This window comes from Enhydra lutris, unplaced genomic scaffold (assembly GCF_002288905.1).
Source record: "Enhydra lutris kenyoni isolate GAN:26980312 unplaced genomic scaffold, ASM228890v2 scaffoldscaffold6, whole genome shotgun sequence".
NCBI lineage: Eukaryota > Metazoa > Chordata > Mammalia > Carnivora > Mustelidae > Enhydra > Enhydra lutris.
In genome coordinates, this window is record NW_019154090.1 from 28,899,630 (window position 1) to 29,183,883 (window position 284,254).

At 45.3% G+C, this 284,254-nt stretch overlaps 9 protein-coding genes and 1 pseudogene across 16 annotated transcripts in view; 7 read left to right on the forward strand and 3 right to left on the reverse strand.

Annotated features, from left to right (window-relative positions):
* Positions 1 to 1,080, forward strand: part of LOC111141777 (early B-cell factor 4) — a 56,961-nt gene extending 55,881 nt beyond the window's left edge. Inside the window, exons 16-17 of the mRNA XM_022494584.1 lie at positions 1 to 41; positions 291 to 1,080. The exon at positions 1 to 41 is cut by the window's left edge and continues 35 nt beyond it. Of these exons, the coding sequence (XP_022350292.1) occupies positions 1 to 36 (36 nt within the window). The 3' untranslated portion in view covers positions 37 to 41; positions 291 to 1,080. The remainder of the gene's footprint in view (positions 42 to 290) is intronic.
* Positions 1,081 to 10,634: 9,554 nt separating this feature from the next.
* Positions 10,635 to 17,047, reverse strand: LOC111141710 (carboxypeptidase X, M14 family member 1). 2 transcript variants are annotated; one of them, XM_022494492.1, is made up of 14 exons: positions 16,864 to 17,047; positions 15,417 to 15,578; positions 15,129 to 15,238; positions 14,867 to 15,006; positions 14,671 to 14,761; positions 13,919 to 14,069; positions 13,513 to 13,601; positions 13,068 to 13,191; positions 12,763 to 12,959; positions 12,503 to 12,682; positions 12,343 to 12,418; positions 11,806 to 11,945; positions 11,100 to 11,202; positions 10,635 to 10,996 (listed from the first exon to the last, which is right to left on the reverse strand). In XM_022494492.1, exons 1-14 carry the CDS (start codon positions 17,045 to 17,047, stop codon positions 10,755 to 10,757), a joined length of 1,989 nt encoding a protein of 662 aa, XP_022350200.1. In that variant the 3' UTR covers positions 10,635 to 10,754. The 2 variants fall into 2 exon arrangements, with proteins under 2 accessions (XP_022350200.1, XP_022350199.1); XM_022494491.1 differs by having other exon boundaries at positions 12,121 to 12,418.
* Positions 17,048 to 21,984: 4,937 nt separating this feature from the next.
* LOC111141340 (chromosome unknown C20orf141 homolog) lies at positions 21,985 to 22,585 on the forward strand. The gene is given in 5 exon segments (XM_022493804.1): positions 21,985 to 22,102; positions 22,105 to 22,249; positions 22,292 to 22,316; positions 22,372 to 22,551; positions 22,553 to 22,585. Coding segments are annotated over 5 exon segments (501 nt in total).
* A 349-nt stretch (positions 22,586 to 22,934) lies between these two features.
* LOC111141326 (transmembrane protein 239) lies at positions 22,935 to 23,804 on the forward strand. Of its 2 annotated transcripts, none has more exons than XM_022493786.1 (2): positions 22,935 to 23,004; positions 23,323 to 23,792. In XM_022493786.1, exons 1-2 carry the CDS (start codon positions 22,989 to 22,991, stop codon positions 23,790 to 23,792), a joined length of 486 nt encoding a protein of 161 aa, XP_022349494.1. In that variant the 5' UTR covers positions 22,935 to 22,988. The 2 variants fall into 2 exon arrangements, with proteins under 2 accessions (XP_022349494.1, XP_022349495.1); XM_022493787.1 differs by lacking the exon at positions 22,935 to 23,004 and adding an exon at positions 23,135 to 23,190 and having other exon boundaries at positions 23,323 to 23,804.
* Positions 23,805 to 35,271: 11,467 nt separating this feature from the next.
* Positions 35,272 to 40,365, reverse strand: LOC111141815 (PC-esterase domain containing 1A). Of its 3 annotated transcripts, none has more exons than XM_022494641.1 (8): positions 39,932 to 40,365; positions 39,473 to 39,617; positions 38,871 to 38,950; positions 38,523 to 38,761; positions 38,272 to 38,422; positions 37,907 to 38,153; positions 36,007 to 36,282; positions 35,272 to 35,660 (listed from the first exon to the last, which is right to left on the reverse strand). In XM_022494641.1, exons 2-8 carry the CDS (start codon positions 39,594 to 39,596, stop codon positions 35,413 to 35,415), a joined length of 1,365 nt encoding a protein of 454 aa, XP_022350349.1. In that variant the 5' UTR covers positions 39,597 to 39,617; positions 39,932 to 40,365; the 3' UTR covers positions 35,272 to 35,412. The 3 variants fall into 3 exon arrangements, with proteins under 3 accessions (XP_022350349.1, XP_022350352.1, XP_022350350.1); XM_022494644.1 differs by having other exon boundaries at positions 36,007 to 36,078; positions 39,932 to 40,364; XM_022494642.1 differs by lacking the exon at positions 39,932 to 40,365 and having other exon boundaries at positions 39,473 to 39,903.
* A 63-nt stretch (positions 40,366 to 40,428) lies between these two features.
* Positions 40,429 to 70,083, forward strand: LOC111141656 (VPS16, CORVET/HOPS core subunit). Of its 2 annotated transcripts, XM_022494382.1 has the most exons (24): positions 40,429 to 40,546; positions 61,766 to 61,854; positions 62,066 to 62,163; positions 62,246 to 62,374; positions 62,452 to 62,596; positions 62,711 to 62,826; positions 62,922 to 63,044; positions 63,175 to 63,230; positions 63,574 to 63,663; positions 63,771 to 63,865; positions 63,963 to 64,039; positions 64,509 to 64,640; positions 64,761 to 64,888; positions 65,000 to 65,035; positions 65,229 to 65,337; positions 65,507 to 65,641; positions 65,737 to 65,845; positions 65,937 to 66,034; positions 66,133 to 66,240; positions 66,565 to 66,642; positions 66,748 to 66,917; positions 66,998 to 67,094; positions 67,797 to 67,900; positions 68,017 to 70,083. In XM_022494382.1, exons 1-24 carry the CDS (start codon positions 40,494 to 40,496, stop codon positions 68,159 to 68,161), a joined length of 2,520 nt encoding a protein of 839 aa, XP_022350090.1. In that variant the 5' UTR covers positions 40,429 to 40,493; the 3' UTR covers positions 68,162 to 70,083. The 2 variants fall into 2 exon arrangements, with proteins under 2 accessions (XP_022350090.1, XP_022350091.1); XM_022494383.1 differs by lacking the exons at positions 63,771 to 63,865; positions 63,963 to 64,039; positions 64,509 to 64,640; positions 64,761 to 64,888 and having other exon boundaries at positions 40,446 to 40,546.
* A 4,136-nt stretch (positions 70,084 to 74,219) lies between these two features.
* LOC111141437 (protein tyrosine phosphatase, receptor type A) lies at positions 74,220 to 224,357 on the forward strand. 3 transcript variants are annotated; one of them, XM_022493991.1, is made up of 22 exons: positions 74,220 to 74,475; positions 157,490 to 157,568; positions 158,570 to 158,908; positions 166,898 to 166,924; positions 177,361 to 177,445; positions 178,668 to 178,741; positions 178,937 to 179,073; positions 192,436 to 192,526; positions 193,915 to 193,991; positions 197,151 to 197,187; positions 201,182 to 201,279; positions 202,414 to 202,533; positions 203,241 to 203,407; positions 203,883 to 204,018; positions 204,716 to 204,865; positions 206,077 to 206,170; positions 206,483 to 206,559; positions 207,038 to 207,172; positions 215,936 to 216,061; positions 216,142 to 216,293; positions 222,800 to 222,935; positions 223,715 to 224,357. In XM_022493991.1, the coding sequence occupies exons 2-22, from the start codon at positions 157,496 to 157,498 to the stop codon at positions 223,787 to 223,789; spliced, it is 2,406 nt and encodes an 801-aa protein (XP_022349699.1). In that variant the 5' UTR covers positions 74,220 to 74,475; positions 157,490 to 157,495; the 3' UTR covers positions 223,790 to 224,357. The 3 variants fall into 3 exon arrangements, with proteins under 3 accessions (XP_022349699.1, XP_022349700.1, XP_022349702.1); XM_022493992.1 differs by lacking the exon at positions 166,898 to 166,924; XM_022493994.1 differs by lacking the exons at positions 74,220 to 74,475; positions 166,898 to 166,924 and adding an exon at positions 145,838 to 145,878.
* Positions 224,358 to 227,851: 3,494 nt separating this feature from the next.
* On the forward strand, positions 227,852 to 229,062 carry LOC111141890 (gonadotropin releasing hormone 2). Its single transcript, XM_022494726.1, has 3 exons — positions 227,852 to 228,005; positions 228,121 to 228,278; positions 228,883 to 229,062. The coding sequence occupies exons 1-3, from the start codon at positions 227,852 to 227,854 to the stop codon at positions 229,060 to 229,062; spliced, it is 492 nt and encodes a 163-aa protein (XP_022350434.1).
* A 339-nt stretch (positions 229,063 to 229,401) lies between these two features.
* On the forward strand, positions 229,402 to 231,297 carry LOC111141558 (mitochondrial ribosomal protein S26). Its single transcript, XM_022494185.1, has 4 exons — positions 229,402 to 229,637; positions 229,736 to 229,882; positions 229,968 to 230,091; positions 231,027 to 231,297. The coding sequence occupies exons 1-4, from the start codon at positions 229,426 to 229,428 to the stop codon at positions 231,159 to 231,161; spliced, it is 618 nt and encodes a 205-aa protein (XP_022349893.1). The 5' UTR covers positions 229,402 to 229,425; the 3' UTR covers positions 231,162 to 231,297.
* A 49,009-nt stretch (positions 231,298 to 280,306) lies between these two features.
* LOC111141891 overlaps positions 280,307 to 284,254 on the reverse strand; it is a 7,172-nt pseudogene continuing 3,224 nt past the window's right edge.

Here is a 284,254-nt window from a genome sequence, read left to right on the forward strand (position 1 = left end):
TCAGCCCGGGGGCTTCAGGGCCTGGCATACTCCTAATCACGGTAGGTCTCCAGCTGGGCCTTGCTTCCTCCCCTGGCCCTGCCGAGACTCTGCAAAAGACATTACCCAGGGTGGGGCCCTGGGGTCCAATTCTCTCTCTCCGGGGCCTGTCTAGACAGCTGTCAGGGCCACACAGCCAGCTCCCCCTCCCCACCCCAGCGGCCCAAGCTGAACAGGCAGAGAGAAGGGGTTTCCTGTCCCGTTGCAGCCAGCCTTTTTCCAGAACCTTCTTGTCTCCCTCTCCCCACCAGGTCTGCCAGTGTTGCCCCCACTGAACCCGGACTGGAGGTCCCTCTGGGATACACACTCAACGTCCTGGACGGCAGCACAGACAGACGCTGAGCCAGGGCTTCAGGCGGACATCCACCCAAAGGCCTAAACAGGCCACCCTGTGCTTGAGGCCTCTAGTCCCACAGGCTTCTCTCACCTCCCTTCCTCCGGGCTGGTCGGAAGCCTTAGCACTGTGCTAATGCTCTTGGCAGGAGAGCATCCCAGGGGGGTCCCGGGGTGCTGGGCTTTCCTCACTGGGTCAGTTCCTCTGGAAGAGATGGACCTTGTGCAGACCGGACCATCAGGCGACAGGAGCAGGGGATGGGGACCGTGGGGAAGAGGACAGCTCAGGGAGAAGTGGCCTGGGGAGGTCCTGTTTGTGTCTGACCCATCTCAGCTGGCCCAGCATCCCGACCTTGCTCCAGGGCAAGGGGTGGTGCCCAGCAGCCTCCCGAGGCCTGCCCAGGCTCCCATGGAGCTTCCAATGGCTGCTCGATCCCTGTGGCTGCCCCCTCCGAGGCCCGCACACTCATGCTTGCCGCATATGAATCCCACCGGGGGCTTTGGGCATGGAGTGTGCAGAAGAGGGAGTGCCAAGCCCCCTAAATGGTGGGTCTTCCTCCCAACGGCTATCTCATGGACTCTGGCCCCACTCACACATGACTCTGGCTGGCCCCATAGTACCATGGAATGGGCCTAGCTGCCACTGGCCTCACATTCTGCTCTGCTGAGGTTGGAGAAAACAGAACAATAAACACAGCTGCAGGTGGCCACCTGGCCTCTCTGGCCTGCTTCCTTGGCGTGGGTCTTCTTTTCTCAGTGGTTCTGCTGCTCTCCTGGGGCCCCTCCCAGCCATGCCCCTGGGTGGCCTTCTCACATGTCGGGCTTTTTCAATAGCCCCAGAGTTCAGCTGAGCAAGGATTGCTTGCCCCACATCTGCTCGCAAGGACCATTGGGGGTGGTGGGCCGGCTAGCAGGCCTGGGGTCCCAGGATGTGGGCTCCACCCCAGAAGCTTAGACTGGGAGCATAGTCTGGCCACAGAGGACTCCATCCCCCAGCTGTTGTCTGGCCAGGGCCAAGGCAGAGGTTGTCAGAGGACTGCCCAGGAATGAGAACAGCACAAATAAAGTGCCACTCGGTTACACAGAGGCTCAGAAAAGAGATCCACTCTGAACGAAGGTCATGAGGCCAAGGCAGGTCAGGGTAGGAGGGCTTTTGGCCCTAAGGTTGCCTGTTTGAGCAGATCTCCACCACCTCTGCCCCCAGGCCTAGGCACCTTTGTCTCTCCTGTCTCATCCGGGAGGAGAGGTAGTAAAGAGGCTGGATTCTTAGGCTCATTTACCCTGCCCCCTTCTGGAATGAATTCCTGCCGTCCCCTGAGATGTATCTCCCAGATCTCAAAGGTCTGGCTGGTTGACTCTTTTGACCCACTGTCCAGGGAGCCTAGCATCCAGCTCCAGGCCTCAGGCTTTACTCTCTTCCTGGTGGTCCTCTTTGGCTCTGGCCTCCAGAAGCTCTACAGCCCATGACCATATGCCCCGGGGTCCTCTGGACAAAATACACTTGCCAAGGCAAGATGGGCTGCTCATGCCCTTCAGAGGCCTCCACTGCCTTCTTTTGTGTTCTTGGTCAATACCTGGGGATTCAGCTCACTGGGGGCCCATGACCGGGAGAGGCTTCCATTCATCTCCGTGCTCCCCTAGCCTCCCCCTCTGCTCTTGCTTCTAATCCATGTTGCAGAGTCCCAGAGCCCGCCAGCCCATGCCCTGCTCCACAGGCTCCAAGCGATTCCTATGGCCCAGGTCCCACCCAGGCTAAACACCCAAAGCACTATAATATGCCCTGGATGCAGGGGGTAGCTGGGTTGTGGTCACACTCTGGTCCCTGGGGTGGGTCAGGTGCACAGTTGATAGAAATGGGATGTGAGATCTGTCTTCAAAGATCTCAAAACTGTCCTCAGGGGGCGCCTGAGTGGCTCAGTGGGTAAAAGCCTCTGCCTTCAGCTCGGGTCATGATCCCAGGGTCCTGGGATCGAGCCCCACATCGCGCGCTCTGCTCGGTGGGCAGCCTGCTTCCTCCTCTCTCTCTGCCTGCCTCTCTGCCTACTTGTGATCTCTGAGTGTCAAATAAATAAAATCTTTAAAAAAAAAAAAAACTGTCCTCAGGCCACCATCCAACTCAACACTGCCCACCGCCTCGTGCACAGAAGGCAGGATTAAATCAGTGACTAAATGCTGGCTTTGGACGGAACTGTGTCCTCCCAAAATTCATACATTAAGCCCTAACCCCTCCCTCCGTGTGGTGTTTTTGGACCTAGGACCTTTAAGGAGACAATTAAGGTTAAATAAGGTTTAGTTTAGTCTGACAGAACTAGCATCCTTGTATGAAGAGGAAGAGACTCCAGAACCTTCTCCACTATGAGGGTACAGTTGAGGGGTCCATCTATGGGCCAGAGAGAGCATCCCCACCTGGAACTGAATCCACTGACCCCTTGATCTGAGACCTCTAACTTCCAGAACAATGAGAAAACATGTTTCTGTTGTTCAAGCCATTCAGTCTCTAGTATTTTGTTATGGCGGCCCAGGCTGACAAATACAATGTTCTTTCCCACGTGTCTCAGTTTGGATTCCCCTAGAAGCAGAACCTGAGACAAGTTCCCTGCTGGAGAACTCTGGGAGACAGTATAGAGCATACGTCAGAGCTTCCCCACCAAGTGGCAGAGAATCTGGGGTATTGATCCTCCAGCCCTCTGCAGTTGCCTAAGGACTAATCCCAGGAGATGAACTCTCTGGCACTTCTGGCCTGCCCTCCCACCTGCAGAGAAAAAGCCACCAATTAGGGTTTTGTTCTAGAATGTTGTGAGCAAGTACCAGAACCAAACTGTAAGTCCAAAGGGATATGGGCAAGGTGCCAAGAGCCTCTACTTCAAGCCCTTTAGAGAGAGCATCTTTCCAGAAAGTCCTCTGCCTTCCTCCCTCATATATTTTCCAGCAGAAGCAGGCTGTTGTGTTCTGCATCCTCCCCTGGGGACCTGGTAGCCCTGGACCTGGCAGTCGTTGGGGCTGCATTTAACTCAGACAGGACCCACTGTGGACAGGCTCCACTGACTCAAGCTAAGGTAGACAGCAGCTTGGACAAGCCATCCAGCTGAGTATTCTGCAGAATGCCCTTCTCCGCCACCCCCAACCCATATAAGTGGGGTCCCTCTTCTTCCCCCAAAAAAATCTCCCAGAAAAATGGGAAGGGCCATGCATCAGGGGAAAGATGGTCTTTTCAATAAATGATATTGAGTCCATCGCATATTTATATGAAAAATTAAACTGGACCTCTACCTCACACCATACACAAAAATTAATTCTAATGGGTTGTGGATCCCAATGTGAAAGCTAAAACAATAAATTTCATGCCTTTCAAGATTGACTAGAAGCCTTTTGCCAGAGTAACCTCCAAGGTTTGTTTTCCCACTGCATGATCAATTTTATTTTATTTTTTTTAAAGATTTTATTTATTTATTTCACAGAGATCACAAGTAGGCAGAGAGGCAGGCAGAGAGAGAGAAGAGGAAGCAGGCTCCCCGCAGAGCAATGAACCCAATGTGGGGCTCGATTCCAGGACCCTGGGATCATGACCTGAGCCGAAGGCAGAGGCTTTGACCCACTGAGCCACCCAGGAACCCCTGCATGATCAATTTTAGAATGAGGCAAGTATTGAACATGTTTGAGGTGGTTTGAATGGACTGTCGGAATATCTTTTCTCTTTCCTAGAATGACTTCTCTAAATGGGAAAAAGTTCATGCATCATAGGGTCTTTCCCCCCTAGAATAGACAGGCTCTTCACAATGATTCGCCGAAGCTCCTAGCTCCTGAGCCTAGGGTGGCCCCCTCCTGCCTTCCTACCCACACCTATACCCTTGAGCTTCCTTCCTCTGCCACCGTTCAGTGGCAGAAACAAGACCCATCGGAGGATGGAAGGAAATGAGCCACCTCCTTGAAGCTTGAAGTCTATTGTTCACAAGAAGACCCCCAACATGAGGGTCCTAATGGGTATGCAGCAATGACCATCCCTGTGGACTCATCTTCCTGTTACTTCCTGAACCTTCTTCTCTTCACACTCATTGTGAGATTTAAAAAAAATTGTTTTTATTTAACTAATCTCTACACCCAGTGTGGGGCTTGAACTTATGACCCCAAGATCAAGAGTCGCATGCCCTTCTGGCTGAGTCAGCCAGGCGCCCCTCATTAGGAGATTTTTACCAGAACTTCTTAACTGAATGTAGTCTAAGTTGTCAGTCTTTTCTTTATGGTTAGTGCTTCCTGTATCCTTTTAAGAAAACTTTACCTACCTATAAATCAAGAAGATATTTTTGAATATGGTATGAGCTAGGAGTCAAGTTCATTTTTGTCCAGATAGTTACTTGGCTCAAGTCCATTTATTGAAATGACCAACTTTTACCCCCTGCTCTGCAATTGGCACCTTTATCATGAATCAAGCACCCATATGTATATGGGTCTGTTCTGGATTCTCTGTTCTCATCCATTGGTCTTTTTTTTTTTAATCTTTACACCAATACTATCTTAAGTACTTACCACACTATCTTAAGTACTTAACTACTTGACATTTGTAGTAAGTTTTTGAAATCTAGTACGGCAAGTTGTCCTATTTAGTTCTTCATGATTATCTTGGCTACACTTGGTCCTTTGCATTTCCATATAAATGTGATATTCAGTTTACTAACTTCTATTTTTCAAAACGTATTGAATTTTCCTTGGCATTGCATCTGTAAATTTATAGGTCAGTTAATGGAGAATTGACACCTTTAATATACTGACTATTTCAATCTATGGATATGGTATATCTATTTATTTCTATCTTTTAAAACTTCTCTAAATAGTACTTTATAGACCTCTGTCTTATACATCTTTCATTTATTCTTCAGTATTTGATTACTTTATGCTATTATAAATAACATTTTCTTAATTTCGCTATTTGTCATGTGTATACAATTGATTTTTGAACAATAACCTTATATCCAGCAAACTTTCTTAACTCATTTATAGTAATACTTTATCCATAGATTATCTTGGATTTTCTTAACTTAATCCAATTTCTTGGATTTTCTTAACTACAAAGGACAATTTTATCTCTTCATTTCCAGTCCTTGTTTCTTTTTCTTGCCTAAATGCACTGACTAGACCAATTCATTGGTCATAGACAATTCATTGTTGAATAAAAGGAGTAATAGCGGACATCTTTGTTTTGTTCCTGATCCCAAAGGCAAACTTTGGCTTTTTACCATTAAGTATCACATTTGGTTTTATAGATATCCTTTTATTTCTAATTTTCTTTAAAATCTGTAAAATTTTGGGGCACCTGGGTGGCTCAGTGGGTTAAAGCCTCTGCCTTTGGCTCAGGTCATGATCCCAGGGTTCTGGGATGGAGCCCCGCAACATCGCAACATCGGGCTCTCTGCTCAGCAGGAAGCCTGCTTCCTCCTCTCTCTCTCTGCCTGCCTCTCTGTCTGCCTGCTTGTGATCTCTGTCTGTCAAATAAATAAATAAAATCTTTTAAAAAAATAAATAAAATAAAAATTTTAAAATTTTGAATAGATGTTCAAATTTTATAAAATGCTTTTCTGCAAATATTTGAGATAATAAATTATTTTGTTGACGTGATGAATTACATTCATTGTATGTCTAATGACAACCCATTGCATTAACTGTATAATTACTTGTTTCATGGTAATCTCCCATCCTTTACCCAGGAGATACCATTTGTCATCAGGGAGTCCATTCCCTCTCTCCCTCCATCTCTCCCTCTCCCCTCAATCCTTCTCTCTCTCCTACTCTCCCAGAAGGCACTCATTGGCCCTCACCTTCCCCACTTCTCAGGAAGTTAGGCTTCTGGGAAACAAAATGCAGAAACCAGCAGACCGCCCTGGTATTTCAGCCTGCTGTGCTACCTTCTGGGAGCAGGGCTGCAAACGCAACAAGAACAAATGTAAATTCAAGTCTCACTAAGTCATTCTACCTCCACTCTAACCTGCCTCTCCCCAGCTGGACTCTTGGCTCTGGGTCCCCTGTACTGGATTTCTATAAGGGCAATCTTGGGCCATCCGTTCCAAAGACCTGCCTCCACCTACCTCCCCAAGGAAAAGGTGGCCAAACCTTGCAGGGGAGCCAAGCGGCAGCCCTGGGGGGATGGGGTCACTCTGGGTTCAGAGCTTCCAGGACTGCCAAGGGGAGTGGTGGGAGGGTTCTGAGTGCAGGACCCCCTCTGGAGACAGAATGGAAGAGATTTCCTGACTCTAAAGATGTAGAAGAGGCTTCTCAGCAGGACAATAACAGAAACAACACCTTTTTTTTTTTTTTTTCACATTCTTTAGGTAATTTTATTCCTTGAGAGAGGAGGGGTCAAGTGTTTAAAAGGGGAAGGAAAAATGCCATAGCAGGTCTGTTGTTACTTGGGGCCCAGCATCCCAGCATCTTGTCTCTTAAAAGCCTTTCCTTCCCCATCCCCTGCCAGCCTTGGGAGTGAAGGCAGCTCCCGAGGCCTCCCTGGCTGTGCAGTGGGCCCCTCAGGCTGGCCTGACAGGGCTCCGGGGAGAGGGGGAGTGTGGATGCGTCCCCATGGCAAGGTTGTAAAGGGCTGTCTGGCACTGTGACCGAGGGACACTCCAAAGTTGGGCAGCCATCCCAGGAGTCCAGGAAAGCCCTCTGGCCTGGACCCCTGTCCCTGTTGCCTCTCTTGGGGTTCCACTCATCTTGGAGCCTGGCTCCCCTCCACACATCCACCCACTCACCCAGCGTCCGAGTTGACCTTCGGGTGGCAGAGGAGGGTCTGGCCACTTTGGGGCTGGCAGGGACTCGAGCTCAGCCAGCTTTGGCTTCTGTGGTAAAAGCTGGTTTGTCTGGGGCTGCTCCCTAGGCCATTCTTGGAGCCAGGCCCAGCAGGCCCCCTTGCCAAGATAAACTTGGCTGGTGGGTGTAATCTGGTGGAGTGGCTGCTGAGCGGGCCCAAACTTGGCAGGCCTCTTGGTGGTGCCCTGGCCTGGTCCACAGCACAAAGTCCCACAAGGTCCCGGGGGCAGGCCAGGCCAGGCCAGGAGCAGGGACCGAAAGCCTACTTGCTGGGCATCTCTCTGCCCTCTTTGTTGACGGAGGCAGGGACATCCGCTCTCTTGATCTCAGCCGGAAACCAAAACCTCAGAATGAAGCCTCAAGGTTGACCAAATTCCTTCAAACCTACTCCCTTGTGGGAGCAGTGCTGTAGCAGAAGATGGCGGAGAGGGGGTCGCAGGGAGCTCTAGGTGCCTGTGTGCATGCTTGGGTGTGTGTGTGTGCAAGTGTGGGCTGCCAGAGCAGAGAAAGAACCCCCACAAGGCCTCTGCTGCTGCGCATGGTATGAGGGGGCTATGCCGCCATTATGCCTCACGTTCACTCAGCACTTGCCCCTGACCCGTCCTCTTAGGTGGGATTCCCTGGAACGGAGCTAAAATGGGCATCTGGGAGCATGTGAAAGTCTTCCCTGGAAGAAAAGCCGTGAGGGAGGCAGGACAGGGCAGGGCAAAGAGCTGAGAACGATCCCAGCAGGGAGCTCTGGAGCTTGAAGTTCACACCAGTTGGACCAGCCAGCGGCAAGGAGAAAGCTAGAATACCTCCGGGCCAGTCAGTCCTTGTTCACAGGCTGCCAAAGCGGGACGGAGCATGGAACCCCTGTGTCAGGCAGCTCCCAGTCGGCCAAGAGCAGTACTTGGGGGAGGCCGCCAGCTATTAGCAGACAACTCTCCCTTCAGTCAGGGGATGGGGGCACTGGCTGCTGAGAAGGTTCTCAATGGGACAGGAAGGGCCTCCACCCTAGCCATCTCACGTACCTCCAGAACAGGGGTAGGCCTTTGTGGGACCACTATTTCCTGAGTGGCAAGCATGCCCCTTGTGTTTCCAGCTGGGCTGTTTGGGAGTGTCCCGGGCTGTTGACAAACAAAGGGGAGGATCTGTGCAGGGAGATGGTTGAGGCCGGCAGTGCTCAGCAGCAGAGGTGGACATGTGACCAAGGGAACCTTAAGAGCAGTCACTCACTGCGGAGGTGATGGGTGGTTGTCTCCACTGGCTCTGCTGACCCAGGCCCCAGGCTGTTATCCCAACCCTCTTGTGCCTGTTGTTCCCCTCCCCAACCAAGTTGGGCCATTTCCTTTCTCACCTCCCCGATCAGGTAGCCCCTCAGCGGGTCCCAGTCCCTGGACTGGGGAGGGGGAGGGCTGGCGGCTTGCTGTCCCTCTAGTCTCCTTCCAAGACATCATCTTGGCATCAACACCTGCTTTCCTTGGGCCTTCCCTTTTCGTGCCCAAGAGCCAATTTCCAAAACACAACAAAAAACACTGAGCCTGCTCTGTTCTCCCTCCGAACTGCTAAATCTGAAATGTACACAGAAAGGTAACTTTCTTTGCCCTGAAGTCAACTTTATCTGATATTAAGGTAGCCACTCCTGCAGCACCTGGCTGGCTCCCTGCCTGGAGCATGTGGCTCTGATCTCAGGGTTGTGGGTTCGAGCCCTGTGTTGGGTACAGAGATAACTTAAAAATAAAATCTTTAGGGGGAAAAAAAAAGCCTCTCCTACTTTCTTAATATATCCTTTTCCAGCCTTTTACTTTCAAGGTGCCTATATCTTTACACTGGAAGTGAGTTTGTTACTGTCTATAGCAGGGTCCCATCTTGTAATCCACTCGGCCAATCAGCTGGGCACTTAAGTGTACTTTTCTTTTTTTTTTTTTTTAAAGATTTATTTATTTATTTATTTGACAGACAGATCACAAGTAGGCAGAGAGGCAGGCAGAGAGAGAGGAGGAAGCAGGCTCCCCGCTGAGCAGAAAGCCCAATGTGGGGCTTGATCCCAGGACCCTGGGATCATGACCTGAGCTGAAGGCAGAGGCTTTAACCCACTGAGCCACCCAGGTGCCCCTTAAGTGTACTTTTCATTATGTATATTAAATTCTGATGAATAAAAACAATCTCTTTGTTTGGAAAATGTGACGCTGTACATGGGGACCTGGAGGTGGGAGCAGGGAGATGGGAGATGGGGTGCTGAATTCCTCCCAGTGATCTGAGACTGAAAGAGTGAGAGGGAGACACAGAGACAGCTCAAGAAACAGAGACAACAGAATAGCCCAGCACTAGGCAGGCTTACCTAACAGGAGGCTACCTGGATGTCTTTGTGCTGAATTTACATGTTAGTAACTGCCCCATCCCTGACCTTACAAACTCTCCTCTGAATCAGTGGGCTGGGTGCCTGATAAATGCATTTCGGAAGTTTCTTTGCAAGCTAGGGTATAGTTAGGTTTTTTGTTTTTTGTTTTTAAATTTTAATTTCTTTAAGTACTTGCTATACCCAACGTGGGGCTTGAACTCACGACCAGGAGATCAGAGGTTGCATGTTCCACCGAGCCTGCTAGGCATCCCAGGTACAGTTAGATTTTGCCAGTGGGTTGGAGATTACAAAGTGGCAGGAAGGGAGAAATTATTCTGCTTCAGGCTCTGGCCATGGCAAGCAGTCGCAAGTGATCACCGGTGGCCACAGGAGGTCGGGAGCCCAGTTTCTAGGTAAAACTCCCTTCTCTCTTTTCATCATCCAGCTCTTCCAAAACTTTATATCCAATGTCCAGCATTACATTTTTCTCTGCTTGAAATCCCTGAGTGAGCGATTTCCCTGGAAAGACACAGGCTGACACATAATTTGCCCCTCAGTCTAAAAGAAACGAATCAAATCTTGTCATTTACCAACCCTCTCCAAAAATGGCTGTCGAAAGAAATTCAAACATGCCCTGCTGTCCTGTCTTCCTTGGCTGGTCTCTCCTGCTTGGAGCTCTCTGTCCATACCCCTCACTTGGTTCACCTCCCATCAAACCTCCGAGAACCTTCACATCTGTTGCATCCTTGATGTCCGAGTCCCTGCTGAATGGCAGTATTTCACACCCAAGTATGTAAGCCCATCTGTGCTCCCACAGCAACCGGCCTCCGCCTCAGCATGCCTCACACCACACTGAACTGTCCCCTCTCTTCACTGGGAGCCCCAGGAGGTTGGGAGGGCCCGGCTTATCCTTGACTCCTTGCATGCTTGGCCCTGAACACGGTGCCTGCGATTGCTGGATGAGCTGCTCTGGTAAGCCCTAGGTTCAGGAAGAACCCAGGCGGGATCTTCTTTCCACACCATTTCTCCAGACGTCAATTGATGAAAGCAAGCAAATATTCGAGGAATAGGATCGGGGAGAAGGGGAAACTGAGGCCTGGCCCAGCGGGAGGACCTGGGATACAGAGACCACAGGAAGACTGGCTGAGGTGCCAAGTAGCTTTAATGAGCCTGAGCACCTCTTCCCCCATTCTGTCCCTCCCTCCTTCAGTTCCAGACAGGTCCAGCCTGCCCAAGGCTCGAGGGCTCTTCCCCTGGACACATGTTAATTCTTCTGTCCCCTCAGCCGCTCCAGCCGCCTCCGAAGGTCTGGGGGCACCTTGGCCCCGGCTGCCAGCAGCTCTCGCAGTCTTTGCTTGGGAGTCTTGGTGAGGTGGAAATTGCAGGGCACTGGGCCCTCTTCAAAGGGAACCCAGCAGTTCCTCGTGGCTGTGTGATAGCCCTCAGCACTGGCGGTCACCACATAGTCCCCTGGGGTCAGCAGACGCCAATAATCCCCACCCCATGCTGACAGGAGTGAAGGACAAGATCAGGATCCGGGGACTCTCTGCCTCTGACCCAGGCGAAAGCTGCCCCCTCCCACACCTCCATCCTCCCCTCTCCCACACACCTGTCGTGACATCATGGTTAATTCCTTCCACAGCAATGACAGCATCGGCAATCCCCAGCTCTGTGTCTTTGTCCCGCACGACTCCCGTAATGCCCATTCTCACCTGTGTGGGGGCGGGGGGGGAAAGGCTATCAAACCCCTTCCCCTTCTGCTTGTGAATGTGACCTTCACTTCATTTTCTGGCTCTGTTCAGGGCAAAGTCGGGGATGGCAGGTCTATGCTCCTAGGTGGCCACACTCTGGTAAAAATAACTCCCGAATGATCAGCTGCAGGTGGATGGGGAGCTATGAACACCCGGCTGGAAAGCCTGTCTTTGGGTTTCCCCAAGTTCAGCGACCTTCGGTATCAGGCTTGTCATTTTGCAACCTTTGGAAATTACACTTACCGAGCCATTACAAGGGATACAGGTCCCGTGGAACAGGAAGCACCCATGCCAGGGTCCCCCCACCCCCCACCCTTGCATAAGGAGTCTCTTCTGGGAGCGGTTCTCCTGGGACAGCTCTGGAACAGCTCTACGGCCTGGGGCTAGACGGCTATGGGGTCCACTCCTCCTGGTTCATGATGTCAGAGGCCGTCCTGCTGGCAGACTGTGCTTCCCATGGGGACCGTGGGAGGTCCCCCGATGGGAGCTGCAACCCCGGGGGGACAGCGGACAAGACCGCAGCAGTGACATGGGCAGGCCAGGGCAGAGCAATTCGGATCCCACCTGTTCCAGGTAGGTAAGGAGGGCTTCTTTGTTGTTCTCCCACTCCTGGGGCAGCTCGTTCTCGTGAGGAAATTTGTCACAGGACAGCTCCACGGTGATCTCGAAGCAGTTGGTGTGCAGGTAGCTGAAGTCATTCATACCTAGGGTTACCACAGAGGCTGGAGCCTGGGGGACAGGGGGATGGGAGCCCGGCCCTCCTGGGGCCCTCCTCAGGAACACACTTCCCCGAGGGCACTGACACTAGGTGGACGGAGCAGACTGCCTGACAGGGGCAGGGCTACAGGCACAGGGCTAACTCTATCCTGAGGCACATACTCCCAGGAACCGTGTGCCAGTCGGCGCCGTTGATGATGTTGCCGAGGGAGGAGAAGTCCTGGCTGTGGCAGGGTCGGCGGTCTGGGTCCTGCATAGCCCAGTTAGTGCCTGCATAGACCGTGCTGAGCCAGCGGAACACAGCATCATCTGGGGTGGGCGTGAGTTCACGGGCGGCCCACGGGGTCCGGGTCATGTCGAATGGGTAGGACACCACCAGCTCACCCCCGTGGAGGTTGGCACTCAGCACAAAGGGAATCCGCTGCATCCACTCGATTACGGCTCGCGTTTCGGGAGCCACCTAGACAGGTGCGGGTCAGGCAGGGGCGGGAGACAGAGACAAGGGCCCCCGGGGAGCCCTCCACCACAGGCCCAGAATACTCACAGTGGCGTTGGGCAGGGTGTAGTAGGTGGGCAGGGGCAGGTGATGATTGGGGACGGTGTCAGGCACCAACCCATCATCCTCTGCTTCCCACAGGGGCGTGTTGAGGTCGGCAAAATTATGGTTAAGGTCAATGCCCTGCTGGTTCCAGCGGCCCTCGGCCCAGCCTACCAGCTCCGAGCCCTGCGCGGGGAGCAGCTTGTTCAAGCCAAGGGGGCACCAGTGCAGAAGGGGCAGGGCAGCCCTCAGCCCAGCCAGCCTACCCGGCGGAAGGCAGTCTCATAACCGTCAGGGTTCATGGAGGGCAGCAGGTGAATACGGGTCTCGGTGAGCAGCCGGGTCACTCGCGGGTCCCCTCGCAAGTACTCGTGGCATAGGAACTGCATCAGCAACAGGAGCAGCTCCCTGCCCAGCGCCTCATTGCCATGCATGCCAGCCACGTAACGCACCTCGGGCTCTCCTGGGAACACGGGGCGTGGGGGGGGGGGCGTACCAGGGTTCGGAGCTGGCGCATGCGCACAACCCCACCCTGCGCCCGCCTCTCTCCCAGCTCAGAACCCGCCAGTACCCAGCTCGTGTTCGCCAGGCTGGTCCGACAACTCCATCACATACAGCTTCAGGCCCTGGTGGCTCTTCCCGATGCTGTAGACGCGGGTGATGTTGGGGCATTTCTCGTTCACCTGCTTCATCAGCTGGAAGGGCAGAGCAGTGTGGGGTGTGTGAAGATCAGACCCCAGGGTCAGATCCCACGTGGCCGGGGAAGGACTCACAGAAACCAGTGGTGGCCCACACACAGGGGGACATATAGGAGAGGAGCAGTAGCAGACCAGAAGGAAGGGAGGCAACATAACCAAGGGAATTTGGGGTAGAGTTTAGGGGTCAAGGGGAGAAAAGGGTGAGACAGTGGGGGAAGTGCGGACATGAGGACAGTCCTAGCAGGTTAAGCTCTGGTGGGAAGGGGACCTAAGATATGCCGCTCGTCTCCACCCCGGCTCATAGGGGTTATGTCTGACCTTCCTCATGGCCTTGTAATTGTGATGCCGGAAGTCCAAAGGGTCAGAGGATCCCAGTGCAGGGGCCTTAGGGAATAGGTCATTTGGATCTGGTGGAGAATGAATTCATGGTAAAGAGCATCCATGCTGGAGTTTTTTGTTTTTTTTTTCTTTTTTTTATTATTTTATTTATGTATTTGAGAGAGAAAGAGAGAGAGATAATGAGAGAAAGCACAAGAGAGGGAAGGGTCAGAGGGAGAAGCAGACTCCCTGCCGAGTGGGGAGCCTGATGCAGGACTCGATCCTGGAACTCCGGGATGATGACCTGAGCCAAAGACAGTTGCTTAACCAACTGAGCCACCCAAGTGCCCTCCCCCCTCCGCTGGAGATTTTACCCTGGTCATCCAGCCCTTGTCTGACTGCCCACCTGAGACCGGGCAGGCCAGGATCTCTGCCCGGAGGCATGACGTGCCTCCCTGAAGCCAGGTCTGGGGCAGCAGGCGAATGAAGCGGGCCACCTGGGGCTCCGGCAGGAGGTTCAGCACTGGTGTCTCTGGGTCTGAGTTGGCAGGAAATACCTGGAGACATCAATTGCTTTGGGGGACTGCTCAAAACCCAGCAAGCCTGGCCCGGGGCCAGAAAAAGAACTCGGGCCTCTAAGCTCACCACCAAACCTACCCTGGTGGGCTCAGCTGAAGACTGGCACTCTAGGACAAACACAGACCCCCTGCTAACCGGTAGCCCTCGGCAGCCAGGCTTTCTGGCTTGCTCATAGCTTATGAAATAGACCAATAGGGGCCCATCACTCAGCAGCAGCCAGCCCCACACTATAGTCTGGTATAAAAAGGGGTCTGTGAACTGGGACAGCCAGAGTCACGGGGAGGTGAGAAGTGGGTTGGAGGCCCGTCACCAGAGAGGGTGTTCCAGCAGGAAGCTGTGGCGTGAAGTGGGGCCCACCCCATGGAGAAAGTACCTGGGGAGGATATGGGCACAAGTTCCCAAGCAGCTTAGCCCCCAAGGCTGCCTGGTGGGTGCTACCCATTCTGACAACCCCCTTTCTCCTAGGATGCCAAGTGCACATCCATTCCTTGACCTCAGAGAAGCCTCAGCCCCGCCCAGTACCCTACACGGTGCGGGGGCGGAGGGGGGGGGGGGAACAACCACCATAGGACCACTCACCGCCTCCATCCCACTGCTGCGGTTCCTACTCCCCCACCACGTCTGACTGTCATTGCTGAACTGGACCTTGTATGATGTGACCCAGTCATACCTGGGGCAGGAAGCGTGGGGAGAGATCATCAGTGGCCCCAGGACACCACCCCGTCCCCCTCCTTAGTCTGCCTGAGACTTCCTGGACTGGGCTAGTCTGCCTCACCTCCAGATGGAGTTCCTGCCCTGTGTGATGATGCCTGAGAAGCGGGTGGGGTGCCTAGCATCCACCTGAAACCACGGCTCGGGGTCCTGCTGCTCAGCACACCAGGCCCCGTCATAGAGGTCACCATCCTCCAGGCCTGACTGTGCACAGGACAAGGTGATCAGACCCAGCTGAACAGCAGAGATCGGGCCAGGGATGGGGGACAGGGAAGGGTAGGGAAGAAGTTCTAGGAGGTGCCCTGCTCAGAGCCAGGGCTGCTGACCTGAATGTTGAGCCGTCCCCGGTGTGGTCCAAGACCGAAGGACTGGCTACTGGACGCCTCGAGCTGGCTGTCTGAAACTCGCAGGGACTCCAGGCCCAAAGGGGGACAGCCTGGGGCAGGGACAGAGCAGTGAGATGGGACCAGAGAGAGCATCCAGGGAAGGTAGGAAGCCGAGCTCACGCTTGCCCGTGTGCTGGGCAAGCTGGGGGGCATGCCTACGCCTCTGAGGCCAGAAGTGACGTGAGTATGCACCCCAGGGGCTGCAAGTCTGGGCAGGAGCAGCAGTACCTGGGTCCTGCTCCTCTGGGAGGTCAAGGGCTCCTGTAGTGGTGGTGGTCACCGGAGGCCTGGCAGTCGCCATGGGTCTGGGGCGCATTAGTTTCTTTCGTTTTTTCATAATGACCTTCTTCTTCTTGATGATGCGAACCCGGACATGTCCTTCTGAAGTCGCTGGAAACCATGGAGGCACAGAATGGCTGAGGGAGTGGTCTGCTAGCCCAAGAAAGCAAGCAAGCCCCAGGCAGCAACCCCCAGCCCCTGTATCTAAAGACCTTCGCATGGACTTAAAGTCTGACCCCCACCTGCCTCTCCCACCACTTCTGTGGCTCCTTCTCCTTCTTGACATGACTGCATGTTTGGCCGGCTTCATCTCTAACCCTCTCCAGTGGAGAGTTACACCCAGCCCCTAGGAACTGATGGGTTGCTCCAAGGAGCTGAGTTTGGCCTTGGCTGACCCTCTCCATCACACCATCCACCACCCCTGATCTTATTGCTTAATTCCCAGTCTTTGAGTTTCAGCCCAGGAGCCTTCCTTAGCCCTAGACCCAATCTCATGCTCCAAAGCCCAAGTTGGCCTCTATCGATGCATCTGCCCCCTGGGCTGAGATGTCCTGTCCTCAGACTGTCTGCCCCAGGGCTCGGGCTTTCCATGGCTGGACCTGTGTCCTGCCTGACCTGTAGTACAGCACCTTAAACAGGCTGGATGTTTCTAGTTCCCCTCACACCCAGCTCCACGGGTACTTCCAGAACAGGCTGTACATTTTTGTATCTGGTGACCCAGGCCTTTCCACATACAGTTTCCTTTTCCTCCTCTCTCTTTAGCTCTTCCTGACTCAGAGAGATCCACCTTTCAGGACCCAGTTCCACTTGCCTCCTCTGAGAAGCCCTCCTTGATTGCCATCCTTTTGCCATCCTCTTCCAGGCACTCAGAGCTGAAGTCAGGAAGTCAGGCAGCCTGTCTCTCCGCGACCCCTGCCAGTGCCCCATTCCTCCAGGCAGCTGGCAAAGAGGAATCTCCTGCCTTGCTCTCCCTCTTTCCTTCCAGCCCCAGCCCTCAAGCTCTGTCCTGTCTAGCTCTGCACCTTTTAAATTTTAGTCTCAGGGCTTTTGTCTGTCCCTCTTTCTCCCCTTTTCCTGGCTGGGTCTCAGTTTCCTCATCAGTGAAAAGGTTTGGGGCTGGAGGAGGCAGCATCCTAGTGGCTCCATCCCAGGACTGCTGACTTAGTCTGGCTGGGAACTGGGACTGCTGAGTCAGCAGCCATAGCAAGGGGGAGGGAGGGAGGGAAGGAGTGGATGTGTAAGTGTCCGGAAGGGTCGGCACACAAGCTCCAGGCAGGGGAGTGTGTGAGCTCGTTGTGTGCGTGTGTCTGTCGGGGAAGGGTGGGCACACAGCGGACAGGGGAGAAGGGTAACCGGCCAGCCCGAGAAGCGGGGGGCCCTCGGTCGGGGCGCTCACCGTTATCCTTCCCCGCGGGCGGCTGGACTGGGCTGTTCTGCGGGGCCGGGGTCGAGCCACGAGCCGGGCCCCAGGCCTCGGTGGTAGCGGGCGGCGCAAGTCCCAGCACGGAGGTGCCGGGCGTCCGCAGACCCAGACCGACGGCAGGCGCGAAGGCGGCCAAGGCGAGCAGGAGACCCCACATGGCGGGATCCAAAGGTGCGGACGCGCGCGACTCGCGTTGGTCGGTGGGTTCGTCTCTTCCTGCCGGGTGCTCTGGAGCCCCCCGCCCCTTCCTGCCGCCGCCACACGCCCCCTGTGGCTCCGCCCGCCCACAGCCCTCTCGCTGGCCTCGGACCCTGGAGGGGAGGGGAGAAGAGGGGAGGGGAGGGTCCAGGCAGAGCGCGCGGGGCGGACCCCCGGGGCGGCCGCCCCGGGTCTCCGCGCCCACCGGCTCCGCCCCGCCCCCTCCGGCGTCCCGAGCTCCCCCGCCCCACTCTGGCGCTGTGGTCTGCAGTTCGCACAGCCCCTCGGCACCCCACCCTGATTTCACTAAACCCTGTGAGGTGCCCGGCCCACAATGGGCACCTACTCTGCACCGTGTACCACGCCGGGCGCTTTGCACATGGCCTCTCAATCAAACCTCATTTTACAAACAGGTAAACTGAGTCTCAGAACGCCCTACTGACTTGGCCAAGGTAGCAAAGCTGAGAACTTTAGGGAGGAAACTACCACCCGAGAGGGAAATCCATCCAGAGCTAGAGGCCCCCTCCCAGGGCGGATGGGTCCGAAAGAAGAGGGGAAACCGAGGCACGGGGTGGGGCGGCGAGCAAGGGGAGGACTAGCCCGCCCTCCAGGAATCCTTCTGAAAGACAACTCTAGGGGCCCAGCCAGGGACCGCGCTTCCCACCGCCAACCCCCTCCCCCGGCCCCGCCTCTCTTCTCTCCTCCTTCTCCTTCCCTCCCCTCCTCCTTTGCTCGCTGGCTGCCACGTTCCGGGGTTACATAACTCGAGGAGAGAAGCCGGAGCAGATACCCAGACGGCTGGGGACTGAGGTGGAGGGACCGCGGCCTGATGCTCGCCAGTTCCGCCCTCTCCGCTGCCTCCCCTATCCCTGCCTCATTTTCCTCTGGGGCCGGCAGCCTGGGTCTCTGCGGGCGGGGGCTGCTCTAGATCCGGGGATTCCAGAGCACAGAGCCTTTCCCATCCCGGTTCGCTAGCCCTCTTTAATTCCCCCACGCCAGATCGCCTCCCAGAAGGATGGCAATGGGTCCGCTCTGCGCCTCTGGCCGGTGCTTTGTCCTTGAGAGGAGCCCGCAAGGGAGATACTGCCATCCCCACCAAGGAAGCGATGGCCAGACGTGGCCAGGAAGTCCTGGAGCGTGTGCCGCCCTGAGCGATGATTTTTTGGGGGGGGTGAGCAGGGTCTCTATGTAAAGAATTTGAATCACCCCAAATCACCACACCGACGGCCCAATCTCAAGTGATCTCTTGAAAGAAATCCCACGCCGAACCCCTGGAACTAGGTCCCCAGGGGCGACCTCACAGACACCAGCTCTGGAGCCCCTCGAGGTATCTGGCCCAACCCACGCACTCTGGATAGAGAGCCCCTGAAAGGAGTAACCGGGAGAAGGCCCACGGGGTACCTCTTCTGCCCTGGAGCGCCCTACCTGGATAGCTAGGTCCCAGGCACCAGAGGGGGAATTAGAAAAAAACACCGAAGGAGTGCCAAAGCCAAGGGTTCGGGAAGCGCTGGGCTGGCCGGGTCAGGGGTAGAAAGACAATATTGTACACTGAGGTTTCCTTCTGGGGTGTGAGGTCAGGACAGGCTTCCATAGAGCTAGAAGTGAGTCTGAGCAGGTCCTGAGGGCTGCTCCCCTTCCTCAAAAGCCCACTCTAGCCACTACTCTGACTCTGGCCCCAACCTCACCCAAGTTTGCCAGGCAGGTGTGAGGGGGTAGAGGGGGGACCAGGCTAGGACATCTTAGCCTCCTGAGGCTCCCACCCACAGCAGCTAAATCAGGTCAGGTTCTTCCTCGCTTCAGTCCCTGGGGGCTCACCTGTGAGGCCCTTCATGACAGAGTTCTTCCCCACCCACACCTTTCCCACCTCATCACCCTGGGCTCTTCCCCCGGCTTGTACGACTCCAGCGCACTGGCATCTTAGCAGTACCTCCAATGATGAAGTGAGATAATACGCGTTTTCCTAGGTGGTCCTGAAGGTAACCGGATGAATTAAAAGCGGGAAAACAACTTCAGACAGTCCTCTTAGTCCCACATAAATGGATGGAATAAAACAATATCAAGAAAAGAAAGGAGGCTATGTGTTTGGCTACACAAAGAGAGTAGTAGTGGAATCTACTGCCTTCCTGGGCTTCCTAATCTTCTGTCCCTTGTGCTGGGGCAGAACGTACTCTGCCCTAGGTGTTCTCCCTGTGATGCAGGTGGGCATTAACGGGGACTCCCTCCTATGGCACCTTGGCTACATGCCCCATCCTCTGCTCACCACCTCCCACAGCTATCTCTCTTTTGTACATCAAGGTCTTCGAGAGCCCTGCCCCTCAAAGTGTGGCTGAGGACCGAGAGCACCAGCACCCCCTGGGCACATGTTAGAAATGCAGAAATCCCACCCCAGACCTACTGATTGAGAATCTGCATTTTAACAAGAGCTCCAGAGGATTCAACCCCAGGAGAATCAAGGGCACATTAAATAAAGGCTGAGCAGCACAATGAGGCTTAGAGCACCTCCATCTAAAATGCATGAGATCCATAACTTTCAAGTTTGATGGTGTTTGATGCTGTCACTGGAAATTGGATCTCAAGCTACAAGAGCACATACACATAACTTTTGGAAATTGGTATTTCATTCATCCTGGGAGGGTATATTCCTGATCTCTATAATATGATCCTATATTAATTTTCTTTTCTTTAAATCATTTAACCAAAATACAACAGAATACAGTTTTGTTTTTGTTTTTGTTTTTTAATTTGACACAGAGAGAGATCACAAGTAGGCAGAGAGGCAGGCAGAGAGAGAGGGGGAAGCAGGCTCCCTGCTGAGCTGAGAGCACAATGTGGGGCTCGATCCCAGGACCCTGAGATCATGACCTGAGCTGAAGGCAGAGGCTTAACCCCCTGAGCCACCCAGGCACCCCAACAGAATACAGTTTTAAAGGTAAATCCCATTTAAGCTTGCAATAGAAGACTCTTTTGTATGCTTCTCCATTCCCAGATCAGCTACTTTTAATTGTTATTTCTCCTTATATTTAAGTCTATACCTCTGTTGCCATTTCTTAATTTTTCTATGTCTAAATGTTATCTTTAGGTTTCCTGCTATGGAATTAAGGATTTTGCTTTCCTACCACCCTCCCCAACACGTATCCCCAAACACACCAACAAACTCCTTCCATCCTTCCAAAGAGCTAAGTCACTGGAGTCAATATTCAGTGCTTCTATTATGACCATGTAAATATTATTGTCCAACTTTTTGTGTTTCTGAAGTTAGCAGTTGCTTTGTTTTATCATTTGGTTTTCTAGGCATCAATTACTAATTTAATCCCAAAGCGACCAACAGAACTGAACATTTTGAACATCTCTAAAAACCAGAGATAATCTCATTTTCTTCTGGAGACATGCCTCCTGGAGCATCTGGCTTTTGATTCCAGCCCGGGTTGTTTGCTTTCTTCACTTGGAAGCACAGCTGACACCCTGAGCCTCTTTCATCATTGCTTTCCTGTGTTTAGCCTCATTTCTTGACTCCCATATTGTCCCCTTAGTTTAATGCCTTGTTACACGGAAACACATCCTCCAGTAGCTTTCTAGAAAAGAGTGTATGTGAGGTCAGATTTTTGAGAACGTGCATGGCTTAAAATGTCTTTATTCTATTCATACTTGAGAATCATTTGGCCATATCTATGTTTTTAGGTTGGAAATTATTTTCCCTCAGAATTCTGCGGGCATTGCTTTATTCCTCTGGGAGGAGCCAGAGCAAAAACAATCAATGAATGGTCCCAAGAGCCAGGGGCATTGGCTCTGTATCAATGTCAAGTTCACCAGGCTTGAGTCTTTGGACGGCGGCGGCTAGAGGCAGATATGCTGCCTGATTCCTGCATCTCCTCTCTGAAGGACTGTATGGCCACTATCCCCCTCCACCAGCCCCAACATTTTTCCCTCGAAATATGATATGTGGACAAGGATTCTGTTCTAAGTTATGATCCCCTTCACTCTAGCCTCGTAAGTCACGAATCTGAGATGGGCTGGAACCTCTGTAGCCACCAGCCATTTACCGATCATCATGGGGATAGGCTTCCTTTTCAGATGATCAGTCCCTTCCTAATATGTTCATTTGCCTTACTTTCATTCTCAGAGGGTAACTCTAACCTTCAGTTCGGGGGTTACTATGTTGCAGCCCTCTTACATTATCGGTGCCGTTTCTGGAATCCCAGTACCTGGAACACTTCCCACAGACCACAGGGCTTAGAAACAGCCCCCTTCTGCCCCACCCTGTAGCAATCCCATGGGAGCCCAGCCCCAGAAAGTCTCAAGATGCTTCCTGGAAGAGCCTGTCTCTGCATTTCAGGGCTTCAGTCCTGAAAATTCCCCCACAGGGGCCCACAGGCAGCCCCCAGCTCTCAGGGGAGAGAGAGCTGCCGACAGGAAGATTGAATGATTGTCCCTGGACACAGAGCTCTGGGAACCCACAGGAGAAAGAAAGCAGCCCTTCCCCTCTTGCTCAACTGCCCACTTAGAATGCCTTCCTGGTAACTCAGATCCTCGCTGGGGCATCCTGGGGCAGAGAATTTGCCAAGGCAAGAGGATGAGTCTTGGTTCTCAGAAATCACTGACTCCCTTCTGCCTAAGTCCTGCCTAAGCCACCAACTGCTTAGGAGGCCAAAACCAGCAGCATCCCCCTCCGTACCCCAGAGCCCCACATAGCAGTAGGTCACAATGCCCCAGCTGCCCAGTCCCAGAACAGCTGACTGAAGAGGGAGGTGAGGAGGGTGTGGTGGGGGTGTGTGTGGGGTGGGGGAGATTCCCACGGAACTGTCTGGTGTGTCTGCTAGGGCCTCGCCCCCTCCCACACACCCACCCACCCCCACTCTCTCCCAACACTAGTCCTTCCTGTCACCTCCACCTCCCTCCATGACCCAGCTCTGCTTACCCAGGCCCAAAGCCCTTGCTTATCCTATCCCAGTCCCTCCCAGAGGCCTGCGTACTGGGGAGGGGTCCCGTAGTCCAGCGGATCCATGTATGTCCCCCTGGGGCCTAGCACAGCCCAGCTCTGGGACAGCGTCTTAGGGTGGGGGGCACTGGGGCTGATGATTTGTGCAGTCTCTTCCCCAGCTGGCCCAGCCTTGCTGCTGCTGCTGCTCCTGGTCAGCTTCCTGGCCTTTGACCTGCTCCACTGGTGAGTGTGCAAGCAGCCTGGCAGGCAGACAGGAGTAGGCAGGCCAGCAAGAGGTCCACTTCCCGAAGCCCAACCACCACCCTCTCTCTCTGTAGGCCCACAGGCCCCCCCCCCAGCCATAGCCCACACTTCTCCCGGGAGGCCAGAGCCAGGGGGCCGGCGAGGGTCCAGGACAGCAGACGGCTGTACTCCCACCTCCGGGGGCAGTCACAGGACAACTCAGCCCTCAAGAGGCTCTGCTCCTGCTTCTCCCGGGCCTGGGGCTGCTCCTGGGAGTCCGTGGCATGCCCTGGGCCCTGCTTTGGCCTGGCTTTCTGCCTCCATCCTTGGGCCTGAGCGCCCTCCAGAAATACACTGGCCGTGCTGCTTCCCCAGATCACCTTTCCCTCTGTCCTGGGTTGAGCAGGCAGTAGGGTACCCCTTTATCTCCGGCCTGAACTGCAGGGGACTTTTGGTATCTTGGTCCAAGTCTGAGACAGAAATAGAAGGCGAGCTAAGGGACAGGGAGCCCGGGGCAGGCAGCGGCAGCCACCTCTGAGCTTGTGAGTTGGGGGTGGCCATTCTGGCCTCTTCTGTGGTTCCAGAGAGTGAGTGTCTGGAAAGACTTACAAGAGAACAGAGTGGGACTGGATATTAGTTAGCAGGGTGGGAACAGGGACCCAAAGAGGGCTTCCCACAAGAAAGCATGAGCATCTGCCTCTGTGGGCTCACCAGACCCCCCTGACAGCCTGGAGGGTCCATGGAGAGAGATTCAGGTGAGCCTCCCATCCTGCAGTGGCTCCTCTCTTGGCTGGACCCCACCCCCACCCGGGTCACAATGGGGATCCTCAGCGGGGGGGCAGGCCGGGAAGGGGGTGAGGGACACTGGGGGCTCTGCTTGGGCTCCTAGGCCATCCTGGGTGCTGCAGGAAGCAACATGACATAGGGGGCTCTGCCTAGAGGTAAGACCCAGGCCCCAGCTCAAAGCCCTGCCCATGCATGCTGGTACCCTCCCGACCCCTGCACCCCCATTTGTCTGGAGGTCCCAGGCACCTCCAGGGCTGCTGCTGCAGCTGGCCCGGCCCTCTCCCCAGGTGCACCAGCCATGACGCAGCAGCCGCAAGTGGAGACAGATGTCATCGGGGCCGGTGAGGGGCCACCTCAGGCCATGCCCTGGTCGGCCTGGGTCACGCGGCAGGACTGGGTGCGCTGGTGCCTGTGCTACGTGCCTCGGAGCTGGGTCCAGTGGTGGGCCACGTCGGGCTGGCGGCAGCCACTCCAGCGTGTGCTGTGGGGGCTGGAGGGCTTCCTCTACCTGCTGCTGGCCCTGATGCTCTGCCATGCGCTCTTCACCACCGGCTCCTACCTGCTGAGCTCCTTGTGGCCCGTCATGGCCGCAGTGTGGCGCCACCTGCTGCCCGCCATCGTCCTGCTGGTGCTCAGCGCCCTCCCCACCCTGCTCTTCTCCGCCTCCTTCCTGCTGCTTTTCTCCACGCTGCTGAGCCTCGTGGGCCTCCTCACCTCCATGTCTCACCCAGACTACACTCAGGACTTGGACCAATAGAAGGGCAACCCCATGCCGCTGCCTGTGTCTCTTGAGCCCTGGCCTAGGGCCTGAGGCCCCAGGGAGGGGGAGGGCAGTGGCTTCAGTAGCACCACCCCCCATCCCCCAGTCCCTAGCCCTGCTTGGGCCAGGTGTGATGTGGCTAGAGCTGGCCAAGGAGTCTGGCCTTACCTCTAGCCCTCCCTCCAGTCGATGTTACAGGTACTTGGTGTGGGGCATCAGGGGCTTTGAGAAGAGAGGCCGGGCGGAAGGGTGAGCAGGGCCAGAGCTTGGCTGAGCTATAGAGAGTCCCCGCAAGGGTGTGGTGACACCATGAGGGCTCCCTTAGCAACTGGCAGCGGCTTTTTCTTGAAGTGCTCAGATGTCTCAGGTGCAGATCATTGAGAACTTCTAGCTAGGTAGCCCTGGGCTGCCATTCTTTCCACTAACCCTACCTCTTTCCCCGAGCTCTAGAAAGGACCCACTGACAGAAACCTAGCTGAGAGAGGGCTGGCCAGGAGCCCCATGAGACCTCAACTAACTCACCTCCTGCTCCTTTCTGTCCAGACATCCCCCACTCCTTAGACTCCCTACCTTCTGCCTCAGTGAGCATCCCCAAGTCTGGGAAGTGGGCCAACTAGGGTAGTGAGCATCCCAGAGGAGACCTACTTTAAGATTCCTAAGGTCTGTGATGGAAAAATGAACAAGAAATCCCATTTCCCCACACAATATGTGGCCATGCCCAATTAATTCTTTTGGATTTAGTGGGTTCCAGCCCTGTCATGGGGTTGTGGTGAGTCAAAGGCAATACCATCTTTGTGTGAGGGACTTTGTAAAGACCAGAAAACTGTAAGACCTTATATTGAAGTCTGAGAATAATCTGTAGGCTCAAAGGGTCTTTTGACCCTGAAGGGGGGTTGAAAGGGGAAGAGGAAGCTTCCCTAGGCCTTCAGAGAAAAGCTTCAGAGAAATGCATACAGTTTTGGCCCTCCGATGGTAAACAGGGGTGGATGGGTGTGGATGAGATGTAAAAGGTCATGTGACATGAAATCTCGAAATGCGCACATGTTGAGCTCTCCTGATTGTGAAATGTTTGGGGCTGGGGCCTGGCGCCAGGAGGTTCCTGGACAGCTGTGTGAATGGAGAAAGCAGAGCTCAGGGGTTTCTGTAGCTGTCCTGACTGCTGCTCACTGCTCCAGAAAGGTCTGGAAGGGGGCATCCCTTCATGCCCAGCATCCTGGCCCTTCACACAGCAGCTAACCCTCCAAACAAAACCATGATCTGTTATTACCAAGCAAGGCACATGGGAGATAGTTTTACCCATGGCTCAGACCCACCTGCCGGACTCCTACCCAGTTCCTGACCCTCCCTGTCTTCTAGTCGTGACCCCACTGGATGTCTAACCCTAAAACTTCTGCTCCTGAAACCCTAGAACCAAAGTTCCCCTCTCCTGCTGCCTAAACATTCAGGCCATGGGAACCAGCCCCTAGAGCCTAAGTTTATTTTTGCTAAAACCCCTTTGCTGTGGGGTTTCATAACCATGCAGGCCACCGGTCAGAGGCCTTCAGCGTTGGTGCCCCAAACCCCAGACACAGCCCTTCCTTACTGTTTCCTTGTGGTTCCGCCTCAAATGTGGCCTGGTAGGAAGGGCAAGGCAGGAGGACATGGAGGTGCTGAAACCTCCTGGTTCGCATGAGCCTTGGGGTATTAGCTGAGGGTGGGTTTGAATCCCAGCACTGTTACTTTCTAGCTCCATGGCCTGGCTCATCAGAGTGGTCCCACCAGGACCAGAAGTATAGGTATCACCTGGGAGCTGCTAGACATGCAGAGTCTCAGGCCCCACCCCAGGCCTGTGGAATGAGAGCCTGAATTTTAACAAGATCCCAGGTGCTACACATGCACACAGATGTCTGAGAAGCACAGCATCAGGGGCTGTGTTTGAGAGGGATGGTTGTACAATCGGTGGTGGCAGGAGATGGGAAAGGTAAAATAAGGTGGACGAGCACAGTGCGGGGAGAGGAAGCTATACCTATTGATCTGGAAATCATAGCACTGAGTGAAAAACTCACTGAATGAGAAATAATACAATCCCTTTTACACAAATTTAGAATGTATGCCAGCAAACCACCCCCCTCCCCGACACGTGAAAACAAAAGATAGAATGGAATGACCAATTCTAGAGGCAGGCAAGGGGAGTAGAGTATACAGATAAAAGGGAAGTGAGGGACCTTGGTATCAGGAACATAATTCCTGAAATTCCTTTAAATGTAGATAATGTGACTTGCTTAGAGTTAAAAGGCTTAAAAATGCAAGCCTGGGGCAAATGGACAGGTTGGAATGAAGTTCTAAGCCTTTTCCTATTTGGGCCAAGAAAGGAGATCTGCTCCGTTGGCCTGAGTGACCTGGACAGCAGGGTCGGTGTCTTTGTTGATGCCCCTCCCGCACCACAGCCCACAGCCCGCTCCCAGTCACCCACGTGGCCTGGCCAGAAGAATAATCAGATCAGGCAGGGGAGAAGGGACAGGAGCAGAGGGGGCGTCAGCCTCGAGGGCCGTCGCATCTAAGAAAGCAGAGAAAGAGATATGCTGGGGGGGCACCTAGGAGCAGGAGCGTCGGGTAGGACTCTCCTCAGCCCCATGTACAGAAAGCACCGAGAAGGAGCGGTCAGGACGGCGGGTCTGGGGGGGGGGGGGCAAGGGGGCTCAGGAGAGCACCACTGAGACAGTTGTCAGTGGCTACCCTGGGGAAGGTTGAGGGGTCCCTGGAAGGAGGGGTGTGCGGCGCCGGGGGATCCTCCAAGGGCCAGCTGCGGGAAGCCGAGAGGGGAGGTCACTCCGGGAGGAGGCAGGTGTTGGGCACTGCGCGATGCGCTCAGGTGCGCGGGAGAGGGGCCGGGGCGACGACTGGAGGGCGTCCAACCGGGCGCGTTGCCCGTGCGGGCAGAGCGAGGTGGTCAAGGGCCTGAGGCTGAGAAGGAAATGCTAAGCCAAGCTGGGGATCGGAGGCCTGTGGGTACCCACAAAAAGGAAGGAGCTAGGCATCCTCGGAATCGGCACCTCGCGGAATCGCAACTGCTAGGAGCGCCCCCTAGCGGAGATCTCCCTCTCCGCAATGAAGGCAATGAAAGGTCGGGTTTGTTTGGGGTGTTGGGGAGGAAGGGAAGGGAGAGGTCTCTCACAGGCCGGGACACTAGCCCTGGGGGCGAGGATAGATCCTGGCGCCAGAGAGGGGCATCTTCGGGCTCACTGCCGTCACGGTAGGGGCTTCGGTGACTCCTGACCCCCTTCCCCAAATCTCCAGCCTGGGCCCCCCAGCTGGAAACCCAGAAGCATCAAGGGCCGAGCTCATGAGAATCCTGGAGAAGGAAGGGTCCAATATAGCCCACTTCACTGTCTCAAGGGACTTCTGGCTCACCCCTAGTCTATGATCCCATTCCTCCTGGGGGTAACAGCTGTCTTTTGTGAGGTCTTGTCGGAGTTTGGATGCAACAAATTTTAAACACCCCCCCCCCCCCCCCCCCGCTGAGCAATCATCTATATTCTGGGTCTTTCTTCCTTCATACTGCCCCCTTGCCTTTCAAATATTTTCCATCTTAAAAATAAAAGAACTTGATTTAAGATCTTGCTGCTTCTACCATATTCTCTGGTCTGTATCTTTAAACCTCTCACAAAAGCCCCACAACATTTACAATTGATATGTGATACTGCATACTTGCAAAATACTTGTAACATATATGAAAGTCATAAAGTCCTCTAAACTGAAGGATACCACATCCATCTAAAAGCCAGATGTTATCAGTATGTTATCAGGCCTCACCCTCTGCATTCATCATCTAACTGTGCAAGCTAAGGTTCCCAGACAATGGCATATGGAATTGCTATTCATAGACACCTTTCACTTGATCTTAATTTAGAAGAAATTTCTAAGGTGCCACCATTAAGAATTACGTAGATTACTGTAGAATCTTGAGAGTTAACCTTTATCCAGCTAAGGAAATTCCTTTCCATTCCTGATTAGCTAACAGTTTTTATTATGAATGGATATTGAATGATAAAATTGTTTTGTTTTTCTGCATCTACTACAAGGACAACTTGGTTATTTTCCTTTATTCTTTTTATATTCTTTTATATATATGAATTACATTTTTAGGTGTCTTAATATTGAACTCTTCCTAGGAGAAAAACCCCATCCTGGTTCCTTTTTAATTGATGTATAATTCACACACACATTTTGTGTGCAAGTAAAATGCACAAATCTTGGAGGTACAGCTCAAGGAATTTTTACATACTTGTATGTGTGTCCATGTAACTGCTGCACAGATCAAGATACAGAACTTTTCCATCATCCCCGAAAGTTCCATTATGTCTTTTCCAATCAATACCTTCCCCCATACATAACCTGTATCATGGCTTCTATCACAACAGATCAGCCTATTCTTGAAATCACACGGAACAAAGTCATACAAAATGTACTCTATTGTCTGGATTCTTTCAAGGTTACAACTGTGAGATTCACCCATGTTGTTTCATCTCTCAGTAGTCCGCCCTCCTTTATCAGTGTGTACTATCCCACTGTAAGGGAAGCAACAACTTATTTATCTACTCTATTGCTAAAGGACATTTGGCTTGTTTCTAAGTTTTGGCTACTATGAATAAAACGTATATGAATATCCTTGGACAAGTCTTTTGGTAGACAAGATGCACTCATTTCTTTTGAAGTGCAATTGTTGGATCATAGAACATGTAAATGTTCCAACTTTAGCAAATGCTGCCCAATAATTTTCAAGGTGATTTGTACCAAGCAGTGATTCCACTGCTTTTTTCCAGCCTATCCACCAAATTCATTGTTTGGGGTTTCTGCTCTCTCCTAGTCATCAGATATGGTATTTCCATTTGTTTCTCATTTTCATTTTTGCTTGGGTGATTTCTGAGAGGAGGAGGAAATACCAACTTTATCATCTTCAAACTGCACAACATCTTTCCTTTTTATTTTTTTCAAAGATTTATTTATTTTAGAGAAGGAGGGGGCAGATGGAGAGGGAGAGAACCTCAAGCAGGCTCCTCACTGAGTACAGAGCCTGACTGGGGGCTCGATCCCACCACCCTGATATTGTGACCTGACCTGAAGCCAAGAGTCAGATGTTCAACTGACTGAGCCACCCAAGCACCCTGAACTGCTTGCCTTTTTAAAGCCAAGAATGCAAGGGTGGTTTAACATTAAAACATACATATACACATAACAATGTAATTCACCATATTATCAAACTAAAAACTACATGTGATCATTTCAATAGATGCAGAAAAGGCATTTCACAAATCCAACATTCATTCATGATTAAAAATAGAACAAAACTCTCAACAACCTAGGAATAGAAGGAAACTCCCTCAACTATATAGAAGGCATCTATGAAAAGTAGGGGTCCCTTGCTGGCTCCGTCAGTGGAGCATGCAACTCTTGAGCTCAGTGTTTTGACTTTGAGCCCCACTCTGGGTGTAAAGATAAAATCTTAAAAAAAATTTTAAAAATATTAAATATTTAAAAGGATTTAAATATTTTATATTAAATAAAAATTAAATATTTAAAATTTTTAAAAAATAAAATCTTTTTTTTTTAAAGATTTTTTTATTATTTATTCACTTGACAGACAGAGATCACAAGTAGGCAGAGAAGCAGGCAGAGAGAGAGGAGGAAGCAGGCTCCCTGCCGAGCAGAGAGCCTGATGCGGGGCTCGATCCCAGGACCCTGGGATCACGACCTAAGCCGAAGGCAGAGGCTTTAACCACTAAGCCACCCAGGCGCCCCTAAAAATAAAATCTTAAAAAAGAAAAAAAAATAGCTGATCTCACAGTTGGTTAAGAAACTGAACACTTTCCCCTTAAGATTAGGAAAAAAGTATGTCTGTTCTTACCATTTCTATTCAACATTGTAGTAGATGTCCTAACCAGTGCAATAAGGCAAGAAATATAAATAGAAAGCATACAGATTGGAAAACAAGAAGTGAAGCTATCTTTATTTGCAGACAACAGGACTGCCTATGTAGAGAATCTAATGGAATCTATAAAAAAGCTACTGGGACTAATAAGGGAATTTAGCAAAGTAACTAATATGTACATGGTCACCATTATGACATAAGATCCATACAAAAAAAATCAATTGTGTTTCTCTGTACTAGCAATGAATGATCAGAAATAGAAATTTAAAAAGCAGGATGCCTGGGTGGCTCAGTTGGTTAGGCATCTGCCTTCAACTCAGGTCGTGATCCCAGGGTCCTGGGATTGAGTCCTGGACCAGGCTCCTTGCTCAGTGGGGCACCTGCTTCTCCCTCTGCCTGCCGCTCCCCCTGCTTGTGTTCTTTTTAAAAAATAAATATTTTTTTAAAAAGAAGCTTAAAAAGAAGTATTATTTAAAATTTTTAAAAAATGTACTTAGAGGTAAATCTGGCAACAGATGTGAAAGATCTGTACACTGATAACAAAATGTTGTTGAGAGATATTAAAGAAGACCTACATAATGGAGAGATGTATCTTATTGGTGAAATGGATGACCCAATAATGCTAAGATGTCAATTTTTCCCAAATTTAATCTAGATATTCAATACAATCTCAATAAAAATCCCAGCACTTGTGTAGAAATAAGCTGATTTAAAAACTCATACAGAAGGGATGCCTGGGTGGCACAGTCCGTTAAGCATCTGACTCTTGCTTTCGGCTTAGGTTGTGATCTCACGGTGGTGGGTTCTAGCCCCATGTTGGGCTCCACGCTAGTGTGGAGTCTGCTTAAAACTCTCTCTGCCCTTTCCCCCACTCTCTCTCTCTCTCTAAAGTAAATAAATAAACTTAAAAAACTCATACAGAAATGTAAAGGATCTAGAATAGCCAAAATAACTTTGATAAAGAAGAGCAAAGTTAGAGGACAAACACTACCTGATTTCCAGACTTACCATAAAGCTATAATAATCAAGAGAGTATGGTATTAGCATAGAGACAGACAAATAGGTCAATGGAACAGAACATGGAGTCCAGAAATAGATCCATTCATATATGTACAGCAGATTTTCAACAAAGGTGCAGAGAATTTAGTGAGGAAATGATAGTCTTCAAATAGTGTTGGAATCATTGGCTATTCATATGCAAAAAAATTCAATCACCTTGAACTATATACAAAAATTAACTCAAAACAGATCACAGACCTAAATGTAAAACCCCAAACCACAAACCTTCTAGAAGAAAACACAGGAGAATAGTTGTGACCTTGGGTTAGGCAAAGGATTCTTAGATATGACACCAAAAGTATAATCCATTAAAGAAAAATAAACTGCCCCTGATCAAAACTAAAATTGTCTGGGGTGCCTGGGTGGCTCAGCGGGTTAAAGCCTCTGGCTTCAGCTCAGGTCATGATCTCAGGGTCTTGGGATTGAGCCCTACATCGGGCTCTGTGCTCAGCGGGGAGCCTGCTTCCCCTCCTCTCTCTGCCTGCCTAAACTAAAATTGTCTGTTTTTCAAAAGATACTGCTAAGAAAAAGACAAGCCATGGAAGGAAAAAGTACTGGCAAGCCATACATCTCATAAAGGACTTGGATTCAGGATAGAAAGTTTTCAAAGCCCAATAATAAGTTAAAAAAGGGGAAGGATGGGCGGAGAAGAGGAACAAACAATTTGAAAAGAAACTTTACCAAAGAAGATAAATAGATCGCCAATAAGCACAGGAAAAGACATTCAATTTCATTAGTCATTATGGAAATGCAAAGTAAAATCACACTATTTTAATAACTAATATTAGATAGACTAATACCAAATGTTGATGAGGATGTGGGAGAACTATATCCCTCACACATTGCTGGTGTGAATATAAAATGGGACAACCACTGTGGAAGAATGTTTATCAGTTTCTTTAAAAGTTAAACCTACATCTACCGTATGATCCAGCCATTTCATTCTAAGTATGAGAAATGAAAACGTGTGTCCCTACAAAGATTTGTGCATATTCATAGCAACTTTATTTGCAATAGGCAAAAACTAAAAATAACTAAAATGTCCATCAATGGGTAAACAGATAAACAAGTACAGCCACGCAAGAGACAACTACTCAAATGTAAAAAAGAGCGAGCTACTGATACACATAACAACATGAATTTCCTTGTTGATCCGTCTATCCAGCTAATTAGGCTGAGTGAAAGCAGCCATGTTAAAAAAAGGGTACCTATCGAATGGTTCCATGTAAAATTCTGGGAAACGCAAACTGATCCATAGTAACAGAAAGCAAATCAGTATCAGTGGTTCCTTGGTGTTGGAAGTAGGGAGATGTGAGGAGGTTGTGGGGAGAGAACAAAGGAAAGGTTTATGAAGAGGCAGAAAGATAAATTTCATTATCTTGACTGTGATGGTTTCATGAATGTATAGGTCTCAACATTTATGAAAATGTAGATTTGAAATAGATGCAGATTGAGTTACATCTCAATAAAGCAGTGTTCTTTGTTTTTTAAGCATAGGTCCACTTTCTTGTAGTCAGAGTTTATCTTTCACCAATTATATATGGTGGAGGTAAACACTAAAATGAACTCAACACACAATCTATGTAAGGACCTAGACAACACAACAGAGGCAAGTTATCTACTCCAGCCAGGAAAATTTCAGTTTGGTTAAAATGTTTGGGAAAAAAATTCCAGTGATTTTTCTTCTCAAAACTTTTATTTTCCTCGGAAAATAAAGGCTGATATTTCCTTGGAAAATAAAGGCTGATATTACAACTGACGTGCTCATGCATCTTTTACTACTTTCAGGAATATCTTGGTATGGCAAAGGAAAGGATGTTGGAACCAAGATTCCAGGGGCTCCTGGGTGGCTCAGTCAGTTGAGTGTCTGACTCTTGATTTTTGACTTGGGTCATGATCTCAGGGTCGTGGGATCCAGCCCCATGTTGGCTCTGCACTCAGCACAGAGTCTGAGATCCTCTCTCTCCCTCTGCCCCTCCCCCTGCTTGCTCTCTCTCTAAAAAAAAAAATAAAATAAAAATAAAACAATAAAAACAAGATTCCATGAAAAAAACACACACCAAGATTCCATGAACGAGAGGGAGTCTATATAAGATAGTTTTTTTTTAAAAGATTTTATTTATTTGACAGACAGAGATCACAAGTAGGCAGAGAGGCAGGCAGAGAGAGAGAGGAGGAGGAAGCAGGCTCCCTGCAGAGCAGAGAGCCCGATGTGGGGCTCGATCCCAGGACCCTGAGATCATGACCTGAGCCGAACGAAGGCAGAGGCTTTAACCCACTGAGCCACCCAGGTGCCCCCCCCTTTTAAAGATTTTATTTATTTGAGAGAGAGAGTAAGCGAGAGCACGAGCACAGGGAGGGAGGGGGAGAAGGAGCCTCCCCATGGAGTAGGGAGTCCAACACAGGGCTCCATCCCAGGACCCCAGGATCATGACCCAAGCAGAAGGCAGACGCCCCACTGACTGAGCCACCCAGGCGCTGCTATGTAAGATTGCTTTATTAAATGATTTGTGAATGGTCAAATATGGGTGGTTTTTGATAAAATGAAGTTTGAGTTCTGTCATGCTTAACTAGCAAATTGTGTGCTTACATACTGAGAAAACTAAAATTCTCACCATTTTTACACCTCAAAACAAAGGCCAGGATACACTATAAATGTATGTAATGACCTGTATGTGGCTATTTTTGAAGTTTCTTACTTCCCAGCTATAACCAAATAAAATCTCTTAAGAGAGAAGTCAAGCGCCTCGTACTACAATATGCTTATATGACCAAGTGAAAATAAAATAATTTATCTCCATTCTGCTCTTGTGGTAGATTTCAAGTCTGTGTTGGGAAGCGGAAGGAAAGGTTATGAAACCCCCTGTGGGCAATGGGAGCTACACAGTGAAATGGGCTGGAGATGGGAAGTGCACAGGTAGAATGACGGGGACATGGAGTACAATGAACAGTCTCAAGGTTGCTTACAGAGAGAGTTCCAGAACTGGGATGGGGTTTGACGAGAATGGGAAAGACTCAGGAAGGATTGGTAAGGGAGGGGACAAGGAGTTTTTAAAGAATATGATGGCAAGCAATGGACAGGGCTGGGTGAGACTGGGTGAGACTAGGTAACTCATATTACTTTCTTCTTCTGACCATCAATCCAGGTGGACAATTTTCTCCAGCGATACTGAGAAACTCCGGAGCCAAAGGTGTGAAAGTATCCAGACAGAAAAGGGTTTTGAAGAAAGGCAGAAAAGAGTGAACAAGGGGTTGGGCAAACTGAGGCAGCTGAGAGAATGAATCTTTGTTACCAAAAAGAAACAATCTTTTGCAACAGTAAAAATAACAAACCTAGTATCTTCACTCCCTAACAAAAGGCTTTTTCTTTTTTTTTTCCTTACATGTCCCCTTACACTTTTTGTCTATACCAAAGAAAACCAAGCTTGTTTGTCTCTTTTGATTCTCAAATACCCTGTCGAGGTTGCTCTCTAAAAGGTTTTATTAATTCACCTTGTCTCTACCAGCTTCCCCAGCACTAGTGGGTTAATTTAACAGCTTCCTTTCATTTGCAATTCATTGATTGCTACCAACGGGCAACACTTTTCTGATGTGCTATTTCACCTCCTCTTGTGTGAGATATGCTATCCTTTGCCAAGGTAAAATTTTAGTAACAAGTATGGAAACTCAATACAAGAAGTCTGCGTCCCTCTCTTCCCTCCAATTCTATTTCAAGATGATTTAGTGGTTCTCCACATTACCCTATTTTTCTGCCCCACACTGCCTGTTGGCCTATTGATCCCTCCTCCCGCAATGTCACCATCTGGCCCACAACACTCTACCCCTGATGCTTAGTAGTGTCACAAACCTAGAGTCAGTACCACTTGTCAAAGCTGAAACCCTGAACTCTTTCTTAACTTCCTTACAGAGTTTGGTATAGCCTCCTACCCCCTGCCCCATCTTGGAATTCTCCCTCAGCCCCCCTCTACTCCCATCCCCCTTCAAACAAAGAGGTTGGTCTGTGTTGCGTTTGCTACCATTGCACATTGTATCTATTAAATAGTGGATTTCTAATCAGTCTTCCACTTGAGTTTGGAAGCTTTTTCAGTCCCACCCACTTAACGTGTGCCCACCATGTGCCGAGAGTTGTGCAGATAACTAAGGTATGTGTGCATGTCCAGAAACAGATGAATGTTGAATGTATATGTGAATGCATAAGACTGGGAAATAGAGGTGAGAACTAGCCAGATCCAAAATTCCAAATAAAATACTGACAGTTTGAACTCAGCCCTAGCTATTTTCCAATCCCAAAGAGCAGCAGCCAACAAACGACCCCTCCAGGATCTTTAGGCACACACCTGTGTTCTGGTAAGAGTGGGAATGAGTGTGTGAGATAGCAGGAAGGACACGTTCAGTGATTTTTAAATAGTGTGAGGTGAAAAAGCCAAGGCTGGAGAAGGCCCAGAGGCAGCTCTCCAACACTTCAGATCATGGTTTGGGAAACCCATCCCCTCACACAGGAAGATGCCACTCTGTTCTTCCATGCTTTTATTAGTGACAGCAATGGACAAGAACAATGCCAGGCATAACAGACACCCTGACCCAGCACTGGGGATGGCAAGCAGATCCTGTAGGGCCACTGGCATATCCAGCCCCAGACCAAGATCCAGTTTACCCAGGCCATGTCCCTGAATGGGCAGGAGGCTGTCTGTCCAGTTTATTTGTGTGGATCAGTCTGTCTGAGTGTCTGAGCCGCTGCCTGCAGGGCCCCCCCATCCTCGGCACGTGATAGGGGCTGCTGGGAGCACAGCGTGGCATCCCCCGGTGGACCACTGGGCCCCGGTGCTGACCATGGGGGATAGGGCCAGGGACTGGAGATGGCAGGGGGCCAGGCACAAAGTTCACTCCAGGGCCACATCCTACAAAAGAACCAGCCATTATCAGAGAGTGGGCTTCTGACCAAGTGAGCCCAGCTCTGCCTCCGAGCAGCTTTAGTTCTCCAGGGTGAGCTTCTCTGGGCTTCAGTTTCCCCATCTACAAAATGGCAACACCACTTCCCCTTCCACTAAACCAGCAAACTGTGACAATCAACGGTTGATTAATGAGTCTACAGATGGTGTAGATCCAGCAGTGACTGGACCCAACCCTGGGGGCACAAGGAGCTACTGAACTCCTCTCAGTCCACCTGGGCATGGGAGGCTAGGTGGGGGAAGGTGCACAGGGAGGCTGGGAGAGGTGAAAAGAGAGGTCTGTGGAGGCACCTACCTAAGTGGGATGACATCGAGAAGTCTTCTGTTGAATTATAATTGAAGAATTCGTGGGGTGGGAAGGGCTGGCCTGGGAAAAAAGGGGTGTCCTGGGGCAGGGGTGGAAACAAGGGAGGTGGCGAGGGCTGAGGAATGGAGTATGGGAAAGGCATGGGAGGGGGCAGGGGAGAGGGCTGGGGTGGGGGCAAGGCCAGTTGCTCCCCGAAGTCTGGGGGCTGCCCATGGCTCCCCTGGAACAGATGATCCGGCTCTGGCCAGTCCTCAATCCACGGGTCTAAGAACGGGATGGTTGTTTGTTTTAGGCCTGAGAGCCAGGCTGCCCAGAATTCCGGTTGTCCGCACTCTTAAACCTCTCTTCCCTCCTCTTGGAGAACAGGGCCACCAGGACGGGGCACCCTCTGCTTCCTACCCCGTCTTCCTCACACTGTCTCATTTCGGGCTAAGCCCAGTGTATGTTCCTTCTTCTTTACCTTTCTCAAAGTCATAGATCTACTTTTGTTCTAACCTTATGCTCCCCTCTAGAGCCTTCTCTCTTTGTATGCTTGGTTCCTGTATCTGTAGCTTTTTCTTCTCCCAGCTCCTCCCCACAGACCAAAAAATGAGCCTAAGAAGTCTTTTCTCTGGACAACATGAGACCCTGTCACTCTCTTCTCCCAGCAGTCCTGTGCCTTCCAAACTTCCACACGGAGTATTCTGCCCAGTTCCCATTCTCTCATCAACTGCCCCTGCCTCTAAACCCTGCTTCACTCCTTCAGCACTTTTCTGACTAAATGTAACCACTTCCTCTCTTCCTGCCAGTCATACTAAATGACTAAGAGCCCCTGTCCTCCCTGATAGTGCCTCTGCCCTCAGGTTCTTTTGTTTCCTCCATCAGCCCCTCTCCCCTTCCAACTCCACAGCACGGCCCTGCTTCTGCTCTCTCCTTCACAGCTGACTCTGAGACCCACAGCCCCACATTTCCACAGCAACTCAGAGGTCTGCCTGGACCAAATTCACCAATCACATCTTCCCACCCAACTCTTCCTTTTCACCCCCCTACTTCTGGACCTTCAAACTGGATTCAGAAGACCTAAGCCACCACGAACTAGCCTTACAACAATTAGGGCATCCCTCTCTTTGCTGGGGATAACAAGGAAACTGAGCCATTATATGATCAAAGTTCTAATCCACCCCCCCCAAGGATCCAACGCCTGGCTACCAAGTCCTAGATTACCTCCGTGACATTCCTGGCCTCTCTGTGCCCTCACTCGCTCTAGTGCTGCTGTAACAGCCTTCTAACACGACTTGTACCCCCAACTCAACAAACGCTATCCTGCAGGTACTATGGACACAGCCAACTGTACCAGACCCCAAGGCCAAAAGGGACAAGCTGGAAACAAGGTAGGAACCTTGCCCTTTGAGGACATGATCCAGGGGGAAAGCACACATGCAAACAGTCAGCCACCACACTCCTTTTGCAAGCGGGCAGGAACTGAGAGGCTTGAGAGCACCATGTGAGGGGCTTCTTTGCTTCTGTAACATCGCATGATTGCCCTTCTTCCATTTCCGTCTTTCTACCCCCAGCCCCCATGCCTAGCTAGAAGTCCCCCCATTTCTTTCCTATTCATCTGTGGGATAGGAGTCTTTTGACACGCTGCCTTATGTGGTCAAAGCTTATATATACTCACTCACGTGCAGAGATGACTATATGCTAGCGCACACAGAACCAGAACTTGGATCAAAACGCTGTTCCTGTGATCTCACCCTCCCCAGGGGATGAGAAAGGTGCACTCGGGAGCCACAACAGACCTTCGAGAAGCCTCTACTCCCTGAGTACCTCTGTCCTATTCTGGGTCTGAGCCCTATGCTCTAAGAACCCCCTCTGCATCATTCTCCTACCCCCTTGTGGCAGGGCTCACCAGAGGGATAGTCACGCTTGGGCAGCTCCACGCCCCAGGCGTCGGCCACGTGGGTCAGAAGCAAGTGTGAGAGGTGGCGGTGAGCGTGTTGGTCCCAGTGGACACCGTCCCGGTGACGGTGCTGTACCGCATGCCGAAAATGGAAGTGGAGGTCGAGGACATCAAAGCAGTGGTCCCCCGCCAGCGTTGCGCTGTAGAAATTCCCTTCAACCACATCCCTCCGCAGAGACCCCGCCAGGGGCTGGAGCTGAGTAAGAAAGTGCAGCATCTAAGAGCTGCACAATGAAGCAGGGTCGGGAGGGAAGGCCCTCTTATCTACCAGTCAGCTGCCTCCTCCCCCATCCTGAGGGGTCTCCGTCACTTGCCTCTGGCAGAAGGAAACCCCCAGTGACACGCTCCCCCAAGGGCATGGCCATGTTCCACACCAGCAGGCACGAGTCTGGCAACACCTGGTCCATGCGCACAAACACCCGCTCCAGGTTCTCCCGGTAGCTCTCCATCGAGCAGCGGCCATACCTGTCAGACAGCACATAGAGTGGGCAAGAGCACAGGGTGGACAGCCTCTGAGCTGTACCTCCACCCCCCAACCACTATTTCCCTCTCCCGCTGCCCCAACCTGGAGAGATCCCAGAGGCAGGAGTTGATGATCACCAGGTCCGGGGCAGGCCCGTAGGTCAGTTCCTCCAGGACGCCCTCGAGGTACTCGGAGTAAACGCGGGTGAGGAAGTAGAAGCGCACAAGGTGGTGGCCAGAACCCGAGCAGAACTGGCGAACCTCCCGGTACTGCGTTCCGTTGTGTAGCTCGCCCAGCTGACCCCCAGCCATCAGCTGGTCCTGTTCAAAGCTCAGCTCCCCCTGCCCCCCCCCGGCACCCAGATGGTCAGACCCATGCTAGGGAAGAAGGCCCTGCCAGGCCAGGGTCTGTGCCCACCCACCACTGGCATGGCTACCAAGCTTCCCTCACCTTGGCTTTCAGCTGGGCCGCTGTGAGCAGTGAGTCCCTCTGGAGCAAGAGCACCAGGTCTTTGTACACAGCCCGCTGGACTGCAGGGAGACAGAGATCCTAAGGCTAAGACAAGCCTCATCCCACCCTAGCTCCTCCTAAGCCCAGGCCTTCCATCTTCCCAAGGATGGGGCTGCCCAACACCACCACTGTGGAGTTCATTACAGAGGCAGGAGAAAAGCTGAGGTTAAAAAAATCCTGGTACCACCTCCGCCTTCAGGGGATACACTACCCCCAACTTAGTACACAGTGGCCCAAGATCACCAGGCGGAAGTCAGCTGGCCAAGTCACCCAGAAAACAACACAATCCACTGCTCCCATGAAGGAAAGTATGGGAGACTGTCAGGGGGAAAAATGCTGAGCAAGGATGGGGTAAAAAAATGTGTCAGACTACATCGATCAGGACACCTGTGGAAGGTGCATGGGGAAATCAAAGACGGAAAACCCCCTGGACTGGAACAGACTCGGGGTCAGAAATGTTTGGGTTCGAGACAAAGGATCCAGTCATAGAAAACAGACTGAAGGTGCGGGGCTGGGTAGTGTGAACCTAGAGGGGCACTCACTTGAGTCCCCCAAGATGACCACGAACTTGTTGTGTAGCAGCTGCTGGACTTCCGAGGCCTGGAAGTGGACCATGGCGCTTCGCAGGGGGAGGCGCGGCTCCTCGTTCTCCAGACAGAAGACCATGCCGCCGCGGCCAATGACGGGCTGCGGGGAGAGGCCACTAAGCAGCTCGCGGGCGGGGACTCAGGACAGGTCGGCCCCAGGGCCCGCACCGGGATAAATGAGACCTGCGCCGGCCCCTCCCGGGCTGCTCAGGACTACCGAGGCGAGGTAGCGGCGGCAGAGTGGGACCCATGGTGGCGTCTTGCCTCAGTCCCACCTGGCACCGGAGGCAGGGGGTCGCCAGCCCGCGGGCCACCAGGGCACCAAGGCGCTTTCCGCGCGGCGCCGCCCCGCGTGCGCCCCGCCACGTGCCCGCCACCGCCCCGCGCATGCGCGCGCCCGCTAGCGCCAATTACCGAGTCCCGGGGCGCCGCACCGTTCACCCACGCCCGGGGCAGGGCCGCGCACCGCGCGCCTTGCCCTCTGAGGGCCCCAGGCCTGGCCTCATGTTCCCCCGCCCGGGGACGCCAGTCGGTTCTGCACAGCCCGCGCCCAGCAGAACCCGTGCGTCCCGGTTAGCCGTCGGTGCGCAGCCCGGCGCCCAGCGCTCTCCATGCGTGCGTCGTGGCGGCCCCGACGGCGCCTCGGGCCTCGGCGCCTCGGGCGGCGACGCTCACAGCATCCACTTCCGGTCACCCATGTCCCGCCCTGCGCGACCCCCGGCGCCCGAGGGGACAGGAAGGCAGCGGGGTTGGCCGCGGCTGAGGGTAGGAGCCAGGGCCGAGCCCACCCGGGCGGGCACGAGGCCCGGGTGTGGGCGGGGGCGCGGCGGCGGCCGAATGTAGCTGCCCACACTGGTGATGGCCGTGGCGGCAGCCTCGCCACGTGACCCGGACGGGCGGAAGCGGAAGTGCCGGTCCGGAGCCCGTGCTAGGCGGGTGTCCCCTCGGCGCTGCCTAGCAGCCACCTGCACCAGCCATGGACTGCTACACGGCGAACTGGAACCCGCTTGGGGACTCTGCCTTTTACCGGTGAGCCGGCCCGCCCTCCTGCCCACCGCCCGGCATACCCCGCTCGCCCGCTGGCTTGAGTCTTCAGGCCGAGCCGGCAGCGCGCGCCCCCGTCACCGTGGTCGCTGGGGTCCGCCCCTCGCGGGCTCCCCCCCGACCCCAGCGTCTACTGCTGAACGTACAGCCACCTAATGGCCTGGGGGCCGGGCCTTCCCCAGCTCCAGGAAGAAAACTGAGGCAGTCACACCACGGTCACACAAATAGGGGCAGAGAGAGCCCAAAGCTGAAGCTGAGATCTGTCAGCTTCCGGAAGGATGCTCAGATTACGTTGAGGGAGACGGCCTGTGGGTGACAGCGAATGTCCAGTCTCCTGCGGGGAAGTGCTGCCAAAGTTAGACTGCAGTGGCGCTCCGCGGGAGGCGGGATCGCACGGCGGGCGGGGTAACAGCAAACTGGGAGAGAGGGGCGAATCCAGGGGCAGGGTGTGTGAGGATATATATATATATATATATATATGTATATATATGTATATATATATATATAGATATATATATACATATATATATATAGATATATATATACATATATATCTATATATATATATACACACACATATTTATTTATTTGACAGAGAGAGACACAGGAAGAGAGGGAACACAAGCAGGGGGAGTGGAAGAGGGAAACTGGGAGAGGGGTGAATCCAGGGGCAGGGCGTGTGAGGATGCTCAGCTAGGGGTAACCCTCTCACGGGAGTCGTAGAGTCCTAAACCATACACACACACACACACACACACACATATACACACATATTTATTTATTTGACAGAGAGAGACACAGGAAGAGAGGGGACACAAGCAGGGGGAGTGGAAGAGGGAGAAGCAGGCCTCTCTCTAAGCAGGAAGCCCGATGCGGGGCTCGATCCCAGGACTCTGGAACCATAACCTGAGCCAAAGGCAGAAGCTCAAAGGCTGAGCCACCCAGGGACCCCGAGTCCCAAACTATTGATGTGAAGTGTAAACCGATCACATTATTACCCTGATGAGGACTTTTCAGCGGCGCCACTTTTTTGTGGGGTAAAATACAAACTGCTATTGGAACATCTGTAAGTCAGCCTCTGTTTATCTCCAGTTCCGTCTGCCCCTCTCCTACCCAAGTCTTGTATTCCAGTTGCACAGAATTACAGAACCCCAATACACCGCGATGTTTCATGGCTTCCCATGTTTGCATCCAGCCTGCAGGTACTTCTCTGGGTACTGCCATTGCTCTTTTTATCTCACTGGAAACTTTTTGCTCATCTTTCAGGGCTTAGTTCAAGGGTTCATTCTGAAACCTTCCCCGATCCAGTCCCAGTAGAGTCAGCTGACTTTCCTTTGGGCCTCTCCGGTGGGTGTTGCTGTCTGTTATGGAAGGCGCAGTAGGGCAATATTTGCATGTGGTTTTTTCTGCTAAACTAAGTTCCTCGAGGACCAACATTCTATTTATCTATGTCCAGTGCTCATAGAACAGTGCCTGTTATGTAGTAGTTGCCCAATAAAGTTTTAAAAATACTTTAGTGATTTCAACTAAAGGTCATGAAGATATTGCATTGGGGTCATATTTCAACACAAAGTACTCTTGTGTTAGTGAAACTGTATGGCGATTTTTAGAGATCCTTTGCATTTGTTGTTTATTTGTAATTCTTCTGTCTTATAAATATGCCTATGAAATATGCAATATGAAAATGCAGAAATTCAATTTAAAAAGCAGTGAAGTCGGGGCACCTGGATGGCTCAGTGGGTTAAAGCCTCTGCCTTCGGCTCAGGTCATGATCCCAGGGTCCTCGGATCGAGCCCCGCATCAGGCTCTCTGCTTTGCAGGGAGCCTGCTTCCTTCTCCCTCTTTGCCTGCCTCTCTACTTGTGATCTCTGTCTGTCAAATAAATAAATAAAATCTTAAAAAAAAAAAAAAGCAAAAAAAAGCAGTAAAGTCAGTAGGAAATAACAATGATTTCAACTGTTTTTGCAGAGAAGGTATGTCATTAGACAAAAGTAGCCACGTAACTTAGTGTTTCGTACATCATACACTTTTAAAAATATTAACTCATGTTATTTTGGAAAATACATGTGACCACACAGGTTTGTTAAATCAGAGAATGCTGAAGACAATGACCTCATTACCTCATAGCTCCTCTTTATCACATGCAGTCTTAGCTTTGTTGGTATACCAGGAAAGATTTAAATGAGTGTAAGTGTGGAATGCCCGCCGTAGACGTGACCTGTCTGGGCAGCCTCCCCTTACCTGTGCTGTGCTGCCAGAAAGAGAAGAAGTCTAAGCCTTGCTCTGGAGGATATATGATTTTTGCTGACGGAGGAACTGTGTACTAGACACTATGTTAAGTATTTTATATGTATTAACTTGTTTGTTTCAAGACCCTATGAGGTATGTGTTGTTATTAGCCTCATCTTCCTGAGGCACAGAGAGGTTAGGTGGCCAGGTCACCCGGTAAGTGGCGGAGCCAGGCTTTGAATCCATTGTTCTTCTAGAACCTGTGTTAAAGCATAGAGGTTTTGGTTTTGGTTGTTGTTGTTGTTTTAAATCGGGAAATATATAGCATATTCTAACTTCACCAGAGTGGAAATATTTTAAATGCAACTATTTAGTTTTACTCATATTTGTGCATAGCTTTATGGCAGGGCACGTTCCAATAAGTGAATGAATGACTGATGTAAGTATTGCATTTTGAGTCCTGTCTGCAGGTCAGGATTCTTTTGTGTTGGAAGTAATGTTCTGGAAAGCTCACTGAATTTGGGAAGGGAATGAGGGGGAATGGTTACTAGTTCTTATAGGGCTCCAGAATTTAAGCCATTTTTATCTTAAAAACCAACCTTGGATTAATCCTGTTAGTTAATTTTGCCCAACCCTTTTCAGGGCTGAATGTATATCAACCAATAAAAAGACATGGACTCTGGGGCGCCTGGGTGGCTCAGTGGGTTAAAGCCTCTGCCTTCGGCTCAGGTCATGATCCCAGGGTCCTGGGATCGAGCCCTGCATCGGGCTCTCTGCTCAGCAGGGAGCCTGCTTCCTCCTCTCTCTCTGCCTGCCTCTCTGCCTACTTGTGATCTCTGTCTGTCAAATAAATAAATAAAATCTTTAAAAAAAATTAAAAAAAAAAAAAAGACATGGACTCTGTCTGCTCTCATAGAGCTTACAGCCAGCAGGAGACACAGTTGATAACCATTAACAACTCAGTATTTTTTTAATCATAATCAGTGTAAAGGAGAGATACAAGGTCCTAAGAGAGTACATATAATAGACTGGGAGGTTAGAGGTAAAGAAGACTTAATGAAGGAAACAATAATACCCTATCCAGGGAATGAGTAAATGGAGGTGCAGGGAGTGTGATGAAAGAAGCATATACAAAGGTCCTGAGGCAGGAAAGACTAGGACACTCTCAATCATCTGAACAGAGCCAGTGTGTTTGGATTGCCAGGAGTGTATGTGTGTAAATAAGACTGTTTTGGAAGAGCAAGCAAATACAGACATAAGGGTGGATGTGCCTGGGAGAAGTTGATGGTGGAGAGCCCTGGGGCAGTGATGTTGGAAATAGAAAGGGATGCATCAGAGAAGTATTTAGGGGAAAAAATTAAAGGAAATTGTGATGGGTTGCACTGGGTAGAAAGGAGGTAGAGCAAGAAATTGAGGATGACTGGGCTTTTGGCTTAAGACAAAAAAGGAAGAGTGAGTTTTATGGGGAAAGGTTTACCTTGGTTTTGGACACATTGCTTCAGGTACTTTAGTAGAAACATCCCTTACGGTAAGAAAAAGGAGACAAGATACATTATGTACTCCTGAAACTCTTCTTAGAGGAGAGATTGACTATTTTAGTAGGGATTTTTTTGGGGGCGGGGGGGAGTAACATATAAACACAAACATTTTTTTAAGATTTTATTTTTAGGGCGCCTGGGTGGTTCAATGGCTTAAATCCTCTGCCTTCAGCTCAGGTCATAATCCCAGGGTCCTGGGATCAAGTCCCACATTGGGCTCTGCTTCCCTTCCTCTCTCTCTGCTTGCCTCTCTGCCTACTTGTAATCTCTGTCTGTCAAATAAATAAAATCTTAAAAAAATTAAAAAAAAATCTTAAGTAATCTCTACACCCAACGTGGGGCTCAAACGTGAACCCCTGAAAGCAAGAATCACATGCTCTACTGACTGAGCCAGCCAGGTGTCCCTAAACGTGAACATTTAAAAAAATTGTGGTTAGGCGTCCCTGGGTGCCTCAGTCGGTTGGTCATCCGACTCTTGATTTCAGCTTGGGTTATGATCTCAGATCGAGCCCCGCATCAGGCTCCCTGCTCACTGGGGAGTCTGCTTTCAATTCTCTCTCTCTCTCTCCCTCCCTCCCTCCCTCCCTCTATTCCTCCCCCTCAAAATACAACATAAAAATAAGTCTTTAAAAAATTGTGGTTAAATATACATAACATAAAATTCACTACCTTAACCATTCTAAAGGATAGTCTAGGAGTGTTAAGTATATTCATGTTGTGCAATGAAATCTCCAGAACTTTCTCCTCTTGCAAAATTGAAACTCTATATCCATTGGATAATAACTCTCCATGTTCCCCCTCCTCCAGCCCTGGTAGCGGCCATTCTGTTTCCCTTTTCTATGAATTTGACTACTGTAGATAGTTCATATAAGTGAAAGTGTGGAAGTGGAAGTGTAAAGTATTTGCCTCTTTGGGACTGGTTTATTTCACTTAGCATACTTTCCTGTCCTCAAGGCTTATTCATATCATAGTCTGTGTCAAAATCTCATTCCTTCTTATGGCTGAATAATACTCTCTTGTACATGTATAACACTTTATTTATGCAGTCATCCATCAATGGATACTTGGGTTACTTCTATCTCATGGCTAGTATGAATAATGCTGCTATGAACATGGGTGTACAAATGTCCCTTTGAGACTATTTTCAGTTCTTTTGGATATATACCTAAATAGAATTGCTGGATCACAGGTTATTCTGTGTTTATTTATTTGAAGAACTATCAGACTCTTTTCCATGGCAGGCACACCATTTTAAATTCCAGCAACAGGGCGCCTGGGTGACTCAGTGGGTTGGGCCTTTGCCTTCTGCTCAGGTCATGATCCCAGGATGCTGGGATCCAGCCCCGCATTAGGCTCTCTGCTCAGCAGGGAGCCTGCTCCCCCCCGCCCCCCGCCTGTCTCTCTGCCTACTTGTGATCTCTGTCAAATAAATAAATAAAATCTTTATAAATAAATAAATAAATACTATGGGGGTGCCTGGCTCGCTTAACTGGTGGAGTGTGCAACTATTGATCTCAGGGTTGTGAGTTTGAGCCCCATGCGGGTGTGGACATTACTTAAAAATAAAATCTTAAAAAAAAAAACTACACTGAAAAGAAATTTAAAAAAATAAATAAAAATTTTTTAAAAATGCTACTAAAGAGATCCTGTACATTGTTGCTGGAATTTTTCTCTGCCTACTTGTGATCTCTCTCTCTCCTTGTCAAATAAATAAATAAAATCTTAAAAAAAAATCCTTAAAAAAAATTCCAGCAACAATGTACAGGAGCTCTTTAGTAGTATTTTTTAAAAAATATTTATTTTTTTAAATTTCTTTTCAGTGTAGTATTTTTTTTTAAAGATTTTATTTATTTGACAGAGAGAGAGATCACAAGTAGGCAGAGAGGCAGACAGAGAGAGAGGGAGGGAAGCAGGCTCCCCGCCGAGCAGAGAGCCCAATGCAGGGCTCCATCCCAGGACACCGGGATCATGACCTGAGCCGAAAGCAGAGGCTTAACCCACTGAGCCACCCAGACACCCCAGTGTAGTATTTTTTTTAAGATTTTATTTTTAAGTAATGTCCACACCCAGCATGGGGCTCAAACTCACAACCCTGAGTTCAATAGTTGCACGCTCCACCAGTTAAGCGAGCCAGGCGCCCCCATAGTATTTATTTATTTATTTATTTATAAAGATTTTATTTATTTATTTGACAGAGATCACAAGTAGGCAGAGAGGCAGGCAGGGGAGAGGGGGAAGCAGGCTCCCTGCTGAGCAGAGAGCCTGATGCGGGGCTCGATCCCAGGACCCTGGGATCATGACCTGAGCCGAAGGCAGAGGCTTAACCCACTGAGCCACCCAGGCGCCCCATAGAGTATTTATTTTTGAGGCAAATTGGAGTCAAAGGATTTCAGGGGTGATGATGAGCTCTCTTGGGCCTTAGGATTTGGACTAGATTATTCCCCAAGGCTAGACCTGCTGTGCCCCTTCCACCCCAGTGGTCCAGCTTAGACCCTGAAGGCAAAGGCTGGAGATCACCTATTTTCACGCAAGCGCTCTGCTTGTGCTGCAGCAGAACGTACTTTTCCAGAGGTTCAGCTCCACCGCCACAGGGATTTCTTCAGTGTCTGAAGGGAGGGACGGGGAGGGGAGGGGCTAGAACCAAGACTACGAGGGCTGCTAGGTTTAGTGATTTCCTGGTATTGGAATCCAGGGTCCGTTTACTGCTGCTGAGATTTCCACTTCCAGGACCTGGGAGTAGAGGAGGAAGCTGTGACTGGCCTTCCTCATTGAACGTATGGCTGTCCTTACAAGAGTCCCCACCCCTAGGCTCTTCTGAGAGGCCACCCTCCCTGTTGCCCTCCACTCTGCCTCTGCAGACCCAATGCCACCCTTTAGGCACAGCCTGAGTCACCCGACTATCCCTGAGAAGCTTTCTTTACCTCCAAGGCCTGGAGAGGTAGTCCGTGTTTTGTTGCTCTTCACTACTCCCGGCCCCCTTGGAGGGGCTCTGCCTCCTTCCCAGCCAGGTCTGTGTTGCTGCCATCCTCCTGAACCACATCCCTGGCCAACTGTTGGGACAACTTCCTGTGCATCCCTGCTCTTGCCACTTTCCAGAGTGATTTTAGGGTCCACCTGGCTTCAGGGTTCCTTGAGCTCTACTCGAGTGATTTTATCTACATCAGCCACCCACCACCCTGTGCCTATGTTCTTCCAGAATTGCTTTGCCTCGGAAGCATTCAATTCAGGCAGCCCCCATCCGACCATAGGCTCCTGTCCTCACTGGTACTCTAATACCTCCTGATCCACCTGTCCTTGGACCTCACGGGGATCCCCATCCCTGGAACCCTTTGTTCTCTTCATATGTATGTGCAGAGCCCCCTTCTATAAATGTGTCCCTCCCTGTCCAGCTTGGAGTACAGCCACAGTCAGTCCTTTCAGTTTCTTGTCTTTTCCCTGACAACCTTGTTCCTTTGTCCTTCGGTTACTCCTGCCCGAGACGGAGCCACCTCCCAGTGCGCCAGCCACTCACCATCTCCACCTGTGCCTAGGCTGCTGCTCACTGCTGCCAGGCAGGCCACACACGGGTAGCTTGGGACAACAGCTTGGGATGACAGCATTTCGATGCCCCCCAGCCTCAGCTGGGCCCTCCTAGTCTTTTTTGGGGGGTTCAGCCTACACTTATCTCAAGGGCTCTGCTTTTCCTTTTAAAAGATTACACAAAGAAACAATGAAGATAATTTGGAAATACTGAAAATCATAGTCTCCTCGGCCCTTCCTCTCAACAGTTGACTTTGCCTCATGCTTCCAAGAGAACTGGAAGTCTGCATAGAAGGGCCTAGCTTCCCGCTACCAAACCTGACCCCGTGAGGAGCTGTGCGTCTGTCCCCCTGTCCTCCCAGAAACCATGTGCCATCCACCCACACCCTCCCTCAGCCACAGTGTTTCTCCAGCTGTTGTCCAGGCCCCCTTGCCTCAGAATCACCTGAAATGCTGGCTATGCAAAGCTTCCATGGTCAGACATACTCCCTTATCTCTGCGATGGGTCCTAGAAATTTGATCTGTATCTCCCCGTCCTAACAAAAAATAAACTCCCCCATTCCACAGGTCCCTCCTTGTCACCGCATCTTTTTCTGCCCATTCCAGCCAAAGGTCCAAAGACCACCATCTGCATTTCCTTCTGTTTTCTCTCTTCCTACTAATCATTCACTCTGGTCTGAGCACCTTGTTCTTAGTGACATTCTGTCACTTGAGTGGACAGATCTCAGGCCTCATCTGAGCTTCACTCCCTGGAACACTGGAGAAAGATGAGTGCTCAATCTCTTCTTTCTTGGGAATTGAATTAAACCTTTTACTAGGGACATCTTCAGGCATACAAAAAGTACAGCATCACCACCTGGGCTTAAAAATTGTGTTGCAGTGTTTGCTTCAGCACTTTGGAGGTTAAAATATTTTATTAAGAAAAAGTTCAAATAGGGGCGCCTAAGTGGCTCAGTGGGTTAGAGCCTCTGCCTTCGGCTCAGGTCATGATCCCAGGGTCTTGGGATTGAGCCCCAGGGTCTTGGGATAAAGCCCCGCATCAGGCTTTCTGCTCAGTGGGGAGCCTGCTTCCTCCTCCCCTCTGCCTGCCTCTCTGCCTACTTGTGATCTCTGTCTGTAAAATAAATAAAATCTCTAAAAGAAAAAGTTATACATAAACAGAGTAATTTAGTGGACACCCATGTACTTCTTCTTGAACTGCAGTAAAGATCAATGCTGTCATTTTCTTTTCATCTTTCCCTTCCCCCTCTTAGACACTTTTGGGACTATCAAAAGCCAACTCCAGACACATCTTTTTATTTATTTATTTTTTTCAGATACATCTTTTTAATCAAATACTTGTTCTGTTGTATTTCTTTTTTTTTTTTTTTTTAAGATTTTATTGGGAGAGAGAGAGAGAGAGCTGCACAGCACGGGGGGTGGCAGGGTGCAGAGGGGACGGGAGAGAGATAAGCAGACTCTGCACTGAGTGTGATGTGGGGCTGATCCCAAGACCCTGAGATCATGACCTGAGTTGAAACCAAGAGTCTGATGCTCAACTGAGCCACCAAGGCACCCCTTTCTGATGTATATTAAAGTAAATTTGCAGGGGCACCTGGCTGGCTCAGTCGGTAGAGCATGCAACTCTTGATCTTAGGGCTGCAAGTTAGAGCCCCATGTTGGGTGTGGAGATTACTTAAAAATAAAGTCTTTTAAAAGATTAAATTACAGGGTGCCTGGGTGGCTTAGTGGGTTAAAGCCTCTGCCTTCGGCTCAGGTCATGGTCTCAGGGTCCTGGGATTGAACCCCGCATCGGGCTTTCTGCTCAGTGGGGAACCTGCTTCCTCCTCTCTTTCTGCCTGCTTCTCTGACTACTTGTAATCTCTGTCTATCAAATAAATAAATAAAAACTTAAAAAAAAAAGATTAAATTACAGACATAACATCAATGTGTATTACTTTAAAAAATGATTTTTTCCTCTAAAAATACAGTCTTTCCTAAAAAACTGCAGGACTCTTTTACACCTAACAAAATTAACATTTAAAGTCGTCTGACAACCTGTCCTTATTCAGACTTCTCCAGTCATCTTCAAAGTGTCTTTTTATAACAGGTTTGTTCAAATCAAGACCCAAACCAGAATTACTTGTTTGCTTACCTTTCTTAACTAAACCTCTTGTAAACTTGAACATTATTGTCTCCACTCCCACCCTTACCTTTTTTTTTTTTTTTTTTAAATTAACATGTAATGTATTATTAGCCCCAGGGGTACAGGTCTGTGAATTGTCAGGCTTACACACTTCACAGCACTCACCATAGCACATACCCTCCCCAATGTCCGTAACCCAACCACCCTTTCCGTACCCCCCTACCCCCCGGCAACCCTCAGTTTGTTTTGTGAGATTAAGAGTCTTACGGTTTATTTCCCTCTGGATCCCATCTTGTTTCATTTTTTCCTTCCCTAACCCCCAACCCTCTCAAGATCAAGAGAGGAATTTGCCTCTCAAATTCCTCATATCAGGGCGCCTGGGTGGCTCAGTGGGTTAAGCCGCTGCCTTCGGCTCAGGTCATGATCTCAGGGTCCTGGGATCGAGTCCCGCATCGGGCTCTCTGCTCAGCAGGGAGCCTGCTTCCTCCTCTCTCTCCACCTGCCTCTCTGTCTACTTGTGGTCTCTCTCTGTCAAAAAAAAAAAAAAAAAAAAAAAAAAAGTAAAAAAAAAATTCCTCATATCAGGGAGATCATATGATAATTGTCTTTCCCTGATTGACTTATTTCACTCAGCGTAATACCCTCTAGTTCCATTCACGTCATTACAAATAGCAAGATTTCATTTCTTTTGATGGCTGCATAGTATTCCATTGTATATATATTCCACATCTTCTTTATCCATTCATCTGTTGATGGACATCTAGGTACTTTCCATAGCTTGGCTATTGTGGACATTGCTGCTATAAACATTTGGGTGCATGTGCCCCTTCGGATCACTATGTTTGTATCTTTAGGGTAAATACCCAGTAGTGCAATTCCTGAGTCGTAGGGTAGCTCTATTTTCAACCTTTTGAGGAAACTCCATGTTGTTTTCCAGAGTGGCTGCACCAGCTTGCATTCCCACCAACAGTGTAGGAGGTTCCCCTTTGTCTGCATCCTCACCAGCATCTGTCATTTCCTAACTTGTTTATTTTAGCCGTTCTGACTGGTGTGAGGTGGTATCTCATTGTGGTTTTGATTTGTATTTCCCTGATGCCAAGTGATGTGGAGCACTTTTTCATGTGTCTGTTGTCCATCTGGATGTCTTCTTTGCAGAAATGTCTGTTCATGTCCTCTGCCCATTTCTTGATTGGATTATTTGTTCTTTGGGTGTTGAGTTTAATAAGTTCTTTATAGATTTTGGATACTAGCTCTTTATCTGATATGTTGTTTGCAAATATCTTCTCCCATTCTGTCAGTGGTCTTTTGGTTTTGTTGACTGTTTCCTTTGCTGTGCAAAAGCTTTTGATCTTGATGAAGTCCCATTAGTTCATTTTTGGCCTTGCTTCCCTTGCCTTTGGCGATGTTTCTAGGAAGAAGTTGCTGTGGCTGAGGTTGAAGAGTTTGCTCCCTGCGTTCTCCTCAAGGATTTTGGTGGATTCCTTTCTCACATTGAGGTCTTTCATCCATTTGGAGTGTGGTGTAAGGAAATGGCCCAGTTTCATTTTTCTGCATGTGGCAGTCCCATTTTCCCAACACCATTTGTTGAAGAGACTGTCTTTTTTCCATTGGACATTCTTTCCTGCTTTGTCAAAGATTAGTTGACCATAGAGTTGAGGATCTATTTCTGGGCTCTCTATTCTGTTCCATTGATCTTTATGTCTGTTTTTGTGCCAGTACCATGCTGTCTTGATGATGACAGCTTTGTAATAGAGCTTGAAGTCTGGAATTGTGATGCCACCAACTTTGGGTTTCTTTTTCAACATTCCGCTGGCTATTTGAGGTCTTTTCTGGTTCCATATAAATTTTAGGATTATTTGTTCCATTCCTTTGAAAAAAAATTGGTGGTATTTTGATAGGGATTACATTAAACGTGTAGATAGCTGTAGGTAGCATACACATTTTCACAGTATTTGTTCTTCCAATCCATGAGCATGGAACATTTTTCCATTTTTTTGTGTCTTCCTCAATTTCTTTCATGAGTACGTTATAGTTTTCTGAGTACAGATTCTTTGCCTCTTTGGTTAGGTTTATTCCTAGGTATCTTATGGTTTTGGGTGCAATTGTAAATGGGATTGACTCCTTAATTTCTCTTTCTTCTGTCTCGTTGTTGGTATATAGAAACACAACAGATTTCTGTGCACTGATTTTGTATCCTGACACTTTACTGAATTCCTGTACAAGCTCTAGCAGATTTGGGGTGGAGTCTTTTGGGTTTTCCACATAAAGTATCATATCATCTGCAAAGAGGGATAGTTTGACTTCTTCTTTGCCGATTTGGATGCTTTTAATTTCTTTTTGTTTGATTGCTGAGGCTAGGACTTCTAGTACTATGTTGAATAGCAGTGGTGATAATGGACATCCCTGCCATGTTCCTGACCTTAGCGGAAAAGCTCTCAGTTTTTCTCCATTGAGAATGATATTTGCTGTGGGAGAATGATATTTGCTGTGGGTTTTTCATAGATGGCTTTGATGATATTGAAGTATGCACCCTCTATCCCTACACTTTGAAGAGTTTTGATCAAGAAAGGATGCTGTATTTTTTCAAATGCTTTTTCAGCATCTATTGAGAGTATCATATAGTTCTAGTAATGTATTGTATCACATTGATTGATTTGCGACTGTTGAACCAACCTTGCAGCCTTGGAATAAATCCCACTTGGACGTGGTGAATAATCCTTTTAATGTACTGTTGGATCCTATTGACTAGTATTTTGGTGAGAATTTTCACATCTGTGTTCATCAAGGATATTGGTCTGTAATTCTGTTTTTTGATGGAGTCTGTCTGGTTTTGGGATCAAGGTAATGCTGGCCTCATAGACTGAATTTGGAAGTTTTCCTTCCATTTCTATTTTTGGGAACAGTTTCAGGAGAATAGGTATTAATTCTTCTTTAAATGTTTGGTAGAATTCCCCTGGGAAGCTGTCTGGCCCTGGGCTCTTGTTTGTTGGGAGATTTTTGATGACCGCTGCAATCTCCTTACTGGTTATGGGTCTGTTCAGGTTTTCTATTTCTTCCTGGTTCAGTTTTGGTAGTTTATATGTCTCTAGGAATGCATCCATTTCTTCCAGATTGTCAAATTTGCTGGCATATAGTTGCTCATAATATGTTCTTATAATTGTTTATATTTCTTTGGTGTTGGTTGTGGTCTCTCCTCTTTCATTCTTGATTTTATTTATTTGGGTCCTTTCTCTTTTCTTTTTGATATGTCTGGCCAGGGGTTTATCAATCTTACTAATTCTTTCAGAGACCCAGCTACCTTTTGTTTTCATGACATTGACTTGTTTAAGAGACCAGATTACTTTCTGGATTTGTCCCATTGCTTCCATCTGGTGCCTTTGATCTTTATTCTCTATCATAGCCTGTATTTCCTGAAGCTGTATTAGATCTAGAGGCCTGAATAGATTCAGGGTGAACATTTTTGGCAGAAACGTGTCATAAATGATGGTGTGATACTTATGCAGCATCACATCTGCAAGCTTCTTACATCAGATTGTCCACTAGGAGCAAAGTAGAGATTGACCAGTGGGTTTGGATGCTGATGGCCACATCCTCCCTTGCAAAGTCATATGTAATCAACTTGTAGGCTGGTACCCCCAGGAATGGTGCCATATTGGGACCAGATCTTAGTCTCTGTTGTTGGCATATTAGCCACTCAGCAGTAGTGTTAGCCAGGTCAGCCTTGGGGAGGGAGGCTCCCAAGACATCTACCCCAAAGGAGGTTATCACAGGGTTTTCAAGAGCCAAAGGCTAGTCTCCTTGGACACACGAAGGGAAGCTACTTGCATTGTTTCTAAGTTTCAGGATACAGTTCTTGTTCCCATCAATGCTGTTAAATTTCACTTGAAAAATGGCGTGTTGGTGAATTCAACTGTTATAATTTAATAACCCACACAATTAAATTTTGTGTTTGATTTTTAGCAATAGCAGCTGTGTGGCAATTATGGAAGCTTCCTACTTCTCAGGGCCATGATTTGAGCTGAAAGTTAATGGACCCAAGTTTGTCATTTTCTCTTTATAAATGTTCAAGTGAACTCAGAATGATCTAGCCCACGGTCAGGCACAGAAGTCACTCCGAAGGCACATGTCTGACTTGGCATTTCACCACAGCAAACTGCAGGCTTGATTGTGATGCTGCCACATGAAATAGGTGACTAGCATTCGTTTCCCATGACCGGGAGCTCAGTACTGCACTCAGGCCCAAGCACACAACCAAACCAATCCCCAGATCACATCTTTAGGGTGCGGTCTTCTGGACCACTCCCAGCCCCAAGTTTGTATCAGTTTGGGTCCAGTCGGGAGACCTAAATGGAGAATGATAAACATAAAGAATTATTAGGCTGAGGGAGAGCACCCAAGGAGTGACACACTTGGAAAGGAAGCCCCTCCCCATGCAGGGGTTCAGATACTAATGGCGAAAATAAAACTGCAGATCACTGGAAAGCAGAGAAGTTCGCTGGTTTACCTGGGCCAGAGCTGGTCCCCAGGTCCTGGGTAAGCAAGAAACAACACTCTGGGGTTCAGAGGTAGGGGAACACAGGGACGGCGGCAACGGGTGGCCAAGCATGTGGGCATAGGATGAAATGGTGCTGCTTCTGCAGCCTGGAGCTCATGGTGTCTGTATGCCGAGTCACAAGCAGTGGTTGGGTGCACAGGTGTGCAGAGGGGCGTCAGTCAGTGCAAACACAGGGGCACAGGCCGGGTAGCCAGATCTTGGCAGCCGAGGAAGCAGAGCCTGGTGTGGGCAGGAGGCCAGGAGTGTGGTGTCTGCCCAGGGAGACTTGGGAATGTGATCACCATTCCAGGAGAACCTTTGAGATTGCTGCTGCATAACGGAGGCAGAGCGCCGCCAGGTGTCCTCACACCCTGGCTGCTTGCCCGCTGCCCCAGCTGGAAGCAGTCGGAGAGCTCTTTCCTCCGGCAATGTCCCTCTGAGCGCCCTCTGCTGGGAAAGATGAAGCTCACACATGGTGAAGTTCGGGAAAGGCGTAAAGCAATGCTGTCTATCACAGAGCAGTAGTGGAGGGTGAATTTGGAGCTGAGTGGCTCCATGAGAACTGACATGCTAGGTCTGTGTGAACAACTGTTTTCCCATCAGATTTTCATGCAACGATTTTAGTAACAAAATGTCAAAAAATGCATATGGTTTATCAAAAAGTCAAGTAATGTAAAAGTCTAAAACTTAGCAGTCCTTCAACATCCTCCATTCACCACCCTCCGCACAGTTAACCACTGTCTCTGGCTCAGTGCAGCTTCGTGTCTCTGAGGGTTTTTCTGTGCATTTACACACACACGTGTAGTTATATGTACATATATGTATATATGTATATATATATGTATATATATACAAAATATGTGCTTAGTTTTCGTAAAAAATAAATGGGTTTGGGGCGCCTGGGTGGCTCAGTCATTAAGCATCTGCCTTCTGCTCAGGTCATGATGCCAGAGTTCTGGGATCAAACCCTGCATTGAGCTCCCTGCTCAGCAGGAAGCCTCCTTCTCCCTCTTCTGCTCCCCCTGCTTGTGTTCCCTTTCTTGCTGTGTCTCTCTCTCTGTCAAATAAATAAATAAATAATCATATATATTCTATAAAACATAATATATTATTATATAATAATATATAATATATTATATACATTATATATTATATATAAAACATATAGTATATATAATAATAAATAAATAATAAAATCTTTTTTAAAAAGGGAAATAAAATAAATGGGTTCATACGGTTCCTATTGAGCTGCAGGGGTTTTTTTGTTTTTAATAAAGGTTTTATTTATTATTTATTTGACAGACAGAGATCACAAGTAGGCAGAGAAGCAGGCAGAGAGAGAGGAATGGAAGCATGCTCACTGCCGAGCAGAGAGCCGGATGTGGGGCTCGATCCCAGAACCCTGGGATCATGACCTGAGCCAAAGGCAGAGGCTTTAACCCACTGAGCCACCCAGGTGCCTGTTTGTTTGTTTTTACTTAACAGGACATCTAGAGATCACTTCATGTCAGTACGCAGACTCACCTTATTAATGGCCGCATAATATTCCCCAGAACAGACATCCCATAGTAATTTAACCAGCCCCATATTGAAGTAGGTTTTTCCAGGATTTGCAAGAGAACTATTTTAAATAGTGCCACAGTGAATTCATACCTTTGTGCAGTCATGCAAGTTGTTTTATGTTAGACTCTTAGAAGGAATTTGCTAAGTCAGAGGGTTTACATATTTAAAAGTTGGATAGATATGGGGCGCCTGGGTGGCTCAGTCGTTAAGCATCTGCCTTCAGCTCAGACCAAGCCTTGCATCAGGGCCCCTGCTCGGCGGGAAGCCTGCTTCTCCCTCACCCACTCCCCCTGCTTGTGTTCCCTCTCTTGTTGTGTCAAATAAATAAATAAAATCTAAAAAAAAAAAAGAGTTGGATAGATAGCACTTCATTTTCTTACATAAGGGCTGAACCAATTTATACATCCACCTAATATGTGTGAAAGTGTTAATTTTTCCACATCTTCAACGATATTGGATGCTCTTATCCCCTTATTTTTTTTGTCATTTGGTTGGTCAAATGTAAAAAATTTTAAATTCATATTTACAGTGTCATTAGATATGGCTTCATATCTTCATCTTTGACTATTTCTCCATTTTGTTGTTTCCATGGGTGTGTAAAGGGGTCTTTACACGGTCTCCATATTAACCCTTTGTTAGAAATGTTACAAATATTTTCTCGTGTAGGTCACTTGACTCTTACATATTCATTTTTAACATACAGAATTTTAACTTTTATGTAATAAAATATATCATCCTTTTCCTTGATAATTTCTGGGTTTTGTGTCTTGCTCTGAAAGACTTTTCCATAGTTTACATTATAAAATAAAAATTAGTCTGTATTTTCTCAAGGATTTTATGTTTAGTTTTTTTTTTTTTTTTAAGATTTTATTTATTTGGGGCGCCTGGGTGGCTCAGTGGATTAAAGCCTCTGCCTTCGGCTCAGGTCATGATCCCAGCGTGCTAGGATCGAGCCCCACATCGGGCTCCCTGCTCCGCAGGGAGCCTGCTTCCTCCTCTCTCTCTCTGCCTGCCTCTTTGCCTACTTGTGATCTCTGTCTGTCAAATAAATAAATAAAATCTTTAAAAAAAAAAAAGATTTTATTTATTTATTTGAGAGAGAATGCCTGAGAGAGAGAGAGCATGAGCAGAGGGAAAGGGAGAAGCAGACTCCCCACTGAGCAGGGAGCCTGACGTGGGGCTTGATTCCAGGTTGCTGGGATCATGACCTGAGCTGAAGGTGGGCACTTAACCAGCTGAGCCACCCAGCCACCCTTGTTTAGTTCTTTAATATTTTCACATAAAATAGTATGATTATAGCCCTTGACCATTCTTCTTTTGGTTTTAGTTTCATTTTTAAAAATTACCTAGAGCTGGGGCATCTGGGTGTCTCAGTCCATTGAGCATCTGCCTTCCCCTCGGGTCATGATGCCAGGGTCCTGGGATCAAGCCTGGAGTTGGGCTCCCTGCTCAGCAGGGAGTCTGCTTCTTCTCCCTCTGCCCACCTACCCGTTTGTGCGGTCTTTCTCTCTCAAACAAATAAAATCTTTTAAAAAATGTTTAAAAATTACTTAGAGCCTTTTGTATTTTTAAGAAAAGTACCTGTTTTTCACATGTGTCGCGTTTTTCTTCTTTTCTTTGTCTGTCTTCCTAGTTTTCCATGGATTTTTTAAATGTATAAAAGTTTTTTAATGTTCATCATTTTTTAAAAATTTGACAGAGAGATCACAAGTAGGCAGAGAGGCAGGCAGAGACAGAGGGGGGGGGGAAGCAGGCTCCCCGCTGAGCAGAGAGCCCGATGCAGGACTTGATCCCAGGACCCTGAGATCATGACCTGAGCCGAAGGCAGAGGCTTTAACCGACTGAGCCACCCAGGCGCCCCTTAATGTTCATCATTTTAATAAATAACCATTAATGTGATTTAAAACCTCAAAGTCTCATTCCTGTCCCTGTCCTTACTCAACTGATTCCACCTCCTCACCTACCAGTAATCAGTTACTAGCATCTTAGAAATCTTTCCAGAATTTCTTGTTTTTCAAATAGAAGCAAATACAAAACATACATATTGTTTTTACCCTTTTCATATAGAAGTATACAGAAGTCTTTTTTTGAAAAGATTTTGTTTATTTGACAGAGAGATAGAGATTACAAGTAGACAGAGAGGCAGAGGGGGAAGCAGGCTCCCCGCTGAGCAAGGAGCCCAATGCAGGGCTGGATCCCAGGACCCTTGAGACCATGATCTGAGCCAAAGGCAGAGGCTTAACCCACTGAGCCACCCAGGCGCCCCCAGAAGTCTTTTTTATCTCTACTCGTTCTTTTTCTGGGACTTCTGGGTTATATATCATACTTAGAAATTCTTTCTGTTTTGAGAGTGTGAAGAGATCCAAGATTTGTTCTGATACGGCTTTATTTATTTTTAACATTTAAATCCAGAATTCCATCTGGAAAATATTGTATTGTAGAGATTAAGTAATGAAATAGTGTTTATTGCAATTCTTCCCATATGACCCATTGTCTCATTTCAAGTATCAATTTGCAACAATTTGAAATGCCATCTTTATTACGTGCTCAATTCCCAGTTCTTTTTCTGGACTCTTTTCTTCCGTCAATCTATTTGCTTATCCCTGTCCCAAAACAACAGTTTTAATTAACTTCAGTTTTATGTAGTGTATTTGATATCTGATGTATATCTGTTCTCTTATTTTCAAAATATTTTAAAATACTTTTCAGCATTTTCTGTTTAAAAATGATATTTGTTTTTTCTGCGAGTGAGTTTTAGAATCTGTTTGTGCTGGGGCGCCTGGGTGGCTCAGTCAGTTAAGCATCTGACTCTTGATCTCAGCTCAGGTCTCCATCTCAGTGTCAGGAATTCAAGCCCTGCACTGGGCCCATGCTAGGCGTGGAGCCTACTTAAAAAGAAAAAAAAGAAGAATCAGTGTGTGCTTCCACCACCCCCCACCCAACTGGGAGTGGTTTTTACTGGAATTTTTATGCATTCATAGATCAGTTTGGAATGTGTCTTGCTCTGAAAGACTTTTCCGTAGTTTACATTATAAAAAACTATTAGCCTGTATTTTCTAAAGGATTTTATGTTTAGTTTTTTAAAAAATATTTTATTTATTTATTTGAGATTTTATTAAGATTTTATTTATTGAGGGGCGCCTGGGTGGCTCAGTGGGTTAATGCCGCTGCCTTCAGCTCAGGTCATGATCCCAGGGTTCTGGGATCGAGTCCCGCATCGGGCTCTCTGCTCAGCAGGGAGCCTGCTTCCTCCTCTCTCTCTGCCTGCCTCTCTGCCTGCTTGTGATCTCTGTCTGTCAAATAAATAAATAAAATATTAAAAAAAAAAGATTTTATTTATTGAGATTTTATTAAGATTTTAATTACTTATTTCTCTGTGTTTTTATATCTTTGAGTAAACTTTGATTTTTTTTAACTTTATTTTTCTTTAAGGTTTTTTAAAAAAGATTTTATTTATTTTTGAGAGAGAGTGACAGAGACAGAGACAGAGAATGAGCAGGAGTACAAGCAGGGGGAGGGGTAGAGGGAGAAGCAGACTCCCAGTTGAGCAGGAAGCCCAACTCAGGACTTGATCCCAGGACCCTGGGATCATGACCTGAGCCACCCAGATGTCCCTCCTTCAAGTTTTTATTTAAATTCCAGTTTATTAACATACAGTGTAAGGTCAATTTCAGGTGTAGAATTTAGTGATTCATTACTTACAGAAAATACCTGGTGCCCATCTCAGCAGTGCCCTCCTTAATCCCCATCACCTATTTAACTACCCCTCTATCCCAGCCCCACCCTTGCCTGCTCCCCTCCCATCGCCCTCAGTTTGTTTTCTTTTTTTCTTTTAAGATTTTATTTATTTATTTGACAGACAGAGATCACAAGTAGGCAGAGAGGCAGGCAGAGAGAGAGGAGGAAGCAGGCTCCCCTTGGAGCAGAAAGCCCGATGCGGGGCTCGATCCCAGGACCCTGGGATCATGACCTGAGCCGAAGGTAGAGGCTTTAACCCACTGAGCCACCCAGGTACCCCCTCAGTTTGTTTTCTATAGTTAAGGGTCTGTTTCCTCGTTCGACTCTCTTCCCCCTACCCCATGATTGTATCTGGTAAAAACTTTCGTTAGGTTTATTCTTGCCTATCATCATTTTAATACTATCATGATTAGGATCTTTTAAAGTCATATTTTAGTCAATTTTTGTTATGATATAGAAATATATCAATATAGAAAATATGTAGGCTTCTGTTGATTGCCCTTTTGTTTTGTTCATTAGTCCATAGCCTGCTTTGGATTTTCTAAGTAGGCAATCACATTATTTGCAACTAGCAGCAAACTCACTCCTTCTCCAAAATATAAACCTCTTTTTATTTGTTTTTTTCTTAAATTATTTTGCTAGAACCCCAAGAAGAATGTCAAATAGAAGATAATGGTAGGCATCTTTCTGATTCTTATCAGGAAGGCTCCCGAAATGATACTGGAGGAAACACTCCCCTTAAATACTGCTTTCTCTTGGCTTCCTGGGAGAGGGCCTACTCCTTTTCTGTTTGCTTGTCCCCACCTGCAGCCCTCAAATGATGGCATGCTTCAGGACTCCTACTCCGTCTTCATGTCGCACACACTCTCAGCGACCCACGCCCATTTCAGACTCCAGTCATCTCGTGCCAGCTTGTGATTTCTGTGACCTCCCATAATCTGAGCATTCAGAGATTGACATCTCCAGCCCAGGACTCTGTCCCCCGAGCTCTGGACTCACCGAAGAGCTCCTCTGGGATTTTTCTTTCTTTCTTTCTTTTTTTTTTAAGATTTTATTTATTTATTTGACAGACAGAGATCACAAGTAGGCAGAGAGACAGGCAGAGAGAGAGAGAAAGGGAAGCAGGTTCCCTGCTGAGCAGAGAGCCCAACATGGGGCTCGATCCCAGGACCCTGAGATCATGACCTGAGCTGAAGGCAGAGGCTTAACCCACTGAGCCACCCAGGTGCCCCCATTTTTTTTTTTTTTTAAGATTTTATTTATTCATTTGATAGAAAGAAAGAGCACAAGTAGGCAGAGAGGCAAGCGGGGCGTTGGGGAGCAGGCTCCCTGCTGAGCAGAGAGCCTGATGCAGGGCTCGATCCCTGGACTCTTGGATCATGACCTGAAGGCAGGAGCTTAACCCACTGAACCACCCAGGTGCCCCTGGGATTTGTTTCAAGCACTGCTAACTAACTGAGTGCCTCTAAAACGGAGTTCATTATCAGTAGGCATTGAGGGCGACCCCTGGATATAAATCCCACAACCTGCTTTGGTGTTAAGAACCAGAAATAGAAGAAAGGCGCTTGCTCTGAGAGACCTGCCCCCACCTTAGAGGGTCTTATTTCCTGCTAATGCCGGCCCAAGGCAGCCACCCCACCCTGGTCCTACCTGAATTTATGCCTTGGATATTGGTCACATAGCCTGTCTCTTGTGCCACGAGCTCCTGCCACCCTTGGACTCTTGCCCCACGAACTGCATCCTTCCCAGCCAACTGCCTCTGTTCCGTCACCTGCTGTCCCTAAGCATGGATGTGGTCAGTTGCCCGAGCTGTTTCTAGTCATCACCCTCTCCCAGCTGTGGGGGGCCTCGACTGCCCTGTGAAGGACAAATGGAGGCTTTAGGGGTTCCTCTGGGCTCACTCCATCTGGACGCAAGGTCATGAGGAGGCTAATTTCTGCTTGCCTCTGTGTGGGCAGGAAGTATGAGCTGTACAGCATGGACTGGGACCTGAAGGAGGAACTCAGGGACTGCCTGGTAGCTGCTGCGCCCTATGGGGGCCCCATTGGTATGTCACCCCTATGCTACTGCATGTTCTGGGACAATGGGTTGAACTCGAGGTGCATGATTCCCTGGGGGCCTTGCTGGCAGGTGCTCCTTGCTAATGTGGCTACCCCTCACCCCCCCATTTCTCACCCCCTGCTGAGCTGCTTTAAATTTTGGTTCTCATACGGGGTGGGCCTGGGGAGCTGGACAGAAAATCTCTTCTTGAACTACAGCACTGTTGAGGAACCCGTGGCGGAAGGAGAAGGCGGCCAGTGTCCGGCCAGTGCTTGAGATCTACTCCGCCTCCGGCCTGCCTCTGGCCAGTCTGCTGGTGAGCACTCGTGATCCCTGCTTGGGGCTAGGCCGGGTCTGGGTCCCAAGGACAGCCTCAGGAACCTTCCCGTCCTCTGCAGTGGAAGAGCGGGCCCGTGGTGTCACTAGGCTGGTCAGCCGAGGAGGAACTGCTCTGCGTGCAGGAAGATGGTGTGGTGCTGGTTTACGGGCTTCACGGCGACTTCCGGAGGCACTTCAGCATGGGCAATGTAGGGACCGCAGGGGGCTGGGGAGAGGGCTGGAGTCTGGGCCTCTGGCTTTCTCAACCCACGGCCCCTCTTCCTAGGAGGTGCTCCAGAACCGCGTTCTAGACGCCCGGATCTTCCATACTGAGTTTGGTTCGGGGGTGGCCATCCTCACGGGGGCCCACCGCTTTACCCTCAGCGCCAATGTGGGTGATCTCAAGCTCCGCCGGATGCCGGAGGTGCCAGGTGAGCCCCAACATCCCTGAGACAGGCGTTCAGTGCCCTCCAGACCTGGGGGCCAGGAGAGGCTGAAGCCGTGCGCTCTGGCCATCTTGAGGTTGCCCCCTGCCCTGGCCACAGGTCTGCAGAGCGCACCCTCATGCTGGACCACACTGTGCCAGGACCGAGTTGCACACATTCTTCTGGCTGTGGGGCCTGATCTTTACCTTCTCGACCATGCAGCCTGCTCGGCAGTGGTGAGGGCCCCGAGCGAGAGGGAAATGGAAGGGGTGCGGGAGGCAGTGCGGGGGGAGGCAGTGAGACAATGTCTGCTGTCCCTGGCCTGTCCCAGACGCCCCCTGGCCTGGCGCCCGGAGTGAGCAGCTTTCTGCAGATGGCAGTCTCCTTCACCTACCGACACCTGGCCCTATTCACAGACACAGGCTATATCTGGATGGGGACGGCATCACTCAAGGTGTGCTCCTAGGACAGCGTTGGGGCACCCTGTCTTGGCCCGGAAAGAGCTGTTCAGGGTAGGGGAAGGGCCTTTTAACCAGACTGGTGACTACTGGGACAGGGCCGTGATGTTCCTTGCACCCTTCTAGGAGAAGCTGTGCGAGTTCAACTGCAACATCCGGGCCCCCCCGAAGCAAATGGTCTGGTGAGGATGGGGGTAAAATGCTGTGGGTGGGCACAGCCTTGTATCCTGGGACGCCTTGACTCAGCCTGTCTACTGGCCACACCAGGAGGAGCTATCCTCTCTGCCAGTGCATATTTGAGGGAAACCTCTGTGGCCCTGTGGGCCCCAGATGCTCCTGGGAGCTGACAGCACAGGGGGAGAGGGAAGCAGATGTCAGTCAGAGGCATGGGATAAGGGGTGGCACGCGTGTGCAGGGCTGTCCCAAGGCAGAGCAGTATAAGCAGCAATGTGGGAAGGTGAGAGACGTGTCTGTGGGCCCCGTGTCCTGTGTGTTTCCCAGATGTGCTTGTGATGCTGCCCACAGGTGCAGCCGTCCTCGCAGCAAAGAGAGGGCTGTCGTGGTGGCCTGGGAGAGACGGCTGATGGTGGTGGGTGACGCACCTGAGAGCATCCAGTATCCTTGGAGGGCTGCCTGTGCGGGTGGGAAGGGAAAGAAGGTGAGAGAGGCTCACCCGCTCTGCCCCATTTCCGGGTACTTTTGGGAACCTTGACCGAGCCCAGGTTTGTGCTGGATGAAGACTCCTACCTAGTGCCTGAGCTGGATGGGGTCCGCATCTTCTCTCACAGCACCCATGAGTTCCTGCATGAGGTTCCAGGTGAGGCCCTCCCAGGGGACCCCAGGGCAGGATCAGGGCACTGAGCCAGTGCTGAGGATTCCCTGCCCTCCCAACACTCACCACCTCCCTCCCCTAGTGGCCAGCGAGGAGATCTTCAAAATTGCCTCCATGGCTCCTGGAGCACTATTGTTGGAGGCCCAGAAAGAGTATGAGGTAAAGCCTTAGGCCTCTCCCTGGGCCCCAGCCCATGCTCTTCTCCTTCCCCTTCCTAATTGGCTCAGCCCCGTGTCCCTCCCTGCCTGGGCACAATGAACTCAGCCAGGTGCCACTTGTCAAGAGAGGAGTCCAGGCAGGACACTGGGGAGAGCCAGCCCAGGTAGACTGAAGTGATATGGTATCTTCCATGCAGTGATAGGGAGGGGCAGGGAACCCCTGTTATTCCCAGCCCAGGCACCGATCAGGGCTGTCATCAAGGCCCTCAGCGGGCAATTGCGGGTGGATATGGCGGGGGGGGTATGGGTAACCTGGGTGGACTGTGGGCCGAGGGAGTTTGGGCTTTGGCCTCTGCAGCCCCTCCATGCCAGCCCATTTGAACTCCAGCCCAGAGGGATGGGGGGGACCAGAAATGGGGGTATTCTCGCTCATGGCACCCCATCCCTGGTGCCCTTCCTCCACGCCCCAGAAAGAGAGCCAGAAGGCAGATGAGTACCTCCGGGAGATCCAGGAGCTGGGGCAGCTGACCCAGGCCGTGCAGCAGTGCATCGAGGCTGCGGGACATGAGCACCGGCCAGACATGCAGAAGAGTTTGCTCAGGGTTGGCCTGGCCAGCGGGGATGGGGCTGGAGGGGTGCTGGGCATGTTGGGGGGGTGTGCCCTAGCGGGAAGGGTAGGGCAGCAGGTATGATCACCCCTCTCGCCCTCTGGCTCTTCTCAGGCGGCCTCCTTTGGAAAGTGTTTCCTCGACAGATTTCCACCGGACAGCTTCGTGCGCATGTGTCAGGACCTGCGTGTGCTCAATGCCATCCGGGATTACCACATCGGGATCCCCCTCACTTACAGCCAGTATCCTTAAGCGAGCTTCTGGGATGTTTACAGCCTGTGGTGGAGAGGGGAGGTGAAGGGGCTAAACATACTGCCTGCAAGTCCTTGGATCCTTAACCACGTAAAATCTAGATATAAACAGCTCACCATCCAGGTGCTGCTGGATAGGTATAGCAAGTCCCAGGGCTCTGGGAGGAGGGCTCTGTGTGGGCGGTCATTATAGCCCCTGGTGGGTTCTTGTGGACACTGTTCCTCACCCATTTCTTCGGGAGCTGGAAGGTCTGAATTACAGGCTGGGGCCACTCTGCCCTCTCTTTCTATCCCACCTCACTCCTGTACCCTTTATCCCCTTGCCTGCCAGGCTGGTGTTACGGAGGCTTTACCCTCTGGCGATCCAGATCTGTGAGTACCTGCGCCTTCCTGAAGTGCAGGGTGTCAGCAGGATCCTGGCTCACTGGGCCTGCTACAAGGTAAGGACACAGGGTGGACTTCAAAGTCAACTAGAAGATGCCAGGCCCCGGAGACATGTGGGAAACACGAAGTGTAGAGGTAAAGGGGGAGGTCCTGATCCAGGGCCAGTTGGGGCGGTGGGTGAAGGATGAGCTCCAGGTGTGGGTGACAACCCTCTTCCGTCTGCAGGTGCAACAAAAGGATGTGTCCGATGAGGATGTCGCTCGGGCCATTAACCAGAAGCTGGGGGACACACCAGGCGTCTCTTACTCTGACATCGCTGCACGGGCCTATGGCTGTGGCCGCACAGAGCTGGCCATCAAGGTGTGGGCGCCCAACCCTCCCCAGATACTCTGACATTGGTATTAGAGGCCCCCAGGCCAACTCCTTCTCTCTGTGCCTTTCTCCCCACCTCACAGCTGCTGGAGTATGAGCCACGCTCCGGGGAGCAGGTACCCCTTCTCCTAAAGATGAAGAGAAGCAAACTGGCCCTGAGCAAGGCCATCGAGAGTGGGGACACTGATCTGGGTGAGCAGAGTTTGAGGGAGGGCAAGGCTGGGGCGCCTGGGCTAAGCAGAGGGCTGGGCCGGAGTCTCCGCACCACCTTACTGTTTTTTAGTGTTCACGGTGTTGCTGCACCTGAAGAATGAGCTAAACCGAGGAGATTTTTTCATGACTCTTCGGAACCAGCCCATGGCCCTGAGTTTGTACCGACAGGTGTGTGCCCTGGGCAAGGGTGGGGCTGGAGCCTCCCGAGCCACCGACTTGGCCTCCCGAGCTGGCCTTGCTGACTGCCTGCTTGTTCGTGGCCCCAGTTCTGTAAGCACCAGGAGCTGGAGACACTGAAGGACCTTTACAATCAGGATGACAACCATCAGGAGCTGGGCAGTTTCCACATCCGAGCCAGCTATGCTGCTGAGGAGGTCCGAGGTCCACAGAGTGGGGAGGGCCTATGGGCTGGGCTGCTGGCCAGGGACCTTCTCTAGGCATCTGGGCCTCCTGTCCAGTACACACTCCCTCTGGTCCTCACTGTTGCGGGAGAGTCTGAGATGATAAGAGGCCAGGATGGTGGTCTGTCCCAGAGGAGCTAGCCTCCCCACAGGGACACTGAGGAGGGCGGTGCACCCAGCTCGAAAGGCTGGCCCTGGCAACCCTGAGCATGGGACCGGGGAGAGCAGTGTAGCCTGAATGGGGAAGGCTGATTTCCTTGGTGCCAGGAGCTCAGGCTTCCCTGCTTGCCCCTGCAGCGTATCGAGGGACGAGTGGCAGCTCTGCAGTCGGCGGCTGACGCCTTCTACAAGGCCAAGAATGAGTTCGCAGCCAAGGTTTGCCTTACTGTTTTCTGAGAACCTCGTCTGCTCCTGGTCTTGGTCTGTTCTCCTTTCCCTGTTGGCCCTATCCAGACCCATCTGGCCTCCTCTCCACCTCAGGCCACGGAGGATCAAATGCGGCTCCTGCGGCTGCAGCGGCGCCTGGAAGACGAGTTGGGGGGCCACTTCGTGGACCTGTCTCTGCACGACACAGTCACCACCCTTGTCCTCGGCGGCCACAGCAAACGTGCCGAGCAGCTGGCACGTGACTTCCGCATTCCAGACAAGAGGTAGGAGAGGCCCAGGCTGTACGTACGTCCTGGGATCGCCTGTGTATCCCACAACTCCTGCGAGCCTGGCTTCCCTGCAGGCTCTGGTGGCTGAAGCTGACCGCGCTGGCAGATCTGGAAGACTGGGAGGAGCTAGAGAAGTTTTCTAAGAGCAAGAAATCGCCCATTGGCTACCTGGTGAGGCAGGGGCTCTGCGGCCACCCCACGCCCAGTGGGAGTAGTCCTGGGGAGGGGATCAAGCCCAGAGCCGGGCAGATGGCTTGGTCCTGCATCTGTTCAGCCCTCCCACATAGTTAGCAGGTGCTTCCCATGTCTGCACACTCATGGGCCAGGTCTGTGGGCGAGTGGGTCTGAGTTAGCCCACGGGTGTTGGCCGGAGCGGGCATGAGCTGCTTGCCCCCCAGGAGGCTGGCAGCAAGCACTGTGTGCCTAATGGAAACTTGTGTGAGTTGGGGGTGGAGGGGCAGAAGGAGGGCATGTCTGGGAGGCAGTGGAAGAGACTGACAGGGGTTGTTTTCTGTGGCAGGCGGTTCAGGGGTATGGTGGGTCGGTGGGATAAGGGCAGTGGTGAGAGAAAGCACAGGCCCTGAGAAGGCAAGGGACTCCTGTTGCGAGAGGGTAGCCATGGATGGTGGAGTGGCCGTGTGGACATAAACATAGAGTCTCAAGGCTCTAACAGATCTGTGTGTTGGCAGTTCCTGCCCAGAGACTGTGGAGATCACAACTTTGCATGTGTGTCAGGGCGGGGGTGGGTCAAGATTGTGTACACTGAAGGGTATATGAAGTACATGGGGACCATGCGTCCACTGGGCTTTTGCTTGTAAGAGAGAGGACAAGAAGGCTCTGCCTTACCTTCTCCTCTCCCCATCTTCTCCTAAGCCCTTTGTCGAGATCTGCATGAAACAACACAACAAATATGAGGCCAAGAAGTATGCCTCCCGTGTGGGTCCCGAGCAGAAGGTCAAGGCCTTGCTTCTTGTTGGGTGCGTTGGCTGAGAGCCCCATGGGTGCTAGGGGGCTGAGCCCGGGGGCCCGATGAGGGGCACAGATTGTGCCTTTGGGCAGCCTGACAGCATCTCCCCTCCTGCTCAAACCACAGGGATGTAGCTCAGGCTGCGGATGTGGCCATTGAACACCGGAACGAAGCAGAGCTGACACTTGTATTGTCCCACTGCACTGGAGCCACGGACGCGGCCACAGCTGACAAGATTCAGCGGGCTAGGGCACAAGCCCAGAAGAAGTAAGGGGCTCATCTTGCTTGTCTCCCTGAGCTCTAGGCTTGGCAGAAGGTCACTGCGTATCCAGCTTCTTCAGAGCCGAGCTAAGCTGAGGAGCTGGGGTGGGGTGGGAGCCGGGGGTCTGATGGTCTGATTGTGAATAAAGTTGGGACATTTTAGAGTGCCTGTCTCACGCAGTCCAGCCCAGGCAAAAGCATGCTGGAAGGCAGAACCATCCAGACACTTGAGCAGTACTCCGTGTGTGTTTGATTGTGTTGGGACTGGAGGGGTGCTCCTTAGCGATATTTGCAAGAGAACTGCCCGTCTTCACAGTTACGGAAGAAATCCCTGTAACTAAGCTCATAGCCCCAGGTAGCTGGGCAGAACTCCAGCAGCAGTCCATCGAGAGCCAATCTGAAAAGCATTATACATGTACACACAAGAACCATGCTGAACACTTCACCATTGCTATTTCACTTACTCCGCAAGACAGCCCAGTGAGATAGGTAACATTGCCCCATTTTACAGAAGAGGAAATCAAGGACTGAGGACGTGCGGTGACTGAGTATGTGGCAAAACTGGGATTTGAAACCTAGTTGTGCTGGTAGGGGTCTTAGAGCTTCTCCTCAGCTATTGTTCTGACAGAAGAGGGATGACTGAAATTGGGCCCTCTGAACAGAGGAGCCCGAGGCAAGGCCTCCATTCTCACCACAGTAAGGGTTGGAGGACGGATGAGCGTGTAGCCAGCATGTCGGAGGGTTAGAGGTGAAACCTTCACAAACCATGTCCACCTAACAGTGGTAAGTAACTCCCATGTCATCCTGGAGTGAAGAGAAAAGGAGGTTGGATTGTCTCTATTCTGCCAAGGAAGAACTACAGACTGGAGACCCCTGGCTCGACCTTACCCCCGAAGAGAGGCTACATCCCCCACCAGCAGCAGTACCTTCTTGGCCCTGTGGACCCCCATCGCTGGCCTTCAGCATGCACTCTGGTTACATGAGCTTCATGGCTCAGTGCCCCCACCCAACACTGAGGGCATTTCCTTTTCCTCTTATTGCGCCCTTATTCTAGAAGGAGGACAAAGGAGGAAACCAAAGCCCAGAGGGAGGGCAGGCTTCCCTGGAGTTTCTGGCTTTCCCCTCTTAATGCCTCTAGAGTTGACTTGAAATGAGTGCCTGAAAAGAGTGAGCGACCTGGGGCCTGGTAAGCAGTTTCTTTTTCTTCTTCCTCCACCTGATTTGTAACTTTGAATTTGCAACTTTGAATGTCTTCCAAGGGGATATACGTCATATTGTAAAACAGCCATTTGTCATGCTCACCTCTTACTACATGGGTCAAAAATCTGGGCTAGATAAAACAGTGGTTTGTTTCTGCTCCACAATATTTGGGATAGCAGCTGGGGGCCAAAATCATCTGAAGGACTGACAGCTCACAAGTCTGGCAGCTGAAGCTGGTTGTTGACTAGAACCTTCGCTGGGACTGTTGGCCAGGACACCTACAACTCAGCAGAGCTCAACATGGCGGCCAGGTTCTAAGGGCAGCATCCCAAGAGAGCCAGGCAGAGCTGTACTGCCTTCTAGGTTACTAGCTCTGGAAGTCACCCAGGGCCTCTCTATACCTGCCACATTCCGTTGGTCAGGGCAGTCCCACCCCATTTTACTACCATCTCTTGGTAGGGGAGAGGGGAGGCTCTGGAAGAGTGTATAGAACTGGTAATGTGGCCAGTTTTGGGAATCACAGGTAGGCACAGCCCATCAGAATCTCAGAATCAGCAGGCCTCCAGGGAGAGGAAGAGAGCTCCCAATACTAAGCTCATTGTTTGGGGCTCTTTTCTTCCGCAACCTTGATTTAACAGTTTCCCACTGCCCTGGCAGCTCTTCGATGCCTTTCAAAAATGTTATCTCCTGGGGCGCCTGGGTGGCTCAGTGGGTTAAGCCCCTGCCTTCAGCTCAGGTCATGATCCGAGCGTTCTGGGATCGAGCCCTGCATCGGGCTCTCTGCTCAGCAGGGAGCCTGCTTCCTCTTCTCTCTCTGCCTGCCTCTCTGCCTACTTGTGATCTCTGTCTATCAAATAAATAAATAAAATCTTTAAAAAAAATGTTATCTCCAGTTTTTCCAGCTGTTCTCAGTGAAAAAGGGTTGGGACAATACAACCCAATGTTCCCTCTCTGGAAAGAGGGCCCTGAGCACTACTTTGAGAATGTACACAATAAAAAGTCTGCACTCCCAAAGTCACATGCCCTATATATGCTCCTGGAATGTGCAAACATTAAGCACTGGACATAGGAAGCTTTAGAAATACGTGAGAAAAAACAATGATGACATAAAAATAAAGTGATTCCAACTTCATAAAAAGTGTTTATGCAGGTGGAGAAGCACCAGAGTGGTCCAATGGGAGAGTTGTCTGAAAATTAAAGGCAATTTGGTATGCTTTTTTGCAAAATTAAACCCTGATCCCCCTCCCCCAGCATTGTATCACGAAAACTTTCAGACATACGGCTAACTTGAAAGAATTGTACAGTGAACACCTGTATACCCACCGCCTGGATTCTGCCATTAGCATTTTACTATCACACATCTCTCCATCCTTCTATCCATCTTACTTATCCACCTTATATTTGATGCACTTCAAACTAAGCCGCAGTCCTTAATACACTTCCCTCTAAATACTTCAGAATTTATTTTTCTTTTTTTTTTTTTAAGATTTAATTTATTTATTTGACAGAGAGAGAGATCACAAGAAGGCAGAGAGAGAGAGAAGGAAACGCTCCGGAGCAGGGAGCCCGATGCGGGACTCGATCTCAGGACTCTGGGATCATGACCTGAGCCGAAGGCAGAGGCTTTAACCCACTGAGCCACCCAGGCACCCAATACTTTAGAATTTCAGTGACTAAAACCTAGGACAAGGATTTTGGGAACCTTTCTTCTAGTTTAGGATAGCAATAGAAGCCCGGGAGTGAGATTCAGTCAAAGGCCTTCTCGAGATAAGGAGCCTTCAATCTTTTTTAGGTAAAAAGCTCCAGCAAAGGACCCTAGAAAGGAGAACAGCAGCCTGGAAAGGCACTTGGCTCTCATTTACTCCAATTTTCTCTCATTGCCTTGCTTTATTTTCATTACAGCATTTAGGAAATTTTCTTTTCCCTTGTTTGTTTATTGTCTGTCTCCCATCCAGAATGTAAATTCCTGAGAGCAGAGACCTTTTCTGTCTTATTCCCTGCCGCGTTCAGCACATGGTTTCTGCTCCGTATTTGTTGAGTGAGTGATTCATTGTTCCATTTACTGGGTGGAGAAGGGGGGCCCAGAGAGGGGAAGTGATTTACCTGATGAAACAGAGGAGTCCTTTACCCCCATTGTCCAGCTCTTCTTCAGTCCAGTCGTTTTCTCATGAACCCTGGGATTCCTTGGGGTGCCTGTAGGTATAAGCTCCAGTGAGCTGGACCTAAAGCAGGACCAGGAGCAGAGCTTCAGCCTCCCACATGGGTGCACCTGAGTATGGAAAGCCTCCCCTCCCTCTCTCAGTCCTCCTCTCTTATTCTGTGCTCTTTGAAGACAGCCCTTTGCCCTGTGGTGATGGGGGCAAAAGCATGGAAACCCTGGGCATCGGGTGGGGTGGGGAGGCTGGGCACCTGTCCACAAGTGGGCAGATGAAGACGGGACTCTATTCTCTCCCACTGGAAATGGTCGGCGTGGTAACCGAGCTGAACTCTCCTTCCCAGAGTCTCCAGGATGGGGTACCCAAGACCCTGCCTCTCCTAGGTCTCCCTTACCCACACACCACAAATGCTCTGACCACAGTCCTGCTTTCTCATGAAGAGAAGGAACTTCATTTCCTGAGAATGGGTATCTTGCCAAGCTGTATGTGGTTATAATTCTCAGTCCAGAGGCCAGGAAGTTCTAGGAAGGGTGGCAGGGGGAGGTTCAGGTCACCCAGCCAATGTCAGGGCTTGAACCCCAGGGCTCTCTGACTTGGAAAACCTGCAGTGTTTTCCCAAGTGTGGCCACATCAAGTGTGTGTGTGTGTGTGTGTGTGTGTGTGTGTGTGGGTGAGTGTGTGTGCATGCGGGGGGAGGAGGGAGGGAGGGTGTCCTTCAGATGATCTTGAGGGTGAACACTTTTTATTTTATTATTATTTCTTAAGCAAACTCTACCCCTAGCATGGGGCTCAAACTCACCACCCTGAGATCAGGTGTCCTATGCTCTACCCACTGAGCCAGCCATGCCCCAACACTTTCTATTTTAATAGTTATGTTCATATATGTTAGAACATATAAGTAGCACATCAGACCTTTTTATGGTAATATAAATGAAACTATAAAGAAAGAAATCAACCAAAAGAAGCATACTAAGAGATAATAGGGCAGATGTAGAGAATGCAAAACTAAGCTGGTGGGGTTTGGTCTTAAGATGGCACTGCTACTCTTAGGTACCCAGGTACCTCCAGCACATACAGTCATTATTTTCCAGGGTTTCTAAACGCTTTGAATTCAGGCTTTTCCGTTTTACTTTCGGTGAACAGATAGATTGAGTTGGGACTTCCTGGGAAACGTGTGGGAGCACCTGCCCTCATTGGCTGCCCTTGGGATCTAACAAGAGACTGGGCATGTGGCCTCTGGGCCTTTGGGCTTGAGCGTTTATCCGGCAGAGGCGTCTAGGGCTTGGCCATTTCGTGGCCCATCCGGTGCTGCTGAGACCAAGAGACAAGTCCAGCTACAGAAGGAACTTCCCTGCCTGGGAGAGGCCAGCCTGAGGGAGGCCCACCGCTGCCTGTATTTCCAGGCTTTGGCCCGGGTCAGCACGCACGCATTTATTCCACAAATGAGAAGGGAGAGTGCATAAACTGACCCCCCAACTGCAGGAGGTGACGGGCACTCGAGGTGACAGGGGCACCAACCCCGAGGAAATAGTTGCCGATGTGGGCTCTTTCTGCACCAAAATGTACCCCCCCCCCGCACCCCTTGTCACGAAGAAGAGTTGCCACCGGCCACAGACTTCCCCCTGGGCGCGACACCCACCGCAGGCGGCGCCGACTCCGTGTCTTGGATTAAGGGTCCCCCAGCAAGCTCTGCTTGCACACTGCTATGCAATCTATCTCCAACATGCACCCCCAACCACTCGCCCTGAGCGGGGCCTGCAGCGTCCGAAGAACCTCGTGTGGGGGCCACAACCAGGAGAGTGTGTCACCCGCCATGCACCACGGCCGTGTAACCGGTCTTCGGCAGCGGAGGCCCAAGTCCGGCAGCTGCCTGACGGACCGACGCATAGCTTTGGGGCACCACACGTGGAGCAGGGAGCCCTGGGGAAGAAGTCTGCGCGCAACCCTGACCCCGGGGGCGGGACGCATCTCAGGTTCTCTCCGCTCTTTGAACCTCCCCTCTTCCATGTCCTATCGCAAATAATACCCCCACCGCAGAGAACCGTGTGCCGTATTTCTGCTCGGCTCTGTGGCCAGTCAGGCCCCGGTACGCGCGTCTAGAAAGCGGGAGAGATTTCCCTGGGGCTTGGGTGGGGATGGCGTGAGTTGACTTGATGTAAGACGACACCCACGGCGCCAGGTCCATTCTAGGGACTTAGCAGGTCCCTCTCCCCAAGAGAGCCTACGTCCTTTGAATACCTTGCAGCAATTGGGGGGCGGGGAGTCGGAATGGAATACATTTGGAGAGAGGGGTGGAAAGGCAGCTTTTGAGTTCCAGGCCGTCCTGGCCTCTGGACATGGGTGTAATTTGTATTTGGCCTCAGCTTCCTCATCTGTAAACTGGGAAGAAGGCCTACGTCCAGGCGACTGGGACTTTAGAGAGGCGGAAGGCGGTGGTGTACGGGTGGTCAGTGCACCCGGGGTCCGGCTTCCCCAAGGTTCCCACGGCTGTGGGGCGCAAGCACACCTTCCAGGTGGCGCAGGAGTCAACGAGACCGTGAGACCCGGTTCCGCCGCCCACGCGAGCGTGCGAAGGGGAGCTCGGAGGCGCGCAAGGGCGGGGCCCGCGAGGGCCAGGATACGCCCGTTCGGTGTGGGCCAACCAGCGCCCGTCTCTGAACGGCCAATGAGGACGCACCTTACAGCCAAGGCCGGGTCGGGAGCGAGGCTGCGGCGAGTGCGGCGCTGACAGAGACGCGCGCGCCAGCCCCTCAGAACCCGGGCCGCAGCCGCCATCACCGCCTCCCGCCCAGTCGCCCCTCAGCCGCTTCCCCTCGCCATGGAGGCGAGGCCGCCGCCGCCGCCGCGGAGCTCCGAGCCGCGGGCCGGGCGGCGGCCCTGAGGGCTTGTGGCGGGCCGAGACGCCGCCGCGGAGTCGAGGCGGAGTCGCCGTCCTCGTTCCCAGCGGTCCCGCCCAGCGCAGGACTCGGTGAGTGCTCGTGGCCGCCGCCGCCGCCCCGGTGGGCTCCGTAAGGGGGGGGCGGCTCCCGAGCGCGGGTGGCAGGGGTCGCCGGCCGGAGCCCGTCTTTTCCGGGCACAACCCATCAGGCGGCTCCAGTCGGACCCCGCGTCCTTGCGCTGTCCTTAGGGGGTGGGGGGATCCCCGGAAACGTGCCGGACAGGGCGCCGACCCCTCTCGACCGCCCGGGAACTTTGCGTGCGTCCTCCTGGGGTCAGGGCAGGCCACTGCCATAGTTCATTCTGCAAGAAGAAACTTGGAACAGTGAGAACAGAATTTGCTCAGGTCCATTTAATGGGAAGAAAGAGGGAAACTCCTGGCATGAGAAAAATTTGTTCTTGCGGAGACCAACTTTTCTTTTCCTTAACCCCCCCGGCCTCTGTCCCAGGCCCCTCTCTTTTCCGCCCACTCCCAACTGTCGAGGTTGCTTAAGAAGGGAAATAGGGGCTCACAGCTGCCCAGAATTCAAAATGAGCCAGTTGGGAATGCAGAGCCCCTTCCTTTTCACTTTTGGTAAATAAAATAAAGAATATTGTTTTTTTTGAAAATCCGTTACTAATTGTATTTCCTGAAGATATAAATAGTAATGGCAGAGTTGAGGGTTTTGCTGTGTTTTTTTGTTTGTTTGGTTGGGGTTTTTGTTGTTGTTGTTGTTTTTGTTTTTTTGAGATCAGTGATGATGTTTGTAAGACTGGAAAAGAGGAATGTTCAAAACCTCCCCAGGCGAGGTAAATGCCTTCAGAAACCTTTACCCAGGATGGGAATTCCTGCTCTAGAACCAGTCACATCTCCCAGGAGATGTGTTCATTTGCCACCTGCTTGCTGTTAAAGCAGCCTAGAACCAGAAGATGGTGGGCGAGGAGAGAACTGAGGGTGGAAGATGGGCGAACATCTTCCTGCCTGGCCACTCCTTCAAGAAACACAGATTTGATGGTGTCACTTGTTTACTTAAAAACTGCTCGCTCTCCTTTTCCCGTGGGATGAATGAAGCCCAGAATGTCTTATCAAGTCATACAAGGCCCTGGATGGTCTTGCCTCAATTTACTCTTAGCTCAGTCCTTTGATTTTCCTTTCCCTCATCCCCAGCCATTCCGAGCTGTTTGCCTCTTCACATGTTTGGATGCCTTTGCTCGTGTGATCCTCTTTCCTCCCCCACCCTTATCGGCCAAGCTCTACCTCTCTTTAAAGAGCTTCTGATCTGGGAAGATTCTTGAGGCCAGGAGCCGTGTCTTATTTACCTTTTCATCTCCATGCTAAGAGGATTCTTCCTCTGTTGTCTTTTAAGTCCTATCCCATCTCTTCCCGTGTATGTCTCTTCTCTGTTTACTTCAAGGTACCCACTTGCTGAGATAATCTTTTCTTGAGTGTTTCCTGAAGGCCTGCTTAGAGTCTTTGACATCTTGGACATTTAGTATCTCAGATTACCCATCTCCCCGTGTCCATTTCACCCAGTCCCTGTAAGTAGTCAGCAGGCAGGAACTGACAGGTCTCCTATTAATGATGGTCTCCAGTCCACTTGACTGTCTCTGAAAGCCTCAAAGCCCCATGATCTCTTTTTACCTCTCTGCCTACCCCAAGTGGCCTGGCTAATATATGCATTCTAAGGCATGTGGGATCCAGGAGGTTGTTCACTGGGTACCTTTTAGCCCCTTGTTTACCATCTGGATGAAATTCAGAACAAGAAAAGCCAATCATCTGATTTATGTAAAGGTGTTCATGTGCCTTCTATTTGCCAGGCGAAGGGCTTGGGATACAAAATAAAAGCAAGGATTCTTTACCTTTTAGGAGCTCACAGTCTTATGTAGGACAGGTAGATACAAATACCTCACAAGTGCTGTGAGAATGTAATAATGATAATAACTATTGTCTTTTATTTGCCTTGTGAGAGACTGTGTAATAAATTTATTCCATGAATTACCTCATTAATCCTTTCAGCCGTCAAGTAGGGGCTTTTTCTTATTTGACAAGGGTGGAAACTGAGGCCATATAGGGGACACATAAGGGAATAGTCAGGATTTGAATCTTGGCAGTGTAGTTCCAGAACATGTCAGGCTGTATAGAGAGCATTCCTTTCCTGTGAGGGGGCCTTTGGGTCATAGAGTTTGGTGTGGTAGACAGGGTATGGGAAAGAAGGAGCAGCACATGAGGTCGTGGAGGTGGAAGGAGTCCATTGTCCTTGGGGAACAGGGAGAGGTTAAAACAACGGGGTTGGGTAGAGGAGAGAAGGGTGGGAGATGAGATTAGGGTGAGCTTGCAGGACTGTATGTACTGTTTTCGAGTTTGGGCAATGGAGAACCACTGGAGGATTTTAAAGACTGTCAGGGACCGTGGGCTGGCTAGGCTTTCAAAGGGTCATTTAGGGAAGAGTGGGGCCAGAAGCCGATGCCCCTGCAATTTGGAGGCATTGCCCAGGTGCCACTTAGGTGTAATCGTAGTGTCTTAGACTCAGATGGAGGCCTAGAGAGAATCCTCAGTTTCAGGAAAAGATAAATACATGTGAGAAAACACTCCAGCAGAAAAGAAGAGAAAAAAAAGAAAGAAAAACGCTCCAGCGGTATAAAAGGGAACATAGGAAAATAAATCTCCTTCCTACCCTGAGCTTTCCAGAGATGACTGGAGTTTCCAGTTTCTGTGGCATTACATAGACACTGTTTTTATAAACATGTGTCTACCTATCCATATTCCTCCCCGCCATGGTACATACCAGTCACACCTTTTTCCTTTTTAACGTATTTAGGAAATCATTCCATGTTAGTAGATATAAAGCTGTTCATTCTTTCTGTTGACATTTTTTACTTTTTTCATTGTGTGGTTGCATCATAATTTGTAACTAGTCTTCAGGTTAAACCACATTTAAGTTTCCAGGTTTTTCTATTACAGTGTTACAGTGGATCTTTTTGTACATAGTACTTTGTAAGGAGCTCATGTGTAAAGTTATCTGAACAGTGTATTTCTAGAAGTGGAATTACTGGGTTAAAGGATGTATGTGCATTTAAAATTTTTAGACATATAGCCAAATCCCCACCCTTTCAGGGTGTTTGTACTAACTTAATCATTTTCCTCCCAGAAAGTGTGAATCGGACTCAGTGGATCTTCATCAGAGTGTACATCACGATTGCCTGGATGCTTTTCCAGATACCATATGCCTACTTTTCCCTCACCTAATCTCCCTTATGGTTTTAACATTTCTCTCAGTTACAGAGAGACATTGAGGTTCAGAAGGATAAGTGACTTGTGTGACTTGTTAAAGTGGGTGGTGGTTGTTTTTTAAGCAGTTCTGATATTTGTATTTGCCCAGAACCTTTCATTGGAGGCACTCAGTCGATTTGTAAACATTGTTGCATTATTTTTCTCCACCTTCATGTGGAAAAAGTGAGATGCAGGTGAAGTTCGAATTTGAGTTACAAGCAGGAAGTTGGCCAAATACAGATCTTGTCTTTTTACTTTTAGTGCAGTAACTAATAAATGTTCCCAAATACCAGAGCTGAAGAAATGTCTTTTTTGTGAGTCTGAGTACAACAAAAATAGCACTGTATAACACTAACTTAATAAAACTCAACAGCAAACCCATAAATAACCCAACATTAAAATTTGTTTTATTTTTACTTATTTTGTAAAAAGATTTATTTATGTATTTATGTATGTATTTATGTATTTATTCATTTATGTATTTATGTATTTATTCATTTATGTATTTATGTATGTATGCATGCATGTGTTTATGTATTTATGTATTTATTTATGTATGCATGTATGTATGTATGTGTGTATGTATTCATTCATTCATTCATTCATTCATTCATTCATTTATGAGAAAGACTACAAGCACATGAGCCAGAGGGGCAGAGGGAGAGAGAATCTCAAGCAGACTCCATGTTGAGTGTGGAGTCTGACCTGGGGCTCAATTTCATGACCCTGAAATCATGACCTGAGCCAAAACCAAGAGTCAGATGCTTAACCAATGGAGCCACCCAAGTGCCCCAGAGTTTGTTTTACTATATTCTCTATAAGGACACCAGACTGGCTCGTTCAGTAGAACATGCAGTTCTTGATCTTGGGGTCATGAGTTCAAGCCCCATGTTGGGTATAGAGTTTACTGAAAATAAAATATATATGTCTATATGTATTCTTTATAGAAAAGAGAATTTGCTAAATGTAAAACCTTATTTCCTTTTTTTAAGTTTTAATTCCAGTTGACATGCAGTGTTATATTAGTTTCAGGTGTACAGTATAATGATTCAACACTTGCATACATCACTTGGTGCCCCTCACAGGTGCACCCCTTAATCCATATCACCTATTTAGCTTGTACTCCTGCCCGAACTATATTTATTTATTTATTTTTAAGTAGGCTCCACACCCAAGATGGAGCTTGAACTCACAGACCTTGAGATTGAGAGTTACATGCTCTACCGACACAGCCAGCCAGGTGCTCCTATATTTACTTTAAATTCACATCAGTTTGTGTCAGTATGCAGGCATAGCTTTTTTTTTATATCTGTAATCAGTACATATGAAATATGATTGTTGTATTCTTTTTTTTTTTTAAAGGTTTTTTTTTTCTTTTAAGATTTTATTTATTTATTTGAGAGAGAGAGAGAGACAGAGAGAGAGAGGAGAGAGGGGAGGTCAGAGGGAGAAGCAGACGCCCCATGGAGCTGGGAGCCTGATATGGGACTCAATCCCAGGACTCTGGGATCATGACCTGAGCTGAAGGCAGTCGCTTAACCAACTGAGCCACTCGGGTGCCCCTGATTGTTGTATTCTTAAATAGCATAAAATGTTTTGTATTTATTCATTTATGTATCTAATTTAAATCACAGAATGGTAATCTGTGCATTGATAACTAGTTTGTACATTATTTTAAATTTTTTCATTTATTTTATCCTTTTTACTATCCTACTTTTTTCTTAAGATTTATATATTTGAGAGTGAGCATGTTCTGGCATGAGCAGGGAGGGGAAAAGGGGCAGAGGGAAAGGGAGAGAGATAATCTTAAGCAGCCTCCATGCCCAGCATGTTAGTCTGACCCAGGGCTTGATCCCCCCGAACCAGGGCTCAATCCCTGAACCCGTGAGGTCATGATCTGAGCTGAAACCAAGAGTCAGGCGCTTCTGACTGACCTACCCAGGTGCCCTCCTCACCCTGAATAAAATCTTTAAAAAAAAAAAAAAAAAAAAAAAAGGTACTGAGGTACCAGGGTTGGGGGATCGAGTCCTGTGTCAGGCTCCCATGCTGGGCGTGAAGGCTGCTTAAGATTCTCTCCCACTGTATACCCACCTCCCCTAACTCCATGCCTTAAAAAAAGAAATAAACTTAAAAAAAAAAAAAAAAGATTGTATTTTTAAGTAATCTCTACACCCACTGTGGGGCTTGAACTCAGAACCCTGAGATCAAGCAAGGCTCTACTGACTGAGCTAGCTAGTTGTACCATGAATGGTACTTTTTTTTTTTTTTTTATTTGACAGAGGTCACAAGTAAGCAGAGAGGCAGGCAGAGAGAGAGAGAGAGAGAGAGAGAGAGGAGGAAGCAGGCTCCCTGCCGAGCAGAGAGTCTGATGCGGGGCTCGATCCCAGGACCCTGGGATCACGACCCGAGCCGAAGGCAGAGGCCTCAACCCACTGAGCCACCCAGGCGCCCCCATGAATGGTACTTTTAAGCACCCTTGCTTATATACTTCTTTAGGAATATTTTCTTGGACTCGCCCCTAAAATGGGTTCACGGAGTCAGATTACACTTTTGGTGCCAAATTGCTATCTGGAAAGGTTGAACTAAATTATAACACCATCAACAATTTATGTGGCCCTGTTTCTGGACAGTTCAGTCAATACTGTTACAAACACAACCTAATATTTGATTTTATTAATTCACCCGTAATATAATGGTACTTTGAATTAGATTTAATTTGTAGTATCCAAGAATTAAGTATCTAAAAGCAACTTGTTTTTGAAGAAAGACATGGTTAATAGGTCAGAAATGTTGTGGAAATTTAGAATAAGATCATATTGATATGAAACACAAGATTAGATGCTCTTCACCTGAAAATAGTAGACATTGTGCCAGGAGCTGGGGGTATCCCAGAGTAACATGCATGTGATGTTTTGTCCTTTAACCACTTGTGGGCTAATGCCAGAGAGGTTCAATATTAGACAATACTTCTGAAGGCCCTGAGCTGGGAAGGGGTTTGGTACCTTAGGTCATTGCTTCTCTAATTTGAATGTTCACATGAACCATCTGGAGACTTTGTTAAAATGCCAAGTCCAGATTCGGTATGTCTGGGCTGGGACCTGGGATTCTTCATTACTGACCAGTTCCCTGATGGATCACATTTGGAATAACAAGGCCCAGTTGAGACCGTGGTGAGTAAGAAGGGTAGTTCTTCACACTGGCTGCACTTTAGATTCAGCTGGAGAACTTAAAGAATCAGGGATGCAAATACTCCACCCCCAGGTATTTTGATTTAATTTTTCTAGGATGGGACCTAAGAATGTATAAATATTTTTAAGTCCCCAGGTGTTTCTCATATGCATCCAGGGTTGGAGAACCACTGGACTAGAGAGAGGCAGGAGCCAGAGTTGAGGGCCCTATATAACATGCAGGGATTTTGGACTTTATCCTAAAGGCAGAGCTAAGCCATTACAGGATGGTAAGGAGGAGAGTGAATTGATCTGTTCACTTGCAGTTGTAAGAAGTTCACTGTGCCTGCAATCTAGAGCGGTAGTTTTCAAAGTGAGGTCGATAAGATGACTCACTGGGATGCTGGGAGACATTTTAGTGGTAAAACATTAAATTTAGAGATTGTCACTGGCATCTTCTTGGGTCTGTAAGTCAGTGTTACTCTGTTATCTATAGAATTTTGGGTGTCCTGAAGGAAGAGACGGGAGTTCTGCAGTGAGCAAGCACAGCCATAATCATACTTTTCCTTTCCATGTATTGCAACTTTGGTAACAGCTTATATTACCTAGGGTTTTTTGTTTTGTTTTGTTTTGTTAAACTAACCTTCACAAAATGGACAAGTGGCTTAAAACAATTTCTGCCAAGAAACCAGTGGCTGAAGAACATCCTAATAATGCAAGCAGAAACAATGGTGGAGCTGAGCCTTGTTCAACTCCTGTTACAAACTGTTGCTGAGCTATTAAATCAGTTTAAATAATTCTGCTTTTATTACATTAGAAAGTATCAGGAAGCTTATTTGAAACGTGCATTCACATCCTCTGTTGTTAATAGGTATCTTATTTTAAGAGTATGTAGAACCTCATGATATAAAATAATAAAAAAATAAGGCTGTCATTAGTACCAGGACATTTGAAAACTAAGTGTATGGAGCGTAAAGTGAACATCTGCATTTTCCTCTGTCCAGTGATGTTTAAAGTCATAGGCTATTCAGTCATATGCTGTACAGTACGAACCTCGTGATTAAAGTATGTATTTTGAGCTTTTTTGCTCTGATGAAAGACAGAAAGGCACATATCATTGACAGGTTCTTCCTGTTGCACCCCATCCCCTAAAAGGCTTGCTTTAAGAAAGACTACAAAACAATGTCAAGAAGGCAAAATGCATTCCTCTTTTTCAGCAAATACTCTTCTATGATGAATAGAAAATATTGCTGAAGAGTTGAACAATATTGGGACAAATTTTGCAGTGTGGGAGTTTGCTATATACATAGTTATAAAAGTATAGAAGCTCCTATCATGTCTTAGTATTTGCTAGATTTTCTTTTAATAACTAAATCCCCCCCAAATTATATCTTTTGTGAGTTACTGGAGGAAGGTGGTACTGGAGAAGACATACTCTTAATACTAAATGACTGCCTTAATAACATTGCTATGTGGAATTATTGTCTAAAGATTTTATTTATTTATTTGACAGACAAAGATCACAAGTAGGCATAGAGGCAGGCAGAGAGAGGAGGAACCAGGCTCCCTGCTGAGCAGAAAGCCCGATGTGGGGCTCCATCCCAGGACCTTGAGATCGTGACCTGAGCCAAAGGCAGAGGCTTAACCCACTGAGCCACCCAGGCACCCCAGAATAATTGTCTAGATGTAAACTACTGCCAGTTGCTTTGACTGAATAAAAGGAGGTAATTCATTCACTGCCACTTAATGGATTATTGAGGCAGGTTATCATATGTTGGCTATCTTGTAATAAAATTGACCTTATGCATTTTTAAAAAAGATTTTATTTATTTATTTGACAGAGAGAGACCACAAATAGGCAGAGAGGCAGGCAGAGAGAGAGGGGGAAGCAGGCTCTCCTCCCCGATCCCAGGACCCTGACTGAGATCATGACCTGAGCCAAAGGCAGAGGCTTAACCCACTGAGCCACCCAGGTGCCCCTGCATTTTTCTTTTCCAAAAATTGGACTTTTTCTGTGTGTGCTACTTGGCAAATATTATTTGAAAAATTAATATCCTTAATCTGTCTCTTGAAGTAAAGTTGTTATTTTAACAGTGACTGAAAAGTAACCCCTTTTTTTCTTATAAAGAAATGTGGTATGCAATAGCCTTTTCCTTGTAATTAAAAAAATAGCTTTATTGAAATATAATTGACACACCATAAATTCACCGTTTTAGGGGCACCTGCGTGGCTCAATTGGTTAAGTGTCCAATTGGTTAAGTGACTCTTTTGGCTCAGGTCATGACCTCAGGGTCATGAGATTGAGCCCCCCCCCAACTTGTGTGAGTGCGCTCGTTCTTTCTCTGTCTCACTCAAATGAATAAATCTGTAATTCACCCCTTGAAAATGTACAGTTCAGTGGTTTATAGTATATTCTTTTTTTTTTTTTTTTAAGATTTTGTTTATTTATTTGACAGAGATTACAAGTAGGCAGAGGCAGTCAGATAGAGGAGGTAGCAGGCTCCCCGCTGAGCAGAGAGCCCGATATGGGGCTCGATCCCAGGACCCTGGGATCATGACCCGAACCGAAGGCAGAGGCTTTAACCCACTGAGCCACCCAGGCACCCTTATAGTATATTCTTGAAGTTGTGCAGTCATCACCACCATCTAATTTCAGAACATTTTCATTATCCCAAGAAGAAATTCTGTACCCTTTAGCTTCGTTCCCCATTCAGCCCTTCCCCTAGTCTCGGCAATCAGTTCTTTCTGTCTCTATGGATGTGCCTGTTCTGGACATGTCATATAAATGGAATTCTTCAGTATGTGGCATTTACTTAGCATACTGGTTGTGGGGTTCATCCATATTGTGGCCTGTATCAGTACTTCATTGCTTTTTGTAGCTTAATAATGTTCCATTTTATGAATATACCAATTGTGTTATCCACTAATCAGTTAGTGAACATTTGGATTGTTTCCACTTTTTGCCTATTATGATAGTGCTGTCCTGAACATGTACAAGCTTCCACGTGGACATGTTTTTGTTTTTCTTGGGTATATCCCTAGGAGTGGGATTGCTGGGTTAAATGATAGTAACTGTTTAATTTGTAGAGGAGCTGCCAAAACTGTTGTCTAAAGCAGCTGCACCATTTTACAGTTACCAGCAACGAAGCACAAAGGTTCCAGTTTCTCCATATCATCAGCTACACTTGTTAACTCTTTTAGTAGGCTCTACACCCAACGTGGGGCTGGAACTCACAACCCCAAGATCAAGAGTTGGGCACTCCACCATCTGAGCCAGCCAAGTGTCCCTTCTGTCTTTTTCATTATAGCTGTCTTAGTGGGTGTGAAGTGGTATCTCATTGTGGTTTTGATTTGCATTTCCCTGATGACTCATGATCTCATTGTTATTTTGTTATTTATATTTGTTATTTGTTATTATATTGTTATTATTTGTTATTTATACCTATAAAAACTCTTGTAATTTCACACATGAAAAACTTGGAAACATAAATTTGTTACCTGATAAAAATCTCCAGATGTATTTCTACAGAAATTCCGAGTGACCTAATGAAATAAAGGACCCAGACATTGATCATCAGTGGTTGTTAAAGCTATTAGGGAACTCTAATAATTGAAGGATCAGACTGGCAATCTTATCAATTATGTTATCAACAAAGTGGATACAACTAAACCTTAAAACCTTATATTCCTTTAGTGTGGTAAGATAGAAAGAAATACACCACCCTTCATGAAATAACTCTCTCCCCTATAAAATTGAACCTGACTCTTAATTATTAACTTCTGTGTCTAACTGTGAGTTTACAGAATGTAATTAGAAAATCGTAATGGGAGAAAATCTACAGAAGAACCAACCCAGTTACTTCAAATAAATGCAAAAAAAAAAAAAAGTAATAAAAAAAGGAGGAATTATTACATGGTAGAAAAGACTAGAGACTTATTCACTCAGTGTAATTAATATGCATGCCTTGTTTAGGTCCTGGTTTGTGGTCGGGGAAGTGGGGATGGAGAATGGGGAGGGGGATAGGTGGATGAGTATGATTTTTTTTTTTTTTGAGATTTATTTATTTTAGAGAGAGAGTGTGTGTGCACCTGAGCACACAAGAGGAAGGAGAGAGAATCTCAGGGAGGCTCCATGATAAACAGAGCTTGATGAAGGGCTCTATTTCATGACCCTGAGATCATGACCCAAGCCGAAACCAAGAGTCAGACGCTTAACCGATTGCACCACTCAGGCAGCCTAGGTAGATAAATATGATTTAAGCAATAGAAATGTTAATCAGTTTCCAGAACCCAGGCTTTTTAGGAGAGAAGATTATTAATGAACTGAGTTTCTGTGTGTGGGAAGAACTTGAAACTTGGTTGTTCTGAATTGGTGCGAGGAGTTCTCCAACATTGATTGACAAATAGCTTAACCAGCAATTAGCTTTCAAACATTGGTTGACCGGTGGCTTAATATAATACTGTAAATACATTAATACCACCCATTAATAAAGAGAATGTCTTCCATTGATGTATCAGCACTACTGTTACCAGAGCAATGTGGAATAGTTCCAGGACTTCAGCTGTTCTAAAAGGAATTGGGGGAGGGGTGGCAGAGCTTTTACAGGGGTGCTTCTGTTCTCTTGGTGGTCCTTTCCTTGTCTCCAGTGATGTGAATGCTCTACCACCTTTCCCGGAGTGAGGCCAGTCCCTGATTCAGTGCCTCTGCCTGCTTTCTTTGTGCGATGACTGCTCTCCACTGCTCCTAACTGCCCGTCAAAACCTGCTTCTATGTTAACAGAGGCTAAATTCGCAGTGACTTCCAGCTGGTGTTTCTCTCTTTTCTCAGTCTGGGATGCTAGCCTGCCCACGGTTTTGCTACTAGTTGATAGAAGTCAAAGAAGATTCTTTTTCTTCTTGTAGTTCATACCCAGTTAGCAATAGTGCTGTTGGCAGCAGTTGTGAACCTCTAAGGCAGTGATTTTCAATAGTGGCTGTCTATGGTGGAGAGGAGGCAAGTTTGAAAAAAGAAAAAACCTGGTTTTATATTTTTCAGTCAGTGTATTTTTAAGTTTGGCTTCATTTAAAATCATGTATGCATTTGAATAATTAATACATGTTAAAATATTCCAGTATTTTTATTGTGTGTTAAAAGTATACAATAAAAGGTAACGCTTCCCCATCTTCCAAGTTCCCCTTTCCAGAGGCATCCCCAAGTACTATGAAACTTGTGAAACCCTCCAGAAATAGTACACACCCATAAAATGTTTTTTTTAAGATTTATGTATTTATTTTATTTTATTATTATTTTTTAAAGATTTTATTTATTTATTTGAGAGAGAATGAGTGAGAGAGAGCATGAGAGAGGAGAAGGTCAGAGGGAGAAGTGGACTCCCCAAGGATCTGGGAGCTCGATGCGGGACGAGATCCTGCAAGTCCGGGGTCATGACCTGAGCCAAAGGCAGTCCCTCAACCAACTGAGCCACGCAGGCGCCCTTATGTATTTATTTTAGAGAGAGAGTGTGCATGCCAGTATGGAGGTGAGGAGGGAGAGAGAGAATCCTTAAGCATACTCCCCACTGATCTTGGAGCCCGACATTGGGTTTGATCCTGGGACCCTGAGATCATCACCAGAACTGAAATCAAGGGTTAGACACTTAACCAACTGAGCCACCCAGGTGCCCCCCCCTTTTTCGTTTTAAAGATTTAATTCTTTGAGAGAGGGTGAGAGAAAGCGCATGAACAGGGGGAAGGACAGAGGGAGGGGGAAAGAATCATTTTTATAAAAAAGTAGATTTTATTTATTTGCCAAAGAGAGAAAGCACAAGCAGGGGAAGTGGCAGGCAGAGGGAGAAGCAGGCTCACTGCTGAGTAAGGAGCCTGACACTGGACTTGATCCCAGGATGTTGGGATCATGACCCAAGCCAAAGGCAGGAGCCCAACCGACTGAGCCACCCAGGTGTGGAAAGAATCTTAAGCAGACTCCACACTGAGTGACAAGCTGTCTTGGTTCCTGCTCTCATGACCCTGAGATCATGACCTGAGCTGAAACTGAATTCTATGCTTAACTGACTGAGCCACCCAGGTGTTACCCCCACCCATACAATGTTATTAAGTTTGACAATTCAGCTAACATTAAAGGAGAGTATGAGCATTTTATGTTCATGAAAAGGGTGTTAGATCAGATTGGGACGTGCTGTTCTTATCTTTGGGTAAGGGGTGGTGGGGGTTATGTGGAGTTCAGTTGTTTCTCCAGTGTTAGTGGGAGAGATTGTTTAAATAATAATTATTCAGTTGCACGTAGTTTTCGAAGGTTCTGTTTTGAAGGCTGTTGTAGAGCAAGTAGTAGTTAACAGCAACTCACTTACCTGTTTTTTAACATCTGAGTGGGGCTTTTGTACACAGAAAGGACTACTTAAAATTACTTGGGTTTAAAGTAATATTCAATTTGTTTAAGTGCCAAATTAAAAATTTAGTTTTCCTTTAGTCTTGTTATTGTACTTTTAAGCATTATAATTTTTTAAAAAGTTTTACTTATTTGAGAGAGAAAGGGCCTAGGGAGGAGGACAAGCAAACTCCCCACTGAGCTGGGAGCCTGATGTGGGGCTCCATCCCAGGACCTTGAGATTATGACTTGAGCTGAAGTCAGACGCTTAACCTACTGAGCCACCCAGGTACCCCATAAGCATTGTAATTTTTTTTTTTTTTTAAAGATTTTATTTATTTATTTGACAGACAGAGACCACAAGTAGGCAGAGAGGCAGGCAGAGAGAGAGGAGGAAGCAGGCTCCCTGCTGAGCAGAGAGCCCGATGTGGGGCTCGATCCCAGGACTCTGAGATCATGACCTGAGCCGAAGGCAGAGGCTTTAACCCACTGAGCCACCCAGGCGCCCCAGCATTGTAATTTTTGTATAGAAATAAGAGCAATAACTTGTACTCATTATTTAATTAATGTTAATTCAAGCTTAACAGATTAAATTCCTCCATATTCCTTTGTTAGTAAATTAAATTTCCTTAGATGTTTAAAATACATTTATACATTTAGTCTGTCAAGCACAACTAGGCCTTGATAGTTCAGAGTTACCATCTTAACAAGCAAAATCTCCTTAAGCACTTGAGCAGTACTGAGAAATTAAACTTAGAAATTTAGTAAAGCAGACTCTCTTAAGACTTCCAGTGCTTGGGGTGCCTGGGTGGCTCAGTCGGTTAAGCCTCTGCCTTTGGCTCGGGTCATGATCTCAGGGTCCTGGGATTGAGCCGCACATCGGGCTCTCTGCTCAGCGGGGAGCCTGCTTCCCCCCATTTCTCTCTGCCTGCCTCTCTGCCTACTTGTGATCTCTGTCAAATACGTAAATAAAATCTTAAAAAAAAAAATGACTTCCATTGCTTGGGGTGCCTGGGTGGCTTAGTTGGTTAAGTGGCTGACTTCTGCTCAGGTCATGATCCTGCATCGGGCTCCCTGCTCAGTGGAGAGCCTGCTTCTCCCTCTCCCTCTGCCTGCCTCTCTGCCTAGTGGTGCTCTATCTCTTTGTCAAATAAATAAATAAAATCTTAAAAAAAAAAAATGACCTCTAGTGATTTTCATTAGCTGAATTGGAATTACCCACATGTAAGAACCACATATCCTAACTTAACCAAAAGTATTAGTCCTGTGTGTTTTATACACCTCTTCTTGTTATTCATATCTTTTTCTTCCAGAGTTGTAATGTCATTTACCTAATAAAGGAGGAAATGGGAAAATGTAGAAGGGATGGGAGAGGGAAGAGAGAGGGAAAAGAACTGCATAAATGTTAACTGTACATTTATTCTCTGAATTATCTTTCCAGGAGTTCTGTGACACAGTGTCCTGGTTTTTCTTTACCTCTCTTGCCACTCCTCAGTTACCTTAGGCCCCCTTTTCTCTGATCACTCTTGGACTTCTAAGTATTTCCACCGTCAACCTCTTGTGTTTCATCCTACGTAACCTTCCTGGAGGCATATGCCTATGCCCCTGGTTTCAGCTTCCAGCTCCTTGCTAATTAGGAGAAAATTTGTCCTCTGCACAGACTGGATGATAACCAACAACCTACTACTAGTCATCTCCATTGGGCTGTTTCCTAGGCACCAGCAGGCTCAGAACTGCCCCCATCTTCCCTTTGAATGTGTTATTTTTATATTCTCTATTTTGATGAGTGGCACAGCCTGTAGCCCAGACCAGAAACTTGGATGATGATGTTCATCCAGTTAGTGATGGATTCCTGTTGTACCTTCAGTACTCTTCAAATTTGCCCAATGTCTTCCATCCCTTTTGTCCTTAGTCAGGTTTTTTTCTCGCTTAGATGACTGCTTCAGGTTCTCTAGATGTCTACTCATTATTACTTCCTCGTTCCAGGTCATTTATCACATTGCTGCGAAGGGTACTCTTTTGACTTCCTTATCTAATCACAGCACTCTCCAGATTAAAACCCTCTGGGTAAGATCCAAACTCCTTATCAGACCAAGCTTTTGCAGTTCAACCCCTCTTCGCCTTTTAATCTTACTTTTTCCTGTGCCCACTGTGCTAAACTCCTTCATATCCTCTGCCTTCGCCTGGACTAACCATCTCCCTCTTTTATTATAACTCTTTATAGGAGGATCCACTTCCTCTAGTGAGCATTACATTACAGTCTGCCCGACTCTGATCTAGGTGTAAATCCTATGCTTCTTTCTGTTGAGTCATTTACCATGTTATGGGACAATCTATACATTTATATACATTTATATTGTATAATAATCCACATATTAGCATTAATTAGATTAATGTTCTTAGAACAATGTTGGTGGTTCAAAATGTGTGGGAATTTGTGCCCTCACCTTGAGTTTGGCCCCAAGTGAATTCACTTAACCTCTTCACTAAGCCTAACCTTGCTCAACATCTAAACCTGTCTTTATATTATTTCCTGCTTTTTCCTTTATTATTTCATCTTTTCATTTTGTAGGTTTTATTTTCTGATTCTAAAACTGGAAAATAGTTTTGTTTTTTTTTTTTTTAAGATTCTACCTATTTATTTGTCAGACTGAGATCACAAGTAGGCGGAGAGGCAGGCAGAGGAGAGGGGGGCAGGCTCTCCACTGAGCAGAGAGTCCGATGATGCTGGGGCTCAATTCCAGGACCCTGGGATCATGACCTGAGCCGAAGGCAGAGGCTTTAACCCACTGAGCCACCCAGGTGCCCTGAAAACTCAGAAGGTTTTTGAGTTGCGCCCCCCCGCATCCCTGTTATCTTTGGCATTTAGTCAGGGGATGCAAACTCAGATATGTTTTTGGAAGCCAGGCACGCGATGTGTATGAGAGAAGTAGATACACTGGGTCGTGTACCACACTAGAGGTTCCATTGCCTATCTAAAGCGGTTCACATTCAATTTTTTTTTAACACGCTGTGCTACTAGTTTGTGACTGTCACTCTAACTGCCAAAGAGTGTACGTATATGATTCAGTTTATCTTTCTCCTTGAAGTTGAATTCATTAAACAAAACCAACCATACTATTATTTATTCTTCTAGGCCTAGCTGGTGTTATCACCTACTTAGTGAAGTTTCCTGAATTCACTCAGAGATTATATTTCTCTTCTTTTATGATTGGGTGTAACAGCTGTACTATTTTTTATTTTTAAAGATTTTATTTATTCATTTGATAGAGAGCACAGGAGGAGAGTGAGAGGGAGAAGCAGACTCCCTTCCAAGCAGGGAGCCCAACATGGGGCTGAACCCAGGACCCTGGGATCACGACTTGAGCTGGAGGCAGACGTCTAACTAACAGAGCCACTCAGGGGCCCCACAACTGTACAGTTGATCACAGTGTATTTTAATTACTTTTTTTCATGTCTGATTTCCTGGTAGTTTATTGAGGACAATTATTTATTGATGAGCATGTCTTATTTTTTTTTAAAGGTTGGTTTTTTTTTTTTTTTTTAATTTACCATTTGAGAGAGCGAGCCCGTGAGAGCACGAGCAAGAGGGAAGATCAGAGGGAGAGGGAGAAGCAGACTCCCTGCTTAGCAGGGAGCCTGGTGAGTGGCTCCATCCCAGGATCCCAGGATCATGACCTGAGCCAAAGGCAGATGCTTAACCCACTGAGCTTCCCAGTCCCCCTGCCCCCAAGCATGTCTTATTTCTATTAAGAGTTCAGTGCATTTGCCTTGCATTGAGTGAAGTGCTAGGCAGCAGATATTTATTAAAACCAAAATATGGAGGTCAAGAATATAATAACATTTTTTTTTCTTTTAATGATTTATATAGGTCTGTGTGTCTGCACTAGATTTCAGCTTTGTTTCTTGGACATTACCAAGAATATTAGTGATGATGTATCTGTATTGTTGGATTTGATGTGGACAAATCTGTGTTTGTATAGATGGTGACTAAACAGCTTACAAATAAACAATGCTTTGTCCCTCTGAGAAAGGATCTATTGCAAGGGGGAACTTCCTGCTTCCACTTTCATATGGTTAGGAGAGGTTAAACACCTGATGATTATGGAAAATGTGAAGGAGTATGAGTACCCTTGGTTGAAGAGGGACTTGGAATTGGCAGCCTTCAACTCTATTTCTGGCAATATTTAATAGCCATCTTTATTTATATAAGTCTCTTGGTCACAGTTTCTTCATCTATAAAATGATAAGGAACTTGATGGTTTTAGATCCTTCTATCTCTAAAATCACTTAGTTTTAAAATACCGTAATCCCTAAAATATTACGGCCAGGGAAGGAAGTACTTATGGTCTAGCTCATTCTGAGGAGAATTTGAAGTAATTTGCTCAAATATATAAAAACCAGCGTGTGTGTGTGTGTAAGGTCTCTAGAAAGATACTAGAGAAACTGGTAATAATAATAATAATAACCTCTGGGGGCTGGGGTAGTGGACGGCGGTGGGAAGGATACTTTTTTTTTTTAGATTTTATTTATTTATTTGACAGAGACACAGTGAGAAAGGGAATACAAGCAGGGGGAGTGGGAGAGTGAGAAGCAGGCTTCCCGCTGAGCACAGAGCCTGACGCTGGGCTAGATCTCAGGATCCTGGGATCATGACCTGAGCCAAAGGCAGGTGCTTAACCGACCGAGCCACCTGGGTGCCCCAGAAGAATACCTTCTAGTTAGTATATTTTCTTTTATATTTTTTGAATTTTATAATGTGTGCCTGATTACCTACTAAATAAGGACAAATAAATTATATATATATATATACACACATATGTATTTAAAAAGTCAGAGTATATGGAAAATAAAGGTCTCATGATAAGAGAGAGGCAGCCTGGGGATATTAGTACAGAGAGTGCAATCCTTTAGATCCTGAACAGTCATTTATTTCATGTTTTTAAAGATTTTGTTTATTTTAGAGATAGAACACACACATGTGAGCAGGGGGAGGAACAGAGGGAGAGGGCAAGCAGACTCCATGCTGAGCGGAGAGCCCTAATGTAGGGCTCAATCCCAGGACCCTGAGATCATGACCAGAGACAAAATCAAGAGTTAGCTGCTTAATCAGCTGAACCACCCAGTTACCCCTGAGCAGTAATTTAAAGAGTTGACTATGTATTGAGCTCTCAAGTTAAAGATAGCCAAGGCAAAGAGGTTCCAAGAGATTCATTGGGCTTACATGCCTTTCCTGGCACTAAGGTTTGCAGTATTTTCCTCTTAAAAGGGGCATTGTGTCGGGGCGCCTGGGTGGCTCAGTGGATTAAAGCCTCTGCCTTCGGCTCAGGTCATGATCCCAGGATTCTGGGATCGAGCCCCGCATCGGGCTCTCTGCTCGGCAGGGAGCTTGCTTCCTCCTCTCTCTCTCTCTGCCTGCCTCTCTGCCTACTTGTGATCTCTATCTGTCAAATAAAAAATAAAATAAAATCTTAAAAAAAAAAAAAAAAGAAAAAGGGGGCATTGTGTGATATGGTGGAGGATGTTTCCAATAATACCTCTGTAGTCATACTGTAGTGTAGTATCTCCCACGGGGGTCCTTGGGTATATTTTGGAGAGAAATGGTTTTTTCAATTTTAGTAATCTGAAATAAAAAGTAAGTGTATAATGGTTACCTGTCTTGTATCTGAGTATTGCCACACAGTGTCAGTTGCTTATGTTTTGTGTGTATTTTTAGGATCATTGGTTACATATTTCTTTATTTGTAAGTAGTTTGTGGGACTAATGGAAGGCCAAATTGTGTTGGGCACATAGGGCAACTTCATTGCAGTTGTTTGAATGAGTAAGTGATGGAATTGATAGCATATGGGATATATGTTTAGGCATGCCAAGCTAAAAAAAATCCTGTTATACCATATTCATGTTGTGAATGGTGATATAATTTTAGCACTAAATCTATTGTTATTTATTAAAGATAATTTGAATTTCATTAGTTTTATATTTTTTATATTAAATTTGTAATTTTGTTTCATTTGTGTATCTTAGCTTTATGTTTATATTCATTAATTTAAAAATTTAACTTAACATTGGATATGTGTGAAGAATTTTGTTTCCAGGGCACCTGGGTGGCTCAGTTGGTTTAGTGTCTGCCTTTGGCTCAGGTCATGATCTCAGGGTCCTGGGATTGAGCCCTGCACTGGACTCTCTGCTCCGTGGGGAGTCTGCTTCTCCCTCTGTGCTCTCACTCTTGTTCTCTCAAATAATATATGTAAAATCTTAAAAAAAAAAAAAAAAGAAAAGTCTTTTTTCCTTTTGAAAGGGATCTCTCTCTCTCTCAAATTCAAGAATCCTTGCAGTAGTGATTTTTTCTTTAAAGGAATATTTTGTTTTCTGTTTGCCTATTTATTTATTTATTTAAGATTTTATTTATTTATTTGACAGAGTACAAGGAGGGGGAGTGGCAGGCAGAGGGAGAGGAAGAAGTGGGCTCCCTGCTGAGCAAGGAGTCCAATGTGGGACTCAGTCCCAGGACTGTGGGATCATGACTTGACCCGAAGGCAGATCCTCAACTGACTGAGCCACCTAGGCATCCCAGTAGTGATTTTGTTACAGGTTTTGTTACAGTTTTGCTCAGTCTAGCCAGAGTCCACAAATGCCCAAATGAAAGGCAGTTTTCTTTGCCTCGTTTCTCATCATTGACTTTTATTGAATTAGAAAAAGAAACTTTGAAATCATGAGTACAGTTGCTCATTACTGGCAAATTCAACCAACTTTGAAAATTAAGGAATCTAAAGACAGCACAGCTGGGGTGCCTAGATGGTTCAGTTGGTTAAGTATCTGACTTCAGCTCAAGTCAGGAAATCAGAGTCCTGGGATCAAGCGCCACATCAGGCTCTCTGCTCAGTGGGGAGTCAGCTTCTTCTTCTTTCTCTCTCTTTTTTTTTTTTTTTAAAGAATTTTATTTATTTATTTGACAGACAGAGATCACAAGTAGGCATCTTCTCTTTCTGTGTCCTCTTTCTCACTCTCTCACTCACTCAAGCAAATAAATTTAAAAAAAAAATCTTTAAAAAAAAGGTTTAATTAAAAAAAGAAAAAGACAACACTGCCTTGAATAGGGGTGACTCTGTCTTGACACAGAGCCACTGTAGGCCTGACTGAGGTGGTTACCAGAAGAGGTCAACTACACCTACCCACAAATGAATAGATAGACCAGACCCCAAACTTCTCTACAGTTAAAGAGAGGATGATTTGAATGAGTTTAGTCTGCAGAAATGTCAAAGATGAAGTACCCAGTTATTGTTTGTAAGTACATGGTTAAGATACTACATCTTAACTGTGAAATGTCTGATTTCAAATAGCACAGTTTTCTGGTGAATCTAACAGGACAAATTTTGGAAAAGGTAACTCTAGAAAACAGAATTCTGCTATTTAAAGAAATTGTTGGATATTCACTTCCTGCCCCAAATGATGACTTTGATTTTAAAGTTGTTGATCTTAAGCCATTTTTTCTAATAGTAGCTTAGAATACCTTTTTTTCTATTGAGGGCATTGTTCTTGACATCAAAACAATATTAGCACAAAGAAGATAACTTCATTTTTTTGTCTTTTACATTTCAAATAATTGTGATAGGGTTTTAAAAGAAGAGTGCAAGGTTTTATATTCCATGCAGTGTTACCTAATCTGGTACACTCTATTGAATCCAACCCTGTGATTCTTAGGGTGGTTTGGCTGTAGATACCCTATATCAGATTAAGGAAGTTCCCTTCCATTCCTTTTCTGCAAAGAGTTTTTTATGAGTGGATGTTGGATTGTATCCCATGCTTTTTCTGCATTTATTGATATTCATATGATTTTTCTTTCAGTTGTCAGTATGAGTTTACCTTAATCAGTTTTTTAGGAGTAAACATTTTTATTTTTTTCTTTTAAGCTCTTTATCTAATTTTTGCTTTGTTTTTGTTTTAAAGATTTCATTTATTTATTTGACCAGAGCAAGAGACCATAAGCAGGGGGAGCATAGAAGGAGAGGGAGAAGCAGGCTCCCTGCCGAGCAGGGAGCCTGATGTGGGGCTCAATGCAGAACCTTGGGATCACAACCTGAGCCGAAGGCAGGTGCTTAACCTTCTGAGGCACTCAGATACTCCTGTTTATCTAATTTGTATTGTAAGATATACACAACAAAATTTACCATCGAACTTTTGTTTTTTTTTTAAAAGAAATTTATTTACTCATTGGGGCCTTGAACTCATGACCCAGATATGAAGAGTTGGATGCTCTACCAACTGAGCCACTCAGGTGCTACCATTTTAACTATTTTTTTTTAGATTTTTAAAATTTATTTGACAGAGCGAGCACAAGCAGGGGGGGTGGCAGGCTGAGGGAGAGGGAGAAGCAGGCTTCCCCTGGGACCAAGACCTGCGCCAAAGGCAGCTGCTTAACTGACTGAGCCACCCAGGCGCCCACCATTTTAACTATTTTTAAGTGCGCATTTCAGTGTACATTCACCTTGATTGTGCTGCTGTCACCACCATCCATCTCCAGAATTTTTTCATCATCCGCAACTGAAACTCTGTACCTTTTATTTTATGTATTTATTTGTCAGAGTGTGTGAGTACGGGGAGCGCAGGCAGAGGGGGAAGCAGGCTTCCTCCTGAGCAAGGAGCCTGATGTGGGACTTGATCCCAGGACCCTGGGATCATGACCTGAGCCAAAGGCAGAGGCTTTAACCCACTGAGCCACCCAGGCGCCCCGTCACTAATTAATTCTTAACATTAAGCACAACTTGGTTCCAGTATGAGCTGTAGTACCTTTTTTATTTTATATATTGATGGCATCAGAATACATATTTTGGTATGGATTTGGTATGGATTTTTTTTTTTTAATACAGTTTAGACAATTTTCTAACTTTATGTGGTTTCTTTCCTTGGTCGTGGGTTATTTATAAGTATGCCTTTTAGCTTTCAAACGAAGTTTTTCTAGTTACCTTTTTGTAATCGTTTTATAGATTAATTGCACTGTGGTTAAAGATAGGACTTACATGATTTCAATCCTTTGGAAATTGTTAATATTTATTTGCTGCTTGTCCTAGTATATCCTTCCCCCAGATTCCACATTGTTAATGTTAAGTTTTACCACAGTTGCCTTATCTTTGTCACTTTATCCTTCCTATACTATCCTTTTCTTATACAGTTTTTCTTTTTTCTTTTTTATAGATTTACTTAGTAGAGTGTGTGTGTGTGTGTGTGTGTGTGTGTGTGTGTGTGTGTGTGCGTGTGCGCAAGCGAGTGAAGGTGGGAGGGGTAGAGGGAGAGAGAAAATCTTTGAGCAGACTCCCCACTGAATGCAGAGACCATCTCGGGGCTTGATTGCAGAACCCTGAGATCATGATCTGAGCCAAAATCAAGAGTCAGCCATCCAACCAACTGAGCCACCCAGACGTCCCTGTTTATACAGTTTTTCTGAATCATTTGAGAAATAAGTTGCAGACATAAAGCTCTGTTACCTCTAAATCAGTTTGTATTTCCTAAAAACAAGGATACTCTCCTGTATAACCACAGCACACCCATTAAAATCAGGAAATAGATATTGGTATAATCCTGCTATCTAATTCATACCGCTCACATTTCACTGATGTCTGAATTATGGTTTTTTTTTTTTATATTTTATTTTATTTATTTGACAGAGATCACAAGTAGGCAGAAGGCAGGCAGAGAGAGAGGGGGAAGCAGGCTCACTGGTGAGCAGAGAGCCCGATGTGGGGCTCGATTCCAGGACCCTGGGATCACGACCCGAGCCGAAGGCAGAGGCTTTAAACCACTGAGCCACCCAGGCGCCCCCCCGAATTATGTTCTTTACAGCAAAAACAAAAACCCCCAAAAGAGCAATAAAAAATCAACTCCTCCTTCCAGAAAGAAAAGCAGAAAACCTCTTCCTTTCTCCTTGAAACTCAGATTCAGAGACCATTCACAGCCGTGCCTTTAGTTGTCATGCCACTTCGGTCTCCTTCAATTTTGAATAGTTACTCAGTCTTTACTCGTTTTAGTTATCTTGACAGTTTTGAAGAATAGGCCGGTTATTTTGTGAAATGTTCCTCAATTTGGGTTAGTCTGATGTTTCCTCATAAATAGGTTTAAGTTATGCATTTTTGACAGGAACACCACAGACAAGATGTGTTCTTCACTACATCGTATCAGGAGGCACATGCCACCTTGTCCCGTTACTGGTTATGTGAAATTTTATCACTTGGTTTTTATACTATGTTAGTTCAAAGGTATTTTGTACTTACTAGTTAATAATTAAATAATACATGTTTTGTAGCATGATACTTTGAGGCTATATAAATAGCCCATTTCTTATCAAATTTTCACCTACCAGTTTTTGCATACACTGATGATTTGTGCCTGAATCAGTTATTACTAAGTGGTTGCCAGATGGTGAATTTTAAAAATTTCATCATTCCTTCCAGCATCCATAGTTTGGCATTTCACTGTAAAGTTTCTCTTTCTATTTTTAAAAAATCATTTAAACATATCAGCATGGATTCCTGGATTCCTGTTTTACTAATTTTTCATTTTTTTGATGCTCAAATTATCACTAATTTGGCCAGTGGGAACTCTTTCAGGTTGGTTTCTATGCCTTTTTTTTCACGTCCCCATCATTCTTTGATCACTTCCTTTTCTTTCTTTCCTTCTCTTTAAAGATTTTATTTATTTATTTGAGAGAGATTGGCAGAGATAGTGACAGAGAGCAGGAACTGAGAGAAGGAGAAGCAGATTCCTTGCAGAGCAGGGAGCCAGGGATGCAGGACTCTATCCTGGGACCCTAGGATCATAACCTGAGCTGAAGGCAGATGCTTAACCAACTGAGCCATCTACACGTCCTAGATGACTTACTTAAGATTCTTACTTTTTAGCACAAGGTTTTCCATGCCCAGTCCTAGAATCAACCATTTTGTGAAGGAACTCTGGTTTCTTTGGTTAGAGGTTGTATTTTTTTTTTTTTTAAAGATTTTATTTATTTGAGAGAGAGAGAGCGAGAGAGCACGAGTGGTGGAAAGAGAAGCAGACTCCCTGCTGAAGAGGGAGCCCAATATGGGGCTTGATCCCAGGACCCCAAGATCATGACCTGAACTGAAGGCAAATGCTTAACCAACTGAGCCACCCAGGTGCCCCGAGGATGTATTTAGAAAAAAAGATCTAGATACTGGACGTGTTCCTTGCTACTGAGGTGTCATTGCTCTTAGGCTGTATTTGAAGTCAGAGGCAGGCTATTGTTTTTAAATGTACCCAGCATTTAATTTATAAGTATGACTGAGTGAAGCCATGAAGAGGTCAGTGCCATTGAAGGAAGTTTACTTATATTTCCCCAGAAGCAAGGAGCACACCATGCTTTGCAGAGTCGGTCACGTGGCCGGGATCTGTTGGGAGGCAGGAGGAGCAAGAGGAAAGCATGGATGAGAGACTTTATTACTTATAGTGGTGGGAAGTTGTTCCCTGTTAAGCTGGAAGTGAAAGACAGATGTTGTGTTTGTGGTTGAAGATTTGTAATATTTTTATACATATATGTACATATGCATATAAACATACACAAGCATCCATATCTGCTAAGAATGTTGAAATCCATGATTTCACTGTGATGCCTTCACTGATTCCATTCTAACACCACAGCACTTTTTCCTAGTCATTCCCCATTTTGAATTTGTTCCTCCTTTCTCTGACATTGAGAATGTGGCTTTCTGTCCTTTTTGCTCCATCTTTTAGGTAACAGTCCCCTGACTTTGAGCGCCATCTCAATGGCCCAACCCCACTGAAATTGCTAGCTGAGCACTCCCATCTAGTTTGGTGAGCCATTTTTATATACAGACAGTTCTCATTTTGCACCATCCTCATGGATGAATTTCTGTTAATTTGGTTTTTATTTTATTCTTTAAGATTTTATTTATTCATTTGACAGAGAGAGACACAGTGAGAGAGGGCACAAAAGCAGGGGGAGAGGGAGAAGCAGGCTTCCCACTGAGCCGGGAGCCCGATGTGGGGCTCAATCCCAGGACCCCAGGAATCATGACCTGAGTCAAAGGCAGACGCTTAACGACTGAGCCACGAGGTGCTCCAGTTAACATGGTTTTCAAAATTTATTTTTATATTTATTTTTAAGTAATCTCTAAACCCAACTTGGGACTCAAACCCACAACTTTGAGATCAAGACTTGCATGCTCCACTGGCTCAGTCAGCCCCATGCCCTAACATGTTTTAATCAAATGAGACTAGTCCTCATATAACAGTTAATGAAATGCAAAATATAACCTGTGATCAGGAATAGCTCCTTCAAAGATTTTAAAATTGACTCCAACCCTGTAATAGCTGATTAATCTCTCTCTAGACATCATTCAGTTGAAGGTGATCCCCCCCCCCCCCCCCCCCTTAAAGGAAAGTTACAGTCTCTGCACTCCTCTCAGCGGAACTTTACACAACTCTGCATTTCCCTCTGTCAGTTCCTTTTGGAATGGTGGGTGGGTAGCAAAGGAGAGGATATGTACAATAATGTATTTTTAGTTCTTTTGAACAGAGGGGTTGCTCCAGCCATTGCTGTTGATGACAGGAAGTATATTTATAGCTTCAAGGAAGGAGGGCCTTGGTTTAAGAAAACCTGGCAGGCTCTGCTTAATAATATTTCATTTAAGTTCATTTGCACTTCATAGGAAGTTCTTGCCTTAGAAGTGTAGTTGAAATGAATGGATTTATGTTATGAAGTTCAGGTATTTGCATAAGTATATTCAGTCTGCTCCTGAATCTGGTACGGGATGTGTGCAGAGAATTTAGATGGGCGCATGCAGTTGTATAGTAAGAATATTGAGGGGGTACTAAATATTGTCGCAAGTAGGTATTATTCACGAAGCTTTTACTGGTTCAGCTTCTACGTGATTTTCAAAGATTGAAATCAGACTTGTACGTATTGTATATGTATATCATAAGATAGTCTGTAAAATTATTTGGGGTTTTCCACTGGGCATCACATAACTTTCTTCTAAGTTTGATTGGGACAGGACTTTTGCCCATGACTATCATATGCAATGGGCACATTGAACACAAGTTAAATTATTCTGAAGCTTTTTCTCTCTTTTTCCTACTCCCTTTCTTAATCGAGGGAAGCAAAGGATTGGTTTCCAGGATACGTCTTCTCTCTTGTGCTGATTTCAGATGGATGCAGTCATGGAAACCAGGCAGTAAACTCATTCTTGGCAGCTGCTTGCAGAGGTCTGATCTTTTCTTTTAAAAGCATGAGATTCTTTAATAATACATTTTGAGAAGGTTGGTGCCAAATGATTCCAGATCATCTCAAAGGGAGTGGGAATTCGTTGAATAGTTTTAAGTGACTCAGTTAAATATTAACAGGTTGCTAAACAAAACTGCAGTGATTTACCTAAAGATTTTTATGTCTAATTTAACCAGAAGGATTATAAATTACAGAATTATTAATGTTTAGTCATTTTTTAAGACTACTTTAAAACATTACTAACTTGATTTTATCTTTTGTTTTCAACTTTTATGTATTCAAAATATTAACAGTTGTAGAGCTTAACTTTATTTAACATAATGAAGGTTTTCATCTGGCCCACTAAAGTCTACCTGCTGATGAAATGAAAATATGAAATAATGACTCTTTAAATGTCATTTTAAAGGGCACCTGGATGGCTTAGTCAGTTAAGCATCCAACTCTTTCATTTTGGCTCAGGTCATCATCTAAGGGTTGTGAGATGGAGCCCTTTGTCAGGTTCCACGTTGAGCAAGGAGTCTGCTTGAGATTCTCTCTTTCTCCCTCTCCCTCTGCCCCTCCCCCAACCCTCATGCATACGTGCATATGTACTCTAAAAAAAAAATTAATTCAAAAAATAAAATATTTTGTGGATTCTGAAGCTGACTGTCTTGGTTCAAAGCCCATCTCCACTATTTATTATATATGTAACATGGGACAAGTTACTTAACCTCTCCGTGCCTTAGTTTCCCTATCTGCAAAATGGGGGATAATAACGTCCACTTCATAGGGTTGTCATGGGGAGTAAATGAGCTAAACTGTGTCACATGCCTAATTCATAGGGAGCTGACTATTACATTTACACATAAGGAGTAAGGCTGAATAATGAATTCAGGAAAGGCTTATACTGAATTTATGAAGGACTTACAAGCAGGAAGGTATTTTTGACGTATGTATTTTTTAGATTAACAAGAATGGTGGAGGATTTAGGAATCTCTTCCTTATTGCAAATGAATAAACCATCTGTTTTCAGATCCCTTGTAAAGATTTAGTATTGGGTTTACGTAACTTACCAAGATATTTGTTGATTTGAGAAGCATTGATTGTTGGATTGCTGAATGCTCAGTAGGTGCTGGGATTTGAAAGGTGACTGAGACACATCCTCTTCCCTGGAGAGCTTCCTGTTGTGGAGGGGTGTAGGCGGAGAAGGGTGAAGAAGTGAAGATGACCTGTTACAAAACTTAATTCTTTATACATTGTGTTAAGTGCTACACTAGCAGAATTTTAAATTTAAAAAAATGATATGGAAATAGGAGACAGCACAAATTAACTTAAACACATACTAGGGGCACCTGAGTGGCTCAGTTGGGTGAGTAGGACTTTTGGTTTGGACTCTAGGTTTCAGCTCAGGTCATGGTTTTCAGGGAAGTGGGATCAAGGCCTATGTTGGCCTCCCTGCTCATGGGGGAGTCTGTCTCCCTCTCTCTCTGCCCCTCCCCCCGCTCACGTTTTCTCGCTTTCTAAAATAAGGGGGTAAATCTTACTTAAAAAGGAAGTATGCAAGATGAATATGAAGAAAACTGTAGAGCCTTACTGGAGGATTTTTTTTTTTTAGATTTTTATTTATTTATTTGACAGAGACCACAAGTAGGCAGAGAGGCAGGCAGAGAGAGGAAGAGGCAGGCTCCCTGCTGAGCAGAGAGCTCGATGCGGGGGCTTGATCCCAGGACCCTGGGATCATGACCCAAGCTGAAGGCAGAGGCTTTAACCCACTGAGCCACCCAGGTGCCCCCTGAAGGATTTTTTTAAAAGATAAATTTGATATTTATGCTGTGTTTCTGAATGTGAAAGACTCAAGTATTATAAAGAGACTGTATAGAGGTTTAGTAGGGGTGGTTCCCAAATTATTCTACAGATTTAATGTATGTTGTTTTGTAACCCTAGTGGGGTACATCTTTTTGAAAGCTTGACAGACTATAGCACAGTTATTTGGAGTAAATTCGGTAGTTGAGAATTTTGAAAATTCTTGAAAAAGAACAATAATTGGAGAGCTGTAGAAGTGGGAAAGGTATGTGGCAGTTGACTCTGTGGATAGTAAAATATATCACAGAGTTAAAGGTATTGAAGTGAGTGTCTGGCTCAGTTGGTAGAACATGTGACTCTTGATCTTGGGGTTCTAAGTTTGAGTCCCATGTTGGGTGTAGAGATTATTTAAAATATTTTTTTTTTTTAATTTTACTAATTTGTCAGAAAGATAAAGGACAAGCATGGGGAGTAGCAGGCAGAGGGAGAAGCAGGCTCCCTGCTGAGCCTTAAGGAGCCCAATGTGGGACTTCATCCCAGGATTCTGGGATTATGACCTGAGTCAAAGGCAGATACTTAACTGACTGAACCACCTAGGCATCCTTAAAAAATAAAATCTTAAAAAGGTATCTGAGACAGTTTGGCCTTTGTGTTAGAATTGACAAACTAAGTATTTAGAGCAGGCTAGGATATGTGTGGGAATTTAGAATGTGATAAAAGTAGCATTAAAAAATCAGGGAGGAAGAATGGAGTATTCAGTAAATGGTCTTGCAACAGTGGGCTGTTTGGGGACAAAAATATGTAAGGATCACTAATTTAGACTATGCCGAAGTAATTGCCAAATTATAGGATATACTTAACCAAATTACTGAATTAACCACATTCTTCTTTCTCTAGAATGTACTGAATGATTCTTAAAATAAGCTCAGCACTCAGGGTCGGTAAACTACTTGCTAGTATACCTTGCTTTTTACAATGACAAGTTGAATTTTATACTTTCAGGGGTCAGTATGTTCCAAACCTGTGTATGCCAGTTACACTTACTATAATTTTGCAACCTAATTAAATATTAAATGATTATAATAAAATATGAGTATAAAAGTTTTTTTTTTTTAAGATTTTATTTATTTATTTAACAGAGAGCAAACACAAGCAGGGGGAGTGGCAGAGGGAGAGGGAGAAGTAGGCCCTTCAGCAAGCAGGGAGCCTGATGTGGGGCTCAATCCCAGGACACTGGGATCATGACTCCAGCTGTAGGCAGGTGCTTAACCCACTGAACTATCCAGGTGCCCCTGAAAGTAGTTGTTTTTAAGAAAGTTAGGTTGGAGATCCTGAAAGAGTTAGATAAATACAAGTCCCCTTCCCCCCAAAATTACTACTTTTTTTTTTAAGTTTTATTTATTTATTTTTAGTAATCTCTACACCCAACATGGGGCTTGAACTCACTACTGCAAGATATCAAGAGTTGTATGGTCTTCCAGCTGAGCCAGCCTGGTGTGCCTTCCCCCACCCCCATTACTGTCTTATTAGTTGTGGCCACAAACACTTTTGAAGGTTAGGAGGAAAAAAATTCTAAAAATCTTGTTAAAGATTCTATGCTCAAAGTTGTCTGAATTCTTTTTTTTTTTTTTAAATTAAAAAAAAAAGATTTTATTTATTTGAGAGAGAGACTGAGAGAGAGTATGAGATGGGAGAAGTCAGAGGGGGAGAAGCAGACTCCTTGTGGAACTGGGAGCCCGACTCAGAACTTGATCCCTGGACTCTGGGACCATGACCTGAGCCGGAGGTAGTTGCTCAACCAGATGAGCCACCCAGGCGCCCAAGTTGTTTCTGAGTTCTTGTTCCATCTTAAATTGAAATTTAAAATCACGGATATGATACATGCAAGAAAGAACATGTGAAACATAAATTAGCAGATCTGTACTCACAGTGACCTTGGTTCCCTACCAAAATATTGGCAGATGAATGTACATGTATTTGTTTTAAGTAAAAATCAAATATTTAACTAACATATATATTTTTTTGATTACTTGATCTACTGCATTTTTTCATGTAAGCAACCAGCCCCAAGCCTTGTTTGTCTTGGGTAAAAGTTTTTACTGATCCCTGAAGGAGATAGAGGAGATGCTTTTACATGCTTAGGTTAAAGAAAACCTTTCTCCAAAGTAGGGGTCATCAAACATTTTCTGTAAAAAGCCAAAGAGTAAATACTTTAGGCTTTGCAAACCGAAAAACAAGATCAAGGCTATTATATAAGTACTTTAAAAGACACATTTCCACAAATTTCTTTTCTCTTCTTTTCTTTTTTTTAATATTTTCTTTATTTATTTGTCAGAGAACGAGCACACATGCAGGGGGAGCAGCAAACAGAGGGAGAAGCAGACGACTCCACTGAGCAAGGAGCCCAATACAGGACTTCATTCCAGGATCCTGGGATCATGACCTTAGCTGAAGGCAGTTGCCTAACCAACTGAGCCACCCAGGCTCAGTTTTTTTTTTTAAGAGTTTATCTATTTATTTCATGCATGTGTGGGGCAGGGAAGGGCAGAGTAAGAGGGAGAAGCAGACGCCCTGCTGAGCAGGGAGCCTTATGCTGGCCTCTATCCCAGGACTCTGGGATCATCACCAACCATCTGAGCCACCCAGGCACCCCCACAAATTCTTACTGATGAAATTAAAATATAATAATTACTGAGTACAACTTTCTGTAATAATAGGTGTATTAATGAGAAAAGTGGAATTCTTTTTGGGGGTGATACATTTTGCTTAATTGGGATTCAGAGTTAATGTTTCCTATTAAAATTAATTGTAAATGAAATATATCATTTTATATGTTTCATCTTTGAAATGTCTTTACACAGATGTATGACCAAATATTTTTTTAAATTTTATTTATTTTACTTTATTTTTTTTAAGATTTTATTTATTTATTTGACAGAGAGAGAGAGAGAGAGAGATCACAAGCAGGCAGAGCGGCAGGCAGAGAAAAAGGGGAAAGCAGGCTTCCCGCTGAGCAGAGAGCCGGATGCAGGGCTCGATCCCAGGACACTGAGACCATGACCTGAGCCAAAGGCAGAGGCTTAACCCTCTGAGCCACCCAGGCGCCCCAAGTTTTATTTATTTTAGAGAGAGAGAAAAAGGGCAAGTCGGGAGGGCAGAGGGAGAGAGAGAATATCAGGCAGACTCCCCTCTCCAGTAGGGAGCCCTACATAGGGCTCGATCCCATGACCCTGAGATCATGACCAAAGCCTAACGAAGAGTTGGGTACTTTACTGACTGAGCCACCCAGGCACCCCAGCCAAATATTGGTATTAGCCCCCAAGTATATGATTTTATTGAGCATATTAATAACTTGGGAAGTGCTTATAGAATTATATTAGGTTTTTCTTTTAATATTTGCCTTTTAGCATGTCATTTCATAGCAGATTAGTTACTTCTATTTGGAGGTTACATGGAAACTCCATAATTTCACTGTTAAATAGACTTTGAAATATGGAAATTTTCTTTGCACTTACATTGAAATCCTAAAAAACTGTAGTATTGAGCTAAGAAAATATAGCCACCCGCATATTTGTTCAGCAGTGGAGATCTCACTTCTTATTTTAAATTTGATAGCATGGGAAGTGTATAAAGCAACTTTTGAAAGTGCTTATGATTCAAATATTAGTTTTGTCTAAATGACTTAATTAAAGTTTCACATATAAGTGCTATTCTCCCCTGGTAATTTTTATTTAAGAAAATTTGTTAGATTTTATTTTTAAGTAACCTCTACACCCAGCGTGGGGCTTTGAACCCACATTCCCCAGATCAGGAGTCGCATGCTGTACCAGCTGAACCAGCCAGGTGCCCCCTGCCCTGGTAATTGTAGATTGAATTTATTAAATCTTATAAATTTGCAGCAAAAGCTAAGTTTCAGAGCTGTTCATTATTTGATAATAGTATCTGCAAGAGGTCTTATCGTCCTGAAAAATCTCATTCTCAGTCACAAGCTTAAAAGATGAAAAATCACAAAATTTTACTACACCAAAGTCACCAAACTGCTCTGTGGTCAGGCAAGTCAGGTTTATTCAGCTTTTATTTCTGGCAATAGTTAAGTCCATGACAGCGAGTGAAGTTCACCATCCACACTCTTTGTTTAATAACACATGATAAATTTGAATATTTTTCATAGTATCTGCTGATTAAAAATATAATGAATTAACTTATATCTTAACAAATTTTGTAAATTATCCAATTAAGCTTTTATCTACTCCACATATATTTTTACTATCATCAGAACACATTTTAGCAGATTCCCCTTCAAGTTGTACTGAATTAGTATTTTCTCAACTTCTGACTTATAGTTGTTTGACAGACTATTTGTGGAAGCTAATTTTTCATTCACTTTATTGTTTTTAAAGATTTTCTTTTTCTTTTAAATTTTTAAGTTGTCTCTCACTCATTGTGGGGCTTGAACTCACAACCATGCGATCAAGAATTGCATGCTGCACCAACTGGGCCAGCCAGGCGCCGCTCTTCATTCAGTTTAAATTTGGTATTGACTCTGAGTAAATAACTGAGCAGTATTGGTAACATCTGTCAACTCATCAAGAAACAGGGAATCTACATAAACTAATTTGTCTTTTTTAATAGATAATAATCTTATTCCCTTTGTCCTCAACTTTGGAGCAACTGGTCTTGCTGAAAAGCTAGTAGTCTTAAGTTTATTCTCTCTGAGTATATTTCTTCATCACCTGGAGCTGAGTGTGGTTTAACCACCTCATCATTGGCGAATTACTTTTTTTGCTTGGCTAATAGACCAGTCTCTTGGATTTTTCAGATCATGGCTTTCCTGTGAATTGGGAATATTGGTTGACCACTTAGTATGCTAATATTGATATATATTGAATTCTCCTAGTGTAGCTACAGTGTCATTGCCTAATAAACACAGAGCTTTCTCATGTGACTTTTTTTTAAGATACTATTTATTTATTTATTTATTTATTTGACAGAGAGATTCCAAATAGGCAGAGAGGCAGGCAGAGAGAGAGGAGGAAGCAGGCTCCCTGTTGAGCAGAGAGCCCGATGCGGGACTCGATCCCAGGACTCTGAGATCACGACCTGAGCCGAAGGCAGAGGCTTAACCCACTGAGCCGCCCAGGCGCCCCTCTCATGTGACTTCTTAACAAAGTAATCCACACTGTCCACTGTGCTTTAAATCAGGACATTGTACGCTTTCTCTTCTTTTTTGTTTTGACATGATAGCCATGCACTAGTAATACAAAGAAGTAAACTATCACAGTGCAGTATGCCAGTATGTGTATGTGCCGATCAAAACGCTGTTGAGTTAAAGCTTCCTCACTGTGATTTGTGGTATGCTGAGCAGCAGGACAAAGCTCTGTGAGCACCATATATACAAGTAACCAGTCAATTCTGCCAGTGTAGTGTTGATGCCATCCATAGGCAACATGTTAATGAGTGAGTGCAGCTGTATTTGATGTTATTTATGGACACTGGAGTTTGAATTTCACATAATTTTCATGTCATGAAATATTCTTTTGATTTTTTTATCAACCATTAAAAAGTGTAAAATCATTCTTAGCTTGTAGCCCTAACTAAAACAGATGGTTTGCTCATCTCCATTTAGCATAAGGCATTACACCAAGGCCAAAATCAAGAAGGAAAAGATAGCATAGAATTTGATTGCATAAAAAGATAATAGAAACTAAACTAAAAGATAAACTGCAGGTCACCTGGGTGGCTCAGTCAGTTAAACGTCTGCCTTCGGCTCAGGTCATGATCCCAAGGGCCTGGGATTTAGCCCCACATCAGGCTCCTTGCTCAGCAGGGAATCTGTTTCTCCCCCTCACTTCTGTGTTCACGCACATGCTGTCTCTCTCTCAAATAAATAAAATCTCTTTAAAAAAAAATAAACTGCATGTTGGGGAAACGTATTTGGAACCATATGTAAGGAAAAGATTATTGTCATCTTAGTATGACATTAGTAAGGGTACCCGTGGATAAGAAACAGACCAAAACACTATTAGAAAAATGGGCAAAGGGCACAAAAAGACAGTTCACCAAATAAAACCTAATGTCAGTAACTGAACTGACCAGTACTGAACCACAAAAGGCAAAAGAAAACATGGGAGACTTTCACTTTATACTTCATACGCTTTGGTATTGCTTAAAATTTTTTTTTAAGCTCATCTTTTAATTTTTCCTTTTATTTTTATTTTATTATTTCTTTAAGTTTTATTTATTTGAAAGAGAGCATAGAAGCAGGGGGTGTGGTAGGCAGAGGGAAAGGGAGAATCAAGCTTCCCACTGAGTAGAGAGCCTGATGTGTGGCTCTGTTGCAGGCCCCTGGAATCATGACCTGAGCCAAAGGCAGACGCATAACCGACTGAGCCAGCCAGGCACCCCTGTTTTAGTTTTTTTTTTAAGTAAGCTCTATATCCAGTGTGAGGCTTGAACTCAGTGACCCTCAAATTGAGAGTCTCATGTTCTACCAGCTGAGCAAGTGAGGGTGCCCCATTGCTTGAGATTTTTACAGCAAGCAGATACTACATTTATCAGTATTTAAAAAGGCAAAAAAAAAGTTTTCTTATAAAATTTTTGAATTGTTGCTTGGCTTTCTGGTCCCTAAATTTTCTATTTTCCTAATGGAGGTAGAGAAAAGAGGGTGAGTTCTTCTCTTTCCTGCCTCTGCTATGCTATACATGTTGCTCTGGTTTAGAAGACAGCATGTGGAGCTTAGACCGGTCAGATTCCCCCACCCCAGTCCTGGCTTTTGTATATTCTTTGGCATTTTACTAGGCCAGCATAATGGGCACTGCTTGCGTTGATGCCATGTTGACTTGGAAATCTCCAGTTTGATTTTAAGGTGGAGGTCGTTCTATAAAGCATCTTCTTAAATAAGTTTGATGTTAGGGATTTTGAATTGCTTTTTAATTTTATTTTTGTTTTAAATAGTTATTAATAGAAGCCAGAGGGAAGGGGCACATGGGTGTCTCATTTGTTTGGGCATCCCACTCTTGATTTCCATTTGGGTCATGGTCTCCTAGTCGTGGGATCAAACATTGCAAAGAGCTTCATGCTCAGGTGGAGTCTGCTTGGGATTCTCTCTCCCTCTTCCCACCCTTCCTCCTTCACATATGCACATGTTAAATAAATAAATCTTTTTAAGAAGGTAGAAGACGGGTGGAGGGATTCTTTTAAATCAACTCTTAAAATTCTATCTTTGGTAGAACTCTTGATTTTCCAGGATTTGTTAAATGTGTCAAAAGATATTTGGCATAGGTATTAACTTTATGGACCTGTTAAATACAAGACAGTTTTTTTTTTCTGGTTCTGAATTAATTCAGTCATGAACAATAACAGAACCTTGTATGTAGGTAATGCTACTGCATTTGCTCAAGGCATTTGGTTACCAAGGTGAATCACAAGGGAAAGAATTTTACTTTGCATTTCTTTTCAAATCAGGAGTTGTAGAATTTGATGAGCATGAAGCATGCTGTTATTCTTTTCCTGTATTCTATGTAGATGATGTCATTAAACTAGATTTTGGCTTTTAGACCTTGGTTTAAAGTACTGGAATAATTGGCTAAGTCATAAGTATATTTCATGTGGAAAAGAAATAATTGTATTGAAATAAGCTGATCTGATTTAGAGGTACCTTACTTACCTTGAGCATGGCAGAAAAGAAACTTATAATACCAGTTAATGTACAGTGTAGCAGCTATAGCTGGGGAAAGAGGAGTATGAGAGGGAGTAAAAGTAAGGTGTAAATTACAAGAAATTTGGGAGAATGTGACTTTGTGATGTAGCTGTGAGAGCCAGAATTGGGAATATTGGGTAGACATGTACACGTCCCTAGATTTTAGGAGAGCATACTTGAAGAAGTAGACAAGATAAGAGTATGAATTGATTGGAATGGTATACTAAAAGGAAAGTCAGTTTAAAGAAAAACAACAACAAAAAACTGCTCTTAAAAGATAGGTAGGTGATTACTTCTTTTGTGGGGGGCAGAGGAAGAGGGAGAGAGATTTGTTTTGTTTTGTTTTGTTTTAACATTTCCTTTGAGAGAGAGAGCACACAGAAGGAGAGGGAGAAGCAGACTCTCCACTGAGCAGAGAGCCTGATGCAGGGCTCTATCCGAGGACTCCCAAGATCATGACCTGGGCTGAAGGTAGAGGCTCAATCCACTGAGCCACCCAGGTGCCCCGGAGAGAGAAAAATCTTAAGCAGTCTCCAAGCCCATCAAAGGGCCCAATATGCAGTTCTGTCTCAACCCTGAGGTCATGACCTGAGCCCAAATCAAGAGAGGCTTAACCAACTGAGACACTCAGGTGCCCCAAGTAGGCAGTTACTTCTTCTTTTTTTTTTTTTTTTAATTTATTTATTTATTTATTTATTTGACAGAGAGAGAGAGAGAGAGAGAGAGAGATCACAAGTAGGCAGAGAGGCAGGCAGAGAGAGAGAGAGGGAGAAGCAGGCTCCCTGCTGAGCAGAGAGCCCGATGCGGGACTCGATCCCAGGACCCTGAGATCATGACCTGAGCCGAAGGCAGAGGCTTAACCCACTGAGCCACCCAGGTGCCCGGCAGTTACTTCTAATAAATACTCAGACTTGATTAAGAAATTAAGAAACAGAAATTTTGAAAAATATAGGCCATTAGTCTATCAACAAGTATAGAAAAAGTAAAGTAACTTAATTTGTTTTAAAATTTTATTAGTATTAAAACTATTTTTTTTTAAAGATTTTATTTTTTCATTTATTTGACAGAGAGAGATCACAAGAAGCCGAGAGGCAGGCAGAGAGAGAGGGGGAAGCAAGCTCCCCTCTGTGCAGAGAGCCTGATGTGGGACTCGATCCCAGGACCCTGAGATCATGCATGACCTGAGCTCAAGGCAGAGGCTTAACCCACTGAGCCACCCAGGCGCCCCTAAAACTATTTTTTTAATGAAGAAGTTCTTTGATCTTTTGTAGTTTCTGCTGTTCTCTAGTCCTGCACTTCCAATGTGGTAGTCTTCAACCTTGTGTGCTAGTGTGTTGGCCAGCATATATGTCTGGAACATTTCTATCATCACGGAAATTTCAATTTGGAAGTGCTATGAAAATGAGATATATTATTAGAAAAGCTGGTAAAAGTAAGTGAGGGTAATGAGATACTTTTCTATCCAGAAATTTTACTGAAGAAGAATTAGGTTTTTATAATCCTGAGACGTTGGTGTGTGCTTTTTTGTTGTTAATATTTGCATTTTGACTTTTATTTTGAAATAAGTTTACAGAGAAGTTGCAGTAATAGTACAAAGAGCCTTTTCCCTCCCTGAGCCATTTGAGAGTAAGTTGCTCACTTGATGCTCCATCAGCTTTGAATACTTCAGTGTGCATTTCCTACAAATGGGGACATTCTCCCATGTAACCACAATATGTCCATTAAAATCCGGAGTTTAACAGTGATACAGTAGTACCAGCTAATCCCCAGATCCCATTCAAGTTTACCAGTTGTCTCAATAATGACCTGTAGAGCAGAAGGATCTAGTTCAGAATTACACGTTAAATTTTGTTGTCCTGTCTTTGACTTGATCATCTTGATATTTTTGAAGAGTGTAGTATATTATTTTGAAGATTATATCTCAGTCTGGGCCTGATGTTTCTTCATGGTTAGATTCAGAATATGCATTTTGTCAGGAATACCACATAAATGGTGCTGTATTCTTTTATTTTGTCAGGAGGGACACTTTGTGTCTCATTTCTTACGTTAATTGTGATCACTTCATTAAGATAGGTTCTGCTGGTTTTCTATACCATAAATTTACTTATATTTTCCAGTGAGTGCTTTGTGAGGACGAAGCATTTTGAAACCATGTGAATATCTCATTCCCTATGAAGTTTTCCCCCACTAGTTTTAACATCATTGGTATTTCTTTAACATCATTGGTATTCCTACAGTGGTTGTCAAATGATGATTTTTCTAATTTTACCATTTCTTTCACATTCGTTAGTTGACATATCATTATGAGCAAAAGCCTCTTCTCCCAGTGTATGTAATAACTTATATTCATATGTATTTATGCATTTCTATTTTATTCAATGAGATATTATATATTATATATTATATAATGTTACTTTGATGCTGAATTTGTCCCAGATTTGGCTAGTGGATGCCTCTGACTTCAGGCTGGCTCCTATATCCTTTTGACATGGTCTATCATTCTTTGATCACTTCTCTTTCTGACTTTGTGGTATAAGATGTTCCAGTCTCTCCTGTACTTTTCCTGCCTCAGCCCTGAAAGCAGTCATTTCACCAAGAAGTGAAATGGTTCCTTTTATTGGCGGGTGTATTTAGAAACCAGGTCTTGAGCTAGGTATGATTGTTCTACTGGGTTATAGCTGCCTAGGCCTTCTCAGTGAATAGAGCATATGCAAACATGTATGTGTACTTATATATGCATCCATCTTAGATAAGCTTTGTCCATTCATAAGTTAAAGTGCTGTTGGCTATTAGTTCAGTATTAATGAATCAACAATAAGGGAAATCCAGAAAAAGGAAGAAGATGTTTGCTGATCTGTACATTCAGTCACTTCAGAAAGTGCTAACATATGTAGTGCATGGTGAATCTGTGCAAAAGGGGGTAAATTTGTGGATTTGTGAGATGACAAACATTAAAGTGGTATATTGGACAGTGTTGTGCACTGTGAGTGTATTTTTGTGATGAAGGGGTGTCTGATTTTAAATGCTTTTTCTGCAGTGAGAATCATGTGTTTTGCTTCTTTATTAATATGGTGTATAATACCAGTACATAGACTTTTAAATAGCAATTAATTAGCTTTTGTTGTACCTTTTGCATTGTATGTTGGGTTTGTTATGAATGCTCGGCAAGATTGTATTGCAGGTGTGTTTCAGGATATCAAATATTAATGAGATTGTCTTTTTAAAAATCAGCTTAATTGAGGTATAACCAATCTTCTTAACATAAAATGTACCTGTTTTCCATATACAGTTGGATGAGTTTTGCCAAATTTATATATCATAATGATCATCACTACAGTGAAGATACGTAACATTTCTTTAACCCCAACAAGTTCTCTCGTGTCCTGCCCAGTTATTCCTCTCCATCCCCTTCTTGGGCTGCTGGCTATTAGGGATCTGCTGTCTGTCACTACAGACTGCATTTGTCTTTTTTTTTTTTTTTTTTTTTTTTAAAGAGAGAGATCACGTGAGCCGGGGGGATAGGGCAGAGGTAGAGGGATAGAGGTAGAGGGGTAGAGGGAGGCAGGAAGAATCTCAAGCCGACTCCATGCAGTGTGCAGAGCCTGACACAGGGGTTTGATCTCATGACCCTGAGATCATGACCTGAGCTGAAACTTTAAGAGTTGGACATTTAAGCAACTGCATCACTCAGAAGGCCTTACATTTTTGTCTTTTCTACATTGTTAAATATAGTATTTATTTTGTCTTGATTCTTTCACTGAGCATGTTTTTTGGGTTTTGTTTCGGTTTTGTTTTAATTGTATTTGCATTTATTTTATGCAGAACTGACTCCTGGACCTTAAGTTTTTGTTTCTTTAGTTTCTTTTGGGATATCTTTTACTTCTGTGCAACCTCCTCTTCTGGTTTAGGAACAACATGCTCTTTTTTAGTAAGAATCATCTCAGTGTGGCAGGGAGAGTTATATATGGGTTAATCCAACTATGAGCTCTGTAAGTTCTTCGCCATATCTTGGAGGTTTTGTTCACCTGGATATGCTCCATTACCAGAGAATCAACATCTAAATCTTTAAGTTCAGCATTACTCTCTACATTTTTAAGCACGTGCAGTAAAAATTAAGCTCTCTTTTCTGGGCCACCAACCCGTGTGCAGCCCCACTCTTTGGCCGGGGCATGCCTAGCAGCTCCACCAGGGTAACGATGGAATGGCACACTTTACTTCTGCAAAATGACATTCTTCAGATACTGTGCTTTTCGGATATGCATATCCTTAATGTCCTGGACAATTTCACATGTGTTCTTAAAGTGAACACGAAGAACTTCTTGCATGATTTTGTAGGGTTTTCTGGGGTTAGCGAGTAGTGAACCATTTTCAGAGATCACCTTAGGCTGCTTAGGTTAAGAGTGAGCATGATGTTTTTGACATTCATCCATGTTGTTAGGTATATTAGTAGTCAATTCCTTTGTTTCTTTTTTCTGAGAACTATTCCATTGTGTGAATATACTGTAGTTATCTTCCATATGTTAATAAGCATTTAGGTTTTTTCAGTTTGATCCCCTTATGAATAAAGCTGCTAGGTGCATATGTGTTCAAGTCTTTGCTTAGATATAGGTCTTTGTGTCTTTTGTATAAATCCTAGAAGTAGAATTGCTGCTGGGTTTTATGGTTAAAGTGTATGTTTAATTTGATAAGAACCTGCCAAACTGTTTTCTATAGTTTTAAACTTTACATTCTCATCAGCAATGTGCATGAGTTTCATTTCCTCCACATCCTCACCAGCACTTGGCATTGGCAGCCTTTTACTTTTTAATCATTATGGGTGTCTCATTTTGGTTCTACTTGCATTTTCCCAGTGACTAGTGATGTCTCTTCGTGATCCTACCTTGGATATCTGTTTATGTCCTTTTTGGCCATTTGTGTATTTGCTTTTGTGAAGTGTCATCTTAAATCCTTTGTCCATTTGTTTGTTGGATTATTTGTTACTAGTATCTTATGCTTGAGTTGTAAGGGTTCTTTATATATTCTGGATACAATAATTATATATGTATATATATTACAGATACTCTCTCCGAGCCTATGGCTTTTCTTTTTAAGTTTTTAAAATTTATTTTAAAATTTTTATTTAAGTAATCTTTGTAGCCACCGTGGGGCTTGAACTTTTATGATCCTGAGATGAAGAGTCATATGCTCCTCCAGTTGAGCCAGGCAGGTACCCCTGGTTTGTTTGTTTGTTTGTTTGTTTAATGGTGTCTCCCAAGGAGGAGAAATTTTTTAATTTTGATGAAGACCAAATTGACCACTTTATTTTTTTTGAGTTCATGTTTTTTGTGTCCAATCTATGAAGTCTTTGTCTATCTGTAGTAGACTGAATTCGAAGAAGACTTCAGGGGTCTTAGGGACCTACACTTTTGTATTATTTCCTATTTGTAATTATGGGCAGTGAATATGATGGGATTTTACTACAGTGATTATGTTATGATACATGGCCAAAGGGATATTAGAGATATAATTAAGTTATTAATTAGTTGACTGAATCCATTAAAGGGGGAGATTATACAGATAGACCTGACCTAATCATATGAACCCTAAAAATCTGGGTCTAGAAGTCAGAGCTGGGAGAATTCAGAAGATTTGAAACATGAGATTTCAGCAAGAGGGAAATTTTTCCATTGCTGGCTTTGAAGGTGGAAGGGTCTATATGGCAAAGATTGCAGATGGTCTGTAGCTGCAGAGAATGGCTCCTGGATGAGAAGTAGCAAAGAAACAGAGATCTTAGTCCTATAGCTGCAGGGAGCTGAATTCTGCCACAACTATGTGAACTTGGAGGAGGATCCTGAGCACCAGATAAGAACACAGCCTGGCAAACACCTTGAGTTTTTATCTTTGTGAGATCCTTAGCAGAAAATCCATATCCATACTGTTACTCAGTAATATCAAATTAATATACTGTCTCAAGATTGTGAAATATTTTTCTTATATGTTCTTATGCTTTTAGCTGTTACATTTAGGTCTAGATCTATCACCCTTTCATCTTTTATGAATATTCATCCCTCAGTAATTTATGTGTTTTAAAAATTCAATTATAAATGGTATTTTAAGATATTTCAATTTATAACTATTAGTAATTTCCAACTCTTTATTGATAATATATAAAGATACACGGGGCACCTGGGTGGCTCAGTGGGTTGAGCCTCTGCCTTTGGCTCAGGTCATGATCTTGGGGTCCTGGGATTGGGGCCCGCATTGGGATCTCTGCTCGGTGGGCAGCCTGCTTCCCCTCTGTCTTTGCTTTCCTCTCTGCCTACTTGTGATTGCTCTCTCTAGCAAATAAATAAAAAGATCTTTAAAAAAATACAGTTGGTATTTATGTATTTTTTTATGATGATCTTATATTCTTCTACATTGTTAAACTTACTATTTTTACTCTTTTGTAGACTTCTTAAGGTTTTCTATGTATAAGATCAGGTTCTCTGTAAGTAAGTTTTACTACTTCTTTTCCAACATAGTTTTTAATTTATTTTTCTTTATTGCACTGGCTAGGACCCTCCAATATAATGTTGAATAAAAATGGTAAAGTGGGTATTCTTGCCTTCTTCCTGATTTTAGGGAGGAAGTATTTAGTATTTCACCATTAAATGTGGCATTAGCTTTAGTTTTTCATTGTTTCTATCGAGTTGACAAAACTTTTTGTAATTCCTAATTTGCTGAAAGAAGTTTGTTGGGATGGTTTGGATTATAGGGAGAAAGAATGCAAAGTGGCCTTGCTTTTTGAAGATACTCTTCCAGCACTTTCTCTTTTTTTAAAATCAACATTGTTTTGGCTGTTCTACATTCTTCGTGTTTCTGTGTAAATTTTCTAATCAGCTTTAGAACTTTTAGCTTTCCACTTATTTTTCTAGGTCAGGGTATGTTTATTTGTTTTGTTTTGTTTTTTTTTTTTTAAAGATTTTATTTATTTATTTGACAGAGAGAGAGATCACAAGTAGATGGAGAGGCAGGCAGAGAGAGAGAGAGAGAGAGGGAAGCAGGCTCCCTGCTGAGCAGAGAGCCCGATGCGGAACTCGATCCCAGGACCCTGAGATCATGACCTGAGCCGAAGGCAGTGGCTTAACCCACTGAGCCACCCAGGCGCCCCAGAGTATGTTTATTTGTGCAGCATTTTGGATAAATTCTTCAGATATATTTTCAGATTTATTAATTCTCTCTTCAGTTGTGTCTTCTAGTGGTTTTCCTGTCTATAAAATTTTAGATTTCAATGAATATTTTTATTTTGGGAGTTCCATTTGGTTGTTCCTTTGTCATCTTTTTAAAGTGTTTTATGCCTTATGATTTTGATGCTTTTATCATAATCATTGTTAAAACTCACTTTATAGTCTTTATGAGACTGTTCTGTTTTCTGAATCCTGTGCATTTTATGTTGAGCGCTTGCCTTCCATAGTAGGTTTACTTTTGTTTGTACTAGAGATGTCTAGTGGCATCGCTGGCACAGGCCACTTTTGTTAATTTCCCATGGGGGAAGTAGGTCCTGGATCACAAGATAAAGTAGACCTCAAATCCATAAGAGGCATATGTCTGTGGTTTCAGACTCTCAGAGGGAGCTTTTCCTTCTCTTACCCCCAGCTCACACTAAGGTAGACAGACTCTCTGGTCTTGTTTAGGCAGGTAGATTTTTTTTTCCTTATAGATTTTCATTGAGAGTATAGTCCTTTTAGGGCCACAACTTTGCAGGAAATCTTAGATCTAATTTCCCATGTTTCTCAGGAGCCTGCTTCCTGTCTCCTTTCCTTCTACTTGCCTTATTTATTCATATGTCTTCACAAATGCTTCTGGGGGCTAATACAGAAGTCAGCTCATACTGCCAACTCTGTCTTTTTTGGGGGGGAGATTCTTTTTAGATTTTATTTTAAAGTAATTCCTACACCCAGTGTGGGGCTTGAACTCACAACCTAGAAATCAAGAATCATGTGCTCCTCTGACTGAGCCAACTGGATGTCCCCCCAGCTCTGGTTCACATTTTGTTTCATGCCACTGGCAGTTTTGTTTACTTTCTTGAGAACTTAACTAAGCTTCTCAAAGTACGTTAGTATTTATCCAACATTTCTAGGTTATAGTAACTGGAGATTTTATTACATTTCCTAGATTGCTGTGTTGCAAGATAAAAAAGATGACTGTGTGCTTTAAAGATTGAGCTTAATATACAGAGATATTGGGTGTCAGCCAAACCATAAAACTACTTTTTACATATTCATTTATTAATTTCTATTTTTAAATGGCAGCTCCTTTAAAAAAGAGATCAGGAGCATGATTTTCCTGTCTATTTCCTGAGGAAGCAAAAAGGCAGAAACTTGGTAAATAGCAAGACCAGTGGTTGCTATAGTAAGCATGAGACTTCCTGGCATTGGCTCTATTAACAGTAGGAAATGAAATCATGGCAGTGTCTCTTTATTTTGCCACAAAGTTTTGTTTCCCATCTTTGGATTAGGACATTTCTGCTTTATCAAGGAATTGGCTCTTCCAACTTATTTTATTCAGTTAGACAGTGATTAGAAAGTCTCATTGGTTGTGTACATTTTACTGTACTTAAGAGTTTGTAATTATATGACAGTTATGATACATTTCAAACAGGGCTTCAAAACTTCCCATTTAGCTCTTTCTGGAGGGAAGCCCTTTTCCTCACATGGCTGTTGATGTACATGGGTTATAGGCTATCTTCATCCAGGGAGTGAGAGCATAGATTTTGGAATTTGATATCCCTGGATTTGAGTCTCATCTTTGCAATTTACCAGTTGTTTGGTTGCAGACAAGTTTTTTTAACTGCTCTGTGACACAGTTTTTCATCTGCAAAATGAAGCATCTATTTCCTCTGCTTTTTTCAGAGGTAATGTTAAATAATGTACATTATAGTTTGATACAGTGCCTGACACAAAATAAGCACTTAATAAATGATTATTATTATCCTTGTTGAGCTGCTGCTTTTTCATGTGCCTGGTGATCAGCGATGGAATTGGCATCTTCCAGGATTTGACCAAGTCAGTTATTTCAAAAATCCAAGCAGACTACATCTGTGCTTTGAAAAGCAGAAAAAAACACCCAGAAAACAGAAACTAAGCAGTTATTAAGGCATTGAATAGTAATGATCATTATTATTTGTTCTTAATAAGGTAGATGTTCCATGTTTGCCTGGGCCTTTAATTTAATGCTTTTTAAAATTGCTGTTTCTCTTTTCTCTTTAAACCTTACTATTATCAAGTTTAAGATAAGCTAAACTAAAAAGAAACTGGGGTCTTAGGATAGGAAAGAGTCAGATTTGTAGGATATACCATTAACTTTTTCTGTTTTGAACTAGGGGAAAGACAGGAACAAAGAACCTGGGGTGCCAGGCCAGTTCAGTTAGTAGAGCATGCCACTCTTGATCTCAAGAGTTTTATGTTCATATCCCACATTGAGTGTAGAAATTACTTTAAAAATCATCATAATAAAAAAGAGCCCTTCCCCTTTTTTAAAGATTCTGTTTATTTATTTGAGAGAGAAAGAGAGAGCTCAAGTCGGGGGAAGAGGCTAGCAGAGAAGCAGAGGGAGACGTAGCCGAAGTCAGATGCTTAACTGATTGAGCCACCCTGGTGTCCCAAAGAAAGCCTTTTTGTAGATTGCTTACAGTATGTGTTCTAGGTAAGTTCTGTGAATATTATTCATAATTTTTTTTTGAGAGAGAGCGAGTGAATGAGTGAGCAGGCAAGGGCAAAGAGAGAGGGAGAGAGAGAGAGAATCTTAAGCAGGCTCCACACCCAGCATGGATCCTTGCAGGGCTGGATCTTACCACCCTGAGATCATGACCTAAGCCAAAATCATGAGTTGTCTGCTTAACGAACTTGAGCCAGCCAGGTGTCCCTCTATGAATATTATTAAGTCGTAGTTCTTAACCTCAAGGATCTTATTATCTGTGAAGTGAGGCCATAAACAGTTGCAGTAGTTTCTGACGAGTACTTTGCTGGAGGTCATGATGAATTCTGGTGATTGAGAGAAAGGAAGGAATTGGGACAACTAGGATTTCTGGTTTGGGCAAGGGGATAGATCCGAGCTGGCTGACTGTGACCTGCTGATACCTTTTGCACAGCCCAGAAATTAAAGAATTGTTTTTACCTCTTGAAGTGGTTGAAAAAATCAGAAGTGTATTTTATGACACGGACATGGGAAAATTACATAAAATTCAAATCTCAGTATTTACAAAGCTTTGTTAGACTACATCTATGCTCAGACTTGGTGTCTGTGGCTCCTTTTGTGCTAAAACAGCAGAGCTGAGTAATTGTGACAGAGGCTGTATTATCTGCAAAGCCAAATATTTACTGTGTAGCTCTTTATGGAAAAAGTTGGCTGACTCCTGGCGTTGATGGTGATTTTTATCCACTGGGATAAGCAATTAGGAGAACAGATATAAAATAAAATGACGTATTTCTCTGAGTGTTGGTTATTTGACTCAGAGGTGCTTGTGAGATATGTAAGTCTAGAAGCAATGGTATACATAGATCTAGGGTTCTGAAGGGAACTGTGACTGAAGATAGATGGAGAAGAAAGGATGAGATCCAGAAGAATGGATGGGAGAATGGTTCTCAGTCCTGGCTGCACATTGGAATCGCCTAGAGTACTTAAAAACAAATAAACAGAACCCAAGCAGGACAATCAAAAGTATTTTCAGTCATTGCCACATGTCCCCTAGAGAACAGTGCAGTAGAATAGTCCTAGTTTTAGGATAAGAGAGGAGTACTCCTGCCTTCCCTGGAAAGACCTGATTTCTCACTGAATTCAGTTCTCATGAACTCTTCAGTGATCTTAACTATTTATTTAAGATGGAGCTCTGTGAAACATCTTGTTAGAGTGTATTCCTCTCCCTAGGAACAATCCATGCGTTTAAATTGGGCTGTTTTGTTTTTCTAAAGGTTTTTTCCTTTGCTAGTTGCAGGTGGCACACCAGAAAAACAAGGGAGTGGGTATTTATGGAATTCCAATCAGTGGTGTTGGTTGATGGAGTTCAGGTAACAAAGGTAAGAGAAATAAAACCAGAGCTTCGAGGAGGCTTTGTCACCTGAGTTAGTGTCCTCACAAGATAAAGCTAAAATCGGGTTCTCTGTCACTCCATTTTATTTCTGAGCTGTAAGAGTAGCTTATTTTTTGTGATTAAAAACATAATTATCTTTCTTTGAGAGAGTGGCTCTCAAAGTGGTCATGAATTTGAGTCACTTAAAGACCTTTTTACAAAAAGACCAAACTCTGTGCCCTGTCACCCTGCCTTTGTGGAATTAAAGTTTGTGTGGGTAGAGCACAAGTAATCCTGATCTCCATACTTGTTGAACTGATGTATGGAAACAGTCGAAGAGTGCAACACTCTCTCTTATGTGTAGCAGTAAGTACCTTGTGTTAATAAAGGAAAAATGGATTTTTGTTATTCGACCTTCCCATTGCTTCAAGTTTTAATTAGGAGTGTAAGCCAGCACTACAGCTTTGGAAGACTTTTCTGCAATTCCATTCCTACATATTTCCTGTTGAGAAATGAAAATGTATGTCTAAAAAAGGACTTACATGTAAACATACACTGAAGCTTTATTTGTAACAGCTAAGAAAATGGAAATAATCAAATGTCTAAAAATAGGTGAATAGATAAATATAAATTGTGGTATATTCATATAATAGAATTTTTTTCAGCAATAGAAAGGAACAGACTACCAATACAGACAACAACATGGGTGAAACTCAGAGATGCAATGTTGAGTGAAAGAAGGCAAACACAGAAAAGTCGATGTAGTTCAGTTACTGGAAGATGAAAGCACTAGTCAGACTAGTGCTTCCTTTAGCAGGAGGTGGGAAGTCAGGAATAGAGGGGGGCAATGAGAGCCTCTGCAGCAGTGAAGAGGTTTTATAGGTTAATGTATAAGAAATACATATATTTCTTTTTTGTTGTTTCTTTTGGTAAAATACACACAACATAAAATTCACCATTTTCATCATTTTCAAGTGTACAGTTCATGGGCGGCAAGTGTGTTCGCATTGTTGTGCAGCCATTGCCACCGTCCATCTCCAGAACTTTTTCATCATCCCCAATTGAAACCAACTCATTATACACTAAATTCCATTCCTCCAACCCTACCTCCAACCCTGGCAACCACTATTCATTATACTTTCTGTCTCTATGAATTTGATTACTCTAAATACTTCATGTAAGTGGACGTATACAATATTTATCTTTTTGTGTCAGCCTTAATTCAGTTAGCATAAGGTCTTCAAGTTTCATCCATATTGTAGCATGTATCACAATTTATTTTTAAGTCTGAATAATATTCAGCCTTAATTCAGCTTGAATATTTTATTCATCCCTTCATCTTTTGGCTGGCATTTGAGTTCTCTCCACCTTTTGGTTATTGCGAATAATGCTATAATGAATATTGGTATACAGATATCTCTTCAAGTCCCTGCATTCATTCTTTGGGGGATAGGTACTTAGAGGTGGAATTGCTAGATCAGATGGTCATTAATTTCATGTTCAGGTTTTTTCTGAGCAACTGCCATACTGTTTTCTGCAGTGGCTGCACCATTTTATAGTCCTATCAGTAATGCACTAAGGGTTCTGATTTTTCTGTATCCTCACCAGCACTTAGTTTTTGTTTTTTTTCTTTTGTATTCATTTATTTTTTAAAATTTTATTTCCAGTATTGTTAACATACAGTGTTACATTAGTTTCAGGTGTAGTGATTCAGCACTTCCATACATCACCCTGAGCTCATCACAAGTGTACTCCTTATTCCCCATCATCTGTTTCCCCCATGCTGCCTACTTACCTCCCCTCTGATAACCTCAGTTTGTTTTCTGTAGTTAGGAGTCTTGTTTGTTTGTTTGTTTCATTTGCTTATTTGTTTTGTTTTTTAAATTCCACTTATGAGTAAAATCATATGGTATTTGTCTTTCTGTGACTGACTTATTTCACTTAGCATACTGCCAGGCCTTTCATGGTCTGTCCATGGGTTATCTCTAAAACTGAAAAAGCCTATAAACAGCATTTATATTACTATAGCTAAGTAAATATTATTCATTGTCAGGCCAAGTATTGTTTTCTGGGCTTATATATTTTTCCCTGTAGGTTTAATGTCCTGACCCCTGGGCTGTTCAAAGGAGAAGATGAAGAAAAAGTTAATTCTTTTTTTGAAAGTATCAGTTATTTCCAGTCATAATTTTAAAAAAAGATTTTATGTATTTGTCAGAGGGAGAGAGAGAGAGCACAAGCAGGGGGAGCAGCAGGCAGAGGGAGAAGCAAGCAGGGTCCCTGCTAAGCAAGGAGCCTGATGTAGGACTTGATCCCAGGACCCTGAAACCATGACCTGAGCTAAAGGCAGATGCTTGACCAACTGAGCCACCCAGGCGTCCCTCCAGTCATTATTTTTTAAAGATTTTATTTATTTACTTGAGAGAGAAAGAGCACGAGCGGGGAATGGGGCAGAGGGAGAGGGAGAAGCAGACTTCCTGCAAAGCATGGAGCCCCACATGGGGCTTGATCACAGAACCCCAGGATCATGACTTGAACCAAAGGCAGATGCTTAACCAACTGAGCCACCTAGGTGCCCTTCCAGTCATATTTTTATTTCATATTTAGATTATACCTTTCCCATAAAAAATTTTTTTTAAATATTTTATTTGTCACAAAGAGAGGAAGGCAGCACAAGCAACAAGAGCAGGCAGAGGGAGAAGCAGGCTTCCCGCTGAGGAGGGAGCCTGATGCGGGACTCCATCCCAGGACCCTGGGATCATGATGTAAGCCAAAGGCAGAACACTTTACTGACTGAATCACTTAGGCATCCCTCATACAATTTTTTTTTTAAAGATTTTATTTATTTATTTGACAGATAGAGATCACAAATAAGCAGAGAGGCAGGCAGAGAGAGGGGGAGGGGGGAAGCAGGCTCCCTGCTGAGCAGAGAGCCCGATGTGGGACTCGATCCCAGGACCCTGGGATCATGACCTGAGTCGAAGGCAGAGGCTTTAACCACTGAGCCACCCAGGCGCCCCAACGCAGGCATCCCTCATAAAATTTTTTTTAAAAAGATTTTTATTTATTTACTTGAGAGAGAGTGAGCACAAGCAGGGGGAAGGTCAGAGGAAGAGGGAGAAACAGATTCCATGCTGAGCAGGGTGCCTGAGGTGGGGCTCCATCCCAAGACCCTGAAATCATGACTTGTGCCAAAGGCAGATACATAACTGACTGAGCCACCCACGTACCCCCTTATATAATTTTTTTCTTGGTGATTCTAATTTTCTTTCTTTCTTGTCTGTCTTTATTATTATCTCGCTTTTTCCCAGGCTCAAGTCATACACATTCTAGTCTATCAAGACCCTGCCCACATTTATACTAATTGTTGTTTAGGCCATCAGCACAACTGCATTCTTCAGATTTTCCTTACATTTTTGAGTAGGACCTACTCCCGTGATCTTTGATCTCAGTCTTACAAGACTCTTTTTAAAAAAAATATACTTATTTATCTATTTGTTTTACAGAGCGAGAAAGTGAGCAGGGGGAGAGGGAAAGAGAGAGATTCCCAAGCAGACTCTGCGCTGACTGTGGGGCTGATGCAGGGGTCAGTCCCATGAGCCCGGGATTATGACCCAAGCCAAAATTAAGAGTTGGATGTCCAGCTGACTGAGCCGCCTAGGCACCCAATTTTTTTTTTTTTTTCTTTTTCTTTTTTGGAGTTCATTCTCAAGTAACTTCTTGAGAGAGAGGGTACATGGCAAATAAATGTTGATACTTTCTAATGTTTGTTCTTCCTTCATGTTTATGTGATGATTGAGTATAGAATTCTAAGTTGCAGGTTTTTTTCCCTCAGAGCTTTGAGGTCATTGCTCTGTTTCTTCTGACATCGATTGTTGCTTATGAGATGTAGAAATTTAGCCTCATTTTTGTTTCCTGTAGGAAATTAATTTTCTTCCATCTCTGGAAGCTTATCTTTTATAGTCCTTATATTCTAGAATTCCATAGTGGTATACTTATTTGGTAGACCCTCTTAATCTGAAGATTAATATTTTTCATGTTTAATGACTTGTCTTAAGTTCTTTTTTTTTTTTAAAGATTTATTTTAGAGTGAGCACACAAGTGGTGGGGAGATGGAGACAATCTCAAGCATACTCCCCACTGAGTGCAGATTCCGAGGTGGGGCGTGGGGCTTGATCTCACAACCAACCCTGAGATCATGACCTGAGCTCAAACCAAGAGTCGGATGCTCAACCAACTGAGCCACCCTTGCTCCCACCCCTTGTTTTCTGATTTTAAAAAATTGCATTTGGTTTTTGTTGATCTCTGAAGATAAATCATTTTTAAAAGTTTGATTTTTTTTCTTTCTTTCTGGAATTATACCTATTTCTTCCAGTCATTTTCTTTTTCTGTTTGTTTCTTTTGCTCTGGTGATCCTTGCCTGTTAGTTCTTTTTTAAGAATGAAAGATTAAGTGGGGCTTCACCAAAATGAAAAGCTTTTGCACAGCAAAGGAAGCCATCAAGAAATAGTCAGTCAACTGAATGGGAGAAGATATTTGCAAATAATATATTCAATAAGGGGTTAATATCTGAGATATATAAAGAACTTATACAGCTCAGCACCAAAAACCCCAAACAACCTGATTTAAAAATGGACAGAGGAGGGGTGCCTGGCTGATTCAGTCAGTAGAGCATGTGACTCTTGATCTCAGGGTCGTGAGTTTCAGCCCCAGATAGGATGGGGAGATTACTTAAAAAAAAAAAAAAAAAAAAGGCAGAGAACCTGAGTAGACATTTTCCAAAGAAGACACGTAGATGGCCAACAGTCACATGAAAAGATGCTCAACATCATTAATAACAGAAAATTTCTAGTTAATGGCAGAGGAACCCTGGAGTGAGCTCTCTGCTCCTCCCTGTATTCCATAGTGGCTATGGAAAACAGGGACCAAGTGAGCTGTTACTACAAGTGTCTTACCATTTCATCCTTATCACTACAGGTGCAAATTTTGAGGCTCAAGGAACATGTAGAATATTTCTGAGGGAAAAAGTTTAAGTGTAAAGGGTTATAATTTGGCTTTGTGATATCTGTATGGAACTTGAGTTCCATATCTTGAAGGTATACATTAAGGTGGTAGCTTGATCTGAGCCATAAAAATCAAAGCAATAAATGTATACTTTGAATACCAGTCATCATTTTGGTCATAGTAAAGTATTAGTGAATACAAAGAAAAATAAGGAACACATGAAGGGGGACACTTGGATAGTGCCTGCTGTGTACTAGACTCGATGACAGAGACTTTACATTATTACATATAGATATGTTTACATGTATACTACATATTTTATAGTACAGCAGTCCTCTGATTATGGTGGGAGAGATTGCTGTTTTTAAAGATGAGGAAATGAAAACTCAAAAGTTAAATACCAAGCTGTAGTAGTTGACAGAGCTAAGATTCAAATGTAAGTTTGTGTGACTCTACCGTGTTGCTTCTCTAAGGAAATAATCACTTTCTTAATTTCTCATGTATGTCTCTAACCTGAGCAGTGTTAGTCCTTTGTTCTTCATATGTATTGGGCATTTGCTGAAGTAAGCACTTTTGAGGGGATTCAGGTAAGTAGAAGGCTTGGATTCTGCTTTCAAGGAGTGTATAATGTACGTTGGGGACACAAAAAAGATTTTTGCTTGTGGTCCAGGAGCTCACTGAAGACAGGGACAGGTCTTAATTGGCTTTCTAAAGTTTAAAGCCTTTTTTTTTTTTTTTTTTTTAAAGATCTTATTTATTTACTTGACAGAGAGCGAGATCATAAGTAGGCAGAGAGGCAGACAGAGAGAGAGAGGAGGAAGTAGGCTTCCCGCTGAGCAGAGAGCCCGATGCGGGGCTCGATCCCAGGACCCTGGGATCATGACCTGAGCCGAAGGCAGAGGCTTAACCCACTGAGCCACCCAGGCACCCCTTAATTGGCTTTCTAAACCCAGCATGTGGCACAGTGCCTGGCTTTTCAATGAAAATTTGTTGAGTCAGTGACCAAACTGGAAATTGAATGCCTGAACTTAAGGATAAGGACTTTGCCTTTTTCTTTCTTGCATCCCTAACATTTAATGGAATGCCTGGCCTGTAATGGGACTCAAATAAAATATTGATGTGTGAGTGGTAGAGGAAGAAAAGCTGTAGAAACTAAAATTTACTTGTAATTGTGTCCAGAGAGTCAGGAACCCGGGCAGCGTTTGAGAAAGCAGATAACTATCACATGTCAAATGCAAGTTAAGGAGAATGAAAACTGTCAGAAGAAAATTGAATTTAATGAGATTATTTGTAGATTTGAGAGTGAAGGCATTAAGAACACAGTGGGGTCATTAAGGTGAGGTGGATAGTGAGGAACTAAAAGCAAGTACATCTTTTTTTCTTTTTTTTTTAGATTTTATTTATTTGAGAGAGAGCACGTGTGTACATGAGTTGGGTGGGATGGAGGGGAGGGAGAAGCCTGCTTCTCCCTGGGATGGGGCTGATACAGGGCTCCATCCCAGGACTGTGGAATCATTACCTGAGCTGAAGGCAGATACTTTACTTACTGAGCCACCCAGGTGCCCCCAAAGTGAAGTATATCTTACCCAAGTTGGTAGCAAGAGGAAGGAAAGGGGAAAGAGGAGGCCGTAGGGTTAAATGGGGGTAGTTACTGTGTTTGCATTTTTAAATATCTGTTTGGAACATGTGTGCTTATTTATAAACAGGAAAATTGAGGGCTGGAGAGGAAAGTTTGAAGGTAGCAGAAAGAAAGGCATACTGTAGGGGAAAGATCTAAAATGGGATCAAGGACACGGAGATTGATAGTCTTTGAAAGGATGAGAATATCTCTTCTAGTCTAAATGGAGAGAATAGAGGCTCTGTAGAGAAGAAGGAAGAGGTGATGTCCTCTTATCACTAAAGCCATCTGTCCAGAGGGAGCTTTGAGCTACTGTGCTAGAAACTGACAAAGAAAGGATGTTTTCTGCATAGCACTGAGACCCTGAGGTTGATACTTTGGAGCTATGGTTGGCAGCCCGAGATAGGAATGGTGAAACTGGGTGTTGCTGATAATCCATAAATCAAGATGGCACTTTTTTGTAGATTAGGGAATTACAGGATGGAGATTATTTTAGTCCACGCAGGCTGCCATGACAAAATACCTAGACTGGCTGGCTTAAACAACTGAAATTTATTTCTAGAAATTCTGTTTCTAGAGATAGGCAGTCCAAGATCTAAGTGTTAAAAGGATGATGTCTGATAAAAACACTCTTATTGGGTTGCAGACACCCAACTTCTTGGTGTATCCTCACATGGCCTTTCTTTGGTGTATGGGGTTCAGGGGAGGGGTGAGGGAGAGGTGAGGGGAAAGAGAGAGAGATCTCTCTTCCTCTTCTTCTAAGACCACTAATCCTGTCATGGGAGCCTCACCCCATGATCTAATCTAACCCTAATTACCTCTGTAAGGCCCTGTCTCCAAATATATTGGGGATTAGAGCTTCAAAATGAGAATTTAGGAGGGAGACACAAACATTCAGTCTGTAACAGAGGTATATACTTTTATTCACTCCTCTTTTAAATGGCTCAGAAGTTCTTATAATTTTCATTAATATCATTAACCAACAGTTTGGATAGCTATTATAATGTAGGTTTTTATTTTAGTGCTTCTGGGAAAACAACAAAGTAAGAAAATTTCTGCCTGGAGGTTTCTGGTCTTATTCAGGAACTAGATCATATATATATAAAATAACTTATCATATAGCACAAGGCATTATAGACTAAGTGCCAAATGAGTAGAATAGACACATGTCAGAGATTATAGCAGTATAACTTGAGGTTCATTTCCATGTAGCTTATGAACATTTAAATGTTACCACTTTTGGGGCACCTGGTTGGCTCAGTGGGTTAAGCATTTGCCTTTGGCTTAGGACATGATCCCAGAATCCTGGATCTAGCCTCACATTGGCCTCTCTGCTCAGCAGGGAGCCTGCTACTCCCACTCCCTCTGCCTTCCGCTCTGTCTACTTTCACTCATGCTCTCTGTCAAATAAATAAATCTTTTTAAAAAAATTACCACTTTTATGGATATGTGCCAATTTGAGAGGCACAAAAAAAATCTAGTTGCTTTAGTTTGCTTTTTTGTTATTAGTAAATATAACTTTTTAAAATTTGTTTATCATATTTTCAGATTTTTATGAATTGTCTATTCATGCTTTTTGTCCAGTCTTCCATGGTTATGTTTGTACTTACTGATTTATAAACACTTTAATAAGATTATTTAGCTCTTTGCTTGTAATAGTTTGAAAATGCTTTTCCCAATTTCTTATTTTGATTTAAATTTTATCTATGATATTTTGTTGACATATAGGAGTTTAAAGTTTTTTTGTATTTGAAGTTACTCAGTTTCTCAGTTAATGTTTCAAAAGTGTTACTGTACCTCAAGAACAGACAAATACTTACAGATGTTTTCTTCAAGATTTTTTATAGTTTATGCTACATTTATATTATTTATTGTTATTTATACTTAAAACTTTAAATCATTTGGAATTTTTTTTGGAATATTGCATGAAATGAGGAGATAATTTACTTTTTGCTCAATTTTCCTAGTACTGTTTATTAAGTAATCCTTTCATTTTTTTTCCTGATTTGAAATTCTTCGTTTATCATCTATAGAATACTTAAGCATATAGATTTTCTTGCTTGTTAATCTGTTTCTGCACCATTACCAGAGAGTTTTAATGAATTATGTAACATCTCATAGTACAAATACCTTTTAATTATTTGTTTTAAAACAATGCCTAGGGCGCCTGGGTGGCTCAGTGGGTTGAGCCACTGCCTTCGGCTCAGGTCATGATCTCAGAGTCCTGGGATGGAGTCCCACATCGGGCTCTCTGCTCAGCAGGGAGCCTGCTTCCCTCTCTCTCTCTGCCTGCCTCTCTGTCTACTTGTGATCTCTGTCTGTCAAATAAATAAATAAAATCTTTAAAAAAAAAAAAAACAATGCCTAGACTATGCTTAACTGTATTTACAGTTTTCTTTTCTTTTCTTTTTTTTTTTAAAGATTTATTTATTTTAGAGAGAGAGCAAGAGAGACAGCACAAGTGAGAGGGGCTGAGGGAGAGCCAGAGAGCATCTCAAGCAGAGTCCCGGGACCCTGAGGTCATGACCTGAGCCAAAACCAAGAGTCCAACACTTAACCTACTGCGCCACCCAGGCACCCCTTTCTTTTTTTCACTTTTTAATTTTAAAATAATTTAAGACTTAAAAGCTGCAAAATAGTACAGAGTTCCCATTTATACATCATCTAGTATGCTCCAATGATAACATCTTACATAAATAACCACAGTATATTTTAGCAAGCAGGAAATTGATATTGGTATAATCCTATTAACTAAAAAGCAGACCTTATTTGAATTTTTTGTCTTGTTTTACATTTATTTATGTATTTATGTTTTTGGTGTATACTGCTTTGAAATTTTATTGCATATGTAGAATTGTATAACCACAGTAACAATCAGGATACAGAACTGTTTTATCACCACAAAGAAAAAAATCTGTCAGGCTACTTGTTTATAATCAGATCCTCTCCCCAATCTTAAAACTTGTCAACCTATCACTATAACTTTTTCTTTTAGTATATGGCATTTAAATGCAATTATGCAGTATGTAGCCTTTTAAAATTTTTCACTTAGCATAATGCTTTTGTGAGCCATCCAAGTTTTTGTAAATATCAATGGTTTGTCCTTTTGAACAGCTCAATATAGTATTCCATTGTATGGATGTATCACAGCTGATCCATCTGCTTGTTGAAGGACATCTGTGTTGCTTCCAGTTTGGAGCTATTAACGAAAAGACTGGTATAAACATTCATGTATGTGTTTTTTGTATGGACATGTTTTCCATTTCTCTGGGGTAGATGCCCAAAAGTGCCATTGCTGGGTCACATGGTAAGTAAGTGTTTAGTTGTTATTTTTTAAAGATTTTATTTATTTATTTGAGAGAGAGAGAGCACGAGCAGGGGAGAGAGGAAGAAGCCAGCTCCCCGCTGAGCAGGGAGCCCAATCTGGGGCTCAGTCCCAGGACCATGGGATCATGACCTGAGCTGAAGGCAGATGCTTAACGGACTGAGCCACCCAGGTGCCCCTAAGTGTTCAGTTTTGGGGGGTTTTTTTAAGTGTTTGGTTTTTGTTTTAAGTATCCTGTTTTTTAAAGAAATTGCCAAAGTATTTTCCAGACTGGCTGTATGTAACATTTTACATTCCCATTAACATTACATGAGAGATTCATTTTCGCTGTATCCTTACTAGCATTTGGCACATTCCCTCAGGCTTCCACTCTTCAAAGACTTCTGAATGCTTATAGGACAAAGAAAAATCCTCCTTATATGCTCCTATTCTGCATACATCTCCAGCCTTCTCTGGCACCATGTTCTTCATGTTTGAGTTACAGTGGCTTCTTTCAGACCCTGCTCCCACCATTTCTGAGACCACTAGCTAGAACTGAGTTTCCTATTGTTCTTTCCTGTTTATTCTTCACTTTCCAGTTCAGGAATCACTGCCTCAGGAGGGTCTTGACTGAGCTTTTTTACTAGGTCAGATTTTTTCTTACAGGCTCTTCAAGTCCTGTAATTCTCCTCCTATCACTTGTCACATTTGTCCCATTTGTTTAATGTTGGTTTTCTTAGATTTTAAGTTTCATGAGAGTAGGGATTTAGGTAGGTTTTGCTTGTTAGTATTTCATTTCTGGTACCAGGAGCAGGACCTGACATAAAGTAAAAGTTCAGTAAATTTTTTTCCTAATGAATGCTTTTTTTTTTTTTTTTGGAATCAGGAGTTTTACAGGTAGCCTTTTTGGCATTGATCAGGGTAATCATGCACCTTTTAATATTTTGAATTTTTTTTCTTAAAGATTTTATTTATTTGACAGAGAGAGGTAGATCACAAGTAGGCAGAGCAGCAAGCAGAGAGAGGGGGAAGCAGGCTCCCCGCTGAGCAGAGAGCTGGATGCAGGGACCTTGAGATCATGACCTGAGCTGAAGGCAGAGGCTTAACCCACAGGCTTAACCCCTGGGTGGCCAGGTGCCCCTATTTTGAATTATTTTAATAAGGATTTTTATTAATATGTTCCTTAATAATAGACTATGGTTAAATTTTTGAAGTATACCTCTAGCAGTCTGGAGACTCAAGAAAAAGTTACGGTTCAAGGACAAGTCTGCTGGAGAATTTTCTCTGGCTTGGGGGAGGAACAGTGTTCTGTTCACACCTTCATCTGATTGGATCCGGCCTGCCCATACTGCGAAGGACAGTCTGCATTACTCAAAGTCCCTTAGTTTAAATATAAGTCTCATCCAAAAATACCTTCACAGAAACATCAGACTAATATTTGACCAATCTGGCACCCATATGCATCTTAAACCATACTTAATCTCTGAATAAAGATAATAAGGTCATGCTTCCACCTAATGTCATACAACTACCCTGCATATAACCAAAAGGTCATTAATCTTTTCCCTAGGAGAATGCCAAGTCCTTTGATGATGTTTACTTTTCTTCTTGATAACTTGTAACTTAACTACTATGATGGAAAGTTAACAATACTTGAGTACTAGGATTAGATATTTAATCTGATATTTTTCCCTGAAGAAAATGTTTACATATCTGTTTTCTATTACTGTCTATTTTCTTTTTCTTTTTTCTTTTCTTTTTTTTTTAAGATTATGTATTTTTGAGAGAGAGCATGCATGCGTGCATGCCAGAGTGGGATGGAGGAAGAGAACCTCAAGCAGACTCCATGCTGAACGCAGAGCCGGAATGCCAGGCTCAGTCTCATGACCCATGAGGTCATGACCTGAGCTGAAATTATTAGTGGGACGTTTAACCTGCTAAACAACCCAGGTGCCCCATTGCGTTCTATTTTTTGTTGCAGAAGTCATTAAAATGTAGTAACATAAAGCAACAACCATCTAATTCAGCTTACTATGCTTTGAATCAGTAAACTGTGTTGGGTTAGCTGTTTGGTTCCTCTGCAGTCTTGACTAGAGTCATTTGTGTAGCTGTTGTCAGCTCTTGGTTGATCTGGGGCTGAGATTGTCTCAGGCACTTGTCTTTCAATTGGTGTTGGGTGTCTGCTGGACTTCTGTATGTAAAAACTCAGGGCTTTTCTGTTTGTGAAAAGCCCTGAGCTTTCTACATAGCCAGGGCTGCTTCGTATTATGGTAGCAGTGTTCCCAGAGAGCAAAATGGAAGCTGCAGGTTCTCTTGAGGTGTCAACTTGGAGGTTACACCATCACTTCTGCTGCATTTTCTTGTGTGGAGCAAGTCACAAGGTCACCTCAAATCAAGGGGTGGGGAAGTAAGCTCTACCTTTTGATAAGAGTACCAGTTTCTTATTATAAAAGGTATGTGCAGCATTTTTGTAGCCATCTTCACTAACAATCTACCATACTCTTTTTTTCCTTCTTACTGCTTAAAAAAAAATTTTTTTTTAATTCTTTGGTTTTCAGAAATATTACTGTGGTATATATAAAGACACAGATTTCCTTTTTATTTATTTGCTTGAGGTTCTTAGGATTTCTTGAATCTGTGGCATGATGTCTTTTGTCAGTTTTGGAGAATTTTTAGCCTTTGCTCTTCAAGTAATTCTCTTCTGTCTTATTCCTTTTATCTGGGACTCATATTACTTGTAGAGTAAATCCTCTCATTGTATTCTCTATACCTCTTCCCATCTTGTGTGTTTTTTATCCTTTTGCCTCCCTCTGCTTTATTGTAGATACTTTCATTTCACTAGTTCTCTCTTCAGCTGTATTTTATCTGTTCTTAAATCCATCCGTTGAAGCTCTTTATGTCAGTCAGCTATTTTCTCAGTTTGAGAATTTTTATTTGTGTGTGTGTGTGTGTGTGTGTGTGTGTGTGTGTTTTGTTTTGTAGTTCTGCCTTTACTTTTTTTTTTTTTTTTAATTTGTTGATTCTTGGCTGAAATTCATAATGGTGTGGTAATGTTCTTGTCTGTTTTCTACTGATTCTCATGTTATTTCCTCATGGACTAGACATTGTATTTTTTAAATTGTAAAAATAATTTGAGACTTAGGATGATATCTTTTTCTAGAGAGGATTTACATTTCTTTCTGGCCTTGCCTAGAGGTCTTGATTCAACCAGTTTTAGGGTGTGAGATTCTTTTAAGTAGGAGTTTAGTTCCTACTTCAGTCCACTGTCTGGGATGCTTGTTATGTGTGGGGCACCTTGCTAGTACTAGGTAGGTTCTGTGAGCAGAGCAGACGTGGTCTATAATCTACATTGGAGACAGTCTTGATTAAATGACAGATAAATGTATATACAGTCAAGTTCTGTGAAAACAATGAAAAGATTGCTATGGTAGTGGATTTTTGGACTGGGAAGGGTATGAGAATGGTCCTACCATAATTAACGTTAGCAGGTTTCATTTAAGCTGAGACCTGGCTCATGTGAGAGAACTAAGACCAGAAGCTTCCAAACAGAAGCACTTGCCAATATAAAGACTGAATAACACCCCAAAAAAGTGAGGGTAGAGGCAGGGGGAGTAGTGGAAGGGGAGTTGAGATTGAGAATTATATTAATGAGTTCTGGGAGATGTCCCCTATTCCCCACCATTTTTCTCCCAGTTTCCTTCAGAAGATTAGTGAATTAGGAGCTGATGAATCTAGGCTTTAGATCTAGCTCTGTGATCTTTTTCTTTTTTTTTTTTTTTTTAAGATTTTTATTTATTTTTTTTGAGAGAGAGTGAGAGACAGAGAGAATAGGTTGAGGGGCAGAGGGAGCATATGCCCTGCTGAGCAGGGACCCTGACACATGACTTGATCCTGGTACTCCAGGATCATGACCTGATCTTGATGCCTAACTGACTGAGCCACCCAGGCATCCTAGCTCTGTGATCTTGCACTAGTTACCTGATTATTCAGCTATTCATTCAAAGCAAAACAGATGGAGGGGAGAAAGGAGGGTGAGGATACCACATGGAAGTGGGATGGGAAGTAATGAAAGGAGTACGTGAGGAGAGAGACCATGTCAGGTTTCTTCGTATTCCTCACAATTTTTTTACACAGTTTGGCACATAGAGTAGGCATTCTATAAGTGCCTGTTCACTTAACAAAATTAGAATAAATCAGAGAATTTTTTAATGGGGAATTAATCATAGAAGAGAAGAATAAGAATTTTCCATTTTAGTCCTCTGTTTAAAGGAAAGAGAGTAAATGAATCAAAATGAAGAAAGACCATATTTATCTACCTCCTGGATGACATGAGTTCTACTGACTAACCTGAAATGTTTTGGGTAACATGAGAAAGGTAGGTGAGAAAACACTTGAGATGTGAGTTCCTCATGGGCAGGAGTTTCTCTTTCCATCCTTGTGTGGTGTAAGACAAGGAACTTAGTTGAACAAATGAGCAGATGATTGATTCCCCACTTTGAAGGAGCTTAGGCTGTTCTTACCTTATAGGACAGGTCTGTCATCCATTTGCTTTGTATAATGTCCAGGAAGAGATTAAGATTTCCTCTCATAATATTATTAGCCCCAATTTCTGATCTGATTGATGGATTATAGAACTTAAATTTCCTCAAAGCCCAGCAGTCAGGGAACACATTGTTACTCTGAGGTAAATAAGACTATATCTCTCAGAGCCTTATGAAGTATATTCTGTTTCTGGTCACAGACACTGGGTCTTGAACTGATATTTGAGAGGAAAGAATTGGAACTTAGTAGTTATACTCCTGTATCTTAACTTTCCAACCATTATGTAAGGCTTTCTTTTTCTAGAAAGAGACTAATGTGGAATGAGAATTAATACTCGTCAGTAAACGCAAAGCTTTAAGTAGGTCATCTGACTTTGCTTTTGTGCACCACATTCACCCTGGTTATAAAAGGGCCTTTCATGAGTTTTCTAGGCTTTCATCACTCCCAGACTCTCTCTCTGCAGGCAGTGTGAAAGAACTAAACTACCCTCCCTCTGCAATGCCTGTCTCATGGACTCTTTCGTAGAGTGCACACTGCACTGAGTGTAGCTCAGCAGGGACTCTTGGCAGACACTGAGTATATGAATAGTTCTCCTTCTAGAGAAGAGATTTCAGTTTTGATTAGTGTCATAGTGTAGAAGTTAGTGTCTGCCAGTATTTGATACATTGACTTGGCAGCCTAATTTTTGCCAGGTTTGTAGGCCAAAATTTAAATGTCTTTATTAAAATTACTATTTTTTACGATATTTTTTATTTGTCAGAGAGAGCACAAGCAGAGGGAGTGGCAGGCAAAGGGGAAGCAGGCTCCCGCTGAGCAAGGAGCCCAATGTAGAACTTGATCCCAGGATCCTGGGATTATGAACCGAGCCAAAGGCAGCCACTTAATTGACTGAATCACCCAGGTGTCCCCCCCGCCCATCCTGCCCTTTTAAAAAAGATTTTATTTATTTCTTTGTCACAGAGAGAGATAAAATTATTTTTATATAAAATTAGCCTCTAGATAATTTCTTTTTAACCAGTTGAATAGGAGGCTGATGAATGCTTCAAATAATCTACAAATTTTTTTAAAGGAGAGAATCAGCACTGCAGGCTTAAATAAGTTTTGCATATAGGAGTAGAGGAAGAAAATAAACATGGAATTATGGAGCAGTATTTAGCAAGCTGCTTGTGGCATAATCTGGAGGTAGTAAAGGATTTGTATGGTGCTGGTGTTGAGATCCATACATCTCAAGGAAACTATAACTATATAGGGTTAGCAATATTTATTGATTTTTCAAGGACTGTATAGCCTGTCAGTTAAATGGATTCCAAATGATTCTGGTGACATTAGTCTCTTGGGGTCTTCCAGTTTGCCTACCCTGTTACTGCCACTAGAGGATACTCTCTGACATCTGCATTTTTAGTCACTTGAGTCCTTTATGTTTTTGAATCATCTTTGGTGTCTACCATCTGTTCTTATCAAAGATAGACTCTGATTCAGCAGTTCAGCTATTCTCTTGCCAGTAGTCAACCCTGTTGCTTATAGTTCTGTGATATTCAGCCACCAAACCTTAATTCTGTGTTTTCCAAACCATTACTGAATTTTCCAGAAAAGAATTCTTGAAAAATGTGTCTCATCTCAACTGGGCCCTTTTCTTTGATTTCCTGCCATTTTCTGCAGCAATAGTGTTAGTCTTATCACTTCTTACAGGTTTATCCCACTGTCTCCCCCTTTTTTAGCCTTTGACTTTGCTACATTCTCCACAGGAAATCTTAAAGATGACAGATTGAAACTCCTTCACTTTTCCATTCTTTCTTGTATCTCTTCCTACCTTCCTTTCCTTCCCACTGAACCCTCCTCAGCATTTACATTTGATTAGTTCTCTCTTAACCTAACAGACCCTTTCCCAAGTACAAATCAGTGGCTAGTTTTGCTAGGATATAAAAGTTCTTTCTCGGGGCGCCTGGGTGGCTCAGTGGGTTAAGCCGCTGCCTTCGGCTCAGGTCATGATCTCAGAGTCCTGGGATCGAGCCCCGCGTGGGGCTCTCTGCTCAGCGGGAAGCCTGCTTCCTCCTCTCTCTCTGCCTGCCTCTCTGCCTACTTGTGATCTCTCTGTCAAATAAATAAATAAAATCTTTAAAAAAATAAATAAATAAAAGTTCTTTCTCTAGTCACCTTGATACCCAACCCTCCCCCCTGTTGTTTCTGATGATTTGCCTGTAGGTTGTTGTGGGTTTTCTGTGTTAACAATCATATTTCCTGCCCCCCCCAAAAACCTAATTTTTAAAAGATTTTATTTATTTATTTATTTATTTATTTATTTATTTATTTAGAGAGAGAATGCACATAAGTGGGGAAACAGGAGGAAAGGGAGAGTGAGAATCTCAAGGAGACTGTGTGAGGAGCATGGAGCCCAACACAGGGTTGGATCTCACAACCCTTAGATCATGACCTAAATCATGAGTTGGACTACGGAGCCACCCAGGTGCCCCTGTATCCTATCTAATTTTTATGATTCTGTTTCTTATTGCCAAGGCTAGGACCTCTCATAAATATTTTTAAAAGATTTATTTATTTATTTTAGAGAGACAGAGAGGGCATGAGCAGGAGGGGCAGAGGGAAAAGGAGAGAGAATCTCAAGCAGACTCCACGCTGAGCATGGAGCCCAAGGTGGGGCTCAATCTCAGGACTCTGAGCATGGAGCCCAAGGTGGGGCTCAGTCTCAGGACTCTGAGATCATGACCTGAGCCAAAACCAAGAATCAAATGCTTAAATGACTGTGCCACACAGGTGCCCCTCTCATAAGTTACTGAATAGTAGAAATGATAAGGGTCATCTTGTCTTATTCCTGATTTTAAAGAGAATGGTTTCAGTGTTAACCTACTGAAGATTATAGCTGCACTGTGTTAGGGTTGTTGTTGTAAAACAGGAACTATTTATCAGGTGAAGGAAGTCTTCTATTCCTAATTCAGATGGTTTTTAAATATCATGAATTTATGTGTTTTTTTATCCAGTATTTCCTCTACATCAGTTGAAATGATTATGTGATCTTCCTTAATACAGATTTTATATCCCCTCATATTTCTAGACTTTGGATAAACTCAGATTGATTGTGGTTTGTCTTTTTCATATACCAGATTCAGTTTGTTAGTATTTTAAGATTTTTGAATCTATGTTATTGAATGGAAAAGGGACTATAATTTCTTTTCTTGTAATGTTTTTAATTTTAGTGCCAAGTTTCACTTACTTCTCAGAACGAAATGGAGATTATTCCCTCTTTTTCTTATATATCATCTTGACATGTGTTTTCCTTGTGAGGAAAATTCTAACTTTTGATTCAGCTTCTTTAACAGTTATAAGAATATTCAGGTTTTTTGTTGCTAAGCTAATTTTAAGTTCTGTTTTTCTAGAGATTTGTTCATTTAAGTTTTGAAAATTATTTGCCTATAGTTGTTGATAATAGTCTTAATTTTCATCTGCCATATTTGTAGTTATTCCCATTCTTATTCATAATATTAAATTGTGCCTTCTCTTTTTATCTACTTTGTTAATTTCTCAAAGAACCATCCTTTGGCATTTAAAATTGTTATTGTATATCTTCTATAGTATTGATTATTCCTATAATTTTAAACAGCTTTATTATTGACATACAGTAAACTGTATACACATTTAAAGTATAAAATTTATTAAGAATTTATCAAGACAGAGTGAACATATCCATCATCCCCCAAATTTTTCTTGTGCTGCTTTGTCATCCCTTCCTTTTGCTGTTGCCCACTCCTCTGTCCCTAAGCAACTACTGATCTATTTTCTGTCGCTCTAGATTAGTTTGTATTTTCTAGGGTTTTATATAAATGAAATAAGACATTATTGTATTAACTATGTGTTTTTGATGCTTTGACATGTGGAGCCTTGCTTACCCTAGAGAGACTGCCACTTTTAGGGTTAGCCAAATTCTAGAGATCATAAACAACTCACCTGCTTGTATGCCTTTCATGTGCAAGCCAGCCACTTCAGAGCCCATACCTCAACCACCTCCTTTATAAGGCTTTCACATTCTAGGTCACTGTCTGCCCAGTTCACCCCCAGGCCAGGTTCCAGGCAATTAGGGATAGCCTCTAAACCCCAGAGTTTATTCAGATTAGCTAATCCTAACCTTTTTGCTTTGCCTCTGCCTGTTTCTTCCTACAGAAACCACAATAGCTGAATAACCATTCTTACTCATATGTTTTCTCCCCCCTGCCTCCTAACCAACTCTGGTGGTTCATGTGGCCCCTGTATGGCCTGACATGCTACCTCCTCTTGGGAATTGTGAATAACAAACTGTCTTTTCAGTGGCAATCATCTGATTTGTTGGTCTTGTCATAATTGAATAATAATAATAAAACCTGTGTTTTAAAACAAGTATGTACTCTGTTTTGTTTCTTAGCATGATTATTTTGAGATTCATCCATATTGTTGTGTGTATCAGTAGTTCATTTGTTTTTACTGCTGAGTAGTATACTATGGATATAACAAAATTTATCTGTTGATATATTGATGGACTTTGGGGTTGTTTCCAGTTTTTACCTATTACAAATCTTTTATGAACATACATAAGCTTTTGTATGAACATACATTTCTCTTGGATTAATACCCGGAAGTGGAACGGGCGGATTGCATGGCAGGTTTGTGTTTAACTTTTTAAGAAACTGACAAATGATTTTTCAAATGGATTATACCATTTTACATTCCCATGAGCAATGTGAGGGTTGTGATTTCTTCCTATTCTTGACAATACTTCTTATTATCACTCTTTTAATTCTGGCCACTAAATTTAGTGTGGTATTTTGCATTTTATTCTGCATTTCCATAATGATTAATGATTTGTAACATATTTCATGTGCTTGTTTGCCTTACATATATCTTCTTTGGTGAAAATGTTCAGGTTTTTTTCCTGTTATTTTATGTGTTGCTTTTCTTATTGTTGTCCATATAATATAAAATTCACATTTTAACCATTTTTAAGTGCATAGTACGGCATTAAGTTTCTTCACATAGTTGGGCAACCGTTATCAATCTCTATCCCTAAAACTTTTTATCCTGGGGCGCCTGGGTGGCTCAGTGGCCACCTCTGCCTTCTGCTCAGGTCATGATCTCAGTGTCCTGGGATCAAGCCCCGCATTGGGCTCTCTGCTCAGCAGGGAGCCTGCTTCCTCTCTCTTTCTCTCTGCCTGCCTCTCTGCCTACTTGTGATCTCTGTCAAATAAATAAATAAAATCTTAAAAAAAAAACCCAGCTTTTTATCCTGAACTGAAACCATATCTGAAACCATATACCTATTGAACAATGATTCGCATTCTCCCCTACTCCACAACCCTTGGTACCCGCTGTTCTACTTTCTGTCTGTATGAATTTCACTGTGTTCTTTTTTTTTTTTTTTTTTTTTAATTTTAGGACTTTATTTTTTTAAATTTTTTTTAAAGATTTTATTTATTTATTTGATAGAGATCACAAGTAGGCAGAGAGGCGCACAGAGAGAGAGAGGAAGGGAAGCAGGCTCCCTGCTGAGCAGAGAGCCGGATGCGGGGCTCAAGCCCAGGACCATGGGATCATGACCTGAGCCCAAGGCAGAGGCTTTAACCCACTGAGCCACCCAAGTGCCCCTTCACTGTGTTCTTAATAGAAATGAAATCACATGATATTTGTCCTTTTGCAACTGTCTTGATTCATATGCTGCCATAAACATTGGTGTACACAATATCTGTATGAGTTCCCACTTTTTCAGGTCTCCTGAATATATACCCAGAAGTAGAATTGCTCTATCGTATGCCAATTTTGTATTTTTTTGAGTAATCACCTTACTGTTTTCCACAGTGACTGCACCATTTTACTTTTCCACCAACAGTGCATTCCAGTTTCTCCACATCCTTGTCAACACTTGTTATTTTCCCCTTTTTGTCTTTCTCTCTCTTTTTTCTTTTAAGTAATAGCCATTCTGGTGGGCATGGAAGTGGTGTCTTGATATGGTTTTGATTTGCATTTCCCTAGGGATTAGTGATTTGAGCTTCTTTTTTTTTTCTTTTTTAAAGATTTTATTTATTTATTTGACAGAGATCATAAGTAGGCAGAGAGACAGGCAGAGGGAGAGGAGAAAGCAGGCTCCCTGCTGAGCAGAGAGCCCCACGAGGGACTTGATCCCAGTACCCTGGGATCAAGACCTGAGCCGAAGGCAGAGGCTTTAACCCACTGAGCCACCCAGGCACCCCTGATTTGAGCTTCTTTATGCTTATTGGCCATTTTCTTTCCTGGAGAAATGTCTGTTCGTGTCCTTTGCCCTTTTTAAAATCAGGTTGGCTTTTTTTGTTGTTGAATTGTAGGAGTTCTTTATATATTGTGATTTTCAATTCCTTATCAGGTGATTTGTACACATTTTCTCCCATCTCTTGGTTTCCTTTTTATTCTGTTGATAGTGACCTTTGATGCACAGATGTTTTTAATTTTGATAAAGTCCAACTTACCTATTTCTGTTTTTTTTGTTTTGTTGAACTGTGCTTCTAGCACCATATTTTAAAAAGCATTGCCAAATCCAGTGCCATGAAGCCTTCTGCCCCCCAAGTTTTCTTCTAAGAGTCTTATAGTGTTAGCCCTTATGTTTAGGTCTTTGATCCATTGATCAAAGGTTAGGTGTTAGGTAAGGAACCAACTTTATTCTTTTGTGTGGATACACGATCCAGTTTTCCCAGCACCCTTTGTTGAAAAGGTTGTCCTTCCTCCATTTTTGTACCCTTGTCAAAAATATTTAGGTATATTTGTGTGTACTTGTTTCTGGTTTTGTTTTATTTCATAGGTCTCTATATTTATCCCTTTGCTAATACCACACTGTCTTAACTATGGTATCTATATACTAAGTTTTAACATTGGATAAATGGATTTCTCCCATTTTATTCTTCCTTCTCAGAATTGCCCCTTGTTTTTGTTTCTTATTTTATGCATGTAACTGTACTATACTTTGGTTTCATATATCCAACAATTTATTCCAGGGTGTGCTTAAACAGAGCAAATACTTTTCCACATTCTTCTTTGTCTTCATTAATCTGCAGTGTAAATTTATACCAAACTAGTTTGTTTATTGAAGTAATCTGATTGACTTCCTTGCCTCCAGGCTCATCTCTCCCCAGTCCCCAAACTTAATCTTGCCTTAGGTATAACTTAATCTGTTTTATAGCTTTGGTGGTCCTGAATTTCATCAGTGGAAGTGAGCATCTCTTTAGGGTTTCAGATTTTTGTGGATGGTGATCCTCTTTCCTTTGTTTTGGACCTCTCTACCACATTGCCTTTCTTAAGAGAAGACTATAGTAATGAAAGTTGATTTCTGGTGTACTAGGCCTTCTTCAGAAGCCTTCAGCAGATTTTCAGGCTCTTTTCTTTCCTGGCAAGTATTCAGTGCGCTGTTCCTACCCCACCCTCTCTTGATGGCATGTATCAGTTTTCTATTCATCCACACCCACCTACTCCTGCCTCCTGTGCTTGTCAGATGTCTCTAGCCTGGCTCTCTCATTGCTGCTTTTGTCACTTTCACAGCTGTCTTCTTCCTTTCTTTGGCTTATTGCCTGACTTCCGTGGCAGCTGCTCTGTCATTGCTTGTCTGCCATTCTGCCCCTTCTCCCACCCTCATAGCCTGCACCCCTGCCCCACTTAGGTACGTCATATGCATCTCCATGTTCAGAACTAAGCTTATCACCTTCCCATGGCATGGCATGTCCCCAAAGTGCTTATAGCATTATGGTTCACCTAAGTCAGACACCTGGGCCCTCTTTACCTTTGGCATCCCATTGTTAAGTCTTCAGTTCTACTCCTGTGAAAGGGTCCCTGGATCCAATTCAATGTGTGTGTGTGTGTGTGTGTGTGTGTGTGTGTGTGTGTGTGTGTATAGGCTCTGCCATACCAACAAACAATTTTTGGATACCAGCAGTGTGTTCAAGAATTCAACTAAATTCTGACACTGTCTACTCGGAGATAGAATCAGATTTCACAGGTAAAGGACTCAGTCTCATAGGACCTCCCTCTGGTTCAGATGACCTGCTACAAATTGTTGGTTCCATTGACCCCCTCCAACTCAGGATGCTAGTCCCAAATCCAAGTTGTTACCTCTACTTCTGACCAACTGGCTGTAAATCAAAGGTTCTCAGGACTATCTCCTTGGGTTTGAGTAATTTGCCATAACAGCTCACAGTACTCAGGAAAACCTGTTTACTCTCTAGATAATTGATCTATTACAAAAGATACTATAAGATAACAAATCAACAGCCAGATGAAGAGATACATTGGCAGAAGAGCTTCTGTCCTTGTGGCAAAGGAGCTTTTGTCCTTATGGCACTTGGAGTTTGGCACAGTGGCAAATGGAAATGTTCTAGTTTCCAAGTGTGGAAGCTCTCTGAACCCCCTTCTTTTTTGTTTTTTATAGAAACTTCATTACATGGGCACAGTGAATTAATTCATGGGTCATTGGTGATTGATTCAACCTGTAGCCACTCTTCCCAAGAAATTAGGGTGGGATTGAAAGTTCCAACTTTCTATTCATGATTGGTCCCCCTCACAACCAGTCTCCATTCTTAGGTGCTTTGCAAAAGTCACCTTCGTTAATACAAACCCCATTATGGTGGAAAGGCTTTATTATGAATTATAAAACATAAATTTCATCTTTATGGCTCTGAACATTTTTAGGAACTAAGGGCAAGAAGCAAAATACAACAAATATGCTCCTTTTTATTACCTCTCAGGACATTTTAAGGGTTTGCAAGGTGTGAGCTCCCAACTGTGAATGAAGATCAAATATATCTGAGAAATGTATTTTGTTCATTTGAATGACCAAATATATATATTTCTTTTTTTTTAATTGAAGTATATTTGACACACAGTGTTACATTAGTTTCAGGTATACAACACTGTGATTCACCAAGTCTATACATTTGTATATATTTCTTATAAGTCACTGTATCATGCCCTGTAAATCCTCTTATCAGTCTCTAGATATTCTTGCCCTGCCTGGAGCTCCTTGTGGTTTATTGGCTAGATTACTTCTGAAGGCTTCAGTCAGTGGCTCTCCTAACCTCAAACCCCACCAGTTAGTTAATCCTCCACCCTGCTGTCATTGTTTCTGAAATCCAGATTGTTCTAGTCATTCTCTTTGTGCTAAAGCCTTTGGGGTTCCTTTGTATGTTCAATACAAGATCAAAACTTTTTATTGTGGGAGTACCTGATTGGCTCAGTCAGTTGAGCAGCCAGCTTTTGGTTTCAGATGGATTGTGATCTCAGGGTCCTGGGATCGAGCCCTGAGTTGGGCTCTGTGCTTGGCCTGGACTTGGCTTGAGATCCTCTTCCTCTGCCCCCTACCATATTTGTGTACCCGCGTGCACACACACACACACACACACACACACACACACTCTATCTCTCTCTCTCAAATAAAATAAATCTTTAAAAACTTTTTATTGTGGACTGTCAGCCCCTCTGGGATCTGATCATTGCTTCTGGTCACCTCACCACCTGCAGTACCTCCACATATCCTCACAGACCCCAGTCTTTCATGTCTGTCTTTTTCACATTCATTTAATGTATACTTATTGAGATCCTGCTTGATGCCCTTACCTAGCTCTTTGCCATTCCTGGAACCAGATAGGCTTGTTTAAGCCTCCCAAGTCCTTTACTTGCAAGACTGTTTCTGACCATTTTCTTAGCTCACTTCTCTATCCTCCCAAGTTCAGCTCAAGTGTTACCCGCCCCTGAAAATTCCTTATCTGGTCTGCAGGTTTACCACTCACCTTGATCAGCTAACATTATTTATGGCAGATAATAATTCAGAGCTTGAACAAATTGTTTATTTGTGCCTCACTACTGCCTAGGGAACTACTGGATGACCATGTCCATATCTAATCTGTCTGGTGATATTCCCAACATTAATCGAAGTGTGAAGGCAAGACATGAGCTTTGAAGTCTTAAAAGCCTTGATTTGTAATCCTAATAGCCACTCGTTAGGTATGTGGCCTTGAGGAAATTCCTTAACCTCTACGATCTTTAGACTCTTCATCTATAGAATGGAAGAATGATATCTAACTCCTTAGGTGGTTGTGAGGATTAAATGCATTAAAGTATATAGAATGCCTGGTATTAGTGCCAAGCACCTAGTGGCAACCAAGGATTGTAGTTGCAAAAATAGTTTTTGTTCTTAATAATAAATAATAAAATGTTGATTGAGTGAATAGGTAGCTGAAGGAATTGAATCCTCCTGCTGGGGGCCTTTTTCTCAAATCAGAGAACCTGAGCAGCCCTAGGAGAAGGCCTGGGCAGAGCTTAACACTCCTAGCTGCCACTTCTTTGTTTCTCCCAAAACCTGGGAGACATCCTCAGTAAGGCTGAAAGTGGAATACATTTCTTTCTCCCTGAGAGTTTCATCTCTGTGAAAGAGGTGAGTTTACTTAAATCAAGACTAGTACTTGAACAGTCATATATATTAAATATCTGAAAATCAGTGATTGATTAATGTGAGCACATTTAAAATATTCACTGCCCCTTTGCTTAGAAATCTATAAAATGGGAATAATAATCAATTAGTTTTAGGTGGCATTAGGAAGATTTATCTGTTTCTACATTAGTCTTTATGCCTTTTTTTTTTTTTTTTTTTTAAGATTTAGTTGCTTATTTTGTTGGGGGCAGAGGGAGAGAGAGTCTTAAGCAGATTCCTCACTAAGCATGGAGCTCCATGCGGGGCTGGGGGCTCGAACTCATGACCTCAAGATCAAGACCTGAGCCAAAGAGTCAGTCATCTAATGAACTGTGCCACCCTGGCACCCCTAGTCTTTATACTTTTAAAAGATCAAGTTTGATAAGATTTGTGAAGAGAAGTTAGATAGTCCTGGATTTGAATTCAACTTACACAATTTAATAGCTGTGTGATCATCTCTCAATTTCTTTATTTGCAAAATGGGAGTTAAGAGTATGTAACTTGTAGAGTTGCTATGAGATTTAATTTAATAGGTAAAATACCAGATATTGAGATAATTTCTACCTGACACTTGATCACATTTTATCAGCTCTAATGCTTAACTTGGAATAGATACTCTCTTAATGGAAACTATCACAGCTAAAGTCCACACTCTGGGCAATGTGAAGATTTGCTGACCTTTCCTTTGCTGTGGGGCTTCACAATACTGATTCCTTGAAACATTCTTTCTTTACCAAATGGATTCAGCATTATACTTACTAGCAAGAGGGCTGAGAAAAATACATTCCAGAGCACCCTCATCCTTCCCATTCCTAGATCATCAGAAGTCATAATATTAAGAGTTGGTCTTCTTATTCCTTATAACTAGCTATATCAGGATTGGAGTTGGCTGTATAGATCAGAAAATAAAACAGGTTTTTTTCTTTCTCATATATATGAAATGTAAAAATAAGCAGGACTGGTATGGCAGTTAGTGTCATCATAGAACTCGATTTCTTTCTAGCTCTCTATTCTGCTGTCCTTAGGTCACTTCAGGGTCCATAATGGCTGCTGGGGTTCCAATGATCACATCTAAATTCCAGATTACAGGAGGGAGGATGGGGGGCCATGATGGGGGGAACTCCTTCCTTCCCTTTAAAACCACCTTCCTAGGGCAGCCTGGGCGGTTCAGTTGGTTAAGCATCTGTCTTCGGCTCAGATCATGATCCCAGGTTCCTGGGGTCGAGGCTCCTTGCTTGGTAGGGAGCCTGCTTCTCCCTCTGCCCCTGCGTGCTGCTCCACCTGCTTTGCCAAATAAATAAAATTAAAAAAAGTTTTTAAAACCACCTTCCTAGAAGTCTCATCATACCCTTTAGCTTATAACTCCTTGGCCAGGATTTAGTCAGTTGACCACAACTAACTTGGGAGAGGGTGTGCCCCCCCCAGCCCCTCCCCGCCAAGTATTAGCCCCCAGTTTTCTTCCTTCCTCCTCTTAAGAGAGGATGGCATGTCTCTCGGGACCTCTCAGGGCCCAGCGACAGGGAGTGTATGTTTGGGCAAGCAGTGTTTCTCTTTGGCCTGAAGCCAAGGGAATCTTTTCTCTTGCAGATACTCAGTATGTCTGTAATGGTGCAAGTTGTATATTTGGAATAATTTACTCCTGGAATGCATGTAAGGATCTATAATTGACTGGTTATAAAGTTAACATCCAAGAATTCCGTAGTTCAAGAGAAACCCCCAAACCCCCAAAGGTCCACAACACAGTAAGTTGCAGTAACACAAGTATCAGCATCATAGGGTTGGGGAGGGTTAAGTGAGAGGAGGCATATAGAGTGCTCAATGCAGGTGGGCAAGCGTGAGTGATTTAACAACTAGTGGGCATTGCCCACCATCCATGCTGCCTCCACCACTGAGTGCAGAGCTTCCACATGTATCCATAGAGTGTCTCAGATCTATGCTGAATTCGAATTTTAAGAACATTTAGGAAATGCTCTTAGACCCTCAGAATCAGGAAAACAGTTACAGTTTTTCAGAACTTCATTTGTCATACATCCTAGGGCTTGTAAGTATTGTCAGTGGCATTTTGGTTTTCCTCTGTTGTTTGAATGTTAAACTTTCCTGACTTAGCACCCTAATGTATGTTCAGTGGAACCAATTTTTTTAAACTAAGAAGTGCTTTTGTAATGAAATAAGAATTGTATATTGGCTCTTTTTCTGGGTGTGGTAGAGTAGGAGAGAAAACACAATGTGTGTGCCATTGTGTCTGATAAATCGGGGAACTGCCCAGACTTCATGACTCATCTCCCCAAACCTCCCTCCTCAGTTATTCTCTAACTCACAGTTAACCAGAGGATTATGATTCACAAGTGCTTTTTGAAAAATGAACAATGTTAAATTTTAGTTTCTTCCATTATTTTGGCTTTCCTGAAATATGTAATTCTGTCTTTACTCAGACCAGTCTTGCCTAATCAAAAATGATATATGGAGACAGAGGAAGAAATCATATACAGTTAGTTGTTACTTAACAAAAGCAAGCAGAAGGACTGGTTAAAAAAATTTTGATTATATAGACATGATGAAACACTGTGTAGCCACAGAAAAGTATCTAGATATATTGATATGAAAGATGTCCAGGATTTATTATTTAAGTAAAAATGTAAGCTGTAGGTAGTAAGTATACTAAGATCCTTTTTATAAATTTTTTTGAATGTATAGTTATATTCTGGTATTGCATAGAAAATTTCTAAAAGGATGTAGAAGAAAGTATTAAGTGATTGCTTTTGGGAAATGGACTGGCAGGAGGTGATTGAGACATGTGTTTTGCTATATATCCCTCTGTATTTCTTTTAATGAGCATAGTTTATTATTATTTTTTGAGTAGTTTATGAAAGGGAAGTGGACCAGGGTCCTTCCTATATAACAAAAGCATTGTTTTAATAAACAACGTTAATTCATTTCATCTAGAAGATACTCGAATAGGGTCTGAGGATCTAATGTAAAACATGGTGACTGTAGTTAATAACACTGTATTGTATAATTTAAATTTGTTAAGAGAGTAGGATTTAAACATTTTCACTAAAAAAAAGGTAGGAGATGATGAATGTGTTAATTAACTAGATGGGGAGGATCCTTTCACATTGTGTATGTATATCAAATCCCCATGATGTACACTTTAAATATCTTATAATTTGTAAGTCAGTTGTACCTCATAGCTGAAATTTAAAAGATTCCATTCACACTGACAGCATAATATAAAATAATCGGGAATTAATGCAGGAAGACATGAATAGGACAAAAAATACAGTAAATATAGTTAACACTTTGAAGAATATTAAAAAAGATAAGTGGAGAAATACTGTCCTAGGATTATAAAATTCAATACCACAATATGCCAGTTCTCCCTGAACTTTTATCTGCCTTATGAAATTTTTCAAATATAGAGAAAAATTGAGAGAATTTTATATCCATCTCCACCACCTAGACTGTATAATTAACATTTTATTCTACTTGTTTTATCATGTATCTGTCCACTGTCTCTGTGTTCATCCATCATTCATACTGTTTTTAATGTATTTCAAAGTAAATTGCTTATATCAGTATACTTCTTCCCAAATACTTTAGCATGCATGTCATTTATGATACTCATTTATGGGTAGAATTGTTTTCAGAGGTGAAATTTATATGCAAATACACAAATGCATTTCCTTGTCCAAATACAGAATATTACTGTTGTCCAGGAAGGTACCCTCATGTTCGTTTCTGGTAAATCTTCCATCTCTTTCCCAGGCAAGCATTGTTCTGATTTTTTTTCCCACCACAGATTAGTTTCTTAATTGTTTGAAAAAAAATTTTTTTTTTTCAATTTTGGGGGTGCCTGGGTGGCCCAGTTGGTTAAGCATCTGACTCTTGATTTCAGCTCAGATCATGATCTCAGGGTCATGAGATTGAGCCTTGTGTCGGGTCTCAGGGTGGAATCTGCTTGAGATTCTCTCTCCCTTTTCCTCTACCACCCCCCACCCACGTGCTTGCTCAGCCACTCTCACTCACTCTCTATAAATAAATAAATACAGTCTTTTTAAAAATAAAAGAAAAAAAGTTTTTTAAGTAACCTCTCTGCCTTATGTGGGGTTTGAACTCATAACCCCGAGATTAGGAGTAGAGTAGATCCACCATAGAGTAGATTTGCTTGTTTTAAGACTTCATGTGTGTGGAATCATATGTTATATAATCTTCTGTGTAAGGCTTTTTTCACTCAGTATATTTTTTAGATTCATGTTGTACGTATCAGTAATTCTTTCATTTCATTGTTAGTGTTCCATTGTGAGAAAATACCATTGTTTATATATATATATATATATATATATATATATATATATATATATATATATCTATCTATCTTATTGATGGCTACCTGGGTTGTTTTCAGTTTTTTGTTATTATGGGCATTTTTGTGCTAGTCTTTTTGTGTACATGCGTTTTTATTTCTCTTGGGTAAATAAATATATAGGAGTAGAAATCCTGGGTCATGAAGCAAATATATATTTAGTTTTACAAGAAGCTGTCAGACTAATTTTTTAAATGAAATAAAAATATCACAAATAGTAGCTCATCCTAAAAATCATTCTGTGAAAGGAAAACCGTTTCTACTTTAGAATTTGTATACATGGTTTCTGGCATTGTGCAGACTACAGCTGGCAGTGCTGGTTTCCTTCTGACATTTGATAGTACGTATTTCCCTTGGATTCAAACTATTTAACCATTCATCTGTATCTGTGTTCATCTAAGGCTAGATCTTTATCATAGAACCAGCTTTAAAGATCAATTCAGAGAGAGGTGTGGGGAAGAGATGAATTTCGAATGGTATGGGGTATCAGTAAATCAGATGTGACAGAGGGAGCTTAAGGGATTTAACAACAAAGAGGTTGTGTGTTTGTGTGGGAGAGAGAGAAAGGTGGGGCAGGGGAGGGAGAGAGAAATACCAGTGGCTCTCCTGCCCCATGAATTTTAATTTAATTTTTTGAAAAGGTTTTTTTTTTTAAGATGGTTCAAAATCAGAAGGTGTCTTGTGTGCTGAAATGAAATGATCTCCAAAGAGCCTCCTCTTTTCTGTTTAACAGGCCTCATAGTATTCCATTTTATGAGTATGCCATCATTTATTTAATGACATTCCCCTCTGCTGTTGGTAAACATTCAGGTTATTTCCAGTGTTTTTCTATTGCAAACAGTGCTGCATTGAATAACCTTGTACATAATGGCACTTTAAAAGTATAGGTTTATCTGTAAAATTCTCAAATGGAATTGTGTCAAAGGGTTTGTGTTTTTGTAATTTTGCTAAATATTTATAGATCATATGAGAGTACCTGTTTACTCCGTCTTGCCGATGCATTGTTATTCAAGTTTTTTATTTGCTTGATAGGTGAAAACTGATACCACAATATAGCTTTAATTTGGATTTCTGTAATCATGAGCGAGGTTAAGCAGTTTTTAATATTTAAGAGAAGGCATTTGCTTTTCTTTTGCATTGTCAGTTTCATATCTTTTTGCCCACTTTTCTTTTGGATTGTTGATTCCTTTTTTATTAATCTGTAGGAGTCCTGAGACATTTGTGAATGAGTTAGAAATATTTTTGAATAGCTTATTCTTTAAAAATATAGAAGTAGTTAGTTGTTTTAGTGGAATGGTGGAAAAAGAAGCCAGATTGCCATGGAGACAACTCTTTCGAGAAAATTGGCTGCAGAGTAGAGTAGAGAGAATGCTAGCTGAAGGACTGATATAGAGTCAAAGGAGTTCTTTTCTCTTGTGTTTAAAAAAAAAAAAAAAATTCTTGTGTTTAGAGGCACCTGGGTGGCTCAGTCATTAAGCGGCTGCTTTCGGTTCAGGTCATGATCCCAGGGTCCTGCATTGGGCTCCCTGCTCAGCAGGGAGCGTGCTTCTTCCTCTCCCACTCCCCCTGCTTGTCTTCCCTCTCTCGCTGTGTCTCTCTCTGTCAAATAAATAAATAAAACCTCAAAAAAAAAAAAAAAAAGAAATTCTTGTGTTTAAATGCTGTTATGAAAGGGAGAAGTTAAAGCTAGGAGATGGTAGTAGGGGATCTACAGGACAAGGTTCCTGATGTACTGAGATTCTTGAGAGTAATTGCAGAGAAGGAAGAAATTTGTAAATATGTTGACTGGGAGTTATGGGTGTCATGCACTCCAATGGCTTCTGTTTTCTCTGAAGTGAAGGCAAGGCCAACAGCTGGGGGTGTGAGAGGAGGTGGTTGGAGAGGGAAGGAGGCTCTTTGAAATCACTGCTATGGAGAATTGGAGAGAGCTGAGTAAGAAAATACAGAAAGATTGCAGAAATTGTTTGGACTTCTATCAGGGCAGAAGGGATATTGGCCTTATCGGTTGTTTGATTTTCATAAGCAGCATTTGGCAGTTCCAAGTATAGGGCTGATGGTTGGATTAGTTCAGGATTGGGCTATTTTGTTTTTCCCCATGTAGGTAGAATAGAATGGTGTTGCAAAGGAATTAGGGTGTTAGCATAGTGATGGAATTGACACCAAGTTTTCTTAGTTGGGTAAAGAAGGAAATAGGACAGAGATATTGGATAAAAAGTTTCAACGGACTAGAAGCCTAGGTGATGTCTAAGAACAGGTATAGTACACATAAAAGAGAGAGAACTGCAAGGATGGGAGTCTGGTTGGAGAGTGGGAAGGTGCAATTCAGTATGAGTTTTTCCTGGTGATGACAGAACCTGGGGTGAGCCATTGACATGGGTGGCCCAAGTGGAGTAGAAAGAAGTATGAGGCTGTTAGGATTGAGGAAGTCAGGGAATTCATAGGCTGGCCCAGATGTGAATTGTGGTGGCTATCATCTGTGAGGATGTTGAACTGTCTTCGCGGAAAGTATTCAGACTTGGGAATGGGAAGAAAACTGTGAGCCACATTGCAGTGTCTTCATGATGAGTGATGAATGCCAAGAACAGGGACTGTTAGAGCAGGCTCTAGGAAGAAAGGTTTGCATATGAGATCCTTGAAAAGTGGGGAAACCTTAGTTTTCCTTCCTGATTTGCAGCTCCGGCATACTTGGAATGGAAGATTTGGAGACTGGAAGAGGAAGGAAGGAAGCATAGATATGGATGCACTTTAATGTAGGAGGCAGGAAGTCACAGGAATTTGCCTGAGGGTCTTTATATTTGGGCAGAGTGAGGGCTGACTACCAGATTCCTGGTTGTGGTCTGTGGACACACCTTGTTAGTGACATGGATCTTTTTACGTTGACGTACCTCTCACTCCCCAGTTTACTCATATAAATCCTCTCCAACTTGCAGTTCACTGTACACTCGTTTTTTTCCCTTGCAGCCTCTCAGGTGAAGTGTCTTTCTTCTGCAGTTTCATTTTAGTTTTGATTTGTATATTCATGCTCTGTAGTGAAATCTGTTTTCTTTTTAACTTAATTTTATTGATTATTTATAAAAATACTCTGCTCCATTTTTAAAATTGAAAGAATAAAGTACAATGTAAAAAAGAAAATATAAGTATAAAATGCTGTGCTGAATGTTTATAGATTTTTCCTTCTAGTTTTACATTCATGCATATATATTCATACACATATAAGAATTTAGTTGGGATCATATGGTATGTTCAGTTTTGATCTTTTTTTTTTTTTTTTTTTTTTTTAAAGCTTAAAAAATGAAGGGCTTGGGGCACCTGGGTGGCTCAGTGGTTTAAGGCCTCTGCCTTCGGCTCAGGTCATGATCCCAGATTCCTGGGATCAAGCCCCGCATCGGGCTCTCTGCTTACTTGTCATCTCTGTCTGTCAAATAAATAAATAAAATCTTTAAAAAAAAATGAAGGGCTTGTTCCATTTCCTTAAATTCTTTGAAGATAGCATTTTGAATAGTAGCAGTATATCATCTTGAATAACAGCATAGCACTTACTTCAACTTTTTCCTGTTTTCCCTGCTGTTGGCTATTTGGATTGTTTCTGCTTTTCTACTTAATGAATATCTCTATCATTTTAGTCTGAGTTTCAGATTATTTACATCTACTTCAGAATAGAACCTTGGAAATGGGTCACAAAACAATATGGACATGTTTAAGATTCTTGTATAATCTTTCTGGGAAGGAATTTGTTATTACAGGCTAATGGCCATTCCCACCAGTATTTGGTTCCTTTTCATGAGACTCTTGCCAGCATTGAATATTTCATATGATGGATCTTTTCTGATCTGAAAGGCAAAAATGTTCTCTCGTCATTTTATTCCTTTGATTAATAGGGATGGTCAGCACTTTTTCATGTATTTTCTTAGCCGTTTATTCTTCTGTTCTGTAAATATCTGTTGAGGTTCTTCAGATTTTCCAAATTGAGGTCTTAATGTTTTCCATATTTATAGGACTTCTGGTTTTAATCCTTTGTCCTGTTTGTAACAATTTTCTAGTTTATTTCCTTTCTTTAAAACATAGACTTTAGGGGGCCCCGGGTGGCTCAGTTGGTTGAACGGCTGCCTTCCACTCTGGTCATGGTCCTGGAGTCCTGGGATCAAGTCCCACATCAGGCTTCCTGGTTGGTGGGAAGTCTGCTTCTCCCTCTGACCCTACCCCCTCTCGTGCTCTCTCTCTCAGTCTCTCTCTTTCAAATAAATAAAGTCTTTAAAAAACCCATAGTCTTTATTTTTTTTAGAGCAGTTTTATGTTCATGGTAAAATTGAGCAGAAATTAGAGTTCCCAAATACTCCCTGCCCCTACACAGGCACAACCTCCCACACTTGTCACCTTGTACCTCAGTGGTACCCTTAATAATGCAAATGCATCTGTATTGACACGTCGTTGTCATACAAAGTCTTGTTTACACTGGGGTTCACTTTTGGTGTTGTACATTCTATGGGTTTGGACAAATAATGACACGTATTTATCATTGTATTACCATACAGAATAGTTCTACTGCCCTTAAAAATCCTCTGCCTGTTCATTCCCTCCCATCTTCCTAGCCCCATAATCACTGATCTTTTTACTGTCTCCAGGAGTTTGCCTTTTTAAGAATGTTGTTCATTGGAATCATGTAGTGTATAGCTTTTCCAAATTGCTTTCTTTCACCTACTAATAATCACTTAAAGTTTATGTCTCTTCATGGCTTGATAACTCATATCCCTTAAGTGCTACATAATATTTCATTGTCTGGATGTAGTACAGTTACTTTATCCATTCACTTACTGAAGGGTGTCTTGGTTGCTTCCAAGTTTTGGCGATTAAGAATGAAGTTGCTGTAAACACCGATTTGAAGATATCTGTGTAGACATAGTTTTCAACTTTCTTGGGTAAATAGCAAGTGCACAATTGCTAGATCATATGGAGAATGTTTAGTTATGTAGGAAACCACTAAACTGTCTTCCAGAGTAGTTGTACCACTTTGCATTCCCACCAGCAGTGTATGAGAGTTCCTGTGGCTCCACATGCTCATCAGTATTTGGTGGTGTCAGTGTTTTGGATTTTGGCCATTCTGATAGATGTGTTGTGGTGTCTTGTTGTTTTAATTTGTAATGTGACATATGTTGAATATCGTTCTGTGTGTTTATTTGCAATCTCTATATCTTCTTCACTGAAGTATCTGTTAAGGTCTTTGGCCTTTATTTTAATTGGTTTGTTTTCTTAATTGTTGATTTTTAAGAGTTCCTTGTAAATTTTGGATAACAGTCCTTTATCAGATGTGCCTTTTGCAGATATTTTCTTCCAGTCTGTGGCTTGTCTTCTTGTTCTGTTGACATTGTCTTTTGCATAGTAGAAGTTTTTAATTTGAATGAAGTCCAGCTTATTAATTATTTCTTTAATGGATTGTGTCTTTGGTGTTATACCTAAAAAGTCATCACCATACCAGGTCATTTGATTTTCTCCTATGTTATCTTCTAGGTGCTTTATAGAGTTTACATTAAGGTCTGTGATACATTATAATAAATTTTTGTGAAAATATAAGGTCTGTGTCCAGATTTTTTTGTGTACACATATGCCCAGTTGTTCTAGCACAAGACTGTCTTTGTTCCATTGTACTGCCATTGCTCCTTTGTCAAAAACCAGTTGACTGTATTTATGTGGGTCTGTATCTGGGCTCTGTATTCCATTATATTGATCTATTTTTCTTTTACCAATACCAGTCGGTCTGGATTACTGTTGCTTTATGATAAGTCTTGAAGTTAGGTAGTGTTAATCCTCCAGCTTTGTTTTTCTGTATGTAGTTGGCTATTCTCAGTCTTTTGCCTCTTATAATCTTTAGAATCAGTCTATCAAAATCCACAAAATAACTTGCATTTTGATTGAGATTGCATCCAGTGTATAGACCAAGTTGGGAAGAACTGACATCTTGGGAAGAACTGACATTGAGTCTCCATGAACATTATTGAGTCTATCCATGAACATTGTTTATGATTGATTTCTTTTACATTTAGTAGCTTTTATTTTTTTCTATAGTCAGATAATGCCATTTTTACCTTTGTGATTTCTTACATCAGAAAATCCTTCCTCATCCTGAGCTCACATAAATATTAATTTATTTCCTTGTAAAATGTGTTTTTAAGCATTTAATCCTTCTACCCTTCTGGATTTTATTTTTGCTTTGTGAAATGAGGTGATGGTCTGACAGTGTCCCACCAAACACACGGTTATTTTTCCTCAGACCATTTCCTATCAAGAATGTATATGCATACAAATAATCAGCTTTCCAATTTGTTTTCTAACCCTTTTGGAGGGAATTGCATGCTTTCCCTATTTTAGATTATAGTCAGGTGGGAAGAATAGTAAAGTCATCAAATCTTACATGGTTTCCCCTTGGGAAGACCACCTACTGAGCCCATTTCCCTACTAGGTATGGTTGCTGGTACCAGAGGCAAACTCCTAGGTTGTGTATGAGCCACCTTCATCCTCCCACTTCTTTTTCAGAGATTCTCATGTACCCCTTGGAGAGGCATGTCCCGCTTCCCTCGGAGAGTCACTGCCATATTTGGTTACCATCAGGAATGTGAGTCTCTTGAAGATGGGATGTTTGAGTGTATTGCTCCCCAGTTCTTCCCCTAGGACCTAGCTCACTACAGGACACAAAAATCTGAATGGACAGATGAACCACTATTATCAGTAGGAATGTGCCACGACTCTGATGTGGTTTGAGATGAAATAAAGATTGGGAACAACTGTATGAGGTCTGTTTCAAAGAGTATTACATCGCAGTCACCCTACCTTCTCCATACTTCCCATGCTGAAGATGCTAAAGCTGCACATGGTGAACACAAGAGGAGCTTTTCACAGGACCACTCCCTAGCTTTCACTCCCAGAGATGCAGTCTGGCATGGGGATTTTTAAAAGTTCTTTGGGTGATTCTAAAGTACAGCCAAAGTTGAGGGTAATGCTTTAAGAAGTGTGTTCTTATTAAGTTTTATTTGTATTGATATAAAAACTCAATTAGGTAGTTGGATTTGGGGGCATGCATATCAGACTCCCAGAAGATCATTGGTCTGTATGTACATTTTATTGCTGGGAAGATTTTACCCAAAATACTCCTTTGGTGAGTATTTTGGACATAGTTACAGTAATATAGGACCTTGTCTAATATGGCTGTCTCCTTTCTAGGTCAGCATGGATTCCTGGTTCATTCTTGTTCTGCTTGTCAGTAGTCTGACACGTGTATGTGCCAACAATGCAACCACAGGTAAATTGTCATTTGATAAGGCTAGTGTTCTGAATAGAATTTTGCTTTCACATTTAATGACCTAAAATTGGAGACCTGGGTGGTATTCAAGAAAGAAGAAATATTAAAGTTTTACTTAAAATTGATGGTATAAAATAAATGTCTTTGGAAATCTCTGAGTCCTGTTGAATGATCAGCTTGCTCTGTATACAATATACTACTTTAAATAAATAGATTATATGTTTATCCCTGAAAAGTTAAAAAAACAAACAGAACTGTTGCTACTTAAGACTCCTCTATTTTGATTCTGAGAATATAAGTAATGAATCCACTTTTCTTCCTCCGTGAAACAGTAGTCCTTTGGAGGTGGTAGAAAAGGTCCAGTGTTAGATAAAAGAGAGAGTGTGTGTGTGGTCTTTTTTTGGTCTCAGGTGTTTGATAGTTTATTTTTTTAACTTATTTATTTGAGAGAGAGCGAGCGAGCGAGTGAGGGGCGGGGGACGGCAAAGGGAGAGAGAGTTTCAGGCAGACTCCCCACTAAGAGTGGAGCCCAACACGGGGGTTGATGCAAGGACCTTGAGGTCATGACCTGAGCTGAGATCAAGAGTCGGCCACTTATCCATCTGAGCCACCCAGGCGCCCCTGTTTAAGAGTTTATTAATGCTTGCTGCCTTGTGCCTCATAACTTTTGAGCTATCACATTATTTTTTCTTTTCTTTTAAGATTTTATTTATTCATTTGACAGAGAGAGGCACACAGAGGCAAGAGAGGGAACACAGGGGGAGTGGGAGAGGGAGAAGCAGACTCCCCACTTAGCAAGGAGCCTGACGTGGGGCTCAGCCCCAGGAGCCTGGGATCCTGACCTGAGCCAGAGGCAGACAGACACCTAACAACTGAACCATCCAGGCGCCCCTGTTTGAGAATTTATTAATGCTTGCTGCTTTGTGCCTCATAACTTTTGAGTTATCACATTCTTCATGGGGTGTTTTCTTTCTTTCTTTCTCTCTTTTTCATGTTTATAGTTTTACCTTCAGTAGGCGTTACAAGATCTATGAAAACATCAACAGCAGAATCAGTCAAAGAGACCAAAGCTTCAAATCCTACTTCTTCAGTAACTTCTCTCTCGGTGGCACCAACATTCAGCCCCAATCTAACTCTGGGACCCACCTATATAACCACTGTCAATTCTTCAGACTCTGACAATGGGACCACAAGAACAGCAAGCACCGATTCTGTAGTCACTACACTTTCACCAAATGGAACATGGCTTCCAGAGAACCAGTTCACAGATGCCAGCACAGAACCTTGGGAGGGGAATTCCAGCACTGTGGCCACCACCCCGGAAACTTTCCCTTCTTCAGGTACTAGGGATGGTTTCTGTTTTGGGTTTGTTTTGTTTTTTCTTTTTCTCTTTGAGGTTACTTGCTGTTTTATTACTTTGTGTCTTCTAGCCACAAAATTTCTTGAAATAATTAAAGTTGCAAACTGATGAAACTTAGATAATAGAGAATTCTCAGGAATATCTGTTTAACATAGACTTAAGAAGAAAGAAGAAACACTCTAGAGGAGTGTTTATGCTTTGCCTGGCATTCTGGTTAGACTGGGGAGGCTTGAGTGTTAAAGGTAGAAGAAGTTTTAAAATATAAGAGAAAGGGGAGGTAATTGATGATGCAAGAGACTAAAGATGAAAGGCTGTAGAAGCTGAGTAATAGGATTAGCCTCGACATGAAAGGACCCATGGAGACCATGGGAAGGAGAATGGGTTTCAATGTCCATAACAGTTAGGGAGTGGGAATCCTGTGGCCAGGGGTGGAGTTAGAGGAGCTCAGGTAAATAGTTAAGTTGCAGTGCTAGCTTATTGAGGCCTCAGCCCAGCCCACTTCTTTCCTTCAGTCCATCAGTGGTTGAAAGGGAAGTGGCACCAAAGATAGAATCAGCCCTGGGTCAGAGACCAGGTGGGGTGGAGCAAATTTCTGACTCCTTGGAGCTTCAGGGTCCTGGTGTGTAAAAGAGAAGGGGTCCCTTAGAGGGCTTCTTTGAGGAATAGAGGAAATTTTTCCCTGACAGCTGTATAACTGTCATTCCTTTTCTAGCAAAAGTCACTGTTCCATCTTCTGTGGTCTCATCCCCTTGGCTCATATTTCTTCCCTGTTAGATGGCGAGGGTCCCCAGATTGGAATCCCATCTTGCTCATGGGGAGCATTCAGAAAATACTTGCTGAATTGAATCTCATTTCGTTGCTACAGATGATCTCTTTTAGCTGAGCTGTACAACCCAGGCCCTGCACCTGCCTGCTTTAATCCCATATTTTGCCACTATAAATGGTAGACAGTCTGCTGAGACACACTACTTGAGTTTGAATTCCTCCCTGGCTGTGTGACCACAGGCAAGTTTATTTAACCTCTGTACCTCAGTTTCTTCATCTGTAAAATAAGGGTGAGTGATAGTAATAATACTTACCTCATAGAGGAACTATCAGAATGAAATGGATTGATAGAGGTAAAGCATTTACAGTGCCCACCTTCACATGGCAAGCACTATTTTTAAGTGGTAGGTGTTGTGCTGAGAGTTTTATAGAGTAATCGTATATAGTATCCTATGAATCCTCTGAGGTTGGTTCTGTTTTATGTTTTGCAGGTGGAGGAATTTTACAATGATGAAACTGTAACTTAGGGAGTCTTTTTCAAAGTACAGGTCATGACCAATTCATGAAATCAGTTTAGTGGGCCGTCATGTTTTGTTTTTAAGTGGGTGATCCTGTTCCATTTCTATTCTTCTTGCATTTTGTATATTATTTTGTGAAACTTTTGTTACAGTTATACAGAAACACATACTGAGTAACAGTGTAGAATGTATTTCTTTCTGTGAGTTATAGCCATTACTTGAGGAAAGAAGACAAAATAACTTGTACAAACTGAATTAGTCAGTGGGAAAGGTGAGACAGTAACCCAGGCATGACTGACTTTGCCTCCTGTGTTTTTGTGTTCTTCACTTCTGTTCTGTACTGTCTTCATTTGCCAGTTCTTTGACATGACTATGGATAATTATCTCCCTTTAATAGATGCTTAATGTGAGAGTATAGAGATTAAATTATTTGTCTTTGATCTCAGGGCTGTCAAGTAGCAAGTTAGGCCTATTTCTCACTTTTGTGGTCTTTGCACTCTGCTGTTAGGGAACTGAGTTTTCCTTTATCTGTCTTAGGTCCAAATTATGCCATAGCTAAGAAACCAGTTATTGTATAGTTAACACATTTCATGTCTCAGGGGATGAGACTGCTTTTCACTGGTGACTTTTGATCAGTTAAACACAAGAAAACCTTTATGATACATCAGGATGTCACAACCTGAACCCCCACGTCCTCCTGATCACTACCATCTCATCAGTCCTCCCATAATTGTTACATCATAATTTTTGGTTAAATCAGTATTTGATGTTTTATATTATTATAATGATGTTACTCCCTGCTGAGCTATAAGTATAATGTGATTATTTTTCCTTTCTTGTGCAATTTTTTCCTGGATTTTATAATTGCCTTATAGTTCTTTTTTTTAAAGATTTATTTATTTATCAGAAAGAGTGTGTGCATGCACACACAAGTTGGGGGAGGAGCAGAGGGAGAGAATCTTCAAGCAGACTTCCCCACTGAGCGTGGACCACATTACAGGGCTCGGTCTCATGACCCATGAGATCATGACCTAAGTGGAAACCAAGAGTCGGCCACTTAACTGACTGAGCCACCCAAGTGCCCCAGTTGCCTTATATTTCTGTTTTAGTTTTCTTTTTGCCTGTTGCTAGCCAGTTCTTCTCATAGTTTCCATAGCCTCTCAGTACAGTTTTCAATAAAGTCAGATCTGTAAGGTAATCTATTATTTTTTTTTTCCTAGAGATCTTCCTCCTGAGTTGTCCATTGTTTTACTCAAGTCTAGGCTTTATCGTCAGGGCTGCTGCCCAGGTGTTGGTGTGGGATTTCCTTTCTCTTTTGTTTTAGAAATTCTCTTTGCTTCCTGACTTCTGTATTGACATCTTTCTTGGATTACCTCATCCTTTGGTAGAACATATCTTCCAGTAGCTTCCTGAGATAGGAGTCAATGAGAGGTATGTTGCATGAGGCCTTGGATGTCTAAAAATGTCTGTAGGGCTATGTATGGAATGTGAGGACATACTTTTTCCTCCAGAATGTTGAAAGCATTGCCCTGACTCCTAATTCCTAGGTTTGGAGGATTCTGTTGCTATCCTGATTCATAATTACACTTTGGTGTGTTTTTGAAAGATCTTTTCTTTATCATAAGTATCCTGAAATTTCACGGAAATGTGTCTTGATGTGGGTCTTTTTCATTCAGTGTGCTGGATACTTGATAGGACCTCTGGAGCCTTTGTTCTTCAATTCTGGAAATTTTTGGTTTTTCAGGTTGATATATTTTTCTTCTATTTCGAAATTTTCTTTCATTGTCCATTTTTTCTGTTTTCTTCTAAAACATTATTTGGATATTGGACATAACCTAGATTAATTCTTTATTTTAAATTTTTCTCTCCTTTCGACCTTTGCTCTGAGTCTCTGTTTTCTCCTTTTATATATGTGTGTATGTATGTATATATATAGAGTCCTTTTTCTTACATTTATTACACAAATGATACACGTATGTATTGTGTATATTTCTGCAGATTGCTTTTTTCGCTAGCCTGTCATACTTGTTCTGTATTACAGTGAAGAGCTGCTTCGTTGTATGAGTATACCCTAATGTATTTATCCAGTCTTCCCTATCAGTATACGTTAAGGTTGTTTTCAGAGTACAAACAGTATACTTTGTCATTTCAAGCATATATGAGAAGGATAAATTGATAGGATAAATTATTTTTAAGTATGCATTTGTAAACTGGTGGGTATTGACAGATTTTCCTCTATTGGGAAATTCATTCCTATAAACAGCTTGTTAAAGTGCCTGTTTTCTTATGCTGTTTTAAGTACAGTAAATTATCAAACTTCTGGATATATGCCAGTCTGACAGGTGAAAATTAATATCTCAGTGTAGCTTTAATTTGCATTTCACTGAGTGAGGTTGAGCATCTTTCCGTATTTGGAAAGATCACTTGTATTTCTTTATCTAAGAACTCTGTTGGTATCCTCTGCCCGGTTTTCTTATTAGAATGTCAGGTTTCCTGACAAATTTATAGAAGCTCTTTAATGTTAGGAAAACAAACTTTTGTCTACCTAAGATAAAGTTGCAAATATTTTTCCCCAGTTGCTCATCTAGCTTTTCTTCATTACAGAAACTATCATAAGCAATTCAAAAAAATTTTTTTTAAAGATTTTATTTGACAGAGAGAGAGAGATCACAAGTAGGCAGAGAGGCAGGCAGAGAGAGAGGGGGAAGCAGGCTCCCTGCTGAGCAGAGAGCCCGATATGGGGCTCCATCCCAGGACCCTGAGATTATGACCTGAGCTGAAGGCAGAGGCTTAACCCACTGAGCACACAGGCACCCCTCAAAGTATTTTTTTTTAAAAGATTTTATTTATTTATTTGACAGAGATTACAAGTAGGCAGAGCAGAAGGCGGGGGGGCGGGGGGTGGTGGTGTGGGGAAGCAGGCTCTCTGCTCAGAGAGCCCAATGTGGGGCTCCATCCCAGGATCCTGAGATCATGACCTGAGCCAAAGGCAGAGGCTTAACCCACTGAGCCACCCAGGTGCCCCCAAAGTATTTTTTAATTAAAAAAATTTATCAGTTTAACTAAATGTTTTCTTGGTATTAGATCATACATAGGAAGACATCTTTTCTTTTTTTAAGATTTATTTTAGAGAGAGAGAGCCTAAGTGGGAGAGAGGGGCAGAAGGAGAAGAAGAGAGAATCTCAAGCAGACTCTGCACAGAGTTCATGGTAGGGCTTGATCCCAGACCTGAGATTATGACCTGAACCAAAACCAAGAGTCTGCCATGCCACCCAGGCGCCCTTAGGAAGTCTTACTCCAATATTACAAAATTATTTTCCTTATGATTTCTTCTAGACTTATGGTTTCTTTCTTCTGTATATGTATGTGTATATGCATATGGGTGTGTGCTTAAATCTTTGATCCATCTGGAATTTATTCCGATGTGAAGTGTGAGCTATGGATCTTTTTTTTCCCCAAAATGGTTAACAACTTGTCCCAGTACCTTTCAATGAATATCTATTTTTTTCTCACTGATTCGAAATGCTACCTTACCATATATTGAATTCTGATATGTATTTAGGTTCTATGCCTATTTCTTGGTATTTGTATTTTCTGTTAATCATTTTCTCTGTCCATGTCAGAACCCCCATGTTTTAATAATTGTAACTATAAAATAATAATATTTGATAAGGTTAGTCATCCCTGTTAATCTTATTTTTCAGAATTTTGCTAGCAATTCTTGATTATTTTTCTTTATGAACATTAGAATCAACTTATATAGCAGGAGAAAAGTTTTTATTGATCATGTCACATTTATAGAACAGGGGCAATTGACATTTTTAAGTCTTTTTTTTTTAATTAAAGATTTTATTTATTTATTTGACAGAGAGAGAGAGAGCATAAGCAGGGGGACCAGCAGTGGGAGAGAGAGAAGTAGGCTCCCTGCTGAGCAGGGAGTCTGATAGAGGGATCAGTCTCAGGACTCTCAGCTTAGTTCGTGAGCTGAGCTGAAGGCAAACATTTAACCTGAGCCACCCAGGCACCCCATCTTTAAGTCTTTCTATCCAAGAATGCATTGTATTTCATTTGCTGAAGTCTTACTTTGTATTTCTTAGAAGTGTTCCAGTTTTTGCCACTGATGTTACACATGTTTTGTTCAGCTTATTTCTAGATATTTCAAAGGTTTTCTTTTTGTTATTTTGGTGTTTTGTTTGTTGTTAGTATAAATGGAGTATTTCTTCCACTATGTCTTCTAACTGGCTGCTATTGGGGCTATAAAGGCTATTGACTTTTTTTTTTAAGGAAATAGTTGATCTAGATCATTATTTTAGTTTTTGGGTGTACTACATAAAGCTATTGACTTTTGTAGGTATATTTTATCCCTGTCATCTTAAAAAATTTCCTCAGTGTCTGATATAATTTTCTTCAATTATCATAAATCTTCAAATCAGTCTCTTTCTTTTTCTCTTTAAATGAATTGGTGAATACCTTCAGAACAAAATTAGGAAGCAGTGGTAAAAGCACTGTCTTGTACCTGACTCTCAGGAGGATGTTCTTAGTGGTTTTTCCATTAACCATGGATGGTGCTGACTCTTGGGTTGAGGTAAACATATTTATCATGTTTAGGTTTTATTCATTTACTCCTGCTTTAAAGAGCATATCTGTCAAGAATGGGTGTTAAATTTTGCATTTGCCTGTTCAGCATCAATGAGCAAGGTCATTATGATTTCTCTTTTTGTGATATGCCGTGGTGAATCATTTTAATAGATTTCTTAACTTTGAACTATTTACATTTGTGCAAAAACGACCCTACTTGGTTGTGTTGTAGTTCCCTTGAATGAACTGTAGCAGTTTGTTTGATACTACTGTATTTGGGTTTTTTTCATTGACGTTCATAAGTTATCTTTAAATTGAATTGGTCTAGGTATTTCCTTTATATGTGTGCTTTTTTTTTTTAATGTATCTGTGCTATTTTTGATAAGTTTTAGTTGTCAGTGTTTTGCTTTGCTTCACAGAAAGAAATGAGCTTTACCTAGAAAACTATGCATCTCATTCATGTTTTCAAAATTACTTGAATGGATTTGAGGAAAAGTCATCTCTTAAGATTAATTTCCTACATAGCTGTTAATATTTGTTACATATTTATGTCCATTTTCATACTCAAGTTAAGTAACCACTTCTATGTTTCACAGTTTGGTTTTTTCTTCCAAAGAGTCTGCTATTATGTATTTATTAGTTTGTAAGGATAGCGTTAGCCATATCCCATAAGTGTTCTTGTAAGTAGTTGTATTAGTTATGGTGCAGCCTAAACTACTCTAATAAAGGCAGAACAAAATTCAGTGACTTAAGTAGACAGAAGTTATCCTTCTTTCCCCTCTCACATTCCAGTGGTAGACAGAGGGCTTTGCCTCATCAAGGACTGAGTTCTTTTCTTCTTTCTTTTTTTTTTTTTTAAGAGGGGAAGGGCAGAAGGAGAGAGAATCTTTTTTTTTTTTTTTTTTTTTTTTTTAAATTCATGATGGGGGGCGGGGAAGAGCAGAGGGAGAGGGACAAGCAGACTCTGCCCTGAGTGCAGATCCCTACTTGGGTTGAAACCAAGAGTCAGATGCTCAACCGACTAAACCATCCAGGCACCCTGAGAGAGGAAGAATCTTAAGCAGGCTTCATGGCGGAGCCCGATACGGGGCTGTATCTCACAACCCTGAGATCACGACCTGAGCCAGAATCAAGAGTCGCCAATTAATTGACTGAACCACCCAGGAAACCATAAGTTCTTTTTTTCTTATCAGCTCTGCCAGCCCAACAAAATTGCCCTCATCTGCTTGGTCAGAAATGGTTCTCATCATTGGGTTCTGGTTCCAGCCCCTGAGAATGAGGAACAGAGGAAATGGGGACAATTTCTTTTCCAAAGAATGTGATCCAGAAGTTACCCTTATCACTTTTGCTTACATCCCATTGCCTAGAATTCTTCATATAACTACATTTGGCACAAAGGAGTCTTAGAAATGCAGTCTCTAGCTTGAAAGCTTTGTGCTCAGCTTAAAAAAACAAAACAGGGTTTCTGTACCAAAAGCAAGAAGAAGAGACTTTTACTGGGGGAGAGTTGGTAGATTCTGCCACAAGAGTGATTTTGTTATTTTTTAGGTATTTTACAGTTTGGCTTTACTTTTAATTTTCAAGTGTTTGTTAATTTCTAGTTTTATTGCATCATGATAAAAGAATATTGTCTGTGTTTTTTCTGTAATGGGGAATAATTTATAAGGGCTTATGAGAAGTTTTTGTTAAGATACAGAATTTGGTCTATACTGGTTAGATTATTTTTTTTTTCATACTGTTTAGATTTTATTGCCTATTACCCTTTAGGTCTTTTATATCCTTAACTTGATTTTGCACTGTTGCGTTTTAATGGCCTAAAAGACATAAAGACCTCTAATACTACTGTGTTTGTATTTCTTTTTGTGTTCTTGTACTTTTTATGAAGATTGATGTATTGTTTTTGTACTCAAAAGGACAAATCACTGATTAAAGTTTAGTGAGTCTGGGCAGTCTTGTTTCGGATTTGTTGGAGGGTACCTCATTCTAGCCCCAATATATATAAAGAAGAAAGTATCTTGTTTTCCTAGAGTTTATTTTATCTTAACTTAGGTTGAATTGTAATGTTTTTCTTTGAGAATGAATGTTTCTATTTCTCACTTATTACACAGGTAATTCTGACTCGAAGGACAGAAGAGGTGAGCCACTCACCTTATGTCTGTTGTCCCCTTTATAGTGTACAGTATTCATCGTCTTTGCTCACAGTTTGTGGTAACATTGTGCGTCTGTATGGTTGTGTGTTCACTTTCCCTTAAGTTGTTTTCCATATTAACCTTGTAGAGAAGCGTAACAGAAACAAATACTATGTTTCTAAATATAGATTATGGATTCTAACAGTTATGATGTCTTTTAACAAGTAATAAAACAGCTGTTATCTTAATTTATTATGTCACCTTGCTAATAGCATCCTTTGGTGATATTAAGCCATAATTTCTACCCTGTAGTAATTCCTAATGTCTAGTCAATAATTGCCTATAAAATTCTAGCTTTTTAGGTTGTTTTCCCTAGTCTATAAAGTGTGGACTCTTTGTCATTTTATATGGATATTATGGGTTTTCACCTCTCTAGTGTAATGTCGCAGTGGCTGGAGATACTGTGTAAGTGGTCTAAGCAGGACTGCCAAGTCCCTGGTCACCAGAGAACAGAATGCGTGGGTACTTACGTGGAGTGGCTCATTTTGCTTAGGACAATAGTAAGACTGTCATCAGAGGGTGTAAGAGAAAGAGAGATCATTCAAAGGTCTAAGAAATGATCATTGCATTTGAGTTTGGAAAATGTTAATCTGTGAACCAATTTTTCTCCTATGATTTTTTATTTTATTAAATGAGTTTTCTGAGGCGTCCCCCCATCCACTATTTAACCATGCACAGTTTTTCTTGCATAATTAATAGAACATTTGAAGGCTTATGAATTCCCATTAAGTAAGGGAGCATTTGAATCAGAAAAGTAGGTACGATAATCCTTCATGTGTTGTCCACCTGCCACCGTATTTGGTGAGGATTGGTGAGGTGTTATACTGTGCACAGATTTCTTGTGATTTTCCAGCTCTCACTTTCTTAAACTCAGGAACTAGACTCTATCTAGTGTCTTTGCTATTGATATTTGCTGTGTTACTAGATTCTCACTACCAAATGTAGACTTAATAGATTTATATTGCAATAGATAACTTATGTTTGCTCTCTAAAAGTCCTCTTTTAACCAATCTCAGAATACAGTCAAAAGTCAAAGTGGTATAGGCTTTAAGATTAAACATACAGTCTGCTTTCTTCCTCCACATAGTTTGTATTTTCTTAATATTCACTCTTTTCTTGCCCCAGTATTGTCCCTGTTTTACCTAACTAACATGGATTTGAGTGGTTCCAATATTGTGATTAAAAAGAAATGAAATTACCTTAATTATCTAGAGTATTGCTAATTGTGACATATTATTAATATGTATTAGCACATATCCTTTTTAAGTTAAAAAAATTTTTTTGTGTAATTGATTTTGACCAAACAGGAAAATTGAAGAGACATACATGTTCTCAGCAATATTTAAAGCCCCAAATATAATGACATTTTTACCAGAGCAGATCTCTAGAAGTATTTCTATAAATTGTGATATCACATTCTAATTTTAAAACCAAATGCTTTCTGAGAAATGAGGCAAATTATTTTAAAATATTTTCATCATAATGGTTTTGCTAAGCAAAGTATATCTTATACAGATGCATTAAATTATAAGTTTTTCTGCACTGGTCTCTGGGATGCTTTTGAATAGCAATGGCTGGTGTTTTAATTGTCAAAACAGAAAGGAATAAAAAGAGACAAAGGGAGGCAGGCAGCTTTGCTTCCTTTCTTTTGAAGTCTAAGAAGCTGGTTATTTTATCATGTGTATTATTTTTTAAATATATCACACTATCCAATAGAACTAGCTTTTTTCCTAATTGTGGTAAAATATACATCATATAAAATTTTCCATTCCAACTGGATAGTTCAGTAAAATTAACACACTGTTGTACAGTTATCACCACCATCTACCTCCAGAACTTTTTTATCATCCCAAACTAAAACTCTAAACATTAAACAGTAACTTCCCATATCTCCTTTCTCCCAGCCCCTGGTAACCAATAGTCTACTTTCTGTCTCTATAAATTTGTCTATCCTAGCCACCTAATTTAAGTGGAATCACAGCACTTTTCCTTTTGTAATCAGCTTTTCTTTTAAAGCGTTTTATTGGTGTTAATTTGGATGATTTGTGTAATATACAGTAATGCATTAAATCCAGTTCTTGCATTATCTCCTGAGTACCTCTTCCCCATGAAATCAGTGGTCATGAGTGCACTCTTCAGTTGTTCTTCAGTCTTCACTAATTTTATATCTCAGTTTTATTAGTTTTGTTGTAGAGAGAACAGACTCTGAGATAGCAGGTTTACTGGAGAGTACTTTCTCTCTCCATAGCACCTGCAAAGCATTGAAGGCACTAGTACTGAGGGAGATGACATGAGATGCCACATGATCAGAGCAAGGCAGCAAAGGCCTTAGTCAGTCCTGCAGAAAGCTCTGGAGCTGGAATGGGGGTTGCAGGGGCTTTCCCCTGGGCCAGGCTACTCTCTTAGGCCAAGGGTACTTCCTGGGAAAGGACTTAATGAGAACTGTTAAACACTAACCCTCACAGCAGCTAGGGGAATGGTCTTGAAGGGGAATCTGTAACATCTACTTCCCATTCTCCTGAAGTTGGAGCAGGATAGTGATGCATACTCTCATTCATCTATTCAGAGGTTTTCCTGTGTAAGAAAATGCTCTTGAATAATCTTGATATATATATTAAGGCTGGGAAGTGAGTGGCATTGTGGAATATTTGGACAAGCTGTGTATGCAGTGGTTAAAATCCCTGGACTCAGGCGAGACCATCTCAGTTCGTGAGTTGACTGTTACCACTTACCAGCAGGGTGAGGTAGATATCTGACTTCCCTGTGCTTCTTTTCACCATTTGCAAAATAGGATTGGAACACAGTTTCTGTCATAGGGTTATTTTGGAGAAAGAAGTAACACATATAAAGTGCTTGGCCTACTGCTGGGTCAGCACATGGCAGTTGCTCAGCAGGAGCTGGCTATCACATTGCTACTCCTGCCATCCCACCACTCTGTTACTGTTCCTGTTGATGGGAGACAGGAGGTTGGGAATCTTAGCCGGTCAGTTGGGACTCACAGACACAGGGACACTCCATGCCTCCTGGAGCCTTTGTGTGAGACAGCTCCCAGGGCAGGGTCATCTTGCAACCGTTCCACTATGACTGTAAACATTTAGCTATTCTCCTGCACTGTACCTTTTTTTTTTTTTTAAAGATATTATATATTTATTTGAGAGAGAGAGTGAGCGAGAGTAAGCATGAGTGGGCAGAGGGAGAGGGAGAAGCAGGCTTCCCACCGAGCAGGGAGCCTGACAGAGGGCTCAATCCCAGGACCCCGGGATCATGACCTGAGCCAAAGGCAGATGTTTAACTAACTGAGCCACCCAGGCGTCCTGGTTTTTTAATTTTGTTTGTTTGTTTTAAGTCTGGAAAGAGTATCCTCTAAACATTTCTGAAGGAGTCCTTGAACTACAGAGTTCTAGAACCAGGCAGGATAAGCATTCTTTTGAATCTCAGAGGCTCATTCAGGTTTCTCAGCTCTCAAATCAGATCACCTACTCCTCCTGGCTTTCTAAAGAAGTATTTTTTGATCATTGTAGTAAATGACATTATTATTGTGAACTCCATGGCTTTCCCTAAGTACTTTTAATTATATATTCATTCAGTACCTACCTGTTAGATGCTAAGGAATCCAGAAAGAAAAGAAACTATTCCCTGTCTCATGGAAGAAACCTGTGAACAGGTTTCGATGAACAGGTCTGATGAACAGTCCTGTGAACAGGACTTTGATGCTTATCAAAGTCCACTCAGCTACATGTTATTTGGTTATACCACATAAAGTGCTGTGAGAGAACATAAAGACTCATGCCTGGAGAGTGGGAAGGACGCATGGAGGTGAACTTTGGGTATTTTAAATTAATACAGTGACTGAGAAAAATGAGGAGCCACTGGATAGGCTGAAAGCAAGGAGACATGGGAGAGCAAGTCAAGTATTTGAGGAACTGTGAACAATTGAAGCACATGAAGTGGAGAGTGGCCAGAGCTAGCCTCTCTGCACAATGGACCTGCTAATACAGTGAGCTCAAGGGTCAGGGTGTCTCCTGGAGATGGGAAGGAAGGAAGTGACATGGTCAGAATTTTGTTTCAGAAAGATAATGCCAGAGGCCTCAGGGAAGTTAGGTGGGCAATAGAAACTAGTTTCTGAATGATAATTTGGCCCAAGACAAGATTGGGCTCAACCCACTGGTTGGGCTCTTGAGTCAACCTGATTATTTTTTTTTTTTTTGCTCTTTTTAAAGCCAGTGGGAAATACTTAAAACATTACAGCTCTGCCTTTGAGAAATGATGAATACTAATATCGAAAAGCATAGAGTTGAGACAAACAGACTTTAGGGATTGAGGCTAAAGGAGTATGGCTTTTACTTCAGTGATTATTTTTGTAGTTGACCAAGGTGTGTCTGAATCTTTAGGTGACTCACCAGTCTATACGTGAGCCCTTAGAATAACATTACCCTTTGTTTTCTTGGGAAAAGGATATAGCAAATAAGACGTCTGTTGTCCCAGAGTACCATTTTAGTTTTTTTGAAACGCTGTCCCCATAGCCTGAGTCTAGGAAGTGAAATTTGCTAGAATGGATAGTGGAGAGGAGGCGGGGGTAGGCCAAGGAATAGACCACTGTGCTTTTCTTGCCTACACCGGCCTGCATCATGCAAGGCCACCTCCCAAAGACCTAGACCAGGACAAGCCTGAGACATGAGATGATGACTCTGTCCAGTTAGGACAGGACCCTAGGAGAGTGACTTGATCCTGAGCCTATCTCTAAGTCTGAGATTTGGTACAGGGAGCTGTAAGGTCTCTCCTGTTTTCTTAATAGATCTGAGTCTCCTTCCCTCACAGAGGCCTGAGGACATCTTTACTATCTGTATTGTCCTTAACTGTCCCAGAAACATAGATGTAATTCAGATGTCAAAGGATAAAATACTACTTCTATTACAGAGGGCTGTTTTGGCCTGAAAGCTTGGAAGAGTTAAAGTGGTATTGGTTTATGTAGAGTATGAAGAGTCAGGAGAATAGAGTAACTTTGTGGTTTTGCTTTAGATTTGCAGCTTTGTACTATGGGCAAGTTAATCTCTGTGCTCAGTTTGTCACCCATAGAACAGGGTTAATAGTGGTTTCTATGTTGGGGTTCTTAAGAGAATTGAATGATATATGTATGGTGCTTTGCTCTGTGTCTGCTATGTAAGTGCTAAAATACTAACTGTAATCATTTTCATTTCTAAGGTATCTGGTAGCTGACTCTTCTTGTCCTATTGCTTATAGTTGTCAACTCTACTACTATTGGTCATAAATAATACTGCACTGTTCAAAAAAAAAAAAAATACTGCACTGTTCATGCTTTACTTATTCCTTCCATCCATCCATCCATCCATCCATCCATCCATTCAGGATTTGTTCTTACCACCCCATCTTACAGAACAACCTCCCCCATTTTCTCTTTTACCCTGCCTTATTTTTCTTCATAGCACTCATTACTATCTGTATTATATATTTCTTTACTTACCTCTTGTTCTTCCTCCTCAACTAGAATGTAAGCTTCATAAGGGTAAGGAATTTTGATTTATTCACTACTGTACCCTCAAGACCTGCCTGGCACAGTAAGTCACTCAGTAAATATTTATTGAATGAAAGAATAAATATTGAGTGCAGGGATATCTGGATGTGATCTCAAATCCATGCCTTCCGGAAATTTGTAATTTTATTGACGTATAATCTATGACTTTAATTGAGTGGGATTGGTGTTGTAGCAAAGTAGGTACGTAGTGTTATGGAAGTGCAAGAAATGAGCAGTTACCCACAAAAGGTGATATTTGACCTAGAATTGTATAAGAGCAGGGGTGGTATTAACATTCTAGATCAGGGTTCAGCAGATTTTTTTCTATCAAGGACCAGATAATAAAAGAATTTCAGTTTTGCATCCATACTATCTCTGTCACATCTATTCAGCCCTACCTTTGTAGTGCAAAAGCAGTCATGGGCAATACATAAATGAATGCAAAGCTGGCAGTGGGCTACATTTGGGCTGTGGTTTCCCTGTTTTCAAGACATAACCATTGAGATGAGATGAAAAGCATGTAAGTGCTAACACTGAAGTAAAGTGGTAAGTTCACAGGGATGCATTGTAGTGTTCTCTTTACACATATGTGAGTTTGAAAGTTTTCTGTAATACAGAGTTTAAAAATATATGTACAACTTCTGTTGAGGCAGGGGGAAAAACCATCAGCACTCTCTGACAAATCGTCTAGTCTGTGTAGGGTTCGGTTTTCCCAGTGAGTCTGGATGGGGCACCACAGCTTGTTACCCAGCCTGTCAATGTGTTGGCCCTGCACTGGTAGCATTCTGCTACCCCAAGGCCTCCTCTCATTCCCAGTCCTGGTTTACTCTAAGCTTGAGGTGTTTCCAGGCCCAAACTGGTTGAACTAGTATTTACCTTTCAATTGAAGGCTCTTTGGCTCTGTGGCTCTGATTGATCTTTTCAGCAGTCCAGTCAGTCCCTCTTCATTGTCTTCTACAGATCCCTGTTTCAGATCTGCTGATGCCACTTTGTTGCCTTCCAGATAATGATTTTCATTCATTAGTATTTTTATTTTTTTTTTAATTTTTTAAAAAATATTTTATTTATTTGACAGACAGAGATCACAAGCAGGCAGAGAGGCAGGCAGAGAGAGAGGGAGAAGCACGCTCCCCACTGAGCAGAGAACGGGATGTGGGGCTCGATCCCAGGACCCTGAGATCATGACCCAGGCCAAAGGCAGAGGGTTAACCCGCTGAGCCACCCAGGCGCCCCCATTAGTATTTTTATATTTCTTCTATCATTTCAATATACTTTTGGGAAGAGAAAGAAGTAAAATTATGGATTCAGTTCACTATCTTAAGCCAGATGGCTCTAATTACCTTCTTTTAATGCCTGGTGTACATTTTGATTGGCATTTAACAAAGACCTATTTAGTGATAGATCATTAGTCTAGTATTTGTTTAATGCCAAATGTGTGAGAAATTTTTTCTGGGTTTTAGGTATATGGTGAGGAACAAAGCAGATATGTAATTCTTGCCCTTGTGGAATTTATGGTATAAAGGAGGGACGCTCCTTAATCAACTATACTCAAATAAATATATAATTATAAAGTGTGGGAGGTATTACCAAGGGCAATAACTGTGCCTTATGAGAATAACAGGGAAGATAATAGCCGATACTGACTGTGAGTACATAATGTGTGCTGCTTACTGCACCAAAAACTTCACGTGGATGATCTCATTTAACCTTCACATAACTTACTTTAGCACTAAGGAAACTAAAATTTAGGATCGTAATTTAGTTGTAGGAAGTCAGAAGAGACCTCTTTGGGAAGAGTAACACTTGAAATGAGAACTGGATGACTAGGAGGTAGCTAGGCAAAGAATGGAGGGAGGCTATGTAAAGCAGAAAGGCATAACATGTTTGAAGGCCTAAGGAAGAAAGGAACTCAGCATGAAGGGTGCCAGTGGTCAAAATGGAGTGAGCAAGGAAAGCATAGCAGGAGATAGGGTGAGCAGGGGCTGGTGGGGAGGTTGTTTTAGGCTGGTGTAAGGTTATTAGATTTCATTCTAAAGGCTTGGGAACTAAAAGGTTTTATAAGAGAGGAATATGATCTGGCTTGCTTTCTTAGAGACCACTCTGCCTGGTTTGTGGAGAAAGGATCAGCAGTGGACAGAGGCTTACTATGATCCAGATGAGAGAGGATAGGGATTGAGGCTACAGTGTTGGCAACAGAATGGAAAAAGGCAGACAAATTGGAGGCATTGATTTTAGCCCTAAAACATATTACTTGCAGCTAAATTGAATATAGATGATAAGTAAGAGGAAATCAAGGGGATATCCACATTTTTTTCCTTGACCAGCAGGGTGCATGGTAGTGTTCTCTACTGAATGGTGAGGGAAAGGCTTTAGACATGGAAGGTTTGCATTGCCTGTGAAATTTAAGTGGGGGTGACATATAGGCTCAGAAGAGAGATCTGACCAGGCAGTGCAAATATGGGACTTGCTACTGCATCATTTGCGCTTATAGCCATCTGTCTGATCAGCTGGAGTGCAGAGAAGAGTGCTAGGGACAGAGCCCTAAGGAAGTCAGACATTTAGAGACCTTGTGTTAGAGAGGAACAGCTAGGGAGGTTAAAATGAGATGGAGCAGCCAAGAGATAGAAAGAAAATCAGAAGCATGCTTTGTTGTGGAAACCAAGAAATGAAAGTTCTTCAAAGAGGAGGGAGTAGTTTGAATGCTCATTTTCAGATGACAGCTGCATACCAGGGTGTGTTTGAAAATTGCCATCAACAAAGAAGCATGGTGGGGTGCCTGGGTGGCTCAGTAGGTTAAGTGTCTGCCTTTGGCTCAGGTCATGATCCCAGAGTCCTGGGATCAAGCCGTGCATAGGGTTCCCTGCTCAGCAGAGAGCCTGCTTCTCTCTCTCCCTCTGTTGCTCCCCCTGCTTGTGTGCTTGCTCTCTTCTCTCTCTCTGTCAAATAAATAAATAAAATCTAAAAAAAGAAGAAGAAACAAGGTATAATACCTCCCATCTCAAAAAAACAAAACAAAACAAAACCTCCATCCCACATGTCCCTCCAGTTGCTTTTCATTCTCTCTGCACCTCTTTATGGTAGAAGTCCTCACTTCAAATGAAGAGTTGATATCTCACTGTCTTTTCTTTCCATCTTTATTTCACCCCATTTATGCTGCTTCACCGACTACTCAACTGAGACCACTCTTAAAACAGTCTTAGCTATTGTCTTATCAAATCCAATTTCACTTCTCTGTAAAACTCACCTACCTAGTCTTTTGTAGTATCTGATTGATTACTCCCTCCTTGAAAAACTCTTTTCTTGGCTTTTGTGACACCATATTCTGCTGGATTACTTCCCACCTCATGACTACTGCTTATGAGTCAGTTTAGCTAGCTGATCTTTTAAAAGAATGTAAATCCAGTGATATTTCTGCCCTTTTCAGACTCCTCCAATCACATAGTGCTTCTCTTCACATTCAAAATTAAATCCACACTGCTTACCATGGCGTACAAAGCCTCAAGTCTTCAGATTCCTGCCCACCCCTCCAGTCACATCTGGTACTAAAACTGGCCTTTGTGCTATTTCTTGAACTCTCCAAGCTGCTAAGGGGTATTATGCTTGCTATTCCTGTGCCTAGAAAGTTCCTTGCCCAGATTTTCGCATGGGTTACGTCTTCACATTATTCAGACCTCTGCTCAGTGTAAGCACTTCAGACCTGCCCGAACTACTCTAAAATAACTCCTTCCAACCCATCAGTCTCTATCCCGTTACTCGTCTTTTCTTCAAAGCACTTGTCCCTGTCTGAAATTGTATGTTTATGAATTGTATGAAATTGTATGTTTACTTCCCCCAGAATGTAGGCTCACAGGACACTTGTCTGCTTACTCGTTTCTCTGTTCCCAGAGTCTGAAGCAGTGCCTGGCACATAGTTACTGGTCAAGAAGACAAGTTGTTGAGGTGACAGTAATGGATGTAATCCAGACCATATGTGACAGGATTGACCTTTAGATGGGAGGGACATGCCCTCCCTTTTAGCAGAAGGGGAAATGGTGAAGATAGTTATAAACTCATACTGGTTGTGTGGTTCATGTTGGGGATGTGGGATTGGAGGAAGATGAGTCAGCACCTGGTCAGCCGCCATGAGAAAGGAGGCTAAGTATTGGGTGGATAGGAAGCAGGGCCCTGTGGAATGAAGGGAGGAGTCATTCTGTCTCCAAGCCAGATGTTGCTATAGTTGGGCTCCTGGTAAAAGGTGGCTGTGGAAAGAGGTAGAAAAGAGTACCCCGCATTTTAGGTACATAGTGCTTAAGGATCTAATAATGTCTCCCTGCTTTAATCAGGAACACTATTCTCTGTGCCAGGAAACTATTTGCATTTACGATAGGAAAATTGTCCTTTTTCCTTCCTCTCCCATCCTCCTCTAGATGGAGCCCATTGAGCCTGGGACAGAGCACATTGTTGGCCCTGCACACCCAGCCTGCCATCAGGATTGATGTGTTTGTGCTTTCAAATATTTGAGTATTTTTTATGTGCGAAGCACTGTTTTAGGCTCTGTGGCTTTGAAAGAAACATTCAGAGGGTTTTTATTCTAATCCAGGGAGAGACAGTAAACAAATGTACAAGTCGGAGACGGGATAGGCGAGTCACTCTAGGTTCCTTTCCCTACCTTTTCCCTCCCATTCCACCCACACTGGCCCTGCGGTAGCTGTGGGAAATGTTCTCTCTCTCACTCACTCTGTCTATGCCCTGAAAGCTACAGAAGCATGGAATGAGCCCATCTTCCTTATCTGGGTGTTTCCCTGAGCAGCTGACTTGAGCCCTCCATTGCACACAATGGTAATAACATGTTTTGTTCTCTCAATTTCAGATGAGACGCCAATTATTGCAGTGATGGTGGCCCTGTCCTCTCTGCTAGTGATTGTGTTCATTATCATAGTTCTGTACATGTTAAGGTGAGCATGTTAAATGCTAAAGTGAGAATTCTAAAGCTTCTGCACTCTCTCGGATTCTTTTTCAGTACACCAGGGTCTCATTAAGCCCACACAGTCCAGAAGATATTAAGATAAGGACAGTGAATAGAATAGAGGGGAATGTTCTATAATATTAAGATTAAAATTCTACATAGAAACAGTTTAAAAGCTCTACATACTTTTCTTCAAGACCTAGCCACACCCCCCCCCACTTTGCTTCCATCTGCCCAAATTCAGTTCCTCAACTCCAGTTTAACCTAAAGCCCAGGATGGTTGTTTGAGGTTGAAGGAAAAGCTGTATAGTCTGTGTTATTACTGATGGGTGACTTAACACCCTTAGATCTAGCCCTGCTGAAGCATCCCTAACAGTACCTGATTGGAGATGATGTGGTAAATAGAGACCTATTCTGTTTCTCGTTGGGGGAAGATTGGGACAAACCTAGGATCTAGGATCCTTAACCCTAGTGCGCTAAACTGAACTATGTGAATTACAGAGTTCCCCTTTCTTCCTTCAGTGTCCTCTAGATATTACTGCTCCCACAGGGAGGAAAAAAACCAGGAGGGGGAACCCCAAGGGAGAGAAAAGGAAGGTGCATTTGTCCTTTTCCTGTTGAAGTTACTGCCCTGGCTGATTAGGATTAACCCCACCCTTATCTTTGGTTTAAGCCGCTCTGTGCTCCCTCTGTTGTTTTGCAGGGATAAAGAGAGGGGAACCTTATGCACCCCTCCAGTTTGTCATAAGTCTCCCCTGTTCTGCAGGAGACTTGTGGCCAGACCTGTGTCCACCCATTCTGAAGCTCTGGGCTTCTTCCTGACTACACTGGGGAAATACCAGGATTTTGTTTGATAGGGTCATTCTTATCTCCCCTCCACTGCCCACTTAGCCCTTCCCCACCTGGTGTGGTGGTCATCTCCAGTGAGTCCTGCACTTGGAGCCACATGGAGGAGCCCTACAAAGCCAGAATATACTGTTATGGCACCTGGGTTGGATTCTAGTGTGCTTAGGATGAGCAGGAGCATCCAGAAGCACTGGGTCACCATGAAATGGAGCTGCCTCAGTATGTGCAGGACCCCTCTCTAAAAGAACATCTTTATTTAGTAAAGGAGGTTTAGGAAGCTGAATTGATATGTGGAAATATAAGGCCAGTGATTGGAGTCTCTTGACTCTGTGCTTACTTTTTCACTATGAACATTTTCTCTATAGGTTTAAGAAATACAAGCAAGCTGGGAGCCATTCCAATTCTTTCCGCTTATCCAATGGCCGCACTGAGGATGTGGGTAAGGCACCCCTTCATGACATGGGGAACCTTCGTGGAGAAGAAAATCAGGAAATAAAGGGTTTCCCCATCATACAAGGAATAGGGGGAAGACTTGAAGAAAGCAGACCTAGTCCTTGGTGGCCTGGTACATGAGGTAGAATCCCCAATTTGGTCTCCAGAGCACCTGACCAACCTCCCCACTTGTATACTGCAGAACCCCAGAGTGTGCCACTTCTGGCCAGGTCCCCAAGCACCAACAGGAAGTATCCACCCCTGCCCGTGGACAAGCTGGAAGAGGAGATTAACCGGAGAATGGCTGATGACAATAAGCTCTTCAGAGAGGAATTCAACGTGAGTTCTTTGCTGAGGCTGGCGTGTTGGCAGGGAGGAAGGCAGACCAAAGGTCAGGCCTTTTCAGTCATGGGGTAGAAAACAGGTTTTCTAATGGGTTAAGAGGTGAGAAATTTTCTACTAGACTCCTTTCCTATGTGATCATAGATAGGAAATGAAATAAGATTTGTCTTAACTCTCTCATCTACCCATCCATCCATCCATTCATCATCGCATCTGTTACTTTTTTTAATAAATACTTATCAAGCATCTAATACGTGCTAGGTGCCAGAGATTTGCTGGGGAGCAAAAAAAGATCCAGTCTCTACACTCAGGGAACTTGCCACCTAGTAGGGAAATCCCCATAAACAAGAGCGAAAATAACTGTTTAAGTTCAGACAGCAATATAGGACATGAAAGACTGGTGCATAGTTGTAGGAGTCTATATTAACAGGTGGCATTTTGGGGTCTGAAACGGGTCCCAGAGTGTCATAAGTAACAGACAGTAGGTGTGAATGAGTATAGAAACGAGGATCATGGAAAACGATAGAGCACAGGCCTCATGTGGGGTAGTTTTTTGTTTTGTTTTTAATAATTCCCTAAAGAAGCTGAACATGTTTGTGAATCTACCAGTTGGTATGACCAGCCCAGCAATTCTGATCCCAGTTCAGAAATTCCTTGAAGATACTATGTTTTAATTGAGACCTAATCATAGGCAAGGGCATTGGTAAAGGAGGAGCCAAACTATCACTAGTGAGGGTGGGTAAGAGAAGGGCACATTTGAAAAACCAAAAAAGGGCTACATGTGGCTTAAAGGCAAAGGTTTGGGGAGGTAGCAAGAGAGGAAACCATGGAAGAAGACTGGGCCAGACTGTAGATGTTGTAGATTATCATGAATGAAATGAAAAGCCATGGACCAACCAGATTTATATTTTGGAAGAAATATATCTGGCTGCTAAATAGAGAAGATCCCAGGGGGAGAGTAGATTCAAGGAGTACAGTTAGGGGCTGCAAGGGTTAAGATCAGAGGTGCTAATACATTGATATAAGATTGTGGTAATTATAGAGAGGTGATGGACATAGAGAAGCAGTTCCAGAGTTGGCTAATTGATCAACTTGTGCATTATTAAACTCTCAGTTTCCTTTACATCTCCTACTCGGCCATGTGTCAACTTTATCTCTTAGACTGGCTCCCCTCTTGTTGCCAAAATGGCTTCCTCAGTTCTGAGTGCCACATGGAGTTATAACGAGGCCCAGTGGGAAAAGGATGACTGTTTCTTCCTGTGTGTCTCCTTTATCAGGGAGGAAAATTTTCCCAAGAGGTTCTGAAGACTTCCCTTGTTGCAAACTCCTTCTTAAATCAGCCCCAAGTAAGAGAAAAATAAGCTTACTACAACTGACTCAGATCAGTCTGGATTATTCCTGTGTCATATAGGGGATAGGCAAACAACTCTACAGAATGGGAGCCATAGTAGCAAAGAGGAAGGAAGGAATAGTTATTGGGTAGGTGAGTCACCCCTCATATCTTTTCCCATCACTGAAGGGCTTAGGGGAGTAAGAGAGTGATAAGGTCAGATTTGCACTCTGAGAAAATCACTAGCTACAAAGTGGAGAATAGATAAAAAAGAAAGCAAGAGTTAAAGTAGGACACCATTTACTAGGAAAGAGTTAATGAAATAACTTGGACTCATTTTTTGGTTACTGGAAAAATGACACCGTTTAGTGCTCATTATTCATTGAAACGTTTACTTCATCCCCCAAGATAATACACCAGCCTTATCACCAGAGCTAGGTCCCCAATAGGCACTCTGCTGTTTTCATAATCTGTAGCGCCCACTGCTTCTGGGTAATAGCGGCTGTGACCCCAGGCCAAACTTCTTTTTCTGTAAAGTGAGTTGTTTAGAGGAATATTGCCTGAGGTAAAACATTCCGTTAAACCCCTGGATGGAGGTGGTATTCCTGGAGGCATGGTAGGCAAATTGAAACAAATATTATGGTGAGAGCCCCATTGCTGTGCTACCACGGCCACTATGTTCACGGGCTCATTGGGCCAGCGCTGGGACAGTGAAGGAAAGGGCTGAGCAACATATCCTGGATTTTTAACAGCGAGTGCTGTCTGGTGAGCATACACATGGAGCATAAATATTTCCTGTCTTTCTTGTTCCAGTTATCCACCATCCAGGGATCGGCTTAGATCCTGACCTCCAGTGAGGTAGTGTGATACCTTGCTTGAAGTTCTGTTTCCTGGAAGGACTTCTCTTTTATATTCATTCAGAGTCATCCCTTAAGTAGATTATCCCATAGCAGTCTACTTCTAGAGTGGGCCAGTACATCTCACAGAGCCATTTGTGTACCAGGCTGGACTTTTTTCTTCCATTAACTGTTGATCTCATTGGAATTCAGTGTCTGTTGAAGGAGTGGCTATGTGGCAAGTGTCCTGTACACATTACTTCCATCTAGGGGTAGAATTCTGTTGGACATGTCCAAATTTGTGGCTTATGGAATCATGTGATACTTAATTGATGATGGGCAGTTGAAGTCACTCTCATATCTTGTGACCCACAGTCAGGCATATAGTCTCTACCAGAGCCCAGTGCTAAGCTAGGAACATGATCTTGCTGACAGGATCATGGTTTTGTCTCCAAATCCTAATGTTTTGCATTATGATTTTCCTGCTTAGCCTTAAGCACAGACACTTAGGGCCCCACAAGATCAACCAGAGCCTATTTCTCTGTGGCCTGGGTTAACTAGAGAGCCTTCTCTTTTAGATCAGTCAATAAATGAGTCAGAGCAGGACACCAGCATGTGATATATGCTGTCTTCAAAATCCAAAAATGGCTCAACAAGCATCAGTTCTTCCTAGGGGGTTGGGGGGGAATGGACAAGGAATAGCAGCATGTCTTTTATGCTGGAGGGGATATCCTGACATGCCATAGGCCTTTGACTTTCAGAAAACTTGGCAGAAGTGGCAGGCCACTCTGTTTTTATTTTTATGTCTAACATGTACATCTAACATACATATATTCCTGCTTTTCAAGTCCTGTCAGCTTGATGCCATCAGCGTAGTTTTCAGGGTGATGGCCTGTGAAACCGACAAAATCCTGATGAACCAGATCACATCAGATAGATGTCAAGATGATTTATCACTCAGGCTGCTCCTGCCATGAGAATGGGAACTTCTTCATGTAGTCTTCATGCACTATAAAGGAAAAAGATATAGCTATTAATCAGTAGCTATATTCCAGGTACCAGTGGTTATGTCAATCTGTAGGAAAGGAGAGTGCGTCTGGAAAAGCACCTACAAATCGGCAGTTCTACGTGATTCGTATATTATAATCCACTGACATCCTTAAACACCATTGGTCTCTTATGCCAGTTTCTTTTGTAGCTTGCATGTGGGGAGGTGGTGGTAGGAAGCATCAGAATAGTTAATGCTAGAAGTCATTGAGCACTCGCTTCATACCATCACTAAACTCACACATGTAAATGTACTGTCTCATTCTGCAATTTACAGTCTTCTGTAGCACTTCTAGAACTCACCTAGAGACTCAGGACCTCTGTAACTCCTCTTAGCCTTTTGGTAAAGAGATTACTGCTTCAGCTTGCATTTGCTCTTGCTATTTTAATGGTCCTTCTTATTCATTGGGATAAGAGGCCAGTGTGAGTATTCTGCCACTTGCTGTAGATAGCTGTTCCAACCATACATTGGGAAAGTAGGTATTTCCTAATGTAAGTACGGTTTGGGCCAAAACTCTTTCTGTTACCTGTCCTGCAAAGGCTCCATTCTAACTAGCGTAGAATAGTGGCATTCTAGGTTCCCAGGGATTAGGTAGCTTAAGGCCAGAACCTGCTAGATCCCCAAAGGTGTATTTTCCTTTACCCAGTGGAGTTACCATGGTCAGTGGTGTAAATTCTTAGGAGAAGATGAAGAGAAAGTTTCTGGTATATTAGTGTTGATGTTATGTGAAGTTCTTCCTTTCACATGCCTAACATTAAAGGGTTCTGGGTCATGAACTGACCCACGTTGGCGGTTGGATGCAGACAGGCCCTTTCTCTAGCTTCGCAGTCTAGTCAGGCCCCCTTAATTCACCTGTGCTGGCTGCCTCCCATTCCTATTATTGGGAGCTTCCCAGTGACTTATCCACAACTAGAGATGTCTGGGCCCTGGAGACTCTGGCCTCTGAGGCTCCTTCCATCCCAGGGAAGGATGAGAATCCCATTTTGAAGCCAGTCCCTTCCATGAGCATCTCACTCTGGTGAAGACAGTCACTGAAACACTTCTGAAAGATTCTAGTGCTTTCCTCACATGTGTGCCTTCTCTGGCAAGGCACGCTTGGTGGATTCCATCAGGGACACAGTGAAGGTGTCAGCAGGAAGATTGAGCCTCTTGGAACCCAGTAGCTCTGATAATCCCCCACTTTGTGCCAGGGGTTTTCGGCTTTTCATGGTTACCTAGCTGACTTTAGCATTCATTCCAGGTTTCCATTGGCCAGCCTAGCCTGCCGTTTTGTGGCCAGGCTCCTGAGCTGTTATACTACGTGCAGAAGTTCAGTTAACCATACCAAACTAGGAATTTGGCCTTACCCAAAAATGATGCTCTTCCCTCTTTGGTCTAAGATCTCAAAAATCTGTATCAACAACTATTCCTACGATTTTTGATGATCCAACTAAAAGAATTCCTGCAGTTTCCTCCAAGTATCAGCTGTTTGCTTTTCTTTTTGTTTATGTATTTTAACCTCCACATTGTGTTGTGCTTGCGTCGCGATTGTCCATGAGCGATGAGAGCGGAGTCACGGGGCAGTTGTCTTTCTCAGGAAAACAGGGCGCAGTAGAGAGCATACTAGAGAGGATTAACAGTTGGCTTTCTCCTACTCCTCTGTTTCAGCACCTTTGTCATCTCACTTAAGACCCTGGCTTTCACATGAGTGGCCTAGGAAACATAGGTGTCCCACTGGCATTAACGTTCGGCATCCAGCAAGATACTGAAATCTTAATGTTTGGTTCAACAAAACACATGGCACAGTCAGAAAGGGCCTAAGTTTTGTGCTGTCTTTGGAGATAAACATTTGATATCAGAGCTGGACTTTTCCTTATTTCATTATCTGATTTTGTCAGAATTGCACTACCCCTTGATTTCAGCATTCCTCATCTCCTTTTAATTGGGCTTCCCCTCCCTCTTTCCCACAAGCTCAAACATACCCCAGGCAACTGGAAGCAGTAACTGAAGTGACTGAGTGCAGTTGTGAACTAGGAGTGGCTTGCTCTTTCCCGTCCTGAAAACTGGTTGACAGTTCCTTTCCCTTTATCTGAACCCAGTAATCAGGCTCACATCACCCCCATTTCTCCCCTCAGTCTCTCAGCCCCAACACCTCTCTGATAGGAAACTGCTAAGTCAGTTAAAGGTCTTTTTTTAAAAAAATAAGAGAAGTCGGGGCACTTGGATGGCTCAGTGAGTTAAGCTTCTGCCTTTGGCTTATGTCATGATCTCAGGGTCCTAGGATCAAGCCCCACATCAGGCTCTCTGCTCAGCAGGGAACCTGCTTCCCCCGCCCCCTCTCTGCCTGCCTACTTGTGATCTCTCTCTTGTCAAATAAATTAAAGGAAAAAAAAAAAACCTCAAGCAAATTAAGAAACAAACAAAAAATCCCAAATCATTAATTGGGAAGACTTTGGAGAAGCTGACAGAATCAAAAGCTGAGGTAGACTACCAAACCTTGGGCAGAACAGGCCCTATCCTGCTGGCTCGGGGGCCCTCTAGGGAGGTCTCTATGCTTTCTTGGTTTCACAGTCCTGAGAATCCGGATTGGCACAGTGTGGCTCAGGTGCAACTGTGCTTGCATCCAGCCCTGGCAGGGAAGAGAACAGCAACACTTAGGGCAAACACACCAATTTGTATCTACCAGAATAATACGCTTATAATCATGGGGTGAGGAAGCCTATTTTAAGCAAAACACAAGAATCAGAAGGCACAATGTAATATATTGGAAGATAATAAATACATTAAAATATTATATATTCCTATGAAAAGTGACACCATAAAAAAGTAGCCAGTTGGGTGCCTGGGTGGCTCAGTCAGTAAAGCATCTGCCCTCGGTTCAGGTCATGATATCGTGGTCCTGAGGTCGAGCCGCACATTGGGCTCCCTGCTCAGTCAGTGGGGAGCCTGCTTCTCCCTCTCCCTCTGCTCTCCCCACCCCACCCCCAACTTGTGCTTGCTTGCTCTCAAATAAATAAAATCTTAAAAAAAAAAAAAAAAGTGGCCAACTGAGAGAAACTGTTTGCCACAGGTAGAAAGAGAAACTTTCATAAAACATAAAGAGATGCTATAGACCTGTGAGACAAAACTAAACATTGCAGTAGAAAAATTAATAGTTCTCAGAAGAAGGCAAATGGTCTATAAACCTATGAAAAGCTGAACTACATGTAGTAATCAAGGAGATCCAGATTAAAACTAACCATTATTTTGGGCCCGTTAGTTTTGAAAATTTAAGAAGATTGGTATCAAGTATGGGCAGAGACCTGTGGATGTAGATGTTCTTATGCACAGGTAGAGCAAGTTTAAATTGGTATAGCACTGGAAGGATGATTTGGCAATATCAGTCAGATTTCATATGTTTACACTATCTGACCTAACTTCTGGGACTCTGACACAAAACCAAGTATGTGTTTCCTGAAGGTTATTCATTACAGCATTATTTATAATAGCAAAGAAAGTAAAATGAAAAGCAAATATCTATCAAATAGCAGATTAGCTAAATGATTTCTTGTATCCGTTATGAAATTTTATACTATCATTAAAATAAATGTCTGAACCTAGATTTCTAAGTCACTGTTCTGGGAGAAAAGACATTGCAGAGGACTATACATTGGTATAATCCCCCTTTAAAAATATACTTTTTTTTTTAAAGATTTTATTTTTTAAGTAATCTCTACACCTAACATGGGGCTTGAATTCACAACCCCAAGATGAAGAGTCACATGCTCCACCAACTGAGCCAGCCAGGTGCCCCTCAGAAATACTTTTTAAAGTCTGGAGCTATGAACAGTGGCTTTCTACAAGAGGGTTAAAAGACATAAGAAACATGATAGGGAACTTTTACTTTTTACTGAATTATTCGACTTTTCTTTTATAATAAGCATATTCTTTTTTTTTTTTTTTTTTTTTTTAGATTTTTTTTTTTTATTTGAGAGATGGAGATCACAAGTAGGCAGAGAAGCAGGCAGAGAGAGAGGAGGAAGCAGGCTCCCCGCTGAGCAGAGAGCCCGATGCGGGGCTCAATCCCAGGATCCTGAGATCATGACCCGAGCCGAAGGCAGAGGCTTTAACCCACTGAGCCACCCAGGCGCCCCCGAAGGCAGAGGCTTTAACCCACTGAGCCACCCAGGCGCCCCTATAATAAGCATATTCTTTTCATAACATTTTACAAAACAGTTTCTTAATATGATAAATGAAACTAACAGACTTTAGCATAATACCCACTGTACTTTAATTGATATATAGCATGTAGAATAAAGAGTTGGTGTCCCCAGCTTGAGTTTTGCTAAGAGTCTTGTGATCAAGTCTCTGTGAAAAGGAATATCACTAAATGGGAAATTGTTCTGAAGAAAAATTGGATTATGGAGGTGAACAGCTGAAGGAATAATATGCATGAGACATGACAGCTGTTTTCAGATATTTGACAGGCTAGAAGGAGAGTGTGCAGCATTTCCATGAAGCTCCCCCCGTGGTTGAAAGTTCTAGGTGATGACCTTCACCCTAGAGTTATAAGCTAGAATTTTTTTAAAAAAAGATTTTATTTATTTATTTGGCAGACAGAGATCACAAGTAGGCAGAGAGAGAGAGAGAGAGGGAAGCAGGCTCCCCGCTGAGCAGAGAACCAGATGTGGGGCTTGATCCCAGGACCCTGAGATCATGACCTGAGCTGAAGGCAGAGGCTTTAACCCACTGAGCCATCCAGGCACCCCAAGCTAGAATTTTTTTATTGACCAGCTTTTGTCTTAGAAACACTGAATTTATCTAAAAGAAACACTTTTAAAAGCCACCTATTGAGATCCCTAAAGCATTCAAGGTGTTTTTTGTTTGTTTGTTTGTTTAAAAAAGCAAAATGTAGTTATCTCCTGAGAGGAAGGGGATAGATGACAGAGAAGAAAGAGTGGAGCCAGTGAGATGATCCAAATCTGTGAATCGCAAGATGTGACACCCTCCCTGCTGCAAGTCTGCGTCTTTGTAGAGACCGCTTAATGCTGCCTTCCAGGTGGAGAAGCGTGTGTGTGTATTCCGGTGACAGGAACTGTGTGGCATCTGAGTGAGGCAGAATGACCTCTACATTGACGAGTTGTCTCGAAATAGATGAATCAGAGCCGAAGGCCTATGGGAATCAGCAGGAACTGTGTCAGAATTCAGTAGTCCAAGGAATTGGGGGTTAATGGGTTTCCAAGGGACAGAGAAGGCTCCAGCTGACCTCTGGGTCTTCCACTAGTCAGAACAAGGGAAATACAAAAGATATGTGTGTCTAGGTTTTGGGTCCTTCTAAACAGAACTTTCCGAGATGTGATGAACTACCTTAAAAGGGAGCAGATTGCCCATTATGGCAGAGTGCTCAGACACTGATGACTCTCCAGTTAGAGTGTTTGCAGGGGGATTCAGATTTAGAAAAGAATGAGACTCAGCACTGAACTGGAGATCTTAGGCAGCACAATGAGGCAAGAAGAGAAATGAAAGGTATTAAGGATTGGAGAAGAAGAAACAAAATAAGCATTTTTTTCAGAGGAGAATATTGTCCTTGAAGAAATTCAAATACTCATCAGATATATTATTAGAATTAGTAAGTTACTTTAGCAAGGTTGATAGATACAAAAACAAGATAAAAAATTAATGCATTTCTGTACGTAAGCCATGATCCGAAAAATGATAATAAGTTTTGAAAAGATGCCATTTACAATAGCATCCAAAATGTAGAGTACTTAGGAATAAATTTAACAAAATCTTTGGAGAAAATTATAAAAATGTTTGAAGACATTAAAGAAAAATTCTAAACTAGTGAAGAGTTAAGATCAGTGGATTGATTAGAAGCTCAATATTGTAAAGATGTCAATTCTCCCCAAACTGATATATAGATTCAATGCAATTCCAATAAAAATCCCAACAGGTTTTTTGTGGAACTTGACAAGCTGATTCTAAAATTTATATGGAGGAGAAAAGATTCAAGAATAGTCAAGACATTCCTGAAGAAGAAGAACAAGGTGAGGAGACCTGCCTTACCAGATATAAAGAATTATTATAAAATTAAGACAGTTTTGTATTGGCACTGGAATAGATGGATTGACCACTGGAACAAAATAGCCCCAAAGCAGATTCATGTGTGAGTGGAAACCTATTTATGGCAGAAATGCCATGGCAGTTTTGGTGGGGGAAAGGATGGTCTTTACAATGAGTAGTGCTGGGACAGTTGGGTAAAACCCTATGGGAAGAAATGAAATTGAGTTCTTGGTTCAAACCAAAGAAAAAATAGGTCCCAGTTGGTGTAGATACTGAAATTTAAAAGACAAAATATTGAAGCAGAGACAGTAATGGAGGAACAAATGCTTATGATCTCACAGCAAAAAAGGATTTCTTAAGATTTAAAATGTCGATAAAGGGAAAGATCAATCAGCTTGGCTACCTTATAATGCAAAACTCTGTCCATAAATATGACAAAGCAAATGAAAGGGCAGGCCACAAGCTTAGTAAAATATATTTCTAACACTTGTACAGACAAAGAATGAGTATCTAGAATGAAGAATTGCAGATTAATAAGAAAATAAGCAATCCAGTTGAAATATAGGGGAAACCCTTGACCTCACAGAAGGGGTAACCCTGTTGACCAGTAAACTCTGGAAAGATGGTGAACCTCATTAATAATCAGACAAATGTAAATTAAGCCTACATTTGATAAATTTAAAGTCTGACAGTAGCAAATGTTGGTGAAGATCCAGAACAATTGGAACACTTAATATTGCTGGGGGGAGTGTAAATTGGTACGACTGTCTCAAAGAACAGTTTGACCTTACTTGGTGAGGGTTAGAGATTCTAATACTTGAAATACTTGTACATGTGCGTGAGGAAACACATAAAATTAGTATTCAAGGCAGAATTATTAACTGTAAACAACCCAAATATTCATCAGTAGAAGAATGGATAAATAAATGTTGGTATGGTCTCAAAACGGAGTGCTTCAGAGTAGTTGAAGTGAATGAACTTTGGCTACCTGTAACAGCCTGAGGGAATCTTCAGAATATAATGTTGGGCAAGAAAAAAAAGTCACCATTTGATTATGATTCCAAAAATAGACTGATAAAAAAATACATATATTGTTTGAGAATACAAAATGTATGGAATACAGATAAAGCAAGGTGATGGTAACACGGAATTCTAAGTTGTGGGAAGGGAAAAAAACAGGATATGAAGAGAAAGGGCCCAAAGGGAACTTCTAAGTTAAGTTGTACGATGGATATCCTTTTTTTAAATGTAAAAATTGAAAAAGAATTTTTTAAAAAACTTGACATATTTAAAAAAAAATAATTTCATACATAGCCTTGTCCCCAGTAAAGGCTTAAGCAAGGAATGAAATGGTCTTTGATGCCTCCTAGTGTTTCTAGGGATTTTAACAATCTGGTAGCCTTCCGGGTCAGCTGCTTGTGCCTAGCTTGTGCCTGCTCTTAGTTTCAGAGCAGAAACTAAAAGAGTAGGTAGGGTTCACCTTGTTTTCATCCCTGCCGTAGGCTGTTCAGTCTGACCCTTTGCATGTGACACCAGGTTCTCTAGGGAGGCCTTTGTTTTCTCTTGCCAACAACAGTGGCTCTTGTTGCTTCCTGACTTTCCTTTTAGGGGTTTCAGCCTGGCTGGAGACCCTAGTTTTTCTTCATCATGACTGTGGGGAGCTAGGAATGCTGATAGGACTATGAGGTGTGGTCATAGTCATAACTGACCCCTGAGGACTATTTTCAAGAGTCTTGCTGTCACTGCTTCTGTTCTACATCGTTTTAGACAAGGGTGTACATGGAAAAATGCCTCTGGCTTAGTCATGAGGGCATTAAAAATTTGTATCTCATTCTTCCCTGTACCAGGGTGGAAACCTGTGGAAATCTGGCTTGTCTGGAAGAAGGCAAACCAACTGTGAACTGGGAAGTTCCAGTCTTAAGTAATGTCTCTGTTCTATGTATTAGAGTCCAGCCCAGGAAACTCTCTTTCCCCTTTATGTGTTGGCAGCATAGGGTCCAAGGAGTTGCTTTCTCAGTATAGTGACATGCAGAACTGGCAGCGTTTTAACTCTGAAAGGAAACTCTCTTGAGTTACTGAAGGCAGACAGACTATGAGACCCCGACTCCTGTTAGGGTCTTCCACTTTAATTTCTCCTACCATGATCTTGCTAGTTCCCAGGAAGTGTATTTGCTCCCTTCTTAAAGCTTTTGCATCTATCTGGAAAAAAAAGTCGCTTTTAGACTGGCTTTTCTTTTATTTAATATATTTTTTTGATTATCAAAGGTAGGCACCTGAGAGTTATCCTTTATTCCTGTCTCTTGCCGCAACCCACCTTCCCTTCATTCCAGCTTTAACTCCAGAATGTATGTCAGATGCATCTTTTCCTTATACCATCCTCCTTCCATGTTCCTATTCTCGCTTTCCTCCTGGTCCCTTTTCCACATAGCAGCCAGAGTGATTCTTTAACATGTAAACTGGATTGCAGTTGAAAAACCTTTAATGGTTTCCTCATGTACTTAAAATAAAATTCAGTCACTGTTCAGGGACCTACATGGACTTGTGTGATCCAACCTTGCCAGGCCCTTCTCGTCCACTTCCTTTTGCCATCCCCACCACCCACATTGTCTATATAATACATACTCTCACTGACCTTTCAGTTAGCTCACACAGCCAGGCCTTCTCCTGCCTCTGGGTCATAGATGCTGGTCTCATTGCCTAGAATATTATTTTTCACACTCCTTTTTCCTCACAGAGACCTACCCTTAATCTAAATTTGGGTATATCTTAGGCTTTCTGATACTTTCTGTAATAGCATTCTATTCTTTCATTGTATTTTTCATGGTATGTAATTCATATGTTTTGTTTGTTTAATGTCTTTCATTCACAAGTTTGTATTGTCCTTGAGAACAAGAACTGTGTATATGATTGATTCCCCACTGTTTGCTCTGTATTTATCCTGGTGCCTAATAGGTACTAGTCTATATCTATTGAAAAAAACAAATGAAAAGTAATACATGAACCATAACTTACTTAACTGTTCCCCTACTGCTGAATACTAAGGTTGTTTTCAGTTTTGGATCCTTCCAAATGACAATAAAGTAAATAATGTGAACAAAGAGATTATTTCTTTAGCCTAGATTCTCAAAAGTAGAGTTGCTAGGTCAAAGCATGGATAGTTTTAAGGTTCATAAAACATATTTCCAAATTACTTGTCAGAAAGGTTGTCTGGGTTGGAATTTTGAACTGTTTGCTTCCTTGCTTTTTAAATTTTGAATATATGGAACACATTAAGAGGAAAGTGGTTCAAATAGTAAAGCTTAGCTTCCCACTTCTATAAAACCAATTTATTGAATGCTTGTTCTGTGCTAGACTTGAGATTTTGGTAATTACTTCTTATGTGGTGGATATTATTAACCCAGTTTTAAAGATGAGAAAATCGGGTCCTAGAAAGTTTAACAGATTTTAAGTTCATACAGTCCAAACTATCTCATGTCAGACCACTTATTTTTAATCCACATACTTCCCACTACTAGCTAATTTACATTTGCTCCAAAACTACTGCAGGTTCAGTGTCAACTCACTCAAATCCTCTGCTTCCTAACTGCTGCGTCCATGTGAATGTCTTCCCACCCACCTGCCTGTCCTTGCTTCCTTGCCTCATGGTACTCAAAGCTGGGCTGTCATTCCCTTCAGGTCCCTAGAGAGGGCGTAACTCAGCTGACCATTCAGACCCCTCCTGTGTGGTTCACTCTGAGATGCTTCTCATCTTTGCATGTTGGTTAACATGGCCATCCCTTTAGTTATGTCCCCATTCCTGTTTACAGGGGTGGTCCATTTTGACCCAGCATTGAAACAGGTCCCTAACCACACAGTAATCATATAAAGAGCATGCTGCGCTTATAGTAACAGTAAGGGCATTCTGCCCCCCTGCGGATTCTTGGCGTTAAACTCTAAGGAGCTTGCAGGCTGTTTAGAGGAGAGGTGCACTCTTCTGTGTTGGGCTGCAAGTGTTCACCTGAGCCCATCTTTGTCCCCCAAGTTAGGGTAGAAACTTGCTGTCATGTCGTGGGGTGGTGCAGCATTTTGCATGTTTGGTGTTTATCCCTGTTAGTAACTTCCTTTAATTTCTCTTAACCTTTTAGGCTCTCCCTGCTTGTCCTATCCAAGCCACCTGTGAAGCTGCCTCCAAGGAGGAAAATAAGGAAAAAAATCGATATGTAAACATCTTGCCTTGTGAGTGTTTGCAGAGTTTTCTGGCATATAATCTTTTTTTTTTTTTCCCTGGCATATAATCTTAAACTACATCTCTAGCCAGATTTTTTTTGAGGATGGGAAGAATCTTGTGATTGATCATAGGAGGGTTGGTAATAAGTATGGTCAAGCCTTTGGGCGGGAAGAGCCTTTATGGTCCCCCGGAGTGACCCAGGTGCTTATAAAGTTCAGCGAGGGAGCTTGACCAGGTTTTTGTGGCAGGCCTAAAGTTTCTAGGTCAAGAGGAGCAGTTTCACTGGGACCAGATAGGATGTGCATGGTTGTTATGGTTTTTTGTAGTGCTTATGGCAAAGAAATCCTAATACAGAGTTCTCTTCATAACGCCTTCCCAGGGTTAGTCATTGCTAATTAGTTGATTTATAACGTTATAACATACATTTGTCTAAGCCAGTGGTCTGCAGAATGGGATATGCATAATCCAGTGGGATGTGACAGCAAAATGTTTGAATTTTGCTTTGTTTTTTTAATTGCCTTCTCAAGAAAAATTTATCCTTTAAAAAAATTTCTGGTGTATTTTTGGGTGCATAATATATTAGAGACCACTCTCTGAGACATTTATAGATACTCCTGTCTTCTAATTCATATATGAGTATATGCATATTATGTATATATATATATTTTTAAAGATTTTATTTATTTATTTGACAGAGAGAGAGATCACAAGGAGGCAGAGAGGCAGGCAGAGAGAGAGAGGAGGAAGCAGGCTCCCTGCTGAGCAGAGATCCCGATGCGGGGCTCGATCCCAGGACCCTGAGATCATGACCTGAGCCGAAGGCAGAGGCTTTAACCCACTGAGCCACCCAGGCACCCCATATTATGTATATATATATATATTTTTTTTTTTTTCAAAGATTTTATTTATTTGTCAGAGAGAGAGGGAGAGAGAGCGAGCACAGGTAGACAGAATGGCAGGCAGAGGCAGAGGGAGAAGCAGGCTCCCTGCTGAGCAAGGAGCCCGATGCGGGACTCGATCCCAGGACGCCGGGACCATGACCCGAGCCGAAGGCAGCTGCTCAACCAACTGAGCCACCCAGGCGTCCCTATGTATATTTTTAAAAAGCAATTAGTATTCTGATTATATTGCTTTGACTTTTTTCTTTTAACAGTGTATATTGGCAGTTCATCTGTCAAGAAACAGAAATATTCATTTTCCTTTTTATCAACTCTTTATCGTTCCTTGTTGTGGGTACATCTTAATTTATTTAACTAGTCCCTGAATGATGGCTGAGATGTGTCCAAATTATTGCCTTATAAACAGTGTTTCAGTGATATCTTAAGGCACAGAGGCACAGATGTCTCAGCTGGCCTGGTTGTATCATTAACTGAAACATTAATTTTTTTTTTCCTAGATGATCACTCTAGAGTCCATCTGACACCAGTTGAAGGAGTTCCAGATTCTGATTACATCAATGCTTCATTCATCAATGTAAGGAACTCAGGGTTTTCTCATTATTACCTTGAATGACCATTGGCTACCATCTGCTGGCTCCTTTCCAGCTTCACATTAGAAGGAATATTTGTCATTTCAAGTTTTTCCTGAGGAATCTAAATTTTTTAAGAGACCCAAAAAAAAAATGTTTTTTTAAGATTTTATTTATTTGACAGAGAAAGAGAGCATAAGCAGAGGAGCAGCAGGCAGAGGGAGAGGGAGGAGCAGGCTCCCTGCTGAACAAGGAGCCCAATGTAGGACTCAATCCTAGGACCCCGGGATCATGACCTGTCCTGAAGCCAGATGCTTAACCCACTGAGCCACCCAGGTGTCCAAGACTAAAAAAATTTTTTTTAAAGATCAGGTAGTTTCATATGTATTCTTATGTTTACCCTGTTGTCATTCCAAAAGATTTCCCCTGGAAATCTAAAGGTGTACTTTTCTGTAAGCGTCACTGAATCCTTTTTGAGCTTATTCAGATAAGTAAGAACAAAAGCAGGTCTTACCATCTTGAGTAAAAGTAAGGGAGAAGAACAGGACAAGAATATCTGACACTAGGTAAGTCTGGTTAGTTATGTCTACTCTGAACCAAGGCCTGAGGGAAGAGCTGAAACTGGGAGGAGATTTTTTTAATGGTGATTTAGCAATGTTTACAGAAATGGTCCAAGAGACTTGAGTATGTTCTATAGGCTGTGTGAGGAGCCAGTAAAGAAAGTTTGAAAAAGAGAGCACAAGCGAGCACAAGCTAACAAGAGCAAGCCTGACTACTGAAGTCGGATGTGTGAAGAGGATACCCATAGAATTTGCACACCGTGTTCACAGTAGCATTAATCACGATACCCAAAAGACAGAATCAACCCAAGTGTCCTTCAGTGGATGAATGGAGAAGTGAAATATTGTATATGCATACAGTGGAGTATTATTCAGTCTCAAAAAAGAGCAGAAATTCTGATACATGTTATAACTTTAAAGATTTATGCTAAGTGACATAAGCAGGTTACAAAACACTGAGGTGTAATTCACATACCATAATTTTCACCCATTTAAAATTTACAACTCTGTGGTTTTTAGTATATTCACAGATACATACAACCATCACTAGTCCACTTTAGAATATTTTCATAACTCAAAGATACTTGTGTCTCTTCCTTTTTTTTTTTTTTAAAGGTTTTATTTACTTGAGAGGGAGGGAGGGAGCACGAGTGGGGGTAGGGGCAGAGGGAGAGGGGAGAACAGACTACCTGCTGAGCGCAGAGCCTGCCACAGGGGCTCCATCTCAGAACTCTAAGATCATGACCTGAGCCAAAGTTAGATGCTTAACTGACTGAACCACCCAGGTGCCCCACCGCTTACTTTTAAAAACGTTTTGTTCACACCAGTAAGAACCTTATTGTCCATTTATAGTTAATCCCCATTTCTACCCTTGGCAACCCCTTACCAAGCCCTTCTTGCACAGAGAGCTAAGATCAAATGGGAATCTTGAAGAGAAGTGGTACTCAGCACTGTGGAGTGGTAGCAGCAGGCAGGGGGGTGGAATGAGACCTATGGGTTGGAGACCACAAAGGTTCAAAAGCAAACCTGGCATTAGTTACAGGAGATGATGAAACAGACAGTGGCATAGTTGGCAAGTGGGTTTCCAACCTGGAATCTTAAGAGGGACTAATTTCCTCACTTAACTCTAGATGTTTTAAGAGTAGGGTCTTCAGGAATGTTTTTATTTTTAACAGATAGGAATGTAGCTACCACCTAGAGCTAGCCAACGATTTGATTTTGAAAATCCAAAGACATCTCAGGAACCAGGGAGCCACATTTTATCTTTTCCTTGATCATAACACAAGGAAGAGCAGTATATTTGCCTCATTCTAGCTATACCTTATTGGTTAAGCAATGCTGCCATATCACAATGTCAGCATGCATTCATAGGGGACATATGGCACAGTGTTGGTTGGGACAGAAGAACTTTGGGGCTGGGCCCTCCAGCAGGGCTGTTAAGCTGTTCATGGCCCACATGCTCCTGTGAGAAATTAGTGCCTTCTTGTGGAACAGGGATATGACTTGGCTTAACACATTCCCAAGAGCTTCTCAGTTTTAATGACAAGTTTAGTTATAAACAAATTAAGCCTTTCTCAGTTTCCGTCTTCTAATGATTAAAAATACTTGTAGAAACTTAAATTCCCCTTCTCAAGAAAAATTTTAACAAGCTTCTTACTACTGACTTTAAATATGTCCATCTCTCGGGGTCTGAAGCTTTCTCCTTCTGTGCTAGCAAGCAGCCCTGTCTTCCTCTCTTTTGAACTACAATAGGACATGGCTTCTCAGACTCAGGCCCCTTCCTTTATTCTGCCACTGCCTTTCAGACTTGTATTTCACGCCATCATCTTGGTGTGACATGGTGTCCCATTTGTGAAGCTGCCTCCTCCCTCATTGCCCATCTTATGGCTGCCTTCAACAGGTCATTTATAATTCTTCAGTCAGAGGATTTTTCACTTACCTAGGACTTTTCAAGTGAACACTATATTTAAAAATGTTGAAAAGTTGTATCACTAAAACAGTAAAAACTGGAAAAGAAAGATACTGCCAGTAGTTAGTTTTTCCAAGGCTCCTTATCTGTTCAGTGACATTACCAGGCCCCTTTGCTTCTTGTCTTCTACTACCTGTAATGGGGAACTCAGTTGTCTAACGCTAGGAACTATTCCACATACCCACAGGCTCTTCCCCAAAGGTTTTTGGACCTGGGTAAAGGATTATTAAGTAAATAACTCCTTAAAAGAAAAGAAAAGAACCCCTTTTCCTTCCTGATGTGGGCCCAGCTTCATCCATGGAACCACCACACATGCTTCTGCCTTGGAGGGTTAGCACTGACACCTAGACTCTCAGCTGCTAAGAAGGTATCAGGAACAGGGTCTAGCCTAGGTGTTGGTTTTGGATGTTCTTACACCAGTGTTCATTAATAATTCATTTTGAGAAAACGACCTAGACCATGTGATCTTTGTAATCTTTGATTCCTGGTATCCGAAGCTAATCCTTCGGAAATTTCTAAAATGGAAATCTTTTCACAAGGGAGGCTTTGTTAACTGGGAGCTGGAAGTTCATTCCTATCCATTTTTGGTTCTCATTTTCTTTTTATCCCTCACCTCTCTCCCACCCTACCCTCAGGGCTACCAAGAAAAGAACAAATTCATTGCTGCACAAGGTAAAGTAATGATCATTTTCTACTTTCGGGCTCAACCATTAGTTCATTAGTGGGTTTTCTTTTCTTTTCTTTTTTTTCTTTTTTTTTTTTTGGTGCAGATGCTAAATAGATTAATCAGAATGCTATAATTTTTCTGTAATCACTATCATCTGAAAGAAATAAAATCTGCCTTGCACATTATAACTAAGGGCCTTCATCTTGATGACAGTATCCAGGGATCCTGTTAAAGAAGTCCTTTTGTATATGTGCATAAAAAAGACTGGAGAAGGCTACACACGCACACACGCGCGCACACACACACACACACACACACACACACTCTCTAATGAGGTCCTCTGTCTTAGGGCCTGATGGGAACCTTAGGTGCAAGCCAGGCTTCTCAAGAGTTTGAATTTGGATTCAGTCTCCCGAGAGGGTTGGCCACCTCACAGGGTCCAGGCTGCCTCATCTCCTCCCCCTGTTGTTGGGCCTGAGCTCCTCTGTTATTTACAGAAAAGTGGTCTAGGAACCCTTAGAGCAGGGACCTAGTGCCATTACATTAGATGTGCTCTGCACACATTTCCATAGCCTCAAGTTTTAGTAAGTGTCCTCCATCTTTGGGATCCTAGTAAAAATAATCATGTTGTTTGCTGCACTGCAAAATAATTGATGTTATTATGGTCCAGCAGAGCCCATTTATTTAGCCATTCAGCAAATGTAAATTATTGGCCATCTGTTATGTGCCAGGCACTGGCCTAGTTGATAGGGATATGTACAGGAATAAAACAGGAGATGGTCCATGTCTTTTTGGGGCCCTTAGTTGGTAGAGGACAGTTTACACCAAAATTAACAGAAGTTCTGGTTAAGTGGCTATGCTCTTCAATACAATAACCACTAGCCAACTGGGGCTATTTAAAATTAGAATTTTTAATTAACTAAAATTAGATAAAATTTATAATTCGGTTTCTCAATCATACTAGTCACATTTTAAGGCTTAATAGCTACATGTGGCTAGAGACCACCATATTAGTGCAGATATGGAACATTTTCATCATTGCAGAAAGTTCTTTTGGGACAAGTACCATGGTAGAGATAAAACAGAGACAGAAGTAAAATAAGGTGGCTAAGAAAAACCTTAGATCCTTCTTGCCCTTACAGTCTTCCACTGGGGCCTGGCCATTGCCTAACCAGGCCCTGCTTTTCTCACCCTCTGACCTTAAGTCAGGTCTACCCTCTGAAGCCCAGCTCAGCTGCCACCTGCTCAGTGATCATTCTAGCACAAGTAGCCAATGTGCAATCTCTTCCTCTCTTTATTTGCCATGGGACCTTGTTGATGCTAAAATATTTGTTGAAGTAAGGTCACCTATGATTTTCTGATAGATCTTTTCTCACACCCCCCTTCCTCTTGAGCTTCTCCACAGTACTTCACACTCCTTGAAATTCTCCTCTGTTATTTCCTGACATTCAGTCTTGGTTTTTCTCACTTTTCTAAATATTTCTTCTCTGACTTTTATTCTTCCTTCTGCCTCTTAAATATAGTTTCTCCCCAAATCTGTGGATGACTACTTCCTTGAAACTCTACTCTTGTCTTTCATGGCACCATTTCTTAGTTCTGCTTCTCCATCTGCTCGTCCTTAGTCTTCATCCCAGGCATTTGGTTTCTGAACTTGAATAATGCTGAAGATCTCCAACATTCTCTTTTTGACCCCTTCTTTTCTTCTTCTCCTCTGTATTCTCTTTGAGAGAACTCATCTAATACCCACCTCTGTTTGTCTGGCTGCTGACTCTCTTGAATTTCTGAGCTATTTTTCCTTCCTTCCTTCCTTTTTTTCTTTTTTTAAATTTTATTTATTTGAGAGGAGCACAAGAAGGGATTGGGGCAGAGGGGGAGGGAGAAGCAGATTCCCCACTGAACAGGGTGCCCGATGTGGGACTCAATCCCAGGACCTGAGATCATGACCTGAGCCAAAGGCAGATGCTTAACTGACTGAGCGAGCCAGGCACCTCTTCAAACAACTTTTCTAACTCACCACTTGGATACCTCCACAGACTCTTCAACATCAAAAACTAAAATATGCCTTAGGGCATTGGCTGGATCAGTCAGTAGAACGTGAGACTGTTGGTCTTGGGGTTGTAGGTTTGAGCCCAATGTTGGGTGTAGAGATTACTAAAAACAAAACAAAACAAAAAATCAGTCTTCTTCAGCCCCCGCAACTGCTTTTTTCCTGTATTCTCTAGCTATCACCACGAATGGAAGGCAGTTCATCTAATCAACCAAACCAGATTTGGGATCATCCAGATTTCCTGCCTGTTCTTCGCTCTGAATATGAGTGGTTCTCTTATGTCTTTCTCCAAAATCCGTCTTCTCTGACACTGCCTTATCCCCATCTTTTTTTCCAGCTCTGTTGTAGTAACCTACTAATTGACCTCTAGGTCCCAACCTTGCTCCTTGCATTTCTTCCACCAGAATGGCCTTTACTGATGCAAAGCTCTTGTTAGGACTTATGGATATCCTACAACAAATTTCCATTATTTATACAATAAGCCTTCCTTAGCCTGGCCTCTACCCCTTTAGATTCTGGTACCTGTTTTTCCCCCTCCATCTTCTACCACTCTATGTACCCTATACTATAACCTCATTGAACTCCTTACAGTCCCTGGACATCTCATGTTCTTTCTTGCTGCTGTCCCCAGCACCTCTGCCTGGAGTATTTCTTCTCCCTATATCCCCGTTCTAAATTCCTTTCCGTCTCATCTACCCCAACATACGGCTTAAATGTCACCATCCCCAAGAGATTTTTCCTGACCTTGCTAGACAGTAGAACAACTCTACCTCTGTACATCTTGTTGGCATATGTCCACCCTGTCATTATTTGTTTTTCTTACTACTATTTTTTTTTTATTTTTACCAAAGGGAATACAAGGTTTAAGAAAATCAGAAGGGTATTACAAAGCATATAAAAACAAAGTTCTCCCCCATTTCCTCTTCACTTTTTTACTCTAATGCAACCATTTTTATCTCTTGATGACTTCTTATGACAGATGATAATTTATTTAATCATCTTACAGACTGTCTTATACTCAGACATACATGCATACACATGTCCCTTTCTCCCATTCTCCCAGTAGAGTTAAATCACAATTTAGAGCTAAGATAATATTTCTTACATTGTTATTATTATTATACTAATATATACAACTGAATTATTACATGATGTTTTATACAGTTTTTGGTTTTCCTTTTTTCCAAATGAATACTTACCTTCTTTATCCTGTTTACTTAGTTTTTTATATACCTAGCACTGAGTTTTTCCCCCCAGACTCTCCACTAGAAATATTTCCTCTCAGTACCTTCAGAAACATGAGGCTTAATTTTTAAAATTTTTTTAATCTTACGATTCTTCTAGAACCTTATTTCTTCAGTTCCATTCTGGATTGGTTGCCCTCTATCCTTTGTCATCTTGAGCCTTTCCTTCACCAACACCCAGGGAATTCCATTAGCCTCTATCCTGTTAGATCCCATTTCTTTCTCTTTGTTTGCACTCTTGTTTTGTTTAGAAATCTCCCAGCAGCTTTTTGGAAAAGACTGGATGGCAGTAAATTTTAAATTCTAGCCTGAGCAAGCCACCTAGCATCTCTGTGGCTAACAACACCTACCTTAGAGCATGCTAGGAAGGAGTAAATGAGATATAAAGCACTTAGCTCATTGGCTGACCAATATCATAGGTATTTAGTGAGCAGTTATGATTTCTAATCCTCATCTATAATATCCTTGGGAGACATTATTTGTGTTCTCTTTACATTTTGACAGCCTCCCAGCCCCCTTCACTTCCTGACACATACAGGGTGGATGGGAAATGTTCACTTAGTAGGTGGATGGATAGATGGATTGGATATTTAGCTGAGAACATGTGGGCATAGGCTTCCAAAAGTCAGGAATGAATGTTCCCAATTTCCCAGCAGATTTCTTCCCCTTGGTGTATGCTCTCCTCATCTTTGCTCTTGACTACTTTAGGACCAAAAGAAGAAACAGTGAATGATTTTTGGAGGATGATCTGGGAACAAAACACAGCCACCATTGTCATGGTGACCAACCTGAAGGAGAGAAAAGAGGTGAGTGAAGAAATTAGATAGGCATGACCAGCAGAGGAATTCCTGTTTGAGCCTGGGGTGTCCCTCTTTTGTGCATCCTTTGTGGCTTCTGTGCCAGTCATCCAGACAGAACCCAGACCGGTGCGCTTCCTAGACTTTCTTAGGGCCTGGAGGTCTCAGATGAACCTCAGGGGTGCACCGAGGGCACGTTCCCCATGTCTGATAGTCAGGCAACTCACTGTGGTTTCAAAACAACCTAGAAGAAAGACTTGGGCCATTTGCCAAGGAAAAGCTACAGAGGAGCTTTTTTCCCTGCACCTCTCCAGTCCCTCATTCTCCTGGTTTCCTGTACCTCCTCAGAGTCAGCAGATGGAGCTCTATAAACTGAGACCCTGTGGGGTACAAGGGGGAATCTGAGGCCCTGGCCCGATCTTTGTGCAAGCAGCTTTCTGACTGGTCCTTTTCTTTTCTTTTCGTGCTCTGGCCACCAAGTCTGTGCCTGGCCAGCCCTATCACTGTGTCACGGCCAGAACCAGTCTTGAGCTCTGGATCAAGCTCCAGAGAGGAACCCCCATTCATGACAGTCTTTTTTCAAAATGGCCCTTAAGTTCCCTTGATCCCCACCGTGGGGTGTTGGATGTGTTGATCAGCAGCTCTGCAGTGCTTAGGAGGGATAGCACTAGGGCTGGGCTATAGGTTCATTTCCTCCGACCTGACCTCTTACTCTCAGGAGCTGTTCAGGGCCCAGGCACCAGAGAAGGCATCATCCCGCCTTGGTAAGCCCGTCAGCAGGTTGCTGGTTCCAGGGGATCAGACAGGCCTGTCCCTAGATCATAACCTGGGTATTGTGGAAGGGCACATTTTGTAGGTAAAGTAATGCCCATTTTGACCTGAACTAAGGGAACAGGAGTAGGAAAGAAGGAGAAGTATAGGGCTGGGGCTATGTAAAAGTCAAGAGATACTGCTGAACAGGATGGAAGCTGAGAAACTTGAAGAAAGAACAGTAAAATAAGTCTGCAGGGACCAAGGTGAGAGAAGAGGCCTTCTCTGGGGACTTCTCTCTGGGCTTTTGTGGTCCTTTCCTTCAGGTTCTTCATGTCTGCTGGGGGCGGGAGGTCTGAGGTCATCAGGGGATGCATGTCTGTTCCTTTCCAGTGTAAGTGTGCCCAGTACTGGCCAGACCAAGGCTGCTGGACCTACGGGAATATTCGTGTGTCAGTAGAGGATGTGACTGTCCTGGTGGACTACACAGTGCGGAAGTTCTGCATTCAGCAGGTACTGTCTCCTGCCTCCTTTCTCTGCTGACTACTGGGAAGGTGGAACAGACTGGGTTACCCCTCTCTTACTCAGGTCAGGAATCACTGAGGTCTGTTTGGGCTCTGAAACCAGACATCTGGGCTCTTAGGGAATTTTGTCAAAGCTAAGGGAGGAGCATTTTCATGACCGGGAGAAAAACGTATTATTGAGATAGTGTTTCATCATTGTAGTTATGAACCAAGTGTCTCTCGGATGTGGTATAATCTTCTGGGTACTCACCTTCTCTTACTCCAAAGGATCTTGACATCAGGGATGTGGTGGCCCCTGCTCTTGGTCCTCCTGAGTGACCCTGGAAGCTTGAGCAAAGTTTGCCTTTAGCTAAGGGGCACAGTAGTGCTGTGAAAAGAGGCCTTACCAAGAATCAGGAGACCTGCATTTTAGTTCTGACCTTGCTGTTAATTAGTTCTGAGACCTTGACAGGGTCACTTCTCTGAGTTTCACGTTTCACATCTGTTAGCTGAGAATAATTGTGAGAGCCCTGCCTTACCCCATGGGGTTCCTGGGAAGAGATCCTCTCTCCGTGGTTAACTTTTCTTTGGATAGACTCTCACTTCCCCATTGTCACTGACAACCACATCTGGCCCTGGCTTTTAAGCCTCCCTACCCTTGGCACTGCCCTGCCCCAGGTTATCAGGGCCCACACACAGGATCTCCTCACTCCACAGGTGGGCGACGTGACCAACAGGAAGCCACAGCGCCTCATCACTCAGTTCCACTTTACCAGCTGGCCAGACTTTGGGGTGCCTTTCACCCCTATCGGCATGCTCAAGTTTCTCAAGAAGGTGAAAGCCTGTAACCCTCAGTATGCAGGGGCCATCGTGGTCCACTGCAGGTCAGTGTGGCTGACCCTTGGCTTCCCGCTTATACCATATTCTGTACCCGTGGTCAGAGCAAAGGAAAACACAGGGGCCCTGGCTGATGAGAGGAGGAGAGCAGATAAGCTGTTAGGGTCCTGGGGCAGCAGCCAGACTCAAGTTTTGGTGCTGGGATAGACCATTTGAGGAAAGAGGGAAGGGCAGTCCTCCAAGACAGGGGGTGGGGAGACCACTGCTATGAAGCCAGAAAGCTAGATTTAGTGTGTTTTATGTGCTTGGTGCTTTCACACCTTTCTAAGTATCAGGATTCCCTGGTCCTGATAACCAAAGGTATAGTGGGGTTGTTGGCTCCATCAGTCTTCCAGCTATTCCCCATTCAGAATTAGAATGTACTAGCCTGAAGAAAGAGTCCTGGCCTCTGCTACCCCCTCCCTGTATGCTTCCACAAGGCATGCTGGCGATCCTAGTAACACCCCTGCTCTCTGGCTGCAGTGCGGGTGTAGGGCGTACAGGTACCTTTGTTGTCATTGATGCCATGCTGGACATGATGCATACAGAGCGGAAAGTGGACGTGTATGGCTTTGTGAGCCGGATCCGGGCCCAGCGCTGCCAGATGGTGCAAACAGACGTGAGTGATTTGTGGGTAAGGTGGGCAGAGCGCATTCCAGGACCAAAACACCTACTAGCATCATGGATTACTCAGCCTCCTAGGTTATTGTAAATAACCGTCATGCAATGTGATGAAGGACCCTTATAAGCTATGTCTTAAAGGAGACATGGGGCACAGGGGAGTTGGAAAGGCATGTGTCATTTGCACTAGACTCTGTGGATGAGGAACAGGTCCTGCAAGCACGCATGCAAGCAGCTGAGAGAACCAGTGCCCACAGAATTGTGACTCAGCTTAGCCATGTCCAGGAGCAGCAGTAGGATCAGTTCGGTGGTTGGGACATGGGATTCAAAGGGCACAGCACTGGGAGGGAGGCTGGCCCAGGTTTCATATGTCACCTGGCTCTGACAGCCTTTCAGACTGTTCAGTCTGTGCTGTCAGAATGAGTAGGAGTTGGGTTTGTCCTTCCCTCCAGGCTTGCACTCTAGGAGGCTGCCAGAGTAGGACCCTCCCTCCCAAGTTAAGCACATACCCCCCAACCCAGGGATTCATGCATTTGAAGTCCTGCCTCACTGAACCAGGAAACGAGTGAATAATTTTATACCTGCTAGGGTCAAAGGAGAAGTGGACTTGAGTGATTTGGGGGTGGGAGGGGGTCATCTGGCGCCACAGAGACATGTTGTGTATAACTGGGAACTTGGGCATCATGGCATTTCAGATGCAGTATGTCTTCATATACCAAGCCCTTCTGGAGCATTATCTCTATGGAGATACAGAACTAGAGGTGACCTCTCTAGAAACACATCTGCAGAAAATTTACAACAAAATTCCAGGGACCAGCAACAATGGATTAGAGGAGGAATTTAAGGTGAGTTGGAGCTGAACTCCCTCTTTCAGACTGAAGGATCTATGTGCTCTGGGGAATATGGAATGCTTGGCTCTTAGAGATTTAGCAACAAATGGGGAATCCCCTTGTAAAATATGTATGTGGTTAAAGCAGTGGCTTTCTTGCCCTTTATTCATAACTTAGTCATTTTCAACCCGTCCTGCATGTTAGAATCACTTGGGTTTTGTTAGGAGGAAAGAAGAAAAAACAAAACAAAACAAAAAAATCTGGCAGTGGTATTTTGTTTAAGTCCCCCAGCCCACTTCCCCTGCCAATGGGCATATTATTGTATGTATTATAATGTACAGCAGCAGTAGACCTTTTGTGTAAGGACCAGACAATAGACATTTTAGGCTTTACAGGCAGTATAGTCTGTCTTTTGAAACTGCTTAACACTGTTGCTGTAGCACCAGGGCAGCCAGAGTTGCTACATAAACAGATGAGCCTGGCTGTGTTTCCATGGCTGTTTTTTTATAGGCAGCAGGCCAGATATGGCTCATGGACCATAGGTTGTTGACCTCTGCTGTCAACCATTAGATAGTGGTTCTCAGCACACTGAAGGAGTATGTCACACTCTTGTCAACATAACTGTTCCCAGAAGAAGAGATTCTGGGTTGCAGTGGGAAGGATCACATCCCTTAAAGTAGTTCTTCTCTATCTAGAATGTGCACACAGATTACTGTAGGATCCCGTTAAGATGCAGGTTATGATTTGCCAGGGAGAGAGAGAGTTAGGGCCTGATTCTGCATTTCTAATGCCATGAGACTGTTGCTGGTTCATGGGCTACATTTTAAGTAGCAAGGATCAAGAAGGAACGTCAGAATCAGGAGAAGGGAGCATGTGCATTTGAATAAGGTTTTCAAATGAGTCCAAGACAGCCTCTGGAGTGGAGGCAGGCTCACTCCTTCCTATGAAGCCAGGATCCTTACTCCAGGATCATCAAGTTCTAGCTCCAGGGAATCCCAGAAGGGTCCACAAGGAGTCCGCAAGGCAGTGTTTCCCAAACACTCTTGGCTTGTTCGCTGAACTTGTGATAGAAGAAATGGTGTTCCAGAAAGAACATGTGGAAGTGGAAGTCAGGGCTCCAGGGAGGAGCACTTTGCAGCCGGAGGAGCCTGAAGATGCAGGTCTGACAGGCATCATCTTTCCAAGTTACAGAGATGAGGAATGTTTCCCCTTTCTTCCCAATTCAGAAGTTAACGTCAATCAAAATCCAGAATGACAAGATGCGGACTGGAAACCTTCCAGCCAACATGAAGAAGAACCGAGTTCTACAGATCATTCCATGTAAGAGTCCTCTCCCCACTCCAAAGTCTTGGTGTCCCATCCCTCCTTCCACTTCTCAGCTTGGAGACCAGAATTAGAGTATTGCCTCTTTTTGCTCTTAGGTTTTTAGTGGCTTCTGGAAATTAAAACAAACAAACAAAAAAAAAAAAAACCATGAAGGCCAAAAGGTTTCTCCCTCCTGGCCTGGGAACTGGCACGTTATTGCCCAGCTGGGATTATACCTCCCCAGGGCCTGGGTGGGAGGGAAAGATTGAAAGAGAGGTAGGAGAGGGCAGGTGCCATCGGGGAGCCACAGCTTCTGTCCTTCTGCAGATGAATTCAACAGAGTGATCATTCCAGTTAAGAGGGGTGAGGAGAACACGGACTACGTGAATGCATCCTTCATTGATGTAAGTGGTGGCTGTGTCCCCAGAGCTCCCCACCTTCCATGGAAATCTGGCTGGGCCTTGCAGTGCCACCCTCCCAGTGCTTGGGAGGATTGTGCTTTTGTCAGTCATGAAATACAGAACCAATACCTAGCCTGCACACTAGCTGTGTCAGGCTCCTGAGAGGAGAAGGTGGTGAGGCAAACAGGGCAGACACCACAGTAATAACTGGAGGGAAAAGTTCATAGCACAGACCACAGCCAAGGGCTGAAAGCCTCTGCTTTTTCCCATTCTTGTTCTCTTCATCCTAGCTCCAGCCCCTCTTTCCCTCACCCTCATAGAAAGAGACCAGCATTTCAGACAAGATTTGGTCCTTAGCCAAAGGGGAGTTCTGCCTGGGATGAGTTTGCCTCCAAGCAGCCCCATCCCATTTTAGTGGCCTTCTTCTCTAGCCCCTCCCTATTAAACCACCTTACTCCTACCATGGGCCTGGTGTGTATAGGGCTACCGGCAGAAGGACTCCTACATCGCCAGCCAGGGCCCTCTTCTCCACACCATTGAGGACTTCTGGCGAATGATCTGGGAGTGGAAATCCTGCTCTATTGTGATGCTAACAGAACTGGAGGAGAGAGGCCAGGTGAGTTCAGTGACGTCCTGGGCTGTGGGAGACAGCACAGGAATAGGGGTGGAGGGGAGCTGTATTTGGCTTAAACTGTCCAAAGAGCCATATCCAGGCAGTTGATCTGAGCTATCAGGAGCTTCTCTCAGTATTGGAAGAGCAGTGTGGTCTGAGACCCCAGACAGTTCCTGCCTCTTAACTTCTCTCCTAAATATGGTTGCCTGCAGCCTAGCTTTGTGCTAGCCGCCTCCTCTCACCCCCCCAGACAGGGCAGAGCTAGTGAAATGAGGGATACAGAGCCAGACCAAGGATCTGATGTGGAACTTCTGAGTGTCCATAAAAAGAAGTTGCCTTCCAGGCCAGAAGAATGAACTAGAGAACTGTGGGAAGATGATTTGCCTCTTTGCAGACTACAGAAAACAGTAGAACCTGAGAAGTAATAGAAATAATAGAAGAAATGCATAAGCTGACATTAATAATAGAAATAACAGAAGAAATACATAAGCTGACATTCAATAACAAGGAAATCTTTTAAAGAAAACATCCTCGGGGCGTCTGGATGGCTCAGTGGGTTAAGCCTCTGCCTTCTGCTCAGGTCATGGTCTCAGGTTCCTGGGATCCATCCCAGCATCAGGCTCTCTGCTCAGCAGGGAGCTTCCCTCTGCTCAGCAGCTCTCTTCCCCCCTTTCTCTGCCTGCCTCTTTGCCTACTTGTGATCTCTCTCTTTCTGTCAAATAAATAAATAAAATCTTAAAAAAAAAAAAAAAGCTAACTCTTAAAAAGAAAACATCCTCAAACAGTTAAAAAGTAGAATTGTCTGGGAACTCAGAATGTAAAAGACCTTAGAGGCCCCCTTGGGTTATACCCCCCCCAGTGTGGGGGATCTGCTGTTCCCAAGTCACAGTCACACAGACTCTACTGAGCACTTTCCATCTCAGGAGTCACTCTTTCTCTGCCTGCTTCGCCCCCCTCGCTGTATGCTGGGTGGCCCAGTCTGTGTTCACACAGTGTTTATGATCGCCCAGTGCAGTAAACGGGCACTTCATTGTGCCTGGTGTGTGACTTAACAGGGATCAGAATTGAGAGAAGGAGCCTGGAGAAACCAGCAAGGGCCTGGTGATAAAGGTCTTTCTGAGCTGCAGTTTCAGAGCCCTTGACAATATCAGCTTTGTGTTTTTTTTGAAAGTCCCCCTCTGGCTCAGTGAGGAGGGCAGATGAAAAATGAGCACAGCACAAGGAGAAAGAAGGCTGTGACGGTACTGCCGATGGCCAGGACTTAGTACAGATGGTGACAAAGGGTCTGTGCCAAAAGATAGTGAAGCAGGGTGAAGAATTAAGGATGGCACCCACTTAGGACTCACTGAATTTACAGCCAGTTAAAAAAATCACTAAGTGTATTTTATGCTAGTTGTTACTAGACAAACCTTCCCCATTCTGTACTTGCACAGTTTTATTTTAACTTTGATACAGCTTTATACATATTTGCACACTGATATTCTGTATGTCAGGATTTTTTTTCCAGTTTTAATCACTTAACTCATTAGCTATTCCTTCCAGATTTCTCTCATGTCCCTCATCAACAGACATACTTCAGAGGTCTTCATCTGTCATTAATAACAGTACTGATGAGGTGAAAGGTTTGGGGCACAGTTCCTGGCTCTGCAGTTGGGCAGTGAGCTACTACGTTATCAGGAGCCGGGTGTTTGTTTCCTGGCCCCCTCTAATAAGCCGGGATAGAAGGTGCAGAGGAGCCATGGACCTGCCTGAGGTTATCCCCACGCTGCCCATCTCCAGATCTGTGACACGCAGGCCCATATTGCAGGGAGAAGCACTGGGATAGCAAGCACAAGTATCAGCTCTCAGCCCACTGCCCTGCAATAAAATGTGGCCCACTGAATACCTCAGACTTCATCCCGTGGGATTATGAAGCCCTTCCATCCTTGAAGGAAACCTAGTGAGAGTTAAGGATGGAGATGGGGAAAAGAGCCACGTGCATACACAGTCTCCCACCCCCTGATGAAGCCTGCAGTCCCCTCTACCTACCACTCTGCCTTCTTTCCTCTCTGCGGGGCCTGTGAAATAGACAGCAGCTCTTGCCCTTAGAAGCTTCTGAAATGAATCAGAACAAGACATTAATGACATTCTTTATAAGGCCTCACTGCCCCCTAAGACAGGATTTCCCTTCCTGTTCCATCTCCCATTTGTCTTATCAAGTGTAGCCTCCAGAGATACTAACAGGAACCTAAAGGATACAGTGAAAGCTATCTACATTTACACAACATGACACCACTACTCCCTACACCTGGTTTTAAAGTCCCAAGGAAAATGTCTTAATCCTAAATTGTCAATTTTATATACATTAAAATCCCGAAAGAATTAAAACTTAAAATCCTCTTAACTTAAAATCCAACACAGTGTTTATGATCGCCCAGTGCAGTAAACGGGCACTCTCCCTGTTTCTTTCCCCCACCTCTTCCCCACTCCATCTTAACCAGAGGGGTCCACCAACATGCTTGGTAAGGCCTGTTCCCTCAATAGCTTAGGTTGGACCATTCATCCGAGGGGGCAGAGCAGTTCTAGCAGTTTCTGCATGGGGTCAGCCCCACCCAGGGTTGTGTTCCACTTATCCAGAATCAGTAGAATGAGATTGCATCAGATGCCTGTCACAAAGCTCTGTGTCCTCATCACTGTTGTCAGCCTCAGACCATGAAAGACACTAGGTGCTATCTAGGAGGAGGAGGGTAAAGGCAGCAGGAGCAAAGACACAAAAGCTTCTCTCGCAGCTTCTTTAGGATATTGTTATCTAGAATCTGTAAATCTGAGATTAAAGTCCCATTCCCAAGTAGTCTGCTACTGGATTGAGCACTTATTCCCATCTCCCACCCTGAGCTACTGAGGATTTTAACACCTGGCTTATTGCCCCTTGGCGGCCCCTATGCCTGCCTCTGCTCTTGAAGGGGTAAGTATCCATGGAGGTGATCCATTTACCCTTGGTCTTTCAGTCTCTTGGCTACCTCAGCCAAGAGACTCAAATCAAGTCCTTGCCCATATCTGTGCTGCTTTTGGGCTCTCAGCACCAGGCACCCTGCATCCTGCCCTGCTTCACCATCTGGTGAGTATCCACCTCACTACTTCCCACCTCTTACTCCATAGTTTTTATCTTCACCAGGTCTCTAGCTGTGCCCAGGGTCCAAGGGCTCAAGAGCTCCAGGGCTCCCAAACAGGCCCAGTTCAGCCACTTGCCACTGACAATCCAAAGGCAGAGAGCCCAGCAGAGGTGAAACAAGAGAGGAATTTATTTCAGTGAGGCCAGCACGGAGTCCAAGACAGTGGACTAACATCTCAGAGACTGTGTCCAAAGTGCAGAAGATAAAAAATGTTTTAACAAACGCAGAAAATAGTTCTAGGTTCATTTAAGGAAGTTGTGGGATAAAGGTCAGTGGGTACGCGCAGGTGGGCAGAACGGTCAGGTTGTTCACTGTCTTGGGGTCAGTCCAGTCATTTGGGGTCTTTCTGAGGCCAGGGCAGTCATCATTGCTTGAGGGGTAGTTTCGGTTCCCATCCCTAGATGCTTTGCTGGCCAGGTCTTTTGCCTGAATTAAGAGAGAAGCTGGAGAGAAAAACTTAATCAGAAAATACAGACTGAGGTGAAAATGGAGGTGGTTGAAGTCCTTTTTCAGAGCCATGGACTCCTCCACTTCCTCAGCCCCGACTCCGCTCGTGTTCTTACCTTCCTCCTTACTCTCTCTAGAGTTTTTATGACTTATCATTATTATAATCCTTTCCTTGCTAACATTTGTTATTCTCTCCTGGTCTTTTATTTTCTTGGCACCTTATCTCACAATCTGGCTCCTCCTCTGTGACCTCTAATCACTGAAGTGCCCTAGACTCTGGCCTTCACCCTCTGTAGTTAATACAGTTTCCCTTGCGGACCTCATGTAGTCCTGTGGCTTGGAATGCTATTTAGATGCTGGAGGTTCCCAAATCTGTGTCAGCTTCCCAGTTGTGGACTGGTGTACCCCTGTGCCCACTGGATATCTTCACATGACTGTTAAGGATCTCGAACTCCACCTGGCCTGGATGAAACATGATTTCCTCCTTCCCAGTACTAGTCCGAGCTGCTCTTACCATCTCAGTAAGTGGTCCAGCCTTTTGTGCAGTTGTTCATGTCAGAAGTCTAGTAACCACCTTCATCACTCCCCTTTCTTTGGTTCCCACATCAGTGAGGCCTAACATATGTTGAGTGTGTCTACCTCTCTCCAGCACAGCTGTGGGCCCCTTCTCAAAACCATCATCTGCTCACCTAAACCACTCAGTAGCTTGACAGCCCATCTACCCACTTCCACTCTTGCCCACTTTTAGTCACTTCCCCTCTTGCCCACTTTTAGTCACTTCCCATGGCAACCAGAGATCATTTCAAAAATAGAATTCTAACTGTGGTCACTCCTTAAACTCTTCTTTGGGCTTCCTGAGATCATGAGGGAAAATTTACCCAGCATACAAAATTTAGGAGCCTTTCAGAAATGTTGACATCTAGTCCCAAGACTTGAATTGGGTCCTTCTTTCTCACAGTTTCACTTGCTTAATTTAACTCTACTGGTTTCCATTTTCCCTTGTTCCCTTCAGCCATCTAGCTGCTAAGTGGGGCATGGCTTCTGAGATGGGTCATAGCCTACTCCTTGACAGGAGGTTCTGTATTTGTCACTGCTTTGTGTTCTGCACAAGCCTGGTCTCCGCTCTGTGCTCTCATGTCTCCCTCCTCAGCAGGATCCCTGGGCCTGCGTAGCCCTGGGCATCAATAGGTGCAGCCACTGCTGGCCCCTGCTCTGGATTCCTCAGGCCTGTGTTCTGCTTCTTAAGGAACAGGGTTCCTCACCTTTGGCCCAGAGGAGCGTCTCTAAACTGACTCTACTCTTGTTGAGTATCCCAAAACCTCCCTCAAAACCTTGCCTTCCAGCAGCTTAACTCAGCCTCCTGAACTAGTGCTGCTTTAGGCCCCACTCTTTCTGCCATCGCCCTCCCCATAGCCATGAGAGGCACCTCTGGACTGCCATTTCCCTTAGTTGTTGCGTTTTTCTCTTAAATAGCTGGCTTTGTTTTTTAAGTCCAGCTTGCCTCCTCTGTTCGTATTGTGCCCACTCGGAGAGCCAAATTAAATAAACCCTGTAACCTTCACCTGGCTGAGTGTAATGAGTTGCTTGCCATTAGTCCAACATTTGTAATTGTCTTATGTGGCTTCTCTGTATATCATCCCTTATACCCTTACCCTGGGGCGCCTGGGTGGCTCAGTCAGTTAAGTGTCTGCCTTCTGCTCAGGTTATGAGCTCAGAGTCCTCAGATTAAACGGCACATCAGGCTCCCTGCTCAGCAGAGAGCCTGCTTCTCCCTCTCCCTCAGCTTCCTCCCTCCTGCTCATGCTTGCTTGTTTTCATGAGTGCTCGCTCGCTCTCCCTAGTAAATAAATAAATAAATAAATAAAATCTTTTTTTTTTTTTTAAGATTTTATTTATTTATTTGACAGAAATCACAAGTAGGCAGAGAAGCAGGCAGAGAGAGAGGAGGAAGCAGGCTCCCTGCTGAGCAGAAAGCCCAATGTGGGGCTCAAACCCAGGACCTGGGATCATGACCTGAGCCGAAGGCAGCGGCTTAACCCACTGAGCCACCCAGGCGCCCCATAAATAAAATCTTTTTGAAAGAAATCCTAATCCCACAAGTTTACCAGGCTTGTCTCCTTACCTGTTCACCTACAAAACTGTGTCACCTTGAAACTTACTGTGGCATTAATCTAACCTCTTGGTTGGTCCCAACCATGTGTAGTCACTTTGGGAGTTGTCCCCATTAAACTAGCCACAGCAGGCTCCCTGTTTGCTTTTACTGTTGACTGATTCCCTACCCACAGTTATTTGTTTGTTTTAGGATTTTATTTATTTGTTTGTCAGAGAGAGAGAGAGAGCGAGAGCGCACAAGCAGCAGGGAAAGAAGCAGGCTCCCTGCTGAGCAAGGAGCCCGATGCAGGATTCAATCCCAGGAGCCTGGGATCATGACCTGAGCCGAAGGCAGAGGCTTAACCAACTGAGCCACCGGGGCGTCCCTCCCTGTCCACAGTTTTAAGAGAGGACTCTCTTAATAGTTCCCTAACGCTGTATCCCTGGTGGCTTTCTTCCGGTCAGCCCCTTTTCTTTGTTGTGCCTCACCACCAAAACTAGGGTCTCAGATATCTGAAAGCCATGAAGTGGGGGGACCATATTATTTCTTTTTCTAGTCGTAGTATGATTCTAGCTCATACACACTACATTTCTCTCAAGTCCATTTGGATCTCAGCACTTGTAATGGTTTTAAAGTCCAGTCTTCAGTCCTGGCTGATAAACTGTGTGAGGGTAGTATTGGGAGGGAACTCTGGTAGCAAAATTCATTCCACCCACCAGTGCCCTAAAAACCAACATAATCTCTGTTTAAGAGCCTTAGAATTTTTTTTAAAACTGTTCTAGTTGAGGAGAGCACCTGGAGCCCCAACCCTCAGCATCTGCAGGACTCCCAACTGGGTATATGTAGAAAAGATTGGTCTGTTACATTTCCCTGCCCCACCACATAATTCTGTGTTTTAAAATGACCTCAGTGTCATTTATAAGGGGGTAATGAATCATCACACATATGAAAAGCAAGAAGAGTCATTAAAATGGACCTTTAATAATGATTTTATTTGGACTAAGAGACTATCAGTGATTTTAGTTTTTCTACTTTTTGTAAGTTTCCTGGTGAATGTGAAGTACCTTTATGGTTGAGGGTTTTAAAATTGCCAGTAGTGAAATATTTAAGATCTTCCCCAAAATGCTCCAAAGAAATGGACTGTATAACTGTATTGTTTTATTTATGTACATATAGCCTGACTAGTTCTGCAAACATTGAACAAATTCAATTAGCAGCTACTGAGAGCCTACCACGTGTGGGTGGTGTGCAAGGTGCGGGGAGACAAAGATGAAAAAGAGGCAGCTTCTGCCCATACATAGTTACAGAGGAAATTGAACCAGATGCCAGCAAAGATAGGCTGTAACCCATCTCCTACTCACTCACAAAGACAGAAATGTGGGTGCCATTGCAGATTCAGAAGATCAAGAGGAAAGGGATGGAAGGATACTATGGCCTGGGCTCTAGTATACCATGGCTGGGTGGCAGTGTCGGTGGGGTTCGGTTTTTCTGGATTAGTAGTCTGACATATGTAAGCATTTCTAAGAGGTAGAAACACCCAAAGGGGGCAAAGGAGGGGAGAAAAGGAACTGGAGCAAAGACATCCACTTCTCTCCCTCTTAAATGTTGGACATAGCAGAGGTGATGGTCAGAGCTCTTCAGATACCTGTCATGTGTGGCAACTTAGACTGTAGCTAAGTTAACAGCAAAAGGTTAAATGATTATGTCAGGACAACAATTAAGTTTTTAAATATACAGTTGACTCTTGAACAACACGGGGGTTGGGGGCATGAACTGCCAGCCCCCGCTTTCTACCGTGCAGTCAGAAATCTGCATATATCACAGGGATGAAAGCTGCAACGTAGGGAATATAGTGGAATGCTAATACTGTTCTGTGGTGACAGATGGTAGCTGCGCTGGTGGTGAGCACAGTATAATGTAGACTTGCAGAATTATTGTATACCTGAAACATATGTAACATTGTGTGTCAACTGTAATTTAAAAAAAAAAAAAAACTCTGTGTGGGGGTGCCTGGTGGCTCAGTCAGTTGTCTGCCTTTGGCTTGAGTCATGATCCTGGGATCCTGAGGTGGAGCCCCACATCAGGCTTATTGCCCAGTGGGGAGTCTGTTTCTTCCTCTCCCACAACCCCTGCTTGTGTTCTGCCTCTCTTTTTCTCTCTCAAATAAATAAATTTTAAAGATTTATTTATTTATTTGACAGACAGAGATCACAAGTAGGCAGAGAGGCAGGCCAGGGGCCGGGGAAGCAGGCTCCCTGCTAAACAGAGAGGCCGATGCGGGGCTCGATCCCAGGACCCTGGGATCATGACCTGAGCCAAAGGCAGAGGCTTTAACCCACTGAGCCACCCAGGTGCCCTATAAATAAAATCTTTAAAAAAAAAATCTGTGTATAATTTTTGACTCATCAAAAATGTAATTAATTGGATGAGGAGGGAGACAAACCATAAGAGACTCTTAATCTCACAAAACAAACTGAGGGCTGCTGGGGGGAAGAGTTATGGAGAGGATGGCTGGGTTATGGACATTGGGGAGGGTATGTGATATGGTGAGTGCTGTGTAGTATGTAAGCCTGACGATTCACAGACCTGTTACCCCTGGGGCAAATAATACATTATATGTTAATAAAAATAATTGATAAAAAAATAAGTAATTTTAAAAATGTAATTAATTGCCTACTACTGATCTGAAGATTGATCAATGACATTAACAGCACATATTTTATGTTTTATGTATGATGTACTGTGTTCTTAAAATAAACTGGAGAAAAGAAAATGTCATTAAGAAAATCAATGAAGAGAAAATACATTTGTACCACTCTGTATAAGTGGGCCCATGCAATTCAAATCCATATTGTTAAAAGTTCAGCTGTAGATGTCCTGGTGAGGCTCCTAGTGAAGTGAATTGGAGTGATATTAAGTAATGTAATGACACTCTGAGTCTCTGATACCTTGGAGATGACGTGTGTCCTCTAAGAGGTGGTTACTGTAAGAGGGGAGCAGGCAGCTCAGAGGGCAGCCCCACCTCTACCATACATGGTATTCCAAGCCCCTCACTTCTCCCATTTGTCATTCCAGGAGAAGTGTGCCCAGTACTGGCCCTCTGATGGAGTGGTGTCCTATGGAGATATCACAGTGGAGCTGAAGAAAGAGGAGGAATGTGAGAGCTACACTGTCAGAGACCTCCTGGTCACCAACACCAGGGTAAGGTGGCTGGGGGGTGTGGCTCCTCCCACAGGGAAAAGCCAGGGTGCCCTGCCTCTCTGATCACCCTTCTTCCAAAGGAGAACAAGAGCCGGCAGATCCGGCAGTTCCACTTCCACGGCTGGCCTGAAGTGGGCATCCCCAGCGACGGAAAGGGCATGATCAGCATCATCGCAGCCGTGCAGAAGCAGCAGCAGCAGTCAGGAAACCACCCCATCACCGTGCATTGCAGGTACCGCTTTCCCCAGCCCTTGGCATGGGAGAGAAAGCTGGGAGAAGGAGGCAGGGGAAGCGACAGTGGAGAAAGCCAGACAAGAGCAGGATATACTGGTGAGCAGCACCTGGCACTCGATTTTAGTGGCCAGCACAGCGCCAGGTAATGAGAGAGGGTCATAGAGTTTGAACTTTGCATTAAGTGCTAAGGAACCAATGACATTAAGATACTGGGCAGGGGAGCATTTGGGATAGTGTTGGGGTTTAGGCGAGCAACAGGGGAGACTGATAGTGGAGAGTCCAGTTGGGCACTGTGGGGGTGAGGTCTGGCCTCCGTAAGAAACACAGGGAAAGGGGTGCCTGGGTGGCTTAGTCAGTTAAGCATCTGCTTTGTGCTCAGGTCATGATCCTGTCATGATCCTGGGGTCCCAGGATCGAGTCCGGGTCTGGCTTCCTGCTCAGTGGGGAACCTGCTTCTCCCACTCCCTCTGCCTCTCCCCCTGCTCCTTCTCTCTTTCTCTCACTCTCTCAAACACATAAAATCTTAAAAAAGAAAGAAACAAACAAACACAGGAAAAAAGAAAAAGGCATCTATTTTGAGACTAGCTTGAAGAAAAATGAGCAAGTCTGAAAACATAGATGTGAAAGAGAAGAGGAGTCAAGGTTATAGGGTTTATCCCAAGTTTAAATCAGGGTTACTGGTAATGTTTGCTGTCATTGACAGAAGAAAGATGAGAATGGGACTTCTTTTGGGGGGCAAGGGTGAATTTTGTTTGGGGCATGTTGTTTGAGATTGCATTTTAAGGGGAAAAAAATTTTACCGTGAGTTTGTATTGCTGTTATAATTAGGGAAAAAAATTCTTGGAAGAGTATATCATAAATCACTGCAAACTGGTTTTAAAAACAGAAAAATGAGCAAAGGAACCTCTAGGAATGTATCCAGTAAATGTGCTTCAAGTGGCCAAAAGGAAATAAATAATCACCAGGATTGAAGTACTGTTTATAATAGTGGAAGATTATAAATTACCTAAACATATTAATGGCGGCCTGACTCAATAAGCTGTGATGGATCTCGAGCTATAGAAATTAATGAGGAGGCTGCTTATATACTGGGTGTGGGTTAATCCTCTAGATGTATTGTTTTGTGAACAAAAGCAAATGGGAGATAGGGAAAGAACATGTGTTCCTGTTGGGGAGTTGCCTGGCTGGCTCAGTGGGTGGAGTGTGCGACTCTTGATCTTGGGATTGTGAGTTTGAGCTCTGTGTGGGGGTAGAGATCATTTACATACATAAAAAACTTAAAAAAAAAACCAGAAATATGTTTCTGTTGGTATATGCATAAAAATATCTCTGGAAGGACAGGTGAGGACCTGAGGACATTGGCGCTTTCCTGGAAGTATGTCTGAAAGCGAAGAAGTGGAGTAGGAAGGAAACCTTTTGTTGTTTGGGATTGTTTTGAAATTTGGCTACCTATACAAAAATAAAGCATTTTAAAAATATCTTGAAGAAAAAAGTGGCAAAGTGCACCAACTAATACAAATGGACAGTGAACACAAAAAGATGCTACAATTTACTAGTAATATTCTGAGGAATGAGAATGAAAACAATGCAGTGTAGCTTTGTGTCCACTGGATTGGCAAAATTAAAAGAATTCTTTGGTGGCCCATCTGTCTGGCTCAGTAGAACATGCAACTCTTGAACTTGGGGTTGTGAGTTTGAGCCCCACACTGGGGTAGAGAGTACTTTAAAAAAATTTTAAATTAAAAATAAACTAAAAATTTAAGAAAAAAGGATTCCTTGGACGCCCAAATAAATACTTCCTTCCCTACACTTTTTTCTTTCCCTTGGTCACCCTTTCTTGGCAAACCCCAGATTCTCTACGTAGCCTGCATTTATGCCATGCTGCTGAGTGTGGCTGCAGAGAAGCACTGGGTTACAGGCCTCAGTTTACATTCCTGACCTTAGAGTTGGCCCTTAGTGCTGCCTTGCCATCCTGCACCTTCCACTGTTACAGACCACAGCTGAGCATACTAGGGTCCAGTGCCAAATCTGGCCTACCACCTGGTTTTGTGTGGAACTGCAAGCTAAGAACTATTTTTACATTTTTTTTTTTAAAGATTTTATTTATTTATTTGACACAGAGAGAGAGATCACAAGTAGGCAGAGAGGCAGGCAGAGAGAGCAGGAAGCAGGCTCACCGCCGAGCAGAGAGCCCGATGCGGGGCTCGATCCCAGGACCCTGAGATCACGACCTGAGCCGAAGGCAGAGGGTTAACCCACTGAGCCACCCAGGCGCCCCTATTTTTACATTTTTAAGATTTTATTTGTCAGAGAACAAGCAGAGGGAGAAGCAGGCTCCCCTCTGAGCAAGGACCCTGATAAGGGACTTGCTCCCAGGACCCTGGGATCATAACCTGAGTCAAAGGCAGATACTTAACCAACTGAGCTACCCAGGGGCCCCTGTTTTTACATTGTTAAAAATCAAGACTATTTCATGACATGAAGATGGCATGAAATTCAGATTTCAGTGTCTACATACGAGGTGTTTGGTTTTTGATTTTTTTTTTTTTTTTTTTTTTTTATTTGACAGAGAGAGAGAGAGACACAGCAAGAGAGGGAACACAGGCAGGGGAAGTGGGAGAGGGAGAAGTAGTCTCCCCATTGAGCAGGGAACCCAATGCGGGGCTCGTTCCCAGGACCCTGGGATCATGACCTGAGCCGAAAGGCAGATGCCTAATGACTGAGCCACTCAGACGCCCCTATATAAAAGGTTTTATTGGAACACAGCTATGCCCATTTGTGACATACTGGCTGCTGTCATGCTCCAGCAACAGAGTTGAGACCATACATGGTGCTCTCCTTGCCTCCTACGGCTGCTCAGCACACAAGAGGTCAGAGTTGTACAGTTATAACTGATTTTATCTCTTCTCAGCAAAACCTAAGGTATTTTCTATCTGACCCTTTACAGAAAGGCTTGCCAGCCTTTGTCCTAGATTATTATTTCCCACCTCCTCTCAAACCTAGATACCATCAGCATCTCTTCTGTCCCCATATTTAAGAGAGGACAGTGTTTTTCTGCTTGACCAAGAAAGGAGAAGCGATCAGAACTTCCATATGCTCCCAACACGTAGCTGCCTGTCGCCTGCGTTGGTGTTATGGACCCTGCATCCCTCCTGTTCAGTGGATGAGTTGTCTGACCTCTTTCTGAAGCCAGTTGCATTAATCATCTATTGCTGTTAATAGTATTACCACAAACTTAGCATCTTAAAACAACACACATTTATCTCACAGTCTCTGTGGTCAGGAATCTGAGCACATCTTGGGTGAGTCCTGTGCTTCAGGGTCTCTCAAGACTGTAGTTAAGGTGCTAACCAGGGCTATTACCTGACTGAGGCTCGAATGGGAAGGATCCATTTCTTTTTTTCTTTTTAAGATTTTATTTATTTATTTATTTATTTGAGAGAGTGAGAGAGCACACACAGGGGGAGGGGGAGAGGGAGAAGCAGACTCCCTTCTGAGCAGGGAGCCCAACACGGTATTCAGTCCCAGGACTCCGAGATCATGACTTGAGCCAAAGGTAGATGCTTAACCGACTGAGCCATTCAGGTCCCCCGGGAAGGATCCATTTCTAAGCTCACTTGGTTGTTGGTAGCATTCAGTTCCCTGTGGGCTGCTGGACTGAAGTTCCTTGCCACGTGGACCTTCCCTGTGTGGTTGCTTGCTTCTTCTAAGCCACCAAAAGAGAGTGTCTCCTTGCAAGACAGGCGTTACAATCCCATGTAACGTAATCATGTGTGTGTAGTATACATCTCATCCCCCTTGCTGTTATCTGTTGGTTAGAAGCATATCACATATCCTGCCCACACTCATGGGGAAGAGATTATATAAGGATGTGAACACCACGAGGCAGGGATCTGGGGGGCTGTGGTAGGGCCTGTCTGCCACAGCCACCCTCTACTTCAGTTATCAGTTCCATCCCCTTTTGTCTCCTCAGGAACCTGACTTCACTGTCCTACATCATCAGGTTTTCCTCTGAATGATGACCTGGATAACTACCATCTTCATGCAAATGTGCTATAATTTCTCCCATCTTAATATATATGTATTTTTAGGATTTTTATTTATTTATTTGACAGAGAGACAGAGAGGGAACAGAAGCAAGGGGAGTGGGAGAGGGAGAAGCAGGCTTCCCACCGAGTGGGGAGCCCAACGGAGGGCTCAATCCCAGGACCCAGGGATCATGATCTGAGCTGAAGGCAGACGCTTAAGGACTGAGCCACCCTGGCGCCCCATCCCATCTTAATATTTTAAAAACTCTTACCTTTAACCAGGTACCCCTGTATTTCTGTTTTCCTTTATAGTAAAGTTTCTCAGAAGATTTGTTCAGACTAACTCCCCAGTTCCTCTCTTCCCGTTCTCTCTTGAGCCCATTCTGGTTAACCTCTCCTTTCCCCACTCCATTGCAACTGCCCCTGTGAGGGCTACCTATTACCTCCACATTGCTGAGTCCAGAGATCCTTCTGACTCATTACCCTTGACCTTCATTAGCATCAAACACAGTTAACCACTCGCTTCTCTGGGGAATGCTTTCAGCATAGCTTCTCTTCTGGTTTGTGTCCTCATTGGCTGATTCCTCTCCATCTGTGGTCCAGGGCCCAGGTGGACCTCTTTGTTGACTAATAGCCACTCCCCTAGGCAGCCCATCCTGTTTCCTTGTTTTCATACCAACTCCTGTGTCATTATCACTGGTTCATCCTCTCCCCTAAACTCCAGATATATATGTCTAGTTACCTACTCAAAATTTCCACTTCTTCAGTTTAAAGGGTTTGGATCAGAACTTCTGGTCCTTCTTTCTAAGCCCACTATTTGCCCAGCCTTCCCCCAGTCAGTAAGTGACATTTCAGTCCCCCAGCTAAGTCAGATGAGAAGCCTTGGAGCCATACTGTTCTCCCTCTTTCCTCACATATGCACATCTAATATTTGACTTTGCTGTACATGGAAAATAGTTTCAGAATCAAGTATTTCTCATAACCCTCCACCAGCACCCCTCTGTCTAAGCCACCACCTCCTCTTCCCAGTAGTTACATAGCCCTCACATGTTTCCCTGTCCCACCCTTCCCCCTGTTCTCAGCTCAGCAGCCTGAGAGATTCTTCTAAAAACTTAAGTCAAGGGGCGCCTGGGTGGCTCAGTGGGTTAAGCCTCTGTCTGCGGCTCGGGTCATGATCCCAGGGTCCTGGGATCGAGCTCCACATTGGGCTCTCTGCTCAGCTGGGAGCCTGCTTCCTCTTCTCTCTCTGCCTGCCTCTCTACCTAATTGTGATCTCTCTCTCTGTCCAATAAATAAATAAAATCTTAAAAAAAAAAAAAAAAAAACTTAAGTCAAGGGGCGCCTGGGTGGCTCAGTGGGTAAAGCCTCTGCCTTCGGCTCAGGTCATGATCTCAGGGTCCTGGGATGGAGCCCTGCATTGGCTCTCAGCTCAGTGGGGAGCCTGCTTCCCCCTCTCTCTCTGCCTGCCTCTGCCTACTTGTGATCTCTCTCTCCCTCTCTGTTAAATACATACATACATACATACTTACTTACTTAGTTCAGTCAGGTCACATCACTGAGAATCCTAACAACAACTCATAAGGCCCAACTTGATCTGAGGGCTCTTGCCTAGGCCAGGCAGGAGGTGCACCCAGGGGCTGGCATTCTCCCTGAGGGCTCGGACCTCACCCCACCACTCTCCTTTCTTCCTTTTTGTCCTCCAGCCATCAGATTCAGCTGCACAACTTCCGTGCCTAGGCATCCTGCCTGTGCCTGAGATACTCCTTTCCAGATAGATAGCTGTTGGGCCTTGCCCTCACCTCAGGTCTCTGCTCATGTGACGCTCTATTAGAGAACCTCCCCTGACCACCCTGCCTGGAACACCTGTTCCCCTTTTTCCTTCCCACACTACGTATCTTTATTGTCTGGGGTTGTTTTCCCCACGCCACAGCCCCTGCCACACAGAAGGCACTCAGTGAGGGTCTGAACCGATGACATTGAACAGAGTGGATAGTGTCAGAGTCCGGATTCTTGGGATTTAGGAAGCAAATGAGAGTCATGGAAAAGAATCCCCCCACACACACACACACAGCACAGAGGGGCAGGGTTTATCAGGAAAGGAAAGAGACTAGAATCCCAGCATGAGTGAGCAGCACATCAGGGCAATGCAGGTATATTTTCAGGTAGATGGAGAAGGCTCAATGTTGGGTGGGAAGGAGGGTGTGTGAGGTTCTTCACCACTGTCCTGTCGGCGAGTCCCTCAGTGGCAAAGTGGGACGTACAAGAAGGGCAGCGGCGGTACCCCTTCCTCCCTGAGAGCAGTGTGAGCAGGGGGCTTATGGGGAGAGGAGCAAATGGGCCTCCACCCCACCGTCTCCATTAGATGCCACCCCTTCCCATGAGCACCAACCTCCACGTTGGCCTTTATGTGCTCATTGCTACTGTCTTCACCTTCCCAGCCCAGCGGGCTGTAACAAATGTGTCTGCTCTGTTACAGTGCGGGGGCAGGACGGACGGGGACCTTCTGTGCCCTAAGCACAGTCCTGGAACGGGTGAAAGCGGAGGGGATTTTGGATGTCTTCCAGACTGTCAAGAGCCTGCGGCTACAGAGGCCACACATGGTCCAGACACTGGTATGCTGCTCACACCACCTCCCACCCACAGCCCTTCTCTGTCAGGGCCGTCACAAGGGGAAGGCTCTCCCGGGGGGCCCATCATTCCCCAAGGTGCCCCAGACAGAATGAGCCTCGGTGGCAGTGAGAGCAGAGGGGCACAGCCCTGTCAGCACTAAGAGAATTGAGTGGCCTCTTGGAAGGCTAGAAGGGGGTGCTGGGGTGCCTGGGTGCCCCACAGGGCTCTGCACTTCTCTGTGGGTCCTGGGGTGGGAAGACTCAGGAGTGCCTCCTCTTCTGCTCAGGCTCCTGCCCGTCTCAGTGACCAGTAACCACTGACTATGGGGACAAACATCTGGAATGGCCCCGGAACCCTGGAGAGCTAGACATGTCTAAGGGGAAAGAAAAATACATTTTAAGAGGTTTAGGCATTGGTGAGGCTTTGAGACCTGGGCTACCTGCAGCCTGGCAGTTCTGGTGAGGTGCGGGCCACCCAGCCATCTCCCTGCCTGCATGGTCCACCAGCCCGGCGCACTCACATCTGACCGCTGCAGGCCTAGGGCCATGTCTCCCTCTTGGGTCACCTCCACTTGGACAAAATTTAGCTGTACTCAACCCAGAAAGGGAATGCTGTCAGAACTCTGAAAGGCAGGGCAGGACTCAGATTCAAGTCCAAAAACATTCACTTCCCCTCAGGCTTTTTTTTTTTTTTTTTTTTTTTCCCTTTTAAAAACCGGTCAGGAACTGCAGGTCCTATTGTCCTCAGTAACGTTGGTTTTTCTCTTCTGTTTGCTCTGCAGGAACAGTATGAGTTCTGCTACAAGGTGGTGCAGGAATATATTGACGCATTCTCAGATTATGCCAACTTCAAGTAAGAGGTGATGAGATCCAGTGGACAGGAAAATTGCCTTTAATATTTTGTAATATTCTGTTTTGTTAATATACCCAAAATTGTGTATATATCTTATAACTGTTTTAGAAATTGGTACATAGGCTTCTATTACCTATTAGGTGGAAGATTTTATATGTAAATGTGTTAGCACTGATAGTCCTTTTTCCAATGTTTTATTGGGGAATTAAATAGTGTGATGTTTGGATTGATATCGTGAAATCCTCTGCCTGGAAATTGGGCTGTATTATTCTTTGGTTTAGACCTCTTTTCCTAAAGAAGGAACACAAATTCATTCCAGGTAGCTCAGCATCAACTAAGAAAAAAAGCACAAAGTTCTCAGCGTTCTTGAGGAAATTGGTTGTCCTGGTGCCTCCCTCTCGTCTGCCCCTTTCAGGCTGTTGTTCTTCCCTGCTCTGTAAATAATCCCTCCCCTCTCTATCTCCATCCTCCCTCATCACCACCACAACCCACTGTGGGGAGTAAAGGGACCAGACCGGTGTCTCTGGCACCACTCTAGGGATTATCAGGTAATAAAAGCTTTGACTCCCTGAGGAAGCGTCTCCCTTTGTCTGGGGTGGGGCAGCCAGACCAGGGCTGGGGCTCTCCTGGGTCATTCCTAGCCCTGCTGTCAGTGCTCTCTCAGGAGCCGCTGTCCTCTCCGCTCCTGTCCAACTGGCACAGCCTCTTCAGCTCTCAGCTAGTTGCCAGGACCCACCTTCCGTTCCCAGCCTAGCTTTGGTGGAGTGATCCCAGCCAGCCTTGCTCCCTGCGAAATGGTCAGCGTCCTCACTGTTTCCCTAGCACAGGGGCATGGAAGAGAGAGGAGGTAGCTGGCCAAGGCCAGTCCAACTTCCCTGGTGCTTTGCTCCAAAACGTCTGGATTATGTCATTCTGTCCAGGGTAAGTCTTTATATATCCACACTTACTAGATTAAAATCTTTTCATTTCCTTTTATATCTGTCCACATTTCCAGGACTTTTATGTGGAAGTGCCTCAGATCCAGAGGCTAAGATGGTAGGAGTCTTCAGTCCCAAGCTCACTTCATCAAGTCAGTGCCCTCCTGGGCATTCAGTTTCCTTCAGCACTTCACCATCACCAAATGCACAAGTCTTTGGTTTTAATTTTTTAAAAAGGCACTTCCCCCAGGCCTATGCTTTTATGATAGATTCACTCTCCCCTCTTCTACCCTTCATCCTCACAGATTCCTTTCTTACTGCTTGTCACAGATCCACTTTCTGTCCACCATTTCTTCCCTTCTGACTTTATCTTTACTCTGTAGCTTCTGCTCCTCCTCTTTCTCCTTCCTCAGAGACTAGGCGTTCTTGTGGTCTGTGTGTTGTAGACCCTCCGCCCTTCTCCAGCCCTGAGCTCCTTCTTCCTGCCAAGTGACTGCATGGGTTGACCCTCAGGCCCCTGTCTCACACTCCCACTGCCCAGGGGTTCACCTGGTCTCTCCAGAGTCTACTGTCCCTTCCTGCGGCCTTCCAGCATTCTCTGCGCCTCTCTCCCTCCACCCCTAATCCAGGGATCTGGATCCACTGGCAGTTCCTGGGTTGACTCTTCACCGTTTTTGTTCCTTACAAGAGAGCCCCACAGCTGCTCTGTGTGCAGACTCCAGCTAACTCATTGTCATCCTTCACCCAGACCATCTGATCGGGGTCTGTGCCCTTCTGTGCTCCAGCAGCACCTGAGCACTCAGGTCTAAGCCTCTCCTTTCCCAGCTGACTACAAGCAACTCCCAGATGGATAAAGTCCTGTCCTCAAGGGCCCACCATTAGTTGGAGCTCAGTGCTGAACAAATGGCTTTCTGTGCCCTGCTGAGAGGGATAGAAGGATGAATTTCAGAGTCTTTAACCTAAAAGAGGATAGAAAACGTTCTTGAAAAGCTACGGATGTTGCCAGAAAGAAAGGAACCAAAGCATCTGCTGGAAAGCTTAGTTCTGGTTTGGTTTTTTAGGAAAAACCACAAACAAGTTACAGAAAACATAAAGGCACCCCATTCCTCTTTTAAAATAAACACAGGGGACTTTGAATAAAACATTCTGTAAACCCAGACCAGAACTAAGCTAACTTAGTGAACTCAGTCATTTTCACAAAACAAATATTTACCCCCCAAATTACTTGGTTAACCAACACATAGAGGAACAAAGTGTTTATTTCCCGAAACAGTTTAACTGAATATACAATGTACACATTGCTTCGGGTCCCTGCTAAAGATAAGTCATTTTGGAAATTCACGAGTGCCTTCCTGCCTAGGCAGCTGAAGTCCAGGTGCCTGTGGATGACTGTGGTGCCCGTTATGCCATCCCCTCCCCAATCTTTGCCACAGGATTTGACGCACCTACTCCCTGACAGCTGACTGCCACAATACCAAGCCTGACCCTGGCCCTTGCATTTGCTGTTCAGCGCAAATGCGGAGATTGGCTATTAATCCTGTAAACAGGCCTCTGCCCTCCCCCTGGCCCCAGGCTAATAGCTGGTGGGCGGTGGAAAGCAGAACTGACACAGATTGAGAAGTGGGGGGACCTTCGAGTGTCCTAGTTTAGCTGTGCCCAGCTCCATGAATAGTCCTGGGTTGAGCACAGGGGAAGGCTTGGAACCTTGAGAGGCAAAACTATTGCTACCCCCTGTTCATTCATAGGCCCACAGATGCTGCACTGTCCCCTTAGCTGGGCCCCCTCTCATGGGCCTCCTGGGAGGAGAGAGAAACCACCTGGGGGTCGGTGTGCCCCACCCAAACCTGCCTCCATCTGGAATGACCCAGCCCTGGTGCCCAGGTGTGTGGATGAGGCCGGCTGCATCCAACCCAGTTTAACAGTGGGGCAAACAAGCCCTCAGGTCCTCATAGTCTCCCCCAGACCTTCACACGTTGCTGGGCTCCCCACTCAGGCTGCCAACTGTGTGGCACTCAGGGTCCCCCAGGCATTGCCCCCTCCAGGCCACAGTTCCCTTTTTGGATCAGAGAAGACTAAGGGCTTTGTAGGCCAAAGGGCAGGAGCTTGAGGATGCAGCCTGGGAAGTGGGAAGATGATTCTTTAGGGCCTGGCCAGGCTGGAGCAGGAGTCTTACCATGTCAGATCCCTGGGAAGGCAGGGAGAGGGAGCAATCTCTCTGGTGATCTAGGGGCACTGGCTAAAAATACACTAGGAACATACAATGGTAAGGGAAGGGGGTTGGGTGTCAGGCTGCTCCCCTTCCCTCTTTGAGAAGTCACTGGAGTGTGTGGACCAGGAACAGGGTGGAGTCACCTGATCAATAAATCCCAGAGCTGGCTGTCTGGGGTCCTGTTGTCGCCTGGAGGAGCCACCTCGAGGAGCCACCTCATCCAGAGCTTTCCCGTGGTGAGTGAAGAGGCTGCTCTCCCCAAGGGCTGGGGCTCCTGGCTGGAAGTCTGTCCTGGGTGTGTGGCACGCTGTTCCTCTTCTCCCTCCCAAGTTCCTCTACCCATGAGCCATGTCCCTGGGTGGGAGTGGCGGGGGATGAGGGGAGAACACCTTTCCCTTTACCCCCAATGCTGTTCTTGTGCCTGCTGCCTCTAGTTAAGGAGGGACAAGGGGTAGAAGCACTTGCCCTTGGCACCTCCAGACATCCATTCCACATCCTCACCTGCCATGAATGAGAGCTGGCAAACTACAGAGAACAGAGGCAGCATGCCATGCACCAGGTCCCCCAAATGCCCACACATTGCTGCTACTCTTGGATAGCTCCCCTTCCCGGAGACTGTTCCTCTTCCCAACCTTCTCCCGCTACTGGAATCCCTGAAGGAAGAAGGGGTAGGCCTGATGGACTGAGGGGGACCCTCGGCTGGCAAGGCTGGGAACCCCCAGGGGGCTCTGGGGAAGGCTAGTTGCCAGGAGCCTTTGGGGTGCAGATCCCGGAGCTCTGGGATGAGCAGCAGTGGCAGAAGTGGGAAGGGCATTAGGAAACACTAACGCTGCCCCTGAAGTGCCAGTTGTCCAGGGGGCCCCTGAAAGAAAAGGAGGGAGGTATAGATGGCAGTGTCTCTTCTTGAGTGCTGTCCATTCTCCACGGGAGCAGCCCTGCCATGGCCAACCGCAGACTAGGCTTTCTGCTACGGCTGCTGCTCACCGTCCACCCTGGATCCTCGAAGGCCCAGCACTGGTCCCATGGCTGGTACCCTGGAGGAAAACGAGCTTCCAGCTCAGCCCACCACCCCCAGCAGGTCCCAAGGCTCCTAGGTGGGTTAAGGGTCTCCCCAGCCTGAGTGGGAGGAAGAAGATTCTGGTTGGGGCTCCTTCGTCTTAGAGCCTGGGGGGTGTAGCGGGCAGGCCGCAGCCTTGGCTCCTTTCTGAGGACGGGTCCTGGGCCCCGCAGCAAGTAGCCCAGACCAGACTGCCCAAACTCTCCCAAGCGACGCCCTGGCTCCCCTTGAGAAGAGTGTGCCCTGGGAGGGCAGAACCACAGGCTGGTGGCCCCTCCATGGGAAGCAGCACCTGGTGCAGACACTGCTGGTAAGTATAGGGAGGGGGCGGGCATGGCCCAGCAGGGGCCACTGCGTCTAAGGACTTGGGGGGCTGTGTGGACAGAAGAGGGGGATAACAAGGCAACACTGACACACTCCATGCCAAGACACCCCAGGCACACACAGAACGATACCATCTGCTATCCTTCCTGTTTGTCAGAATTCTAGACAATTTATATTTATGAAAAAGATTAGAAGTCACTAGTGAAGTGGAGATAATTGTACTGAAATCCTCCATAAATAAGACTAGCTGTAGCGGGGTCCTCCGGACTTCTTCCTTGTCAAGAGAAGGCAGTGTGTCTAGAGGTGGGCAGGTCCTCAGTGGAAAGAGGTGAGAGGTGTGAACTTAAACTGATAGGAGGGCACCAAGAACCAGGTGGTCACGGACATGCACTAGGAATGACAGTGATTGCAGAATATCGATGTGCAGAGATGGATTATTACTACTTCGCAAATTTTAAAGTGCATTAGGAGAGCGGTTAACTGAAGGAGAAGTTGTAAATTCCTCTAAGGCAAAAACTTAACCACTTCAATGAGTCAGTGTGAGCTCAGGTTTTTACAAACCAGGTGTGTTAAGGGTGAACAACGCCCAGGAAGCTACAGAGCCCGCAGCTGGGTCGTCTAGCTGGCAGGGGCATCAGTCTGGCGGCAGCGTCATCCCCCGCAAAACCAGATTGGGAGGGATGGGGGCGGACAAGGTCGCAGCTGGGCTGCCAGGTGACCACGGCATCAGCTGGCAAGACGAACCCCTCCCCCCTGCAGAACGGACGTAAAGCGCCGCACCCTGTCACCCTCCAATAAAGATGTGAAGTCCCTGAAGCTGCTGCCTCGCGTTCTCTCCGTCCCTCCTTCGCCCACCCCCACTAAGACCCTACCCTGCATGGGGTTGGAGGGACGTGGACTTGGCCCGCGGGCGGGAGGGACACGGGGAGGGGTGGGGCGGGGTAGTGCAGACCCCGCAGGGCGGGAGCAGCCAGAGCCGTGGGCCTGGGGCGGAAACGCCGAAGTCCGCAGGCACGCGACCCTCGAGCGCCCTCGGGGCAAGGCCTGTGGACTACACGTCCCGTGGTGCTCCGCGGCCGCTTCCGGGTCCCGTGATTCCCTGCGGCGCGCGGGACGCGGGGTAGGCCTGGGCCATGCTGCGCGCGCTGAGAGTCCTCGGCTGGGGGTCCCCGGGCGGACCACCTGTTCCGCTGCTGCTGCCGGTGCGCGGCCGGAAGACCCGCCACGACCCTCCGGCCAAGTCCAAGGTCGGGCGCGTGACGACCCCGCCCGCGGTGGATCCTGTAGAATTCTTCTTGCTGACGGAGCGTTACCGGCAGTACCGCCAGACGGTGCGCGCCCTCAGGTGTGTGTGACAAGGAGGAGGCGACCGTTGGTGTCGCGGGCGGTGTATGGCAGCGGGTGGGCATAGAGGGTGCCGACTCTGGGCGCGTCTCCGCCTAGGCTGGAGTTTGTGTCCGAGGTGCGGAAGAAGGTGCACGAGGCCCGGGCTGGGGTCCTGGCGGAGCGCAAGGCGCTGCAAGATGCTACCGAGCACCGCGACCTAATGGCCTGGAACCAGGCGGAGAACCAGCGGCTGCTCGAGCTGCGGTGAGTGGGCGGGGAGGCGGGGCGGGCCGGCTCCGGGGAGAGCCAGTCGCGCTCAGTGTCAGCGTCTTGCCCCACCCCACCCCAGGTTAGCGCGGCTGCGGCAGGAGGCGCGGGAGCAGGAGCAGCGGCAGGCAGAGGAGAAAGCCCGGCGGGCGCTAGAGGCGCAGGCCTGGGCGAAGCTCAAGGAGCAGGAAGTGCTGCAGCTGCAGGTGGGCGGGGTCTCGGGGGTCTGGGGCTGAGGCTGGGGCTGGAGCTGGAGCTGGAGCTGGAGGCCGGGAAGTCGGCCTGGGCGCGGCGCAGTGGGGCACTGGCTACGTGCACTGAGCGAGCGTGCCGCCTTGAGTCTTTAGAGTTAGCAGGTGAGGATTTGGGAGCGAAGGAATTCAAGGAGAGTGGCTGGCAGGCGCAGAGACCGAGAGGTGAGAATTGTTAGGAAAAGTATTACAGTAGCTAGGTGGTGGTAAGCCCGCATCTGTGGGGGAGGGACTCCCGTTTCCGCAAGGAGTTCGTATTTTGCTTTGCGGGTGATAAATCATTAAAGTATTAATATTCTGGGCTAGGATGGCAGGTGTGAGACTTAATAAAAGCAGGGAAACCAGTTAGCAGTCATCCAGCAAGAATGGATGAGGTCTGAATTAAAGTTAGATGGAGGGACACCTGAGTGTCTCAGTCAGTTTGAGTGTCTGACTTCAGTTCCGGTCAGGATCCTGGCCTCCTTGCTCAGCGTGGAGCCTGCATCTCTCTTTGCTTCCCCTGTTTGTGCTCTCTCTCTCTTTCCCTACCTCCATCTAACAAATAAATAAAGTCTTTTTAAAAAAAATAAAGTAATAGAGGAAGAAGGACAAGTTTGAGAGAGATTAAGAGGGACATTGAGGCAACATTGAGGAACAGATTCTACCCAGTTGGACACGAGATTGTCACAACTGGTGTACTTGGAGTTCTGGCTGAGATGTCCAGTGGATAATTATCTAGGAAAGAGGAATATGGTGAGACTGCCTGATGTTCTTCCATGGGAAGGTCATCAGGACACTCACAGGGGACCTGGGCTCCAAGCATCCATCCAGGGAGAGAGCTGGAGCCTCTCAGTGAGCTAAAGGCCAGGAGGTATGTGCTTTCATTCATCTGGTCTTCTGTCTCCCAATAGGAGGAAGCAAAAAATTTCATCACTCCAGAGAACCTGGAGGCACGGGTGGAAGAAGCTTTGGACTCACCGAAGAGCTACAACTGGGCCATCACCAGAGAGGGGCTGGTGGTCAGGCCACAGCACAAGGGCTCTTAAGAGCCCAGTAAGAACAGTGCCCACTGTTCTTGTGTGTATGGGCTTAGGAGGGTCGGAACTGATCTGTGTGTATGGGCGTAGGAGGGTCGGAACTGATCTGCAATAAACCTGTCGATGGTTCTTAGGAAAAAGGAGGCGCACCATGTTCTGGCATAGCCCTCACATTCTGGCCTCTGCACCCACCACTTGTTCAGAAATTCCCATCCACAGTGTCCTCTTCTGCACCCATGTACAACTCAGCAAATCACCAGACCTTAGAGGTTCCCATCTCACAGAGGAGCAAAATGGACCATAGTTCCCTCAGGCGACCCAAGTCATCTACTAAGTGTCATCAAGGACAAGGACAGTGGTTGGCAAGTTATTGTCCATGGGCCCAGCCTGGCTTGCTGCTTCTTTTTGTAAATCCATTTTACTGGAACACAGCTAAACTCATTCATTGACTACTTTCACACTGATGGTAGAAACTAGTAGCTGCGACAGAGACCATTTGATTTACAAAGTCTAAACTATTCGTTCCATGGGTTTTTACAGAAGTTTGCCAACTCCTGATCTAGATCTTTAGGACTCAAGCCAGAGTACCCAGACACCACCCAGTACCTGAGAGAGAAGCTAACCACTGGCCTGCTTCTGCTTGACCCTGAGATTTGCCCTCTAGGGTCTGGTGTGCCCAAGACACAGAAGGCAAGGAGGAGACCCCATTTCTTATGGTGGCCCTTCCCACCCATGACTTCAGTGACCCACATGTGCCCTGGCATGGGTGGCTTCCTTGGACCACACCCAGATTGGTATTGGCAGGGGAGGCCTGGTTGACCTTTACAAGGCCAGTGGCTTATCCAGCCCTTGGACCAAACCCTACAGGTACCAGAAATACTTGCAACTGAAGGTGACAAGGTTTAGTAAATGAACACAGAGATGTATGGCCCCTATTCAATTTCCCAAATCCTAGTGTTTCTTAGAGCAAGAGCTGCTGCCCCTTTGTCACCATTCACCTGAACTTGCCCAGATACCACCAGGGGAAAGCAAATGGAATCCTAATTTATTCCACCATCTACCATGTGGTGGAGACGGTCTGGAAACCCCAAAGTACAGAAGCCTTTTAGGGAATATGGGCCATCCCTCAATATTCAGGTGAAGAAGCATGTAGAAAGGTACAGGCAGAGGGCCAGTAGTTATAGTTCCTTGCACCCAGCCTCCATCAGGCCCTGCCCGGGTGAGGGCAATGGCCTCCCTCTTGCAGGCTGATAGGTCACCTTTCCCGGGGCACCAAGCCCAGGCAGAGGACAGTGCAGTCCTTGACTCCAGGTGCTCAGTGTAACTTCTGACAGGAGAGCCGATGGGTGCACATTATGGGCCATGGATTGAGGCAACTGTGCCCATAGCCTTGGGCTTTGCTGTGAGGAGGGGACCACATGCAGTGGAAGTGTTTGGTGAGCTTGGGAAGTCCAGTTTCATTCTTGCTAAAGTCCCTGCCCTTCTGCATCAGGATTCTGACACAAACTGTCTGTCCTCTGGTGAAGAATGTGTCCTACTTCCTTAAAGCTCTGTCTTTGGGCTGCCTTTCCTTCACGGCTATCCTTTAATGTCCTGTGTGGGGCTGTAAGTCCTTAACATCCACTGCTAATGCCAGTATGTCCTGTGGAGCCACCCATAAACCAGGCTTTGATGTTTTTATCCTTTATGCACAACCCTCTTACTGCTATAGACCCAGATGGGCAGCTTACTGGTACCTTCAGAGTTAAATCAAGCCCAATCGCATCTGTACCTGCATCTAATGAGTCAGAGTGCTGTTAGGTGCACATGGTCCAGGGTGCTGACTGATGTGGTGTGTCATGGAAGAATGCCTAATCTCCAATAGAACCGTAATCGTTAAGCTGATGGCTTCAAAAAGCCCAGGACCTCTGATTTTTCCCACAAGTTTCAAATATGCTTTGGGTCTGCTATACACAATGTGAACCTGGACCTCTCAGAGAATCTTCTCTCGCATGAGGTCCCACTTGAGCATAGATTTGAGGGCTACCCAATAAAAGCATCTGGCGGGCAGTACGCAAACATAAGTGCTTTCACGAGGATTTGGAGAGGCCCACCCGCCACGGTTTGTGCACCATGAGGGTAGATGGAGGGACAAGTGTAATTTGTGTTTCACCTAGGGGGAGAAGTACGCTGACCCCAAGAACGTTGCTGGGTAGACACTTTTTTCCTGGGATTTAACTCCCCAGTCAATCTGGATTCCTGCCCCTTCCGATTCTCCAAGATAAGCAACATGACATCAGTGAAGTGGGCCACCATGATGTCCTTGGGGTGGGTGGTCAAAGTCTTGAGGATTAGGTTGTGCAACACTACAGAGTTGTTGGGGTGCCTTCCTGGCTTGGTCGGTGGAACATGCAACTCAACCCCGGAGCTGTAAGTTCAAGCCCCACGATGGTGTTAAGAAGTTACTCAAAAATAAAGTAGGGCGCCTGGGTGACTCAGTCGGTTAAACAACTGCCTTCGGCTCAGATCATGATCCCAGGCTCCTGGGATCCAGCCCTGCAATGATCCAAGGATCCTGGGATTGAGCCCTGTATCGGACTCCTTGCTCAGTGCCTCTCCCTCTGCCTGCTGCTCCTGCTACTTGTGCTCTCTCTCACTCTGTCAAATAAACCTTAAAAAAAAAATGAAAGAGAAGAAACAGAACACGGACTAATTCATTGTTCTATTTCCAAGGCTTCGAAATCAAGAACCTGTAAGTTCAGCACACTGTGCGGGCACAGGAGGGCCCACTAAAGTGACAAGGACAAAGCTGCATGCCCCCTGCCCCAGTACTCCAGGGTGGGGCTGTGGGTCAAAGTGCCACTAATCTTCCCCAGATGTTTTGGCATTTCCCCTTGCCAAGGGTAAAAACCCAGTTAAGTGGCTGGAAGTCTCTAGGAACTTATGTTCTAGTTTACCTTATTATTATTATTTTTTTTAATGTTGCCTCCTGGGGGAGAGAGACAGTCCAGAAATGGGATCTTGTGATCTACTGGAGGGTGGTCAAGGTCTTGTGAGTTTGACATCTACATATCAGTCCTGGCTACCGTACCTCTGCCCACCACTGCCAGACCCCAAGCCCACAAGTGCAGGTGCTGGCTAACGGGTCGCTACTGCAGTCAGAGCACCAGGGCCCAGGCAGGAAGGTAGGGGTGGCTTGTTGCTGCCAGGGGTGCCCCGGAAGCTGAGGGATAAACGTGGATTCACCCTTCATCTGGCCATAAAAACAAATCTTGCTGGGTTGTCTGGATGGCTCAGTCAGTTGGTCGTCTGCCTTCATGTCAGGTCAAGATCCCAGGGTCCTGGAATCAAGTCCCATGTCGGGCTCCCTGCTCAGCAGGGAATCTGCTTCTCCCTCTCTCTCCGCCCCTCCTCCCGGTTCAGGCTTTCTCTCTCTCTCTTTTTAAATAAATAAAAACAAATCTTGCCAGAGACTCCCAGGTTATTTTTGTAATGGAAGCCAGCTGGCAAGGAAGCCCGGAGCGCGGTGTGCACACTTCCAGCCACCTGCGGAGCTGAGGCTTATGGGTGAACAACCTAGAAGTATGGTTTCTCACAATTTAGGAGTATAGAGAGCAAGAACAAGCAGAAATGTTTTGTAGAGACTTCTTAATAAGGTGAAATGAACTTTGAGACAGTAATGGATTCTGACAGGGATTTGTATTTTCTGAAATTCTGTAAAAATTATTAATAGCTACATCGCTCCCTTGTGCTTTTTTGTGTTTGAGAGGGCGGGGGAGGGGCAGAGGAAAAGGGGGAGAGAGCATCTACAGCAGGCTGCACGCCTTACATCTGTCAGAATTGGCTGGTGTTGTGCGCGCCCGGTGTTTCGAGTGCTTTCTCGCTAAGTTTTGTTGCGACCTACCGGACCCCTTGCAGAGTCCTGGGGTGTGGCTCAGGGGTCCCCAGTCTAGATGGCTTGGGGGCCAGGCGTCTGGGGACGGAAGCCTTTAAACCCAACCTAGGGTTTGGGTTCAGCCCTAGGGGCATGGCAGGCCCCATCTGCCGGCACTGAGGCGGGATCCCCAGGAGGTTCCTGCCACAACCCAGCAGGACCAGGGGCCAGGCCCAGGCAACTCCTCTGAGTGCCCCGCTGCAGGAAGCGAGTTCACTGGGGGTTTCCGGCCACTTCTCATGAGCTTTCTGCCCAAATTGGATTGCAGTGAGATCTCGTGAGCTTTGGAATAAGTTCTCAAGAGATTTGGATTAGACCTCACAGGATTTGGACTGAGGTCATGTGGTGTCTCTGAGTTATCACGATATTTTAAATGACTTCTCATGATAATTCTACCCAAATCCATAGATTTGGGTATGGGTAAATCTATGGATTTGGGTAGAATTCTCACAAGAATTACCCGAGTGCCCAGGAAATTTGAACTGAGATCTCTCAAGCATCGAAAGAAGTTCTCACGAGATTTGGACTGAGATCTCCCAGGATTTGGGCTGAGATCGCGTGTCCCTGAGTTCTCATGACAGTTGAAGTGAGTTCTCAGGAGGGTTCTACCCAATTCTCATGATAATTCTACCCACTTCGAGAGATTGGGATAAAATTCTCATTAGAATTGCCCGAGTTCTCTGGAGATTTTTGAATGAGATCTCTCTAGCTTTGGAATACATGCTCATCTCATATTTGGAATGATTTCTCCTATTTGGGTAAAAAAATATCACGAGTACTGCTTGAGTTCTCACGAGATTTGGGCTGAGATCTCATAACCTCTCATGGTGGGAACAGACACTGCCGACTGTGTCCAGAGTCATGCACTGCAGCTCATTACTGCCTACAGTGGCCACAAGCTACACAGCCTTGCAATCACTGGTCCCACACTGCATCTGAACACTGACTCTAGTGACTGTAAGAAAAGGCTGCAAAGCCTTCTGGTATCTCTGGCACCGTAGCTGACCTCTGCCTCCAGTGGCGGGAATTGACACTGCCCCTCCTTCCAGTGTCTCACGCTGCAGCTCACCACTGTGTCCAGTGACGTGAAAGGGCATTGCAGCATTTTTCAGTATCTTGCACTGGAGCTCACCACTGTTTCCAGTGGTGGCAAGCTGCATTGTCACATCTCCTTGCTCCTCTCACCGTGCAGGTCATCACTGCCTCCAGTAGAAGTAATCAGCACTGCAAAGCATTCCAGCATCCCTCTCACTGCAGCTGATCACTGCCTCCAGTGATAGGAAACTGCACAGCCTCTCCTTGCAGCGTCCTAAAGTGCTGCTCACCAGTGTCTCCAGTGACGGGATACTTCACTGTCACTCCTTCCAGCATCTCCTATGGCAGCTCAGCACTGCCTCCAGTGGTGACATGCTGCACAGCTACACCTTCCATGGACTCATGCTGCATCTCAACACTGCCTCTCATGGCCATGAGAAGCACTGCAAATCCTTCTGGCGTCTCTCACACTGCAGCTGAACACTGCCTCCGGGGATGGAAACCGACATTTCCATTTCTTCCAGGGTCTCACCACTGGAAGAAATGGAAGACATCATCCAAGTCTCTATCTGACCACAAGCAGCCACCTAACTTTAGATGCTGGCCATTCCACCACAGCCTAGGCCCAATGGAATAATGTCAAATGAAGGAACACATTCTATGTTAAAAACACACACCAAGTAAATCTCATCTTCCCTTTCTAATCAAAGCGTCTCACCACTGCAAGCTGCACTGGCATGTCTCCCAGCAGCTATCCCAATGCCAGTGCATCTAGGCATTGGGATAGCTGCGTCTAGTCTAGTCACCACTGTGTCTAGTCACCACTGCGTCTAGTGACAGACTTCTGCACTGCCATTCCATCAAGCAGCTCTCATCATTCAGCCTTCCACTATTGGAGGCAGTGCTAAGTTCCAGTGTAACAGATGCTGAAAGATGAGGCAGTTCAGCTTACCGCCAAGGGAAGCAGTGCTGAGCTGCAGTGGGCAAGATGCTGGAAGACGTGCCACAGGAGCTTCCGGACGATGGGTGCAGTGGATAGACACCGTGCAAGGTGTGGGAAGACGAGGCAGCGCTGAGTTGCAGTCTGAGGGTCGGTGGAAGACATGCCACTGTGGCTTGAGACCATCGGAGGCAGTTGTGAGCTGCATTGTGGATGCTAGAAGGCCTGGCAGTGCAGGTTCCCGCCACTGGAGGGAATGGTGAGCTGCGGTGCGAGACTCACTGGAAGGCATGGCAATGCTACTTGCCACCACTAGAGACAGTGGCGAGCTGCAGTGTGAAACACGCCAGAAGAGGAGTCAGGGCAGCCTGTTGGCTCTGACACCAGTGGTGAGGTGCTGGTTGAGAAACCCTGAAAGGTGAGGCACTGCGGTTTGTTTTTACGGGAGGGAGTGGTGAGCTGTATAGATTGTTTCCCCAGGCTCAAAGTGGTGGTAACAACCCCTGGAGCCGTCCCCCACTCAGCATTTCACCGTGTCCCCAGGTTTGGTGGTAACAGGCTGTCATGATGGTGCAGGAGGGTCCTCCCGGTGGGGGTCTTTAGCCTGGGGAAACCAAACCCCACTCATGTTGCATTTGGAACCAATGAGTGGAGTGTTTGGAGAGTATGTTTACTTCTCCAAAAAGGACAATGGCATTGGTTGGCTTTAGAAGGAAGTTAATTACCACTTAAGAAGCAAGCATGTGTCTCTCCTTCTTCCAGAAATTGGAGCAGTTGTGCAGGCTTTAGGTGGGAGGTTCCTGCTTATCCCCACCTGACAACCCTTCTCCACTCTGGCTCCATGAGACTCAAAGTTTTGAAATCAGCATCTGAGTCAGTCATGCAACTTGTCACAGGATGTCAGCATTCAGAGAAAGCAGCAGGCCCATTGGGCGCAATGTTACATCCATGTCAGGACGGGAGATAAAACTTCTCTTTAACCCCAAACCTCCTGGGCTTTTCTCTTGTTTCTAGTGGAGCCACAAAGTCAAACTGAAGCACCTGTTAGCAATCTAGAGTGGGTGCAAGAGTTCCTTTGTTTCTCTGCAGGTAGAACACGGCAGTGGATCCCATTTTCTCTGTTCATTTCTGGCTTACCAAGGTATTTGGAACATCCCTTTCCTAGGCAATCGCTTTGATTCGAAAGGGAAGATGAGATTTACTCAGTGTGTGTTTTTAACATAGAATGTGTTCCTTCATCTAACAGTGTTTATTCCATTGGGCCTAGGCTGTGGTGGAATGGCCAGCATCTAATTAGGTGGCTGTTTGTGGTCAGATAGAGACTTGGATGATGTCTTGTCCTTTGTCAAAGGTGATGTTTCCTAATTGATTCATCTTTTCATCCAAAGAGTTATAGTAAAGGCAGAGGGAAAATTCAAAATGATTCCAAGGAGGCTTTGACAATTTAAAAATGAAGCTTGACTTTCTAGTTTCACTAAATGGATCATCTAGATAGTTGGACTTGCCATATTTTCTCTGTAGTTTCATTGGTGGTGAAGTCAGGACAGTCTTTGGGAATTCTCCTGGAATTCCCAAATTCTAGGCATGCTGGTAGCTTCAAGGGGCTTGGTGTCAGGAACTCTGGGGTGAATTTCTGTAGCTGCTTGCCCAACACTGGGTGAGTCAAGTTATCCCACAGGTTTCCTCTTTCCTCCTTAGGAAATTGCAAGCAGGGAATATTCTGCTTAAAGCGGAACCCTCCTGCACTGTCAGTGGGCATGTGGGCTGTTGCAGCCACTCTGGAAAAGAGTATGGCGGTTCCTCTAAAAACTGAACAATCCTAGGATCCAGCAATTGCATTCCTAGGTATTGCCCCAAAGGACACAAAAATGCACATTCAGTGGGGTACCAGCACCATGATGTTTATAGCAGCATTATCAACAATAGCAAAACTATGGAGGGAGTCTCAATGTCCATTCACTGATGGAGAAAAAGATGTGGAATGAATACACACACACACACACACACACACACACACACACACACACACAATGGAATAGGACCAGCTTCAAAAAGAATGAAATCTTACAATCTGCAAGGATGTAGATGGATCTAGAGTGGATTTAGCTAAGCAAAATCAGTAAGGAAAGACCAATACCCTGTTGACTTGACTCCTATGGAATTTCAGAAAGAAAACAGATGAACATAGTGATGGGAGAGAAATAGTTCAATGAGGAACAGACTCAACCTGAGAGCACAAACCGAGGGTTGCTGGAGGGCAGGGGTGTTGGGGGGGAGGGCTAAATGGGTGATGGCTATTAGGAAGGGCACTTGTGATAAGCTCTGGGTGTTCTCTGCAGGTGAGGAATCACGAAATCCTACCCCTGAATCAAAGAAATTAACACTGCGGGCAACTGGGTGGCTCAGTGGGTTAAAGCCTCTGCCTTCAGCTCACGTCATGATCTCAGGGTCCTGGGATCAAGTCCCACATCAGGCTCTCTGCTCAGCAGGGAGCTTGCTTCCTCCTCTCTCTCTGCCTGCCTCTCTGCCTACTTGTGATCTGTCTGTCAAATAAATAAATAAATAAAAACCTTTAAAACAAAAAAAGAAATTAACACTGCATTGGAAAGGATTGGAATTGAAGTCATTTAAGAAAAGAAAAAGACTATGTTCCGCTTCATGAAGAGTGAGGTAAAAATGGAGTGATTTTCGCTCTCCTATTCTGTAGATGATAGTTTTCAAAAACACTGTGGTAGGATACACTAGTTTCTTTTTGCATAAGGAAAGCCGCTATGAAAGATTCAGATCTCAGAGCACATTGATGTTCCATTGATATGTTCCTTCCAGTTTGCCCAGGTAGAAAGGGAAGTGGAGAGAAATAGGACAGAAGAGGAAAGGAGGTGTTAACCATTCAGTAGGTAGCCTTCCCCCTTTCCCATGAAAGACTCTGGCCAGTGTAATTTTGGATGAAGGGGCAGGGAGAGATCCTAGAGTTTTGCAGCAGACAGGGGAGTCCCAGGTCTGGGTAGAGCTGACAAGGCTTAAGGAGGAGAGCGGAGTGCATTCTGCAGGAGGCTGTGGGCAGGGCTGGCTCCAGGGGTGGCTCTGTGTCTCCTGTGTGACAGCTGTGACAGGTCAGGGCTGTAAGCAGGCTCCTGGCTGAGGACAGGTGAGGCCCGGGTGGAGAGCTGACAGGGCACCTTCTTCTGTGCCACCAGCCTCAGCCAACACACACAACCTCATTGTCTGTCCCTGTCACTCCAATTCAGACTTCTCTGCATTACCAGGCTGAGACCTTGGTTTGTGCTTCTTTCTTTGCATGTGGGTGAAGATTCAAAAGTTCAATGTTTGGAATGATGGGTCATCAGAACATCTGTTCCCCTTGTATTTCCTGCTCTTCTTTCAGTCACTAAAGTGAATCAGACCTGCTAGTGGAAGGGAGAGTCTGTGTGTTTTTCTTTCCTGTTTTTCCTCAAACAATGGGAAAAATTCAGTCTTCCGAAATAGTCCAAGAATCCTTTGTGGGGCTTCATGTTTTTCTCTTCTGTGAACCGCTTTGATATTTGAAATTATTTTTGAGAGGTGCGTGGGTAGCTCAGTCATTCAGCATCTGCCTTTGGCTGAGGTCACGATCGCAGGGTCCTGGGATCGAGCCACGCACGGGGCTCCCTGCTTGGCGGGAAGCTGGCTTCTCCCTCTCCCACTCCCCCTACTTGTGTTCCCTCTCTTGATGTGTCTCTCTCTGTAAAATAAGTAAATAAAATCTTTTTAAAAAGAAATTATTTTTAAAAGTAAAGCACAGCCTCAGGGTTGTAACAGGGTGCAGTGCGCTATGTAAGGGGGAGGAATGGAGGAGGAGTGTAGGTGTTTAGGAGCCCAGGGAGTGGCTCATTGTGCTCCCAGTGGAACGCAAGCCCCTGTTAGCCACCCCTAGCAGGGCAGTGGGGAGGTGGTGTGTGTGTGTATATGGCCGCTCACCTGGTGGCCCATCCTGGGCTCTGAAACCTGACCTGGTGAATCATTTGGGACTTGAATTGGGGAATTTATGAAGAAAACAGAATGAACCCTGGAGGGTGCTGGCATCCTTTGCACTTGGACAACTCCATGGAGCAAAGGAACTCATCACCTGTGAAGCATGTCAGCTCCCTGTGTGGGCTTTGCTTCCTGGGAAGAGGTTGTGTCTTCATCCTTATCTGAACCAGAGCCATGTTATCTGGTTATGGAGACCCAGACCTTTACATGACCACGTCATTATTATTCTTGTTATTTGAAGCAAGCAATGCAGACATTGACTTCGAGATCCAAATACCAAAAGGAAAAACATAAGGTCAACTATATATATGAGAACTGAACTTGTGGTGCCTCTCATTAGTATGGGCAATGCAGGGCTCCTGTATGAGAAAGAACATGGAATTCTATTTGGATAGAATTATGCTGTGCACACATAGTGTTTTATTCTATCCTTTACCTTACTTCACTGAGGGGAAAATAGAGGGTGACTGGAGCTTGGTTTCTGATTTGAAGGAATGGGAGACAAGAGATTTGAAAGAGCAGTGTTCATGCTGATGTGGTGCTCCGTGCCCAGTGAGGGAGGGTTTGCAGCTGGGACTTGGAAGTGTTGGTGTTCAGGGAGGAAGTGTTGGTCATTCTAGATGCTGCCCATAGAGTCGCTCAGCTGGTCTGCCTAAATGGACTTGTTCCTGCCTTTTGAAGGGCAGCTTGAAGGTGGCTTGAAACCCGAGGGCACTTGAGTAATGATCTGGAAGGACATCTGGGTGGGCCAGTGGAGACAAACCCAGGGAATTCCGGAACATGTTTCTGAGGCTGGAGTTGGCTTCTCTGTGAGCAGCATTGAGCTTGGGAGGAAAGCAGTGTCTGGGTCTTAGGAGTCACCGTGTCAGCAGGTGTGAGCGTGGGAGGGCAGTCAGATCAGGTAACTGGGACACTGTGAGGCTGTGGCAGTGGCCTTCACTCTTGATGCACAGGTCTGCTTGCTCCAGGGATAGGACTCTGCTCCCCAGCCAGCCCTCCTGCTGCAGACATGATAGGAAACTTGCTTCCTGTTGGGTTCTCCAGCCCTCATCTCAGCAGGGGGCTTGGTGGGAAACAGCCCACAGGCAGCATTATGGCTTCTTGCACAGTGTGCCCCTTGCTTCCTCGGACGAGGCACCGCAGGTGTCCTCTGCCTGTTGTCTGTGAATTCAGCCACAGAAGCACTTCTTCCAGAGCCACACCCCTGAGAAATCGTCCACATTGCTGTGCTGTGTGCAAGGGGCCAGTGTTCATTTGGAACTGAAATCTCAGCTCCTGCCGTTAGGTTCCAAGGCCACACAGTACACCAGTCTCTTTGAAGCTCTCATTCCACATGGGGCCTGGCATGTGAGACTGAGACCGAACCTGGGCAGCCTGCTGCTGGTGGTTCTTTCCTGAAAACTGTGCAGCAAAGCCTGGTTTGTGATGACATCCCAGGAAAGAGGGACAGGTGCCCCATTCTTCCCCAGCAGACATCAATCACAGGTGGCTGGTGCAGGGAGGAGAGATGTTTGTTTCCCAGGACCTTGGCCAGAGGGAGATTTGGACCCTGGGATGCTTCTGCTCAGCTTTCTCAGATGAGCACATCGGGCAAGGGGAGGAAGTGTGTGTGCTCACCTGGAATCAAAGAAGGCGTCTGGTATGCGGTCTCATGTGAAAGTGGATTCCTCTTATGGCTCATTTTCCTGATGGTCTTCAGGGTGCCATAGGGGGACCCGTTGTCCCGGGCATCCTGACTGTGCAAGAGTTTTGATCACCTTTTCCCCCAGGGCTCTGGACTAGGAAATCAGAGGGAGTCAGTGGTGAAATCATCTGAGTAGACCTCCGTTTCTCCCTTGCTGAGGTGGCCTGGTGACTGTGATAACTGCTCTGGAAATAGAAAGCAGGAGACAGGGCTCAGGTGCTGAAGGGGAGGTGGCAGTGGTGCTTGCTATTCACATAGGAGCCAGCTGGGTCTTTACTAGGAAGGTGATTCTTGAGTCAAGTTCAAAAGAAGGTCAGTGATATCACTCACTTAGAGCCTTTTAAACAGAAGGGAAAGCATATGCTAAGCATATGCAAAGGCCCTGGGGCAGGAGCATACCAGGTATGTCCAGGAGGAGCAGGAAGGCCCTGTGGCCAGAGGAGATAGCTTAGGATATGACCTCAAGGAGGTGACAGTAGGGTGACAGAAAGCCATTGCAGAGCTGTGACTCTGTGGGACCTTGTTTCACTGGGTCATCCTGGCTACAGTGTTGAGAACAGATGACACAGTGTTAAAGATGGGAAAGGGAGGTCAATGATGAAGCTTTTCCAGGAACTCGGGCAAGAGATGGGCTCCAGCGTGGACCAGACAGGCAGCCTTGGAAAGAGGGGTTAATGCTGGATACCTGGGAGGCGCAATTGGTTAAGCCACTGTCTTCAGCTCAGGCCATGATCCCAGACACCTGGGATGAGTCCCGCACTGGGCTACTTGCTTGGCAGGAAGGCTGCATCTCTCTCTGCCTCTTCCTGACACTTTGCCTGCTTGTGTGTGCTCTCGCTCTGGTGCTCTCTCTCTCTCTCTCCCTCTCTGACAAATAAGTTAATTAATTAAAAATCTTTTAAAAAATTAAGAGAGGTTAGTACTATTCTGGGTACCAATTGAAGATGGAGCTCACAGGATTTGCCAATAGGTTCAATATTAGGAATGGGAGAAAGGAGGAATTGAGTTAACGCCCATCTCTTGTGGGTTGTCCTGAGTGAGGCAAAGAAGGAGGTTTCTGGGGGTAGGAGGTAGTCCGTGTTCCACCTGCTGAGGAAGGTGTCTTTCACAGTGGACCTGCTGAGGTTTGTGTCCAGGAGATCCCTGAACATCTACCCCCTCAGTAACCTTCAAGTACAAGTCTTCCCCACTTTTCTCAAAGTTCATGGTAAGACACTTATCTTTTTGGAAAGATCCATGTTATTACCCACTCCAGTAGCAGGAAGAAACTTGAAGAGGATTTCCTCTTATGGAAAAAAGTCCAAAAGTGGGCATCGCATTCAGCATCTGTTTTGTGGGGAACCACTACGGAGGCTGCGTGCACCCCAACCAGCTCTTTCCTGGGCACTGCTCTCTGCATCCAGCCACCAGCACTTTGAATTGTGTCTGGGAGCATCTGCTGTGCTTTATCTCCATTTATTTTGGGCATCCGTTAGGATGTTGTGTCCTGAGGCCAAAGAACTTTTGGTGTCTGAGCATGCTCACTCATTTTTCTGTAGAAATGAATGTTCATTCCTTTTTCTGTTTACACCACTTCTGCTGTGAAAGGTTTCCTAGGAACACTGTACTTTCAAGTAGCAGGGGAGCCTGTACCCCATCCTGCAGGGTTAGCTTTTATCTCCATGTTGCACAGAACATTTCATGACTTGCGGATTTTATCGCTCAAACATGGCACCTTTGACTACCTTCATCCATTTACCCCCACCATCCCTGAATCTGGCAACCACCAATCTGGTTTCACTATCTATGCATTCACCATTTTTTTTCCCACGTGGAATGTCCATGAGAACCTCTGGTGTTTGTCTTCCTGTGTCTGAGTTACTTAGCATAATGCTCCCAAGGTCAATGTTTCCATGTCTGGTTATTGTGAATAATGCTGCCGTGAACGTGGGAGTACATCATTCTTTGGGGGGGCATGTTTTTGTGTTCACCAAAGAAATACTCGGTAGAGCAAATACCGGGTCATGTGCTAGTTGTATTAATTTCTCCCAGAACCTCCACAGCGTTTGTCACAGTGGCTGCACCAATTTCCATTCCCACCAGCAGTGCACAGGGTCCCCTGGTGTACACACCCTTGACCGCATCTGGTGTCTGTCTCTGGGACGATCGCCCTTCCCACAGTTGTGAGGTGATAGTTCATTCTGGTTTTGACTTCTGTTTCCCTGAGGACAATTAATGGTGTTGAACAACTTTCTCTGTGTCTGTTGGCCACCTGCATGCCATCTCTGGAAAGTATCTATTCACATATTCTCCCCAGTTTTTATTCAGTTTTTGTTTGGATTTGAAGGAGTGTTTTGCGTATTTTGGATATTAGCCTCTTCTCACACATACGATGTGCAGATCTTTTCTCATTGGGGAGGTTGCCTTTTAAGGGTTTGATGGTTCCTTTTGTCATGCAGAAATTTCAGTTTGATGTCCTTCCACCTATTTATTTTTGCTTTTGTTGCCTTTGCTTTTGGTGTCTGATGTAAAAGTTTCTTCCCCAATACCAGTAGAGAGCAACTTACTACGTGTGTTTCCTTCTTGGAGGTTTATGGGTTCAGTTCTTATGTTCAAGTCATTCATCCATTCATGACTTGTATGTGCGGTGCGAGACAGTGATCCAGTTATATTCTTCTGCGTTTAGTGTCCAGTTTTCCCAGTACCGTTCACAGAAGAGACAGTCCTTTCCCCATTGTATATTTTCTGCTGCTGTGTCATAAGTTAAGACCATACGTGTGTGGGTTAGTTTCTGAGGTTTCTCTTTTTCCTTTCCTTTCTCTTTCTTTCTTTCTTTTTTTCTGGTCTTACAGTTTATTTGTTGGGAAAATATTTTTCCTGTCGGAATATATGCAGTGTGGACTTCATTGATGATGTCTTCATACTCTTTGTTAGGCCTTTCCTCTGACATCTGTGTTTTTGCAAATTAGTTTCTGGATCTATAGCTTTGAACAGGTTGAACATTTGGGCAGAGGCACTTAAGCAGTATTCTATTCTTCCTTCAAACACCAGATTGTGTCTGATTGTCTTCTTGTGTGATGTTCTCAGTTGGGATGAGGGATATCAATGTTTCCTTTTCTGTGGTAGGTTTATTAAAGTGAATTTATTTTTCTTAAAAATGTGGATTCTAAGTAACCCTTACTTCATAATATATATTTATATAAAACATCATGTTTAAAGAAATGCATTTATTGTAAGCAACTGATGGGACAGGACATAAATATTATTAATTCCCATTCAGTGTTAAGAATTCTATTTATCGGGTGCCTGGGTGGCTCAGTGGGTTAAGCCGCTGCCTTCGGCTCAGGTCATGATCTCAGAGTCCTGGGATCGAGCCCCGCATCGGGCTCTCTGCTCAGCAGGGAGCCTGCTTCCTCCTCTCTCTCTGCCTGCCTCTCTGCCTGCTTGTGATCTCTCTGTCAAATAAATAAAAATAAAATCTTTAAAAAAAAAAAAAAGAATTCTATTTATCAGTTTCCAAGCTTTCTAGTGTGTTCCACTGACCTGTGTGTCTGTTTTTATGTCAGTCCCATACTGTTTTTATGACAACAGCTTTGTAATCTAGCTTGAAATTGGAGTGTGCTGACTCCAGGTCACTTAGTCGCTTGTTGGCTTGATTGCTTTTTTATCAGTGAGATTATTTATTTATTTATTTTTACTTTACATTTGTATTCTACATGTTTTTCTTTCACTTCCTTTTTTTTTAATTGATCATATAATGTGTTACTTGTTTCAAGGGTACAGGTTTGTGATCCTTCTGTTTTACACACCACACAGTGCTCACCACAGCACATACCCTCCCCATGACCATCACAGCAACCTCATTGCTCCAACCCTGACCCCCTCAGAATCCCTATTTGTTTCCTGAGTTTACGTGTCTCTTATGCTTTGTCTCCCTCTCTGGTTTAATCTTGCTTCCTTCTTTCCTCTCTTCCCCTATGATCCTCTGTCTTAGTTCTTAAATTTCACATATCATCTATGAAATAAGGGGGGCTGCTGATGCTGGTGGATGTTAAGGCTGCATGCAGGCTTTTCCAGCTCTGAGGGTTTTGGCAGCTCCAAATGGCATGGTTTCCTTCTGGGGGTCAGGTGGAGTCCTGTGGTTTGTCTCAGGGGGTCCCCAATCTGGAAGGCTTGGGTACCAGGACTTTGGGTTAGAATTAGGACCAAGGGACATGGCTGGCCTTATCTGCCAGAGCTGAGGCCAGCTTCCTGGGTGGCAGAGTTGAGGGCATGGGTCAGGGCATGGGTCAGGATGTGTGTCAGGCTGTGGGTTTGTGTCCACCGGGGTGGCTGAATGTGGGGGGGTGGCCTCAGGGTGGCACAGAGGCGTCTCACACTCTGCGGGTTTTCCACAGCAACAAATGGCATGGTTTCCTTCTGTAGGGCAGGCAGAGTCCTGCGGTGTGGCTCAGCAGTCCCCAACCTGGAGGGCTTGGAACCAGGCCTCTGGGGATGATAGCCTGAAAATGCAACCTAGGGTAAGTGTTAGGGCCTAGGGGCATGGCATACCTGATCTACAGGCACTGAGGCGAGCTCCCAGGCATTTGAGTTTAGGGTGGGTGTCAGTCTGAGTGTCACCCTGTGGGTTGTGTCCAGGGGCCTCCAAAAGTCAGGGTGGCCTGAGGGCAATATGAAGGTTTCTCCAACTCTGAGGGTTTTGTGCAACTCCAGATAGAACAGAGTCCTTCTGGGAAGCAGGCAGAGTCCTGTGGTGTAGCTCAGGGGTTCTTAGTCTGGAGGGCTTGTGGGCCTGGCCTCTGGGGAAAGAGGCCAAAAACCAACATAGATTTAGTGTTAGGATCTAGGGGCATGGCAGGCCCAAGCTGCAGTTGCTGAGGTGAGCTCTGCAGTGGGCCGCGTTGAGGGCAGGTGTCAGGTTGTGTCAGACTGTGGGTTTGTGTCCAGGGGGGCCGCCAAACATTGGGGGGACCTCAAGAGGACATGTAGGTTTTTCTCGCTCTGAGGGTTTTGCACAACTCCAAATGGCACGGTTTCCCTCTGGGGGGCACACAGACTCCTGCGGTGTGGTTCAGGGGTCCTTAATCTGGAGTGCTTGGGGGCCAGGCCTCTGGGGAGAGAAGCCTGAAAACCAACCAAGGGTTAGAATTAGGGCCTAGGGGCAGGGCAGGCCTGATCTGCCCACGCGGAGGTGAGGTCCCCAGGGGGCTGAGTTGTGGGTGGGTGTCAGGTGAGTGTCATGCTGCGAGTTTGTGTCCATGGTGGCAGCAAATTGGGGGTGGCCTAAGGGGGCCATGCAGGTTTCTCCTGCTCTGAGGGTTTGTGCTATTCTAATTGGAATGGTTTCCTTCTGGGTGGCAGGCAGAATAATGGTGTGTGGTGCAGGGGTCCCCAATCTGGAGGGCTTGGGAGCTCGACCTATGGGAAAGAAGTCTGAAAACGCAAGTAGAGCGAGGTTTAGAACCTACGGGAATGGCAAGCCCAAATTTGTGGTGCTGAGAGATTCTCTCCAGGGGGCTGATGAGAGTATGGGGTTTACCGGTGTTCTGAGCAATGTGGTCTATATGTGGGCCTGACATTTAGAGTGTTTTTTCACGCGATTCAGGCCGTGACCACTTGGGAACACAGACAGGGCCTGATGGCACCCGTGAGGGCCCCTGTCGCCGGGAGAGAGTTCGCCAAGTGTTCCAGTCAATTCTCATGAGTTCCCGACCAATTCTCACGAGCTCTCCATAGTTCAAACTGATATCGACCACAACACGAAACTGGAGAGAAAGCAATCCAAACACGGGGCATGTGCATGGCCAGAATCACCCCCCAACGCTAGCCAAATCTCACAAGCTTTCTTCCCAAATCGATATGGATTTGGTCAGTATGCTTGTGAGAATTGGCCAGAAAACCCCCGGCGAACATGCTTCTGGCGGCACAAGCCCGCAGGGCTGCCACCTACACCTGGCCTGGGGTCCCGAGTGGTCACGGCTCAAACCCTGCAAGAAAGCCCTCTACGAGCCAGGCGCATGCACCACCAAGAACGCCTTCTACTTAGTCCACTGCGGTGCCCACCCCAGGGCTGGCAGATCGGGCCTGCAGTGCCCCTAGGCCCTCGCCCTAACCCTCAGTTGGGTTTTCAGGCTTCCGTCCCCAGGGCCTGTCCACTGAGCCATCCAGGTTTGGTTTCCACCTCCCCCCCCAGACCCCCACTGGGAGGGCAAGACCTGAACCATCCTGACAGCATGTTACCTGCAAACCTGGGGAAACGGGCCACAATGCTGAGTGGGGGCCCGGCTCCAGGGCCTGTTACCACCACTCTTGAGCCTGGGGAAACCGAGACTATACAGCTCACCACTCCCTCCCATAAAAACAAACCGCAGTGCCTCACCTTTCAGGGTCTCTCACCCAGCACCTCACCACTGCCCTCAGAGCCAACAGGCTGCACTGACTCCTCTTAAGGCGTGTTTTCCACTGCAGCTCGCCACTGCCTCCAGTGGTGGCAAGCAGCATTGCCATGCCTTCCAGGGACTCTTGCACCACAGCTCACCACTCCCTCCAGTGGCGTGAACCGGCACTGCCGGGCCTGCCAGCGTCTCCTAATGCAGCTCACAATGCCTCCACAGATCTAAAGCCACAGGGGCACTGTATCATCAGACTGGGGACCTCTGAGCAAAACACCAGGAGTCCGCCTGCCACCCAGGAGGAAACCGTGCCGTTCGGAGCCGTACAGAACCTTCAGACCTGGAGAAACCCGCATGCCTCCCTGAGGCCACACCCACCTTCCGCGGCCACCTTCCCCCCACCCCACAAAACCCAGAGCCTGACACGCACCTGACCCCGGTCCTCGACTCAGCCCCCTGAGGATCCCACCTCAGCGCCAGCAGATCAGGCCTGCCATGTTCCTAGACCCTAACCCTAACCCTAGGTTGGGTTTTCAGTCTTCCATCCCCAGAGAACTGGCCCCCAAGCCCTCCAGGTTGGGGACCCTTGAGCCACACCCCAGGACTCCGGCTGCAACCCAGGAGGAAACCATGCCGTTTGGAGCTGCACAAAACCCTCAGAGTGGGAGAAACGCACATGTCCCCCCTGAGGCCACCCCCACTTCTGGTGCCCCACCAGGCCGCAAACATGGAGGCTGATGCTCAGCCGGACCTCCTCCCTCAACTCTGCCCCTGGAATTCTCCCCTGCACATGGGGCCTCATGGGAGCCGCGTCGGCCTGGCCTGTGGTCCTAGATGGCTGTGACAGGCACCTAGCGAGAAAGCGCTCTAGACCACAGATGCCAGCGTGGCCCGAATTGCCACCCAATGCCGGCCAATTCTCACGAGCTTTCTCCCCAAATCAGTATCGATTTGGGCACAAAGCTCATGAGAACTGGCTGGAGAACCCCTGGTGAACTCACTTCTGGTGGCGTGGGCCAGCAGGGCTGCCGCCTGGGCCTGGCCCGGAGTCCCGAGTGGTCGCAGCCCAAACCCTGCAAGAAAGCCCTCTAGGAGCCAGGCGCACACGAGGCCAAGGCCTCCCACTACTCAGCCCCCTGAGGTGACTGCCTCAGCACCAGCAGATAGGGCCTACCATGCCCCTAGGCCCAAACCCTAACCCTAGTTTTGGTTTTCTGGCTTCCATCCCAAGAGGCTAATCCCCAAACCCCCCAGACTAAGGACTCCTGAGCAACACCCCAGGATTCCGCCCACCCCGTGGAAGAAAACCGTGCTGTTTGAAGCTGCACCAAACCCTCAGAGTGGGAGAAACCTGCATGCTCCCCTAAAGCCACCCCTACCATCGGCGGACCCCCAGCCACAAACCCTGATTCTGCCAGGTTGCCCGATGAATGTCCTAAACTCAGACCTGGGGGAAGCCTGCCTCAGATTAGGCCTGCAATGCCCCCAGTCTCTAACCCTAACCCTGATATGTGTTTTCATGCCTCCATTCCAAGGGACCTGGCCCCCAAGTCCCCCGGATTAAAGAACCCTGAATGAACCCCCTGACTCCACCCACCACATGGGAGGAAACCTTGTGGTTTGGAGCTGCGTAGAACCCTCAGATGGACAGAAACCTGCATGCCTCCCTAAAGCCACCCCCACCATCAGCGGCCCCCCTGGCCATAAACCTGGATTCTTGCGACACCGGACGTATGCCCTCAACTCAGCCCTGAGGGCAGCCCGCCTCAGAGCTGGCAAATAGGGCCTGCAATGGCCCTAGGCCCTAACCCTAACCCTAGGTGGGGTTTTCAGGCTTCCAACCCAAGAGGTCTGGCCCCCAAACTCCCCAGATTAAGGACCCCTCTGTGACAACCCAGGAATGTGACCTCCATGCAGGGGGAAACTGTGCTGTTTGCAGCTCCACAGTTCCCTCAGAGAAGGAGAAACCTGCATGCTCCTCTAAAGCCACCCCCACCATCAGCGGTCCCCCTGGCCAGAAATCCCGATTCTACCACACTGCTGGACGCATTCCCTCAACTCAACCCTGAGGAGAGCCTGCCTCAGCGCCAGGAGATCGGGCCTGCCATGCCCTAAGACCATAACCCTAACCCTAAGTTGTGTTTTCAGGCTCCTCCCACAGAGGCCTGTCCCCCAGGCCCTCTAGATTGGGAACCCTGGAGCATACTGTAGGAGTCCACCTTCCACTCAGCAGGAAACCAGTCCATTTGGAGCTGCACAGAACCCTCAGAGCTGGAGAAACCTGCATGCCCCCATAAGGACTGCCCCACGTTCTGCAACCCCCTGGCTACAAACCCAGAGCCTGATGCGCCGCCTGACCCCCATCCTCAACTCAGCCCCTTGGGGAACCCACCTCCGGACCAGCAGTTTGGGCCTGCCACATCCCTAGCTCAGCTCTCCTCAAGGACCCCTGTCAGCTCTAGGCAGACATGGAGCTCGTCTGTCTGCCACAAAGCTCTGGGGTTTCCCCCCCCCTTCTTCTAAATTTACACTGGCCCCAGGCTTTCATAAGAAAGGGAGAAGGCTACCTACTGAATGCTTAACACCTCCTTTCCTCTTCTGTCCTATTTCTCTTCACTTACCTTTGTACCTGGGCAAACTGGAAGGAACATATCAATGGAACATCAACGTGCTCTGAGATCTGAATCGTTCATTGCAGCTTTTTGAGGACTCCTTATGTAATAAGAAACTAGCGTCTCCTACCACAGTGTGCTTGAAAATGATCATCTACAGAATAGGAGAGCGAAAGTCACTCCATTTTTACCTCACTCTTCACAAAGCAGAATAGGGTCTTCTTTTCTTCATTGACTTCAATCCCAGTTCATTTCCATGCGGTGTTAATTCCTTTGCTTCAGGGGTAGGATTTCATGATTTCTCACCTGCAAGAACACCCAGAGCTCATCACAAGTGCCCTCCCTAATAGCCATCGCCCACTGAACCCTTCCCTCCACACCCCTTCCCTCTAGCAACCCTCTGTTTGCGCTCTAAGGTGGAGTCTGTTTCCTCATTGGCCTATCTGTCTCCCCTCACTATGTTCATCTGTTTTCTTTCTGAAAATTCCATAGGAGTCAAGTCATAGGGTGTTGGTCTTATCCTACTCAACAAATTGAGTTTAATCCACTCTAGATCCATCCACATCCCGCAGATGGTAAGATTTCATTCTTTTTGAAGCTGAGTCCTATTCCATTGTGTAGAGATAGAGATCACCCACGTCTTCTTTCTCCATTCTTTGGTGAATGGACATTGGGAGACCCTCCATACTTCTGCTATTGTTGATAATGCTGCTATAAACATCACGGTGCTTGTACCCCACTGAATATGCATTTTTGTGTCCTTTGGGTAAATACCTAGGAGTGCAATTGCTGGATCCTAGGGTTGTTCAGTTTTTAGCTTTTGGAGAAACCACCATACTCTTTTCCAGAGTGGCTGCAATAGCCCGCATGCCCACTGACAGTGCAGGAGGGTTCTGCTTTAAGCAGAACATTACCTGCCAGAAATTTCCTAAGGAGGAAATGGAAAACCTGTGGGATAATCTGACTCATCCAGCGTCAGGCAAGAAATTCACCCCAGGGTTCCTGACAAGCTCCTTGAAGCCACCAGCATGCCTCTATCCAGGAGAATTCCCAAACACTCTCCTTCTGACTTCACCACTCATGAAACTAGGTGTCCCCGGCCCGAGTTCCCGTGGTTGCAGCACACACCTAGCCAGAAAGCGCTCTCAACAGCGGGCGCGAGTGTGGCCTGAATTGCTGTACAACGCCGGCCAATTCTCACGAGCTTTCTGTCCAAATCGATATTGATTTGGGCAGAAAGCTCGTGAGAATTGGCTGGAAAACCCCAGCAAGCTCCCTTCCAGCTGCGCAGGCTTCAGAGGAGCCAACTGGGCCTGGCCTGAGGTCCCGAGTGGTCGCAGCCCGAACCCTACAAGAAAGCACTCTAAAAGCCAGGTGCACGCATGGCCCAAACCTCCCTCTATTCAGCCCCCTGGGGTGCCGGTCTCAGCACTGGCAGATCGGGCCTGCCATGCCCCTATGCCCTAATGATAAGTCTAGTTTGGAATTTCAGGCTTCAGTCTCCAGAGGCCTGGTCCCCAAACCCTTCAGATTGGGGAAACCTGAGCCACACCCCAGGAGTCTGCCTGCCACCTTGGAGGAAAGCGTGCCACCGGGAGCTGCGAGAAACGCAGAGCAGGAGAAACCTGCATGAACCCCTCAGGCCACACTCATCTTCAGCGCCCACGTCGTGCCAAAAACCAGGAGCCTGATGCTCAGTCTCACCCCCTCCCTGAAACCCGCCCCCAGGGAGCTCTCCTCTGCCGGGGCTGTCTGGAGCCACGTGATCATGCCTCGCAGTCCCGCAGGACCCCAACAGGCACCTAGTGAGTCCGCGCTCCCAGCACAGCACAGGCAGGCAGCCTGAATCACCTCCCAATGCTGGCCAATTCTTGCGAGCTTCCTGCCCAAATCGATGTCCGTTTGGGCAGAAATCTTGTGAGAATTGGCCAGAAAGCCCTGGTGAACTCGTTTCTGGCAGGGGGGGCCTTCGGGGGAGCCGCCTGGGCCTGGCCCGGGGTCCTGCATGGTGTCCCCTGAAGCCTTCGAGAAAACACTCTAAACACCATGTGCAGGTGTGGCCCAGGTCGCCTCCAAATGCCTGCCAAACCCGCCTTCTACTCAGCCCCCCAGGGAGCCAGCCTCAGCACCAGCAGTTGGTCCCTGCTAGGCCCCTAGGCCTGAACCCTGGGTTCCCAGGCTTCCGTTCCCAGAGGCCTGGCCCCCAAGCCCTCCAGATTAGGGACCCCTGAGCCACACCCCAGGAGTCTACCTGCCCCCCATCCCGATGGAAACCATGCCTTTTGGAGCTCCATAGTACCTTCAGAGTGGGAGAAACCTGCATGCACCCCTGAAACCACTGCAACCGTCGGCGGCCCCCTGGCCAAAAACCTGCAGCCTGATGCCCCATCTGACCCCCACCTTCCACTCAGCCCCGAGGCGTTACCGTGTCAGTGCTGGCAGATGGGGCCTCCCGTGTCCCTAGGCCTTAACCCTAGGTCTAGGTTGGTTTTTCAGACTTCCATCCCCAGAGGCCTGGCCACCCCAAGCCCTCCAGTCTGGGGACCCCTGAGCCATACTGCAGGACTCCACCTGCCACCCAGGAGGAAACCGTGCCTAGGTCCTCACACTAACCCTCGGTTGGGTTTTCAGTCTTCCATCCGCCGGGGCCTATCCCTGAGCCCTCCAGATTGGGGACCCCGGAGCCATACTCCAGGAGTCCGCCTGCTGCCCAGGAGGAAACCGTGCCATTCGGAGCCGTGCAGAACCCTCAGACCAGGAGAAACCTGCATGCCTCCCTGACATTCCCTGAACCTCCGTCAGCTCCTCCTGGCCACAAAACCCGGAGGCTGATGCACCACCTGACCCCGGTCCTCAATTCAGCCTCCCGGAGATCCCGCCTCTGCACTGGCAGATCAGGCCTGCCATGCCCCACCTCACCCTAACCCCAGGTTGGGTTTTCAGTCTTCCGTCCCCAGAGACCTGGCCCCCAAGCTCTCCAGACTGGGGACTCCTGAGCCACACCCCAGGACTCTGCCTGGAACCCAGGAGGAAACTGTTCCATCTAGAGCTGCAAAAAACCCTCAGAGTGGGTGAAACCTGCACACCCCCCTGAGGCCACCCCTTCGGCAGCCTCCCGGCACAAACCTGCAGCCAGACGTTCAGCCTGAGCCCCGCCCTCAACTCAGCCCACTGGGAGCTCGCCTCAGCACCAGCGGATTGGTGCTGCCATTCCCCTAAGCCCTAACCTTAACCCTAGGTTGGGTTTTAGGCTTCTGTCCCAGAGTCCTGGCCCCCAAGTCCTCCATATTCGGGATCCCTGAGCCACACCACAGGACTCTGCCTGCTTCCCAGAAGGAAACCATTTGGAGCTGCATAAAACTCACAGAGCAGGGAAACCTGCATGCCCACCTGAGGTCACCCCCACATTCAGTGTACTCTGGGACACAAATCTGCAGCCTCACACTCATCCTGAACCCCGCCCTCAACTCAGCCACGTGGGAAGCTTGCCTCACTCAGCTCTGGCAGATCAGACCAGCCATGCCCCTTGGCTCTAATTCTAACCCAGAGTCCTGGTCCCCAAGGCCTGCAGACTGGGGACCCCTGAGCCACACTGCAGGACTCTGCCTGCCCCCCAGAAGGAAACCATGCCATGGGGAACTGTGCAAAACCCTCAGAGCTGGAAAAACCTGCATGTCCCCCTAAGGCCTCCACCACTATTGTCGGCCCCCCTTATTTCATTGATGATATACAGAATTTAAAAAATAAGACAGAGGATCAAGGGGAAGAGAGGAAAAAGGAAGCAAGATGAAACCACAGAGGGAGACAAAACATAAGAAACACTTAAACTCAGGAAACAAACAGGGATTCTGAGGGGGACAGGGGTGGGGTACTGGGGTGGCTGGGTGATGGACATGGGGAGTGTATGTGCTGTGGTGAGCACTGTGTGGTGTGTAAAATGGAAGGATAACAAATTTTTGTGCATGAAACAAATAACACATTTCATGATCATAATAAAAAAGAAGTGACAGAAAAACATGTAGAATACAAATGTAAACTAAGTAAAAATAAATAAATAAATAATCTCATTGATAAAAAAGCAAGCAAGCAAACAAGCGACTAAGTGACCAGGAGTCAGCACACTCCAATTTCAAGCTAGATTACAAAGCTGTTGTCATCAAAACAGTATGGGACTGACATAAAAACAGACACACAGGTCAATGGAACACAATAGAAAGCTCAGAAACTAATAATCATAGTACTTTTGGCAAAGTTTATTCATTCATATATTAAAGGTATATTTACACTTAGCTCTGATAGAATTATTAACTCTGAATGGGAATTAATATTTATGTCCTGTTCCAACAGTGGCTTCCAATAAATGCATTTTTTAAAAGATTTTATTTATTTATTTGACAGACAGATCACAAGTGGGCAGAGAGGCAGGCAGAGAGAGAGGGGGAAGCAGGCTCCCTGCTGAGCAGAGAGCCCGATGCAGGGCTCTATCCCAGGAGCCTGGGATCATGACCTGAGCCGAAGGCAGAGGCTTTAACCCACTGAGCCACCCAGGCACCCCAATAAATGCATTTAAACATGCTGTTTTATATAAATATATATTATAAAATAAGGATGATTTAGAATACACACTTTTAAGAAAAATTAAATTCTCTTTAATAAACGTACCACAGAAAAGGATATAGATATCCATCATCACAACTGAGAACTTCACAAAAGAAGACAATCAGACACAATCTAGTGTTTGAAGGAAGACTGGAATACTGCTTAAGTACTTCTGCCCAAATGTTCAACTGTTCAAAGCTATAGATCAGCTACTCATTTACAAAAACACAGATTTAAGAGAAATGTCCTAACAAAGAGTATGAAGACGTCGCCAATGAAGTCCACACTGCATATATTCCAACAGGAAAAACATTTTCCCAACAAATAAGCTGTAAGACCAGAAGGAAGGAAGGACAGATGGGAGGAAGCAAAGAAAGAAGAAAAAAAGAAAAGAGAAGAGAAGAGAAGGAAAAAAAAAGAGAAACCTCAGAAGCTAACCCACATATGTAGGGTCTTAACTTAAAACACAGCAGCAGAAAATATACAATGGGGAAAGGACTGTCTCTTCAGTGAACAGTACTGGGAAAACTGAACACTAAATGCAGAAGAATGTGACTGGATCACTGTCTTACACCACACATACAAATCATGAATGGTTGAACTGAATCCATAAACCTCCAAGAAGAAAACAAAGGTAGTAAGTTTCTTCATACTGGTTTTGGGGAAGAGACTTTTACATCAGACACCACAAGCAAAGGCAACAAAAGCAAAAATAAACAGGTGGAAGGACATCAAACTGGAATTTCTGCATGACAAAAGGAACCATCAAACCCTTAAAAGGCAACCTCCCCAATGAGAAAAGATTATCTCCAAACCGTATGTGTGAGAAGAGGCTAATATCCAAAATACACAAAACACTCCTTCAAATTCAAACAAAAATGTAAAAACTGGGGAGAATATGTGAATAGATACTTTCCAAAGATGGCAGACAGGTGGCCAACAGACACAGAGAAAGTTGTTCAACATCACTAATTGTCGTCAGAGAAACAGAAGTCAAAACCGGAATGAGCTATCACCTCACAACTGTGGGAAGGGCGATTGTCCCAGAGACAGACACCAGGTGTGGTCAAGGGTGTGTACACCAGGGGACCCTGTGCACTGCTGGTGGGAATGGAAATTGGTGCAGCCACCGTGAAAAACACTGTGGAGATTCTGGGAAAAATTAATACAACTACCACATGATCCGGTATTTGCTCTACTGAGTGTTTCTTTGGCAAACACAAAAATGCTCCCTCCAAAAGAGCGATGCACTCCCATGTTCATGGCAGCATTATTCACAATAACCAGACATGGAAACATTGACCTTGGGAGCATTATGCTAAGTAACTCAGACACAGAAAGACAGACACCAGAGGCTCTCATGGACATTCCACGTGGAAAAAAAAAAAGTACTGAATGCAGGTATTCCCTGCGATGTTCTACCTGCAGGGAAACTAAAGAACTCTCGCACCAAATCCAGAATGCGGACAGCTACTTGAGTTTTACTTCATGGCTCAACTAGAGAAAAGAGAAAAGTCCAGGAGGTTTTGGGTTAAAAAGAAGTTTTACCTCCAGTCCTGACATGTAAGTGACATTGTGCCCAATGTACCTGCTGCTTTCTCGGAACGCTGACGTCCTGTGACGAGCTGCGTGACTGACTCAGACGCTGTTGTTCAAAACTTTGGGTCTCATGGAGCTAAATCAGAGAAGTGTTGGCAGGTGGGGATGAGAAGCCACCTCTGACCTAAGGCCGGCGCACCTGCTTCTGTTCCTGGGAGAAGGGAAAACACATACTTGTTTCTTTTCTTTTTTTCTTTTTCTTTCTTTCCTCTTTTTTTTTTTTTTTGAAACACATACTTGCTTCTTAAGTAATAATTATCAACATTCTAAGGTAGACAAATTACTTTGTCTTTCTTGGAAAAGTGAAATCATCCTTCCAAATGAACACCTCAACTCACCTGTTCCTCATGCAACTTGAGTGGGGTCTGGTTTCCTCCAGCTTCCAGGCCCCCACCTGGTGGATGCTTCTACAGGATCCTGACAGCCCATTACCACCATCCCCTGGGACATGGGGCACAATGCTAAAATTGGGGGATGGCTCTGGGGCTGTTATTGCCACACCTGTGCTGGGGGGCGGGCAGGCAGGAACCTGGAGGACTCTCCAGGGATCCTGACAGCCCATTCCCATCATCCCCTGGGAACATGGGGGACAATGCTGAAACTAGGGGATGGCTCTGGGGCTTGTTAGCGCCACACCTGTGCCGGGAGGGGCAGGAACCTGGAGGACCCTCCTGCACAACCCTGACAGCCCATTACCACCAACCCTGTGGACAGGACACAAAATTCTGAAGCTGGGGAACTGTTCTGGGGCTTGTTAGTGCCACACCTATGGGGGTGGGGAACAGGGGACACCCTGCTGAACTCGGGGTGCTGCTCAAGGTCCATTACCTGCTCTGTACCAGGGGACAGGTGGCACCCCACTGAAGTTAGGGACTGTGTGCTGTCTTTACATGCACTCTTCCTGGGGATGCAGGAAACCCTGAGATGTCCACAATCCATCCTACAAAAGCTTGGTGAGCAGGCGCCCTGGAGTTCAGGGGTGTGGGGGACAGGGCCAGCAGATGGACATCGGGCAGTAGAGACTTTCAAGGGAAAAAGAAAACCCATCTGAGTACCCACGATGAACTCGCTTCAGGTGCCCTTCAAGGACCCTACCCCCCTGGAGCCCCACACAGCACACAGCCCGAACTCACCAAGCCAGGACCCAAGCCCAGGACCTCTCCCAGCGTCCCTTTGCCGCCCCGCCGCTGCAACCTCTGGCAGCTCTGGGTCCGCCCACAGAGGAAACAGCTCCACACCAACATGCTAATGAGTTGGTCGGGGAGGGTGGTGCCCTTAGCCTATTGGGTGCCGCACTTGCCTGTACCAAGCGACCCGCCCTTACACCCGCGCCTCCCTGCTTTGGCAGGTATTCTCAGAGGCAGAGCCTCCTCGCTCAAATACCTGGCTCCGAGGGACAGGCATGGGCAGGTCGTAGGCAGAGCACCCCCTCCCCCAGACATCTGTCTCCTTCCAGGGACCCCTCTGGCTGCAGACCACCCTCAGACCCTACCCCTTCCCTTCCAGCACCAGCCCTGCCTGCAGAGCTGTTCCTGGCTCCTGGCAAGGTCAGGAGCTCTCAGACCTTCCCAGACTTGGGCTTTAGGAAATGCAATGGTTGGGGCGTCTACGTGGCTCAGTTGTTAAGCGTCTGCCTTCAGCTCAGGTCATGACCCCAGGGTCCTCGGATTTAGCCCCACATCTGCCTCCCTGCTCAGTGGGAAGCCTGCTTCTCCCTGTCCCACTCCCCCTGCTTGTGTCCCTCTCTCATAGTGTCTCTCTCTGTCAAATAGTAAATAAAATCTTTTTTTTTTTTAAAGGAAATGCAATGGTTTCCCACATTTCCAAGGCAATTTTAAGACCCCAAAAGTAATGCTCTAAGCTGGAAGAGCTTCACCTGGTTTCACCCATGGAGTGGATAGTGCTTTTCAGACCTTCCAGCATCCTCTAGGATGAGCCCATTTGTGCTGGAATATATATACATACGCCTGGTTCTGCAGGGAAGCTCCAGGATGAACAAGAACAAGTGTCTTTCTGTGATGTTGGAGGTGTGAACCAGGAACATTGATTTTTCACTTAAAAAGAAAACATATTGTTATTGTCTACACTAAAGGAACAAACCCTTTTAAACATTTTAGAGAGAAAAGGAGAGAGTTTTATTCAAACCCAAGTTGAGACGGCTGCCTGGGAGACACAAGCTTCACACGGAAGGCAGTGCTCTGGGGGAGGAACATTTAGGACGGGTTTCTAGGTTCGTTCTGTTTTGTTTTACATACTGAGCTACACATCATCATGAGGAAGAACATTCCAGAAAATTACAGACTTTTTCTTATGTCTTCAGTATGTGCAAGTTAGTATGACTTTAAGGTTATGGGAGCAGGAGAGATTCTTTTGTTTTTATCCTGACATTTTTTGGCTTTTTCTTCTCCTAGGAGATGTACAACATGTGCTTGGGGCAGAAATAGGGCCCATGCTCTGACGTTTTGCGCAGTCATTTTGAGCTTGGTAAAACGTTAAAGGATAGCTTCCCTGGGAGCCCAGGATCCGGGATGGTAAAAGACAAAAATTTCCATTATCATTCCAATTACTACTAAAGAGAGGAACTTGAGACAAAAACGCCTTTTTTTTGAGAGCTTTTTAAAATACAATTTAAAACTATGTTGTACCAGTACAATATATTAATTTTACAAATGTAAAATTTTGTCCACTGTTAAAGCATTTGCAAAAACCACACATCCTACTTCAGCTTTATTGCACGATATCTGTACGAAAATATTAATTTTTAAATTAGAAAACATAAAAATGCTTTCAAACTATTTCTTTTTTTTTTAAGATTTTTTATTGATTTATTTGATAGAGATCACAAGTAGGCAGTGAGGCAGGCAGAGAGAGAGGAGGAAGCAGGCTCCCCACTGAGCAGAGAGCCCATCATGGGGCTCAATCCCAGGACCCTGGGATCATGACCTAAGCCGAAGGCAGAGGCTTTAACCCACTGAGCCACCCAGGCGCCCCAATATAGAAGGGACAATCTGATTTTAAAGACAATACTCTATAAGAATGTCTACCCAGAAAATAACAAATTTTCACAGGATACCAAGCTGGACGGATGCTTTGGCAGATTCAGGACAAAACACTGTTTAAGGGGCGCCTGGGTGGCTCAGTGGATTAAGCCGCTGCCTTCAGCTCAGGTCATGATCTCAGGGTCCTGGGATCAAGCCCCACATTGGGCTCTCTGCTCAGCAGGAAGCTTCCTCCTCTCTCTCTGCCTGCCTCTCTGCCTACTTGTGATCTCTCTCTCTGTCAAATAAATAAAATCTTAAAAAAAAAAAACACTGTTTAAAACCAGTCCAAGATACTTAATCCAAACTGTACAATCATTCTTCATTAGGAATCTAGATGCCACTCAAGGTGGTTTCTTATACTTACAAAAGTTGAGGCATTTTTCGGTGTGAGCATTCTGAATATCTCTTACATATTAAAAACCATACTTCGCACTAGCAAACAGCCATTTGCAGGTTTTTCCTTCATGCAGATTATCTCTGGCAACTGTTTTTGACAACTATTAAATGATCATTTTAACTCATTTATGCTGATAGAAAACATCAAGTTAAATACACTTTTAAAACCCAGTCCTTTACAAAAATTTGTATCATAAAAATTAGTGTCAAAGACCATCAAAATGGCCTTCATTTGCTGGATATTAGTTGGTTCTCCCAGAGCTGGGATGGCAGATGTCCCATTTTCCCATGTAGTATTAATCAGGAATAAATTCCAGCACTAAACTGGAATCCCAAGACAGGTTAATAAGGTTGTATGATGGATTTTAATGGGCTACCCTGGGTCTGTTTTCCAATGTAGGTGTTAAAATACTGACAGCAAATCTTGGTGATTTAATTCACCCCAGACAATGAGTATAATCTGGAGATGCAAAAGGAAAAATGTTCATATAATACATTATCAGTGGGGTTGTGCATATCATAGAAAAGGGAAAAAATCCTTATTTGTTAGAACAAGGATTCACCAAATTTGATACATATGTAGATGATGCATCATTCCTTATTAAAGCATGTTGTTTCAATCTCAGGTGTTTTTAAATGTATGCCTCTGTGCATCAGATTGCCTTTCGGAACTTATGACCTGCATAAGCAAAGTCAAATACAGTAGTCCACATCTGTGTAGAGAAAATAATTATTAAAACAGTGGTTATGTGCTCACCTTGGGACATGCCACCCCAGAACACGGCAGGAGGTGCCGAGTATCAGGCACTGCCACCACCAGCAAAATCACCTTTAACAATACTACTAAGCCTCCATCAAAAAGGATGAATACCCAACTATTGTATCAACATGGATGGGACTGGAGGAGATTATGCTGAGTGAAATAAGTCAAGCACAGAGAGTCAATTATCATGTGATTTCACTTACTTGTGGAGCATAAGGAATAACATGGAGGACATTGGGAGAAGGAGAGGAGAAAGGGAGTTGGGGGAAATTGGAGGGGGAGACAAAGCATGAGAGACTGTGGACTCTGAGAAACAAACAGGGTTTTGGAGGGGAGAGAGGTGGAGGGTTGGGTGAGCCTGGTGGGGCATGGACTGCATGGAGCACGGGGTGTGATGTATAAACATTGAATCTTGGAACACTGAAAAAATAAAGTTAAAAAAAGAACAACCAATACTACTAAGAAATCAAAATGATGCCTACAGGTTACCTGTTCCATGGTCAACACAGGTAACAGAGGTGTTCACAGAAGCTGGGCTCCTCCCTTTCTCCTGTCCAAATCTCTGAAGCACACATAAGATTTAAAGTCATAATTTTAGAACCTCCCATCATCTTAGAGCTGTCTGGCACCATTCCCTTGGACTACAGAATAAAACAGAGTAGTTCATTGTCACAACACTAATTTAAACTTGAAGTCCCCCGAAAGCTTGGGTTCACTGTCTTCGTTCTTTCCCTGCAGATTTTGACTAATGTAAGTCATGGTCATACCATATAAACACTAGATGGTTGGGAAGTAAGTAATCATGGGTAAGGGAATAGTTTAATAAAGTTTATAAGCATTGTCTCACTTTGTAGAAGAGGGTGAGCTGAGGGTCTTTGAATACTATTTCAGACCTGCGTTAGAGCACACTCTGAACATACCAGAACCTGAATCAACTTTAAAAAGATAGCTCTTTCAGTAACTTTAATATCAGAAAAATGTTATAATGTCTCTATTCCTAGGGATCTTTGAGTATCTTACTCAGAGTTCCTCCGCTCTTAATGATCATGATGGGCAGAGGTAAAAAGACCAGCTGAATTCATTCCAGTTGACCACACAACAAGAAAATCCTGAGACTTGAGATGTTTCCAGATCAAGAAGACCAGAGATAAGAGGGAAATAGTACCATGTATGGAATAACAAGGGATTTGGAGTCAGTTTGGGGATCCCACTTAGGTTTCTGACACTAAAATCCTCTGTACTCAAATCATCTCTGAGCCCCTGTCTAACCATCTAGAAAATGTGACTAATAATAGCTACATCATAGTTTGGAAGTTTAAGAGGGAGAATTCCACAAAGAGCTGGTGTAATGGCTCTCAAGAGCAGGCACTCAGGAAGCCGTAATTACTATTGGGGTCTATTTCTTTTCCAGAAGAAAGAACACATGTTGAATCTGTATTTCTAATAGATGACTCACAAGATGATTTTCAAACCTTAAGGAAGGTCAAGAACCTGTTATTGTGTCATATTTCACTCAGAAAACATGCTGCTGGACTGGTGAGGACAATACAATAGCACCGTCATCTCTAGGGGTATAGAGCTTCCCATTTCCATATGACCATGCTGTCCCCCTTAGCTCAGGGCCACCAGAAAGGGCAGCTAGGGCAGGGGGACACCATCATCACTAGGAGTCAGGAGCTTCCCATTTCCATATGGCCATGTTGTCCCTCTTAGCTCAGGGTCACCAAAAAGGACAGCTGTGGGGGGACCACAGACCAAGGCTGCCAGGTGTGGCTGGGGCAGGCAGAACTCTGACTTAAGGCTCAACTCCTGTCTAGCTAATTATACTGCTCTTCACAGATAGAGTGCCATTGTCTGCAAGCTCTGATTTAGGAAAGGTTGTGAATTTCCCTTGTGATTCCCTCTCTGACCCTTAGGATATGTAGTAAAGTTACATTTAATTTTTAAACATTGGGGACTTCCTGGTTTTCTTTCCATTATGACTATGGCTCAATTCCCCTGTGGTTTAAGAATATGATCTAGTTAATTTCAGGCTTTAAAATGTGTAGATTTGCTTCATGGCACAACATCATCTACTTAGGTAAATATCCTAGGACCCCTGGAAAATAATGTGTTCTGTACTTAATGTGTAATATTCCATATATGTCAATGAGGTCGCATTTGTTACCAATGTTTCATCTGCCTTTTCTATCAAGATATTGAGAAAAGGTATATTAAAATCTTCAAACAATGCTACTCTAGTCAACATTGGATTGGAGAATCTACCAAATGTTTTTTTTTTAAAGATTTTATTTATTTATTTGACAGACAGAGATCACAAGTAGGCAGAGAGGCAGGCAGAGAGAGAGGAAGGGAAGCAGGCTCCCTGCTGAGCAGAGAGCCCGATGCGGGACTTGATCCCAGGACCCTGAGATCATGACCTGAGCCGAAGGCAGCGGCTTAACCCACTGAGCCACCCAGGCGCCCTACCAAATGTTTTAAGGCAAGAGAAACAAAAAGAATAAGAATTGAGAGGATAATTGTGACTATTCACAGATAATATGAGGGTATACATAGAAAATATAAAATAGTCTACAAATAACTATTAGAATTAAAAATGGAAAACTTGCAAATCTTAGAACCAAGAAAGCAATCCAGAAAGCAGCCAGGGAAAGAGATTTCTTATGTATGGAAGGAGGAACATCAGAATAATGTCAGACCTGTCTACAGAGACCTGGCAAGCCAGAAAGGGCTGGCAGGACATATTCAGGATACTAAATAAGAAGAACATGCAGCCAAAGATACCTTATCCAGCAAGGCTGTCATTCAAAGAAGAAATAATACCTATTCTTCTGAAGCTGTTTCAAAAAATAGAAACAGAAGGAAAACTTCCAAACTCATTCCATGAGGCCAGCATTACCTTGATCCCAAAACCAGACAAAGACCCCATCAAAAAGGAGAATTACAGTCCAATATCCCTGATGAACACGATGCCAAAATAATCAACAAGATCCTAACCAATAGGATCCAACAGTACATTAAAAGGATTGTCCATCACGACCAGCTGGAATTTATTCCTGGAATGCAAGTTCAACATTCAAAAATCAATCAACATGATAGAGCACATTAATAAAATAAAACACAAGAACCATAGGATCCTCTCAATTAATGCAGAAAAAGCATTTGACAAAATACAACACCCTTTCCTGATTAAAACTCTTCCAAGTGTAGGGATAGAGGGGACATTTCTTAGTTTCATAAAAACCACCTATGAAATGCCCACAGCATTTCCCCCATTTCCCTATTGAGAATAGGGAAAAGCTGAGGGCTTTTCCCTTAAGATCAGGAACACAACAGGGATGCCCACTCTCACCACTATTGTTCAACAGAGTACTAGAAGTCCTAGCTTCAGCAATCAGACTACAAAAAGAAATAAAAGGCATTCAAGTTGACAAAGAAGTCAAACTCTCTTCACAGATGACATGATGCTTTATGTGGAAAATCCAAAAGTCTCCACTCCCAAATTACTAGAACTCATACAGCAATTCAGTCATGTGGCAGGATACAAAATCAATGCACAGAAATCTGTTGCTTTTCTATACACTAACAATGTAACTGTAGAAAGAGAAATTAGGGGATCAATTCCATTTACAATAGCACCAAAAACTGTAAGATACCTTGGATTAACCTAACCAAAGAGGCAAAGGATCTAAACTCTAGAAACTACAGAACACTTAGGAAAGAAATGGAGGAAGACACGAAAATATGGAAAACCATTCCATGCTCATGGATCAGAAGAATAAACATGGCTAAAATGTCTATGCTGCCCAGAACAATTTACACTTTCAACACCATCCCTATTGAAATACTATAGGCATTTTTCATAGAGCTAGAACAAACAATCCTAAAATTTGTATGGAAGATCCCACATAGCCAGGGAAATGTTGAAGAAGAAAACCAAAGCTGGGGACATCACAATGCCTGACTTGAAGCTATATTACAAAGCTGTGACAGCATGGTATTCACACAAAAACAGACACATAGATCAATGGAACAGAATAGAGACCCCAGAAATTGACCCTCAACTCTATGGCCAACTCATCTTTGACAAATCAGGAATGAATATCCAATGGAAAAAAAGACAGTTTCTCTGATTAATGAGTTAATGGGAAAACTGGACAGCCACATGCAGAAGATTGAAACTCAACCATTCTCTTACATCACACAAAAAGATAAACTCAGAATGGATGGAAGATGCCAGTGTGAGACAGGAGCCCATCAAAATCCTAGAGGAGAACATAGGCAGTCACCTCTTTGACATCAGCCACAGCAACTTCTTCCTAGACACATCACCAAAGGCAAGGGAAACAAAAGCAAAAATGAACTATTGGGACTTCATCAAGATAAAACACTTCTGCACATCAAAGGAAACAGTCAACAATAAAAGAAGCAACCATTGGAATGGGAAATGTTTGGAAATGACATGTCATATAAAGGGCTGGTATCCAAGATCTATAAAGAACTTCTCAAACTCAACACCCAAAAAAGAAATAACCCAATCAAGAAATGGGCAGAAGACATGAACAGACATTTCTCCAAAGACATGCAAATGGCTAACAGGCACACGGCAACATATTCAATATCACTTGCCACCAGGAAATACAAATCAAAACCACAATGAGATGTCACTTTACACCAGTTAGAATGGTCAGAATTAACAAGTCAGGAAATGACAGATGTTGGTGAGGACATGGAGAAAGGGAAACCCTCTTACACTATTGGTGGGAAAGCAAGCTGGTGCAGTCACTGGTCACTGGTGCAGAAAACAGTATGGATGTTCCTCAAGATGTTAAAAATAGAAATACCCTACCAAACAGCAATTTCATTACTGGATATTTACCCTAAATATACAGACATAGTGAAAAGAAGGGATACCTGTACCCCAATGTTCATAGCAGCAATGTCCACAAGAGCCAAACTGTAGAAGGAACCAAGATGACCTTCAACACATGAATGGATAAAAAAAGATTTGGTTCATATATACAATAGAATATTCCTCAGCCATCAGAAAAGATGAATACCTACCATTTGCGTCGACATGGATGGACCTGGAGGGGATTATGCTGAATGAAATAAGTCAAGCAGAGAAGGACAATTACCATATGGTTTCACTCATATGTGGAATGTAAGGAATAGTGTGGAAGACCATAGAGGAAGGGAGGGAAAAATGAATGGGAAGAAATCAGAGGGGGAGACAAACCATGAGAGACTCTGGACTCTGGGAACCAAACTGAAGGTTACAGAGAGGAGGAGGAGGGGGTAACAGGGTGATGGGTGTTAAGGAGGGCATGTGTTGTGATGAGCACTGGGTGTTACACACAACTAATGAATCATTGAACACTATATCAAGAACTAATGTTGTACTATATGTTGGCTAACTGAACATAATTAAATAAATAAATACGCTTTCTACAAGAAAAACATATAATAATGGGAACAGAATTTCAGATTTGCATGATGACATATTCTCAAGATATGTTTCATAGCAGTGTAAGTATACTTAACACTACCAGACTTCATACTGAAAATGTTTAAAATGGCAAAATCAATGTTGGGATTTTTTACAATTTTTTAAAAGTACATTCTGTATGATTCCATTTTTTTTTTAAAGATTTATTTATTTATTTGACAGAGAGAGATCACAAGCAGTCAGAGAGGCAGGCAGAGAGAGAGGAGGAAGCAGGCTCCCTGCTGAGCAGAGAGCCTGATGCGGGGCTCAATCCCAGGACCCTGAGACCACGACCTGAGCCGAAGGCAGCGGCTTAACCCACTGAGCCACACAGGCGCCCCTGTATGATTCCATTTTTATAAAGATTTTAAAAATTTATTTTAGAGAGAGAGAGAGCATGACATGAGAGTGGTGGGAGAGACAGGAAGTGGAAGAGAGAATCATGAGCCCACACTGCACTAAACACAGACCCTACATGGGGCTCGATCTCACACCATGAGAGCACATCCTGAGCCAAAATCAAGAGTCAGTGGCTTAACTGACTCATGGAGAGCATGTGTGTCTTGTCCGCCCAGCAAGTGAAAGAACCACACCCCAGTACTCAGGCTCTAACAGAAGCAGAATTTCAATGTCCTGTTTGGGAGTAGCCACCTCCCCTCTTACATGGCCTTGGGGGACCCCAGGGAAAGTCTTTCTTGTCCTCATGCCCTCAGAGGGAGGAGCTGGCCCCATGTCCTGGGGTCCCCACCCTGTCCCACTGCTGAGGAAGAGCCACACACAGGGACCTGTGTCAGGAGTGTGGTCTCCCAGGGGCCTGACAGCCGCACACAAGGGCTGGATTGCTTTGAGGGAAAGGGGTGCTCACTGGTGACACCGTACGACATCCCCCACTGCACTCTGCAGTCCAGGCTCTGTGCCCAGCTTAGGTCAATCACCAGCACCCCACATGCTCCGGCATGGGAGCGATCATTCAACATCACTACATTGCACAGAGGCAGAGAGCGAGACCCGGAGAGGGGAGGCAAATGTCTCCAGTCACAGGACTGGTCAGCGGAGGGGCTGGAAGCCAGCCCTCCCAAGCCCCCGTTAGCCCAGCCAGAGACTCCCTGAGCCCAGAGTGAGCCCGCCCCTGCCTGCCCAGCCACACACCGGCCCCTGAGCTGGATGATGGATTGTTCTTTTTGGCCCTGAGTGTGTTGCCGGCTGACTAGGAGGGAGAATGCAGCTGTTGGGGCACGCTGTAGATACAGGACAGAGTGACATGTCTGAGCTAGCAGGAGCCACACTCTGGTCTCCCTCCCAGAGCCTGCCTGGGAGCTGGGTATGCGCTGATCAGGGAACCATGGCCTCCAGGGGAGAGTCCACTCTGCCCTCTCCCCACTCCTGCCCCTCATCACCTGTCCTCACTGTGGGCCTCCAGGACCCAGAACCAGGCCCGATAGGGCTGACTCGGCTCTAGCTTGTAATGAGTTTGCAGCCCCTGGAGCAGATGGATTTCCTAGGGCTGGAGGGAAGACTGGCTGCAGACAAGGACCGGGCTGGGGGAGATGTGAGGCCTCGTGGAGGGTGAAGGATGGGGCAGGGGCTGAGTCCTGGGGCCACTGCTCTTGTCTGAAAAGGGCTGAAATCCCTGAATGCCCATGGGGTCCCTCATTACAGTAACAACACCCTCACACTCAGGCATCCTGGTGGTGGGCCACTCCTCCCCAGCCTCCTTCCCACATCTCTGACTCCAGCCAGGGCTGCAACCAGGGACAGGCTGGACTTCTGTCCCAGGTCCTACCAGGAAAATGAGGAAGAAGGAAGAGAGGAGAAGGGGAATGGGGTGGACGGCTCTTCCCCCTGCCACGAGTCAGCCTCCACTGCTGCCTCCAGGTCCTCCGGCCCAGCCCTGCACTTAGCTGGATCCTGGGAGCAGTCTGCATTCCTGGCCAGCTGGGTGGGGGGTATTCGGTGACCTTTGTGTCCCCAGATGTCCACCCACCTGGCCTTGCACCCTGAGGCTTGCTGCCCACAATGGGCATGGTTCTGGGGCTAAGCGGACTTTGGGGCCACAGAGCCCTTGGCAGTGGTGAGGAAACATGGGGGACCGGTCAGGTGTGAAGCCATGGGTCTCGTGCACGTCCACCGTGGGACTGGGTCATGGTACAGGGGCTGTGTCCATGTCCCCTGTGCACACCTGGCCCTCTCAGGAGGGAGGCCTATGTGCCCGGTGCACCTGTCCTCCACCTATCCCTGGAGGAGTGGCCAAGTTCGAGCATTTCTATGTCCAACCCTCAGGGACAGTTGGGAACCTGGGGCTGAGAGAGGTAGGCTGGCCCAGGACAAATGAGGGTTACAGAGTGCAAGGAGTGGGGCTGCTCTCCGGTCCTAGGCCAACCCCAACCCTCCAATGGGGTTCTTTTTGGGGTTAGAGACCCTCAGATCCTCAGGGATAGCTACCCATCCCCTCCCATGTGGGGACATGACCTTGGACATCCCCAGACAAGTAAAGGCATGTGCACCTACACATACATGCGCGCACGCACGCACAGACACACACACCACTCTGACTGCCCAGCTCAGGGTCAGAAGGGGCAGACACCTTGGGAGTGAGGTGGGTGACAAGGCAGAAAGAAGAAAGATGTTAGAGACAGGTGGGCCATGGGGCCAGGGCATCAGGGCCCCTGGCAAGAACCCAGATCCATAGCATAGGGATGGGAGACAGGCCAGGCTGATGGTCAGGGGGTCCTCAAGGGGCCCAGGGGGGTTGCCAGGGCACTGGGAGAGGACAGGGTCAGGGGTCTGGGGTCCATCACCATCCTGGGCTATTGGATGTAGGAAGATATTACACCCCCCCACACAAGTCCAGATGGGGCTACAGTACAAAAGGCCTCAGCTTACTCTTCTGTCAAATGGGCCATAGAGATGGGGTGTCCCTAGGGTCCCACAAGCTTGTAGAAAAGTCTGTTGGCCTCAGATCTTCATCCCTGACCCACTGTGCTCCTAGTCCTGGGAAAATGCTTTGTATTCCCTCAAGGTCCTTCTGAGCAGAGGACAGCCTGGGGGCTTGGTGACCTGATGACCTGGGTTTGCAGAACGTGGCAGAGCACTGGACCACTGGTCTAGGGACCAAGGTCAAGACACTCCTTGTTGCAGCCTCAGGGTCCCCATTTGGAAGAGGTTCTGGAGCCAGTGGTCTGGTCAGAGTGAAGAGACCTTGAGAATGAAGCAAGCACCAGTACAGGAGAGGGAAACGGGAGATGTTTCTCACGTCTCCCCCAGAGCCCCCCAGGTCCTGCTCCTGGGTGAGACACAGAGACACACAGAGAAGACAGAGATAGAGAATGAACACAAGAGAGAGAACCAGGAGAAGTGCAGACTTTCTTCAATCAGGTTGGAAACAATATTCCATCATTTTGCTCCATTCTATTCCTTACAGCGCAGTCACACAGGCCATCCACGCTGGAGGGGAGAGAATTCCACAGGGATGTATGACCAGGATTCGGGGATGCTAGGAACCACTGTGGAGACTGCCCAGCACATGGACGCAGAGAAGGCCCTGGAGCCTGGGCCTAAACCTAATGGGAGCCCCTGGAAATCTGTGTTACGAGAAGACAAGGTCAGAATCAATTCACCGCAACCTTCCCACAGGGGCTGGGAGACCGGCCAGAGGAGGGTGGCTTTCCCTGGGCCCCAGAGCAGACCCAGGCCCCTCTGAGCTGTGTTCTATGCCCCACCCAGCCCCCCACTCGTCCTTGCATTGCCACGTGCGTGTCCCAGCCTCCTGTGATAGCAAGAAGGTATGTAGAGGTCCTACCCCTGATGGTGTCCCTAGAAGTAGAAGCCACAAGACCTCACTGTGCAGATAGGGAGACTGGGGAGGTCCTGAGAGGCACAGGGTCTGTCCAGGGTCACAGTCCTGGGCATGAGCAGGAGCCTGGTCTGAACCCAGCTCTGTGTCCTCCCAGTGGGGACACCGTCCGCACCCGGGTCTCACGGGGGCTGTGGGTAGGCTGTGTGTGTGTCACTGTATGGATGCGGCATGGGGTAGAGGGAGAGCATTGAGCAGCTGGGGGAGGGGGGCCCTCAGGGATCTCTGGTGTGAGGAGGAAGTCGGGTAAGGGGTTCCCAGGAAGTGGAGACCTCACTTTCCTGACAACAGAGCCCAACAGAATTTGGAACCCAGGTAACCAGGCACCCACATTCCAGAGATAACTCCCTGCTCAGTTCGTTTCATTGGAGATCCTTGAAAGAAGCACATGTTTGCGTGTTGCATCCTGAAGTCTGTGGGCTGCAGGCAGAGGAAAGCACACCCTGCAAATACTTTCCCTCACTGGGGATGTCATATCAGGGCTCCCCAACGTCTCTGGTCATTTGGCCAGAAGTACAGAAAGGTGACACCATAAGGCCCAGAGCCAGCCCCCTGCCCCATACACTCTGATCTGGCCTGTGCAGCCCCAGGTCCCCTCCCCATGTGTGCATTCGAACGTCCGTGTGTGTGTGTGTGTGTGTGTGTGTGTGTGTGTGTGTAAAGAAGGCTCACGTGGGGTGTGCCCACCCCATTCAAGAGCAGGTTGATGAGAGGTCAGATGCCCGGTGGGCAAGACATGTTCACACTCCAGGTCAATGCTGGCTGGGTGGGACAGGGTGTGGGGGGCTGCGAGCTTCTCCCCAGGGTTTATCCTGTGTCCTGCAGGTATGGGTCCCTGTCCTAGGTGTGGGGCCGTGCACGCCCAGGTCTGTGTCTGATCTGGGAGCAGCAGGGGGACTGGGCATGAGGACAGTGCAGATGGCCGGGCAGGGCTGTGATGCATCCGGGCTGGCTACTGGTCCCTGTCTTTGCAGAACACCAGGGATGATGAAACAGGGAGGAGGCTGGTGGACTCCTTCTCCTGACATAGGGAGTGACCGTAAGGGGCTCTCCAGGAGCAGGGACTAGGGTCTGCCTTGGAAGTCCTCTGACACTGCCCAGGCCACTGTCACTGGTGGTACCACACTGGACTCTGGTCCAGGACCCAGAACCCACGGAGGCTGAGCCTGAGTGTGAGAAGGCCAGAGCCGGGTGTATATGGGTGCCTGGGGATGAGTCGGTGCTAGGACCCACAAGCAGGAGACCCCAGAGTCTGGTGTGGGGCCTGGAGCAAGGACTGGGCTCAGAGCACCCAGTGGGTGGACTGTAGTTGGGGAGATGTCCCAGTGAGGGTTCCTTCCTGGCTGCAGCTTCTCTGGGAGGCCCTGGGCTGAGCTCTGTCTCTGCAAAGGCATACAAACATGTTCTTTGTTCCAGGATCTCCAAAGAAATAAGCTGGGTAGGGGGCTGTCTCTGGAATGTGGGTGCCTGGATACCTGGGTCTACATCTGAAGAGCCAGAGCCGGCCCCAACTTCATCCACAGCTCCAGAGGGGGGGATGGTGCCCAGAGAGACCAGCAGGTGACCAGGCACCTGCTCATGGAGAGCCTGATGCTGTCCCAGAAGAGCTGGTGCCTACCCCTGCCCCAGCCCTGCTCCTGCTACAGTTCCTGCTCCTGTCCCTGCCCCTTCCCCTGCCCCAGCCCCTGTCCCACCCCTGCTCCTCTTCCTGCCCCTGCCCCTGCCAGAGCTGCTCTCCCTTCCCCTGCTCCAGGCTTCCCCTGCCCCTGCATCTGTCCCGGCTCCTATTTCTGCCCCATCCCAACCCCTGCCCCTACTCCTGCTCCTGCAGGGCTCCCAGAGCCACATCCAGAGCCCGCAGCGCTGCTCCTCATACAATTATCCTTTGTTCTATTTCCCCACCCTGACGGTCCGCAGGAATGCTTCGTCCCCTACCTGTATATTCTTTCTCTCTGGTACATATTAACTGTTATTTGATCTTTCCATGTTCTGTATACTGTTTATTATTTATTTTAAATAAAATTACTTGTTTTCATTTGAACACATCACGAGCATTAAGCACATTCCCAACGCTGTGCCACCACACCAAAGAACCTCGCTGCAGGACATCTCCTTCCCCAAAGGAGACCCTGAACCCAAAGCCCTCCCTGCCCATTTCTCCTCTAGCCTGGCCTCTCACAATCCCTAAGCTGCTTTCACTCTCTGTTCCTTTACCTGTTCTGGATGTTTCTATGCGTGGAATCACACAATATGTGCCTTTGTGTCTGCCCACCTATTTTCAAAGGGGACTCATTTTTTTCTGTGTTTATGTGACATAGAATTTCCCTTAATCGATATTGAAACCCCCAAAGGATTACAGATGAGATGGAATCATAGAGACCCCTTTAGGAATTATGGTCACAATATCAGGGTTGAGACCCCTGTTCCTGCTGGGACACCACAGCCTGACCCCAGACAGAACACGGCTGGTTCCTCCTGTGGCCCACACAGAAACCAGGGACATGCAGAAAGTGGGCAGACACACCACAGAGGGCAAATGCATCACTCACAACCCAAGGCCAGAGAAAAGTTTCACCTGACTCTGCTCCAAACCAGGCTCCAAGACATGGGGTTCCACAGGTACAGAGACCAAAAGTGTGTAAGTCCGGGGGGAGGATAGGTATGTGCAAGTCCAGGGGGAATATGTGTCAGAGATGCAGGAGCTCCTGGGGAAGGGCTCTGGCAGAGGAAACTCTATGGAGGCAGCGCTGGCCACCCTCAGAGCAGCAGGTGTCTGGTCTGGGGACTGGCAGCCCTGGGGAGAATGTGAAGAACCAGAGGTCCAATGCAGGTCCCCCAGAGAGAAGGGTGATGGGCACCCCTGTCTGGGAGAACAGTGAGCAGCACCCATCCCGGGCCACAGGTGCACCCGTCACCTAACAGAGCTCAGCCTCAGACTCAGCCCCAGAAACTCTGGCACGATTTTTCACAGATGCATTGTCAAGAGTGTTCAGCACAGCGGTGATGGAGAGAGCAGGGAATGGAACAACGCTAATGCTCAAGGAGATGGATGGGATCCATGGTCCCAGTCCTCATGATAGGATGTCCTGTAGCTACTGTCCCAGGGTCGTCCAGGCACAGGATCCGGGAAGCCCCTCCTGAGACACCCCCCCCCACCGCCGCCACCCTGCTCCTGGGAACATTCAGAATTGTTTGAGAAGGTGGAGAGGATCCAAGGGTGACAGCAGGGCCAAGAAGAAGGAAGGTCAGCACTGGGAGGACAGAGGGATGTGCCCTGAGCCACCATCCAGTGCCCAGGCTGTGACGCCCTCGGACCTCACCCCAAATAATGGCTCCTGATGTATGAACCAGACTCCTGCTCCTTCACTCCCTCCTTCCCTGCCTCATTTATTCACCGTCTCATTCATAACCCCCTCTCTGCTTCCCCTCCACCCCTCCCTTCCCTCCCCCACTCCATCACCCTCCCTGCCTCTCTCCCATCCCTCCTCCCTCCCTCTCATCCTCCCTCCCTCTCTCTCCTTCCTCCCTCCCTCCCATCCTCCTGCCTTCCCTCCCATCCCCCCTCACTCTCATCCTCCCTCATCCCATCTTGCCATCCTCCTTCTCTCCCCTCCCTTTCTCCCTCACTCCCTCCCTACCTCCCCCACCCCTCCCTCCCTCCCTTCTTCCCCTCCCTTCCTCCTTTCCTTCCTTCCCTCTTTTCCCTCCCTCCCTCCTTACCCTCCCTCCACTCTCTCCCTCATGCCCTCCTTCATTCAGCAGAAGCTCTGGGGCCCCTGCTTTGTACTGGGCACTGGGGCTTCATCAGTGAGCACTCCCCAAACCCACGTGGTCATGTCCACTGTGGGAGGTGACAGGGGGCAATGCTCAGGGCTAGCAGTAGTGATGAGTACCAGGAATCTGCTCCTGAGAACAGAGGCCGGTTGCACACACAAAAAAAGAATAGAGAGACCCATGCTTAGCACTTCCTCTAGAAAAATCTAGTCCTGAAAAGTAAACATATCCTAGACTTCATGCAGCACAAGTGCTAATGGCCCATACGCCTTGATTCCTAGAAGCAACAAAGAGTAAATCATTCAGTGTCGATGGGGGTTTGTGACACAACTTTTCGGACTAAATGACAGCATTTCAGCCAACATCTCCAGGGCCTCTGAGTTTTCCCAAGGGTCTCTTTGATCCTCTGACTCTTCTGTCGACCTCCTTGGGAAGCTCTGTCCTGTCGTCTTCCTTGTCTCCTGCCTTTAATGCGACCCTTCTGTGGTCTCCCCTCCCCCCACCAGGGCCACCCTCGCCAGGATTCCCCATGCCGCTTGGCTGGGTGCCCACATCTCACACTGGGCTCCATGAGCCCTATGTTTTGTGCAAGGCCTGTGCGCTCCCTCTGGGGTTACCTGGCATCTCCCTTGAAGCGGCCTGAATCTTCCTGCACAGGGTCTCCTCTGACAAGTCTGTGAGGCCAGCCTGTTCCCATGTCCAGTTGACCTGCTCCCAGTCCCAGTGTGTGGAGGCTGGGCCAAGAGAGGTCCCTGAGAAGAGGGGGAGTTGGGCCCGGTGACCCTGTGGGAGGACGTGGCACAGTGAGCCCCCAGGAGGACAGTGAGCATCATGGGGTCCTGGCACTCAGGCCGGCTGGGAGACCACATTCCACCGGCACTGGATCTGTCCCTAGGGCTGGAGGTGGTCGGGGTATCCACCCTCCCAGGCTGCAGGCTGGCAGTGACTGGTAAGGGAGGGGCTGGGCTGGTGCAAGAAAAAGCCCTCAGGTAGAGAGGAGGGGGAAGGAGCTCCCCCAGCAGCAGGTGCACTGGGGCAGACTGAGGGGGCACCAGCAGACAGCAGTGTCTACAGCTGGGGGTCTCCACACAGGCCCCTTCCTGAGGCTCAGCACAAGCTTGTCTGGATGGCCTGTGTCCCAAACACAAAGTCTGGCCCAGCACCTCCCCTCAAGCTCCCACTCCCAATGCTTTGTACTCAGCTCAAGTGCAAGAAATGACCAGTAGTTTAGGTTGTGCTGGGCTCACAGAAACATGTGATTTTTTGGCCCGCGCTGTAACATTGCTGGCATTTTAAAGATCTCAGGGCTTTGGTTCAAAAATGGTAGAATGCCAGGGACCCCAGACAGCTTTCTGGAAACCTGCCTCTGTGCCTTGCAGCCCTCCCGTCCCACCAGCTCTGCTCAGAACCCCTCCAGACCACAGACCCGCGGTCTTGGGTCCTCAGACTGCCCAGATGATGTGCCTTCAAACAGCGATCCAGGTGGGGCAGCAGGACACACTGAGGATTCCAGTAACCCCCCCCTCCCAGAAAGTGAGGGTACTGCGGACAAGCTGTCCAAAAACAGTCAGGTTAGGGTTCCAGGAAGACACTAGGGGCACAGGAGTAACTGAGGAGCATCTGAAGGTCAGGTAGGGACAGTGGGAATCTCGGGTGGTTTTGCCTGGGGGCAGCTCCCGTCCCCCTAAACTCTCAGTGTGATGGTTCTACTGGTGGATAGGGGAGGGACCATGCCTGGAGGACCCGTGTCTCCACTGTCAGAGGTTGCCAACTTGATCCGTGCACAGGTGGGGAAACCAGCCACACCCCCGAAGAATTTCTGGAAACAGGAGCCATCTCAGTGGCAGCCAACCTGGGAGGTCAACCTTCCAGCTGCCTGAGGTGGGATCAAGCCTCAGACCAGCACACTAGCCAGACATGGAAGAAGGAGAACCAGTTCTGCATTTCAATAGTTTCTGAGTTACTGGTTTGTTCCTATGGTTAGTATACTTTGCAAGGTCTTGAAAATGTTCTCCTCATGTTCTCTGCTGGAGAGGTTCTTGAAAAACCTCTGGTTTATAGGTAAAATCATCTGGAATTGACCTTGGTTGGCACAGCCATGCTGGGAAAAGTATGGAGTTTCCCCCAAATACTAAAAATAGAACTCCTGTAGGATCCCACTACTGGGTAGACATTTGTAGGAAATGAAGTCAGTTTCTCGAAGTAAGATCTGCACACTCTCACCCAATCTCCCCGAGGAGGGGCAACCACCCTCAGCAACAGGGCACCTGTGCGGTGCCTGAAGTCATAGGCAACCCTCCCCTGGAGGCAGGTGCCTCCCTGGGCAAGGGGCTGCCCCAGGGCTGGGAGGTCTCCACAGCAGCGCATTCAATGTCCTGGATGCTAGGAGAAGACAGAGTACAGCACCAGGCCAGTGAGGAGCAGGACACACTACCCCAAATATGGCACCTTGACAAATTAAATATATAAACTGAAAGAATTTTCCATAGAACAAAAGCAGGAAGGTCCCTCTGATACCCAGCCGTCAGCCCTTCTTCCTTGAAGCAGGTCAGAATACTCCCAGGTGGTACTTTCTCTCCCCAGACCACAGGGTGGACATGCTTCTCACCAGCGTCAAGGAATTTAGGGCCACAAAGGCTATAAGAACAAACCTGGTTAAACTAACCTTTATCTTCCTAGTTACTTTTTTTAAAAAAGATTTTATTTAATTATTTGACACAGTAAGAGGGATCACAAGTAGGCAGAGAGGTAGGCAGAGAGAGAGGGGGAAGCAGGCTCCCTGCTGAGCAGAGAGCCCAATGCAGAGCTCAATCCCAGGACCCTGAGATCATGACCTGAGCCGAAGGGAGAGGCTTAACCCACTGAGCCACCCAGGTGTCCCCCTAGTTACTTTTTTACCATTTACCGGCCCTAGCTCAAACCCCTGTGTCTCTCAATTCTTCACACATTGATTGCTTCTTTGCCTAAAACGTAGAAGAACTCTCTGCTCCAACTGCCTCTGCTGGTCTCCATGTTCTTGTGAGGTTCCCACCAAAAAAATCAATGCAGTTTGCCAGCTTTTCTCCTGTTCCTCTGTCTTTGTCAATTTCCAGACCCAGCCAGGGACCTTAAGATGGGTTGAAGAAAACTTTCCTCTCTTGCCGCCCTGGGTGGGGGGGTGGAGGCAGATGGAGTCAGAAAAATCCATCCCGTCTTCCTGGCCTTGGTTAAAACCGCCCTCTGCTGGGAAGCAGCACAGGGCTGTGCATGGCTGGGGGAGCCAGGGAGAGGCAGGTGGAACATGTAGGAAGCTACTGACCCCCAGTGGGGGCACTTGGCCCCACTGACAAGTTCAGGGTGTGATGGTGAGTATTATAATGGAAGCATCCTGAATATCACACCTTCCCCACCCCAGGCTTCATTATTGCCGCTCATTGTGGATGCTACTTTTGGCTTAGTGACTTTTCTGAACTAACTTTGTCCAGTCTGTTCTTTGCTGCGTGTGGCCACTGAATCCTTGTGCTGTTAGCTAAGTGGTCAGCCAGCGGCTGGGCAGAGAGGTCACTTGTGTTTCTGAGCTATGGCTACAGATTGGAGGGCCCCACAACCTCCTCCTCAGGTTCAAATAGTCTGCTCGAGTGGCTCATGGAACTCAGAGAAACACATTGCTTACTGGATGACCAGTTCATTAGAAGGACAGAACTCAGGACCAGGCAGCTGGAGGCGATGAGCAAGGCAAGGTGTGTAGCAGAGGCTCGGAGCTCCCCCGCTCTCAGAGTGAAAGGACCTTTACCCACCTCCACTCTGACCTTTGTCTGTACTTCCTAACTGATGACATCCCTCCTTCAGGCTCATCTCTTAACTCAAGTCAAAGACCCAGCAGGCACCAAAACAACCCTTCAAGCAATAACCACTGCCTGACACCAGCAAGACCCCACGTGATGGACCCCAAGACAATGATTGGCTGAAACGTTACTGACCTCCTGCACTTGCCCACCAATGTTTGTCCTAGATTTTCCTTGTGTAAAAGCTCAGGAGTGTTTTCAACGCCTTGAGACCATGCCAGTCCTTGGCCTTCCGGTGTCAGCTGCACTGAAATACATTCCTTTCCTGTGTCACCACCATTCGTCTCTCTGCCTTTGGATCTGGGACACTGTGAAGAGTGCAATGTAGCAAGTCAAATGCCAGTTCTTCCTGTCCCCAGGCTTCACTGCTGCTGCTCTCCCTGCAGTTCTGCTGTTGGCTTAGTGACATTTCTGAACTGATTTTGCCAAATCTGTATTCCTCGTCGTGTGTGGCCAAAATAGTGTCTGGTCTGTGAATGCAGCAGTCCATTGTCCACTGGGTGAGATGTCCTTAAACATCTGGAAACTGCCCTCCTTCTTAAAACAAAACAAAACAAACAAACAAACAAAAAACCTTCCAGTCTTTGCAGATTGGGAGGAGGGCTCTTGGTGTGTGGGTGTCAGGATACACCTTCAGCACCAGCCAGGCCTCTTAGCACTCTGTCTTGGCCTTCACTTCCTACTTGCCAAGTCTGACAATCACCAGAGGGCAGAGCCTAGGGCTGTCTCAGGTTGGCCCTGAGCTAGCGGCCACAGCCAAGGCCTCTGGCAGTCAGGGGACTGAAGGTCTGAGAGGTGGCTCTGTGCACCCCTGCCCTTGAAGCCCCATGGCCATGGTAAGGTGCAGGGACTAGGATGGAAGATGTGACCAGAGGCCATCCTGGCTCCACGGCCACTGCAAGACAACTCCCAGCCCCACCAGGCCGTGTCTGTCTAGAACCAGGAAGAAAAGCTTTTCCCTTGATTGTTCTTTTTAAAGATGGTTGCTCAGCATTGACAGAGAAAAAAATCCGACATAAACTGGAGCTGGTCACAGCTGCAAATGACCCAAAATTTATCAAAATGTAGTGACCACAAAGAGAGGACCTTGTGTCCCCAGGAAGGCCTCCTGTGTACGGGTGCAGCTGGGAGCCCTGAACATGCCCTTGTGGGCAGGGCTGGGCTCCACAGTATCCCTCGAGGGGACAGATGTAGGAACCTGCTCTAGCTCTGCTCAGGACAGCACCCCCTGATGGAAATGGGAACAGCCCCTTATGAGTCCCGGATGACTTGGTGATTCTTGGGCATGGCCCAAATCTCAGCTTCTTCATGAAGGGTGGGGAGGACAGCCCAGCCACCACAGACCCCATATGTCCTCCAGGGATAGCACCTTGGTGGTCTTGTGGTCCAGTGGGTACCTGTTCAAGTGGCTCTCATCACACCACACAACCTCGATCCCATTGGCCAGGTCGATCCCCATCACCTGGTGACAGGCCAAGGTCAGTCAGTGAACCTCTACCACCAACTCCCCAAAAAAGGCCCCCATGTAGTAAAGGTCACCCTGGTCCCTGGGGATGTGGGCCTGGGACTGTGTCTGGTGCTGGTAGCTGATGTCTTCATGGGACACCCGGTAGAAACTGGGTTGCAGGGTGCCAAAGAAGGGGGACAGGATCTCCATGCCCACGTGGTCACAGAACTTCATGTCCACATCTGCACACAGCAGGTCATCCAACTCATGGAGGAAGTGCTGTTCACAGAAGCGGCTGACCATCGCCATGTGCTACATGGACACATCCTGCCAGTGCGGGGCTCCAGGGACCTCGAGGACCACCACCCTTCAGCCCTTCTAGGGGGGTACACGGGACTGGCAGCCCACTGGTTGGTGATGACCTAGTAGGTAACCCTGTGTCCCACCATGATGGGCTTCTCTGCCCTCTGCAGGAACAGCTCCAGGAAGACCACCTGTTGACAGGGACAAGGGACAAGGCAGGAGGAGGGTCACTGTCAGAGGCGGTGGAAGGACCCCAGAGCTGTGGGCCATGGATATGTGCACCTTCTTCAAGGGGACAGGCCCTGGGCTGCTTTAAGCAATAGCCACTCTTGCAGTCTGTCCTGAGCAAGTCTGCTTGTGGGACCTCCCTTCCTTGTCCTCCCAGAGAGGGAGGCCATCAGCACTCCATCATACAAAGGGGAGCCTGAGGCTTCAGAGGTGGGAAACCAACCCCACAGTCAGAATGCTGGAGCCAGGAACACTCCCCCTGTGCTGAGCTCCCAGGCAAACCCAGCAGGTGCCCTCTCCTGGCCGACCCCCTGCAGGTCCTTTCCCCATCTGCAAGGAGTAGAGCACCTTTGGGCACAGGTCTCCTTTCTGTGGCCTACAGACTGGCTAGAATTAGCAGGGCTGGCCTCCTGCCCCACTTTGCTTTGAGTGGGCTGTCACTGGTCCCCACGGAGCTGTCTCCAACCCTATAAGGTCCTCCCTTGAAGGCTACTGGGACTCTTGCTGACAAGGTCCATCAGTCAACCCTGCTATTCCTAGGAGTAGTCACCCTTGAACTCCCCCAGATCAGGAATCAGGTCCAGCCCATGGGCAAGGAAGGAGAAAGAGGACCGCTGGAAGAAAAGGAGGCTTGCTTAGGCCCCAGCCATGAATTCAAGAGCGTAAGCTTCCAGGTCCAGGTCTACATCTCCTGGGCCCCCAAAAGTTGGAAGTCTTGTCTCTCTGAGGAGACCACCTGTGGGGACAACAGCTCCCCCATTGTCAGCAAGGGTGGTGAGCCCCTCTGAGACTGATTTTTTTTTTAAGATTTTATTTATTTGACAAAGAGAGAGACAGCTAGAGAGGGAACACAAGCAGGTGGACTGGAAGAAGGAGAAGCAGGCTCCCCACTGATTAGGGAGCTCAACATGGTGGGGTTCAGTCCCAGGACCCTGGGATCACGACCTGAGCCAAAGGCAGATGTTTAATGACTGAGCCACCCAGGTGCCCTGAGATGGATTTTTTCACACAGACACTAAGGCTACTTCCCTGTGCCTGCCCCATACAATTAGTAAATTGCTCACACAGGGAAAGTGAGCACTACATTTAAATTGGGGGCAAGGCCAAACACAGCCAGCAGACATGAGTCAGGTCACCAGGGGGCAAGTCCAGGTCCAGCCAACAGGGTAACAAGCCAGGCATGAAGCAGGGGGAGAGAAGAGTGTTCCTGGCAGAGGGCAGAGAGAATGTAAAGGCCTGGAGTCAGGCCCAAGACACGTGTGGGATGACCACACACCTGGGAGGCCCACGGGGGTGGGGAGATATGGTGGGAGAGGAAAGACTGGGAAGAGCAAGCAGCTGGGGAGTGGATCACATAGAGGCTCAAAGTTTATGTCCTGAAAAGATCACTCTACTGGTTACTGGAGAAGAATGGGCTCTGTACAGCTGAGGACAGGAAAACCCTAACCCTAACCCCACCCTAACCCTAATCAAACATCACGCTCAATTTTGAGGACTGACAGCTCTACTATGTCCATCATGCTGGCTTTCACTCCTTGCTCAGTATCGTACTGAGAGTTCTACCCAGAACAATATGACAAGAAATAAGGAATCCACATGTGAAAGGAAATACTAGAACTAGGTCTATTCAGAGACCAGAGATGGCATCATCTTATATACAGAGCTGCCTAAAGAATCAACAAAAAATGATTACAGCCAATTCCCTAATTCTGCAAAGTTACAGGACAAAATATCAATACACAAAAATCTCTCTTATTTATATACACTAGCAATGAATCATCCAAAAAGGAATTTAAGAAAATAATTCCATTTTAAGGAATATCAACATTGACAAAATACGTAGGACTAGATGTAATCAATGTGTACAGCTTGTACACCAAAAATTACAAAACATTGCGGAAAGAAAGTAAGGGAAACCTAAATAAATCTGAGGACACCCCATGGTAATGAAAAGACATACTACTGATAAGATGGCAACAGTACACAAAGCAATGTGGAAATTCAATGTGTCCCCAAGAAATTTCACAAAGGCCTTTGGGAAGAAGTGCACAAGCTAATCATAACAGTCATAAGGAATTTTAAGGGACAGTAAGATAGCCAAAACTATCCTGAAAAAGAAAATCAAAGGTAAAAGGTCACACTTCCAAAGTTCAAATCTTAATACAAAGCAACAGTAAATAAAACATTGTGATACTGTTGTAAAGGTATGCATACACCATGAAACAAATAATACATTATATGTTAATTAATTGAATTTAAATTAAAAAAATTTTTAAATAAATAAAATAAAATAAGTTTTTAAAGTATGCATACAGATCAGTGGAATTTAACTGAGAGCCCAGAAATAAACCCCTTCATCTATGGTCCACTGAATTTTGACAAGGGTGGACAACATTACACTGAGGGGACAGAATGGTCTTTTCAACAAAGGGGGTAGACAATCCACTATCCATGTACAGAGGAATGGCACTAGACCCTTACCTCACACCACATATAAACATTAATTCAAAATAAGTTAAAGGCTTAAATGTAAGAGGTAAAATTATAAACTCTAGAAGAAACAAATGGGGATAAATCTTCATAACCTTGGATTTAGCAATGTTTTTAGATCTGACACCAAAGCATAAGAAGGGAAAGAAAAAAATAGATAAAATAATATCCTCAAAATTAAAAATATCTCCCAGGTGCCTGGGTGGCTCAGTTGGTTAACCATCTAACTCTTCATTTTGGCTCAGATCATGATCTCAGGGTCATGAGATTGAGCCCCACGTCAGGCTCCACACTGAATGTGGGGCTTGCTTAAGATTCTCTTTCCTTCTCCTTCTGCCCCTGTCCACTTACACACTTTCTCTCACTCACTCTTAAAAAAGAAATGTAAAAAATTTAAAAATATTTGTGCATCAGAAGATACTATCCAGAAAGTGAAAAGACCCCAGAATGGAGGGAAATACTTGTAGATTATTTATCTAATAAAATTCTGTTGCCCAAAATATGTAAAGAGCTTTTACAACTCAACAAAAAGACAATCCCATTTTTAAAATGGACGAAGGACTTGGATAGACCCTTCTCCAGAGAAATTATACAAACGGTGGATAGCACATGAATAGATTTTAAGCATCTTTACTCTTTATGGAAATGAAGATTTAAACCAGTTAGATGCCCTTTTACACAAGTAGAATCACTATGATCAAGAAATCTAAAAATAACAAGAGGATGTTGAG

What these genes read in the sequence shown, in the direction of transcription:
- LOC111141815 (XM_022494641.1), bottom strand. Translation starts at nt 39,596, where the DNA reads ATGGTCTTCTGTCTGGAGAACGAGGAGCCGCGCCTCCCCCTGCGAAGC. An exon ending in TGCCTCTGGGATCTCTCCAG is followed by an intron (nt 38,423 to 38,522) that starts GTTGGGGCAGCG and finishes GCTGTCTGACAG; the next exon opens with GTATGGCCGCTGCTCGATGG. An exon ending in CTCGATGTCATCCCACTTAG is followed by an intron (nt 35,661 to 36,006) that starts GTAGGTGCCTCC and finishes GTTCTTTTGTAG; the next exon opens with GATGTGGCCCTGGAGTGAAC.
- LOC111141656 (XM_022494382.1), top strand. Translation starts at nt 40,494, where the DNA reads ATGGACTGCTACACGGCGAACTGGAACCCGCTTGGGGACTCTGCCTTT. An exon ending in TGCAGAAGAGTTTGCTCAGG is followed by an intron (nt 64,641 to 64,760) that starts GTTGGCCTGGCC and finishes GGCTCTTCTCAG; the next exon opens with GCGGCCTCCTTTGGAAAGTG. An exon ending in AATCGCCCATTGGCTACCTG is followed by an intron (nt 67,095 to 67,796) that starts GTGAGGCAGGGG and finishes TCTTCTCCTAAG; the next exon opens with CCCTTTGTCGAGATCTGCAT.
- LOC111141558 (XM_022494185.1), top strand. Translation starts at nt 229,426, where the DNA reads ATGCTGCGCGCGCTGAGAGTCCTCGGCTGGGGGTCCCCGGGCGGACCA. An exon ending in CAGCGGCTGCTCGAGCTGCG is followed by an intron (nt 229,883 to 229,967) that starts GTGAGTGGGCGG and finishes ACCCCACCCCAG; the next exon opens with GTTAGCGCGGCTGCGGCAGG. An exon ending in AGGAAGTGCTGCAGCTGCAG is followed by an intron (nt 230,092 to 231,026) that starts GTGGGCGGGGTC and finishes GTCTCCCAATAG; the next exon opens with GAGGAAGCAAAAAATTTCAT.
- LOC111141710 (XM_022494491.1), bottom strand. Translation starts at nt 17,047, where the DNA reads ATGTGGGGTCTCCTGCTCGCCTTGGCCGCCTTCGCGCCTGCCGTCGGT. An exon ending in GGCAGGAACTCCATCTGGAG is followed by an intron (nt 14,762 to 14,866) that starts GTGAGGCAGACT and finishes TTCCTGCCCCAG; the next exon opens with GTATGACTGGGTCACATCAT. An exon ending in GCCTGGCGAACACGAGCTGG is followed by an intron (nt 12,960 to 13,067) that starts GTACTGGCGGGT and finishes CCGTGTTCCCAG; the next exon opens with GAGAGCCCGAGGTGCGTTAC.
- LOC111141890 (XM_022494726.1), top strand. Translation starts at nt 227,852, where the DNA reads ATGGCCAACCGCAGACTAGGCTTTCTGCTACGGCTGCTGCTCACCGTC. An exon ending in GCAGGTCCCAAGGCTCCTAG is followed by an intron (nt 228,006 to 228,120) that starts GTGGGTTAAGGG and finishes CTCCTTTCTGAG; the next exon opens with GACGGGTCCTGGGCCCCGCA. An exon ending in ACCTGGTGCAGACACTGCTG is followed by an intron (nt 228,279 to 228,882) that starts GTAAGTATAGGG and finishes AACAACGCCCAG; the next exon opens with GAAGCTACAGAGCCCGCAGC.
- LOC111141437 (XM_022493991.1), top strand. Translation starts at nt 157,496, where the DNA reads ATGGATTCCTGGTTCATTCTTGTTCTGCTTGTCAGTAGTCTGACACGT. An exon ending in TCAATGCTTCATTCATCAAT is followed by an intron (nt 193,992 to 197,150) that starts GTAAGGAACTCA and finishes CCCTACCCTCAG; the next exon opens with GGCTACCAAGAAAAGAACAA. An exon ending in GCCAGATGGTGCAAACAGAC is followed by an intron (nt 204,019 to 204,715) that starts GTGAGTGATTTG and finishes ATGGCATTTCAG; the next exon opens with ATGCAGTATGTCTTCATATA.